Source organism: Siphateles boraxobius, unplaced genomic scaffold (assembly GCF_051911475.1).
Source record: "Siphateles boraxobius isolate OS27281-9 unplaced genomic scaffold, OSU_SipBor_1 5, whole genome shotgun sequence".
Classification (NCBI taxonomy): Eukaryota; Metazoa; Chordata; class Actinopteri; order Cypriniformes; family Leuciscidae; genus Siphateles; species Siphateles boraxobius.
Window position 1 is genome coordinate 4,284,266 of NW_027509141.1, and position 272,251 is coordinate 4,556,516.

Here is a 272,251-nt window from a genome sequence, read left to right on the forward strand (position 1 = left end):
ACTGATGAGTGAAAGTGACAGAAAAAAGCTGAGAAATGAAGTCACCGTGAGAACGAGGACCTCTAGTGACAAACAAGGGAAACACAACCAGACACTGTGACATAACCCCCCCCCCCCCCCCCCCCCCCCCCCCTCGACATAACAAACAAACACACAGGAGTCCAGGCGGGAGGTGTAGTGGTGGAGGATCAGGGGGAGGGATGGGGGGCCAGGTCCGTGGATCGGAACAAAAACAGGGGGTGATGGTTTAGTCGGCGTCCAGGGCGAAGCAGACAGTCCATCGGGCGGCCAGGGCGAAGCAGACAGTCCATCGGGCGGCCAGGGTGAAGCAGACGACCCATCGGGCGGCCAGGGCGAAGCAGACGACCCATCGGGCGGCCAGGGCGAAGCAGACGACCCATCGGTCGGCCAGGGCAAAGCAGACGACCCATCGGGCAGCCAGGGCGAAGAAGACGACCCATCGGGCGGCCAGGGCGAAGCAGACAGTCCATCGGGCGGCCAGGGCGGTGAAGACCCCTCGGGTGGCCAGGGCGGTGAAGACCCCTCGGGCGGCCACGGCACAGGAACAGAACCCGGCTCAGGAACAGAACCCGGCTCAGGAACAGACACCAGAACAATAACAGCCTCAAGGACAGACACAAACACAGAAACAAACAGCCTCAAGGACAGACACAAACACAGAAACAAACATTGGCTCCGGCTCAGGAACAGCAGACACTGGCTCCGGCTCAGGAACAGCAGACACTGGCTCCGGCTCAGGAACAGCAGACACTGGCTCCGGCTCAGGAACAGCAGACACTGGCTCCGGCTCAGAAACAGCAGGCACTGCCTTCGGCTCAGGAACAGCAGGCACTGGCTCCGGCTCAGGAACAGCAGGCACTGGCTCCGGTTCCGGCTCTGGAACAGGCACTGGCTCCGGTTCCGGCTCTGGAACAGCTACTGGCTCCGGCTCTGGAACAGGCACTGGCTCTGGTTCCGGCTCTGGAACTGGCATGTCCAGGATCCGAGCCAGACGCTCCAGATAGTCCAGCATTGCCTTGGCGGCCACACGAATGGGCATCTCTTGATCTGTCTCAGACTGGGCAGACGGGACGTGAACAGTCTCTGGCTGGGTAGACGTGACGTGACCATTCTCTGACTGGGCAGACCGAACATGAACAGTCTCTGACTGGGCAGACGTGACGTGAACAGTCTCTGACTGGGCAGACGGAACATGAACAGTCTCTGACTGGGCAGACGTGACGTGAACATTCTCTGACTGGGCAGACGGGACGTGAATAGTCTCTGATTGGGCAGACGGAACGTGAACAGTCTCTGACTGGGCAGACGGAACGTGAACAGTCTCTGACTGGGCAGACGGGCTGTGTCTCCTCCTCCTCCTCCGTCCTTTCTGACGGATGTGTGCAAACTCTGAACGAAACCATCAACAAAGTCCCAGCAGTCGATGAGACCAGTGGTGAAGCTTCAGCTGTCCTGATTTCCTCATGTCTTTGTGCACATCTAGATAAATACTAGATAAGTAAAGAGATCCCATTCTCTCTCTCAGCAGGAGAAAGTTCGCTACGTGGAATCCACATAGTGACTGGGGACGAGATCTTACAAAAATAATAATAAATAAAAAAATGAAAATTACCGCTGGATTTATGTGTGACGGAGTCGTTCTGTCACATAACACACACACAGGAGGCAGAAAATCCATTAGCAGTAGTTTTTAATAGGGTAATCCAAATCGTAGTCTTTCAGGCAGGGGTCAAATCCAAATAATCAAGCAGTCCAAAAACAAGAAATAAAACATGAAGTGGAACCTCTTCGTCAGCTGGTGCTCTTCTTGCCATGAAGACCCCCGGAGATGCTCGGTCGGTGTCGTGCTTTCCTTCCTTCAAGAAGGGTTGGAGCAAAGGCTGTCTCCCTCCACCCTCAAAGCCTATGTTGCCGCTATTGCCGCACTCCATGACTCGGTAGAAGGTAAGTCCGTGGGAAAGCATGACCTAATCATCAGGTTCCTGAGAAGAGCGAGGAGACTGAATCCTCCCCGCTTCCTCTCGTTCCCCCTTTGAGCCTTTGCAATCAGTGGAGCTTAAGTAGCGCTCCTGGTTGCACTGGCCTCTATCAAGAGTGTAGGGGACCTGTACGCATTCTCCGTTGACGAAGCGTGCCTGGAGTTCGGGCCAGCTTACTCTCACGTGATCCTGAGACCCCGGCCTGGATATGTGCCCAAGGTTCCTACTACTCCCTTCCGGGACCAGGTGGTGAACCTGCAAGGGCTGCCCTCGGAGGAGGCAGACCCAGCCTTGGCACTGCTCTGTCCAGTATGTGCTCTCCGCACCTATGTAGACAGAACGCAGTGTTTCAGGACCTCAGTCCAGCTCTTTGTCTGTTATGGTGGGAAGCTGAAGGGAAAGGCTCTCTCCAAGCAGAGGTTGTCTCACTGGATGGTGGACTCCATTGCTTTGGCATACCAGCAGCAAGGTCGACCGTGCCCCCTTGGTGTGACCGCCCACTCCAACCGGAGTGTGGCGTCCTCTTGGGCTCTAGCGCATGGCGCCTCGCTAACAGACATCTGCAGAGCTGCAGGCTGGGCGACACCTAACTCATTCACCAGATTCTATAATCTCTGAGTGGAGCCAGTGCATGTACTCGCTTCTACCAGTTAGTATTGGACCCGCTCAGGTGTCTCGCTTGCTCGCCATTCCACTCTACGGACTGGATACGTGCGATATATTCCTCAGGTGAGCCTCCTCTCTGAGGCCCGGAGTTCCTCCAGCACTGTCGACGCTGGCGCTAGTGTCTATTGCCTGTGCGTCGGCTAGGTGCCTCCGTGTGCATGGTTCCTCCTCTGAGTAACCCCCACATGTGTATTTCCACTGTAAGCCTCCTTGAGCATGTGTCTTTCCCTTGGCAAGCCACCTTGCCACCCCTGGGGTTGAAATATTCCACCTGCGGCTGGACACCCCAGTGTTCTCCATATGCATCCTTCGGGTCATATGTGTTTTCTCTAAGCCCCCCTCCCTCCCCCCCTCCCCCCCCCCCCCCCCCCGTTGGGGCTGGCAATATTTTGCCCCGTTGGGGCTGCCACTTCCGCTGTACCGCTGGGTAGACGCCTGAGTTCAGTCTCGGCTCCTCAGCGAAGACATATCTGCATGTTGCCGGCGTCCTCCTTTTATACCCACGTGGTGGGGCGGAGATTCTCTATGCAAATTCCGCAGACCCATGGCATTTCATCGACATTGGCTCGTTTTGTAATACTCGAAGTGGATAGGTGTTCTAAGCGAAACCCCCATTCGTCGTCATCCGACGTAACGTCTCCGTTCCCTACTCAGGGAACGAGGGTAACATACGTAACCGAGAAGTTTTGCAGTATTTTAATTAAAGATAATTGCATTTACTAAACACATTTTCAGTGTATTAAAGATATATCAATTATATTATAATAAATGTGAAACAGCATAAGTTTACTAAGGTTACACACACAATTTTGAAAGCATATTCCAATATTTAATGTCAAACTGTTTAAAGACAAGTGTCGTGCCAAAACTACTGCACAACAGTATAAAAATCAGTTAATTATATAAGAAAATTACCCAGAGGCAATCTATTAGTGACACATATAGTAACGTTAAAAAATCACTATATGATGAAGTAATAATATTTTTTACAAACCAAGAGATGAGATTCAACTTTGTTATGTGAAAATATATTTGGTTCTTCCCTTTAAAGAACATTTTGCATACTCAACTTTAATTCTATCATTGTGTTTATTGTAACTAAATGAAAGGCAACTTAAAATAGTTAATGATTATAAATGTCTGCAAGAAAATGCTTCTATAAAATACATTCATGGGTAGGCCTATATTACATTTACATTAACTAGGTAGTGATGTAATGATACCATACACGTAGTTGGTGGACATTTACTATAGTGACCACTGTAATAAAAGCTTTAATGAATCTAATGGATGGGAATAAATATGTCCTTTAGCAAAACTCCTGATGAGCACTGACGCTTTTCTGATAAAGGCATTAGGCAGACATAAAGTACAGTTTATGAAGCTGAAAAGAGAAAACCAAATGCTTTAACAACATCGAAAAAGATAAATAAAGATTTTCAATATTGGTTCTGCATATATCAAAGAGATCATGAGCAGGAGTGTGACTCCACATGAAGACTTTCAGAAACTGAGACAGAGTAAAGGATGCACCTCGCTGACACATGCCCGAACAACAACACCCAGAGACAGTAATGAAGAGGACACCAGGAGGATCAGGAGACAGGGAAGACATGGAGACAGATGTTTCACGAACACCTGAAGAATGTCAGTGTCCCACGGGAAGATGTTGAGAACTCGGCCACGGATCCAATACGTTTGAGCAGGGACGTGCACATGGGGGTTGCTCAGGTTGCCCGGGCAACTGCCCATATGCCTTTCTCGACTCAAGTTGCCCTTCCGAGAAAAAAAATAAAAAATCGTACAATGGCTGCAGAATTTCACATAGGCCTAGATACATTTTTTATTTATTTATTTTTAAATCGCAAAGCCTCATTCACTTCCATTCGTGCACCGAAAGTGAAAGTCAGTAAGGGAAGGGCAAACTGTTTACGTGGCTGCAGCGCTGCACGCGACCGGTGCGTAAGACCCCACAAATTACTTAAGGCCCCGCCTCCATCTCGTGTCATAGCGTGTCAATTAATGTGTACAACATCCATGACAAAATGAAGCAAAACTATCCTTCTGGTCACGAAAAGAGGAAGAAGAAAAAACCCATGAGAGTGAATTGCGGGAACAATAATCAGGTAAACTTGTGTTCTCTCCTCTCTAAGTTTGATGTCAGCAAAGTTTGATGTTTTTCGGTCTTGCTAACCTAGCTGGGCAGGCAGTGCATCTCTTGCATCACTTTGTGCCTGACAAAAGTGAGAGTAAAATAAAAAAAATTATTACGTTTGTTTTTGGTAAACCACAAAGTGCAACGGTGTTTGTTTACTGCAGCTCGGAAAACATAACCGCGTCGCGTGTGTTATCGTGCGTTCATATGCGCGTGCACGAAATGAAACTCGCATTTTTCAAGCAGAAATATGTGGAGACCAGACATACTGTACAATACATGCACGTGAATGATGGCACTCCCAATCAAAGTCACATTTATAAAACAAGAAACTGATTATCTAGTCTCAGTGTAGTTAAAAACTCTAAACAACTGCACTAATTATGCAAGATAGAAAGCAATGTATTGACAATTTGACATTGATTGACTATTGATTTATAGGCTATATTGAATTTAAAATGTTGATTAGCTGGACATACTGGTCAATATGGATGCACATCCCTCGGTAAATAATAACCATAAATCAAGAATTGCTTCAACATGCATAATAATAAATAAAAAAAATCATACTGATGCCGAAAATACCCAGGCTGTAGAGAGAACCAAAGTTAATCCCAAAAGCCAAAGCTCAGGGTTAAAATTTATTATTTTCTTCTTATTTATGTTTACGTTAATATTCACTTGTTATGTTAACATTCTATAGAAAATACTCTATTCAATAAATATTGTTTGTTTGAACCTCATTCTGTTCTATATTGTTGTACTTATTCTTTGACTGTTTTGTTTAAAGGAGGGAGGATTGTATTGGGAGCACTGAAGTGTCAGGTGTGATTGTGTGGCAATGGCAAATGGTTTACATAGCTCACGGCGTCACAGGTCAGGTAGAGGGCCCCTTTTGCTTAGGGCCCCAGGGGGAGTTCAGGATCGGCCCTGGGTTTAGCAGTCGATTCTGTTGCCTACCGGAATTCCTTTTCCCTTTACGCAATCATACTACAAATCATGCGTAGTTGCCCGTAGCCTACCATCAGAACTGAATACGAGCAAGAAGCAAAACTGAATGTAGGGGAAGCCCTTTTTTCAGGTCAGAGCAACTGACCCTCATAATTCCTGTGCACGTCCCTGCGACACTTGTTGCCCAATGTGCCCAGCACAGGACTTGAAGATGATGTTGTGAATTTATCTATAACTCTGGGATATTTTTCTGTAAAGAGTGTTGCATAATTAAATGTTAAATGCATTTATGTAATAAGTTCATTGATAAGTGGGCATGACTAAAAATATGTCTTTAATAGCATGCAATTATCATATAAACTCGTTTAAAAATAACATGATTTAAATGCAAACAGGACAGTTATCAGCAGTGTAACTGATCTGATTATGACAAAATAATCAAATAACTGATGTCATGTGACAAGTCAGATTAGCTTTTCCACTCTTGCAAAAAGAGGAAGGTCATGAGGTGTGGAGAGATCACTGGAACATCAACAGACAGGGACCAATTTGTAATAATTTTAAATAATACAATGCAATTAATATAAACTTTCTGACAGTGTGTGGGACATCCGACTACTTTCCAAGAAGGGCCGCGACTGATTAACAAATATTGAGATAAATATATACAGGAATTGAGGCAGTGGCCAATGACAGCGGGAGGAGTAAAAGCTGCAGAATGATGTACAAGTATACAAATATGTACGAGCATCGTACAGTTTGAAAACTTGTTACATCTTGTGAATTGATTTATTGATCAATAATGGGCTGACTGAGTGTGAAAGGCCCTTTTGGTCTTTTCAGCTGAAAAAGAGAAAATAGATTATCATTATGTATAATATTGGCCCCTATAGGATTATTTAAAGGAAAAAGGACTGATTTACCTAACAAATACTGGATTTTACATTATAAGGCATTAAAAGCATGGTAAGTGTTGTGGTTAACGTGAACTGATGCCAAATATCCCAATGTGTTCGGACTGAGAATTCTTCAGCGTGATTTCCTACTGATAAAATTTGCGTCTGTTGTTGACGAGTTCCCAATTCGTCCATAGAGTGACGTGGAGGGCCGACTTTGCCGTCTTCATTGTGACGCTTGACCATGCTTCAGTTTTTGACGCCTTGGGAGTGAGAATGGGTTGCCATCTAACAAAAATGTTTACGGGAATTTTCATTTGATCATTTTGAAACAATGTGGGAATGTTACTTTTGAATGTTCCCAGAACATTCTGAAACATGTAGCAACATTTAAAAAAATGTTAGATGAACGTCCAATTAAAACATTTCAGAAAAACATTCCATGAACGATGTATAGATAATTAAAGTTACTGGAAAAACATTTGTTCATAACTTTGAGAGAACATTGCCAGAACGTTCCCTGTTAGCTTGGTGAATTCCTGTCAATGTGAAGTCTGTGATTTATGTAACTCACCAAACACAACCGTCAGAGGTTGTGAGTTGGTTGTGTTGAGACAATCCTGCTAAATCCCTCTCAGTCACTCAGAGAAACAGTCTCAGATGAAGTTACAGAAATTACGCACATCACCTTTAACATATTAAACTGCTGATTCTAATAACTCTTGTGTAGCAACATATGTAGCAAGGATCAAACGCTGAGCTGCATTGTTGCATTGGCTGTTGTTGGCTCATGGTCTCGCAGATTAAGCGTCGGCTCTCCTGACGTTTGATTCGCAGCTGTAGAGTGAGGAAGCATGACAAATGTGTTTAACATAAACCAATACAACACATGTTGGTGTGGTTCCTTTCATTCACAATCAAAGCCTAATTAGCAGGTCACTGAGTTTAACATTGAACAAATGTTACATAGCCTATAATAAATATCAGATCCAATCATTCAGATTTTTTTCTTCTTTCAAGCACACCTCTTGTGAATGGCTTGTCCGTAAACTTGCGCATCTCAGGCTTTATCGACTGCATGTTGTGTGACGGTCTGAGCATCTCTAGAAACATCAATAGTGGTTTAAGAAACAGACAAACACGTCATGATTCGCGCAGACTGAACAGACTATTCAAAGAAATAGAAAGCTTATGCATTCTGTTAGAGCCATAACTACATTCATAATTTTGTAATATTTTTCCTTATATTAAGAGTGATTATGTTTTTTGATAAATGCATATTTTGTGTTATTTGTATAGTATCGCAAGAGTTGACTAGTTTTATGTGCCACGTACGTACATGTAATAATTTGAAGAAGAAGAAGGAAGGGTTTAGCCTGGTCCCACCTGACCTCCTACATTTCATTTGTACATAGAGTCTGGCACCGCTCCATTGACAAGCGTTAACTTCCGTGTAGGCGGGGACTCTATTGAAGTCTAAAACTATTGGATCTGCCCAGAGTCACTCTGGATCTGCCATAACCAATCGCTAACGTCTGGTCGTGACGTATGCCTAGCTTTCGCCTTAAGCCTGTTTTATGCTTCTGCGTCGAATCGACGGCGTACCCCCGCAGACCCCTCTGCGTTGCCGCGAACCCCTCCGCCGTAGCTCGACGTGCAACTCCAAAAAATTTTAACTACGCGTCGAGGCGACGCAGACCACAAGGGCCGTGATTGGTCAGATGCACCGCGATGCAGCTCAACCTGACGCAGAACCATAAAACGGCCACGACGCCGTAGGAGTGACGGCGTAGCTACGCCGTGGAGTTGACGCAGAAGCATAATGAGGCCTTTAGCCAACTCATTCACCACTAACGGAGCGAGCTGGAAAATCAAACTTTTCCCGAACCTCGTGGGGAGGAGGGCCACACATTATGGCCATCAACAAATCTAAGCAAAGATTGTTCTTGCTCTGGCTTTAACTCTTTAATATTCGGCAGCGTTGCCACAACGGACCGAATGACTTCCGCTGCCATTACTGAACTACAACTCAAAATAACGCACAACATCAACGTCATCGTTCTCAGCCACTCCCTCTGTTCGCTGATTGGCCCGGTAAAAAATTGATCGGAGAAAACCAAAGACTACAGCACAATCCCAGACGTAGTACTGAAGGAAAATGAAAATTGAGCGGAAGTACGTAGGAGGGCGGAGCCAGGCTAGGAAGGGTTGGTGCTAGACCGTCTTTTGACCTTGAAAAGAATCAAATTCATGCTATTGGAACGTGAATAATTGTATCATGTTTTGTGTGTGTACTTGAGTTCTCTTAAAAAGTAATCTGACAACGAAAAAGTAAAGTTTACAAGACAGGTTATGGATTCACGCGTCAAATCCTTTGTGCTACACTCTTGTAGAAATGGCGAAGAAAGAAAAATGTCTCAGATCGCCATTACACATTCCTCAAGCTGTTTGTCACTATGCAACATGTGCAGATGTGTTGCTCTTTTACAGCCAGGGAAAAGAGAAGATGATAATTAATAAAGCGGGAGATAAACATTGCGGTACTTCTGGGTCATGGTTGAAACAGGCATTGATGATATAGAGCATGTTCAGATTTGAAACAGCATCAATAACAGAATAAAGTAGATGTCAGATGTTTTTTTTTGGACTATCAACTAAGCCAAGATTCTGGCATTGATTCAAATCATTAAAAAAAAAAAAAATACTGCACACTGTTTTGGCTTGCCATGACATCTGCAGAAAACAACATCTTCAGAAATTAGCAATGGATTTGAAATTTCCTCTTATAACACAAATGAGTGTAATTTATAATATGTTATATGTCCAGAATGTCAAACAAACAAACAAATAAATAAATGTTCATAAACAAAAAAACGTTAAAGTTTGCATTGTTATTTAGGATAGGGGAAGAGTCGTATGATTCCCCCCTTAAGAAAACTTTGCATTAATGTTTGAATTTATATATATAATGGTGCATCTCCCAATGTATTATTAATGGAAATAAATAGAAACATTTAGTAATTTATTTGTTGTTGCACAAAATTTATAATTATTTCAACAGTTATTTTCTAAATTACTTTATATATAATGATATGCCAAAAGTAATATAGCATATATATATATATATATATATATATATATATATATTAAACCTAATGTGTAGAGGCCTATACATATTAAATGCTAATTTTGTAACTGAAGATATGTCGGTAACACTATGAATTGAAATTAGCCTATAGGCTTTAATTGAAATAATGACCCCATGAATTACAATAACAATGCTAGCAACAATATGACACTCAAATCCTAAATTATTTAGTATAATAATTAATTTACTTCTATTATTATGCTAAGTTAAATTGTATTGTTGCCATGACTTAAAATCTTAAAATCTGCTATAATTATAATTTAGGTTTTAAAATTCATTTAAAGGTTTAAAATTCTAAATTTTACCAACAAAATTCTTGCAAATTGTTCCCCATATTAAAATGGTTTTAAATAAATCAATAGTATAAATATAGGATTTGTTATCTTTAATTAGCAACAACATCAAAATGAGTCAAAATGACAGATAAAAACATAATAAAATGACAGATAAAAACATAATAAAATGACAGATAAAAACACAATAAAATGACAGATAAAAACACATAAACACCACATACAACTGAACACTAGAAACATAACAATATCATGACAAACAAACTTATCGTAACACCACAAAACAAAGACAAGGCAATCACATCAATTATTTATGCTCCCAAACCCACAAAACTATTTTTCAGAGTCTGTTTGAGGTATTCATCGATCTCATGCTGTGCTTGTTGGTTTGACTTTTAAAAACAGACTATATCATAATAGAAAAGCAGAATTGACATACTTGTGCTCCAGTGTCTCGTATTTATTTTAAACGTTGTGATTACATTGTTATCACTGTCATTGTTGATCATTGTTGTAGGATGGTCTGAGTAAGATCAACATTTGATTAAATGTATTGTGTTTGAATAAAAGCTTTCTGGAGAGAAACATGCATGTTTTGTGCTTTTCAAGCCAACACATTTGTAGAAATGTTTAGCCGTGTGGAGCTGAGAATCTGTTAAAACCAGAACTATTCCCACACGCACTGTTGTACGGTACCTTCAACACAATTGTTAGATTAAAAAACATTTTTTCTTTTAAATCCTTACAAAGTAGAGGAACCGTTGAGGTTAGCAAAGGCGTCTCTCTTCCTAGACTTGAGTGAGAAATCTTCTTCCACAGTAAATTAGGAATGTTTTGCTCATGAGAACCAAAACCTACAAGAATTGAGTAGCTTAAACACTCGGCATTGACTTTCAAAAAACACAATGTTGTTGTTGTACCGCAGGGAGCTCAAGGTGAATGCGTTTACAGGCCAGAATTTGCAGAGTCCAAGTTTGCAAAATGTTCTAAGTGTACGTATAGATTTATGAATATCATGAATGAAAGATTTAGACAGCTTCATGGTATTCTCAGGCAATGTGAGAATAAGCCTGACTCCAGTCATTTCCCAATCCCATTCCCCCCATTATTTTCTTCAGTATATACTGTAATAATAATTGTATGCATTACATTGATCAAAAGTGCATTACGGTCATATAAATAAAATTACCAAAGAATACTGAAAAAAATATACTGTATAGTTTCTACAAAAATATGAAGCAGCACAACTGTTTTCAACATTGATAATAATCATAAATGTTTCTTGAGCATCAAATCATCAGATTATACTGATTTCTGAAGGATCATGTGACACTGAAGACTGGAGTAATGATGCTGAAAATTCAGCTTTGATCACAGGAATAAATTACAGTTTAGCATATAATCACATAGAAAACAGCTGTTTTAAATTGCAATAATATTTCACAATTGTACTGTTTTTTTAATCAAATAAATGCAGCTTTGGTGAGCAGAAGAGACTTCTTTCAAAAACATTACAAAATCTTACAGACCCCACAATTGTGTCAAGTCAAGTCACCTTTATTTATATAGTGCTTTTACAATACAAATTGTTTCAAAGCAGCTTTACAGAGATAACAGGAAAGTAAAGTTGTAATAGTATTGTTTAATTCAAAATCAAATGTTAAATGTCCCCAACTAAGCAAGCCAAAAGCCAATGGCGAATGAAGGCGAAAAAAAAGGCGACAGTGGCAAGGAACCAAAACTACATCAGGTGACCGAGTGGAGAAAAAAACCTTGGGAGAACCCAGGCTCAGTCGGGGGGCCAGTCCTCTTTTGGCCAACAAACGAACAGTGTATGATTATGATTTAGGCAGCATAATAGGTCAGAAGTCAGATTGGATCAGAACTTTCACAATATTTATCCAGTTCATCTGGTTAGGGGTCAGAGTCATCACGCCGGTATGGAGATGAGATTGTTGAGGTGTCCATGAGGCCTTCACTGTGTTGATGAGGCTGGCACTTCAGGGATGCGTTGTCGTCGTGTCCATGCGATGGTCCTTCCTCAGATCTGGATATAGCCTGGATCCGGCGGTTTGCGGTAAACCTCGGGATAAACAGAGAGACTAATATTAGCGTAGACGCCATCCTTCTTATGATGTACAAAGTACATCAGGATTTATGGGAAGTGTTCCCGGTTCCGGCTGATCTAAACTATGCAGCCTAACATAGAATTATAGCAATCTATAAAGTGCTATGTGAATGCTAAGCCAAAGAGATGTGTTTTTAGTCTAGATTTGAACTGACAGACTGTGTCTGCTTCCCGGAAGATGTTAGGAAGATTGTTCCAAAGTTTTGGTGCCAAGTAGGAAAAGGATCTACCGCCAGCAGTCGATTTAGATATTCTAGGTATTATCAACTGGCCAGAATTTTGAGATCGCAATAGACGTGAAGGACTATAATGCGTTAAGAGCTCGCTCAAGTACTGCGGAGCTAAACCATTTAGTGCTTTGTAAGTAATCAGCAATATTTTAAAATTTATACGATGTTTAATAGGCAGCCAATGCAGTGTTGACAGAACCGGGCTAATATGGTCGTACTTCCTGGTTCTGGTAAGAACTCTAGCGGCTGCGTTTTGAACTAGCTGTAGTTTGTTTATTAAGCGTGCAGGGCAACCACCCAGTAGAGCATTACAATAATCTAGCCTTGATGTCATGAGCGCATGAACTAGTTGTTCCGCATTTGTCAATGAGAGCATATGACGTAATTTAGATATATTTTTAAGATGGAAAAAAGCGCTTTTACAGATACTAGACACGTGACTTTCAAATGAGAGATTGGTATCAAAGAGCACACCTAGGTTCCTAACCGACGACGAGGACTTGACAGAGCAGCCATCAAGTGTTAAACAGTAATCTAGGTTATTGCATGTGGAAGTTTTTTGTCCAATAATTAGAATCTCTGTTTTTTCAGAATTTAGTAGTAGGAAATTACTAGTCATCCAGTTTTTTATATCAGCTATGCATTCCGTTAATTTTGTGAATTGGTAAGTTTCGTTAGGTTTTGAGGAAATATAGAGCTGAGTATCATCAGCATAACAGTGAAAACTAATTCCATGTTTCCTAATGATATCTCCTAAAGGTAGCATGTACAGAGTGAACAGCAGCGGTCCTAGTACTGAGCCTTGTGGTACACCATACTGAACTTTTGACCGATAAGACATCTCTTCATATACTGCTACAAACTGATAACGGTCAGATAAGTATGATTTAAACCATGCTAGTGCAATTCCACTAATGCCAAAATAGTTTTCTAGTCTATTTAATAGAATGTTGTGGTCAATGGTGTCAAATGCAGCACTAAGATCAAGTAACACTAATAGAGAGATACAACCACGATCGGATGATAAAGGCAAATAATTTGTGACTTTAATGAGAGCAGTCTCAGTACTATGGTACGGTCTAAATCCGGACTGAAAATCCTGGCAGATAGCATTTCCTTCAAGAAAGGAACACAGTTGTAAGGATACTGCCTTTTCTAATATCTTTGACAGAAAAGGCAAATTCGAGATCGGCCTGTAATTGACTAATTCTGTAGGATCAAGTTGCATTTTTTTAACAAGCGGTTTAATCATAGCCAGCTTAAAGGGTTTTGGTACGTATGCTAGAGACAAAGACGACTTAATGATGTTAAGAAGAGGATCTATGACTTCTGGAAGCAACTCTTTCAGTAGTTTAGTCGGTATAGGGTCTAACATACAAGTTGTTGATTTAGATGAATTAACGAGTTCGCAAAATTCTTCTTCTCCTATAGCAACAAATTAATCAAATTTTACCTCAGGGAGACTATAATGCACTCCCTGATGTGATGCTGTAGAAAGACGGTTGCATAGTTATAATTTTGTCCCTACTATTATCAATCTTATAAGTGAAGAAGTTCATAAAGTCATTACTGCTGTGTTTCTTGGAAACTTCTGGGCTTAAAGCTTTCTTTTTCGTCAGTGTAGCCACTTTTTCAAATAAATACCTTGGATTATGTTTATTTTCTTCTAATAGGGTTGAAAAATAAGCAGATCTAGCAGCTTTTAAAGCCTCTCTGTAAGCAATCGAGCTCTCCTTCCATGCAATCCGAAATACCTCTAGTTTTGTTTTCTTCCAGTTGCGCTCCATTTTTGTGTGTGTGAGAGGACACACACACACACACACACACACACACACACATAAATATATTCCTTTTTTGTTCTCTCTCCACCCTACTATTTTTTCCGAACTATTCTTAAAAAGTTAAAAAAAAAAATATATATACATATATATATATATATATATATATAATATATAATTTGATAACATACAAATGTTGGAAACAGTGTGACCTAAAATATGTATGAACTTCACCTCTGAATATTTACATTGAGGATTTATTACAATTCAAAGTGTCCATCAAACAGAGTCGGTGAAAACCCAGCGATCCGGCACTGACCCCGAAGAGCTTAAACACAGGCAGATACAATGAATTAACAATGATTTATTTCTCAGATGTTTCATACCAGAACAATGCAAACATTAATATGACAAATTACATTGGAGGTTTTTTTTTTGACACACAGGTGCAGGTAAAATGGCTTGACTTTGTGACTTACTGTAGTTTCTTGGAAAAAAGACAGTAACACATTTTAAACTACAACGCATTAAAGTGCAATGTCAACCTGTTCTTTATAATTCATTATTTACTTGAGAGGTGTATAACTTTTTCATTTTTTTTTTAAATAATAGCAATCTCTAACTTCAAGAGTTAACTTCATTAGGTCTAGAGTTTGGCGTTCAGAGCGAGAAAGGCAGAAGTTTAAAATGGTATTTTTGCTTGCAGGGGCTTGAGTGTAAAAATCCTCCCAGGTCAGTCGTTCATCACAGCAGGAATAATGGGAGAGAGTTACAATTTATGTTTCAGTAGAGTTAGGACACAAGAGACTTGCCTTGACTGTAGGTCTATTCCCACTTTCCACTGTGTGGGAGTTTCTCTGCTTAATGAAGTGAAAAGCAACCCAGTTGAGTTGATAATAGAGTCCATTCTTTACAGATGGCAAACCAAATTTGTTTATCCTTACCCCAACTTAATTTGTCATTTTAAAACATAGTTCATAAATCCTGAGAGCCATTAAGAATGATGACTGTAGGCTAATGCTGAGAAGGGACTGTACAGTTTTCCTCAGGTCTTTGTGTGTCTCCACAAACGCAGCATAGCTCACACAGATTGTAATGAGAATGCCATTGCCAATAAGCATATCCAAGGAGATCATGCAGGTCTGGGAAATATTAAAATTGTTTGAAGAGTTGCAGTCTCTATTATGCAGTTCCAGCTGTGTTTTCCTATACAACTGGATGAGAAAGGTTAACATTATTTCCCTTAATTGTTATTTTCCTGCTTCATCCCATTTCTTGCTTCATTTTCTTCAGCTTGTTAGTTTGGAGTTTTTTCTGTTTTGTGGTGTAACTAAGCTGTCAAAACATCTTTTGGACTTTTGCTAATATGTTTTTTGAAAGTTAAAACTTTCAAACAGGCATCACATTTTTCGCAGTGGTGCTCATATGGATGATGAAAGTTCATGTCTGAAATCCCCTTCTTTCTTAAAGTGTGGTCATTTTGTTTGTGCTCTGATACATCATAGTGAGAAACGTTTCAATAGGAGTGAAGGAAATTACCCGCTTTATGAGATGGTGTCACACCAATCCCCTGGAAAAGTGTTTCAGATATACTACACTCACTGAACTGTCTGCAACAAGTATCTTCCAGCTTCAATACTAAGGCTTTGTAGCTCAATCGACTTTGTTTCATAATTGACGAATTTTGCTACATTGACACTGTTATTGAATGGAATGAATCAACGTTGATCTGACTCAAAGTGAATCACGACTCTATCATCTTCTGTAGAGCTGCTTAAATCTAAAATAAACTCCTTTTATAATTGATAAACTTTAAACAGAACTGAATTATGCTGAACATTTTTTTAGAGCTGCTTTACAGCAAAATTAGAAATTTTCCTCATATTTGGTGAAGTTTGCATTCTTGATCTGTTATTTTCCTGTTTATTACTGTGAAGCAGCTTTAGAACAATCTGTATTGTATAACGCGCTGTAGAAGTGACTTAGCTTCACACTGACTTACACAGAAAAAGGCCCAATCATGTCATTATTTATACTGAGGTATGTCAGTAAATGGCTCAGTTCTGTGAAATGCTGTTTGGATGTGACTGATGCTCAACAAAAACTCAAAACAAAAATATCACACATCAGCAAGAGTCATTGTTACAGTTCAACCCGATCTCACAGGAAAATTTAACTTTACAAGGTGATGATTTCATATGAATTTGTACGATGTGAATACGACAATTAGAATAAAATAACCCTACACATGCCCAGCATGGAGCATTAGGAGATCATATGAAATTATGAGATTACCCTCAAGATCGCCAAAGTACATTGTGCTGTAAATTCTGACAATTCTTCTTGTTAATCTATCATCTCATACGGTTTAAAGGCATTATTTTACTGAGTACTACTAAAATCTGAAGAAAAATGTGAGTGTCTTTGTCTATTTAACCCTAACATCACAATACTAGGGTGTATCTATTACTTTCAGAAATATAATATTGATGGTCTCCTTAGAAAGCGTTAATAACAGTAATGGAGATGAAGTTTAAATCAAAATTAGGTCACACTTTAGTTTAGGGTCCAATTCTCACTATTAACTATGACTTTTGCCTCAATAAACTCCTAATTAGCTTATTAATAGTTAGTAAGGTAGTTGTTGTGTTTAGGTATTGGGTAGGATTATGGGATGTAGAATATGATCATGCAGAATAATGCATTTATATGTGTTTTATAAGTACTAATAAATAACCAATTTAATATGCATGCTGATAAGTAACTAGTTAATAGTGAGAATTGGACCCTAAACTAAAGTGTTACCTTAAAATGAATACCAGGCATTAGAACTGTGAGTTTACTTCCAGCGAAAACATCCAAAGCAGAAAATTCAGAATCACAGGAAATTAATGTAACAAATCCAGACAATGAGATGACAATGGCCCATAGCATAAGAAGAAAACCAAACGGTTATTGCAGAGTTTTCAAAAGAGTTGTCCCAGTTGGTTTGTAGAGTACATGTCATTACCACATAGTCTTCTGAGGGCATTGTGTTTGGTTTCTCTGAAAAGGGTTCTCACACACACACACACACACACACACACACACACACACACACACACACACACACACACACACACACACACACACACACACACACACACACACACACACACACACACACACACACACACACACACACTTATCACAGAGTGACAATAATGAAGACAATAAATACACCATAAACACTATATTTTATTTATTCAAATAAAGTTCTAAGAGGTCTGGTCTCTATATTTCCTTCCCAGCGGATGTCCGGACAATACTGTTTTAGAACAGTTATACATTTCCTATGTTTTCCTTTGTAAAATAAAAAAACAAAAAAATCATCAAAGATGAGAATCTTCTAAGAATACAGTATGTACCAAAGTTTACCAAAAAACATGAATATTTCTCCCACCTGGATATGAAAATAAAAAGGTTAGATCAGATGTTTTAACAGGCTGTTTTTTAGACACCTGTGTGTACGGCACATAGAAGGCCTACAGGGGGTGCAGGGTTTACCTCTTAAGAAAAGTATGAACCATTTTTATATTTTGCTTAAAGCAAACAATGTAGGCCTACATAATCTAATAATCAAAACTCATCATGAGGACAAAACAAAGTTAACAATTAATTTAAAATCTCTCTCTAAATAATTTTCCAAATTCTAACATTGTTTAAGAAATGTTATTTATATGCTGATTAATAATGCTAAATATATGGGGGGGGGGGATACCATATGAAATCGCCACACATTAACTTGTCTCAAACCTGGTTTAGTTAAACAGAGTATCCGATAAATACAAATATTTGTATTTGCTGCACTCTCATTTTCTGCAGTGTTTTGAAGAAAGTTTCTATTTTGCTGTTCACCGTGTTTCTGCTACTGTTGTTAAAATAACCGCGTCGTCTGCAGGTCTTAAAGCGGCGCTTTATGTTTTTAGGAAGGAGGGAGAAGCGACGCACACGGAGTGGAAAGGGCTTGAATTAAGCAGTTTTGGCTCTAGATAAAATTATTATAGCTTCAAAAGATCATTACAATAAACAACCTGAGTGCCTGTGGTGTGAACAGCTCTGATGTTTTGACGAGCTGCAAACTTTAATCTGTAGAAACCGTGAAATGCCGCAATTATGTCCCGCGGTCCGGATGGATTCAAGCCGTGGTCCGCCATTTGAATAACACGGCTATATTGGATGTTGAACATTGTCTCCACTACCATGGCACAGTGAAAACAGCAAAAGCTCTCGGCAGGAAGGATATTTGAGTTTTGTCGGACGGGTGCGGACGAATAACAAGGTATTCACCTCAGGCTCCAAGAGTATTTGGACTGCGGCATTTGAAAAGGGAACTCACGGTGAGAAGGGATCTAACAGCTATAAATGCCAGTGAGGGGCAACCAAGGGGCAAGAGTGTTTAAGTGTTTTATAAAGACAAGCCAAGACCTACGTTTACACATCCACAATAAACATCTCATCTTACAGTTTCACAAGCCCTCACACTGAGGTGAAAAGCATTTAAACTAATCGCAACACTATAAAACCTCTGCCAACAACCAGCGCAGACCGGAGTGGCATTCTTCATGAAAGCCAGTGGCTGGGTGTTATTTACTTCATTCAGTTGCTTGCTACATCTTTCTTGGTATTTAAGAATAATAAGGAGAATGACAATAACTGTTTCACACAAGAAAGTATTTTTTTAATTTCTTCCAAAAACTTGCAACGCCTCCTGTTTGCACATATGAATCCCAGGATGGTGGTTCTTCAAGAATTTGCTGGAGTTGCAGGCTAAAGAAATACAATAAAAACAGAAGGTTCAACATCCATCCCTGCAACATGAACTGTGATTTTTGAGACCTATTAGATGCATACCAAACTTTGAAATGCAATTTAATTTTCATCTCATTTTCAGTCTAGCATGAAGAAAAAGTTAAAGAAATGTTTTCATGCATAATGCTTTCACCATAACTCAAGGTTTGGCTTCATTCTGAGGCTGTATTGTGTTATTAGAATCTCATCCAAGTTTTGATTTAGGAGTCACATTCAGATCACCTATGATGCACTCAAGACGGAGGTCACTGTCTGATAATCTGCATTCTTCCTGGTGTTTTAAAAATACTGCCATTCCAAATACCATGACAGCACAAGACAAGCCAATAACCTGAAATGCAAAGCGTTTGAGTAGAAACACACTAGTGGTCTATTCACGCTTGAGAAGGTGCAGATCCTCATTTTGATTTATGATTAATCTTAAGGGAAACATGCAATATTTTTCCTCATACTATCACAAAGAATTAGCCTCAGGGTTTTAGTGGTATGTACGCTGGTTAATGTCATCAGCTTCTTCTTCTGTGAAGGCTTGCCACTAGATGTTGGATCAGGGCTGTGGGAATTTGTGCACCATTTCAATATCATTATCAAGATATAGAGGCAAAATCATTTAAAGTCCCCCTGTGGTAAAAATCAAATTTTCAATATTGTTTATATGTCTATGTGGTGTTTTTAATGTGCTTTAAGACAAACCATGTGTAAATTCATAAGTCGACAGCATTGCTGAGTATTTGCTCCTTAAAACTGTAGTGAACCAAAGACAGTCTCAAAAACACGCTTTGAAATCACTGGTGTTTCTGACGTCACAAACTACCTTGTAACCAATCAGATCAACGTGTGATCATCAAAGAGTGGATCTCTGAGCTGAGTGAGTGAGTGGAGGCGGGGCTCATTTGCATATTCATAGAACCGCGCATACTAAATGAGGCAAGAGTGTAGAGTTACATTCAAGATATTTTAAGGCATGAAGAAAAAAAATTCCAAGGAAAAAAATTGTGTGTCATTTTGGTGATCAAAGGTGTGCTTTAAGGGATAAAATTATTGAATACAGGGGGACTTTAAAGTTTGTTTAAAACACAAGTTGCGCTAGTCTTTTCTTCTCTATTGTAATGTACACTCACCTAAAGGATTATTAGGAACACCTGTTCAATTTCTCATTAATGCAATTATCTAATCAACCAATCACATTTAGGGGTGTGGTCCTGGTCAAGACAATCTCCTGAACTCCAAACTGAATGTCAGAATGGGAAAGAAAGGTGATTTAAGCAATTTTAAGCGTGGCATGGTTGTTGGTGCCAGACGGGCTGCTCTGAGTATTTCACAATCTGCTCAGTTACTGGGATTTTCACACACAACCATTTCTAGGGTTTACAAAGAATGGTGTGAAAAGGGAAAAACATCCAGTATGCGGCAGTCCTGTGGGCGAAAATGCCTTGTTGATGCTAGAGGTCAGAGGAGAATGGGCCGACTGATTCAAGCTGACAGAAGAGCAATTTTGACTGAAATAACCACTCTTTACAACCCGAGGTATGCAGCAAAGCATTTGTGAAGCCACAACACGCACAACCTTGAGGCGGATGGTCTACAACAGCAGAAGACCCCACCAGGTACCACTCATCTCCACTACAAATAGGAAAAAGAGGCTACAAATTGCAAGAGCTCACCAAAATTGGACAGTTGAAGACTGGAAATATGTTGCCTGGTCTGATGAGTCTCGATATCTGTTGAGACATTCAGATGGTAGAGTCAGAATTTGGCGTAAACAGAATGAGAACATGGATCCATCATGCCTTGTTACCACTGTGCAGGCTGGTTGTGGTGGTGTAATGGTGTGGGGTTTTTTTCTTGGCACACTTCAGGCCCCTTAGTGCCAATTGGGCATAATTTAAATGCCACGGCCTACCTAAGCATTGTTTCTGACCATGTCCATCCCTTTATGGCCACCATGTACCCATCCTCTGATGGCTACTTCCAGCAGGATAATGCACCATGTCACAAAGCTCGAATCATTTCAAATTGGTTTCTTGAACATGACAATGAGTTCACTGTACTAAAATGGCACCCACAGTCACCAGATCTTAACCCAATAGAGCATCTTTGGGATGTGGTGGAACGGGAGCTTTGTGCCCTGGATGTGCATCCCACAAATCTCCATCAACTGCAAGATGCTATCCTATCAATATGGGCCAACATTTCTAAAGAATGTTTTCAGCACCTTGATGAATCAATGCCACGTAGAATTAAGGCAGTTCTGAAGGCGAAAGGGGGTCAAACACAGTATTAGTATGGTGTTCCTAATAATCCTTTAGGTGAGTGTATATCTGAGTGAAACTGCTTCTGGAACAAAGAACAAATGTGGGCGGGGCTTGATTTTGTCCATGGGGAATTTATTGGATGATTGGATGGTTCTGGTTTGCTATTGGCTGGTCTCATGTGAGTGATAGGTTGCCCCACCCACATCATCAGAGAAGAGATGCTGCAAGAGGAAGTTATTCTGATTCAAGATTACGAGGAACTTGAATTAATAATAATAATAATAATAATACACATGAATAATTCATTTATAATAATTGCCAATATTACATAAAGAAAACCAGAATGGCCAGTTTTGATTTCATGGTGCCTTTAAGATAATAAGTCTTGATTTTATGAAAAGATTTATCAAAACTAAGTGAGTTTATGCTTAAAACAAGACAGCAAAATAAACTTAATTTGAAGTTAAAACAAGTTAATTTTTCTTACCCCACTGGTGGACATTTTTCTTGTTTTATAAGCATAAAGTCACTTAATTTTGATATATATAAAAAAAGCCTTGTTATCTGTCATTTTGCTTCTCACATACTCATTTTTAATCTAAGAATGTCCAGGTATTTGTACTGGAAACCAAGAAAATAATAATGAGGAAGAAATCATTTTTTCCAGTGTAAGATTCAACTGCTAGAATTAATTCGCCTGGCCTGCTGGTGTCCACATACCTTTGGCCACTTAGTGAATTTATAGAAAAATGAGTTTGGCTTGAATTTTAAATGCTTAATAAAAGAAGGGATTTCTCAAGCACATCAGACAAGCAGGGAGCTGTCAAGCTCTTAACCACAGAAGAGAGGCAGCAGACGAGTCCAAAATAAGCTGTATGGAAGATGATGAAAAGATGTGTAATTTACTTGTCAAAGTTTTGACAGAACTGTTGACTACAGTCTGCTCCTGCTCTCACAAGGAAAATAAGATTGCAAAATTCAGCAGCCAAAAGCAACAGCATTCAACTCATAAATTGAAACTAAGAATAAATGCTGCAGAAAAAAAAACATTTACTATTAGACAGAAATACTGCCATCTTATTTGGAAATACCATCCATATCATTTAATACAAAGCTGAGAATTCGCTTCAAGCTATTCATGATTTGGGTCTCTAGATGTTGAGTCACAGACAGTACATTTTTGCGGGTTTTATTCAAAGTTGCCCTCTGGCAAGTGCAGTATCTAAATTATATGTTTGTAATAATGGGGCACAAATAAAGCTGGAACAGACAGCTTCAGCTTTGACTCATCTCTGTGCAAACTTGATGGTATTCGATCATTATGACTGTACGCACGGCACGAGAGATGATTTGTTCTTGGCCTTCCTCTGTCCATTAAACATCACCGCAGTATTTTTGCACATAAAATCAGGCCGGCGTTGCATAACTGTATGTTATGAACCTGTTGAATGAATGTGTTTTCACATGTCGTTCTGCTCTAGTGAAATGTCTTGTTTTGGAGATTATATAAGTGAGAACAGACTTCTGTTTCCCACCTCATTCTGACTCATAAATTCATCACACTGGATGGCATCCAGGACTGTACCACTGCACGCAACCTGGCAAACCAGCACATTTAAACTAACCAAACTTTTTATTAATTTAGTACTGCTAAAACGTGACTCCTCTTTCTCATTCCGCTTATTTTAGATCATTTCAAAACAACCGAGTGGAGAGTTTTACAGTGACCAGCTGTCCATTAAATGAGCACTGTCAACACAAGCACACTGCAACAACCATACACACACGATAAAGACGAAAGAAACACTGCCACCTAGAGTCAGAGAATCTTGAAACTACTTGAAGGTAAGGGAGATGTTTAATATGGTTCATAATCACTTTACTAATGTGTGAGGTCTTCAGTTTTATAGAAAACCAGGTGTTTTGACTATATTGGTTAGTTTCTCTATATGGAACTGAATGTATCGATCATTAAGCTTTATTTCCTTTTTTCTCTCTCACTTTCCAAGGCTTATAGAACTATTCACCTCAAACTACACTCTTTAAAGGGTTCCAAAAGAGGGTTTTCACAGCAATGTCATAAAATAATCATTACAGAAGAAACGTTAAGGGAACAGTTCTTAAGAGAACCATTTTCTTTTCTTAGTGTGAAGAACATTTTAATAATCTTAAACTCATCTTTGGTCACTAAAAGGACATATTTAAATGTTTTTTCCTTGAAAAAAAAAATCTTCATGCCTTAAAATATCTTGAATGTAACTCTACACCCTTGCCTCATTTAGTATCCGATGTTCTATGAATATGCAAATGAGCCTCGCCTCCACTCACTCACTCACTCAGAGATCCACTGGTTGACGATCACACGTTGATCTGATTGGTTACAAGGTAGTTTGTGACGTCAGAAACACCAGCGATTTCAAAGCGTGTTTTTGAGACTGTCTTTGGTTCACTGCAGTTTTAAGGAGAAAATACTCAGCAATGCTGTCGAATTTACACAGCAATGGTTTGTCTTAAAAACACCACTGGCTCCATCGATGTTAAAGGTTCCTCGTAGAACCATAAATGCCGATATAGAACCTTTATTTGTTAAGAGTGTATAGAGCTTATACAGAGAAACAAGCGCACAGCCATCTATAGAATTTTTTCTTTGAAGTTTACTCTTGTGGTCGCTCTGTATATCTCTGTGGCAGCGCTGTCGAAGAGTAATCAGCTGGTGAAGTGGATTTACTTATTGTAGAGTTAAGGAAAGTTATGAGTGCTGTAATGTTTGAAGCAGATGTTATAACAGATGTCAGGAGACCGGGAAGATTTTAAAACGAGCCATAAATCTGTAAGATCTTTACCTTCAAGCTGTGGAAATACCAACCGGAAGAGTTCTTGGCTAACTGCTGATATACATATACTATTTAAGTGGTCAAAGTAATCATTATACCATGTTTATGGCATGAGGAAACAGCGCACTGAACTTTAAATCAAATTAATGCAAAAAAAAAACCCCAGAAGTGATGAAACGTTGTTTATTGAGTAAACAATACAATTTAAATGTATATTACAAAATGACACCATAAACATGTTAAAGGGGTTTCAGACACTGCCGACAAGTACTGATTTTAAATCTGCATTATTTGTGGCTTGCACTGTTCAACAGTTCAGTTTTGTTTCTCATTCCACAAAACGTAAGCAAGGCTTTTAGACACAATCAAAGTAAAAGCACTGAATGATGACTGTGAGTCTGACACCAAAAACAGAAAGAAAGAAGAGAAACACTTGCATTGGTCTTCTGCTGAGTAAAGTCACGCTGGTTTGCGTTCACTCCAGTTCAGAACTAATGAGGAATATCACTTCTTAATGAGGCTGTTGATTGCCTTCATCTCGTCGTTGCTCAAAGGGGCAAGATTATATCCTGTCAGCTCAGGCTTCCCTGTGGAAGAAACACAATATCAGATGCTCACATTACATATCTACTAATATTTCATGACAGTAACCTGACACTGTCAGTTAAGTTTATAAAGTAGATATTTACTACACACTGACCTAAAGATGAGGGTTTATTGTATGCCAAAGTAGGGGTGTGCGATATTGACAAATAATATATATACATCTCGATATTTTCTGGGATTTTGTCAATAATGATGATCAGACGATAGAGTGCTGGTTTCTTTATAACAGGCAATTTTTTTATTTAATTAAATTAAGCCTATGCATCATTTATAATGTCAAATTATTACATTTAATGTAAATGTGCATAAATAAATTAAATTAGAATAAAAAGACACAATAGAGCTTTGTAGAGAAAAGATACTTTAAATATGAAAGTACAATTGGCAGTAGGCGGCAGATCACTGTTAATGAGCGGATCATAGAGTCATTAATTCAGTTGATTTGTTCAAATAGACTAATTCATTCAGTAATGAAACCTGTGTTGCTCAGAGACAGTTCTGCCATGGCTTTGTTTGGAACTATTTCTGTCTGACGAATAGAGCAAAAACAGGCAATACTGTGTCCAAGTCACTTATTTGCTTTTTAAACTATTGTATAGAGCTGCGCAACTCTGGATAAATTGAGAATCACATTTTTTTGTTTCAAATAGAGATCACAATTCTGAACATAATTATACTAAATAACAAAACAATAATCTAGTAATTTACTGGAGGTTCTGTCAAATTGTTTTTTGCTGCAGTCTATTTAAAATGTTTAATTAATTTCAATGAACTGCTTAAAAAAATTTGGTGTGAATGACTGATTCAATGACTCATAAACTTCACTTGTTTCCTTACTGGATGAATGATTAAATGACAGATATATTTTTAACAGTCACTTGTGGACACCTACTGGTGTAACAATGTATTTGATACAAATGTTATTTGAAGCACCAAGTTACTTTCTTTGATCGCTTCCGTAGACATAGTGTTTATATCCTAAATATAAACTTTTATCAGTTCTTCTACGATAATTTAAATGATTGTAACAGAAATACTGATACTGTGTGGCTGAAAAGACTGTTTCATAACTATGAGTCTCTCTGTGGATCATTGAGAGATGTTTGCTGCGATCGACTGGACTTTTTCAAGCAGGAATGATATCGCGTGGGTGTTTGAATCGAGATCGCGATATTTTAACGATTAATCGTGCAGTTCTACTGTTATATAAAATCAATATCGCATTTGCAGTTGTGCTTATATTTGGGGGAACAAAACTGCACTCTTTGTGTGATTGCTTAACCATATCACAATATATCCTAAAAGACAAATACTCACACAGGGGTCGTTTTTACTGCATTTTAACGCAGTAGCCTAACCGTACCACTCTCTAGGGGTGTTTTTGTTTGTTTTTTGAGAAGTTAGGGACATACTTTAATGTCAGATTGCACATCATTAAAACAACAATCATGATATCATCGTAGACAACATATACATCTCACACCCCTATGCCAAAGTATCAATGAATCAGGATGGTAAGGCAACTCTACCTTGTAATTCATTGAGACGATTTACTTTTGCTTTTAGTCGATTGCGGAGGTCAGTTATTTCATTGTCAAGGTTTTCTTGGTCTGTTGAGCACAAATAACAGCAAGAGGCAAAGTAAACACCGAGAATGTATTATTAAGAGAGAAATATGGTTCAAGAGGGCATGCTCACCTCTAAGGATCATGGATCGGGCGCTCTCTTGGGGGAATTTGATGAACATATTTCCAAAACACACCTTAACATTGTCTAGATTAGATTGGATTACACATTATTGACATGTTCAGAGGCAAATAGCAATAAAATGTTTAAATAATATTATGGTGCAGATAATATCGGGTAGAGCCTCCTGAGATCTGTAGAGGACATTTGTTTGGTTTCTGAGATCATCAACTTTTCAACTGAGATCATCATATATGCATCAGCGTTGAGTTTTAAAGTGTACCATCTAATAGAGCTGTTATTCTATATAAAATAGGTAAAATGTGTTTGGGGATTAGGGTGATCATGATAACTTTCTCTTCTTGGTTTAAAATGAAGACTATTCCTATTAAATACATATGAAAATAAAAATAAGATATACTTATGAAACTTCAGCAATTGAACAAATTTATACACTTGCACGGTATATATAAATCATCATGTAATATATTTCATAGCATAGATTTAATGTTTATCAAATACAGACACTAATTGTGTACAAACTACAGAAATACATGTAATCCTATTTTATAAACATCTGTAACAGATGACTAAGCAAAAAAAAAACTGAACATAAATGCAAATGCAAAATATAAAATAGGAAGATGGACTGTCGGACAACAACGAGATCTCATTTTCTGACAAACTAATACCGCATGTAATAATAATATGAACAATTTTTGGGACTTGCCGTTTGAGGAATGATTTCGTAAAGCGTTGAATGCTTCTCGATTTCTGTTTCTCCGCAAATCCAGATCCACAATCTGTCAATATTTAAGCGACAATTAATTAGTTTGCCCTATTTCAGCGACACTTCTTCTCCTTATACATTCGACTACAAAAAATATATTAATTCATAAGTACCTGTTGTTTGTCAGCAAGTATGTCTTCTGCAGCAACCTCTACTTCAGTCAAATTCTCCAATATTTGCTGTGCACTCTCGTCCATGCTTGATAATTTTGATAATTCTGTATATTGTGCGCTGGAAAAATAGGCTCGACTGATGACGGAAACCCTATCTGCTCAATTTCAGTTCCGCCCTGCTAGCCTCTGAAATTCGGAACTGGATAGCTACTATTCTTACAATTTTTGTCATAGAAAAGAAATATATGAGGAAAATAGATAGGAAGAGTAGTATGTTAGTATAAGGTTACGAATTTAGCAAATTTATGCAAGCTTTCGATAATCGTTTCTGTAAACCTTAGTCTTCGCTACAAATAAGCTTTTTTATATATATATATTTAGCAAGTAACAACAATTAGCATTCATTCAATTAACATAAATCCTACTGATATTTGAAATTAACAATGAGTAGAACAATTGACTTGGTACGAGGGACACAAAAAAGCTATTTAACTTTTTCACTTTCACTGACCAATGAAATATTACAGTTCATTTTAAAAGCGTCATTCCCAAAAACAAAATAAGTTTTCAATTCAGCTCAGTACATTTCCACCCCTAAAAAACAGATGGTAAGTAGGCCTGTTTATTAACATTTATATGATTAGGCTACTTACTATTAGCCTACTATTCATAATGGATAACTCGACTTTTCTTCGTTGTTTCATTATTTTATTTTATTGTATACATTAATTAAGGGTTGTAACATCAGTGAAAAAAAAAAAAGAAACTACAATTGTGTCGAAAAATAACTAAATCTCTGACCAGACTATAATCACAGTTTCTTTTCTTTTCTTTTTTTTTTTACAATCAAAATCTTTTACATTCATAAAACATTAGACACATCCATCACCATCACATCATACATGTATTAATAACCTTTTCATTATGATGGCCTCTGTTCTCACAATCATTATTTGAACAGAACACTGTTTATGAAACAATTATAAATAAATTGTAAAACAACATTAAAACAATAGAACAATCAAGAATCACAAAACATTTTGAAGGGGGGAAAAAGTGCATGAGTCTTGTCTGAACATGTTTCAGTGGTTTTAACTGTCTTTTGAATTTTAGTTAAAAGGGAGTTAATTTTAAACAATTTCTATCAAGGTATTCAGAATTCAAAACCACTGAACAAGCATTGACCATCAATGCCATATCGACCTTGAGACAACTTCTTCCCTAATTCAAAATATGATTTATACTTACAGTAGATGATATCACTTATTTATATTGTAGCAGCAGTGATGTTAAGAAATGAATCTGTTCCCAAAACATCTGGAATTACTTTGGATACGGCTATTACAAACTCCTCCCATCTCAAGAGGAACTTTACAAACGTGTTTTATTTATGGCCATCACATTAAACTTTTGAATCAGGCATAAGAAAAATAATGAGTTGTACAATGAAAGATGTCTGATGTCTGGTTGCTCACTGGGACAGTCGAGTTGAGGGTAATGCTGTGTTTCAATGTTAACAGTGAATCTTACCATTAGATACATTAATGTAACAGAATAATTTGTATAATCTGCAGACATACAAATATTGCTGAAAAAAAATTTTTTTTGTTTATTTACCTGCTAATAAAAGTTGCTACAGAGAAATGAATGTAGGTCTATATATATTGCTATTACACAGCAACAATAAAATAACAATTGCTAAAACTAATATTTTAAACAAAAATAAACATGGGGTACATCATGCGTATAGTCTTACAAAAACACATCTTAAACTTAAGAGACTTAAAGGCCCGTTCACAGCAAGAACGATAAGATAAAGACATAGTTATAAAAATCATTCTAATAAACAAGAATAGCAGAGTCCACACCAATATCCTAAATCCTTGTCTTTTTTCATATTACATAAGTGATGTGACTGTAAAAATGTGTGTGTGTGTGTGTGTGTGTGTGTGCGTGTGTGTGTGCGTGTGTGTGTGCGTGTGTGTGTGTGTGTGTGTGTGTGTGTGTGTGTGTGTGTGTGTGTGTGTGTGTGTGTGTGTGTGTGTGTGTGTGTGTGTGTGTGATTAAATATATTTGAGATGTAAATATATATACATCTATATGTAGCTATAGTGTAAGACCACCCAGGGTATGCGATTTTTGGGTACGTGTGTTTCAGTTGTTCCTACATTTTCGTGAATTTAGAATAAAATTTAAAACAAAAGTTATTTAATGAATCACGATTTGTTCATGTAAACGTTCGTACACAAATCCATGCGTATGCACAATAAGAGAATAAGATAGTGTCATTGCATTAGATAAAAAACAACATCACACCAAAAATCATTTACAATCTTTAAAGCAAAACATCTCACTATAAGGTTTTAAATGATAAGTCAATACTCTTGGAAATAAAGAACTTTCTGTTTGCAACACGTCATGTCCATATATGTGATGAACTGACTTCATACATTCACTAAAATAACATAGTTATCAGTTGCCTACAGTAAATGTCATAGCACAAATTTCTCAGAAAATACATAACCTGGTTTGATATTTTCTTATCAAATGCATTGAAATTCATTAATTTTACAGAAAGTGTTTTCCCGCCCAGTTACATTGTGACAAATGCGACGTGTTTCTGCTTCCTGGTCAGTGGACTAGTTTCAGAGTCTTTGTATGTTAGTAAACCCTCTGAACTCGCAGCACAGGACAGCTTTGAGTCCTGCAGTGTTTTATCACAGCTCTTCCCTCGTTCACTGCGTCCGCGTGCCGAGAAGCTGATCTCCCTGACGCCGACACAGGAGTGACTCCTTTCCCCCGGCCTTCTCGTCTTCACATCACAGACACCGGCTGCTGTGGCCCGGTCAGGAGTGCGTGTGAATCCCACCGGATTGCGAATGTTCCCGACGGCCTGCATGCGCCTCCAGTGACTGCTCTCGCTCAGAGGATCACTGAGTCTGTGCTCCCGGGATCTGTGTCTCGACTCCAGCGGATGAGCTCTGCTCTCGCTCAGAGGATCACGGAGTCTGTGCTCCCGGGATCTGTGTCTCGACTCCAGCGGATGAGCTCTGCTCTCGCTCAGAGGATCACTGAGTCTGTTCTCCCGGGATCTGTGTCTCGACTCCAGCGGATGAGCTCTGCTCTCGCTCAGAGGATCACTGAGTCTGTGCTCCCGGGATCTGTGTCTCGACTCCAGCGGATGAGCTCTGCTCTCGCTCAGAGGATCACTGAGTCTGTGCTCCCGGGATCTGTGTCTCGACTCCAGCGGATGAGTTCTGCTCTCGCTCAGAAGATCACTGAGTCTGTGCTCCAGGGATCTGTGTCTCGACTCCAGCGGATGAGGTCTGCTCCCGCTCAGAGGATCACTGAGTCTGTGCTCCCGGGATCTGTGTCTCGACTCCAGCGGATGAGGTCTGCTCTCGCTCAGAGGATCACTGAGTCTGTGCTCCAGGGATCTGTGTCTCGACTCCAGCGCTCTGCTCTCGCTGCTGCTGCGTGAGGCCTGACGCTTCTTCTCCAGGCGTGTGTGGAGATGGAGGGCATGAGGGCGGCATGATCCGTTCAAGATGAGATACTGGTTCTGGCATTGTGGACAAGTGGAGCTTGAAAGCTGACGGGTGGCTAAAGAGGACAGTAACGCTAAAGGGAACGCGCGCTGACACTGGAGGATACATTTAGGAGAGCTGAGGCTGAGATGAGAAGACGAGTGGCGAACTTTAGGCATTGGGGTGTTGGATTTGCTACTGTCTTCTTGGACACTTTGGATCTGATGCCATTCAATCTGCAGTAGCCGGTCCAAGTATCTCTCGAGCTTCCCGACGGGCTTGGGCCGAGGAACGCTCTTGCTGTTGGTGTTCAAGTACACTGCTAACTGCTTCAGACTCCAAGAATTGAAAGGAGGAGGTAAGAAATCTGGATAGGATCCTCTGAACTTGTCCTGTGGAGGTCTGGAGGACTGAAAGTCCGACGGATCGATGACTTCTGCTCGCAGCTCGAGGTCAGGCGGAGAGATTTCAGCCGGAAACACAGAATATCGCTCAGAATCGGAGAGGTCACTGGCGCTGTCCTCTTCTCTGGGTTTACATTGCAGCGTACAGCCTTCATCTTCTTCTTCTCTCTGCACTATCACAGGCCTTTCACTTGAGCTTTTAACCCTGCCACCATTGCCAATCTCTTTTTGTTTTTGTCGCCTCTCCTTTTGTCCATTTTTGGATGTCGCATGAGATTTGATCTTGGTGTTGTGTTGCCTTGAGGAACCAAAAGTCAAGTCTTAGAAAATTATATAACATCTGGACACACTTTGTTTTAAAGTGTTCATGTATTGACATGAATAATGTACATGTTCTTGTTAGGGGTTAAACGGATTGTTGTTGATACGTGATCCGTACGCATGTGATTTGCGGATTAATTTAAAGTTTAACCGCCATAGTCTGAAAGTTTATAATTTGGACGTGTTTTGTCTTGCTAGATTACACATTCATTAAATTTTAAACCATTCCAGTGCTAGAAGAGGCAAAAGAGAATTTAATTCGGTACTTTCAGAGAGCGCACAAACTCCGAATTGATTCTTCTTTCGCGTCTTCATGCACTTGGATTGACAAATACGCACAAAATTATGTCAAAATACCAGTCTCGGCAAGTATTGTAGTAAACACAGTCGGTTATGTCTCAAGAGAAAGAGAACAAGAGAAGCATGTGCATCATTATAATGGATCCGTGCATTCGGTCTTAAAGTGACAGTAGCCTATAAACACCTGCTGTTATTTATGTGTCATTAATGCTAATCACACTACAAAACACAGATTTAACATATATTAATCTATATTGAATGCATACAGTAAACATAGTGTTATTTTACATTTAATTATTACATTTCTGTACCTAAAATGAATACTACAGTTAGACCTTACTTTATTTGTAACATTGTTGTGTTGTATTTATTTATCCTTGTAATTTGTGTATTTGTTCTTATTTTTTACTGACTGTTCACTTGCCTTTAATAATGTCTGAACTTTATAAGTTAGGCTAATAGTTTTTAGCGTGGTATTGGAGTACCTACTTAAAGTGTGCTTTAAAGGGATAGTCAGTAATTACTCTCCCTCATGTTGTTCCCTTTCGAAGGGAACTCAACAATACGTCAACGACGTTATGGGGAACGCCTCAGGCGTGACAGGTGTCTGAAATCACTATCAAATCACGTCAATCATATTGACCGGCGACAGCCCGTGAATCATCAGCGTGAATGATTAACGTGCGACCTGGAAGTATAAAGGGGCGCCTTGCAAACATGACAAATCATCTCATCGTCTTCAGGGACTGTTTGTTTGAAACGCTATTCAAGTATACGAAGGTAAGAGAAAGATGAAACGCACAGCTAAGGCAGATTGTTTTCGTAAGTGTGCCGACCCGTGTCCGAGGTTTCTGACACCGGCCGACATACACGAGCTGTGCGTTTTTTGCTTGGGTGAAGAGCATGCACGGGAGGTTCTCGAGGGAGCCCTCTGTGCTAACTGCGAGCGTTTTTCTCTTAAAACGCTCCGCTCTCGTCTGGCCCTCTTCTCGAGTGAAGGGGGTTCAGCGTCTGGACCTCACGGCGCGGGTCCCGCTCGTGCCGAGGCCGAGGCCGAGCGGCGACTTACATCATGGGGCTCCCAGATGGAGCTCGTCGATCGCCTCGAGAGGGTTGTTAACCTCTCAGATGATTCGACGGCTGACGAGGGCGAACTGCAGGTCGATGGGGAAGATTACTCACCGACTGTACCTGCAGTTGATGCTCTTCAGGACACGCAGGAGATGGCTGAGGAGTTTTATGATCAGGTAGATCCTGAACCTCCTCAGCCATCCTGCCCCGTGTATGCAGAGCTGGTGGATGTGATGGAGCGCGCTGTCAATAGGCTGCAGCTGCCTTGGCAGCGCGCTAGAGGAGAGATCGCTCGCGGTAGGCTAAAAAAAAAAAACAACGATCGGTTTCTCCCCGGCCATACACCACCAGCTCAGGTGAGCCTTCCATTCCTTCCTGATCTTCACACGGAGATCGAGAGGGCATGGAAGAGCCCATACTCTGCCCGTATTCACCGACATCAGCGGGCCAGTTTCGCTGATGTCGAGGGGATCGGAGAGCATGGGTACGTGTCAATGCCGCCCATTGACGAGACGTTCGCGAACTATCTCGTGTCTGGGCGGGCAGCGACATTGAAAGCTCCAACCCTGCCATCCAAACCGCTGAAAACAACGGCTCGTTTGAATGGCAGAGCATACACGGCAGCAGGTCAGGCCGGTGCTGCACTGCACACCATGGCAGTATTACAGGCGTACCAGGACGACCTGCTGGGGGATCTCGACCAGGGGGCAGGGATGTCCCCTGAGGCGGTGGCTGAGCTGCGCCGCAACACAGATCTGGCATCTGTGGTTAAATCTAGCCGACATCGGGGAGAAAGAAAAAGCCTTTCTCCTCGATTCGCCGGTTTCGCCTTCCGAACTCTTCGGTACCTCCGTAGAGGCGGTGGTGGGGAAGTTCATGGAGGCGAAGGCGCGCTCAGCAGCGTTTAAAACTTGTATACCGCTGAGATCCGCGTCCGTACCCCGGCAAGCGGGAGGGCCTGGCCCTTCACGGTCTGAGGACCGTAGGCAGGGTCAGCGAGCCAGTGTCGCCTCTCGTGCGCCCCCTCCCTTGAGGAGCAGGTCGCAGAGAAGGCGTGACTCCCGCAACAGAAGAGATTTGAGGGAGGTTATCCAGCGCAAACGCACACAGCGTCGGTAATGGATAACCTCCCCGGAGGGTCACGAAATCTGCCCTCTCTCTTCTGACCCCCAGGCGTTCATAACATCAGGCCTGGGGATGGGCCTATGATGAGAACTATGTTCTGATGGCCCACCTAGGCTTGGTTAGTGGAAACGCCCCTTTCAGGCATGTAAAGTGGCGGATCCCAGGTTTGTAAAGAACTATCTGGCGAGTCTTCACTTTGCACGCCGCAGGTGAGCTGCTGGTCTTTTCAAAGAGTATTTTTTTGTGATTAAAAATAACATATTTCTCTTTACAGACCTCGTTCCCTGTATAGAGTCATGGGGTCATGTCAAGGTAATAAGGTAAGAGAACTTTATTGGATTATCAGGGCCCTGAAGTTCCCCGTTAGGTGGCCAGAACGGTAACTGTGTTAGCCTTCGGGCTGCTAGCCACCTCAGGGTAGATTGGTTGGTCTCTCTCTTTAAATTGTTTTACTTAGAGTGTTGACTGACGCTAGAGCTTCAGATAGATCTTATGTCCGGCCCACGGGTCCGTTTGACTTTTTCCTGAGTATGTCGCCCCTTGAGCTCTGTTTGGGTTTTCATTAGGCTGAGCGATTCTGCAGCCCTTTGTATGGAATAATACAGACTATATTCTTTAGTAAGGCTGTGGCTCCTCCGAGCCCTCAGATAGATCTATGCTTGCAGGCTGGCCCTCACCAGGGCCGCCTCTGTAGCTGGCCTAGGCTGTGCCAGGGATAATAGAGGCGCTCTGCTAAAAATTTTAGCATTTTTTCCTCTGACCCTTCACTGTGTGAATGTTGGTTTCTAGCATCCCTGTATAAACAGCCTCCTCCCGTGGGAGTCGTTAGGCCAAGGCCCGCCCCCTTCTCTGCATTCTGGGGTGACTAGAGTAATGCAGCATGGTGCAGAGGATGGTTTGTAAGGACATGGTAGGCCTCGAACAGGCCTCCGTGGTATATATGTCTTTATTGAGCAGGGTTAGGCCATCTTTCGCTTCACGAAGAAGACTGGGTTTCCTGCCCGACCCTGCCATGCAGAACTGGCCTACGGATTTAGGCCGCCAGTTTAGGCTTCACTCACCTCGCTGAGCTACTGCTAGAGCGCTAGGTTGTAGGTGGTTGGCTTTCATTCAAGCCCCACTCCCCTAGGTTGGGCACAGATACATTTCTGTCACCCCTAGAGCCGCTGGCAGGCCCGCACCCTGGTAACCTCAGGGTGAGGTGTGAGTATTCCCCTGTGATACAGGGTAGGTCTGAGCACTTCACTCCCAGTTCTGTTTTATCCTACCTCGCACCACTACGGCTCGGGTCGAGTATGAAGTAAGCTTCACTTCTTCTTTGGTCGAAGTACGCTCCCCTGAAGCCAGAGCATTGCCCTGAGCTGACGCCCATGCATAGATGGTAGGCCCCTGACTAATTGGGGCCTCCGTTGAGGCAGAGTGGCGTATGTTGTACTCCCCTTGTTTTAAGGGTGCTAGCTTTCTTGCGGAGTACACTGCCATGGGCAATGTGATTAGGCACCAGGATGCTGTAGGCGCTGTGTAAACAGTTTTTCTGCCAACGAAGGCTGCGCCATTAGGTAGTAGGCCTCAGCAGGCCTCCTTGATTGGACAGCCCCCCAGAGGGCACTGTAGGCCAGCTCACTTTACGTGGTTGGCCTTGGTGGTTCGGGCAGTTGACTCACTGATGGGTAGTAGGCCTTAAACAGGCCTCCTCGGAGGTGAGTCCCAACATTGTGGGACATACCTTATAGCGCTACTGGAAGCCCATTAGTAAATTATGCTGTGTAGTATGGTTTCCAACAGTGTACTTTATGGCAGAATATGACTTGCTATTAGCTAGTAGGCCCGACCAGGCCTCCCTGATAGGCGAGTCCCCAGCTGGCTGGCCTTAGCAGGCCACCTTATACTTTCACCCGGACTCAGGGCTCAAAGCTACCAGTGGTTATCAGGTAGTAGGCCACTCAGGCCTCCCTGAAGGTGAATTCCCACTTAAGATGGTTGTCAGGTAGTAGGCCTCACCCGGCCGCCCTGAAGGCGAATTCCCACTTACGTTGGCTATCAGGTAGTAGGCCTCTCTGGGCCTCCCTGAATGTGAGCTCCCAAATATTGTGGCTGTCAGGTAGTAGGCCGCTCTGGGCCTCCCTGGATGTGGGCTCCCAAATATTTTGGCTGTCAGGTAGTAGGCCTCACCAGGCCTCCCTGAAGGTGAGTTCCCACATACTGTGATTATCAGGTAGTAGGCTCCTCCAGGCCTCCTTGAATGAGAACGGTCAGGTAGTATGCCTCACCAGGCCTCCCTGAAGGTGAGTTCCCACAGATAGTGGTGACCAGGTAGTAGGCCTCACCAGGCCTCCCTGAAGGTGAGCTCCCCACATACTGTGGTTGTAAGGTAGCAGGCCTCACCGGGCCTCCCTGAAGGTGAGTTCCCACGTACTGTGGTTATCAGGTAGTAGGCCTCTCTTGGCCTCTCTGAAGGTGAGCATCTCACATACTGTGGTTATCAGGTAGTAGGCTCCTCCAGGCCTCCTTGATTGAGAACGGTCAGGTAGTAGGCCTCACCAGGCCTCCCTGAAGGTGAGTTCCCACAGTTTGTGGTTACCAGGTAGTAGGCCTCTCCAGGCCTCCCTGAAGGTGAGCTCCCCACATACTGTGGTCGTAGGGTAGCAGGCCTCACCGGGCCTCCCTGAAGGTGAGTTCCCACGTACTGTGGTTATCAGGTAGTAGGCCTCACGTGCCTCCCTAAAGGTTAATTCCCACTTACGTTGCTATCAGGTAGTAGGCCTCTCCGGGCCTCCCTGTAACACTCCCTAGTGGTGCTGGGTTTATGAAGCTAGTGGTCTCTTGCTATCAGTTTCAGCTAGCCTTAATAGGCAGCTGCTGAAGGCGACCTTGCGCCCTGGCTCGCTAAAGTGTTCATTCTCTGCTAAAGGTTCCCTCCCGGAACCTTTTCTGCCTACAGCCTGGTTTGCCTACCAGGCAGACCTTGTGCTCCCCTCACGAGGGTCTCTATGAGCATGCGGCTTCCTGAGTCTGGTCAGACGGTCGTAGGCCTCTCGTGAGGCCTCCCAGTTAGATCAGCCCTTAGGCCTTCACAGGCCTCCTCAGTGTTTTGAAACACAGACACTGGATTGATCCGTGGATCGAGTAGAGAAACTCCCCTCGCTAGCAAGGGTCGGAAAGCACTATGCTGAGTCATACTCTCCGGGATATCCCGTCTCTGAGATCCGGGCCGAGTGGTTCACTGCCAGCTTCGCAGTCCCTCGGGTTGGATGCCTTACTTAAGGCATTTGTCCAGAGGCTCTGTCTTCAGACAGACAGGATTTGGCCAGACTAAGTGTCTATGTACTGGCGCCAGGTCAGGCCGTCCTGGTGGCATTTCGGGGTGAGTACGTTCCCCTGAATAGTGACTGGCTGGGGTTCCCTTGGGTTCCCTAGCCACATTCCCTAGAAGGGACCCCTTCTAATTGGAAGCTGAGGTTCCAGGCCCGGAGCCGGCCCAGGTAACCCTTTCATTTAACCATGTTTATGAAGGTTTTTCTGTGAGGCTGTAGCTTGGGCTATGACCGTAGGGAATGCTGTCACTGACAGCCCAGTGTGACCTGAGGGTGAGTGGTTCTAGCGTTTCATTTGAAGTTGCTGGTTCTGACAGTTGTCACTGCCACTTGGCATGCACTCCCCTTAGCATGGCGGCGTTGGTATATCGTTCCCCATAACGTCGTTGACGTATTGTTGAGTTCCCTTCGAAAGGGAACGTCTCAGGTTACGACTGTAACCTATGTTCCCTGAGAACAGGGAAAGAGACAATACGTCTCCCTGCCATGCCTCGGGGCTTGCCTACCGTACAGTCCCTTCAGACGATAAGGTGATTTGTCATGTTTGCAAGGCGCCCCTTTATACTTCCAGGTCGCATGTTAATCATTCACGCTAATGATTCACGGGCTGTCGCCGGTCAATATGATTGACGTGATTTGATAGTGATTTCAGACACCTGTCACGCCTGAGGCGTTCCCCATAACGTCGTTGACGTATTGTCTCGTTCCCTGTTCTCAGTTAACATAGGTTACAGTCGTAACCTGAGACGTTCCAACCCCGTAAGACCTTCGTTCATCTTCGGATCACAAATTAAGATATTTTTGATTAAATCTGAGAGCTGGATCACTCCTCCATAGGCTTCTAATGGATTGAAACTTGCCAGCCCCGAAAAGTTATTAAAGACATCATTAAAATAGTCTAAGTGACTACAGTGGCTCAATCTTAAGTTTATCAAGCGACGAGAATACTTTTTGTGCGCAAAAACAAACAAAAATAACAACTTTATTTTTAACTATTCATTTCCATCTCTGTGGGCCTTGAGTCAGTTCACTAGTGTAACAGCGCAGCGCTTTGTGTTGTACGTCACACGTAGTCTCTCTATTGGCCGATGCAGGTCATGTGTGTGATGCGTGTGATGTACAACACAGAAGCTTAAGCAATTGCACTAGTGAACTGACTCGAGGCCCACAGAGATGGAAATGAATAGTTGAAATAAAGTCGTTATTTATTTTTTGCGCACAAAAAGTATTCTCGTCGTTTGTTAAACTTAAGATTGAGCCACTGTAGTCACTTGGACTATTTTAACAATGTCTTTAATAACTTTTTGAGGAACAAGTTTCAATCCCTTAGAAGCCTGTGGAGGAGTGATCCAGCTCTCAGATTTAATCAAAAATATCTTAATTCGTGTCCCGAAGATGAACGAAGGTCTTACGGGGTTGAAACAACATGAGGGTGAGTAATTACTGACAGAATTTTCATTTTTGGGTCAACTATCCCCCTCTAAGTAATAAATGGAAAGCAAAGTTACCCATCCCCAAAATGTTATTTTTTCTTGCTGATCCGAAAAATTATCTGATCCGTGACTCAAAAACCGTAATATGATCCGAACCATGAGTTTTGTGGTCAGTTGAACCACTTCTTCTTGTCTTATTATAATAATTAATTCTAGTAACATGTAGACTGTAAAATACAAGATTTATTGATCTATGTGCCATATCTAACCTGTTTGTGGTGTTCGCCATGATCAACATGTTGTCAGGTTTTGTCCTTCTGAACCTTTGCTGAGAGTCCTGTAGACACAAAGGGAAAAAAAGCTTTAACACAAATATGTGTTTAAAATCTACTGGTACGTTTTATTAAAGTGCCCCAAATACGGATCCAAATGCAGTGTCTAAACCCCACCTCTCCGAGAGCCTGCTCTGCTCTGATTGGTCAGATAGTCTGTTGTGATTGGTCGACATCTACAGCTTGTGTTGGAAACCAAATGCCCGTCATTATATCTGAATTTCAGCTCTTCCTCAGCACTTGATACACAGTGATACGAACAGTATTGATGGTGTCAGTTTTACCGTAGCAATCTCATCCTTTAGAAGTGTATCAATGGCCCTGTTTTGACCTGGTATTAAGAAGCGTTTTAGTCGATCGGATCCCATAAGTAAAATAAGCTCGTTCAATTCACATATGAACAGGCGGAGAGCATCAGCTTTTGTTTCTACTCTGACACGCTGAGTCTGTGTTAGAAATCAGGAATGGTGAGAGAACATTTTGCTTGGTACGTTTTTCATCTTCAAACCAAACTTGGGGCTCCAGCCAACAAAAGGCTAGTGCGCTTCCCATAATGTTTACGCATTCGGTCAGTAGGTGGAGAGAAGACGCTCTTTTGTGGCTGTTTGTACACATGAGCGTTTACACTATGAAAGCATCTGGTCGAATGCGTTTTCAACGACCTCTGGAAGTGGCTGAAAGTGGACGAGCACAAAACATTTTACACCCCATTTACACCTGTATTTAGTGTCGACCCTTGTGCTGAGTTTGGCCAAAATGTTTCTTAATACCAGCTGTAAACAGGGACAAAGTGGATTCGCTTTGTCAGCAGAAAACAGTGTCTTCTCCACATGAACAACACAAACCAAACTCTTCCAGTCTCAGATGAACTACAGTGTTTGAGGGTCAAAGTAGACATTGTTCACGGCAGCCAATGAGGAACATAGACTGACATTTGGCAAATCTGTTAAAAACCTACTGAGATTCAGCAGGAAGTGAGACTGGAATTACTGACGACTTCAGTTCAGAATCGGTTTTCTTTTTAGCCACTTTTCCACTGTCGGGCCAGTGCTAACATCCTGCCGAGGCCAAACTCAAGCTGCGATTCCACTGTCAGCAACTGAGTTATTATACGAGTTAACTGGAGTATATGTAATTTATGACATAAGTGGGTGCATTGCAGAAGTCCAGTATCAACAAGAAGACAGATGAAACATGAAACCAAATAAATGCACAATTATAATAATATATGATTAGTCAAGTGACTAATAGCCTAACTCAGTTTATCTGCACTTTGCAGACCTTTTTACATTCACAAACAGCTATATTACACACTACATAAAAAAGTGTGTGATGAATTTAAATGCATCAATTGCATAGAATTATTATTTATGTTATTATATAAGTTTACACACAAATACTTACAGGTTCAGATGCCAGGCTGATGCCACTATTCGGTGGTGGATGCAAAGGCACTTTTGTGGTTTTCTTGCTTTCAATGAAAAAGTGAGGTTGGTCAAGATCAGAAATAAATGGATGATTGCTGAAGTACAGCATATTCAAAATCACCAAGAATGAAGTAAAAAAATTAAAGATGTTTTGCCACTTATCCAAGCTATTTCATCATACATTATCTGGGGAAATAAAACATGACCTGAATGTAATTTACAGTTATTTATTTTTCTTACCTTGGTGCATGTCCCAAAGCTTTAGTTTTTGTTCTATCTGAAGAAAGAAGATTCTGACTGTTGTGCACAGTGCTCTCCTGTAAGACTGTTCCCATCACTCTCCTAAACGGATGAAATCTCGTGAATTAAAGCCACGGAGTCTTGAAGGATTTGAAGGCTCGTCCATTTTTTATCGTTCATGTGAGGTTTACTCCCACTGTCCCTTTAATGCTTCGTGAATCTGTCCCGTTCTGTCGTAAATAATTCAGCACAACACCGGATCAGCCTGAGCCTGTGTGTAATGAGATTCATCGGTCAAATTAGGCGTTCTCGATTCTGTCTCGTGCACTTAACTAATCGACGATATGTGGTTAATACTCTGAATCCTGTGAGGATCTTTACGCAGGCGTGTTTTCCAGATGTGAGGATGCTGAAGGGCGCATTGTTGTGTGGGAAATGTAGTTATACAGTGTCACAGGATCAGGGTCGCTGTAGTCTACACGATACTGTAAATATACGGCTGTAAACAAGCGACACGACAAAAATACAACCGCGCGATAACCTATTGACTGGCCTAGTTCTCGTGAATGGAGATTGACGTGTTAGCGCTATGCATTGTTTATATACGTGCAGGACGTGAGAATGTCATATCTCATGTACAGTGGTCTAATAATAATAATCGTTGGTGTGGTAGTTTCGACTACTCCTCCTATGGGATCAGTTAAATGTCATAGGGGCTTGATCTCTGAGTATATTATTACAGACACTCTGGGTGAAGAGGTCTTTTCCACCTTAAAGTTAATGTGTTGTGTGTTCATTCATCTTTCTGAGGTCGTTCTTCGTAAAGTTGCCGTAATTGAGGTAAGAATATGTTGCCAGATCTAGAGATTAACATTGAACATCTTGATTATTGGATCGCTTGAAAGAGACCTGTCACTTTGCATACCTAAATCAGAAGTAGGCTCGATGTAACACAAATGGTTTTAAAACGTTCCATACTAGCATGACGAAACTGTGTTGTAGGACTATATTTACTAGTTGCCATATCAACACTAGGCCTATATATATAAAAAAAAATGCGTCAAAATTGGAAGATATCACTGAACATTTATTTAACCATAGCAAAAGTAGCCTACATTTCTTCATGAAGTTAAATTTTCATCTCTGCTTTTTTGTGTTTGTTTAAAATCAGACAAATCTGATATTATTGTAATCTTATATCTGTTATTTAACAGTTGAGATACAGTATTTCCTTCATGCTGATCTAACCAGCAGAATACACTAGCCGGGTTCAAATCCCAGTTGCGCTGGTGGGGCATGTTGTCACATTGTTACAATGTGCCCCTATTAGAACTATGATATTCTATTCTATACTTTTATGAATTCTATTGAGGAAAAAGGTGAATAAAGACTGAGAGTCAATGTTCAGAAATGATGAATTATTAGTAGCCTATGTTTTGAACTATGCTGTATAGCTGTGTTTTGTGGTGTGTTTGTTGCCTAAATAAAAAATAACTATTTTTAATTATTAAAAATATCATAGCATATATCATCAATATATATAAAAAATATTAAAAAGTTAATAATTGGATTTTATTGACAAAATATTTTAGTTTATCTTGTATATTTTTTTATTAGATCAGATAACATTTTAATCTGTCATATGGTGGTCATGTTACAAACCCGTGTGGCATGTTGTCACACTTCAATTCTTTCGGGGTAAATCAAGAAAAAAAGTATACACTGTATTAATGAAACAAAACCACATAATTGTACTAGACTTTAAAATAATGTTGGAAAAAATAAATACTCTGAACCCAAGTGAATTTACACAAACTGAGAAAGTCAAAAAGTGTCAGGTTGTGCCCCGCTCTCCCCAACGTCCGTTACGTGTTACACGTTTATGTTGTTAGGTTTTAGTATTAGGTGAACATAGCATAATGAAGAAATGATTAGGCTAATGTCTCCAAAAAGGATTTAGAAACTTTTTGGCAAAGTTGAAAAAAATAATTCTGAATGTCTTGTCTTTACATTAACATAACAAAATTTGCTAACATTTTATTTTACAGTACCATTGTTACATATGTTACATGTAGATACTATAGCAATAAATTAAGCATAACTACATGAAACTAACCCTAAACCAAACCAAAGCCTAATGCTAACCCAATAGTAAGGACATAGTTACTTAAGTTTATATTACTCGGTACTTAAATGTATAATTACACTGTTAAGACATCTTCAAATAAAGTGTAACTGAACATTTAAATTATAAAACTGAATTCTGTATGTTTGCACACTTTATAGTTGTCAAAAAAGAGTGATCAATAGTTTGCAGAAATGCCCAAAAAATAGCTACTTGGCAAATACAGCAACACTCATATATTTTCACCTGTGAAACTACATAACTTGTGTATTATATCTTCTTACATATTCTCCTTTTGCTCATATTAAGTAGAGTGAGAATGGAGTCTCATCCGCATGGATCTGGACCTGCCTTGCAGTTCACAAGCGTTTTTAATGAAACATCAAGACCTGTCAAGAGCTTTCACCTTCTGGACATCTCCAACTCACTTCCACACAGGACCCCGGTGGCAATACGCCCCCCGAGCCCAAACCCAGGTCCTGCTCAGTGTCCCGTGGGCCGCCGCGGGCCGTCCTGCGAGCCGGAGCCAAAGCCCATCATGAGGAGACGTGCGAAATCCCTCTCGTCCTCCACAGACGAGCACTCGTGCAGGAACATGCAGGTCCGCTTCGTGGACTCCCTGGGGCTCGAGCTGGAAGATGTGAAGTTCTTCACTGCCAGCGAGGATCCGCGAGTGCCGGTCCACGTCATCACAAGACTTCTGGCCGGTTCTGAGCTCGCATCCAGGAGAAAGCTGGAGCTGGAGCTTCCCTACTTCCAACCGGCATTCCCTGATAATATAAGTGCCGAGCCTGGATTCCTCGAGCGCTTGATCCAGCAGAGAGTGTCCCTGGAGCAGATGTTTTACTCCGAGCTGGGGATTATAGGAACTGTGCAGGTGTTGAATCTGGCTTATGAGAAAGAGGTGACGGTGATCTACTCGTTCACTGACTGGAAGAGCCGTGCGGAGAGTAAAGCGAGCTGGATCTCCACTGTCCACAGAGACGGCTCTGATCCCGAGTCTGATGTGTTTCGTTTTCATCTCCCCGTCCCTCCGTTCATCATGACACCCGGAGCCGTGCTGCAGTTTGCCATCCGCTTCCGTGTCACAGGATCCGAGTACTGGGACAATAATGCTGGATGTGATTATAAACTGACCTGCCAGACGTATAAATTAACGGTGCCTAGAGAGTGTGAAGGTAGTTTGGTGCATTTCGTTTGACTCTCACCTCGTAGAACATAAACGCACACATCATCGGAAGGATCTCTTATAGAGCTATATATATATATATATATATATATATATATATATATATATATATATATATATATATATATATATATATACTTTTTAACCACAAATGCTCGTCTTGCACTAGCTCTGCTATACGTAATCATGTTGAAAGGTCAAGCTGGCGCAGGCGTAAATACTGACTTAGAGTTTACAAAGCAAACGTGCAAAGACTAACTCAAACACCATTTACAAAAATAATAATAAATAAAAGCTAAAACAACGATGTCGGATGATTTTGAAGTTGGAGAATAAAATGAGATTTTTCACACTACCCTATATTTACCGCCTGACCTTTCAGCCTGATTACGTAACTGATTGCATCAGTGCAAGATGAGCATTTGTGGTTACATGGTATATTAAAGTTTATTTTTGTTATAAACGTCCGCTGGTTTGTCTAGATCAGACTCTTATTCCTCGGCTGGATCGTGTCGAGACTTTGAAGCTGCACTGAAACTCACATTTGGACCTTCGACCCGTTGGACTCCATTGAAGTCACTATATGGAGAAAATCCTGGAATGTTTTCCTCAAAAACCTTCATTTCTTTTTTCTTTTCCACTGAAGAAAGAAAGACATGAATATCTTGGATGACTTAGGGAAGAGTAAATTATCAGGAAATTATAATTCTGAAGTGAACTCTTTAAAATGGCTCTAATTTCAGGAATGACTGTTCACCACCAAAGAACAATTAGCTGATCGCTTCAGTGTTATTATTGCAGGAGACTTTTATCTTTAATTGTCTCTTCAAAAATAGAACAAACTTCATGCACATTTCCTTTAAAACTCAGAGCTCGTCTGCCAAGATCCCGCTCGTTATAGTGCTATCTGAATCATTGTAGGATTAACATCTCTTTGAGTCGGTCTTGTGGTGTGTGATTGATCGTCTTGCATGAGTTCTACATTAAACATTTATTTGGATTATATGGCAACACTTTACAGTAAGGTTTCATTTCTTAACATTAGTTAATGCACGGTGTACTAACACAAACACTGAACAATTGTGGTTTAAGAAAATTAAAAAAATGTTGTAACAAATATATATTGCTCATAGTTTGTTCATGTTAGTTAATGCTATATTGTTAAGTCAACTCAACTCATCTCAGATTTTATTCATAAAGCACTTTCAAAACCCCCCAAAAAACGGACTAACATAAATAGCATATAACTCTAAAAATCAAACAAACATAGAATAACAATTAGGCACAACACCAATAAATCATCCATCATATAGCAAATCATTGCATTTACAGTATCAGACCTAATCAAACGCCCAAAGCCTGATCAAAGTGTTGCCAATTGTCCAATGAGGTTTTGTACATTTTCTCTGTTGTGTCTAACATCTTTTCCAGGTGTGATATGTATAATTAGACATTAAAGTGATCATGTAATGCACAAGCTGACTTGGCAAGTTATTGTAAAATGCACTTATCTTTATTCGATTCTGATGTACTGCGTGTAACTCGTTTCATCACATGCAAGTTTGTCTATTTAGAGAAGGATACATCATTGTTTATGTGACACTTGCATTGGCGCTCTTGTTGACCTTTGCTCGACAGAGATTTGTGTATCAGTAAATGGCATCTGAGGAAGGCCATCAATGCCTCTACAGCTGGAAGAGCGCATGATCGAAACCAGCCAGTTCTAAAAATATACATCGCCTTTAAACCAATAACAAAACTACTGTAAGTACACCTTCACCTTTGACACATAAGCGGACAGTTGCAGTGCATATCTGGAAATCTTTATTTGATGTAGGTTGCGACAATTTTTAAGGATTGTTTTAAATGCAGGCTGTTACCAGTGGATAAGTTTGCTAGCTTTGAGGTTCAAGTTTTTAAAGTGGTCCTGTTTAGGCCAGTTATTTGTGCATTAATATATAGACCTCCTAATTATAACAAGGAATTTATAGGGGAATTCTCTGCTTATCTTCTATGATTACTTGTTGTGGCAGCCTTATTATATTAGGTGATTTTAATATTCATATTTGCTGCCCTGAGAAGCCCTTGGTACAAGATTTTTTGTCACTGTTGGATTCTGCAGTCTGTTGATGGTGTTGCGCTTAAGCAGGGGCATTTGCTTTTGTCCTGGGGTGTACCGGTGGGTGAGCTGACTATTGAGAACATGGGGCTCTCAGATCATTTTGTTTTTATGTTCAATGTCACATTTGCTGGACTCCCTTTGGGTCCCGTGTCAGCTGGCCGTCGAGCGCGGGCTATAAATGCAGCTTCTGCCTCTAAGTTTTCTGACCAGTACAATGCCCTTATGCCAGTCATTGAGAATAATCCATCTATTCGGGGTATAGAGGAGATGGTATCTAATTTCAATATGGGCTGTAATCGTATTTTGGATTGTATTGCACCCTGGAAACAGGTAAAACCAAAAACTGTATCTCAGCCCTGGCTCAATGATGACAGTCGGCTGCTTGGAAATGGAAGAAGGATATACTACAGGTCTCATATGAGATACTCAGAGAGTGTATGGTGTCCTATCAACAGTTTGTCAAAGCGGCTAAGGTGCGGCATTTTTCCCATTTAATCTCTAAGAATCAGCACAGCCCTAAAATATTATTTCGTGTAATTAATACAATTTTACATCCTGGATGCCCTACTGTTTTCGATAATTCAGAGAGAACTTGTAAAAATTTTATGGAGTTTTTTATGGATAAAATCTCTGCTATTAGAGCCAGCATCTCTAGTTCTGTCCAGGTTCAAAGCCAGGTTCATTTTCCTCCTGATTCGCTTACCTCTGGCCAGTTGAGTGCATTTGAGCCGGTAACCACTTCAGACCTGTTAGAAATTGCTAAACATCTTGTTGTAGAAATTTTAATATTCATTGATCCCAAACAGGTATCATAAGAGAAAGAACCTATTCAATGTATAAAAGTATATGTGTGTACGTGCTTGTGCGTGACTTTTCAGGAACATATGGGACAGGACCTCAGACCTTAGAGACGGTCAGTTTTGGCCAGTTTATTTCAGTACCAGTTTGTGTCTTTAAGCAGAAACTGAACAGCAGTAAGGACCTTATCTGGGTGGGTGAAAGGTACAGCGGGTGAGGAGGAACCTTGAAAACAGTATAAAGGCTGTCTCATATCTTCCTGTTGGGTGTCACTCTCTTGCACAGCGTAACTTCTGTGTACTAGACACCAACAGGCCTCAACCATCCAATAGAGCACAAAGTGAGGGATTCAAGGACGTGCTAGTAACGTACCTCCCGAACCAGCGATGGAAGACCATGGCTACGGCACGCAAAGTGTCACCCTGGTGAAGACGGAATGTCCATGGGGACAATGATGTTTAACAGAATTTTTGCCACAACAATCTCAAGCCAGCTTATTGTTCTCTTGATATCATCCCGCCCCGCTTGCTAATTCAGGTTTGGGATGCGGTGGGTCCAACAATATCATCTGTGGTGAATCAGAGTCTTATAGAGGGGCTTGTGCCATCATATTTTAAGGACGCTCGTGTACAGCCTCTTTTAAAAAAAAAAAACGAGTTCAGACCCGGCAGTGTTAAACAATTGTAGACCTATTTCTAAGGTGCCTTTTTTAGCTAAAATACTGGAGAAGGTGGTTCTAAACCAACTTTCAACATTTTTAAATATAAACAACATTTTTGATACGTTCCAGTCGGGCTTTAGACCTCAGCATAGCACTGAAACTGCCCTTCTTAAAGTGACCAATGACTTGCTTTTCTCGGTAGATTCGGGGAACTGTGCTGCCTTAGTGCTGCTGGATCTGAGTGCAGCCTTCGATACAGTGGATAAAGGGATCCTCCTTGAGCGTCTGAGTCTGTGGGTGGGCATTAGGGGGATTGCATTAAGGTGGTTTACATCGTATTTACAGGGCAGAACCCTTGCGGTGGAAATAGGGAGCACTATTTCCTCCTCTCGTCCCATCACCTCTGGGGTCCCTCAGGGTTCGTGTCTCGGCCCTGTCCTATTTTCCTTATATATACTCACCCTGGGATTAATCTGTCAAAAGTATGGTGTGGCATACCATTGTTATGCAGATGACACCCAGTTGTATCTTCCTTTGAAATTGAATGACATCTCAAAATGGTCACCTTTGCTTGACTGTCTGGACGAAATAAAGCTGTGGATGGCATCTAGTTTCCTTCAGCTGAACGAATCTATATTCGAAGGGATGATTTTTGGTCCGCCAAAGCTAGCAAATCAGATTGCACTTGACTTGGGCCCTTTGGCCTCTAATGTTAATACTCAATTGAGGAACCTTGGTGTGATCTTTGATTCTGAACTGAAATGTGATAAACAAGTAAACGCGTGGTTAAGGGCAGCTTTTTTAAATTGAGGGGCATTGCCAGGTTTCCTGTCTTTTAAAGATATGATCCATGCTTTTATTTCGTCCAGATTGGATTATTGTAATTCTCTTTATTTGGGGTTGTCTAAAAAGTTGCTTTCACGGCTGCAACTGGTGCAGAATGCTGCGCCCGGATTGTTGACTGGCACCAGGAAATGTCCCAGTATCTCTCCGGTGCAGGCTTCTTTGCCTGGCTTCCCGTCGAGTATAGGGTGCAATTCAAGGTCCGTTTAATGGTTTTCAAAGGTTTACATGTGCTTGCCCCTGTATATATTTCCAGTCTGTTACAGCATCATGTTGCTGCTAGACCACTAAGATCCTCTCAAAGTTTGACTTTAAATGTTCCAAAATCTCGTTTAAAAACTAAGGGAGATTTTGCCTTTGAGGTAGCAGCTCCGCGTCTGTGGAATACTCTCCCTTTACACATTAAATCCTGTGATTCCATCGAGTGTTTGAAATCTCTTCTCGGCTGCTTTTAACTGTTCTTAGTTATGTAGTTTTATTTAGTGTTTTTGTCTTTAAGTGTTGTACATTTGGGTCTTTAAAGCACTTTGGCCAACTCGTGTTGTTTTTAAATGTGCTCTAGAAATAAATATGATTGATTGAAAGAAAGCATCTCTGATTTGAAGTACTTCTGTGAGTGAACACTAGGTGGCGCTGTCTATCCGCTCATTCTTCAACGTATGATTAAAAACGGACGACAAAGACAGACTGATGTCCACAACTCCTCAGAACAGTCATTTCGTTTCTTGTTTAGTTTTGTAACCTTAATTTTTTTTTAATCTGAATATCAATGTTGGACAATGTGCAATATTACATATTCATAGGTTTTTTTTTTGTTTTTTTTTTATAAATAACTATCTGTATGACAAACTATGACCTTATTTGTCAGCTTATGTGTGTGAATTAAACAAATTAACCCTTTTCACATTTCCGGGGTTCTCAGAAGCGGAAGTGGTCATAGTTGGGTAGTTGAACTGGAGACGACAGCAAATATAATTTTTGTATTTCTATCTGCAAGGAAGATCAGCGTTTCAATGCCCTGACAGAGAAATATGAAACTGTTCTTCGGTGGCTCAGGCGTCCAGTTTTTCCAATGAAAGGAGGCTGACCCAGTTTAGGAGCTAATTTATGCATGAGCTTTAAATGCCTTCATTAATATTAATCATTCCGTGCAAATAACTAGATTGTAAGCACAATAGCCATATAAAAGAGGAGGTTAGATGCAGATCTCATTATATTTAAGAGGGATTTTAAATTGATGATAGCAGTGATAAGCTATATGGCTGAGAACGTAAACCCGTAGTCTACATTTACACTGTGTGTCTCTGTCATTAGGCCTGCATTGACTGACAACCACGGGAGGAAGTGACATCACTCATCAGTTCAAGCTCTTTGTGTTATATCACACACACCAATCACTCCTCACATCATTCCAGCTGTCAATAATATAATCATCATGCTACACATATACAGTACTGTCCTGCAGCAGACCTGGGGAGCTGATGCAAACACAACTCTGAACACATCACATAATGTGTGTGATTGTTGAAAAAGTAAACACATGTGATGCTCTTGCATAACCAGTGCTGATCTGACATCCACACGGTGTTATGTAGATGTTATAAAACCAGTGGAGAATATCTGCCAGTGTTATTTTATTAGCCTATTTGTATTACTTTTTTTCCTTTTTCATTTTAAAGGTAGGCTACACTATGTAATTTTTTTGGTTCAAAATTAACAACATTTAAGTCAATACATCATCAACCGTCTTCCAAAACAAGTTTTTGTTCTACCCTGATTCACTAATCTTATTATAAGTGTTTATATTTCCACCTGAGGATGGTTTTCACTGGGAAATTGTGTACATGTGTCTCATCATATCCGTAATTAGGTTACTGTGTGTGTGTGTGTGTGTTTGTGTGTGTGTGTGTGTGTGTGTGTGTGTGTGTGTGTGTGTGTGTGTGTGTGTGTGTGTGTGTGTGTGTGTGTGTGTGTGTGTGTGTGTGTGTGTGTGTGTGTGTGTGTGTGTGTGACACAAAGAGAAGTGAGGGATTTGAGATGTTATAAAGCGACGTGGAGATGATGGTGTTTTATAACTCTACACGAGAGTAAGATAACAGAAATAACAGATAAACTCATATGTATCTCTCTGAGTTCACTGTATTGAAAAGATCATCATTATGGTTGTTGTGCTGGAGTGTATTCTAAAGGAAGAAGCGTGTGTATTAATGAGTAAAACTACAGTAACTCTTCAGCTTGAGATCTTTCATCTTTCAACTGGTTATATCTCTAGCAGTGAGTGTTTATGAGCAGCAGAAGAATCATATTCATCCGCTCAGAGCCGAAGCACAACCACAACAATGTTCTTATGCAAAATACATGCAGTTTTGTTTTATAACTCTAGAGGGACAAAATATTCATCGTGTACATTCAATCGTAGGTATATTTTGTAGTTGTCAAAAGTAGGTCCATATAGTTTTTATTTCAGTTGGGGTTATTAGCCTACATCAAGATTAATGAAACTGAAAAATCTTGTTTACATAATATTAACTTAAGTTTTTCATGGTTTATTTCAGCTAATGTTTGTTTTATTTCAAGTAACAAAGATGCCTTTTGGATGCTTTTAGTTTCAGTTAACAATAATAACCCTGATCTCTGCATGCTAAGACATTGGTTAGTTTCTGCTGTATACAAAACTAATAATGTGATGAATTTCGAGATTATCTTACAGTTTTTCTCAATTGCTAAAACACTAAACCCTATTGTCTGAACCAAATGCTCAGTTGCCTGAACCCACTGATTGAATCAATCACTCTTTTGGCAAAACCATAAGCACTTTTCACCTGTTTAGACACAACTTGTCAACACATTTTCATTGTGATGCACCTGTGCTGCATAATGGTGAGCACAGGTGACAAAAGTCAAACACAATTAAAGCACAGGTGTCACCACTTGAACACAACAACTCAAAATTGATCACACTTGTGGCTAATGATGTGAGGGAACATATACAGTAAGCCAGTTCAGAGAGCACTGGTTTGTGAGGCTCTACAATGGATAGAAATCTGAGAGGAAGAGTTCGTGTGAGAGGTGGTCGAGGTGGTCAGCGAAGACAAAGAACAGTAATATCTGATGAAATCAGAGCTACTGTGATTGACCATGTTCTTGTCCATGGTATTAGCATGAGGGAGGCTGGACAAAGGGTACAACCAAACATCAGTAGATTCACTGTGTCCACCATAATCCGAAGATTTAGAGAAGAGAACAGGTAATTACCTTTTTTTGACATTATAGTACAGTATGTAAATGTTGACAGCAATTACTGTATGACACTATATACTGTACCACAGTATACTGTAAGTAAATGTATGTTTCAGTACATCACTGTACCAATGTACTGTAGTATTGTAATGGAGGGTTGGTCTAACTGTTTGTAGGCCTAGTATTCCATGTATATTTTTTTGTAACTCCATGTTCTCTTTATGTAGAATTGAAAGACTGCCACATGGGGGTGTGAGGACAGGTATGTTCTCCCCACACCAAGAGACCCTAATTGTTGATATGGTCCGTGAGAACAATGCCATTAAACTGAGTGAAATTCAGCAGAAGATCATTGAGGACCATGTAAATTTTGAGGGTATCAACAGTGTCAGCCTCTCTACTGTTGATCGTGTCCTCAAGCGCAACAACTGCGCATGAAACCGCTATACAGAGTGCCATTTGATCGCAACTCAGACCGAGTCAAAGAGCAAAGGTTCCAGTATGTACAGGTTGGCATATATCCAGACACATTCAATGTTGATTACTCTAGGTAGTGATTTACTGTAGTGGCCTAAATCACTTTTTCTGTATCACTTACAAAACTATATCTATTTCTACAGAGGGTTTTTCAACTGGATGCAATGGAAATACCCCATGAATATATCTACATGGATGAAGCTGGGTTTAATCCACCAAAAGGAGAAGGAGAGGCCGTAATGTGATTGGCCATCGGGCCATTGTTGGTGTTCCTGGGCAGCGTGGTGGCAATGTCACATTATGTGCTGCCATCTGCAATCATGGGGTTGTCCACCATCATGCCAACCTGGGGCCCTACAACACTCACCAGCTCCTCATTTTCCTCAATCACATGCGAGATGCTCTGTTAGGGCAGCAGGATGAGCATCCCATCTATGTTGTTGTTTGGGACAATGTGAGTTTTCACAGAGCCCTCCAGGTTAGAGAGTGGTTCAATATGAACCAAGGATTTATCAATCTTTGCCTTCCACCGTACTCCCCTTTCCTAAACCCCATTGAGGAATTCTTCTCCTCATGGCGGTGGAAGGTATATGAACGCATATGTAATGTAATGCAGGTATATGTAATGAACCTTACACCAGGGTAAATCTCCTGCAAGCCATGGGACTTGCCTGTGGTGACATAGGTGTGGAGGCATGCCAAGCCTGGATACGGCATGCCAGGGGTTTTTTCCCCCGTTGCCTGGCCAGACAAAATGTGGCCTGTGATGTGGATGAAGTCCTGTGGCCTGACCCAGTACGGAGACATGATGCTGTGGCTGAGTAATGCACTTATTTGTATATTTTTGTACTTTATTTTTACATGGGCTTACTGTACACAAGTGGCAAACGCATACTGTAAGATTTCTGTTTGTTTTTACAAGTGCTACATGTAAATGCACAAGATTTCTGTTTTGTCTTTTTGTACAAGTGCTCCAGTAAATGCACAGATTTTTTGTTTTGTTTTGCAACATGCATTTAGCCTACAGTGAACAATAAACATTTATTTCCCCAGCCTCATGTCCTGAGCATTGTGTTTTCTATTTTTCTACGTAGTATTTAGTGACTGTTCAGTAGTGTTTTTAATTTTGATTGACTCGGGGCACGATTTGACAACATAGTTCAGTTTTGAGCACAGATTGAACTGTTTAGAGGTGAAAGTTTGGTTTTGCAAGAAGAGTCTGAGGTTTTGTGAATGTAGCTTGAAAAATGGGCTTTGTGTTCACAGTTTAGAGAAAAGGAGAGCAGCTTTCAAGAAATGTGTCTTAGCAATTGAGAAAAACTGTAACATGATCTGCACTGCAGGGATTGAGTCATTGTAGGAGTGGTTAGTCTGAAGCTCTTGAAATTACCACTGTGTAAAATTACACATTTCACATTGCAAAAGAAAATTGCAGTAAACAGTGTTTGCGTGTCGAAGTGTGTTGCTGGCACAAATCTTCTTCACCACAGAGAGCGATGAATGTGACGCTGGAAAAGCTTCAACACACTTCATGTCATTTTCAAGATAATCCTAAAAACTCTCCATTAGGAGAGAAGCCTCAGCTGATTAAAAGTGCATTTGTTTTCTGCTAGTCATGGAATTACATGCACAAAATGTTCCTATTATGTGACAGATGATAATCTGAGAAGAGCTTCATGTCTCTGTTCTAGAGAGTTTACAGCATTAGAGTTATTTATCTGCGTAATTTATTAAACATGTGTTGAATGCAGCTCTACTGTCACAGCCGAGGAAGATTTTACTCACAGGTTGGAAAGTAGCTATAACTCTGTCTCTGTCGCAGGTGTTTCTATAAAATGAGGCATTAATGAGACAGTAGTTGTCGAGGAAGAATGAACTGAGGTCATTTCTGATCATCTCTCCATGGGAACTGAAACCATGACTTGAGCAACTACTACCTGTATCGTAGCGTACCACATTTGTGATTTTACTTTGATACGGGTTCACATAGACTTAACGTGTTGGAGAACACAATGGTTAAAAAGAAAAAACAAAAACTAGTTATCAACAGTGCTGTAGTTTCTCATCATATGCTTCAGTGATTGTGTAATATTGTGTTTTCTGGTCGTCACTTCTTCATTAAGCTGCGAGGGAAATGGTGTGTGTGTTGTAAGATTAGTGTGTTCTGTCCATCAACCCGACACCACTGACCTGACCAGAGACTCACATGATGAAACACTTCTTCTAATACAGCCGTAAATCCAACAAGAACAACTGTAATCTGTGTGTATTCACAATGAATGCCAATGTATTTCTTATTCATAGAGAGAGAGAGAGAGAGAGAGAGAGAGAGAGAGAGAGAGAGAGAGAGAGAGAAAGAGTGTGTGTGTGTGTGTTTGAGACAGACAGAGAGTGTGTGTGTGTGTGAGAGAGAGAGAGAGAGAGAGAGAGAGAGAGAGAGTGTGTGTGTGTGTGTGTGTTTGAGACAGACAGAGAGTGTGTGTGTGTGTGAGAGAGAGAGAGAGAGAGTGTGTGTGTGTGTGTGTGTGTGTGTGTGTGTGTGTGTGTGTGTGTGTGTGTGTGTGTGTGTGTGTGTGTGTGTGTGTGTGTGAGAGAGAGAGAGAGTGTGCGTGCGTGCTTCTGTTAAAACACACGGAAGGAATCGATTCATTCGCCTGAACTCGAGACATCAGTTAGAAAGATGAACACATGATATCAGTTAAAGATGAACACATGATATCAGTTAAAGATGAACACATGATATCAGTTAAAGATGAACACATGAGATCAGTTAAAGATGAACACATGAAATCAGTTAAAGATGAACACATGAGATCAGTTAAAGATGAACACATGAGATCAGTTAAAGATGAACACATGAGATCCGTTAAAGATGAACACATGAGATCAGTTAAAGATGAATACATGAGATCATGAGATCAGTTAAAGATGAACACATGAGATCAGTTAAAGATGAACACATGAGATCAGTTAAAGATGAACACATGATATCAGTTAAAGATGAACACATGAGATCCGTTAAAGATGAACACATGAGATCCGTTAAAGATGAACACATGAGATCAGTTAAAGATGAACACATGAAATCAGTTAAAGATGAACACATGAGATCAGTTAAAGATGAACACATGAGATCCGTTAAAGATGAACACATGAGATCCGTTAAAGATGAACACATGATATCAGTTAAAGATGAACACATGAGATCATGAGATCAGTTAAAGATGAACGCATGAGATCAGTTAAAGATGAACACATGAGATCAGTTAAAGATGAACACATGAGATCCGTTAAAGATGAACACATGAGATCCGTTAAAGATGAACACATGAGATCAGTTAAAGATGAACACATGAGATCCGTTAAAGATGAACACAGGAGATCATGAGATCAGTTAAAGATGAACACATGAGATCAGTTAAAGATGAACACATGAGATCAGTTAAAGATGAACACATGAGATCAGTTAAAGATGAACACATGAGATCATGAGATCAGTTAAAGATGAACACATGAGATCAGTTAAAGATGAACACATGAGATCAGTTAAAGATGAACACATGAGATCAGTTAAAGATGAACACATGAGATCAGTTAAAGATGAACACATGATATCAGTTAAAGATGAACACATGAGATCAGTTAAAGATGAACACATGCGATCAGAAAGATGAACACATGATATCAGTTAAAGATGAACACATGAGATCAGTTAAAGATGAACACATGAGATCAGTTAAAGATGAACACATGATATCAGTTAAAGATGAACACATGAGATCAGTTAAAGATGAACACATGAGATCAGTTAAAGATGAGCACATGAGATCCGTTAAAGATGAACACATGAGATCAGTTGAAGATGAACACATGAGATCCGTTAAAGATGAACACATGAGATCAGTTAAAGATGAACACATGATATCAATTAAAGATGAACACATGAGATCAGTTAAAGATGAACACATGAGATCAGTTAAAGATGAACACATGATATCAGTTAAAGATGAACACATGAGATCAGTTAAAGATGAACACATGATATCAGCTAAAGATGAACACATGAGATCCGTTAAAGATGAACACATGAGATCAGTTAAAGATGAACACATGAGATCAGAAAGATGAACACATGAGATCAGTTAAAGATGAACACATGAGATCAGAAAGATGAACACATGAGATCAGTTAAAGATGAGCACATGATATCAGTTAAAGATGAACACATGAGATCAGAAAGATGAACACATGAGATCAGTTAAAGATGAACACATGAGATCAGTTAAAGATGAACACATGAGATCAGTTAAAGATGAACACATGAGATCAGAAAGATGAACACATGAGATCAGTTAAAGATGAACACATGAGATCAGTTAAAGATGAACACATGAGATCAGTTAAAGATGAACACATGATATCAATTAAAGATGAACACATGAGATCAGTTAAAGATGAACACATGAGATCAGTTAAAGATGAACACATGAGATCAGTTAAAGATGAACACATGATATCAGTTAAAGATGAACACATGATATCAGTTAAAGATGAACACATGAGATCCGTTAAAGATGAACACATGAGATCAGTTAAAGATGAACACATGATATCAGTTAAAGATGAACACATGAGATCAGTTAAAGATGAACACATGAGATCAGTTAAAGATGAACACATGAGATCAGTTAAAGATGAACACATGAGATCAGTTAAAGATGAACACATGAAATCAGTTAAAGATGAACACGTGAGATCAGTAAAAGATGAACACATGAGATCAGTTAAAGATGAACACATGAGATCAGTTAAAGATGAACACATGAGATCAGTTAAAGATGAACACATGAGATCAGTTAAATATGAACACATGAGATCAGAAAGATGAACACATGAGATCAGTTAAAGATGAACACATGAGATCATTTAAAGATGAACACATGAGATCAGTTAAAGATGAACACATGAGATCAGTTAAAGATGAACACATGAGATCAGTTAAAGATGAACACATGAGATCAGTTAAAGATGAACACATGAGATCAGTTAAAGATGAACACATGATATCAGTTAAAGATGAACACATGAGATCAGTTAAAGATGAACACATGAGATCAGTTAAAGATGAACACATGAGATCAGTTAAAGATGAACACATGATATCAGTTAAAGATGAACACATGAGATCAGAAAGATGAACACATGATATCAGTTAAAGATGAACACATGAGATCAGTTAAAGATGAACACATGAGATCCGTTAAAGATGAACACATGAGATCAGTTAAAGATGAACACATGAGATCAGTTAAAGATGAACACATGATATCAGTTAAAGATGAACACATGATATCAGTTAAAGATGAACACATGAGATCAGTTAAAGATGAACACATGATATCAGTTAAAGATGAACACATGAGATCAGTTAAAGATGAACACATGAGATCAGTTTTCAGAATAAGGATTTTCAGTAGTTTCTACTTGCTTACACTTTACAATTGGTCCAATTCGTTTTTTACATTAACATAACAAGGAGCAAAATATTTTCACATTTATTAATGTTAGTTGATAAAAATATTTGTATTAGTGTTAGAAAAATGTTCAAAGATACCTTTTTTTAAAATGTGTTTGTAAAAGTTGACTAACTAAGATTAATAAATGCATTAGACGTATTGTTCACTGTTAGTTCGTGTTAACTAATTTAGTTAACAAATCAAACCAATAACATTATTCAGATAAAAATTTTGCTTTAATAATGTATTGTACAGTAAATGTTAAAATTAACCTTAACTAATATTAATAAATGCTGTAGAACTATTTTCATTGTTACTTTATATGAATTAATATTATATAACTAATGTTAACAAGTGAAACCTCACTGTAAAGTGTTACCGTACATTTGAAAGTTGAAGGATAAATGTAGTGTGCACCCGAGTAGTAGCAATTCATCGATTCATCATCCATCCATCCATCCATCCACCCTAATGTCAATCCATCCATCCAGCCTAATGTATATCCATCCATCCACCTTATTGTCCATCTATTCATCCATCCATCCATCCATCCATCCTAATGTCAATCCATCCATCCACCCTAATGTCAATCCATGCATCCATCCATCCATCCAGCCTAATGTCAATCCATCCATCCACCCTAATATCCATCTATTCATCCATCCATCCATCCATCCTAATGTCAATCCATCCATCCACCCTAATATCCATCTATTCATCCATCCATCCATCCTAATGTCAATCCATCCATCCAGCCTAATGTCAATCCATGCATCCATCCATCCACCCTAATGTCCATCTATTCATCCACCCAGCCATCCATCCAGCCTAATGTCAATCCATCCATCCATCGTAATGTCCATCTATTCATCCATCCATCCATCCACCCTAATGTCAATCCATCCATCCATCCATCCTAATGTATATCGATTCATCCATCCATCCAATCCACCCTAATGTCCATCTATTCATCCATCCAGCCATCCATCCAGCCTAATGTCAATCCATCCATCCATCCATCCACCTTAATGTCCATCTATTCATGCATCCATCCATCCACCCTAATGTCCATCTATTCATCCATCCATCCATCCATCCAGCCTAATGTCAATCCATCCATCCATCCATCCACCTTAATGTCCATCTATTCATGCATCCATCCATCCACCCTAATGTCCATCTATTCATCCATCCATCCATCCATCCACCCTAATGTCAATCCATCCATCCACCCTAATATCCATCTATTCATCCATCCATCCATCCTAATGTCAATCCATCCATCCAGCCTAATGTCAATCCATGCATCCATCCATCCACCCTAATGTCCATCTATTCATCCACCCAGCCATCCATCCAGCCTAATGTCAATCCATCCATCCATCGTAATGTCCATCTATTCATCCATCCATCCATCCACCCTAATGTCAATCCATCCATCCATCCATCCTAATGTATATCGATTCATCCATCCATCCAATCCACCCTAATGTCCATCTATTCATCCATCCAGCCATCCATCCAGCCTAATGTCAATCCATCCATCCATCCATCCACCCTAATGTCCATCTATTCATCCATCCATCCATCCATCCACCCTAATGTTAATCCATCCATCCATCCATCCATCCTAATGTATATTTATTCATCCAATGCATATGGTCATCCATTCACCCTAATGTCATCCATCTTAATGTCCATCTGTTCATCCATCCATCCAGAAAAGAAGACAGACATTGTCGTTTGTTAAAAATCCAAAGCTTGTACTGTACAGACAATAAATAGTCCTTGCAAAGGTAAGACATAATTTCCATTCCTCATACTAACATCTATACAGCTGATATGAAACTCAAGTTTTAGTAGGAACCCAGAAACGTTTGGGGTGTCACTACAGCACCAACACTGGTGTGGGAAAAAAGAATCGAAAGAGTCACATGCTTGATCCCCAATCCCCCCGTCCCACCCCCCATTGGCATCAAAAAGCGACCGTTTAAAACAGTCCATTACAAAAAAACAAAAAAGATGCGAAAAAAAGTCAATGTCTTTTTATTCAAACAGTCTTCCAGCATCCCACGAGAGTCCCCTGAAGAGAATAAAGGTTCGATAACTCGGCTGAGAGGAGTTTGGAGGGTTTTGCCTTCTTCAGGCTGAAGCTCCAGAGACACGGTCTCCAAGGTTCACTAGCGCCCAAATATCAGGCCCTCCATGGAGCGCCCATGGACAGCCTCCTGAGGTCTTAGACTTCACAGAGATACCGTTAGCATATTCTTCACAGAAGAAACCTAGCTATGGTCGGTGGAACCTGCAGTGCAAAGGAAGAAAACACTTGTAAGTGCTGGCCGACCAAAAAATGAGCTATCATCCATCAATTGTGTATTAATAGAACAGTGTGTGTGCGTTCTAGACAGATCTGCGCTCGGCAGGACCTTGTTCAGCTATTTGTGCCCACAGAAATGAGGTCTAACGTAAAACAGACGTAAGCTAAATGTGAGCAAGCATTTGTTACACACGTCGGCGAGCGCTAGTGTGTGCTGATTCTGCACTTCAGAACAGATACAGCTATATTAAGAACAACCTCCTATATTGATCGACTGTATGTGTTCGCGCACCTGTATCGCTTACGCAAGGGACTGCACATAATCTATCAAAGATGCGGTGACTTTTCTGTGGCGAATGCTTATGCAAACATGGAACAGTATATGGAAACAGGCCATGAACAAATGTATGAAGAAGTGGAGACACACACTGACCTTGTCAGGTGTTTGCTTGACGCATGGACCTCCATTTCATTGCTCTTGAACTCGTTCAGCTCTTTACGTATCGCCGCCTGCGAGGCATAAACAACAACAATGATGAACACCCACACAAGATCACCTGTTTCTGCCTGACGCTTTATAGAAATACACATAATGTCAGTTCTTTAGAATACTAAAGCTCATTATCCTTTTCCACACATTGTTTAATCACTACACAACCATTCAGAGATTTTTATTTATTTTTGAATGAAGTCCCCTCTGCTCATCCAGGCTGCATTTATTGGATCAAAAATACAGTCAACACAGTAACATTGAGAAAAATTGTTGCAATTTAAAATAGCTGTTTTCTATTTCAGTTAAAAAAGCTGAATTTTCAGCATCATTACTCCGGTCTTCAGTGTCACATGATCCTTCAGAAATCACTATAATATGTTAGAATGCACTTCATATTTTTATGGAAATCATCATACATTTAATTTCTCAGGATTCTTTGATGAATAAAAAGTTTTTAAAAAGCATTTAAAAAAATAGAAATCTTTTGTAACATTATAAATGTATTTACCGTCACTTTCGACCAATTTAATGTAGCCTTGAATAATAACAGTATTCATTTCTTTCAAAAAAGAAAAAAGTATTTTGGCTATAATTTGATAATGCTGTGTGGAACTGTTTAACACACCATATACAACTTTTTCTGTAAAACAAAAACCACAGATTTCCCCCATGATTGTTTATAAAGTTTAGTTATGTATCTATCATTTTATTGATGTGCTATATAACATATCAGGATATTGTAGATCCATAAGCCCTACCTACACTGTAAAAAATGATATTATCAGTAAGTCATGGCAACTATTTTAACTCATAAAAAAAACATTTTTTTAATGTTATACGAGATTCAACTCGTTTTTTTTAAGTCAGTTTAATATCATTTAAGTTTAAATGACTGTTACAACCAAGTTGATAATACTTGAAAATGTAAGGCATCAACTTAAGTTTTTAAGTTGAGATAGGTAAAAGTTTTTTTTACAGTGTAGTATCTTGTATTTTATATTATATCAAATGTCTCAGTAAAATGTCTTGTGTGTGGTGTCCTGTAGAGGGTGTGTGTGAGTCCATAACACACACACCTTATCTGCAGCCGACAGTCTCGTCCAGGGCTTGTCTGCTCTCCTGTCGTAATCCTGAGCTTTGGCCACTTCCACATAATCACTGAAACGGATCAGAATCTTCCGGTCCCGCAGCTCATCAACAGTGGGCCGCTGGTTGAGCTGGAAACACACGAGGAAGAGGGAGGTTTAGTCAAACAGCTGCACTAAGGAACACTGTTAACAAATGATGAGCTGCATGTTTCAATCTGTTGTAATGCCAACAAGAGACACAGACTACAGTTAGACTCAACATGAACTCCTTTACTTAATTAGGAATGATTCAAGTCATTAATATATACATTTATTTATTTACCATTGGTGTCTTTTTTCATTCTTCTGTTTCTACAAAGCCTCTCGAGGTTTCAATGATTTTACTACATAAAGGGGGGTTGTGTCACTTTTTTGATTTAATGCTTTAATAAAAATTAATTAATGCTTTTCCGTTAACTTCAGCATTTGCGGAATGCAATATTTGCAGAGTGGAGGAATTTGTGATTTTTCTCTTAAGAATTCTAATCTCGTCCAATTATTATCAATAATATTCTTAAAAATATTTTTTATACAGGGTGACATAGGGAGTTTATAGGTTCATGAGCCACTGCTGAGTGACTGGTATTACAGCAGTAAAAGTGTTTTTTCTTCAATAGCAGACTATGAGTGCATACTACATATGACAACAGAGCCGATGTGTGTGTGTATATGTATCTCTGTCAGGATTCATTTCACACACCTTTCTGTTCAGCCTTTGTTTGATTTCTCTTCTCTCCTCTTGTTCTGTCTGGTCATTCCTCTCTGCAAATCCAACAAAAAAACACACACATGAGAAAGAAGCACGCACACCGTCCACAGAGGTACAGATAGATTAACTTAATCCAGCGCACCACATGATGAGCACGATTCACTCAACCTCACTCGTGTACGACTGCTAGAGTATCAGTATCTTTAAGCTATTCGATTCAGTAAGCGATTTCTAAGAAACACGGTTGAAACCGGACGGGACCGAACGCCACATAACACACTTGTAGCCAATCAGCAGTAGGGGGCGTGTCCACTAATGATGAGAGAGGAAAGAGAGTGAGCCAATCAGCAGTAGGGGGCGTGTCCACTAATAATGAGGGAGGAAAGGGAGTGAGCCAATCAGCAGTAGGGGGCATGTCCAACCATGATAAGGGTGTAGAGAGAGAAACTGAACCAATCAGCAGTACGGGGCGTGTTCAATCATGATGAGGGAGGAGAGAGAGAGAGAGAGAGAGAGAGTGAACCAATCAACAGTGGGGAGCGTGTCCAATCATGATGAGGGAGGAGAGAGAGAGAGAGAGAGAGTGAACCAATCAACAGTAGAGAGTGTGTCCAATCATGATGAGGGAGGAGAGAGAGAGTGAACCAATCAGCAGTAGGGGACGTGTCCAATCATGATGAGGAAGGAGAGAGAGAGAGTGAACCAATCAGCAGTAGGGGGCGTGTCCAATCATGATAAGGGAGTAGAGAGAGAGAGTGAACCAATCAACAATAGGGAGCGTGTCCAATCATGATAAGGGAGGAGAGAGAGTGAACCAATCAGCAGTAAGGGGCGTGTCCAATCATGATGAGGGAGGAGAGAGAGAGAGAGTAAGCGAGATCTGAAGAAAGACTGTAGAAAGAGAAATGGCTGAGAGACATTACAAAAGAGAAAAGGCCAGAGGAATATCAGAAGGGTTATGATCAGCGTTAATATTAGGAAAGCTTTCCAGCGCTGGAGAGAACTCAGCGGGAAGGCCTGAAAACGGACACTGAGTAACACTGGTTTTGCTATGATACACAGAACCAAGATATGCTGATGTTGTGAACAATGCAATGAAGGGAGGGGTGTGTTTGTTTGGGTTGATTTCAAATATAAAGTGTTTCTCAGAAATCGCTTACTGCACATTTAATTCAAATGTCAGTATATATTATATTCAAAATGTATATATATATTTTTTTTATTAACATTATTTTCTTATTTTTTTCTGGTTTCCCCGTCAAACTCGTGCAGATCTCGTGAACATCTGTGTCGGCAGCTGTCCTGAAGACCCTCGTTCACCACAGCAGAGCGGCAGATTATCGCATTTCTTTGATAGGCTTTGTTCTTTCAGAGCGCAGGATAACATTGTTCCCATATGTGGATTATCAGAATCTGTGCTGCGGAGGACTTAACAGACGCACGTGTTGATCCAGTATGATTAAACTATGAAAAACCACTTTGGAAAACGCTTTTAATGTTCCAATTCTTTAGGACACTCTGCTTGTTGCTCGTCCTTGCTTTGACTCTTAAAAATAAAGGTTCTTTTTTGGCATTGATGGTTCCGTGTAGAACATTTACCATCGTTCTTTATGGTGAAAAAGGTTCTTTAGAATATCACAATGATTACTTAACAGTAAGAAAATGGTTATTTTCTTCGTTAGCACTTTATTTTACAGTCCTGTTCCCCATGTACATGTGCACTTATTATAGTAATTACAATAACTAGGCACTAACCCTAAACCTAACCTGTAGTTACCCTCGGGTACCCAGTACTCACTCAGGTAAGTACACATAAGTGCACGTACTGTAAAATAAAATGCAAGCAGAATGTTGTGTCTGAACTTCTGTTCTTTCCTGGAATGGCAGTTGTGTGAGAGTGTGTGTCAGCACAGATACACACAGGTGCAGAGGCTCCGCTAAATAAACAAGACCCAGCACAAGTGTGCAAGCTTTGTAAAATTCCTTTTACACTAATAAAGAAAAATCCGAAAAAGAAAATATATTCTCAAAGGTTTTTCTTTCTTATAAAGAATTACTAATAACCAAGTTTGATGTCTGATTTATATTTATTTATTTATTCTTAATTTTTTTTTACCTATGTTCTTAGTATTATTAAAATAGGGGTTGTATGCTTTAGTTAATTTTGTTTGTGTATTTGTTTTTAGTATTATCATTATAGGGTATATCATGTTTCAGTTCATATATTATGGTTATAGAATGCTTTAGTGAAAGTTTTGTTTTATGAATGTAGTAGTAAGGTACTGTAGATAGATTGATGTTGTCTGTGTGCAAGGACTGAAGGTGGCTGATGCTATTGTATCAAATCTAATTTCCTGAGAAATATTAATAAAGTATCTTTCTATCTAAATAATAATAAATTCATCAAAAAAGCTATTATAAAGCAGTTAAATGAAGCTGTGTTTCTGATCATGAGTAGATCTGTGTAAGAGTAATCACTGATATTATTGTGTCAAGCTTCTGACAGATAATCTCTTTATTCCAACATAATCTGATCTAAACATGTATAACCTCATGCTGTTCGTTAGATTTACACGGAATATTTGTAGCTCAAATTCATTTGTTATACTGGAGGACTGTTTAAAGGGGTCATATAATGGTACATGCACTTTTTCAAGTTGATTGTACTGAAATGTGTGTTGGCAGTGCCTGTACACAACCATCATATAATGATAAAAATCTATCCAGTGTTTTTGTTTTAATCTCCTTATATGTTTTCCCCTGCCTCAAATTGAGCCGTTCGATTTTGTGACGTCACTAAATCGGACGCCCCTCCCACGATTGTTGATTGACAGCAGCGTTTCAACACAAACCCGCCCTGAGCGAGCTGTCAGTCATCATAGTCCGTCATTGTTGATACGCTGGAGCAGAATAAGCGATTGTGGTGTTCTGTTCTTGGGCGTAATAAAGAAAACAGCCGTAATTTTGATGTTCCTAAATCCGATCCGCTGAAGACACAGTGGCTGAGTTTTGTTTTCGAAGGGAATATTCCCCACGAGCAACGTCAATGCTTTCATGTTTGCGCGATTCGCAAATCTTTTCTCACCAGACTGCTTTATTAACGAAGGAAGTAACTTATAAAGCTGATTTTGATAAGAAGCTGCTCCTGAAAAAAGATTTGTTACCAACTATTCATGTCTCCCTGCTGAACCTCCAGAAAAAGTAAGTGTAAAATTGTATTTATTATATTTTAATATAATAACCAACCATTCAGAAACGTCATGTTCGAGCCTTAATTGTCGAACTTCTTCGGGTTCCGACTCCGGTTCAAACTGATACGGTTGCACAGATGTGTCCTCCTCAGAGACTCCCGCTGCCATTTTTTCCCTATACCCTCAACTGTTGTCAAGGAAACACTCCACGTGCGGTGTGGTCATAACGCTGTTATGAACTCCCGCAGAACAGAGGGGCGGAGTGAGCGAAGCTCATTATCATTTAAAGGCATATGCACTGAAACGGCGTGCTGAAAACAGTTGTTTTTGACCAGGTAAAATTAGTGTTTTCTTACAATACTAACGAACATTTTTAATTAAAGTATATTAGACACTTTTAATTTAGACCCTAAAGAATCAAATTAACTTGTATGAAAATGGCATTATATGACCCCTTTAAGTGAACTGAAAAAATGTGAATTTATTCAAAATTCAAATCTAAATGGAAAAAAGTGACCAGTTACTGCATACAATTTAATGGTAGACATGTGATTTTGACCTTAAAGATTTATTTCTACACTCTAAAATATGCTGGGTTGTTTTACCCAACTTTGGGTCAAATATGGACCAACCCAAACGTTGGGTTAAAACAAGCCAGAATTTTTTAGTGCACACTCAAAAAAAAATGTAATCCCTTTTTCAAGATTTACAATTTTGCATAATTCTTAAAATTAAGTTTAAACATGTTTGACCCTTTTATACTCATTTTTTACTTTATATTTTATACTCATTACAAATTCTTAATTCATAAAATGAGTAAGGATTATTTCATTCAATATGATGGAATTTTACTATAAATTGAAATTCATAAATCTTGAAAAAAGACAAAGGTTATTTGAGTGTACCTGACCTAACTCTAAAAAATGACTGTTGTGGTCAATCCTAATCCAGTCAAGCAGTTTTGTTGAACACAACCAGTTCATTTAGACATGACATGAGATTTAAAATTTTACCTGACAGAATTGCTTTACTGTAAATAAAAATATACACTTTCTTTTAAACATAGAGTAGTATATACATTTTAAACACGCAGGTAACAAACATTATTGCAAAGTGTGACTATAACAATATACAAAAACACAGACAAAAAAATTATAAGTAAAAAAAAAAAAAATCCATGGGAAAGGAAATACTTTTTGTATGCATCTCTAGTCTTTATCTCTCATCTGACAGGTGTGATACTCACGTTTGAGGATGTTTCTGCTCTCCAGCTCTTCCACGGCTGGTCTCTGACTCAATCTCCTGCGGAAAAACACCAAAATCACGTTCTGGACCATTTTCACGCAATCTCCAAAAGTGTCTGTGACAGTCTGTGCTCAGTGAGTGTCAGTGGGGATCCCGCGACCCGCGCATGTTACAGGCGAACCCTGCGTCCCATCTCGCGTCTAAACATCGCCGAGGATCATCGCATCTAAAGCTCTTACACCTCCACATTTAGTATTATCTGTGCTGGAAATTCCCTGATTTCACGGAAGAAACCGAACGGCACTTGTTCATGGGTGCGCGCGTAGGCTACTACACGAAAGCCTCATCGACGAAGAAATAAGTAGAAAGTGACGGGCTGTATTAAAAGGTAATTGAAAAGAGTGAAAAAGAGCCAGAGATGAGCATCTGGTCCTGAGTTCTCTGAAGTCTCGGAGTGGTGTGATCCCGGAGATCCTTCTTCACGCATCATTTATAAAGGGGGCGGCGCGTGCGGGAGAGATTCCTGCAGGAATATGCTGCAGTCAGGGAAAATACAACCTCTGATGGATGCTTTAATATCCAAACACATCTATGCTGATTGCAACAGAACATAGGAGAGATATAGAGCGATAAAGCAGAACAATTAAATTGCAACAGGACACTATTGTTCGAAGGGAGAAGGATAATTTACTCTGGATAGTCAAAGGTGTTTTTCTAAACGACGCGGTCGCGAGACGTATTGGGCGGGGCTTTCATATTCATAAGTAAATATGCACGTAAATTATGTAATCGTTTAACTTATTTCAGCAATAATATGTTTTTATGGTATTTAAAAGCTTCTCAAAAACTTCTGAATTCTATAGATGACTTTCGAGGGATTGCTCATGCACTATTAACAGCAAAAAAATAATGTGTTTGACAGCTGATAAAATACACTCTCAATGCATATCATACAAAGTCTCAAAATGATTAATTTAATTTGGTTTGAATCAGCATTGGTATATCACAACAGGTGTGTCTGTCTAAGTCTGAGAGGTCTCAAAACATGAAATATCTGCATGAACAACATCAGTGACAAAAGCATCCGGTAGGAACGGATGGTGTTGTGCTCATCCACGCAGTGAGTTGTGATGGTGTTAAAAAGAAATAGATTTAACACATTTGTTGCATTAAACAAGACTGATCTTGTGTTGTCAAATTGTGCTGCTCGGATAACAATGATAAGAATAGTCCTCGTGTTGAAATCCCGGGACATTGGGCCTCTAGGTGAATACTAGTTTCACATCACTTCTTGACTGATAGATTCACATGACAGCTGAAGTATTCTCTGTTCGCCCACTTTAATTGTCACATCAGAACATGACGCCATAAATGATAAACAGCAGGCTTAAAGGGATACTCCACTTTTTTGGGGAAATAGGCTAATTTTACAACTCCCCCAGAGTTAAACTGTTGAGTTTTACCGTTTTTGAATCCATTCAGCCGATCTCCGGTTCTGGCGGTACCACTTGTAGCATAGCTTAGCATACATCATTGAAGTGGACAAGACCATTAGCATTTCTCAAAAAAAATGACCAAAGTGTTTCGATATTATTCCTATTTAAAACTTGACTCTTCTGTAGTTACATCGTGCACTAAGACAGACGGAAAATGTAAAGTTGCGATTTTCTAGGCTGATATGGCTATGAACTATACTCTCATTCCTGCGTAATAATCAAGAAACTTTACTGCCGTACCATGAGTGCAGCAGGTATAATCATAGACATCATATAGAGACTAGATGCCCTATTGGCCGCTGTGACGCAAGAAATGCGGCCGCCATCTTAAACCGGTCATACTCCTATTTGCGTTGCATAGCAGCAGTAGATGCCAGAGCACTGTGCAGCATATTCCTGCTCAAATCGGCAGACCATCACTCGGGGATTACTTTTCACGAGTCAGATTTAACATTTAACATTACCGAACTATTTGTTGTATTTTGTGAACAAAATATTCAATGTGTCCTGTATCGTAGCTACGTGTATGACCTTTGCAGCAAAAAAAAACGAGTGAAAATCAGTTCGGTATTCAGTGAGATATGATTAATTAAATGCGCTGGCAGCTCATTGCCCCTGCCAAACAGATTACACTGAGCGGAGCGGGTGACCGGTTTAAGATGGCGGCCCCACAGCTCGTCCTCGCCAATAGGCAGTAGCGGTCGATAGGGCGTCTATCTATATGATGTCTATGGACGTAATGATATGACGCAGCGCAGTTGACGGAAGATAGTCTATTTTCTGGCGCTAGGTCATATCATTGCGCCTGGGAACTCATGGTACGGCAGTAAAGTTTCTTGATTATTACGCAGGAATGAGAGTATAGTTCATAGCCATATCAGCTTAGAAACTCTCAACTTTACATTTTCCGTCGGTCTTAGTGCACGATGTAACTACAGAAGACTCAAGTTTTAAATAGGAAAAATATCGAAACACTTTGGTCTTTTTTTTTGAGAAATGCTAATGGTCTTGTCCACTTCAATGATGTATGCTAAGCTATGCTAAAAGTGGTACCGCCAGAACCAGAGATCGGCTGAATGGATTAAAAAACGGTAAAACTCAACATTTTAACTCTGGGGGAGTTGTAAAATTAGCTTATTTCCAAAAAAAAGTGGAGTATCCCTTTAAGACTGACTTCATAAACACAAACTGCTGTTAAAAAATGCAGTTCCAAATAAGAGATGGATATTTTTAAATCCTGCCCGATTGGCCCCAATCCTGGAAATATTATCTGTGGGAAGATTAAACTGAGCCATGCGGGCCGGTAGCTCAGCTGTGAGACAATATAAACTGAAGCCTTTAAAGTCAACATGAAATCAAAATAACTATTCTTATTTATTTATTTTTTGTGAACTATAGCATTGTTTATTATAAATGATTTCTTTGTGCAGCTCATAATCTTGAATAAGAATAATTCCTCTTGCAGCATATCTTCTCTTCTCTGATGACGAGGGCGGGGCAACCTGTCACTCACATGAGATCAGCCAATAGCAAACCACAACCATCCAATCAATTCCCTACAGACAAAATCAAGCCCCGCCCACATTTGTTCTAGTTTGAGAAGCCGTTTCACTCGGATATAAGCCACAATAGTGAAGACAAGACTAGTGCAACTTCTGTTTCATGCCAACTAAAAATGAAAATATATTTTTTTAAAGTTAATGTTAAAACTAAACCCCTGGTCAAAGCCTGACTCCACCCACTGGCAATATTTGAAAAATGCTGGAAAAGTGGGCAGAGCCCAGCGGAGATAGAGGCGACGAACCGAGGGCGGGGCTGAGCGGGGGGGCGTGCACCTTAGACCCGCAGTGACAGCTGCTGTCAAACTAGCTAAAATGGAGTGACGCAAGTAGCTTTGCAACAGAGCGGTCATTTGAAGTCGAGAACTTTTCTCCCCCACCTTCACCTGAAGTGGAGGAGGGGGAATTGTCTGTGGACACCAGCTCAAACTGCGGTCTTGACTCCCGCATCGCGATCGGCATCCGATTATTCTTATATTCAGTCAATTTGAGGTAATTTTTCCAGGATTATTATTACTATTACGTTCATTATATTTTGCTGCTATGTGAAAAAAATAATCAGCAAATCGCGCCGGCGCGTTTGTCGACACCAGAGGATTAATTAACTTTAGCCTAATAAGAAGGAACATAAATTGTGATTAAAAATATATGCTCACTCACATCATGACGCCGCTGCGGTGGTGGAGTTCATGCAGGAACAGCAGCGTTTGGCAGCGCGAGCTGTGTGGAGAAGCCTATTTCCACCTCCATTGCGTTGGAGAAGCAATCCCATGTAAAATGCAGGTTGCACACTGGAGCGATAGCCGAGATTAACTACCTAGGCTACACGAAATAATCTAAATAACTATATAAATGCTATGCTAACTAGATGCTAATATATACAGTATCTATCCTTAACGTTTTTCAATACTCGTAATTCCGACTCCTGACTCGCTACAGTAGTTTTGACGGAACCAGATGCTTTTATACCAGGGGTGCCAAGGGCGTGGTGAGCTCGCACCAAGGGCGTGACAGAGTGACGTCAGAGAGTATTCTACGTCAGAGAGTACCCCTACTGCAGGAGCTTTCCGTTTAACCTGAAGAGGGCAGCACTCAGATCAATCGAATCAATGAACAGCATTTATGAATCAACTCGAATCAATGAACAGCATTTATGAAGCTCCATTCTTACATATAATTAACTAAAAAAAGTTGTTTTAGTGTTTAGTTACTCTTTAATTTCAGCATTTACCAATACATTACTAAAATCAAAATTTCTATGGCTCAGAAGTTGCTTTGCTCCTGTCAGGGATAAAAACACCTTCTACTCGAACTACATTTAGTGTACACATGAAATCAATGCTTCCTATATAAAACTAACAGACTATAAAAGGGCAGGATGTGGAAAAAGTTTTTGTTTTCTACATGTATAAACCTGATATACACCACATAAATCCAGCATTTATTTCTGAAATATACAGCATGTGCTATAGAGAGAATGCTTATGAAATCTTAATAGAGGCTCTTGTGTAATACAACATCTCAAAAGGCGTTTTGTTCTTTTGAATACAGAACGCCCTGCAACCCTTCTTATTCAGACACACAAACGCCCCAAACCCTGGGGTCTCGTCCTTCCTGACGATAACTTCCTCCACTTTTGCAACATGAGGAATTGGTGTATATTAAGTGACCCGGCGATGTGTCAGAGTGATCAGCGGTTTGCAGGAACAGCTCCTGATGTGAGTGTCAGTGAGTCAGCCTGGATCTCACTGGATGTCATTGCTCACTGAGATGTGTTTTAATGCCCGAGCCTCGTCCCGGTCCAGCCAGCGCACTGAAGGGGTTTCAGACAGTCACTGGCAGCATGGGTGGCCATTATGGCTTTGATTGATGGCCAAGTGTGTCTAGGACACCCTGAGGGACAAGCATGCCAGGGATCATTATAGAAGTTTACATCCATGCTTAAGAATGGTTTGGGCGTTTATGTAACTGCCGGGGTGCTTCTTCGAGTGTCATTTAGATTCCTGACTGCATGTTAAAAATGAGATGTAAAGAAGGAACTGAAATCTTGTCTGTGCTGAAAAAAGAAATTAGTGCATAAACAATTTCACTCAGAAATTTCTAAAATAATTGCAAAGAATGGGCAAGTAGCACATTGAATTAAATGTGAAACTTTGAAGTAGAAAGAAATAGAAATAGTATTTTCTTGTAAAATGTACTGACAAATAGATAGATATAGATAGATAGATAGATACGTAGACAGATGAATAGATAGATAGATAGATAGATAGATAGATAGATAGATAGATAGATAGATAGATAGATAGATGAATAGATAGATAGATAGATAGATAGATAGATAGATAGATAGATAGATAGATAGATAGATAGATAGATAGATAGATAGATAGATAGATAGATAGCATTAAGCATTTGAGTCTATAACAATATTACAAATTGTTTTCTCTGATTGATCAAATACATTCACATGAAGATGTGTGTCAAGCAATAATGATGTTGAGCCCTATTCAAAATGCAGTGTCTACAGTTTAGTAAATATATATATATATATATATATATATATATATATATATATATATATATATATATATATATATATATATATATAAAGGCTTAAACATGAAAGCAATTTTACTCTGAGCCCTCTTTGAATAATTCATCAAATCTGGCGTCTGACCCCAGGTCTGCTCTTTAGAAGAGAGCGACACATGAGACAGAGCCGGTGTGTCCCTTCGTGACCCGTCACAGGATCAGTGTGAGCTCTCATCTACAAACACACACACATCTACAGTCAATCTGAGGACCTTTACAAACACATGACACAACAAATCCAAATCATTAATCACAAGAAAATGGATTTATTGACACAAACGCCCCACTCTTCAGAAAGGATGCTTGGTTTACGTCAAATGCATTATAAACACTATAGAAAGCATATTTATACTGTATCCACTCAAGATACTAATTGCTTCATGCAGTGTTTTTGACCTATTCAGCTCTTTCCCTAAATAGATCGTATCCTCATGTGGCCAGAACTGGGTATGAACACAAATCGATTTGCTGTTGGGTTAAAACAATGTCTGTTATTGGAGGAACTGTCTATTTGTGGCCCACAGAGCAACTCGGCTCTTTCCAGTCATTGATTTTCCAATACTGAGATTTTCATTGGAAACAGCTTGGTGGATTGGGGCTGTGTGAGATGCTTTATTACTATATCAGTGGAGTCGACAAAACATCATTCCTTTCGTGTTGCATTTGGATTACTATTTTGTTTTTTGTTATTTTGTCATAATTTTCCATATTTTTGGTAACAATTTACATGAAGATTCAATAAGTTAGCATAAGTTAACATGAACTAATAATTAAAATGATATGGAGTCAATATAAAGCCGCATAGTATTGCAAAAGAATAAAGTATTGCAAAAGAAAATAAAGTTTTTCAAAACAAAAATAAAGTGTTGAGCAAAGAAAAAATGTTTTACACACAACAATAAAGAATGGCAAAGGGGGGGAAAATAAAGAATTGCAAAATAAAAAAAAGTATTGCAAAAAGAAAGAAACAAAATATTTTCAAAAATCAATGACAGCTGTATTTCTATTTTATATCTGCAACATATGTTCTATACTCACACTTAACTAAGTTATTTGCAGCGCTGCTTTTATTCTGTGTTGCAGTCGAGCGTGTGCTCGCAATACCATTTTCCCTTTGCGCTTCACTTTTCTCTGCGTTTCTCTTCATGGCGCTGTTTTGACGTTTATTAAAGACACACTAAACACAATGTACTATTTAAATCGATTGCTGGATATCGGTAAGTTATTGTACATAGGTACATCTGATTTATGATTTAGTATTGTATTAGGAACCCACCCCACCTGTCCCATCCACTTTTTAAAGTAAAGTTATGGCACTGCCTGGAATTCATCAGCATCCCTCTGCCATGGTGACTTTAACTGTTGCGATGTGCGTCTCCTGCTGATGACGCGGCTTCGCGGGGTTCTTGACTCCACCCCCACGTCAAAACAGCGCCATGAAGAGAAACGCAGAGAAAAGTGAAGCGCAAAGTAAAAATGGTATTGCGAGCACACGCTCGACTGCAACACAGAATAAACGCAGCGCTGCAAATAACTTAGTTAAGTGTGAGTATAGAAAATATGTTGCAGATATAAAATAGAAATACAGCTGTCATTGATTTTTTAAATTAATTGTATCTTTCTTTTTGCAATACTCATTTATTTAGCAATTCTTTACTTTTGTTTGCAAAACTATTTTTTTTCTCAGTACTCCCCCCCCCCCCTTTGCCATTCTTTATTTTTGTGTGTAAAACATTTTTTTCTTTGCTCAATACTTTATTTTTGTTTTGCAAAACTTTATTTTCTTTTGCAAAACTTTATTTTCTTTTGCTATACTTTATTCTTTTGCAAAACTATGCCGCCTTATATTGACTCCATAAAATGACTTCTAAAGCATTTTAGTTAATGTTAATTTCAACACTACTACAGGTCTCTATGAAGCCCCTCCTTCTGAAAAGCACACTGTGCTCTGATTGGTCGGCTGGAGCAGTGTGTTGTGATTGGCCGAGCGCTTAGAGTGTGTTTGGGAAATGCCCCGCCCCTTACCATAACCGCCAGTTTAACACACTACTAACTCACTCAACCAGGCCCCGCCCCTTTATTCTGCGTATTAACTATTTAAATAGAATATTGTGACATGTTCGTTCCTGGAAGAACTCAAGATACAATGGAGGCGTTTCAGGAGTTCAGAAACACTGACACTGATATAGAGAATAACTGGAGCTTTTCATGATCAAACAGCAACACTACACACTAAACACAGATGAACACTACACACTAAACACAGATGAACACTACACACTACACACTAAACACAGATGAACACTACACACTAAACACAGATGAACACTACACACTAAACACAGATGAACACTACACACTAAACACAGATGAACACTACACACTAAACACAGATGAACACTACACACTAAACACAGATGAACACTACACACTAAACACAGATGAACACTACACACTAAACACAGATGAACACTACACACTAAACACAGATGAACACTACACACTTAACACAGATGAACACTACACACTAAACACAGATGAACACTACACATTTAACACAGATGAACACTACACACTAAACACAGATGAACACTACACACTTAACACAGATGAACACTACACACTAATCACAGATGAACACTACACACTAAACACAGATGAACACTACACACTAAACACAGATGAACACTACACACTTAACACAGATGAACACTACACACTAAACACAGATGAACACTACACACTTAACACAGATGAACACTACACACTAAACACAGATGAACACTACACACTAAACACAGATGAACACTACACACTTAACACAGATGAACACTACACACTAAACACTGATGAACACTACACACTTAACACAGATGAACACTACACACTAATCACAGATGAACACTACACACTAATCACAGATGAACACTACACACTAAACACAGATGAACACTACACACTAAACACAGATGAACACTACACACTTAACACAGATGAACACTACACACTAAACACTGATGAACACTACACACTTAACACAGATGAACACTACACACTAATCACAGATGAACACTACACACTAAACACTGATGAACACTACACACTAAACACAGATGAACACTACGCACTAAACACTGATGAACACTACGCACTAAACACTGATGAACACTACACACTAAACACAGATGAACACTACACACTAAACACAGATGAACACTACACACTAAACACAGATGAACACTACACACTAAACACAGATAAACACTACACACTAAACACAGATGAACACTACACACTAAACACAGATGAACATTACACACTAAACACAGATGAACACTACACACTAAACACAGATGAACACTACACACTAAACACAGATGAACACTACACACTTAACACAGATGAACACTACACACTAAACACAGATGAACACTACACACTAAACACAGATGAACACTACACATTTAACACAGATGAACACTACACACTTAACACAGATGAACACTACACACTAATCACAGATGAACACTACACACTAAACACTGATGAACACTACACACTAAACACAGATGAACACTACGCACTAAACACAGATGAACACTACGCACTAAACACTGATGAACACTACACACTAAACACAGATGAACACTACACACTAAACACAGATGAACACTACACACTAAACACAGATGAACACTACACACTAAACACAGATGAACACCACACACTAAACACAGATGAACACCACACACTAAACACAGATGAACACCACACACTAAACACAGATGAACATCACACACTAAACACAGATGAACACTACACACTAAACACAGATGAACACTACGCACTAAACACTGATGAACACTACACACTAAACACAGATGAACACTACACACTAAACACAGATGAACACTACACACTAAACACAGATGAACACTACACACTAAACACTGATGAACACTACACACTAAACACAGATGAACACTACACACTAAACACAGATGAACACTACACACTAAACACTGATGAACACTACACACTAAACACAGATGAACACTACACACTAAACACAGATGAACACCACACACTAAACACAGATGAACACTACACACTAAACACAGATGAACACTACACACTAAACACAGATGAACACTACACACTAAACACAGATGAACATTACACACTAAACACAGATGAACACTACAAACACAGATGAACATTACACACTATACACAGATGAACACTAAACACAGATGAACACTACACACTAAACACAGATGAACATTACACAGTAAACACAGATGAACACTACACACTAAACACAGATGAACACTACACACTAAACACAGATGAACACTACACACTAAACACAGATGAACACTACACACTAAACACTGATGAACACTACACACTAAACACAGATGAACACTACACACTAAACACAGATGAACACTACACACTAAACACAGATGAACACTACAAACACAGATGAACATTACACACTATACACAGATGAACACTAAACACAGATGAACACTACACACTAAACACAGATGAACATTACACACTAAACACAGATGAACACTACACACTAAACACAGATGAACACCACACACTAAACACAGATGAACACCACACACTAAACACAGATGAACACTACACACTAAACACAGATGAACACTACACACTAAACACAGATGAACACTACAAACACAGATGAACATTACACACTATACACAGATGAACACTACACACTAAACACAGATGAACATTACACACTAAACACAGATGAACACTACACACTAAACACAGATGAACACTACACACTAAACACAGATGAACACTACAAACACAGATGAACATTACACACTAAACACAGATGAACATTACATACTAATCACAGATGAACACTACACACTAAACACAGATGAACACTACAAACACAGATGAACATTACACACTATACACAGATGAACACTACACACTAAACACAGATGAACATTACACACTAAACACAGATGAACACTACACACTAAACACAGATGAACACTACACACTAAACACAGATGAACACTACAAACACAGATGAACATTACACACTAAACACAGATGAACATTACATACTAATCACAGATGAACACTACACACTAAACACAGATGAACACTACAAACACAGATGAACATTACACACTAAACACAGATGAACACTACACACTAAACACAGATGAACACTACACACTATACACAGATGAACACTAAACACAGATGAACACTACACACTAAACACAGATGAACATTACACACTAAACACAGATGAACACTACACACTAAACACAGATGAACACCACACACTAAACACAGATGAACACTACACACTAAACACAGATGAACATTACACACTAAACACAGACGAACCTTACACACTAAACACAAATGAAGACTATACACTAAACACAGATGAACATTACACACTAAACACAGATGAACATTACATACTAATCACAGATTAACACTACACACTAAAGAAAGATCGACATGTAAAAAAGCATAAGAGGTCTTTAAACAATGCACTGATCATTTTTGCTTAATGTTAGTCAATGCATTAACTATTGTTAGGCTTATTATAAACTGTTACCATATTTTTTTTAAACTTCTGTTGACATGCTCTTTGAAATAACGTGTACTGATGAACCGTTCACAATAAAACCAGCAGTCTATATTGAGAAAATAAAAAGAGGGTCCTTCTTGAAAGAGGACAAAAGATTTGGAAAGCTCGTATTGAAGATCTGGAGTACGCAGATCTGATGCACAGGAATGTGGGCGCTCATAATTGGCTGTGTCTGGTATTGTGCCTCTGATGACTTAATTAGCAAGTGTATTCAAATGTAAATATAGCGCTTTCACTGTTGGATGTCAGATCTGTGCGGCGACAGCGTGTAATTCCAGGATCTGGGCTTTTTTGGAGTTGTAAAGACGATGTCACATGCGGTTCTAGCGTCATATGCACAGTCACTTATGATAACTATAGCTATGAAGCATCCCAAGCATTGGGTCATCGCCCGGCTGTGAAGCAGAGCTTAATTTAGCAGAGAGAAAACAGTCCGGAAACACACAGTCAATAATCCTGCAGCTAATGGGGAAACTGGTGCAAACTCCTTTACAACACGCCACTAGTAAACCTTTGAGATGTGCACAGGCCAGCTACACACTCACATAAACACTAATGAAGAGCGGACACATGTGCGAACTAGTACTTCATTGCAAAATGTTCATTCAGCACAGAGGGAACATACACACTGTGAGTTGTACTGAACATTTTGTTTCTGCCATGAAGGAAGAAGTGAAGTCAAACAATCGGGGACGACATTTGATCACTATGTAACAGGACGGCTGTTTGTGCCTTTGCTTTGTAGGTTTTACAGTAAAGAGGTTTTCTAAGGAACCGTGATTAATATTTCAGAGAGACTCCCCTACAGTGCCACACATCTAGCTATTATTGACTGGCTGCTGTTGCCTAGCAACTCCAGCTGCCATTGAATGCTCTGGAGAGGGTAATGATCCAGAGTGTGTGTGTGTGTGTGTGTGTGTGTGTGTGTGTGTGTGTGTGTGTGTGTGTGTGTGTGTGTGTGTGTGTGTGTGTGTGTGTGTGTGTGTGTGTGTGTGTGTGAGCGCGAGTGTGAGTGCGAGTGCGAGTCGTGAGTCGTGCTGAGGTGATTTGGGCTATAAATGGCTGATTCTTTAAATAGAAACTGAAGTCTTGGGTGTTTTCTGGAAGGAGGAACTATTCCCTAGCATTGTACAATACGTGACATCCATGCAATAGGCATCAATTTATAGTAATCTCATATCGATTTTTTTTTTGTCTTCACGATGCACTGCAGTTTTTAAGATGCAGTCTCAAAATGCACTGTGACATATAAAACTGCATTAATTCAGTTTAAACAATAAGATTATGTAACGGTTAATGTACAGTTTGCTGACGACAGGGTGACCAGGATCTGATGTTAAACTGCTTAAAAAATAATAAATGGGCGTGAAATATAAGTTTGAGTTGGAATAATTGTATTATGCAAGCAAGAAGAAGAGCATATGCGGAGTGATATGGGAGATATGAGACTAGCACAGATAGATACAGTACAGAAGGAAAACATTTGCGATGGTTTGTTATACAATTAATATGAGAATCGTGAAATAATACAGTAATAATGATTTTTGTTCTGTTTTCTGTTCTCGAAAGGCATTCATGAACACAAGACAGCTCTATTTTGTTCTACTTTCACAATGATTATATCATGTTGTACACTGAATGAAATAGTGCAGTCAAATCGATTAATCGCATCTAACCAAAAAGTTTGTGTGTGTGTGTCTGTGTGTGTGTGTGTGTGTGTGTGTGTGTGTGTGTGTGTGTGTGTGTGTGTGTGTGTGTGTGTGTGTGTGTGTGTGTGTGTGTGTGTGTGTGTGTGTGTGTCTGTGTCTGTGTGTGTGTGTGTGTGTGTGTGTGTGTGTGTGTTTGACAAGACCAGATAGAAATTACTGGTATGCTCTACCAAAAACTACTATTTCAGTCTTTCTACTTTCAAATTTCATGTTTAATTCAATGTGTTACTTGCTGTTTCTTTGTAATTAATCGTCAAATTTACTAGCAATTTCTGACTGAAAATTGTTTCTACACCAATTTTTTTCAGTGTAATAGTTAAAGAGAAAATATTGTGAGACACTTTTTTTACAGTGTCCTTGTTACACGTTACATGTAGTTACTGTAGTAACAACTATAAATTATGCATAATTACATGTAGCTAACTATAAACAAAACCCTATAGTAAGTACATGTAGTTAATTATATTACTCAGTACTTGAATATATAATTACACTGTAACAAAGACACCTTAAAATAAAGTGTAACCAATATTGACATTATTTACTCATAATTATGTTGTTTTAAATTCAAATAATATAAATTTATGTTGAATACAAAAGAATTTTTTTTAATAATCTTTACACAGATTTATAATGACCACACACACACAAAAAAGCTAAGTCCTTGAATTGAAACTTAAAATTCTTTCTCTTCCTTACACAAAGCATGTGTGTCTTCAGAAGACTTGGTACTGTATATAGTGTTTCGTGATTGGAGTTATATTGTGATTTATGCTGTGGTCTGTCTGAATACTCGATTCTGATTGGCTGGTTGGTGTCGAATAAAATTGTTTAATGCACAGGCAGTTCCAGGTCGGTTTAATCAGCGTTCTATATTAATGCACTGCTTTCATTGAAACACACACTCTCTGTCTGTCTGTCTCTTTCTCGTTCAAATAAATGTTATAATTCAACCAAATAATGGTGAGCTCACCGCACTACTTTACCTCTGTGTCGGATTTAAAGTGGGCAGAATGCTGGATCTATCAACCCGTAACTGACCAAACTAACCATCATCTTAACTCTTCCCGTCAAAGTTAGCACTGCAAACATGACTGACAGCTTTCACTGGCCGATGTGGGCAATGCTTCGCGTCGGCTGGTTCTTTGCCTCCACATTTAAGTCGTTTAATGCACAGATATCCATGGATTATGATTATCCCTACTTAAACCTTGAAATATCACTATGTGTTCACTACATAAAGGTTCAGTGAGGTTCTATTTAGAACTCTAGGGTTTGTGACTCAATTCTAAAGAACCCTTTACCCCACAAAGGTTCTAAATAAAGTGAAATGTCTTAAATTATACTTTCATGTTTGACAGATTTTTCTAGTGGTAATGTATGTTTATTAAAACAAAATGAATGATTCAAAACTAAATCCATAAAATGATCCCACAATGAGGTTATCTCTGAAAGAACCCATATAGAACATTTTCTTATATAAACTGTTGCTGTATGGAATAGTGTGAAGAAATAATGTCGTCATAATGTTCATTTTGGCGAGCTGTCATTCAATCACACACAGATCTGCCATTTTACCTGTTGTCTCATCAAAATGTCGCGCTGACAATCACAGATTGCAGCAGAAATCTGGTTTGGTGGAGCATCTGTGAGTGGGAGTCTTGTTATTTTAACACGAGCCCTCGCCTCAAAACTCAACAGCCAGCTGTCTTCATCTCGAGCGGGGCTGTGCTCTGCTGAACCTTCATGAATAATTCATCAGCTCTCCTGTCTATATTTAGCTTCAGCTTGAGTCCTGTGGAGGGCCGGCATCACTGCTATTGATAGTAAGGTCATCCCGGGAGGGGCTCGAGATCCCGACGGGTCACAGGCACGACGGAGGATCCTTACGGGAAGCCAATGTGGAGGAGGACACTACGCCAGGATTGGACTGGGAAGTCTGGGAACCAATTTCTTCCCTCCTGGAGGTAGCAACAGTGACGTCGAGGATTGATCCGGAGTCCTGCTGTAGTTTTCCAGTGCGACTGACAATGCAGCAGGATAAAAATAGAATCCGAGAGGAATCCCCCTTCCCCGCCAACACACTGCTCTGCTCATGGCGCAGTCTCACACAATTCACATGCTGATGTGCAGAACACAGTGTTACACAACACACACACAAACAAAGAAATGATACAACAGAGAATTGGGAGATCATGTCAGTTGATTTGAAAGAGGTTGATTTCCTAACCAGGCTAAAGCAAAGGGATGCAGTTATAGAATACTGGCACAATAACACAACGAAACCAGCTTCAACAGCAAACCATGCATTCGCTACGTAGGCAGAACTGCAACTGTCAGAATGGCTAATTAAATGCGCAAATTTGGCCAAAAAATGAGTTTCTCAATGTGAATTTAACAGGACATGTTTTTTTCATTGTGCTGTGAAAATGTTAATGGCCCTGTTATTCAAGCTGTATTATTTAATCTGCTTTGTTAATGGTGCCAATGTGCCTCAATCATAACTAAAGATGAATTGGAAGGTCTCCCCCTTCACAAGTTTTCCAATATTCCAATATAGGTTAATATTAGGGCTGGGCAACGATTAATCGCATCTAAAATAAAAGCATGTGTTTACATAATATATGTGACCCTGGACCGCAAAACTAGTCATAAGATTTTTTTTTTTTTTAATTGAGATGTACTGTATATATAATTTGTATTTATATCACTGTATATATATCATGTACTGTATATATATATATATATATATATATATATATATATATATATATATATATATATATCACAAGCTGAATAAATAAGCTTTCCATTGATGTATGGTTTGTTATGATGACATTATTTGTCCGAGATACAACTATTTGAATATCTGGAATCTGAGGGTGCAAAAAAATCGAAATATTGAGAAAATCGCTTTTAAAGTAGTCCAAATGAAGTCCTCGATGTTGCTGCATCCACTCACAAAAATAAATTTGACGAATTTCAATAGAGAATTTACAAAATATCTTCATGGAACATGATCTTTACTTAATATCCTAATGATTTTCCGCTAATTTTGATCTATATGTATTGTTGACACATACTATATACCCGTGCGACTTATGACTGGTTTTGTGTTTCAGGGTCACATATGTGTGTGTACTGTGTATAATTATTTTGTATATAAATACACACATATGCATGTATATATTTAAGAAAATGTGATATTTATATATGAAATATTTATATTTATATATAATATAAATAATGTATTATAACATTATATACATGCAAATATTTCTTAAATATATACATGCATATGTGAGTATTTATATATACAAAATAATTAAACACAGTACACACACATATATTATATAAACACAAACTTTTATTTTTGATTCGATTAATCATTGCCCAGCACTAGTTAAATATAAATTGCCCATTTGGTGCTGTATCAATGCATGCATCAATGAATGAAAATGACAAAACTGTTGCACACAGCAATGAGAGCTGTTGTGTAAAGTCTCTAAAATTCTCAATATGAAGTTCTCAGTATGAATTTTTTTCAAGGCTGAATGATTGATACTTCAATGCAACATAACAGAGAACTTCATTAAGTCTCCCGAGTCATATAAACAACTTTCAGCCATAAAACTGTCCTCTTGCTCAGACCAAGTGAGGCGACCGCTTGAAAACAAGGCATCCGTTTTCTGTTGACCCGTCATTCTTGTTCAAAATGATATCCCAACACTGGACAAAAGAGACAATGTGTGTCGTGTACACGCTCCCCTGCTGTTGTTGCGCGCGGGGGATACACACCTGTGTTTACACACACCGCACATGGAGAGCTCCAGTTACACAGCTCCTCACAGCCTGACTCACTGCTGGGTCATGAGAGCTGAGAACATACTTCTGTTTCACACGGCTTTCTTAAGTTTCTTCCTGTAAGACTTGCAGTAATTAAACACCATTATAAAGTTCATCCAAGCATCTCTGCGTGTTTCTGTGTGCAAAACTTTGATCTAGGACACAGATTTTTAACCTTTACAGATCCAGGGAACTTAAACCAACCCAGTTGAACCCCTCTGGGACTGTTGCGTGTTAATCAAAAATGACAGTGTACTATATTTTGTTCGATAATGCTTTTTATTTAATATTTTGTATTTTTAGAGAACTAAATTATATTTATGCATTAGTTATAACCAATTTATTAACTTTTTGAAAATATTTTCAACTTAAACTGTCATAAATCTTGAATGCTTTGGAGCACAGACTGAAGTTTGGTCTCTATTTAAACACGAAGTAAAAATGAAAAAAGTTTTTTAAAAAGTTACAGTGAAAAAAAGTTTATAACTTATGAAAAATGCACAAAAATAGAATTTTCAATTTTTAAATGAAAAATATATTTTTCGAATCACGTTTTACTCTAAAACTGTGAGAAAATCAAAGCCATAGATCTAAACCAGCTGTGTTCCAAATTTGAGGTTGATATCTCAAAGAATTCATCTTCAGTAAGATTTTGTTTGGCAACAGTAAACCGAACGTTTCCACTCGATGAAATTTTCCTCCCATTCATTTCCAATGCGCTCATTTTTGATCAAGGATATGAATTATTTCTTATTACCTGTTCACTATTGCTAATGCTCATACTTTAAGTTACAGGGTTACATCTCAAGGCTGGAATACACTAGGCCTCATACACTTGCCAAAGAACTGGGCATCAAACACTAAACGGCTGAGGATCACAAGCTAACATACTTTCAAGTCATTCTGAACTCGTTGCTAGATGACGCGTGATAAATGAAAATGTTCTAAAATCGGCTCAAAATATCAAACATGTTTGAGATCTTCCGACTGGATGGAATCACAGTCTAATGTCTGTCTATCATACACTAACATACATGCGATTTTCTGTGAAATCTGCCGAAAATCTGTAGACTTTAAAGAAACTAGCATCGACTCCTCCAGACTGTTCATCGGTTAAAAATCTGGGGAAAAAATCGAACAGTGCATTCCAGCCATAACCCTAAGCGTAAAACATAACTCATCCCGCACGGTTGTGATGAATGTAACCTCAAATCATACGGTTTGTTGACAAACCTAGCGACCATTCACAACACATGCAAACAACACACTTGCATTTTCGTCAGAAAAACTAGTTGAAAATCGGTTATCGTGGAAAGCAACCACTCTAAACCGCAATATTTGTTTTGCTTTCCAGTACAAATATCTAATATCTATAATATCTATACCAAATATCGCTTTTAAATCAAGATACATTTACTTGAGAAGAAAAATGACTTAAGATATTAGCTCTTGTTTTCTGACAAAAATCATCAAATTGACGCAAGTTTTTGCTTAAAACAAGAAGCAAATGTCTGCCAGTGGGGTCAGAAAAATAAACTTAATATAAAGAGAAAACAAGAATATTTTTCTGACCACATTGGCAGATACTGTATTTGTTCTTGTCTTAAGCAAAAACTCACTTTATTGTGATGATTTTTTCAGAAAACAAGAGCTAATATTTTAAGTCATTTTCTTCTCAAGTAAATCTATCTTGATTTAAAAATGTTAAGATATTTGTACTGGAAAACAAGACAAAAATATTGGGGAAGAAAATATATTTTTTTTTTGCATTGCAGTCTCACCTGACGCATCATCTGATGAAAGGTCATGTGTTGATTTGTGTATAGTGATGAAGTTCAGAAGGGTTCGCCACACACACACACACACACACACACACACACACACACACACACACACACACACACACACACCGCGATATGTAACACCCTGAGGCCAGGCCTGACCTGGGATCAGTTTCTCTTATCACCTCAATAAAGTTCATGGTTGCGACTGTGCGGCATCGATCTGCAAGCGCTCGGTTGTGTAAGCCAGTCCAGTGGAGGCCTTACATAAGCTGTGTATGTGAGGCCAGTCTCAGCCTCCCAGTGGGGTGTGTGTTACCCATGTCAATACCTCGCAGAACTCACACACACACTCCAGAGGGGCTCCTGTATACTTACACCTGTAACAACATGACATACAGTAACCCTTCAGCCTAACCGTGTTTATAAAGCCAACCTTGAGTTCTGAATGTCCAGATTACAACAATGGATTGTCAACAATGGACCAAAGATCATAAACGACCATTGAATTTCCCAGAACATCATCTCATCTCAAATTGTTTCTAAAGGTGTGGTCACATTTACTCTTTCCCTGTGAAATTGTTTTGATTGGGAGTTTTGCATAAGGACGAGAAAGTTCCCATGTTTAAGCGTGTGAATTCCCCGCACCGACCGACAGGAATCTGCTTGCTTTGAAAGCAGGGGTGTGAAGTAACGAATTACAAATACTCACGTTACTGTAATTAAGTAGTTTTTTCAGAACTGGTACTTTTTTGAGTAGTTTAAAAATTGTGTAATTTTACTTTTACTTGAGTACATTTTAAGTGATGTATCGGTACTTTTTCTCCGCTATTTTCCTTCTGTTTGTGGTCGTTACTCGTTACATATGCTTGTTTTAGCCTAATTTCATTTTATTTTTATCCATCAACGTGATTGGATTGAGTAATCGGTCTCGTGACTGTCATCAAATCAAATTGTGCATAGAAAACTTTAACCGCCTATTCCTGCTGTTACTCGTGACTGCTGTGGAAGTGCATACTTCACGCATCAATTCAATCCAGATATCAGCGTCTACCTTTGCATATTACATTTCACATTTCTGCTCAATATGATATTTATATAGGCTGGCCTGTCTACATGGCCTAACATTTGGTCTGAGGTTGGGGGTATTGCGTGACGAGTTCATAATGCGATGAATTCCCGCTCCCATTTACTTCACAATCACATTATAGAGAGACGCGCGTCACGATCTGTGCACTGCCGCGTCTCGCGCTCGCCATGCCGCCAGAGTCAGAATCAGTGCACTCTATGAACCATGGCGTTAACTTGAACTGCATTTATTCTGTCAGTCTGTGACTAACGTTACAACTCGTTAATAAACAACGTTTTTTGATTGATCCATTATACAATCCGTCTTCATTTGGCAAGTGCACTTGCGCAAAAACATTTTTCATGTTGAACTTTTGTTTTTTTGTGTGTGGATGCTGGCTGCTGATAAAACAGCTTCGCCGAGACTACAAAGAGACATGCGTGTGTGTGTGTGTGTGTGTGTTTGTTTGTTTCTTTTGTAAAAGTTTCCTGGAAATAACTTCCCTACTTAATGCACAATTTTCCTTACAAATTATATTATCAGCAGCATTACAATGTGAGTAAATGTAGCCGTGTAAAATGTAAGGGATGATGCCACCCTTCTAGAACAATGTGCATTTACGTTTAAATTCTAACATATTTAATAGCATGGAATTAAAGTGTGTAATTAGTGTTAGCTCACTATCTTAGCCTTTTTCAGTGCATTCGGTGAGGTAATCTGATAATATTAGTGATTCTCATTTATCAAAACACTAACATTGGTACCGTTTTGGAGAGAAATTGGGTATTTTTTAATCTCTCTATTTAACCCATCTCATGCTGTGTGATGCTGAACTATCATATGAGTTTCTAAAGGTTTTTGAATTCTTTGCACAGTTATGAATATTGATATTTTATGTGCAACAATAGCATGCTCAGGCCCATTTCCTTTTCGCCTAATTTGAAATGCTTTTTCCCCCCAAATAATATGATTTAAATGGTGATGAGTGTACTGATTTGATGCATTTTAAAAAGATGGATGATATATATTCTTCAATCCTTCTGACAAAGAACAAAATATAATGTGAATTACAGTATGTGCAATTTTTTTTAATTTATAAATTGTAGTGCACAGTGTTTATTATAAGGGGTAGAATCCGCAGCTCAGTACTCACTACTCACTACTCATGAGTACTTTTAAATAAGCTACTTTTTTACTCTTACTCAAGTAGTTTTTTGGACAAGTACTTTTTACTCTACTCACACTACATTTTTTGGACATACTTTTACTTGAGTATGTTTTTTCAGTACTCTTTCCACCACTGTTTGAAAGTGACTTCTGTGAAAGCTGTGGTGATGTCCAGTTCATGAACGAATCATTCTTTTGAAATGGTTCTTTTTAGTGAACTGGCTGAATCAGTTCACCAAATCGGACTGAACCGTCTGAAACATTTCATGGCTCAAGTTAGCACAGTTACTCAATCAAACTCACTTCCAGACGTGTCTAACAGTCACTCCATCTCGAAATGAGCCAATATCCAGGAGTTTTGCCGACTCATTCAGCGCTCCAGTTAATCCAACAGTACACTGAATATCTGACATGCTGAGAACTGTGTATGAGGGTTCATAATGAGGGAAAATGTATGTTTTTTAGGTCTTTTGCTGAAAAGCATAAAGTGTCACAAATAATATTGTAAATATAGCAGTGACCCGATGGCAGGAGTTCTCGAGTTAACAACGGTATATATCAGTTCTCTCTCGAGTCAAGAGTCGGTTAATGTTTATAACGGTTCTCGAGTCACTGAGGTAAAAGTTCAGACTCGACCGTGTCCACGAAGAACCAATGAGCTCCAGACTTGAATGAGGGGGGAATATAAAGATTTTTTTTGTGGTTTCTCATGGCTTATGTAAAAAGTTTGATTATGTTGATCAAGACTAGTTCATTCAATATATGTGCTTTAAACATGTAAAACATCCGCGTTTCATGTCATTATTGGCTGCTTTACTAATAAAATTGTGCATATGTGACATCATTGTGTGATTACGTAAACAAACTGGTGAGTCGTTTTTTGAACCGGTTTACTGAAACGAACTGTCTGAAAGAACCAGTTTGTGGAAAAGAATCAGACTTCCCATCACTACAATAGAACATGGACCTTTTTTCTCGTCATTAATGTCACTTAAAGAGATAGTTCACCAAAAAATAAGATCACCCTCATGCCTTCTTTCTTGAGATAAACACATCGGAGATGGCATGAGGGAGAGTGAATGATGAGTGAATGATGAACTGTCCCTTTAAGAGTTGTATATAATTAGTGGCGCAGTGTTTTGAACAAACATCTAACATATGAAACTTCAGTGTTTAACTCAAATCCTCTCTCTGCTTGAAGAGAGCTGTGCTGTTACATTACTTAAAGGGATAGTTCACCCAGAAATGTAAATTCTGTCAGTAATTACTCTCCCTCATGTTGATCCAACCCCGTAAGACCTTCGTTCATCTTCGGAACACGAATTAAGATATTTTTGATTAAATCTGAGAGCTGGATCACTCCTCCATAGGCTTCTTGAGGGATTGAACTTGCCAGCCCCGAAAAGTTATTAAAGACATTACTGACAGAATTTACATTTTTGGGTGAACTGTCCCTTTAAGCAGCCAAACTTTCTATCTTATTACTATTATTTGCTAACTTTATTTTTTATATACTATTATTTTTAATTATTTTGATTTACAAGATTAACAATGAAAGTAAAAACAATATTAACAGAAGGGAGGAAAATACATTATGCATACTGTATAATATACATATCAAATATATGCTACATAGCGTACACAGCTGTATACTTATAAATACATATGAGTGCATATTCTTATTACTGACAAATTTATCACAAAGGTGTGAACTATTTTGTGTGCGCTTACGTAGAAAAAGATTGTGGCATGATGGGACACGAGGCCGAAACTCTCACGCGGAAACATACCGAGAGCACGAGAGAATATCAGAGGAGGGAGCGAGCTCTGCTGATCTCTCGAGCCGTGAACACACACATCTATCTCATCATCTCTCCACGTTTGATTCTGCTGAAGAACACTGAGGTTCAGAAGACACAGGCGGCTCACTGACACGGACTCAATAGGAGTTTGATTTAGGAGCATTTATTTGACATTATTAAAATATTACTCTGACAGGTCAACCAATGGTGTGAGTAATGCTGTGCTATATGGATTGTGTTAGATGATATCGTAATCATTTTTTTAATGATGTGCGAGTTGACATTATAGCGTATGTCACTTGCTTTGCAAAATCCAAACAAAACCACACCTTGAGAGAGCACATGCTTTCACCGCATGACGTGGCCTTTTTAATGCTGTTAGAATGCAATGAAATTTAAGATATACAAAGCTATTGTTTCATCTATGAGGTGTGTCTTATATTCATACAAAATTATATAGTTAAGCAATATCACACGAGCAAGGGCGGTGTTTTCCCCAAATATCAGCAGGATTGTGAATGTTATATTGTTTTTATAAAACAGTTCAATAAACAATAGATGTGTCCCAAATGCCAATTATGTATGCAATTATACACGATGTACTAATACACTATATACTTATACACTATGTACTTATACACTGTGCACTTATACACAGTGTATACAATATATACAATATATATATACAATATATACTTATACCCTATGAACTTATACACTATGAACTTATACACTATGTATTTATACACTAGTATGCACTTATACACTATGTACTTATACACTATGAACTTATACACTATGCACTTATACACTATGAACTCACACACTATGCACTAAAGCCCAATTTATACTTCTGCGTCGAACCTACGCCGTAGCTACGCCGTAGGCTGTGCGTAGCGCACGTACCCTTCGGCGTACCCTGACGTGCACCTCTCCAAAAATGTAACAACGCGTCAATTCTACGCGGACGCAAGCGCTGTGATTGGTCTGCTCAAACCGCTCCCTCGGGTTTCACATGCTCCCTCTGCGTGCGTCAACGCGGACAACGACGCAGAAGTATAAATTAAAACCTATGCGTAGTCTACGGCGTAGAGGCTCCGGCGTAGGTCCGACGCAGAAGTATAAATCAGCCTTTATACACTTATACACTGAAAAACTAATAAACTATGCACTTATACACTATGTACTTATTCACTATGTACTTATACACTGAGAACTTATACACTATGCACCTATACACTATGCACTTATACATTATTTACTTATTCACTATGCACTTATACACTATATACTTATACACTATGAACTCACACACTATGCACTTATTCACTATATACTTATACACTATGTACTTATACACTATGCACTCATACACTATGTACTTATACACTATCAACTTATACACTATGCACTTATAGACTATGAACTCACACACTATGCACTTATGCACTATGTACTTATACACTATGAACTTAAACACTATGCACTTATACACTATATACTTATACACTATGTACTTATACACTATGTACTTATACACTATCAACTTATACACTATGCACTTATGCACTATGTACTTATACACTATGAACTTAAACACTATGCACTTATACACTATGAACTTATACACTATGAACTCACACACTATGCACTTATACACTATGCACTCAAACACTATGTACTTATACACTGTGAACTTAAACACTATGCACTTATACACTATGAACTTATACACTATGAACTCACACACTATGCACTTATACACTATGAACTTAAACACTATGCACTTATACACTATGAACTCACACACTATGCACTTATACACTATGTACTTATACACTATGTACTTATACACTATGAACTTATACACTATGAACTCACACACTATGCACTTATACACTATGAACTTAAACACTATGCACTTATACACTATGAACTCACACACTATGCACTTATACACTATGTACTTATACACTATGTACTTATACACTATGCACTTATACAATATATACTTATACACTATGAACTTATACACTATGTATTTATACACTAGTATGCACTTATACACTATATACATATACACTATGAACTTATAAACTATGAACTTATACACTATGTATTTATACACTAGTATGCACATATACGTTATGTACTTATACACTATGCACTTATACACTATGAACTTATACACTATTCACTTATACACTATGTATTTATACACTATGCACTAGGGATGCACGGTATACCGGTACTGCAAAAATACCGGTATATATTATATTTCAAACGGTAAAATATCATAATTTTGTTCAATTCGGTATTTGATGCGCTGCTGTTTGGAAGTGCACCGCTAGGCGGCAGTGCGCTACCTAAAGGCCGTGTGTCAACCAAAGCGTTTTTTCACGCAGCTGGCGTAAAATTCCAGTTGTTTTCAATGAGAGCGCCACGTTTTTTAAACGCCATGAGCGTAACGAGGCGTTGGACGTGTATTATACACTTATGCACTATGTACTTATACACTATGCACTTATACACTATGTACTTATACACTATGTACTTATACACTATGAACTCACACACTATTCACCTATACACTATGCACTTATACACTATTTACTTATTCACTATGCACTAATACACTATGAACTCATACACTATGTACTTATACACTATCAACTTATACACTATCAACTTATACACTATGAACTCACACACTATTCACCTATACACTATGCACTTATACACTATTTACTTATTCACTATGCACTAATACACTATGAACTCATACACTATGTACTTATACACTATCAACTTATACACTATCAACTTATACACTATGAACTCACACACTATTCACCTATACACTATGCACTTATACACTATTTACTTATTCACTATGCACTAATACACTATGAACTCATACACTATGAACTCATACACTATGCACTTATACACTATTTACTTATTCACTATACACTTATAGACTATGAACTCACACAGTATGCACTTATACACTATGTACTTATACACTATGAACTTATATACTATGTATTTATACACTATGCACTTATACACTATGTACTTATACACTATGAACTCACACACTATGTACTTATACACTATATACTTATACACTATGAACTTATACACTATGAACTCACATACTATGTGTTTATACACTTTGCACTTATACACTATGTACTTATACACTATGAACTAACACACTATGTACTTATACACTATATACTTATACACTATGAACTCACATACTATGTGTTTAAACACTCTATGCACTTATACACTATGTACTTATACACTATGAACTAACACACTATGCACTTATACACTATATACTTATACACTATGAACTTATACTCTATGAACTTATACACTATGTATTTATACACTATGCACTAGGGATGCGCGGTATACCGGTACTGCAAAAATGCCGGTATATATTATATTTCAATTCGGTATTTGATGCGCTGCTGTTTCGAAGTGCACCGCTAGGCGGCAGTGCGCTACCTAAAGGCCGTGTGTCCACCAAAGCGTTTTTTCACGCAGCTGGCGTAAAATTCCATTTGTTTTCAATGGGAGCGCCGCGTTTTTTAAACGCCATGAGCGTAACGAGGCGTTGGGCGTGTATTTAACGCTCAAGCGCTGAGCGCCCGGCGTTTTTTACTGGTCGCCGAGGGGTTGAAAAATGTTCAACTTTGGGTAAAACGCTGCGCTCATCACTGTCACTTGTTACGCAGCCGTCCAATCACAGTGGAGAAGGGGCGGGACAAATATCACACCGACCAACTGTCACAACATTCTTTCTGTACAAAGACATCAACCAGCAGAGCTAACCGTACAAAATGGATGAAAAATAAATTTTTACTATGAAACAAATTATCTACGAAATTAGTTACAAGTAAACTGTGCTGCGGATATTCTGTATCATAGCAACAAATCGTCTCAACTGAAAAAATGCAGCGCTGCCAAAACGCTCTCAAGTGCCCACAGCTAGGCGTTTTCAGCAGAGCGTCTAGCGTTTTCAGGCCGGCTAAAAACGCTTTGGTGGACACGCGGCCAAACTGACGCGGGTCATGCGAAACCGGCAAACAGTGACAACAGAGGAACAGGATGGATCAAACGAAGCTCATTCGAATTTCTACACGCCCGAAATGAATAAATAGAGAGAGCAGTATGAGTGAAATAAGGCATTACTTTGCCTACAAAAGTAATGAGAAAAGTAAAGAAACAGATCTCAATGCACCACTCTGCAAACGGGGAGGCAACACATCAAATCTGCCTAAGCACTTGACTTGTCAGTTGCTCATCCTGACTTGTTCAAAGAGTTCAGAGATCGAGAGGTTAGTCCATCATTCAACTGATTTAATTTAGACTTTTATTGAACACTGAACAGCGCACATACGTAAGAGCTTATCAATTATATATGATACGGTAAACACGAAAGCTCAAATCTGCTTGCATGACACGCTAGAACCAATTAAGTTTAGGTCTCATCATTTTTGCATTTTCAAACAAACATATATTGATTGAATTTGAATGATAATAAATAAAGAATAAAAATTTGAATAATATTAATTTGAGTATTAGTGATAGTATAATGAATGGCATATTAGTGCCGCTGTGGTGACCCCTAGAGGAATAAGCCGAGAGAGAGAGAGAGAGTAATAGTAGTAATATGAATATTACTAATATTACAATTAAGCTACATTTGTCAACATTCATTAGGTAACCAGACCTAACAGTATTTTAGCATTTATTAATCTATATCAATCAGTAATTAAATGACCTAGAAAATTAAATATACTAATACATGTTTAGCAATGCATTAAAATAATATGAACCCAAACAGTAACCAAACCAGGATGTGTATTTTATTTTTATTTATTTTTTTAAATTTTACCTACTGTATGTTCCCTAACTGAATTATTATTATTTTATTTTACATTTTGATACCTTTTCTTAGCACATTTGGTAGTGGAGAGTTTCAAGCAGTGTTTTTTAAGTATCACTTAAATTTTGAGACTTTTTTTTTTTTTTTTTTTTAACTGTGGTATCAATTTAGTATCGATACCGAGGTATTAGGTTCTGGTATGCACTTATCCTACTATGCACTTATACACATCCTACTATGCACTTATACACTATGTACTTATTCACTATGAACTTATACACTATGTACTTATTCACTATGAACTTATACACTATGTACTTATTCACTATGTACTTATACACAGAAACTAATAAACTATGAACTCACACACTATGCACTTATACACTATGTACTTATTCACTATGAACTTATACACTATGTACTTATTCACTATGAACTTATACACTATGTACTTATTCACTATGTACTTATACACAGAAACTAATAAACTATGAACTCACACACTATGCACTTATACACTATATACTTATACACTGAGAACTTATACACTATGCACTTATACACTATGTACTTATTCACTATGTACTTATACACTATGTACTTATTCACTATGCACTTATACACTATGCACTTATATACTATGAACTCATACACTATGCACTTATACACTATGCACTTATATACTATGAACTCATACACTATGCACTTATACACTATGCACTTATATACTATGAACTCATACACTATTCACTTATGCACTATGCACTTATAGGGCCGCAAATGATCTTTATGCTATATGCCCTATGTACACGGCATCGGTTGTCTGTGTGTAACAATGCCTAATATATTGCTCCTTTTAAATAAACAAAACAAAAAATAAATAAATAAATAAAAAGACATGTGGGTAGGTTTGTAAAGAAGGACTAATTGCCTGCACACATATATATTCAAACGTGCATATCTATAGACTAAACACGTGATGCACATGTGCACGCCGTCTGCGTTTTCGAGGTTTCCGCAGAGATTACCTTGTTTTTCTCTCGAAATATTTCAAGGCTTGCACCTTGGAATCTATTTCAGGGATTGCGTTCTCAAGCCTCCAAATTCGCCAGCGTGAAACGGTACGTAATGCACTAGTTTTTGATCGAATCAGAGGAAAAAAAGCACAAGCGTGGTTTCTCGAGAGAGAAATCGCAGCTCATAAGCAAACTATAAAGCTGCTGAAACATTACATGTCACATCGATGTCACGTGTCTTTACAGGATTTTTACGGGTTGTGTGTGAACACACTCTCTGATTCTGGAAAATCACTGTCAGTGTGAATGAACCAAAGTCAAACGGAACCCGGGTCAAATCCCAGGTCACTTTATCCGTGTATTTTCCGGAATCTCTGTGTGAAAGGGGCTTATGTGAGCCAAGTAGTGTGTCTGAATTCATAGTGTTCATAAAACAGTGGGTGTAAAGTACCCGGGTGACCTACTACTTCCAGCAAGATTACGATGGACTTACTATCCCATGAGGCCACGGGAGCGATGCAACTGATGCCGTAGGTCACATGACAGTGACAAAAACAAAATCTTATAGCATTATTTATGCAACTGTAAATTAATTCAAGCTAATTCTGAACTGCATTAACCAGTCTGTGTATAAACCATATACATGCCACTTCAGATGCAGTTTCTGGAAAAATAGATCCATCACAAAAACAAACAAAATGTAGTATTGTTATCGACAAAATCCCATTTCAAATAAAATATCAATAACCACATTCAAATCTAGTTTATACTGTGTACTAACTGAACGGTGAAGCTCAGGAGATGTTTGTTGGGTTAATCAGACCAGACAGTAAAGCCCCGCTTTACATAACAGAGCAAAGCAAGCATGTTGCTTAGTAAAAGCTTTCATTCTCTCTCTCTGCTCTGTTCTTCTTACTCCAGCAACTCTCCAGATATTTACAACCACTGGGATTACACACAATGTTCTCCATTAATATTTTATTAGTTCACTGATAATCACAGCTGAGGAGGAATACATTGGAGCCGAGCGCACACTGGGAGAAGCTGCTGTTTATTACCCAGTCACTGAGGAGGCATAACCAGTTAATCACTTAAGTAACTTCAGCAAGAAACATAAATGACAAACAAGTCCGCCTCATGGGGATGCTTGAATTATGCAAACACCATAAATAAATAAATAAATAAATAAAGTAAAAACACAGGAATCCACCTTTGTGACAAGAAAACTGGAAGTGAAATTCATAGTGCGAATACTGAGAGAAAAATGCCACTGCAACACAAACATGAATTGCTTCTGTAAGAATGAGCAGGCTTTCAATCTCTACCATTGATTGTTTTTCCTCTCCATGAAATGGCTTTCAAACCACTTACAGTGAGCAGATGTCCTGTTTTGCATGGGGTAGTCCTGTATTTCCCAGGAAGAACAGCACATCTGGCTACCCTAAAAGCTACAGCCTAAAGCTTTCTGGAGAGATAAAAAAGGTTTGTGTGGCTCCTTCTCCAACCTAAAATATCGAAACCGTTTACCTTTCGCAAGATCTACCCCACTGTCTGATTTTGATTTATTTGAACACATCTGTTAATAGATCCTTTTTCACACCACCAAAATATAAGTTTAAAAAAGCTGTAAGGATCATAGTCGGAGAACTGCAGACGTTAGTTCAGAAAATCTCCAAAACTATCATTAGACGCCACCTATACATAATCAGCACTTCTTTGGGAGGGTTTCCATTAAAAAAGCACTTTCTGTCATCAAATAACAATCTCATACGCCTACAGTTTGCCAAAGTCACGTGAACTTTCAGTGGAAATGGGTAGTGTAGTCGAATGAGACCAAAACAACAACAAAAAACAGGTCAAAAACAAAACTATAGGTATTAAGATGTTTTGACTGCTGAAAGGTTTTCATTCAAAGGCCCCAAGACAACTTTGAATGGTATCATATGTTAAATCTGATGGCACACCTCAAAATCACACAAACCTGAAATTAACACAAAAATTACTAGAGAATAAGGGTTTTGCCATGCCCATATCAGTCCACCATAGAAAAGCAAGGCTGCCAATATTAGTGTGTGATCATTTGCCTGGTTTCCACAGAAACAGAAAAAAGGTCATAACTCCCCCTACTGGTTAATATGTGCTGTACACACACACACACACACACACACACATACACACACACACACAACACACACACACGCACACGCACGCACGCACAAACACACACACAACACACACACGCACGCACGCGCACGCGCGCACGCATGCACAACACACACACACACACACACACACACACACACACACACACACACACACACACACAAACACACACACAAACACACGGACTACATGACTAAGCTGAAGACTGAAAACCAAAAACCATCCTCAGAGATACTCATACAACACCTAAACAGACACAAATCACTCAAAACACACAACACACACACACACACACACACACACACACACACACAAACACACACACACACACACACACACACACACACACACACACACACACACACACACGGACTGCATGACTAAGCTGAAGACTGAAAACCAAAAACCATCCTCAGAGATACTCATACAACACCTAAACAGACACAAATCACTCAAAACACACAACACACACACACACACACACACACACACACACACACACACACACACACACACACACACACACACACACAAACACACACACAAACACACGGACTGCATGACTAAGCTGAAGACTGAAAACCAAAAACCATCCTCAGAGATACTCATACAACACCTAAACAGACACAAATCACTCAAAACACACAACACACACACACACACACACACACACACACACACACACACACACACACACACACACACACACACAAACACACACACAAACACACGGACTGCATGACTAAGCTGAAGACTGAAAACCAAAAACCATCCTCAGAGATACTCATACAACACCTAAACAGACACAAATCACTCATTAATATCTTGTATTGCCACATAACAATAAATGTCCACTTCTGTTTTCCAAGTCCCGAAGGTTGGTTAATGATGACCAAATTCTAATTTTTGAGGCAAAGTATTACTTTTAGTTTAATCAGAGTTGAATCAGAGTTTATGAATTCAGAGTCCAGCATTGGGGATAAAGTTAATATGACATGCACATTCCAAAGCTAAATAACTACTGAAAAGTTTGTTTTCTAGATTAGTTTTCAATGCATGAGTAATTCGACCATCTATAAAATGTAGAGATTCTCAGCCTGTGCTTGCACTCAATGTTCAATGTACAATCAGGATCCTGAACCAAAGCCTCTGTTCAGAACCACTGATTTAAACTACATCGATTTTATTATAGAAATTAGTATGTTACCCTTCAAAAGTTTTGGGTCGGTAAGATTCTTTAAATGTTTTTGAAAGAAGTCTTTAATGCATTTATTTGATCAAAAACACAGTAAAATTTTGAAATGCTATTAACATTTTAAATAGCTGTTTTCTATTTGAATATATATTGTAAAATGTAATTTATTCCTGTGATCAAAGCTGAATTTACAGCATCATTACTCCAGTCTTCATGCTGCTTCATATGGTTTTTCAGAATCCTTTGATGAATAGAATGCGTCTATTTAAGCATTTATTTAAAAGAGAAATCGGTAACACTTTAAAATAACTGCATGCCATGAATCATTAGTTAAACATTAGTAAGTAGTTAATTCATCATTCATAAAGCATTAATAGACATTAATAAACAGTTTATAAATACAGCTATAATTGTTTTATTCTTGATTTATAACCATAAATATATGTAAATGATTAATAAACTCTTTAAATGTACATTTATACATCTTATTATTTAGACATATAGTAATAGTTAGTGTGTTAATAAATACTTTATTATACCCATCTCCTTTCTAAAAGCTTTACGAGGCATAACTAGTCCTCACTTTAGATGAGCTCACAAAAACAGTTAACGGAAAACGATTAAATTTTTTATAACTACCCGAATTAATCATGAATTACAGAAGGAATATGTGTTAATAAGGCATTTATTATAACATACTTGTGTAACATACAACTGACGCTTTTAAATCAATTTAATGTGTCCTTGATGAATCTAAGAATATAAAAAAACGTACTGACCCCAAACTTTTGTACAGTAGTGCATATAAAACATTTGTGTCTGAAACTTTACTCCAGACTCACTTGGCAAGCTTCATTTCGATCTGTTGGCGAATCTCCTGTCGCTCCTGATCACTGCGCACAGGGAAGATGTTCCTGTCCTCCAGCTCCTGCTTACTGGGCCTGTTACGCAGCTTCACCGCCAGAAGCTCTTTTCTTATCCGCCGTGGAAGTGTACCTGCACACACACACACACACACACACACGATCATTAATGCTAGGGAAATGGACTAAGAGCAGCAATCTGCACAAACATGGTCAATTGTAGGCAGACTCATGCCCCCGACATAATAAAATGTATAACATAACATAAACTATAACATAACAACATAACATAACACATAACATAAAAGATAACGTAACAATTTCAATATTCAATGTATAAAACAGATGTACATTGTTTTTTATGACTGTGTAAAATGTATTTAGAATATAGTGGCATTAACACAAAAACCAATAATTTTTCTCCTAATAAACTTTTTTCAAAAGTATTTGTTTATCAAGCAGTGTCAGAGAAGAGCTGGAAATGGAAATTTGATATATGTGATGTGTGAGGAAAGCAAAGATAAATCAGGGTATATATCATTTGTGAACAGAACATGTTTGTGTGTAATTTCCAGTCAATCTGTAAATTCTATTTGATAAATAACTGCCATAAAATGAGCTTTAGCAAGACATAGTCTTTATTTCAATGTTTTTAAAATCTCATTTTGTCATTTCCAAACATCTGGCTCATCCACATTTGCTGTGACTTGTCCATGCCCTGTTTCAATCCCAGTGTTCCTTGTGTGTTTGCAGTGTGTTTCTCTCTGACAGCAGACGCATTAGAAGTAGGACACCAGATGTTGCTGACAAATCAAGTCTAGAGGAAGAAAAGCCTCTTCGTTTCTGCCATGCAGCATATTCTGAGCGCAACATTATTAACAGGCACTCAGAGACCAATTTGTGGAAAAAAAAACAAGATTTTTCTGGAGAAAATGTGAGCAGTGCTTGTGATGCTAGGGGTCGCTAACCTCTTACAATAACAAAGGCGTAGATGACGCAGTGAATAAGCGGGATGATACTTGTCGTCATGATGATGGATCTAATAATGTTTATGGGAAATAATGTTTGTGGATGAGTGTATACATTGATGTTTTTAACATGACTGTGGTGTGAAGCGGGCACAATTGCTAATGAGAGACAGATCTCAGCGCCACACGTGAGTCCCGCGGATATAAAGGAATAAGGACATTTCAATAGCATTTTAAATAGCCAACCCCCAACCCCCCCCCCCCCCCCACCCCCCACCCTACAGACTTTCCTGCACGCACCAGAAGTCGTTTTTGCTAGACAGACTTTGTTAAATATTGTCACCTACATCCGAAAAAAAAACGAGCACAATTTGAAATAGTCAAATTTTCATCAAGCAGTAATTTGGCATGAACCAATCACTGAATATATTTCCTTATTTAAGAATATTCTCAGATACATTCGCATTGAATTCATCATTTTCAGGAGAATACATTATGATGTTCACATTGGAAATGAAAGAACACCTATTGCAACATGTCTTAATTACAAATATTATACTCCATATTTATGTTTACATAATATAGTGTTATTTTTTATTTAATCTATGTCAATTATGAAGAGTGAACAGCATGAGTAGGATTGGATCATAAGATGGGTAAGACACGATTTTGACCACTTTATTAAGTTTTGTTTTGTAGAAAGCCTTTTTTTAAATTAAATTTCATTTTTTATAAATTGTACCTTAATTTTAATCACTGTTTCATTAACTAATTGCCTGGAATTAAGAAATAAGAAGCAAATAGCAGACATATAATCAGGAGGACATGGAAGCGCGGGTGCGATCTCTTGCGCGTGAACTGGAGCTCGTCTCATAAATGAACCGAAACTCGGCGTAGGCTGGGCCTAAATGTCTACTTTTAAACAAAATTCTAAACGAAATGATAACATTTTAGTCTACAGTAGCCTAGTCAGGTAAGGTCAGGTTTGCCGATGTGCGTTATTGTCACACTCTCAGAACCCACTACATCCCTCACTGGCCACCAGAGGCCACTATCACCCGAGTATTGACTTTCTCACACATCACTCCTGGACTGATTACTCACACACCTGCCACCACTGATCACTCACACACCTGCACCCTGTTATCTACCTGCATATAAGCCCCATTCACTTCTCATACAGTGCGAAGTCTCGTTTCCTCTGTGAACATTCTGAGCGTTTATCCCTGTATCTCTGCCTACCTGTGTTTGACCTCCGCTGATCTGATTATCCCGTTGTCTGCTGCCTGTCTCTCGACCCTCTGCTTCGTCCCTGGACTTCTCTTCTGCTCGCTGCCAGCCCTGACCCCTCGCCTGGATTTGATAAGTGTGAGCCCATTCTCCATTGCTGATCTTGCCGGTGTCTGACCCTTTTCCTGCTTACTTCTCTTCTTAATAAATACGTTGCAAATGGACCTGACTGCCTCTGGTGATTCATCACAGAAGACTTCGCCACAACAAGGTTCACCAACGATGTCTGCACTCACCGCAGCGTTCGCTGCCCAAGCGGAGCAACTCGCCACTCATCACCACCAACTCAACCGTCTCACATCGGTAACTGAGGAATTGGTGAAAGCCATTCAAACCATGCAAAACCCCGCTCCCAACCCTTCTCCACAGCAAATACCACAACCAGCTCCCCGTGCCGCTGAAGGCCAGTCCTCTATGAGCGCGCACCCTCGCCTCGCACTTCCCGAGAGGTTTGATGGAGACCCAGGGAGATGCAAAGGCTTTATCCTGCAATGCACACTCATCATTGTCCAGCAACCCATGCTCTATTCCACCGAAACCAGTAAGATCGCCTTTGTTTGTTCTCTATTAACCGGAAGAGCATTGGACTGGATTACGGCAGTATGGCGAGCGGATGGTACAGCTTTTCCCACCTTCGAGACATTCCTTCAACACCAGCTTTATGCCAAGATCGAGAAGTGTGAGTTCCATCAGACCTCCACCACGTTCTTAGGATACATCATCAGCCCTGAGGGGGTCGCCATGGATGAGGGCAAAGTTCGAGCTGTTCTTGAGTGGCCACGACCCAGCACTCTTAAGGAGCTACAACGCTTCCTCGGGTTTGCCAACTTCTACCGCCGCTTCATCCGTAATTTCAGCATTGTGGCAAACCCTTTGACATCTCTGATCAAGAAAACTACATCACGTCTTCCCTGGAATGAGTCAGCCACTCGTGCCTTAAAACAGTTGAAACAACTCTTCACGTCTGCTCCAATCTTGCACCATCCCAACCCCGACCTACCCTTCGTGGTGGAGGTGGATGCGTCGAATACTGGCCTGGGCGCAGTATTGTCCCAACGGCAGGGGTCTCCACCCAAACTATACCCCTGTGCCTTCTACTCAAGAAAACTCAACGCCGCTGAGAGAAACTATGATGTAGGAGATCGTGAACTTCTGGCCATGAGGGCCGCCTTCAAGGAATGGCGACACTGGCTAGAAGGAGCCGCTACTCCCTTCACCGTACTCACCGATCATAAGAACCTAGAATACCTCCGCACCGCCAAAAGGTTAAACCCCCGACAAGCCCGCTGGTCCCTATTCTTCACCCGTTTTCAATTCACGGTCACCTACCGTCCAGGGTCTAAGAACACTAAGGCCGATGCCCTGTCGCGACTGTACGATCCAGAACCATCCACCCAAGCTCCTGAAACTATCCTGGGTCCCGACCTCGTCGTTGGTCCCATCCAGTGGGATCTTGAGACCGAGCTGGAGCAGGCCAATGCTCAAACGGAAGTTCCCATAGCCTGTCCGCCTCACAGAATCTTTGTCCCTGAGACACTTCGTAACCAGGTCCTGGAGCATGTTCACGCTCTTCCTAGTTCCGGTCATCCAGGGGTTACAGCCACCATTCAACTCCTCCAGAACCGCTACTGGTGGCAAACCTTAATCCAAGACACCACCAGGTTTATCCAACGATGCCAGGTCTGCAACACCCAGAAATCATCTCGCCTGTTACCCGCCGGTTTACTCAATCCCCTGCCCATACCTCAACGTCCCTGGTCCCACATAGCAATTGACTTCATTACGGACTTACCCGCCTCCAACGGCCATACTACCATCCTCACCGTGGTGGACAGATTCTCCAAAGCCTGCCGCCTCATTCCCTTAACCAAGCTTCCCACTGCGCTACAAACGGCAGAGCATCTCTGCAACTGGGTATTCAGGTTGTACGGTCTACCTGAGGATATTATCTCCGACAGAGGACCTCAGTTCACCTCCCGAGTCTGGTCGGCCTTCTTCAAGGCCCTTCAAGTCAACGTGAGCCTCACGTCCGGATACCATCCCCAAGCCAACGGGCAGGTAGAACGTCTCAATCAAGATATCATCAGGTTCCTCCGGACGTACTGTCATCATCACCAAGAGGATTGGAGTCGTTACTTAATCTGGGCGGAATTCGCCCAGAACTCCTTACAAAAGCACTCCACGGGCTTGACTCCTTTCCAGTGCATCCTGGGTTTCCAACCACCTCTATACCCTTGGTCTGGGGAACCCGCAAACGTCCCCGCCGTAGACGACTGGTTACGACGCAGTGAGGAGACGTGGGACCAAGCGCACACACACCTCCAGCGAGCAGTCCGCCGCTTCAAGAGACAGGCTGACCGCCGCCGTCGAGCCGGTCCAGAGTACCAACCAGGACAATGGGTGTGGCTGTCCGCTCGAGACCTTCGTCTTCAACTCCCCTGCAAAAAACTCAGTCCCAGGTACGTGGGTCCTTTTAAAATTCTTCGACAAATCACTCCAGTATCTTACCGCCTGGCCCTGCCTAATCATTTCCGTATTGCTCCCACCTTCCATGTTTCACTCCTCAAACCCGCTGCCGATCCCACTGAGGGAGGAGAGAATCGACCCCAGGAACTGAATCCACCACCCATCTTGGTAGAGGGCGAGGAGGCTTATCGAGTACACCAACTTCTGGACTCGAGGCGCCGGGGCAGGTTGCTCCAATACCTAGTCGACTGGGAGGGATTCGGTCCAGAGGAACGTTCCTGGGTCAATGCCACGGACATTCTGGACCCCACTCTCATAGCTGAGTTTCATCACAATCATCCGAGCAGACCTGCTCCTCGACCCCGGGGTAGACCTCGACGCCGTCAACATCCTCGCGCCGGGAGTCGCTCGCAGGGGGGGGGCTCTGTCACACTCTCAGAACCCACTACATCCCTCACTGGCCACCAGAGGCCACTATCACCCGAGTATTGACTTTCTCACACATCACTCCTGGACTGATTACTCACACACCTGCCACCACTGATCACTCACACACCTGCACCCTGTTATCTACCTGCATATAAGCCCCATTCACTTCTCATACAGTGCGAAGTCTCGTTTCCTCTGTGAACATTCTGAGCGTTTATCCCTGTATCTCTGCCTACCTGTGTTTGACCTCCGCTGATCTGATTATCCCGTTGTCTGCTGCCTGTCTCTCGACCCTCTGCTTCGTCCCTGGACTTCTCTTCTGCTCGCTGCCAGCCCTGACCCCTCGCCTGGATTTGATAAGTGTGAGCCCATTCTCCATTGCTGATCTTGCCGGTGTCTGACCCTTTTCCTGCTTACTTCTCATCTTAATAAATACGTTGCAAATGGACCTGACTGCCTCTGGTGATTCATCACAGTTATAGACTATTTACTTATTCATATTTATCCCTGGGCAGTTCACTGCTGATATTCTGGGGATACAACATAGCCAATATACTAGGGACTTTAGCCTTTAAATATCTTTTGTTGCATTGGATCAGTCTCCTTTCTAGAACAGCCAAGAGCTTTCTAGCCTCGCGACCGCAGCACCTCGCATTGCTCATAGACCTTAAAACAGTCAGCGCCGCGGATGCGGTTTCGAAAATTGATCAAAAAACGTTGGTGCGGGTGGATGGCGGACAGATGATGAGTTTTGTGATGCGGTTGCGGATGAAATAATAATAGCCCATCCGCGCATCTTTAATACGAATGGAATGTTATTATGCGTCATGGAACATTGCGCTCCTCATCTCGCGAAAGGTCGGATTTGCTCCATCTTTTGATGATAAGTTTTGTTTAGAAAACCTTGACTCCATGTAAGCCACAATATCATTAGACATAATCCATGTCATTAGAATCAAAGAATCCATGTCATTAGACACAACGTGCACACATGTGCAGGCCAAGGTTGTTGTTTTTTTGTTTTTTGTTTTTTTGCAGTGATGACGGTGACGAGCTCAGACCCGCGGTTGGAGTCACGTGACCGCGGTATTGCGGTAATGCGGTAACCGTCCCAGCCCTAATTAATATGAATGAATAATTCAAGACAAGAAAATTCTGATTTCATGATCAATATAACTGCCAAACAAATGCTGCTGTGTCTGCCAGCGTTTAAGTCATGCGCATAATCTAGACACCTCGCGAGTGCATAGACTACCGTGCGCAACTGCGCATAGTCATGGTATCGGTTTAAGTTGGAGAAAATAGCCGCAGGGGAACTTAACCTTCTAGGTGTAAGGTTAGCAGTTTGAATAAATAATAAACACAGCAGTTTGAACTCTTCTCCACTTTATTATTACACACATCAGATCACTAACTCCAAAAACCCGCGACACTCCAGTACCAAGTGCGCACGACCCATTCCTATCTACGGCAAGCCCCGAGGGGAAAAATAGATTGCATACACACATACAACGAGCGCCAGGACATCATTAACGGTATTATAGTAACAGACTTTGTTGGATTCTGTCATGTACAATCCAACAAAGTCTGTTAGAATAATAATAATAAAAAAGATTTTGAGGACAGTTACACTGTATTGAGACAGCTGAGAAATATTAATATTTTTACAGTTTTCAACAATAATTGTCATTGTTAAACCCTTGCTCTTATTATGTTTCTGATTTCTCAGTTTTGTCATTATTTTAGTTATGTATTACAGTTTATTTTAAGAAGTTTCAAAGAGTTAGTAAAAGAGTAGGCTGAAGTAAAAGTTAAAACTTTTGTATTTAAGTAGGCTATCTATTTTTTATTAAGTATTTATTTTGTATTAATATATAACCTCACTGTATTAATTTATAATGTATCATTATTGCGTGACATTTGTGTCAATAATCGTCAAGCACAGGTGACTCCGCGTAGTGGGAGGGGGGCCCCAAATCAAATTCTGCTTAGGGCCCCCAAAAGACTCGGACCGGCTCTGAACATTAGAATAACATACTGATCATATTCTAACATTTCGTCATATTGAGCTATATAACATTAATTTGTTTTATGTACATTTGCTCACCTGTCTAATAAAGCACATGCAAGAGTGGCGTCTCTGTCGAGTCGAAGTTAGTCGTGGACGTGGAGCTCTCGGCATCTCGAAAACGACACACAGATATTAATCCTCGTTTTATTTCTCCTATTGTCCCAAAGTCTGCTTGCCATGGTCCATAATGTATGAAAAAAAGCATTACTAAAAGCCATAGCCAATGAGGGAGCTATGTATACTTATCTATGATACAATATCTCGCACGCTGATGAGTCGTTCAGTCATCATGGTCCACGATTATTGATTGGCGAGTACAGAAAATCCCAAAAAACGTAAACGTAGTTCAACTGAGGCAAGCAGGCTTTGGGAAAAACAGAGGAATAAAACAAGGATCAATTTCAGGATGGAGAGAGCTTTGTGACAAACTTGGACTTGTCAGAGCCTCTGCTCTCGCATGTTTTAATAGACAGGTAAGCAAATATATATTATTCCTTGCACACATGCAGTTATATTGCCCTTTGTTTGTACTTGAGTAACACTTTTTATCAAGTCAGGTGACCAAGTCTATGGCAGTGAAATTAAATACAGTATGTGTTGCACAAAAATATTTAGCCATTATTTGCAAAAACTGTTGTTTCGTTCAAATGTAATTTTAGTAAGATTGTTTTAAACGTGTAAAACTGCACAGCATTCACTCACCAAATCATTTGACAAGTAGTCACATATCAGTAACAGGCTACTATTGTATTACATTTCACGTTCCTTGCAGCTAATTCATTACGATGACATAAAATAGTCTGATCAAACATACAGGTAATACAAAACTAATTTATTACCTCATCCGTGATCATGATTCGTGAAATATATTAATTATACCATACATCTCTGGATGATGAAAACGACATCTCTCATAGTTCCACTCTCCTTCGCAGCGTCATCAAGCTTCGCCTTTGTTATTGTTTTGAAAATGCGACCTCTGGTGGCGGAAACTTACATATTTTACCTTTAAATGCATGAATGTTTCACAAATAACTATTACATATTTTGCTCTTTAGTGACCCGGAGCTATATCTAACACAGATGGACCTTTACTGGGATATTTTGTACATTTTTCTACTACAGTAGAAGGAAGCGGAGATGCGTCGTCCATCTTTTTTTACAGACTATGGTAAAAACATGACAAATCAAAACTAAAAAAAACTTAAACTATTAAAAATATTTTTTTTGGTCTAAAATTCCAAAATAATCATTCTCTTTTAACGCTGATGTTCCCAATCAACAGTTGATGTAAACCAAGGTCAGAGAAACACACCAGAGATGACAGAGTCGTTCCAGCTGTCCTGGTCGCTGTAGTATTCATCCACACGCATGTTCTCCTTGTTCTCTTCTGCCTCTTTCTTGTTCTCCACTTCTCCGCTCTGCTCATTCTCAGACACCCGTCCATCCGAGCGCCGTTTGGGGGAACCACGGATCTCCTTACTGTGGAAACTGACATTTAAAAGATCTGGTTGAAAATGTTCAATGCATAACAACACAAACTATACAGAATATATTCAGAATTTCAGTGTGGATGAGAAACTTTTGGAAAACGCTAATGTGGACGGAGAGCGTCTTGAAACGAAAACACTGTTTTCAAATCTACTAATGTAGCCGTAACAATTTTTGATCAAAAGTGACAGTAAATAAAATAAAAGATCATAACATTGTTACAAAAAAAAATCTGTTCTGAATAAACTATGTGGGTATCATGGTTTTCACAAAAAAAGGATCATGTGACACTGAAGACTGGAGTAATGACTCTGAAAATTCAGCTTTGCATTACAGGAATAAATTACATTTTAAAATATATTTAGATAGAAAACAGTTGTAATGATATTTCACAATATTACTGTTTTTACTGTATTTTTGATCAAACACATGCAGCCTTGGTGAGCAAGGGACTTCTTTCAAAAACACTTAGGGCCCTTTTTCAAGGATCTAAGCACATGGTCTAAAGCGCTCAGCGCAAGAGCACTCAGTGTGTGTCCGAATCCACTTTTGCTAGTTTAACGACGGGAAAAATGGTCGGCGCTCCCGGCGCATTGTCTAAAAGGGTTTCTCTATTCTCTTAATGAGTGATGGGTGTATTTTGTCTCTATTCTCTTCATGAATAATGGGTGTGTTTTGTCTCTGTAATAAACCTCATAAACAGTCCTACGGTGGTCAAAAACTCACAACAGCCAGCCGGTCTGATTTAAAGGGGTTTACACTTTATTTCAAATACACAAGATACACTCAGAATCACGGGTACAGGTATAGCTATGCAGAAGGGGAAGAGAAAAACGGGCAGACCCGCCAAACACATCACTCCATTTACACACAGTGAGTTTCACGCTTAACCATCACGCATAGTTTCATACTCAACGTAAAACCCAGCCTGCACAGCACACGGTGACCACAAGGAGGCCGTGTTTCTCCAGTCCCCATTCCCCGACCTCCCTCCCTGTCCCGCTGTCCGTTACACAATCAAAACAATCCATACATGCATGAATAAATTAAAAAACTTCTCTCTCTCCAGGCCAAGAAGACCCATCCATATGGGGAGGATAGTGCAAGCAGCAAACCGTATTTGCAGCCGAGGACGCCAATCCACAGGCCTGGGGCGGCGTTTAAAGCATAAGTTCAATCACCAAGTCTGTTCGTCGTCCGAGTCATAGAATTCTCCTGCTCGAAGTCTCAGTAGCATGTGGACGATAGTCAAGCTGAATTCCGAGGTAATTGGTGACACTATGATAATTCTCTCCCCGCTAACTCTCCTTTCTCCATCAAAGGCAACTAACTAACTACCTATCTTCCTCTCCGGAGGATCTATTGTCCCCGAGAGACAGACAAAACATTCCCCACAAGTCACCACCTCAGAACCACTCTCGCTTGTCCCACGCCTCTCTTTTAAAGTCCCTTTGTGTACTATCCCCAGGTGAATGCCATCAAAGCAGTCATGTGATCACCCAATGACGACACACTACATCTCTATTCTCTTCATGAGTGATGGGTGTGTTTTGGGCGTAACGTGAAATAATCCAATCAGAGTCTCATCTCCCATTCCCTTTAAAAGCCAGTTGCGCTCGGGCCATGGCGGATTCGCTATTTACATGGAGGAATTTGCAAGCGGAAAAACTTAACGCTTCTCTAGAGAGCAAACGGATCTGTTCGAGCGCGAGGTTAAAGTGTGCAGGACATCTACGGGACAAAGTGTATGTGCGCTGTGGACCCAGCTATAGGTGAATATTACTAATGACTTTAGACCAGATTTCAGTTGGTCAATGGCTCAGTCTATTTCAGTTCCTCAAAATAGCTACGGTCCATCAATGCGCCTGAACACACACTCGTTCTCAGACCAGCAGCCCATGGGCCACAGATGGGTGCAAATGCATTTGCTATTTAAACAACGTGGCGCAGGACGTGAAAATGAAAACTGTGTCGGGCTGAAACTAGCTTGCGTTGTGCCTGGCGCTGCAACAGGTTTATGAAAATTCCAATAATTCTTAATTATTCAAAATTTATGACTACACACAGTAGCACACATTTCATATGAACTATTTGATATGGTTCTTTCAGTAAAATGATGACAGAATTTGTCAGAATTACTAGTTAAGACCTGTCCTCACCTGTCCTGCCTGTGTTTGGAGGCCAGCGCCCGGTGCAGCTCCTCAATGATGCAGCTCGGGGGCAGATGAGGGTGCAGGACCCCCGAGTGAGGCGAGCCGGTGGGGGTGGAGATCCTGCCCCGCAGGGCATCTTTAGGGAGGGTAAAGTTCCTGGGCAGAGTGGCTGGAGCCGGCCGGCCCTGAAGCGAGTGGGTGTCTACAGGACAAGAGAAAAAGGCCCCACTTTATATTAAGTGGCATTAAGTACTGTATATTTACATTGACATTAATAATTTGATACAATGGACTTATTGTGTACATACATGTTTTTACATTGTACATGTATTTTGAAAATACCTGCATGTAATTACAGCTGTAACTAATTTATGTAATTACATTTGTAATTACACTGTTCCTTCCCTTACACCTTAAAGCTCGCCTGTCCCTAACCACCCGTATCACACCTCAATAGCAGCACAAGGGTTTTACAATACAACCTGGACACAATTGAACTTATTCATTGAACATTTAACTTATTTTTCGATGTAAGTACATAGTACTTAAAGCCACTTAAAGGGATAGTTCACCCAAAAACGAAAATTCTGTCAGTATTTACTCTCCCTCATGTTGTTCAACCCCGTAAGACCTTCGTTCATCTTCGGAACACAATATTTGATATTGTCAATATCACAATATTGAAACTTGTTCCCTGAAAAGTTATTAAAGACATCATTAAAATAGTCCAAGTGACTACAGTGGCTCAAAGGAAATGAATAGTTGAAATAAAGTAGTTATTTTTGTTTGTTTTTGCACACAAAAAGTATTCTCGTCGCTTGATAAACTTAAGATTGAGCCATTGTAGTCAATTGGACTATTTTAACGATGTCTTTAATATCTTTTCGGGGCTGGCAATTCAATCCCTGAAGAAGCCTATGGAGGAGCGATCCAGCTCTCAGATTTAATCAGAGATATCTTAATTTGTGTTCCGAAGATGAACGAAGGTTTTACGGGGTTGAACAACACGAGGGAGAGTAAATACTGACAGAATTTTCGTTTTTGGGTGAACTATCCCTTAAAAATAAAGTGTGACCGGAAAAAATACTTTTATAATTATTTTTCATCGTTACACTCCTTTGGTCAAATCTAGAAAAGAGGAATACATGGATGTGATGAACTGATACTGACTGTCCAGACTGCTCAGTCTATTAAGCAGCTTCACTGGGAGTTTGGCTGGAGGAGTGCGAACTTCTCTGAGCGGTTTATCCTCCTTTCTCTCCTCATGGCCCTCGAGGGCCCCGACGCCGGCCCCTCTGCTCGAGACCTCTACACACGGCTTGTCCTCATCCTCACTTTGCCCAAGTTCCCCTTCTGTTTCCGTCATCTCTGTGGTGTCTCGCGCTGAAAAGAGATCAGAAATGTGTGTTCTGTGATCTCTGACACCACCTAGTGGTAAATCAGTGATGCTCATTCTTTCAAGACAACAGATGTGTGTCCATTTCCCACCTTTTGATTGAGCCATCACTTCCGAAATCATGTTCACAAAAAGACACAGTGAACATGCACATATCATGCATGCTTATCAAATCAAATGTTTATTAAGAATTGTTAAAGTCAAGATGAAAAGGCATCCGCAACCCATTTTACTTCCCTAATGACGCATATTTCTGAAACAGACTTTTATAAAATCAGACAGGACTTGATTTTATTTATTGGGAATTGATTGGTTGGGTATTTCATATCAGATTGGGGTCAAACCTGAATGTGAGTTTGCACTTTGCAGTGGATTGTGGGGGATTTACTCCTTACCAACAACACACTTTTCTGAAGAGGCTGTTTGAACAGGACGTGCACAGAAAAAAAATTAGTGTTGAATTTACTAATTGATGAGTAATCTAATAATATTCACTCAGCAATTGGTAGTAAATTTCACAAATAATTACAAAGAAACGAATTAAATCAAATCAAATGTGACATTTTAAAGTGAAAAGACTGAAACAATATTTTCTTGTAAAACGTACTCTAATAATCTTCGTTTTATTCACATACCGTAATTAGAAAAATATATTTTTTTATACACTGTGGAGGCTGAAGGTCAAGTTTACCATTACAATACAATAACATTATTGTAAAAACATTACAAATAATTAATTTGTAATGTTTGAATGAGAATATTTAAGGAAGACTATATTACCTATTACAGTAGTCTAAAACCGTGCATAATAGATATTTACCAAATGGCAGAATTATTTACGGGTACATTTTAAACCATGAAGTCAGCTAACAAAAATATAATATTGTTTGGCTAACATTGTCATTAAGCTATTAATACGTTGTTTTTAAATATTCCCTTCCAGTTCAAAACGTCCAGTTTTTCAAATGTTTTATTTATTTTTAAATGTTTTTTTTATTTCTTGAATATACAAATGTTAAGGGAACATTTCCTTTGTATCATTTTTCAAACATTATGGGAACGTTACATTTGAATGTTCTCTGAACATTCTAAAAGAAGTAGCAACATTTGAAAATGTAAAACTTTTAAAAATGTTCCATAAACGATGTATAAATAACGTTTTTCTGCTAACAAATTAAGAGCATTATTAAAAACCAGATAATTTTGAACAAATGTGTTAGGCGCCCCTTTTATGCTTTTTGGGATATTCCCTTTCACATATTGTGTAATAGAGCTGTTTGTGAATGTAAAAGGTCTGCAAAGTTTAAAAAATCAAAGATAAATGGAGTTTTTGTCTACCAAAAGAATGAATCGATTCTGAAGTGCCTGAATCGAGTCGTCAGTATTTCTAGTCTCACTTCCTGCTGAATGTAGCTTTGTAACATATCACAACAAACTGGGCAATCTGACCAATCAGAGCAGAGCAGCTCTCAGAGAGGCGGGGTTTAGAGAGACTGCATCCTTGATCAAACCCTTTCAGACACTGTAAGAAAAGAGCTGATGCTGCAATGGATATTATGAGAAAATTAAAGTGTTTTAGATCTTGCATGCATGTAAACCTGTTGTAGGAGACTTTAATGTTACTGTTCATAACGTTGAGAGAAGCTTGTCAAGTTCTGAGAACATTCCCTGTTAGCTGGGAATTACATGGACAATAATTGTTTTTTCTATTGGACTAATGGAAAAATAAGGTCAGGAATTTGTAATAATGTTAATAGCCTCAGTTGTAGTTTCACGTTCTGGGGTGTGTTTCCAGAAAGCATCGTTAGCTAACTATGGTCGCAAGTTCCATTGTTATCAGCAGTTCAACGAGTCAGTGTTTCCCAAAACCATCGTTCCAACGAACATTCGCAAACAGCATCGCCAAGTTGTGTGTTTGTAACGACAGATCTCAACCTGTGGTTTAGCAGACTTTCATGTTTGCATGACATGTGGACTCAATAAATCATTATCTTAAGTCAAATAAGCAAGCTGACATTCAGTACAATCTATATCTTTTATTTAGAATACATACAAATGTAATTTATGTCATTTAGTTTGTCAAGTGATTTAAAGCATTGTTTTTGAAGACTGTGCATGTGTGAACGTGCTCTAGTACGTAACAACGAGCCTATGATTGAATCTGGAAATAAAGCAAAATAACTGAGAAAAATTCCTCACATGTCATCCCTGTAATTTATAGCAAAACATCTAGCATTAATTCGATCTCAAACAGATTCATTATAATGTTGTATTAGTTATTACTCCACCTGAATCCCTACATGTTCAGAGCTTAATCAGATTCTGTCTAGCGAGATTAGCAAATTGTATAATTGGATCAAAACAAATAAACTTGTTCTAAATATTTCAAAAACTGTGAGTATAATATTCGGTTCTAAGTATAGATTATCTGATAATCCTAAAATTGATATACAAGTAAATGGTCAAAATGTACAGCAAGTAAAAAAGGTGAAGCTTTTGGGACTTTGGCTTGATTCCACATTGTCATGGTCGGATCACATCAACAAAGTTGTTTCTAAAATGGGCAGAGCTGTTGCAGTAATGCATAAATGTGCACCGTTTTTAAACTTACAGTTGTTTAGTCGTGTTGTTTGTACATTGGTTTTGTGTCATTTGGATTACTGTTCTGTTGTATGGTCTGCTGCATCAAGCAGTCATTTAAAAAAATTACAAGTGGCGCAAAATAAGGCTGCAAGACTGGTTCTCGGTTGTTCTTCGAGAACTGGTGTTGCAGAGATGCATGAACGTCTTGCTTGGCTGGTGGTCAAGCATAGACTATCTGTTAATATGTTAGTATATTTATGTATACACGTTTGTTTACCCCTACCTAAATCTGACTATATGAAGAGGTCTGTGTTTTATAGGTCAATTGTATTTTGGAACACTCTGCCAGTTGGGGTTCGTGAAACCAAGGAAAAAACTGGTTTTAAAAAAAGACTTAGACTGTATTTGTTTTCAATATCATAATATTGTCTGGATTGGTTGAGTGAGGTTGTATTATTTGCTATGTTATTCTTTATGTGTATTTATATATGATATATTTGGGAGTAATTGTGATTGTAATTATTGGCTTTTGGATGTATTGTTTGGACCCCAGGAAGACTAGCTGCCGTCTCGGCGTCAGCTAATGGGGATCCTTTTAAATAAACAAAATAAACAAATAAACCTGCGTGACATCATCAACCAGTTGTTTAACGACCAATATGCGACAATACGGTTTCAGCAAACAGTCGTGACTAGCCTAGTTGGTTTCTTCAATGATGCATTGTACTATAGTAGTTAAGCAGCGAGTTACGTCGTTGTTCGGGAAACACACCCCTGTTTAGCAAAAGACCAAACATTCACGAGTACAAACGAGTCCCGACCTGTAGATAGATTGTCCTCATCAGATCCCAGATCCTCTGAGTTGCTGGCCAGCGGCGCCATGGGCTCATCCTCTTGGTCCTCTGCGTCTGAGTCCTCGAGCGATGGGCTTCCCAGATCGTCTGCGTTCCCACCACAGGCCAGGCCAGACTCTGTAAGCATGGGAAAAACCGGACAGTCTTAAAGGGATAGCTCACCCAAAAATTAAAATTAGCCCATGATTTACTCACCCTAATGTCATCCTAGGTGTATATGACATTCATCTTTCAGACGAACACAATCGGAGTTATAGTAAAAAATATCCTAGCTCTTCCAAGCTTTATAATGGCAGTGAATGGAGGATGAGATTTTGAAGCCCATATAAGTGCATCTATCCATAATAAAAGTGCATCTGTCCATCAGAAAAGTGCATCTATCCATAATAAAAGTGCATCTGTCCATCATAAAATGCATCTGTCCATCATAAAAGCGCATCTATCATCATAAAAGTGCATCTGTCATCATAAAAGTTCATCTATCCATCATAAAAGTGAATCTATCCATGATAAAAGTGCATCTGTCCATCATAAAAGTGCATCTGTCCATCAAAAAAGTGCATTTATCCATCATAAAAGTGTATCTATCAATCATAAAAGTGCATCTATCCATCATAAAAGTGCATCTGTCCCTCATAAAAGTGAATCTGTCCATCATAAAAGTGCATCTATCCATCATAAAAGTGCATCTGTCCATCATAAAAGTGCATCTGTCCATCAAAAAAGTGCATTTATCCATCATAAAAGTGTATCTATCCATCATAAAAGTGCATCTATCCATCATAAAAGTGCATCTGTCCCTCATAAAAGTGAATCTGTCCATCATAAAAGTGCATCTATCCATCATAAAAGTGAATCTATCCATCAAAAAAGTGTATTTATCATCATAAAAGTGCATCTATCCATCATGAAAGTGCATCTATCCATCATAAAAGTGCATCTGTCCATCATAAAAGTGCATCTATCCATCATAAAAGTGCATCTATCCATCATAAAAGTGCATCTGTCCATCATAAAAGTGCATCCATCATAAAAGTGCATCTATCCATCATAAAAGTGCATCTATCCATCACAAAAGTGCATCTATCCATCACAAAAGTGCATCTGTCCATCACAAAAGTGCATCTATCCATCACAAAAGTGCTCCACATGGCTCTGGGGGGTTAATAAAGGAAGCAATGCATTCATGTAAGAAAAATATCCATATTTATAACTTTATAAAGTAAAATTCTAGCTTCTGGCCAAACTCTACTTAAGTCCGCACTACGTAAGTCTACTTACGCCTAAAGCACAACTTACGCAACTCATGACGTCAAAAGTAGCGTAGTGCATCATGGTGTAGCGCAAATATCAGCAGTGCGTCGCATTACTCGCATAAGTTGCACTTAGACTTAAGATGAATCCGTATGTCCGTTTTGCCGGAAGCTAGTTATTTTACTTGATAAAGTTTTAAATATGGATATTTTTCTTACACTAATGCAACGCATCAATTCAGAAGGCCTTTATTAACCCGTGTGAAGCACTTTTATAATGGATAGATGCACTTTTATAATGGATAGATGCACTTTTATGGACTTTATGGACTAGAACTCTGATTGTTATTGTCTGAAAGAAGAATGTCAAACACACCTAGATGACTTGAGGGCGATTAAATCAAGGGCTAATTTTCATTTTTGGGTGAATTATCCCTTTAACGGCTGTCATCATTTTCTCATTAAAGCCTCAGAACACTCCTGGTGGAAGAGTTGTATGTGATGATCTGCATGCGCTCTGCAGGGTGTGTGTTTCTCAGTGAGTTTGACAGTGTTGGTGCAGTGAGGAGAGTGATGTGTGTGTTTCTCAGTGAGTTTGGCAGTGTTGGTGCAGTGAAGAGTGTGATGTGTGTGTTTCTCAGTGAGTTTGACAGTGTTGGCGCATTGAAGAGTGTGATGTGTGTGTTTCTCAGTGAGTTTGGCAGTGTTGGCGCAGTGAAGAGAGTGATGTGTGTGTTTCTCAGTGAGTTTGACAGTGTTGGCGCATTGAAGAGTGTGATGTGTGTGTTTCTCAGTGAGTTTGGCAGTGTTAGTGCAGTGAAGAGAGTGATGTGTGTGTTTCTCAGTGAGTTTGACAGTGTTGGTGCAGTGAGGAGAGTGATGTGTGTGTTTCTCAGTGAGTTTGGCAGTGTTGGTGCAGTGAAGAGAGTGATGTGTGTGTTTCTCAGTGAGTTTGACAGTGTTGGCGCATTGAAGAGTGTGATGTGTGTGTTTCTCAGTGAGTTTGGCAGTGTTGGCGCAGTGAAGAGAGTGATGTGTGTGTTTCTCAGTGAGTTTGGCAGTGTTGGTGCAGTGAAGAGTGTGATGTGTGTGTTTCTCAGTGAGTTTGACAGTGTTGGTGCAGTGAAAAGAGTGGTGTGTGTGTTTCTCAGTGAGTTTGGCAGTGTTGGTGCAGTGAAGAGTGTGATGTGTGTGTTTCTCAGTGAGTTTGACAGTGTTGGCGCATTGAAGAGTGTGATGTGTGTGTTTCTCAGTGAGTTTGGCAGTGTTGGCGCAGTGAAGAGAGTGATGTGTGTGTTTCTCGGTGAGTTTGGCAGTGTTGGTGCAGTGAAGAGAGTGGTGTGTGTGTTTCTCAGTGAGTTTGGCAGTGTTGGCGCAGTGAAGAGAGTGATGTGTGTGTTTCTCAGGGAGTTTGGCAGTGATGGTGCAGTGAAGAGAGTGGTGTGTGTGTTTCTCAGTGAGTTTGGCAGTGCTGGCGCAGTGAAGAGAGTGGTGTGTGTGTTTCTCAGTGAGTTTGGCAGTGTTGGCGCAGTGAAGAGAGTGGTGTGTGTGTTTCTCAGTGAGTTTGACAGTGTTGGTGCAGTGAAGAGTGTGGTGTGTGTGTTTCTCAGTGAGTTTGGCAGTGTTGATGCAGTGAAGAGAGAGGTGTGTGTGTTTCTCAGTGAGTTTGGCAGTGTTGGCGCATTGAAGAGAGTGGTGTGTGTGTTTCTCTGTGAGTTTGGCAGTGTTGGTGCAGTGAAGAGAGTGGTGTGTGTGTTTCTCAGTGAGTTTGGCAGTGCTGGCGCAGTGAAGAGAGTGTTGTGTGAGTTTCTCAGTGAGTTTGACAGTGTTGGTGCAGTGAAGAGAGTGGTGTGTGTATGTTTCTCTGTGAGTTTGGCAGTGTTGGCGCAGTGAAGAGTGTGATGTGTGTGTTTCTCATTGAGTTTGACAGTGTTGGTGCAGTGAAGAGAGTGGTGTGTGTGTGTTTCTCTGTGAGTTTGGCAGTGTTGGTGCAGTGAAGAGAGTGGTGTATGTGTGTTTATCAGTGAGTTTGACAGTGTTGGTGCAGTGAAGAGAGTGGTGTGTGTGTGTTTCTCAGTGTGTTTGGCAGTGTTGGTGCAGTGAAGAGAGTGATGTGTGTGTTTCTCAGTGAGTTTGGCAGTGCTGGCGCAGTGAAGAGTGTGATGTGTGTGTTTCTCAGTGAGTTTGACAGTATTGGCGCAGTGAAGAGTGTGATGTGTGTGTTTCTCATTGAGTTTGGCAGTGTTGGCGCAGTGAAGAGATTAATGTGTGTGTTTCTCAGTGAGTTTGACAGTATTGGTGCAGTGAAGAGTGTGATGTGTGTGATTCTCAGTGAGTTTGACAGTGTTGGTGCAGTGAAGAGAGTGATGTTTGTATTTCTCAGTGAGTTTGGGAGTGTTGGCGCAGTGAAGAGAGTGATGTGTGTGTTTCTCAGTGAGTTTGCAGTGTTGGCGCAGTGAAGAGAGTAATGTGTGTGTTTCTCAGTGAGTTTGACAATATTGGTGCAGTGAAGAGTGTGATGTGTGTGTTTCTCAGTGAGTTTGATAGTATTGGCGTAGTGAAGAGAGTGATGTGTGTGTTTCTCAGTGAGTTTGGCAGTGTTGGTGCAGTGAAGAGTGTGATGTGTGTGTTTCTCAGTGAGTTTTGCAGTGTTGATGCAGTGAAGAGAGTGGTGTGTGTGTTTCTCAGTGAGTTTGGCAGTGTTGGTGCAGTGAAGAGAGTGATGTATGTGTTTCTCATTGAGTTTGGCAGTGTTGGCGCAGTGAAGAGAGTGATGTGTGTGTTTCTCAGTGAGTTTGACAGTGTTGGTGCAGTGAAGAGAGTAATGTGTGTGTTTCTCAGTGAGTTTGACAGTGTTGGCGCATTGAAGAGTGTGATGTGTGTGTTTCTCAGTGAGTTTGGCAGTGTTGGCGCAGTGAAGAGAGTGGTGTGTGTGTTTCTCAGTGAGTTTGACAGTGTTGGTGCAGTGAAGAGTGTGGTGTGTGTGTTTCTCAGTGAGTTTGGCAGTGTTGATGCAGTGAAGAGAGAGGTGTGTGTGTTTCTCAGTGAGTTTGGCAGTGTTGGCGCATTGAAGAGAGTGGTGTGTGTGTTTCTCTGTGAGTTTGGCAGTGTTGGTGCAGTGAAGAGAGTGGTGTGTGTGTTTCTCAGTGAGTTTGGCAGTGCTGGCGCAGTGAAGAGAGTGTTGTGTGAGTTTCTCAGTGAGTTTGACAGTGTTGGTGCAGTGAAGAGAGTGGTGTGTGTATGTTTCTCTGTGAGTTTGGCAGTGTTGGCGCAGTGAAGAGTGTGATGTGTGTGTTTCTCATTGAGTTTGACAGTGTTGGTGCAGTGAAGAGAGTGGTGTGTGTGTGTTTCTCTGTGAGTTTGGCAGTGTTGGTGCAGTGAAGAGAGTGGTGTATGTGTGTTTATCAGTGAGTTTGACAGTGTTGGTGCAGTGAAGAGAGTGGTGTGTGTGTGTTTCTCAGTGTGTTTGGCAGTGTTGGTGCAGTGAAGAGAGTGATGTGTGTGTTTCTCAGTGAGTTTGGCAGTGCTGGCGCAGTGAAGAGTGTGATGTGTGTGTTTCTCAGTGAGTTTGACAGTATTGGCGCAGTGAAGAGTGTGATGTGTGTGTTTCTCATTGAGTTTGGCAGTGTTGGCGCAGTGAAGAGATTAATGTGTGTGTTTCTCAGTGAGTTTGACAGTATTGGTGCAGTGAAGAGTGTGATGTGTGTGATTCTCAGTGAGTTTGACAGTGTTGGTGCAGTGAAGAGAGTGATGTTTGTATTTCTCAGTGAGTTTGGGAGTGTTGGCGCAGTGAAGAGAGTGATGTGTGTGTTTCTCAGTGAGTTTGCAGTGTTGGCGCAGTGAAGAGAGTAATGTGTGTGTTTCTCAGTGAGTTTGACAATATTGGTGCAGTGAAGAGTGTGATGTGTGTGTTTCTCAGTGAGTTTGATAGTATTGGCGTAGTGAAGAGAGTGATGTGTGTGTTTCTCAGTGAGTTTGGCAGTGTTGGTGCAGTGAAGAGTGTGATGTGTGTGTTTCTCAGTGAGTTTTGCAGTGTTGATGCAGTGAAGAGAGTGGTGTGTGTGTTTCTCAGTGAGTTTGGCAGTGTTGGTGCAGTGAAGAGAGTGATGTATGTGTTTCTCATTGAGTTTGGCAGTGTTGGCGCAGTGAAGAGAGTGATGTGTGTGTTTCTCAGTGAGTTTGACAGTGTTGGTGCAGTGAAGAGAGTAATGTGTGTGTTTCTCAGTGAGTTTGACAGTGTTGGTGCAGTGAAGAGTGTGATGTGTGTGCTTCTCAGTGAGTTTGGCAGTGTTGGTGCAGTGAAGAGAGTGATGTGTGTGTTTCTCAGTGAGTTTGGCAGTGTTGGCGCAGTGAAGAGAGTAATGTGTGTGTTTCTCAGTGAGTTTGGCAGTGTTGGCGCAGTGAAGAGATTGGTGTGCGTGTTTCTAAATGAGTTTGGCAGTGTTGGCACAGTGAAGAGAGTGGTGTGTGTGTGTTTCTCAGTGAGTTTGGCAGTGTTGGTGCAGTGTAGAGAGTGGTGTGTGTGTGTTTCTCAGTGAGTTTGGCAGTGTTGGTGCAGTGAAGAGTGTGATGTGTGTGTTTCTCAGTGAGTTTTGGCAGTGTTGGTGCAGTGAAGAGAGTGGTGTGTGTGTATCTCAGTGAGTTTGGCAGTGTTGGTGCAGTGAAGAGAGTGATGTGTGTGTTTCTCAGTGAGTTTGGCAGTGTTGGCGCAGTGAAGAGTGTGGTGTGTGTGTTTCTCAGTGAGTTTGGCAGTGTTGGTGCAGTGAAGAGAGTAATGTGTGTGTTTCTCAGTGAGTTTGACAGTATTGGTGCAGTGAAGAGTGTGATGTGTGTGTTTCTCAGTGAGTTTGACAGTGTTGGTGCAGTGAAGAGAGTGATGTTTGTGTTTCTCAGTGAGTTTGGGAGTGTTGGCGCAGTGAAGAGAGTGATGTGTGTGTTTCTCAGTGAGTTTGGCAGTGTTGGCGCAGTGAAGAGAGTAATGTGTGTGTTTCTCAGTGAGTTTGACAGTATTGGTGCAGTGAAGAGTGTGATGTGTGTGTTTCTCAGTGAGTTTGACAGTATTGGCGCAGTAAAGAGAGTGGTGTGTGTGTTTCTCAGTGAGTTTTGCAGTGTTGGTGCAGTGAAGAGAGTGATGTGTGTGTTTCTCAGTGAGTTTGGCAGTGTTGGCGCAGTGAAGAGAGTAATGTGTGTGTTTCTCAGTGAGTTTGACAGTATTGGTGCAGTGAAGAGTGTGATGTGTGTGTTTCTCAGTGAGTTTGACAGTATTGGCGCAGTAAATAGAGTGGTGTGTGTGTTTCTCAGTGAGTTTGGCAGTGTTGGCGCAGTGAAGAGAGTGATGTGTTTTTTTCTCTGTGAGTTTGGCCGTGTTTACGCAGTGAAGAGAGTGGTGTGTGTGTTTCTCAGTGAGTTTGACAGTATTGGTGCAGTGAAGAGTGTGATGTGTGTGTTTCTCGGTGAGTTTGACAGTATTGGCGCAGTGAAGTGAGTGGTGTGTGTGTTTCTCAGTGAGTTTTGCAGTGTTGGTGCAGTGAAGAGAGTGGTGTGTGTGTTTCTCAGTGAGTTTGACAGTATTGGCGCAGTGAAGAGAGTAGTGTGTGTTTCTCAGTGAGTTTGACAGTGTTGGTGCAGTGAAGAGTGTGATGTGTGTGTTTCTCAGTGAGTTTGGCAGTGTTGGTGAAGTGAAGAGAGTAATGTGTGTGTTTCTCAGTGAGTTTGACAGTATTGGTGCAGTGAAGAGTGTGATGTGTGTGTTTCTCAGTGAGTTTGACAGTGTTGGTGCAGTGAAGAGAGTGATGTGTGTGTTTCTCAGTGAGTTTGACAGTATTGGCGCAGTGAAGAGAGTGGTGTGTGTGTTTCTCAGTGAGTTTTGCAGTGTTGGTGCAGTGAAGAGAGTGATGTGTGTGTTTCTCAGTGAGTTTGGCAGTGTTTGAGCAGTGAAGAGAGTGGTGTGTTTTTTTTCTCAGTGAGTTTGGCCGTGTTTACGCAGTGAAGAGAGTGGTGTGTGTGTTTCTTAGTGAGTTTGGCAGTGTTGGTGCAGTGAAGAGAGTGATGTGTGTGTTTCTCAGTGAGTTTGGCAGTGTTGGCGCAGTGAAGAGTGTGATTTGTGTGTTTCTCAGTGAGTTTGGCAGTGTTGGTGCAGTTAAGAGAGTGGTGTGTGTGTTTCTCAGTGAGTTTGGCAGTGTTGGCGCAGTGAAGAGTGTGGTGTGTGTGTTTCTCAGAGTTGGGCAGTGTTGGCGCAGTGAAGAGTGTCATGTGTGTGTTTCTCAGTGAGTTTGGCAGTGTTGGCGCAGTGAAGAGAGTAATGTGTGTGTTTCTCAGTGAGTTTGACAGTATATGTGCAGTGAAGAGTGTGATGTGTGTGTTTCTCAGTGAGTTTGGCAGTGTTGGTGCAGTGAAGAGAGTGGTGTGTGTGTTTCTCAGTGAGTTTGGCAGTGTTGGTGCAGTGAAGAGAGTGATGTGTGTGTTTCTCAGTGAGTTTGGCAGTGTTGGCACAGTGAAGAGAGTAATGTGTGTGTTTCTCACTGAGTTTGACAGTATTGGTGCAGTCGAGAGTGTGATGTGTGTGTTTCTCAGTGAGTTTGACAGTATTGGCACAGTGAAGAGAGTGGTGTGTGTGTTTCTCAGTGAGTTTTGCAGTGTTGGTGCACTGAAGAGAGTGGTGTGTGTGTTTCTCAGTGAGTTTGGCAGTGTTTGCGCAGTGAAGAGAGTGGAGTGTTTTTTTTCTCAGTGAGTTTGGGAGTGTTTGCGCAGTGAAGAGAGTGGTGTGTGTGTTTCTCAGTGAGTTTGGCAGTGTTGGTGCAGTGAAGAGAGTGATGTGTGTGTTTCTCAGTGAGTTTGGCAGTGTTGGCGCAGTGAAGAGAGTGATGTGTGTGTTTCTCAGTGAGTTTGGCAGTGTTGGCGCAGTGAAGAGAGTGATGTGTGTGTTTCTCAGTGAGTTTGACAGTATTGGTGCAGTGAAGAGTGTGATGTGTGTGTTTCTCGGTGAGTTTGACAGTATTGGCGCAGTGAAGTGAGTGGTGTGTGTGTTTCTCAGTGAGTTTTGCAGTGTTGGTGCAGTGAAGAGAGTGGTGTGTGTGTTTCTCAGTGAGTTTGGCAGTGTTTGCGCAGTGAAGAGAGTGGTGTGTTTTTTTCTCAGTGAATTTGGGAGTGTTTGCGCAGTGAAGAGAGTGGTGTGTGTGTTTCTCAGTGAGTTTGGCAGTGTTGGTGCAGTGAAGAGAGTGATGTGTGTTTTTCTCAGTGAGTTTGGAGGTGTTGACGCTGTGAAGAGAGTGATGTGTGTGTTTCTCAGTGAGTTTGGCAGTGTTTGCGCAGTGAAGAGAGTGATGTGTGTGTTTCTCAGTGAGTTTGGCAGTGTTGGTGCAGTGAAGAGAGTGGTGTGTGTGTTTCTGAGGGAGTTTGGCTGTTTTGGTGCAGTGAAGAGAGTGGTGTGTGTGTTTCTGAGGGAGTTTGGCAGTGTTGGTGCAGTGAATAGAGTGGTGTGTGTGTTTCTCAGTGAGTTTGGCAGTGTTTGTGCAGTGAAGAGAGTGATGTGTGTGTTTCTCAGTGAGTTTGGCAGTGTTGGTGCAGTGAAGAGAGTGGTTTGTGTTTTTCTCAGTGAGTTTGGCAGTGTTGGCGCAGTGAAGAGACTGATGTGTGTGTTTCTCAGTGAGTTTTGCAGTGTTGGTGCAGTGAAGAGAGTGATGTGTGTGTTTCTCAGTGAGTTTGGCAGTGTTGGCGCAGTGAAGAGAGTAATGTGTGTGTTTCTCAGTGAGTTTGACAGTATTGGTGCAGTGAAGAGTGTGATGTGTGTGTTTCTCAGTGAGTTTGACAGTATTGGCGCAGTAAATAGAGTGGTGTGTGTGTTTCTCAGTGAGTTTGGCAGTGTTGGCGCAGTGAAGAGAGTGATGTGTTTTTTTCTCTGTGAGTTTGGCCGTGTTTACGCAGTGAAGAGAGTGGTGTGTGTGTTTCTCAGTGAGTTTGACAGTATTGGTGCAGTGAAGAGTGTGATGTGTGTGTTTCTCGGTGAGTTTGACAGTATTGGCGCAGTGAAGTGAGTGGTGTGTGTGTTTCTCAGTGAGTTTTGCAGTGTTGGTGCAGTGAAGAGAGTGGTGTGTGTGTTTCTCAGTGAGTTTGACAGTATTGGCGCAGTGAAGAGAGTAGTGTGTGTTTCTCAGTGAGTTTGACAGTGTTGGTGCAGTGAAGAGTGTGATGTGTGTGTTTCTCAGTGAGTTTGGCAGTGTTGGTGAAGTGAAGAGAGTAATGTGTGTGTTTCTCAGTGAGTTTGACAGTATTGGTGCAGTGAAGAGTGTGATGTGTGTGTTTCTCAGTGAGTTTGACAGTGTTGGTGCAGTGAAGAGAGTGATGTTTGTGTTTCTCAGTGAGTTTGGGAGTGTTGGCGCAGTGAAGAGAGTGATGTGTGTGTTTCTCAGTGAGTTTGGCAGTGTTGGCGCAGTGAAGAGAGTAATGTGTGTGTTTCTCAGTGAGTTTGGCAGTATTGGTGCAGTGAAGAGTGTGATGTGTGTGTTTCTCAGTGAGTTTGACAGTATTGGCGCAGTGAAGAGAGTGGTGTGTGTGTTTCTCAGTGAGTTTTGCAGTGTTGGTGCAGTGAAGAGAGTGATGTGTGTGTTTCTCAGTGAGTTTGGCAGTGTTTGAGCAGTGAAGAGAGTGGTGTGTTTTTTTTCTCAGTGAGTTTGGCCGTGTTTACGCAGTGAAGAGAGTGGTGTGTGTGTTTCTTAGTGAGTTTGGCAGTGTTGGTGCAGTGAAGAGAGTGATGTGTGTGTTTCTCAGTGAGTTTGGCAGTGTTGGCGCAGTGAAGAGTGTGATTTGTGTGTTTCTCAGTGAGTTTGGCAGTGTTGGTGCAGTTAAGAGAGTGGTGTGTGTGTTTCTCAGTGAGTTTGGCAGTGTTGGCGCAGTGAAGAGTGTGGTGTGTGTGTTTCTCAGAGTTGGGCAGTGTTGGCGCAGTGAAGAGTGTCATGTGTGTGTTTCTCAGTGAGTTTGGCAGTGTTGGCGCAGTGAAGAGAGTAATGTGTGTGTTTCTCAGTGAGTTTGACAGTATATGTGCAGTGAAGAGTGTGATGTGTGTGTTTCTCAGTGAGTTTGGCAGTGTTGGTGCAGTGAAGAGAGTGGTGTGTGTGTTTCTCAGTGAGTTTGGCAGTGTTGGTGCAGTGAAGAGAGTGATGTGTGTGTTTCTCAGTGAGTTTGGCAGTGTTGGCACAGTGAAGAGAGTAATGTGTGTGTTTCTCACTGAGTTTGACAGTATTGGTGCAGTCGAGAGTGTGATGTGTGTGTTTCTCAGTGAGTTTGACAGTATTGGCACAGTGAAGAGAGTGGTGTGTGTGTTTCTCAGTGAGTTTTGCAGTGTTGGTGCACTGAAGAGAGTGGTGTGTGTGTTTCTCAGTGAGTTTGGCAGTGTTTGCGCAGTGAAGAGAGTGGAGTGTTTTTTTTCTCAGTGAGTTTGGGAGTGTTTGCGCAGTGAAGAGAGTGGTGTGTGTGTTTCTCAGTGAGTTTGGCAGTGTTGGTGCAGTGAAGAGAGTGATGTGTGTGTTTCTCAGTGAGTTTGGCAGTGAAGAGAGTGATGTGTGTGTTTCTCAGTGAGTTTGGCAGTGTTGGCGCAGTGAAGAGAGTGATGTGTGTGTTTCTCAGTGAGTTTGACAGTATTGGTGCAGTGAAGAGTGTGATGTGTGTGTTTCTCGGTGAGTTTGACAGTATTGGCGCAGTGAAGTGAGTGGTGTGTGTGTTTCTCAGTGAGTTTTGCAGTGTTGGTGCAGTGAAGAGAGTGGTGTGTGTGTTTCTCAGTGAGTTTGGCAGTGTTTGCGCAGTGAAGAGAGTGGTGTGTTTTTTTCTCAGTGAATTTGGGAGTGTTTGCGCAGTGAAGAGAGTGGTGTGTGTGTTTCTCAGTGAGTTTGGCAGTGTTGGTGCAGTGAAGAGAGTGATGTGTGTTTTTCTCAGTGAGTTTGGAGGTGTTGACGCTGTGAAGAGAGTGATGTGTGTGTTTCTCAGTGAGTTTGGCAGTGTTTGCGCAGTGAAGAGAGTGATGTGTGTGTTTCTCAGTGAGTTTGGCAGTGTTGGTGCAGTGAAGAGAGTGGTGTGTGTGTTTCTGAGGGAGTTTGGCTGTTTTGGTGCAGTGAAGAGAGTGGTGTGTGTGTTTCTGAGGGAGTTTGGCAGTGTTGGTGCAGTGAATAGAGTGGTGTGTGTGTTTCTCAGTGAGTTTGGCAGTGTTTGTGCAGTGAAGAGAGTGATGTGTGTGTTTCTCAGTGAGTTTGGCAGTGTTGGTGCAGTGAAGAGAGTGGTTTGTGTTTTTCTCAGTGAGTTTGACAGTATTGGCGCAGTGAAGAGAGTGGTGTGTGTGTTTCTCAGTGAGTTTGACAGTGTTGGTGCAGTGAAGAGAGTGGTGTGTGTGTGTTTCTCAGTGAGTTTGACATTGTTGGTGCAGTGAAGAGTCTGGTGTGTGTGTTTCTCAGTGAGTTTGGCAGTGTTGGTGCAGTGAAGAGAGTGATGTGTGTGTTTCTCAGTGAGTTTGGCAGTGTTGGTGCAGTGAAGAGAGTGATGTGTGTGCTTCTCAGTGAGTTTGGCAGTGTTGGCGCAGTGAAGAGAGTGATGTGTGTGTTTCTCAGTGAGTTTGACAGTATTGGCGCAGTGAAGAGAGTAGTGTGTGTTTCTCAGTGAGTTTGACAGTGTTGGTGCAGTGAAGAGTGTGATGTGTGTGTTTCTCAGTGAGTTTGGCAGTGTTGGTGAAGTGAAGAGAGTAATGTGTGTGTTTCTCAGTGAGTTTGGCAGTGTTAGTGCATTGAAGAGAGTGATGTGTGTGTTTCTCAGTGAGTTTGGCAGTGTTGGTGCAGTGAAGAGAGTAATGTGTGTGTTTCTCAGTGAGTTTGGCAGTGTTAGTGCAGTGAAGAGAGTGATGTGTGTGTTTCTCAGTGAGTTTGGCAGTGCTGGCGCAGTGAAGAGTGTGATGTGTGTGTTTCTCAGTGAGTTTGACAGTATTGGCGCAGTGAAGAGTGTGATGTGTGTGTTTCTCATTGAGTTTGGCAGTGTTGGCGCAGTGAAGAGAGTGATGTGTGTGTTTCTCAGTGAGTTTGGCAGTGTTGGTGCAGTGAAAAGAATGATGTGTGTGTTTCTCAGTGAGTTTGGCAGTGTTGGTGCAGTGAAGATAGTGATGTGTGTGTTTCTCAGTGAGTTTGGCAGTGTTGGTGCAGTGAAGAGAGTGATGTGTGTGTTTCTCAGTGAGTTTGGCAGTGTTGGCGCAGTGAAGAGAGTGATGTGCGTGTTTCTCAGTGAGTTTGACAGTATTGGCGCAGTGAAGAGTGTAGTGTGTGTTTCTCAGTGAGTTTGACAGTGTTGGTGCAGTGAAGAGTGTGATGTGTGTGTTTCTCAGTGAGTGTGGCAGTGTTGGTGAAGTGAAGAGAGTAATGTGTGTGTTTCTCAGTGAGTTTGGCAGTGTTAGTGCAGTGAAGAGAGTGATGTGTGTGTTTCTCAGTGAGTTTGGCAGTGTTGGCGCAGTGAAGAGAGTGATGTTTGTGTTTCTCAGTGAGTTTGGCAGTGTTAGTGCAGTGAAGAGAGTGGTGTGTGTGTTTCTCAGTGAGTTTGGCAGTGTTAGTGCAGTGAAGAGAGTGATGTGTGTGTTTCTCAGTGAGTTTGGCAGTGTTGGCGCAGTGAAGAGAGTGATGTTTGTGTTTCTCAGTGAGTTTGGCAGTGTTGGTGCAGTGAAGAGAGTGGTGTGTGTGTTTCTCAGTGAGTTTGGCAGTGTTGGTGCAGTGAAGAGAGTGGTGTGTGTGTGTTTCTCAGTGAGTTTGACATTGTTGGTGCAGTGAAGAGTCTGGTGTGTGTGTTTCTCAGTGAGTTTGGCAGTGTTGGTGCAGTGAAGAGAGTGATGTGTGTGTTTCTCAGTGAGTTTGGCAGTGTTGGTGCAGTGAAGATAGTGATGTGTGTGTTTCTCAGTGAGTTTGGCAGTGTTGGTGCAGTGAAGAGAGTGATGTGTGTGTTTCTCAGTGAGTTTGGCAGTGTTGGCGCAGTGAAGAGAGTGATGTGTGTGTTTCTCAGTGAGTTTGACAGTATTGGCGCAGTGAAGAGAGTAGTGTGTGTGTTTCTCAGTGAGTTTGGCAGTGTTGGCGCAGTGAAGAGTGTGGTGTGTGTGTTTCTCAGTGAGTTTGGCAGTGTTGGTGCAGTGAAGAGAGTAATGTGTGTGTTTCTCAGTGTGTTTGGCAGTGTTGGTGCAGTGAAGAGAGTAATGTGTGTGTTTCTCAGTGTGTTTGGCAGTGGTGGTGCAGTGAAGAGTGTGATGTGTGTGTTTCTCAGTGAGTTTGGCAGTGTTGGTGAAGTGAAGAGAGTAATGTGTGTGTTTCTCAGTGAGTTTGGCAGTGTTAGTGCAGTGAAGAGAGTGATGTGTGTGTTTCTCAGTGAGTTTGGCAGTGTTGGTGCAGTGAAGAGAGTGGTGTGTGTGTTTCTCAGTGAGTTTGGCAGTGTTAGTGCAGTGAAGAGAGTGATGTGTGTGTTTCTCAGTGATTTTGGCAGTGTTGGTGCAGTGAAGAGAGTGCTGTGTGTGTTTCTCAGTGAGTTTGGCAGTGTTAGTGCAGTGAAGAGAGTGATGTGTGTGTTTCTCAGTGAGTTTGGCAGTGTTGGTGCAGTGAAGAGAGTGGTGTGTGTGTTTCTCAGTGAGTTTGGCAGTGTTAGTGCAGTGAAGAGAGTGATGTGTGTGTTTCTCAGTGATTTTGGCAGTGTTGGTGCAGTGAAGAGAGTGCTGTGTGTGTTTCTCAGTGAGTTTGGCAGTGTTAGTGCAGTGAAGAGAGTGATGTGTGTGTTTCTCAGTGAGTTTGGCAGTGTTGGCGCAGTGAAGAGACTGATGTGTGTGTTTCTCAGTGAGTTTGACAGTGTTGGTGCAGTGAAGAGAGTAATGTGTGTGTTTCTCAGTGAGTTTGGCAGTGTTGGTGCAGTGAAGAGAGTAATGTGTGTGTTTCTCTGTGAGTTTGGCAGTGTTAGTGCAGTGAAGAGAGTGATGTGTGTGTTTCTCAGTGAGTTTGGCAGTTTTGGCGCAGTGAAGAGACTGATGTGTGTGTTTCTCATTGAGTTTGGCAGTGTTGGCGCAGTGAAGAGAGTGATGTGTGTGTTTCTCAGTGAGTTTGGCAGTGTTGGTGCAGTGAAAAGAGTGATGTGTGTGTTTCTCAGTGAGTTTGGCAGTGTTGGTGCAGTGAAGAGAGTGGTGTGTGTGTTTCTCAGTGAGTTTGGCAGTGTTAGTGCAGTGAAGAGAGTGATGTGTGTGTTTCTCAGTGAGTTTGGCAGTGTTGGCGCAGTGAAGAGACTGATGTGTGTGTTTCTCAGTGAGTTTGACAGTGTTGGTGCAGTGAAGAGAGTAATGTGTGTGTTTCTCAGTGAGTTTGGCAGTGTTGGTGCAGTGAAGAGAGTAATGTGTGTGTTTCTCTGTGAGTTTGGCAGTGTTAGTGCAGTGAAGAGAGTGATGTGTGTGTTTCTCAGTGAGTTTGGCAGTGTTGGCGCAGTGAAGAGACTGATGTGTGTGTTTCTCATTGAGTTTGGCAGTGTTGGCGCAGTGAAGAGAGTGATGTGTGTGTTTCTCAGTGAGTTTGGCAGTGTTGGTGCAGTGAAAAGAGTGATGTGTGTGTTTCTCAGTGAGTTTGGCAGTGTTGGTGCAGTGAAGATAGTGATGTGTGTGTTTCTCAGTGAGTTTGGCAGTGTTAGTGCAGTGAAGAGAGTAATGTGTGTGTTTCTCAGTGAGTTTGGCAGTGTTGGCGCAGTGAAGAGTGTGGTGTGTGTGTTTCTCAGTGAGTTTGGCAGTGTTGGTGCAGTGAAGAGAGTAATGTGTGTGTTTCTCAGTGTGTTTGGCAGTGTTGGTGCAGTGAAGAGAGTAATGTGTGTGTTTCTCAGTGAGTTTGGCAGTGGTGGTGCAGTGAAGAGTGTGATGTGTGTGTTTCTCAGTGAGTTTGGCAGTGTTGGTGCAGTGAAGAGAGTAATGTGTGTGTTTCTCAGTGAGTTTGGCAGTGTTGGTGCAGTGAAGAGAGTGATGTGTGTGTTTCTCAGTGAGTTTTGCAGTGTTGGTGCAGTGAATAGAGTGGTGTTTGTGTTTCTCAGTGAATTTGACAGTATTGGTGCAGTGAAGAGAGTGATGTGTGTGTTTCTCAGTGAGTTTGGCAGTGTTGGTGCAGTGAAGAGAGGGGTGTTTGTGTTTCTCAGTGAATTTGACAGTATTGGTGCAGTGAAGAGAGTGGTGTGTGTGTTTCTCACCCATGCCGGCCTCTGCCAGGCCCTTTCTGACGAGATCCTCACGATTTTGCCTGCTGGGCACTTTCCTCTCCAGCGCTGCAGATGCCATCAGATAGAGTTACATATAAATCTCACTGAACACAAATACTACAACCCTGCCGTCAGTAAATCGATCGCTAACGCTTTTGGAGAGATACTAATAATCGTTTATAAAAATAAGAGCTTTCAATATGAATCTGATATTGTGTGTAATAAATGAAAACAATGTTAATTTTTTAACACCATTAAAAAATTAATTCAATTTGTCATTAGAACTCTTTTATTCCACCACCAGTATGCAATTACAAAGCAAAAGGTATAAGGTCAAACTTTATTCGTAATAAAAGTCATAACTAAAGACTGATGTCAAGGATAAGCTCTAAAATATATTTTGTTTAGGTAAAAACTGCTAAAAAAATAATATTTATAAAACCCCATTTAATTACAAATCATTAGAAAAGCTGTCAAAACTTCTGTAATTATGGAATCTATTAATTTAATAATTAGAATTTAAATATTTATAATTATATTATTTAATTACTTATTGTTATTATTATTATTATACATATATTTTTATATATTTTGAAATACATTTAAAAATACTATTATTTTTAATAATAAATATTTTATTATTCATTTCTTAATATTATTTAATAAAAGAATATAATATGTAAACATATTTGTTTTAATAAAATAATATTTTTATATAAATAAAAACAATATTTTTTCAAATAATTCAAAATTTCAAATACATAAAAAAGTTGTATTACAATTATTTTTAATAACAAATATTTTATTATTAATGTTTATTTATTGTTATATTTGTATAATAATAATAATAATAATAATAATAATAACAATTTAATAATATATAAATATATATTAAAAAATAATAATTATAATTTTATATATTTTATATTTATAAAATATAAATATCATAATAATTATATTTTATATATTTATATTTTATAACCTTTCAAGGGTAAATATTTAATTAAACTAAAAGAAATTGCCACTCCTAGTTTCTACATATAAAGCAAGTTTGAAGATGAGCAGCGATTAAATAATGTCTTTGTCAAGGTGGCCTTAGAGTCAGAAAGGCTGAGAATTAGTGCCTTATAGCTTTATAAAACAGTTATTACATAATAAAATATTACACAGAATTTCATTAAAAGTCATTTAATTAAATTAATGAATTGGGATCAGTAAGTTTGTCACTTGACCAAATCTGTGGCATAATTTTGATTAAATAAAGAAAATAATTTTGATTATTTGCATTGACCGACAAATATAGACAAAGCAACCTAAAGCAATATTGTTTCTAAATTGTATGTTAATCAAAATTAACTTCTTGTTTATTGAGCAACTGTATAAAATAAGTATCACACAAGCAATGGTGCCGTCGAGCTGTGATTCGGCTATAGTGATTCGAAGTCACAGTTGCTCATTTTGATATATAGCTGAATCACACTGTTACTTCAGTGATTTTTCTTAAATTCAGCACATTAACCTGTCAGAATCCAGAACTAGAAATATTATTTTTTATTATTGCCATTATATTAGTATAATGAAATAACATGACAGCAAGGACGTTTATTTGATGGGGAAATAATGATCAATGTTATGTTTTAGAAGTTATTATTCAACATTTAGATGTTGTTTCTTAACTCACCTGTAGAGCCCTGCCTCAGTTTTTCATTTTTCTTTTTCCTCCACTTCCAGGGCTTGAAGATTCGTCCCAGGCTGGCCAGTTTACTGTTGCGGCGGATGGGGGGAGTTCGGACCCCGGACACCAGACAACCAGAATGAAGTGTTCTGTGCTGATCCATCACATCTACGCAAAAAAACAGACAAGCAGAAATGAAGTTTGCATCAGAAACTAATCTTTCAGATTATAAAAACAAGCAAAAATCATATTTGCAGTAATGCACTTTAATGCAGCTGTAGTAATCAACAAGAACACTGCCTCAGCATTAAATTAAGCATTTAAAACGCATCTCCAGCGGCCATCTGGTTTGAGTCGGTCTGTTTCAGTCAGAATGAATCCAGTCCTATTTCTAAAAGTTCTGTTTATATAAGTATATTGCAATCCGATTCACATTAAATATTTTGCAAGAACAGAACCGAAGAAAGCTGTGATAATGTCATCAGAGCTACGGCAAGTGTAATTGTCTTTTCTTTCTTTTTTTTTTTTTTGCCTTGATGACATATCTAAATAGAAAGCGGACACATTTGACAAAATAAGTTTTTAGCAACCATTTCAGGTTTTTACATGACAGCTTTTTTAAATCCAATTGAGCCATTAATCTGATTCTAAACAAATTATTTGTGTGCAAGTAAACATAGCTCCTGAATGCATCACAAAACATTTTGGACCCCGTTTACGCCAGTATTTAGTGTCGAGCACTAACATCAGATCACCTGAGACAGATGTTAATAACAGCTGGAAAAGAGGCCAGTAAGAGCCAAAGATGCTCCATGGGGAGCGAATGGTGTCTGTCCAAGCATTTGCTGTGCCAACACAATTTGTTTACCAAGGTGGAACAGCATATGGGTCATCTCTCCTGACGCAAAACATTACTATTAATTCAAAAGATACACTGAGCAAAAAAAAATGGATGGCTTAATCTGTCACTCTGGATAAGTTCATATGGATAGGAGCCCATGTTGGCCCTATGTGTCCACTGTCATACTAAAATGAAGATGAAGTGTTTTTACTTTGTACACAGTTGAATCCTGTTCTAAGACAAACTGCAGGAGACACAGAGCACTGCATTATATCTGTCTCCCTCTCACCATTCTGTGCGCAGAAACACACCACACAAACAACCGGCTGTTTTAAAGTGCCCCTATTATGCTGTTTTAAAGGTTCCTAATGTTGTTTTGGCGTCTCCTGCAACAGGTTTACATGCATCACAGGTAAAAAAAACACTTTAATTTTCTCATAATATCCATTGCAGCATCAGCTCTTTTCTCTCAGTGTCTGAAACGGTTCGATCAAGGATTCAGTCTCTCTAAACCCCGCCTCTCTGAGAGCTGCTCTGCTCTGATTGGTCAGATGGCCCAGTCTGTTGTGATTGGTCGATCGTGTCAGAAACTAAACACTCATTATCATATCTGAGTTTCAGTTCCTGATCTTCCTCAGCTCTTGATACACAGTGATACGAACGATAACGATGGCGTCGGTTTTACCGTATCAATCTCATCAAAGTGGATTTGCTTCGTCAGCAGAAAACAGCGTCTTCTCCACATGAACAACACAAACCAAACTCTTCCAGTCTCAGATAAACAACAGTGTTTGAGGGTCAAAGTAGATGTTGTTCACGGCAGCCGATGAGGAACATAGACTGACATTATGCAAATCTGTTACAAACCTACTGAGATTCAGCAGGAAGTGAGACTGGAATTACTGACGACTCGTTTCAGTTCAGAATCACTTCTTTCTTTTGAGAGACAAAAACTCAATTTATCTGCACTTTGAAACTTTGCAGATCTTTTACATTCACAAACAGCTCTATTACACACCACATGAAAGGGAATATCAGAAAAAAGTAGCACTTTAGAATACAATGCTGTTTTCTCCACGGAAATGAAGTCAGCTTTGAGGCAACTCCTGCAACTCAAGGCACAAACTGCTGCTCGTTTCAACGACGGCCGAGTGAAACGTCAGTCTATCAAACTGGATGAAAGCGTCTCGAAGCCCATCAGACTCCTGACTCAAGAGGCTTCGAGTGCGAGCTGCGGTCCAGCATTAGAAGCGTCTCTTCCCACACAGTCTGGCTCGACGGAGAGCTCACACCTCGGGAAAACTGCAGATGAACCGTGGGCAGCGCTGAGAGCTTCTATCTCTGTCTGATTCTTACGGTTGTCACACCTAAACCGAATGAAAGTGAAAAAACAACAACAACAACACCTGTTTATATCAGAAGGAATAGTGATGCCCGTAAAATCATCTATAATTTGTTTTTATAACTAACTTAAATTCCCCCTATGGTGAAGATCCAGCTTTTATTGTTGTTTATATGTCTGTGTGGTGTTTTTAATATGCTTTAAGACAAACCATGTGTAAATTCATAAGTCGACAGCATTGCTGAGTATTTTCTCCTTAAAACTGCAGTGAACCAAAGACAGTCTCAAAAACACAGTTTGAAATCGCTGGTGTTTCTGATGTCACAAACTACCATGTAACCAATCAGATCAACGTGTGATCGTCAGCGAGTGGATCTCTAAATGTGAGTGAGTGAGTGGAGGCGGGGCTCATTTGCATATCCATAGAACCGCGCATACTAAATGAGGCAAGGGTGTAGAGTTACATTCAAGATATTTTAAGGCATGAAGACATTCTTTAAGGAAAAAAAATTCTAATATGTAATTTTGGTGATCAAAGATGATTTAAGGGAGGAAATGATTGACTAAAGGGGGACTTTGATAATTATATTGATTCGGCAATCCTATAAGATTATTGCAAATCACACTGTACAACATGGGAGTACGACATCTATGTAGACTGTACAATGATGACACCTACTTAATAGTCAGCTACTGTGTGTAAGTGTGTGTGTGTTTGTGTGTTTGTGTGTGTGTGTGTGTGTGTGTGTGTGTGTGTGTGTGTGTGTGTGTGTGTGTGTGTGTGTGTGTGTGTGTGTGTGTGTGTGTGTGTGTGTGTGTGTGTGTGTGTTTAATGTATTTGTAATAATTTTAAGAAACACTGAATATGAATGGAATTAATTTCTAATAAATGTTGGTTTAAAGCACTTAATTCATGTCATTTTCCTGTTTCCTGTCATGACCTAATCTAAAGTGAGAAATAATTACTGTTATTAAGTTATATAAGTTTATGCATTATCTAACTCTTTACATTTGAGCGAATTAAACAATAACAATTTGTTAATTACAGTGACAAGGAATTAAAAATGTGCTATTGGTATATAGGTATATAGTGCTATTGGTATATAAATGTTTTGCAGTTATTAAACTATTAATTAACTAATTGTTTGCAAATTATTTGTAAGTACTTTATTACACAATACTTAGAATAAAGTGTCAACCATTTATTATTTGATAAGATTCTAAGGCTGGACTTGTTCTAGTAACAGTAATTCTGACCTTTGAAACGCATCAAAACAGTATTAAATGCAGTGTTGTGTTTTGCTGGTGTGGTTAAATATTCTCACAGTGTGTGTGTGAGGGAACCACATCCTCCTCCAGCTAAACTCGTCTTTACCAAACAATGCAGCTCCTCTCTCACCAGTTCAAACATCCACAAGAGAAGCGTTCATGTCGGTCTACAAGAAATCCAAAAGATTGACTCTGTGCTGCGTATTATGCGTATTAATGTAAAGCACTTATATAACAGCTCAGTATCACATGTACAGTGTCAGTAGCGAGCAGAAGATGTTTCTCAGTGCTGTCAGACTGAACCCAGACGGTGTGACGCAGGTCAGCTGTTCGTGTCTTACTGTAGCAGAGCAGAATCCAGGTCAAGCCTGTTAGTTTCTGCAGCTGAAGCACAAGTCAGGGTCAGAGCGCCATTGCCGTGGTTACCACCCAGAGGCACAGCATCACTGACGGGGTTGCCGGGCGGACGGGGAGGATGTTGCCATAGTTACCCCTCCGGATGCTGAGGGGTTGCCGGACGGATGGGGAGGCTGTTGCCATGGTTACCCCTCCGGATGCTGGGGAGGATGTTGCCATGCAGAGAGACTAGAAACACAGGAGAGCCAATCGGAGGTGAGCGACGAGGAACACACACCAGGCATCCCTCTCTTTATAAGTTGTTTTGAAAAATCCATCATGGGATCAATGTTTCATTTATAAACACATATTAAGAATATCACACACATAACAACATAAATAGAGACGATATAATTAGAACAGATGTCCCATAACAAACGCACTCACGCGCTATTTCAGCAAGTTCCCGCAGACGCTCAAGAGTTCAGCATGCGTGGTGTACGTGTGTGTGACAGCTGGACTTTGAATCATTGCTGCTTCCATAAACACAACAACAATAACCAAAAACTTCTTATGGGAAGCGAGCACTCATTCCCGCAGCAGAACCCCTCGCGTGCGCGCGCATCGTCATCCCGCCCGCTGACGGAACCCACAACTTTTGTTACTGAAAGTCATTCGTATTTCGTAAAGCAATATATTTTTTTCAAGACTTTTATCCTGCTTAAACTATAGCATTACGATTAGAATAACAATCTATTCCCAAAGAAAACCAAAAAACAAAATAAAGTCTTCTTTGCAGGGGCAAAAACTTTGCAGGCATGTGACCCCCATGCTTTCACACACACACACACACACACACACACACACACACACACACACACACACACACACAGAGAGAGAGAGAGAGAGAGAGAGAGAGAGAGAGAGAGTGAGAGAGAGAGAGAGAGAGAGAGAGAGGATGTAAATGTGAAGGAATGTGCACGCGGATGGTGACAGTTCAAAGCATGAGGAGAAAAATCACCAGTGTAAACCAGCTTTCATTTTGGAAGTCAATTTTTGGCACATTCCTTACCTACAAAAGAGCTAGCATGTAGCCTACACCATTCTTTTCCATGATGAAAGAAAGAAAGAAAGAAAGAAAGAAAGAAAGAAAGAAAGAAAGAAAGAAAGAAAGAAAGAAAGAAAGAAAGAAAGAAAGAAAGAAAGAAAGAAAGAAAGAAAGAAAGGTTCATGTTTTCACACTGGATGGGGTAAGTTGTCACGAAAGCCTGCGATTAAATGGATAGATAGCTCACCTAAAGAGGGGAATTCTGGCTTTGTCTTCTGTGGAGCACAACACGGGGATTTATGAAGAATGCGCTAATATTTACTGTAGCAATGTTCAGGGAAGAAGGAGGCGGGAACTGGCGAACATTTAAACATACTTTATTAAAATAAAACAAACAAACTTCGCGGACGACTGCTGGCTAAAATAAAACACAAATACAAAAAACACAAAACTCAACTAAAACACAGGCCTGTTCCTCTCTCGATCATCAACGTCGTCGCTCCTCCTTTATGCTTCCGCTCCTCCGTGAGAGATGCGAGACCGGTGTGCTTCACAGGTGTTGCTCATTAGCAATCGCACCACCGGCCTCGCGCCGTTCTCTCACGTCCCTCGGCCGTCCTGTTCGCCACATTTACATTTAATAAAACTGAATTAAATATGTGGTTGTAGTATGTAAATATGTGTGTGTGTGTATGCATATTAGGTGTTTAGATGGGATTTAAGTCAACTCACCTTTACCGTGTTACATCATATTATATTAGGCCGTAATGCAATTACTGGAGTTCGCTGGTAAGGAACTAGTAAACACTAAACACTCTCTCTCTGGGTGTTTTGAAAGCATTTTAAATGGTTTCCCTTTCGTTACACATCTGGAGTCACATGGGAATGATTTAGAAAGCATGTTCAGAACAGAATGAAGTGTTTAATTTCACACTCAGATGTCAGCGAGTCCAAGAATGCTCGTTTACATCAGTAACGCTATCGACAGAGATCTGATGTGACTCCCAGAATCTCTGCTGAGAAAGGATCATTTTGAAAAGAGATTATGGCATTTTCAAGATTATAATTTAGTCACACAGGTTTGGAAAGACACTTTGGGTGTCCTGTCCCTTTAGATAGTAACAGCCATGACATCACCATCACTGTTACATCACTGAAGCAAATAACAGTGTGTTGAACATCATGCGAGCCGAGTAGAGGCTGAAGGAGAGCAGGGAAATGTCAAGAGCTCTGTTTTCATGCTCTCTCTTCATGAGTTGTCATGGGCTTGTTAACAAATTGGCAACACAAACTAGGTCATGATGTAAAATTGATTAGTTGTGGTCCAGTTTTTAAATGTTTCATCACATTGATCTGTGTCCATAATTGCCCATGAAAAGAGTCTCTTTTATCTGATTGCTTATTGTGATATCAATCAAAATCAAATTCTCTTCTCGATTTCAGAACCAATATGAAAACGAGGAAGTGAAGTTAACTAGAACGTCCCCAGAGCAACTGTAGCGGTAAGTAACGCGCATTAAAGAGAGAAAGTGACTCCTTCTCTGAGGACTTGTAATGGAGACCAGTCGATATTTAGAAATATTGTATTACAGATGCAATCGATTGCGGTCGGCGCATAAACACTGTTTAAAGTCTTCAGTGTTTGCCGGGACTCCTGGGAATGAAGTCAACAACATCAGGAGGATACAATAGGACTGAACTGCAAAGTGCTTTATGATTGATTTTTCAAGCACTTTAAACGTATAGAATACAAAATATTGATGGCCTGGTACTGTAAGCAGACACAACAGCAATAGTGTTTACATGTAGCATTAAATATGCATAAGTACTGAGTTCAAGAGGGTAATCAGTTTCCTTTCCCTGTCTTTCAGGCCAGTTGCTAAAGAGACTGGAGGGATGAATATGGAATAATAATTTAAATAATGGCATCAACACTGATTTGGTTTAACTTGTCACCCTCACAGGACTTGTGTGTTCACTAGGAGTGTAACGACACCCTCATGTCACGACTCGATACATATCACGATACCGAACTCACGATACCATATTATTGCGATACTCCAAGACATATGATAAAAGGTTAACAAAAAGTGACTGTTGATTAAAATGCTAAATTCAGTGTTACATTGTGTGTGTAAATGAATCAGTTTAGACTTGGTCCTGAAACCCAAAGCACAGGACAATAGAGACACCAGAATAACAATATTCATGATTCTGAAGCTGAAAATACAGAATTATTTTAGACGAATATGCTTTCACTCTTTCACTGACTAGATATATTTAAAATAATATAGGCCACATTTTACACAAATATTCCCCCAATGCATTATTATAAATTATTTTCCACATAATATAGTAGTTTAATGTAGTACTGACACTAAAACTACAATTTTTATTTTCGGAGATCTATGCACCTTGATGTAACTATCCACGATACATATTGTTGTATTTTTTGAAATGCGATATGTTGAAATATTGAATGATGGGTCTCAATCCACTTCCAAACGAACTCTGGTGCGGTGCGACTGAAATATGAACTCAACACGGACCAAACACATCTAAACAAACCAAAACAGGATGTGATGTCACAGGACGAGACCCTAAAAAGGATGAAACGTTTTTCTCATCATGCGAGCTACGTTGGCCTTCAGTTCTTTCAGCCGATTTTAATTTTGTGTGTGTGATGGACGGATTCCTGACGCTGTTTTGACTCCTGCACATATTTTATAAGCTCTTCACGAGTTTTCAGCTCATCAATACCATGTAGATACAAGCTCATTTAGTCCAGCACACAGCATTATTCTGGATGTTCGGTAAGGGCCATCACAAAATATGTCATTAAAGCAGTTTTTTGTTTTGTATCTTTAGGTTCAGTGTTAAAAATTATGGTGTTAACACTTAGTGAACCAGTACTAGAAGTATCTCTTTTTTTTTTTTGGGTCCGAAGCAAAAGAGTGACCTAAGTGTTAATAGTTTATTGCCTCTGAACACGGCTCAACCTTTGAGACATTTCCACAGAAGAGATAAATATGAATGTGTCCCTGGAAGACATTTTCACCACAAAATGTGGCCAAAATTTAAAGAGAAGAAGAAAGAGAAGGAATAGGTTTTGTGCTTTTGTATACAGTACCTCTGAGTCATAACAATAACTGCTTTTCTGCACAGCAAAACAGTCTTATACGTGCTTGTGTGTCGTGAATGTTTTTGAGAGCGAGGATTGTTCTTGTTTTTCATGATAGATGCAGGAAATAAAGGAAGAGAGTGATCGTGACGGTAGTGTTGCTTAATTATATATGATATACACAAAAGTTTAGGGTCAATAAGATATTTGTTTTCTTAAAGTACAGACATTTATAACGTTTTAAAAGATTTCTTTTTCAAATAAATGCTGTGTTCCCTTTCAAGGGAACTCGCGCTGCGTCGAGAATCGCGACATTGGGGGAATGCCTCCAGCCTAACGCGTCTGAAGCCTGTATGGAACTAGTCCAGTCTTGATTGGTGTTGCGTCATGACGTCATCCGTGACGTCGCATGTGACGGTGAGCGGAAGCTATAAAAGGGAACCGGATCATAACAATGTCAGCTTTCTGTTCTTCAGTGAAGCGCTCTGTGTGACTGTTTGTCTTATTTGGTGTTGTATTGTACATTATCCCTTCCCTATATATATATATATATATATATATATATATATATATATATATAAGCATGGCAGAGAAACAATTCAGACAGTGTGCGTCCCCTTGTCCATGCTTTTTGAGCGAGGGTGACACACTCTCTCTGAGTTGTTTGTCTGGGAGTGGAGCATGCACGGGCAGCGCTCGAGGGCGCTGTCTGTGCTAACTGTGATCTCATGCCCCTGAGAACGCTCCACTCCCGCCTGAGCCTGTTCGATGAGGCAGGCCAGGCACGCGCTCCCGGTGGATCAGGTCCCGCGTCTGTCGAGGCAACGCGTCGCTTGCATTCATGGGGATCGCAGAGGGATCTGGCCGAGGATGTAGAGACGGCTTCGGCCCTTTCTCAACATTCATCGGTCAGTTCTCGTGGTCTCGCTCACGGTTTGGAAGCCCGCCCAGCGGCTTCTTCCACCCATGAACGAGACCCGATGCTCGAATTATCTGCCTCCGAGGAGGTGGATATTTTGAGCATCGATGCAGGAGAATGTGAAGATCTGCCATCACATTCCCCTGCATCAGAGGAGCTGCTGTAGGTTGTGACTAGGGCTGTGGCCAAATTAAATATCGACTGGCCACCAGAAAAGCAGGAGGCGACAGTAAAAAGCAAGCTTGATGAGCGCTTCCTTCAAGCCCGGTCACAGCCTTCGCGCCGGAGCCTCCCGTTCTTTAACGATCTCCACACCGAGGTCTCGAGATCTTGGAACAAGCCTTTCTCCTCTCGACTTTCTAGCCCCAATATAAATATATATATGCATCAATAATGGGGTAGAGAGAGATGGGCTATGGGACGATGCCTCGGGTTGAGGAGACTTTTGCATCTCATCTCTCGCCCGAGGCCGCATCGTCCCTGAGAGCTCCGGCGCTCCCCTCCAAGCCCTGCCGTACAACGTCGGCCTTGGTGGGGAAAGCATATATGGCGGCGGGTTGGGCTGGTGCATGCCTGCACACAATGGGGCTCCTGCAGGCATACCAGGCCGACCTTCTAAAAGATGTGGATGACAGCGGGGAGGTCACCCTCGACCAGACATGGGCAGTATTTCAATTAAATGTGTTTTAAATACGTATTTAATTACTTTAGTGTATTTTGTAATTTGTATTTTGCAGGTGTGGAAAAATTAAAAAGTATTTTGTAACAAAATATTTTGAAGGAGTGCATTTGGAGTATTTCAAATACTTAAATACTTAAGAAAAATCACCATAGTAAATGATTTTGCCATATTTTCGGTCTGATGTTGGCAGTGGCAATGTCCAGGTTAGATGCACGAAAATCACGTGACACCCTGTAGACCGGGCTCCCTCCAAGAAGTGAATGAGTTTTGAACTCTTAAAAGTGGCATTAAGGTAAAGTGTTTTGTGACAAATATACAGTATATATATACACACACACATATTGCACACTGAACGGCATTATAGAGAAAATAATTGTGCCTTATGAGACCAATGCACTGTGTTGTCATTCATAAAAGGACATCATAGGCCCCCCCCCCTATTATGAAACAGCGCGTCTTTCGTAACTCCACTGAAATCTCCATGCTAAGCAAGTAAAGCGTTCACAATATAACGTTCACCATCTGCAGTTTTTACACGTTTTTAAACGTATTACATGAGAAATATTGATATTGATTTTGTATAAAATAATCATCAATCCTATTGTTTTTCAGTAATTGCGTACGCAGCGCGATTCTACTATGGAAAAGGCACACGGGGTCAGGGCAGTTAGAGTCTCGTGTGTAAAACAAACCCACACATATTATGATTAATATGATTAATCATATATATATTATGATTAAAATGGAATTTTGATTTTGTGACGAAAATTCTCGGTCTGTTATTTTTACACAAAAATCGCTGCAAAAGATGCTTTCCAACAGGTTTTATCATAGTTTTTGTCCAACTCCATTGACTTGTATCGGATGTTCTGTGAGGTACAGTATTACTCCGCTGACGGAAATGGGAATGGGGTTGTTTGTATTATTTCTACTAACACAGAAACCGAAAATTCTCGGGACAGCAGCATTTTTCCTCATTTCAATCTTAACCGTTCTATTTCAGCAGAAACGATCTTAAAACAGGGCTTTAAGTGTAAGATACCGAACTTGTCCTTTAAGGCACGAGTAGAGTAACGGTGATAATATGGCTACGTAGCCTTCATCAAACACGTTTTGCTATTAAGGGCAGCCTACCACACCATTGATGTGAACTTAGCTATACATGACATTTACGTCAGAGGGAGCTATTTCAGGCCCTGTAGAGGTTTAGTTAAATGCCCATACTTTTTTATTTTGCTTCTTCGCCATTTTGAATTTACACATTTCTCATATTTGTGTTATTGCTACTATTTGTGTTATTGACCTTTCAGTAATAAAAAAAAAGACTTAAGATTATTGTGGGAGTATTTTTGTATTTTCAAAATACTAATTACTTGTATTTTATTTAAATACATTTTTCACATCAGTATTTTGTATTTTATTTTGTTACATTTTATGAGCCAGTATTTGTATTTTGTAACAAAATAGTTTTTGATGTATTTGTGCCCACCTCTGCCCTCGACGACATTCAAGAGATGCGTCGAGCGACTGACTTGTCTCTCCGTGCTACCAAAGAGACGGCCCTTGCAATTGGCCGTTCTATGGCAGCCTTGGTAGCCACGGAGAGACATTTGTGGCTGAATCTGTCGGGCGTTGGGGACAGGGACAGGTCCTTCCTCCTCGACGCCCCGATTTCGTCTTCTGGCTTCTTTGGCGACGCAGTCAGCACTGTCGTCGAGAGGTTTCAGGAGACGAAACGGCAGTCAGCCGCATTAAAACAGCTTATCCCCCGCCGTCGTTCCAAGTCTTGTGTGGCTGCTGCCCGGGGGCAGCTCCACGAGGCTGCCGCCAGCTCCTCACACCTGCAACAGCAGAGAGAGAGTGTTGCTTCTCGTGCTCCCCCGCAAAAGGCCTGGAGCCAGAGGCAACACTCTCAGCAAAAGCCTTCCAAGCCTAGGACAGATCTGAGGACTGTCATTCAGGCTAGGAAGGCTTTGGCGAAGAGGCCCTGACGTGTTGCGCAGGCCTCTGAGGGTGGTCCCCCCCGCGATCGAGTATCAACAACTCACTCCTTCGCGGAGCCCTCAGGAAATCGATGTTCGCTTCCCGCCGCTAAGAGCACCTCGGGACGCATCGGTTTCCAGCGAACGCATATCACACTGTCCGCCCAAAAATTTGGCGGCCCTGTAGAGTTCGCTTCCTCTCAAGAGGTCTGCAGAAAAATTCAATCGGTTAGCTCCTGCCAATCAAATGCTTCAGGTCACCGATATATCGAATTTAACACCAGAGGCCAGTCCCGAGAGACTGGTACCCCTAGTAGATTATCTAGACACCTGGAAGGGTCTTCAAAATATATCTCAATGGGTCCTGCACACAGTAGAACGAGGGTACAAAATTCAGTTCGAATATCGCCCGCCCAGGTTCAGCGGGGTAGTAAACACACTGGTCAGCCCCGAGCAGGGTCTGGTTATGGAACAGGAAGTTCAGTCCCTCTTAGCGAAGGAGGCCATAGAGTATGCTCCTCCCCAAGAGCGAGAAGCCGGGTTCTACAGCCGGTACTTCATAGTTCCCAAGAAGGATGGGGGATTACGTCCCATTATAGATCTCAGGGTATTAAACCGGTCTCTGAGGAGATACAGGTTCAAAATGTTAACAATACCTATTATCGTGAGTCAGATCAGATCCGAGGACTGGTTTGTCACAATAGATCTAAAAGATGCTTACTTCCACATATCCATCCTTCCACGACACAGTAAGTTCCTAAGGTTTGCTTTCGGGGGAAAGGCTTACCAATACAGGGTTCTTCCTTTCGGCCTAGCATTGTCACCTCGCACCTTCACGAAATACATGGATGCTGCCCTTGCTTCATTAAGACTTCAAGGCATTCGCATCCTCAATTATATCGACGACTGGCTTATCCTGGCACAGTCAGAGGAGATGGCGGTTCAACATCGAGATGTTGTCCTGGATCATCTAAGGTGCTTGGGACTAAGACTCAATGTCAAGAAGAGTTCCTTGGTGCCTCTAACAAAGATTACTTTTCTGGGGGTAATTTGGGACTCAACTACGATGTGGGCACAGCTGTCTCCCGCTCGTATAAATACCATCTTAACTACAATCTCGAGCCTCAGGCTAGGCCAAACCATCATGGTCAAGCATTTTCAAAGGGTGCTGGGTCTCCTGGCGGCAGCGTCCAACGTAATTCCTTTTGGCCTGCGGCATATTAGAGCCCTACAGTGGTGGCTCAGGACCAGAGGGTTTTCCCCGAGGGGGAACCCATTTCGCATTATCAAAGTAAGGCGCAGATGCCTTCGTTCTTTGGTAATGTGGAGGAAACCATGGTTCCTGTCCCTAGGTCCTGTGTTGGGAGCACCATGTCACAGAAAGATTGTGACTACGGATGCTTCTCTCACAGGCTGGGGTGCGGTTATGGAAGGCCGCTACACCAGAGGTCTCTGGAAGGACCACCATCTCTCTTGGGACATCAACTGCCTGGAGATGCTGGCTGTGATTCTGGCTCTCAGACACTTCCTTCCAGACCTCTTAGGCCATCATGTCCTAATTTGGACAGACAATACGTCGGTGGTCTCTTATATAAATCGTCAGGGGGGCCTGAGATCGCGCCCTCTATGCAGATTGGCGCATCAAGTCCTCCTGTGGTCCCAGGGCAAACTTCTCTCAGTCAGAGCGATGTTTATCTCTGGGGTCAGCAATGTGGGAGCAGACATCCTGTCGAGGCAGGGGCTGAGGCCCGGGGAGTGGAGACTCCACCCCGAGTCGGTGGAGCTAATTTGGAAGGAGTTCGGACAGGCGGAAGTGGACTTATTTGCCTCTCACGAGAAAACTCATTGTCCACTATGGTTTTCTCTCTTGCATCCAGCTACCCTGGGGCTGAATGCCATGGTGCAAAAGTGGCCGAGGTTTTGTCTGTACGCATTTCCCCCGATCGCTCTGCTCCCAGGGGTTCTAGAGAGGGTCCGGCGTTACGGGATCAGCTTACTCCTAGTAGCCCCGTACTGGCCGGCCCGAGTATGGTTTTCGGACATCATGGTCCTCCTAGCAGGCCCTCCATGGCAAATTCCGATCAGGAGAGACCTTCTTTCTCAGGCCAGGGGCACAATATTTCACCCTCGGCCGGAGCTATGGAAACTGTGGGTCTGGGCCCTGAGGGGGACCAGCTCATAAATGTTGGTCTCTCAACCGAGGTTGTTGAGACCATTCTAAACTCTAGAGCCCCCTCCACGAGGGAACTATATGCATTAAAATGGAATGTGTTTAACTTATGGTGTAGAGAACTTCATTTGGACCCAGTTAACTGCCCAGTAGCTTCAGTGCTGGAGTTCCTCCAGAGTCGCTTCTCTAACGGACTCTCCTCGTCCACGCTTAAGGTCTATGTGGGGGCCATAGGTGCCTTCCACACGCCTCTAGGGGTGGGCATCTTGGGGAGACACCCACTTATTGTACGGTTTCTTCGTGGAGCTAGGAGGATGAGGTCTGTCATCCAGTCCAGGGTTCCCACTTGGGACCTGACAGTGGTCCTCAAGGGGTTATCCCTGGCACCCTTCGAACCATTGGATGAGGTGTCTGAGAAATGTATGTCCTTTAAAGTAGCCTTCCCGCTTGCCATTACGTCCCTCAAAAGAGTTGGGGACTTGCAGGCCTTATCGGTTGCTCCTTCTTGCCTTGAGTTTGCTCCCGGTAGAGTAAAGGCCATTTTCCACCCTAGACCTGGCTATGTGCCTAAGGTGCCGTCAAATGTAGCACGGTCTATAATTCTTCAGGGTTTTCATCCTCCACCGCATGTGTCGGATGAGCAAGCTAGACAGCATTTATTGTGCCCGGTCCGAGGCCTTGAGGTCTATGTTCATAGAACCTCGGGCTGGTGGAAGTCGGACCAGTTACTTGTATGTTTCGGGTCACCTAAGAGGGGTTCCCCTGTTTCCAAGCAGAGTATCAGCAGATGGATAGTAGAGGCTATATCTTTAGCTTATGAGGCGCGCAGCTTGCCTTCGCCTCTGCTAGTAAAAGCCCACTCAACTAGAGGAGTGGCTTCCTCTAAAGCTTTGCTGTCAGGAGTTTCTCTTCAGGAGGTCTGCGACGCCGCGGGCTGGGCCTCCCCTCACACCTTCATTAGACACTACAGTCTGGATCTGCCCTCTACTCCGGGTTCACAAGTTCTCTTGTCCTAAGTGTGCCAGATTGCTTCCCACCAGGGCGTACTCTCTCAGTGTGGCGCAGTGGGCATTTCGTTCCCCAATGTGTCGATTCTCGACGCAGCGCAAGTTCCCTCGAAAGGGAACGTCTCAGTTTACGACTGTAACACCCTGTAACGTTGCGTCCCTCGGTCACACTTCTAGCGCTCCTGAGAGCGACTTGCTTCGACCAATCAAAAGCTGACTTTGTTATGATCCTGTTCCCTTTTATAGCTTCCGCTCACCGTCACATGCGACGTCACGGATGACGTCATGACGCAACACCAATCAAGATTGGACTAGTTCCATACAGGCTTCAGACGCGTCATGCTGGAGGCGTTCCCCCAATGTGTCGATTCTTCTCAGGGAACGAGGGTTACAGTTGTAACCCGAGACGTTTTTTTTAGCTTTCTATTCATCGAAGAATCCTGAAAAATAAAATGTATCACGGTTTCCTACAGAAATCTAAAGCAGCACAACTGTTTTCAACATTGATAATTGTGGCAAACAGGACGGCCGAGGGACGTGAGAGAACGGCGCGAGGCCGGTGGTGCAATTGCTAATGAGCAACACCTGTGAAGCACACCGGTCTCGCATCTCTCACGGAGGAGCGGAAGCATAAAGGAGGAGCGACGACGTTGATGATCTCTCACGGAGGAGCGGAAGCATAAAGGAGGAGCGACGACGTTGATGATCGAGAGAGGAAAAGGCCTGTATTTTAGTTGAGTTTTGGTTTTTGTATTTGTGTTTTATTTTAGCCAGCAGTCGTCCTCGAGGGGCTGCTGGCTGTTATGTTTATTTTGGGTAAGCCAGCAGTCGTCTGTGAGGGGCTGCTGGCGGTATTTTAGTTTGTTTGTTTTATTTTAATAAAGTATGTTTAAATGTTCGCCGGTTCCCGCCTCCTTCTTCCCTGAAAATTGCTACACTGGTGCCGAAACCCGGGAAGAGGGAGGAACGCGCTGTCAGAGAGTCCTCGCCGCTGTGGGTAATCCGCGGTGCCATCGAGCATGGTGCACGAGTCGCCGCCGCTCGCCGTGGGCCTGAGCCTGCTGCCATCCGCCAGAAGGGGAGGAGCAGGGAGCGGGGGACTCGCGGCCATGGACGCACGAGGCGGTGCGCTGGAGTGAGTTGCCGGTGGGACGGTCGAGCTCGCTGCCGGCCGCCTGGATATTGGAGGGGCCGTGGGCCGGAGCCTGCAGCCGTCCACCAATGAAGGGGAGGAGCAGGGAGCGGGGGACTCCTACCGTCTGCCCAAGGCACCCGAGGAGCCGTCGCTGTCCACCGGGCGGCGGAGGAGCGTCGAGCCGTCCACCGAGGGCTACCCAGCGTCACCGCCAGGCACCGCGGAGAAGATCGCCCAGCTGGTGGAGGACCAGATTGCAGCGTGTTGTGGGAACCGGTCCAAGTTTTTTTTTTCCTCTCTCCCCTCTCTCGATCTGTCGCTCCTCATGCTTCCGTCTCCGTTTCTCTCGGCTTGTCGGTCCATACCCCCAGGGATCGCCGCTGCCGGGGGAGGGAGTAGTCAAGGGCTCGGGTGTACCCGCCAGCCTGTGAGGGGCGATGGGGGTATGTGGCGAACAGGACGGCCAAGGGACGTGTGAGAACGGCATCTCTCACGGAGGAGCGGAAGCATAAAGGAGGAGCGACGACGTTGATGATCGAGAGAGGAACAGGCCTGTATTTTAGTTGAGTTTTGGTTTTTGTATTTGTGTTTTATTTTAGCCAGCAGTCGTCCGCGAGGGGCTGCTGGCCGTTATGTTTATTTTGGGTAAGCCAGCAGTTGTCCGTGAGGGGCTGTTGGCGGTATTTTAGTTTGTTTGTTTTATTTTAATAAAGTATGTTTAAATGTTCGCCGGTTCCCGCCTCCTTCTTCCCTGAAAATTGCTACAATAATAATCATAAATGTTTCCTGAGCATCAAATCATCATATTATACTGATTTCTGAAGGATCATGTGACACTGAAGACTGGAGTAATGATGCTGAAAATTCATTTCAAAATATATTCACAAAGAAAACAGCTATTTTAAATTGAAATAATATTTAACAATATTACTGTATTTTTGATCAAATAACTGCAGCCTTGCACTGTTAAAAAAGATTTGACTAAAAAATGCTTTTTCAGTCTTTCAAAATGTCACGTTTAATTCAATGAGTTACCTGCCATTTCTTCGATTATTTGTGAAATGTATCAGCAATTTATGAGTGAAAATTATGAAAATATTTTGTGGTGAACATGAAGAGACGTCTTTCAAAAACATTTACAAAATCACACAAGCTCGAACCTTTTGAAAGGTATAGTGTACTAATATATAATATTGTATATTCATATAATATTGTATAATATTGCCATATTTATGAATTATATATGTATTTAGCTATATAATCAAATTAATATTTGATTACAATAATCTATAAAAGGTAATGTTCAAAGATTGTTCAAAGCATACAATCTTAAATCATGCTAAAAAAGACGTATATCATCTACCCACCACCAGTAAGCGAGGCTCGTGTGATAATGAGAAAGAGCGAGGGATTCCTCTGAGACGGATAAAAAAGCCACAGGTTGATGAAAGCGAGCTCTCAAGTCTGACTCTGAACACAGAGAGACGAGTGACTAAAGCATCAGACACTCAATCCACTTCCACAGGGTCAGACAAAGAGAACAGGAGTTACAAAACTACACTTACTACATCTTTATGTGCCACTGCAGCTCAGCAAAACGCTTTTACACAAATGCATTCGGGGTGCCTGACAGTGACTATATATTATATAAACATATTAAATAATGAACTATGTCTTCTGTGAATGCTTTGAAACTCAGTCCCACTCTACACAGCTTGCTTGAAGTGCATGCAACACATTTTGGCTGCAGTTGAAGGATTTGGGAAGTAACACACTAGATACTTGACACTGTTGTAAAACTAATCAAATCTAAGCAGTCCGAGGCAAACAACAGCTGTCATGACTGTAATACAAGTATTAATTCACCAGCTCAATGAATAATCTCTGTCTTCACCTCAGCAGAGGAACATAAGGAGCACGCTCAGCTTCATTTTGGGAAAGTATATGGGACACTCTCCTTTTATTTACACCACATCTGAGATAGCAGAATTATGTTATTGCCAAATGCATTTGATATATGCATATGAATCACCTTGATTTTAAATAAAAGACATACAACTTTATTGCATTTTTTATTGCAAGTGGTGGATCGCAATTATTGTCAGATTAGCTAACATAGTTCATCTACAGTACGGGACTTGCTATACTGCAAATACACACACAACACACTGCTGTGAGCGAGTAAGACAAGCTGCTGTACAAAATAGAGCACATGATCAAGTATTTAAAGGTTGAGCACGCAAGCTCATTGGCTACTGATACAGCAGGAACCAATCAGAGAAGGATGTGATTACAACCAGATTGAGTTAAAGACCGATCATTCTGTGCAATCTAGAGTTTCGTGGCAGAACTTTGTATTGCAGGTTCATTATGTGTTCTTCAAATGTGTAGGCTAATTATAAATATATTTTAAAGGTGGGGTATGTGATTTGGAAAACGACCGTCAGATTTTGAAAATATACAATTCAAATGGTCCTACCTTCCTTCCTCCAACGCTGGCCCTGACTCCACCCATTTGAAGAACATGGACGCGCAATCATGTGCGAGCGAAAACTCAGATGCGCAAGAGATTGTAATGACGATTTACTACTAATCATGGAACCGGCTTTACTGACGAGATGCGCATGCATCACGAGCTTTGAGTGCGCACGAAGGGGGTCGTGCACGCTGGGGGGAGGGGGGTGTGGTACGACCGTTTGATTGACGAACTTACTGTCCAATGATTCCAGGTGGTCTTGGAAATGATTGGCTGGAGTTTTTCGAGTCCTGCCCGTTCCACAGATGATTAAATTGCTTAATTTTCATTTCAGTGCTTCTAACTGAGTGGCTTTAAGTGGGTTAGGAATAGGATTTCAAGTTATTTTGGAAAAAATGGACAAAAAAGAGAATCACACACCCCACCTTTAATAGATGGAAATTGAAATGACATTAACGTACATTTTACCATAGTTTATCATATCAAAACATTTGGCAGCACACTTTAATCATATTTCAAAGACAACAGAAGTAATACTTAAATTACATATAAAGATGTACGTCCTACTTAATGTATGTAATGTGAGTCCTACTTAAGTGGCTCAAAAATAATTCTTAAAGTCCCCCCTAGTCAATAATTGTATCCCTTAAAACTCATCTTTGATCACCAAAATGACATATTTCAAAAAATATTCCTTAAAAAAACAAGTATTTATGCCTTAAAATAGCTTGAATGTAACTCAAACCCTCATTTAGTATGCGCGGTTCTATGAACATGCAAATGAGCCCCGCCTCCACTCACACACTCAGCTTAGAGATCCACTCGTTGACGATCACACGTTGATCTGATTGGTTACAAGGTAGTTTGTGACGTCAGAAACACCAGCGACTTCAAACTGTGTTTTTGAGACTGTCTTTGGTTCACTGCAGTTTTAAGGAGAAAATACTCATGACTTATGAATTTACACATGGTTTGCCTTAAAGCATATTAAAAACACCACATAGACATATAAACAACATTAAAAACTGGATTTTAACCACAGGGGGACTTTAAGATCAAACCTTATAAAGGCCCGATATTGTCAAAACTGAAATTTCCTGGCTTTTTTCATGATAACTGAGGTCTAGGGTCTATGAAACTAGCATATAAGTTTCAAAACAGTCGATCCACAGATAAATGCACACAGCCTGCATAAAGTAGCTGTCTTTTCACAAACTGTTGTGACTTCCGTATAAATGTGATGTCAGAACTACTCAGTCACCGCCTTCAGTCTCCACCCCCCCAAATGGTGGGTCACTCAGAAAACAACAGGCCAATCAGAAGAGAGGCTCATGAATATTAAGTAGACAGGCCAAAATCGCGCTGTTCTTGACAGATCTCCTGAGAAAGCAGCTGTAAACATAGCCTATATTGAGATGGTTTTTACTTATATCGCAAATATATATTCTTAAGGACATCAAAACCTAAAATAAAACTTCAGAAAATACAATATGGGATCTTTAATATAAATTTCAACTATAGCCTAATACATTTTAATTCAATTGTAAATAACATGCAATTAACTGTGCGAAAACATTACATTCAATTCACACTACAGTATATTCTTTAAAAGTATATTATTTAAATAGGTGCTCTTTTCTTTTTTAAAGTATGCAAAAGTGTACTTCATTTTCAGAAGGATTTGAAGACATTTACTCTACAAAACATTTAAATAATCAGTCATATTTCACTATATCCCGTATGCTAAGGATGAAAATCTATAATGAACATGGGCAATCCTGATAGTTGAAGCCATACAAATCACTTGTGTGTTGTTGTTTTTCACTAGTGTGTAAATGAGAGCTCAATCACAGGGGACTGAATGAGCCCTGACTCATGACCTCTCTATGAGTGTGTTGTTTTTCTCTCAATCCCTCGTTCTCGCGCTTGCTTTGATGTGTGGGAGAGCGACAGCTTCATCCGTCCTGCTGGGCATCAGCATGCTGCCATAATTACCTCACAGAATGAGGGAAAATCTCTCCGTTCCAAATGCAAAACATCTCTTTTCCAAGCCGTATGGCTTAACGTATGATGCGTCTCAATGACTTTTCTCTGATATTTGTGCATGCACCAAAAAGACTGGCCTGTTCTATGCAATGTATTTATTTAGGAGGCTTCTCATACAGTTAGAGGTGGATCAAGTCTGCGTGTTTTTTCAATGCGCATATTTTGGTGTTATTCAGTTCTGCAAGCATTTAGGTCAATGCGTGAATCATTCATAAAGACTCTTGCATCAGTCAGGAGCGCATGGATGATGGCTCTTAACTGGACTCCCTGAGGGCAACTTCAAATTAGCATGGCATGGAGATGAAAAAGCAAAACATAGGGTTGAATCATGGCATATGGGGCTCCCTATGGAGGTCAGTAAACCCAACCCCCCACCAAACACACATGACCTTATGGGATATTCTTTGCTTCTCAACTGGTTTTGTTTCAGGACTCACTTACATTGGCCATCAAGTGGCGACCTAATGAGTAACCAAAATAGATATAAGTAAACAAAGATACCCTTAAAAACTGTCTTATATCCAGAGGGTCTGTTCTTTCTTTTGATATATTATGTGTTCAAATACTCTTGCAACATATGAGGAGATATGAAATGCGATTCCAAACAGATTTTTACAGATGTGTCTCTGGACGCTCTGACTGCTCAAATCAGGGCCGAAGTGGGACTAGTTTTCAGCCCTGGAGTTTCATACCTTAGACCGGCCCACTTTAGTTCCCGACCCACTATATTAAAATACTGTAATTAAACCCTCAGTATATAAGTCTGCAATAGTGCACTGTTCTGTACAGCCTTGTAATTCATTGTATTTTTCAAAATATAATTGTCTATTCAGTGCAATAGCCGTACATAAATACAAAGGTCCCAAAAGTGATCTGGGTTCGGGGGCATATTATTTTTCCACTGTCATTGGCAAAGAACATGTATATCTGTGTTAAATAGGAATCCATTGTAATAAAGTTATTCTCCTTCTGGGCACAGTATGCAATAGGCTATTGCTCTTCCTGCTCTCCTCTCTCATCTCCATCTCCTTCTCTCATTCTTCTTCTCTCAGTCTCTTTATCTTTAGGTTACCTGTAAATCTCCCCTTCCCGAAGCTGAGCTTTGATTGATACAGTCTTTGCAAACTGATTATTTATTTCGGTCGTTTAAAACTTCTATCGTAAAACAGCTGTTTAGTTTAGTTCCACTTGCTAATCTCTTGAAGCGTCGTGTTGGGATTCGCGCGCGGCCACGGCTCGCGCTTCTGTTAACATAAATCCCGCTTGCTTTGATCAGTCATCTCAAACATTTTGCCATTGCCGACGAGCGGTGTTGAGTAGCTACTGAAGCAGCTCAGATTATGAGGTCGGTTATCGTCGCGATATGCGAATCATTGCAGCACCAAATTAGAGTATTAGGCAATTATTTCACAAAGTTCATTATACACCCAGAAAAATGACCGAGGTCCGGACCTCGGAGAACACAATGGTGGGTACGGCCCTGAGGCTATTTGGCCGCTTGAGTTTCTAGAGATGTTTTATTATTCTGGCCTTTTCAGCGCCGCCTTTGCGCCTATTATCCATGTTTTGCATCTCTTATTTTTGTTCGCACATCTCTAACAACTGACTTTTTTTTTGTGGGGCTGCGAGAAAATTATAATAAAAAAATAGTGGTGCTGCGCTGAGACTGGAGCATTCAACCCAGTGCCATGACAACACCGGCCCTCCTGGCCAATTAAACAGACCGGCCCACCGGGCATTCTCCCGGTGCTCCCGATTAGCCAATCCGGGCCTGGCTCAAATCAGATTTCAAACTGTCTTTGCATTACACAACGATAATGTCAAAACTTTTGACAGAAATGCTGGTAAACGCAAGAGTTCTGCACCGAAACTCGACACGGCGTCATTTGGAGAACGAGACGATGCACCTCCATTTTCCCTGCATTTTCCTTTTCCACACATGAGTTCACCTTCACTGTTTCTAAAGCAACCCATGCAGAGAGTTTGGTTCCAGTGTGTCTGGACTGGACACACAATCTTATTTGATCACTTGCTCTGAATTGTGTGGACAGTCTGTAAAAAAAAAATTTGAATGCAAGTATAATGTCTAAAGTGGACATTCGAAATAAAGTGTAACCTTTCTTTTACCATGGTTTTGGAGGATCAGTCCACGCTGGCATCTGTATAATTTGGCTCGCTCCTTGTGAAAAGAGTTTGAATGGATGCCCTAGACATCAATGCCAAAAGACATGAAAACTATTCTCCTCCCTTTTTGATGTTTATTTTTCTATCCTAAATCCTATGAATGATTATTAAATTGCATTTTATTATTTGCATTTAACTGTATTTTCCCCTGCTGTCTGCAACATTAACTCTTTTCTATCATAGAGATGCACCGATATTACATTTCTCAGCTGATACCAATAGCCGATGATTAGCCGATACATCGGTGCATCTCTAACATAACCCATTGTTCTGGTTTGTTTTGCATCCCTTGGTTTTTCCTGACTGATGTGCAGGAGATTTTACGGTCCAGTCTTTTCCCGTCGTCTTGTTTCTCGAGAGCTGTTGGCGTTTGAGCTAATCTGCTCTCTGGCGGCGTGTGCAAATGTCGATTTAATGAAGTGTGGAGCATCTTGAGTGATGGCTACAGTTCATAATCTCTCTGCTCTCTCAAGCCTGCTTTTGCAAGCTGGTCAGCGCAAAAACACACTCACACTTTCTCTTTCAAGCTCCAGCTTTAGCTTCAAGCGGAGGCCCCGCCTTCCACTGTCACTCATCCGAACCGGCCAATGGGAGTGAGGCGTTTCGGTGGCATCGGGGAAATCTCTGGATGGTATGGAGTAGGAGTAAAACTGGAGAAGCCAGTAACTGGAGTTTGACTACAAGGGAGTGTATTCAGTTTTACAAACACTGCTGTCAGCATGACAGATTACAGTTATTTCAGAGCGGAGGACTGTAGTGTGACGCAGCAAAACTTCCATTTACTTCACCCTACAAAGACCAAAAAAATAATACAAATGAATGCAAAGACATTCACTGCCCCGATCACGTTTGACATATTACGCACTGGAAAGTTTCTTGTTTACTTTAGTGTTTTAGGATCATAAAATAAAATTTACATTAAAAACAAACAAAATAATACAATCAGCTGACTATATCATAAATTGTGTTAGGGATGTTTAATACTTTGTTAATATAAAAATATCAAAAGGACTTCTATGAAAAACATCTCATGTTTGCTGAGTTGAGTTTTGGGAAAAATTACTTTTATGAAACAGATTTAGGATTAACTGATTTAATAAGGACATTTGTCAGTAGTGTTCTTATTTCTTTTAGCTAACTTATAGTTAGGTGAATACACATATCAGGCAAAACACAATCATATATTTGTTTGAAATTATATTATATGAAATTAGAAAGATGATGCATTTTTTGTATTTTATTGATCAAGTTTTTGGTAGTCTAACACTTAGACATTATAGACATTTTACTAACTATAAAGGCTGATTTATACTTCTGCGTCGTTGTCCGCATTGATGTGCAATTACACACGCAGAGGGAGCATGTGAATCTCGAGGGAGGGGCTCTAGCAGACCAATCACAGCGCTTGCGTACGCGTAGAATTGACGCGTTTGACATTTTTGGAGAGGTACACGTCTGGTACACGCCGAAGGGTACGCGCGCTACACACAGCCGACGACGTAGCCACGGGCTGAGTTAAGTAACTGTGCAACTACATGTCAGCTAACTCTCATTAGAGTATTAGTAGACTGTCTATTTAAAGACAGAAAGACATGAACATCTTGGATGAAGTGGGGGTGAGTCAATTATAAGGAATTTTTAATTCTTTAATCTGCTGACACTTTATTTTGATGCTCCTCAACACACATTATAATGACTATAAGTAACTTTGCAACTACATGTCAACTTATTCTACTAACCCGAACCCTAACCTAACAGTCTACTAATAATCTAATGAGAGTTAGTTGGCATGTAGTTGCAAAGTTATAATTAGAAGAATGTCTATAGTGGACTAATAAAATAATATCTAACCAGGTTTAATGCAACATTACATTGGAACTGTATTTGTCTGTCCCTCAAAGCTCTGCACGTTCATACAGTGAAACCGAAGGTCACATGAGACTAATGCGTCAACAGAGACCTTGGACAGCACTTGCCCAAAGCGCAGCGCAGCGTAACCCTGCTGTCGGACAGGTGGCCACGTAACAATGGCCTCGACACCGTAAACTATCACAGACCCACTGCAGCGAGAACCAGAACCAAACGCACTTGCAATCCCCTCACAAGTCACCAGATTTGATTAATTCCTCAGAAGTCGAAGCATAGTTTTGGGATTTACTAAGGGTTTCCAGAGCATAGACAACTTGATTAATTGCTGTCCCAGCAGTAGCGAGAGTTTCACAGAAATGTTCAACCCCTGCAGATCCGTTTGGCAGGGCCGCTCGTCTCTTAACCTCCCTCTTTACCACCATTTTCCCAGTCCTCAGGGGAACAGGCCTTTTTTTAGAGCGCCGACACTTCCCAACGTGCCTCAAATAATGTCACAGGACTCTCATTTATTAATGTCCCGCCTCCTACACACAGCTTTATGAACAGAGGTCAGTGCATATTATAATACAAGCATGCAGATGCAGAGTCCTTCATTAATGCAGTAAAGTCATTATCGCAAATTATTCCTAGACAGGGTGATCAGGAACCCGATGCAAAGTGGAGAAGACTTGTATCTTCCTAAAGGGGTATATTTCGTGATAATTACCAGCTGACTATTCCACATATTACTTACCAAAAAATAAATACGTAGACATGAAATGTTGATTTGAGTCTAATGTCAGTTGATAGAAATGAATATCTGAGCTGCTAGATAAAATGTGAGATAAAAACTAGAATCTGGTGAATATCATTAACATAATAAGGAGAAAACACATCTTTCTATTGCTTTATTCTCTCTGGTTGCCCGTAACAACAACAAACTTACAGAGAACCGCATAGACCAATTTGCAGGTGTCCTCCTAATGATCTTAATGAGAGGGTTCTTTGTAATGGATCAGTCAAAAAGACTCAAGAATCATTAAAGGGGTCCTATAATGCCCTTTTCACAAGATTTAAAATAAGTCTCTAATGTCCCCAGAGTGTGTATGTGAAGTTTTAGCTCAAAATTCCCCACAGATATCTTTTATAGCGTTTTAAAAAATTTCAGGGTATGCAAAAACACACCGTTTTTGTGTGTGTCCCTTTAAATGCAAATGAGCTGTTGCTCCCGGCACAGAGGGCGGATCTTCAAGAGCTTGTGTGTGTGTAGAGCAACATGTAGAGCAACAGGACGTTTTTTGAATGATTAGTTGATGAAATTTATGTTGCTGATGTGGAGTTAACTATCTTCAATTAGTATATTCTGACTAATGAACAAGGGATGTGCCTGCCTGTTTACTGCAGTCCAGATATGTCTGTTATGGAAAATGTACAACCCATCATGAAAAGGAGAATCGGACAGTGATGACCACAGACTGTTGAGCGGCTGTCTTATATCAGATGAAATTGGGCAAATATTCCACTTGCAAAACTGCAACAATTAGTATCCTCAATTCCCAAATGATTAAGACGTGTAATTAAAAGTAAAGATAATGGGACACAGTGGTACACATGCCTCTGTCCCAACTTTTGTGGTGTGTGAGGCAGCCATCAAAATGTACATCAGAATGTACATTCTTTGTACATTTGTCAGCTAAATAAAGATTCAAGAGAATTAACAAATCACAGATTCTTGATTTTATTGCATTTTACAAAATGTCTGGAATTTACAACTATTCTGGAAATGGGGTTGTAAAATCTGCGTCTAAAACTCTACAGACCTGTAGAATCAGAACACAAGTCATTCACAAAGTTTCCCCAGTCATTTGCATGCTAACTAATCAATTATTAATCATGGAATATGATCATACATTCAGAAGAAATTGGAGCTGGCACGTTTCTGTGAGGTCTGTAACAGAAGTCATGCTGCGGTGGGTTTCGTTCTCAACCACAAAACAGTTGAAGACCTCTGGATTAATCACTGCTCTGAATATTCACTGCAAAAATCCTTCAGCGGCTAAATATAGATGGCTGATTAATAAAACATTAACACAAATGGGGGGATGGGGAGTCTTAATCTAATAGTCCTAAAATTGGTGGAACATTTAAGAGTCTTATCCAATGAAAGTAAGGGAGAATCATGGGTAAAGAGTGGGGTGGTCTTTGATGTAAGAGCAAAGCTGATCCATAGGTTTCTGTCGAAGCGGCTAATCCAGATCAAGACACCCTGGAGCGACTCTGGAGACTGAGAGACTGAGGCCACATCCACACGAAGCCAGAGCTTTCCCTATCCCATCTTTTTTTTCCTCGTTCTAAATTTATTTTCGTAAACACAGCGTCGTCTCAAGAAATATTAGTGGTGTGAACCTACACGGTTCGGTTCGATTACGATTGTCATGTCATCGATTCAGTTCAATTCGATATCTTGATGCATCACGATGCACTGCATCCTCAATTTTCAATTTTACTTAAAAAGTGTGTGTGCATGTATGTGCGCGTGTGTGTGCGTGTTCGCCTGTTCGGGAAGTCGCAGTGACAGAAACATTGACATTCCAGTTTAAGTTTCAAGGGAGTAAAGTCTGTTTATGCCATTAAGAAAATGAAATTCTGTCAAATCAATTTTGTTTTAAAGAAATGTTCATTTAAAAGCAGCGCTCATTCATCAGTGTATAATGTTACCCTAGAGACGCGCGCATCAACCGTCGCCGAGTCCGCTGTTGTAGGTGACGATCATCCAATTTGTTATTTGATCATCGGGTGCGGATACTTAAATCAGAGAATATTATTGGGGCGGGTGGATGATTTGTTTTTGGCTGTGGATTCGGGTGACGTGGAGCTCGTCTGCTCAGACTCTGCAGGCGCTAACAGCTCGCGGTGAACACGGCTAACGTGGTTTATCAAGTTAGTGGTATTACCTCCTGCATATTCTATGTGTGCGTGACATGAGCGCACACAGCGCGTGTCTTCTCCAGGTCGTGCTTACCAGGTTGTTCATAAGAGCCGAAATGTGCCCAGATGTAGGCTTTTAAAGTAGTTTGAGCATTTTTAAGTACTCACAATCGCGTCTCGCCTCCCTCTGCCTCTACCGCGACAAAGCACATACGCGATGAATGACGTCAGAAAGGCGTCAGTACATTATGATCAGTTATGGTCTATTACTGAACCGATATCAAATCGTCCTCGTCTCCATCGTGATGCATCGTAGAAACAATTCATTTCGACACCGCTAATAAATATATGCGTACACACGAAACCACTGAAACAGACTTAAAACGATGTGGTAAACATGCCAGACCAGTATGTGGCGCTGTAATTCTACCACAGAGATACACTAATTAAGGAGAAGAAGACTTGGAGCGTGCGCATAACCTTGCACGCTCTATATGAACCCAACACGACAGCAAGATAAAGACGAAGATTGCTCACCGTAGTAGCATACGAGCAGAAGATGTTGCTTTAGTAAAGCTAATAGGCTCAGTAGCTTCTGCAGCGCGATCACAAGCATATAGTCCGCCATTGTTGTTGCTGTTGTGTGACGTAGCGGTGTGTGACTAATGCTGACACGTGGTGTGATGACATCATCGTTTCACAAAATGTACGGATTGGCTGTACACACGATAACGCAAGGGTGTCGGTTTCAGATTTATCCACTCTGGGACCCAATTTAAAAAAATAGCGGTTTCAGTTTCCTAAAATGCCGGATCCGCCTGGACGAAACGCCAATACGATACAAAATTTGTAAATATACAGCTAAACACGTCTCCATGTGGACAGGGCCTGAGAGACTGATCTGCAAAGCTTCACACTGATCTGTGACCAGCCAAAAACTATACCATTTACAGCTTTGATACTGGTCTAAGATCAGTATGGAAGGAAATATGTCAACCAGATTTTATTGGTGCAAAAATTGCGCTGCAATGCTAAAATGTTTGCCAGGGCTTTCCAAGGTGTTTTTTACGGGAAGCTTGTTTCCACCACAGAATAAAATATTTTAAAAGATAATTGTGACTTTTTTCTCGTAATTGTGAGACATAAAGTCAGAATTGCGTGATATAAAGTCAGATTTGCATGTTATAAAGCCAGATTTGCGTGTTATAAACTCACAATTGCGTGTTATAAAGTCAGAATTGCGTAATATAAAGTCAGAATTGTGTGATATTAAGGCAGAATTGCGTGTTATAAAGTCAGAATTGCGTAATATAAAGTCAGAATTGTGTGATATTAAGGCAGAATTGCGTGTTATAAAGTCAGAATTGCGTGATATAAACTCACAATTGCGTGTTATCAAGTCAGAATTGTGAGATATAAAGTCGCAATTACCTTTTGAAATGTTTTATTCTGAGGCGGAAACAAGTTTCCATAGTTTTGAGTGTTTTAGTGTGTCGGTACTTTTGATATGAAAAGTCTCAGCTTCCAAATTCAGTCTATTTATGATGAAATTCAGTCAATAAATGTGTTTTAACTGTGTGGTGTCTTTAATGTGTGGTGACAGATCGCTGTAGTGCCAGTTCAAGCGGCTTGTGAATGTGAACCGATCATCTCTGCCTCTTTACTACTAGCTACAGCACCAAATAAACACGAACGAACATCAGGAGGAGTGTTGAAAGATACCGTACAACTTGTCTCATGTCTCATGAAATTGCTCAATCAACCACGGAAAGATATCAATAAAACAGCTTGTAAACATTATCATATTGCATAATTTATACAGGCAGATAGTAGAGTTGAACTACCGATTTAAAGAGGATACCTATGCAATCATGCGAGCGTCAGCATCCCTCTTATCATCAACATCTTCAATTCAAAACCTAGACGACTCTGGCTTGTTTAGAACAAACATCAGACATACAATGTAAGATATGGGAATATTTGTGAACGAGGGACTCTACATAGGCCAGATAGAGTATATGTTCTGTATTAGCAAGGGTAGGTTGTCAATGCAGGACTTGTTTCGTGATATATTGGTTGTCAGGACTCGGTTGATCTCTCTCCTCTCCTGCTTTGATTTAATTTTTTCATGTGACAGCCGCTCACAGCTGATCGTCCTCTGCAATCCCAGCAAATGCTGTTCATCTGTCACAGCTTCACCTCTCTGACAGCCGGACGCCGCTTTAGCCTCATGTCAGGCCTGACGGTGGATCTGGCTCGGGTCTCGACTGTTTGAGCTGCTTTTCAATAAAGCAATGTTGATTAAAATTCTTCATCTCTCTATTGCAGAAGCTGTCAGTGCAAAAGTCATGGGTGTTTATAGTGCCGCGCAGGGATCGGTCTGTCATTTTTTTAATGCAAATTATTCCTGCCCACCCGCACTTTCAGACGCCCTGCCATCATCCACCACTGAATCTTGCATTATTTTATTTTCATGATCATCTTCACAAATAAACATAACTTTTATTAATTTGATTTGATTTGATTTATTTATTTGACAGGGACAATGCAAACAAACATAGTGTCAAAACCAAGCATGTCACTGATGTGTTGCATATAAAGTTTATAGCTATTGCTAATTTTCAACTCCTATCCCTGGAAGGGCTTTTACACACAATAAAATGTACATAATTAACTACTTCAATAAAAAAAAATAAAAAAAAAATAATAATAATAATAATAAGCCTCAATTTTGAAGCCTCAATACAATCGGCAGACGTAAAAATCTAAACGTAGGCTATAAACGAACTGCCCAACTTCTACGTCCCCATCATTAAGCTTCTGAAGACTTGTATTTCCTCTAAAAAGTCTGAGTTAACATAGTTTGCAGGGACTAGTGAGTAGATGAGTTTACCTGATGATGTTCAGCTGATGATGTTTAATGTCCATGAAACCTCTGTAGTTGCATTTAGACACTTGTTAGCAACCCCCCTTTTCACAACAAGTATCTAGCTCACAAAAATATGTTCTAAAGGCCAGGACACACCAAGCCGACGTCAAAGAACTGGCGGCGATGAAAGCTGAATGTTTTGTCGCATCTCGTTGGCCGAATCGCTGTGCTTGAACACAATAAAGTACTAAAGGACACTGTCAACTCGCATGTGTGTCCTCATGCACTGACTCGTTCTCTAAGCTGAACAGCCAATCAGAGTTCTCTCTCTTACATACGGTGATTCAACATGCTGAATTGGTCCAAAATACCCTGACGGTGTCCGACTAGATTCAATGCTGCGGAACAGACAAAAATAATAATAAGTTGATGTTCAAAAACGCCCGACGGCCGACTCTCACGCAAAAAAAGTACAAGGTCGTATGTTGTAGAAAAAAAATCAGAAAACATCATAAACTTGAGTTCACCACAAAAATTCAATGGAACTGGAATTGCTAAAATGCAACTTGGTTCCGGATTTTGGCCTACAAAAATATGTCATCCTTATTTCATACACAGAATACAATACGACATTTCCCAGATGATCCATTTGAGACACATGAATGTCAGTGTAGATTACAGTATGAAATGTTTCTTCGGCAGCAGATGAGTCAGTCATCGGCTCAGAGCTTCAGTTTTAACAGCCTTCGCCGGCCCACAGTGTGGAGGAACGGCCCTTACATCCGCACAATACAGAAACTGTGCTGACGGGTTGGAGAGCGTGTGACTAACAGGTCAACGGTTAGTTAGTGTGGGCTACATCTGTGCAGATGCGTTCCCTCTTCAACCCGAAACATCGCAAAACACGTCATAAATGCGTGTGCAGTGCAGCTGATGCTCAGTCTATAGTTAGGAGACTCCATGTGTGTCATTTCCTCTTTCTCCTACTGTATCTGTCTTTGGCTCTGTTTCTGAAGAGCAACTCGAGAGGCGAGATGAAAGCCGCAGTGTGTGTGTGTGTGTGTGTGTGTGTGTGTGTGTGTGTGTGTGTGTGTGTGTGTGTGTGTGTGTGTGTGTGTGTGTGTGTGTGTGTGTGTGCGACGGATGAAAGGCTTCGTCGAGGAGAAAGCTTGGCCAGTGGCGTCTCTGTCATGTCGCGATTGTTATGCAGCTCGTGCCAATATTCTGATGTGCAGTGACATGATTATATGGACTGATGTGTCTGTATAGGAGAAAAAACTGATCACAAAACTGATCACAATCTAAAAACCACATATTGTGCAGTATTTTTTATTTCACTGGATGCTGGATCTCTACTCTGATGACGAGGGCGGGGCAACCTGTCACTCACATGAGATCCACCAATAGCAAACCACAACCATCCAATCATCCAATCAATTCCTCACAGACAAAATCAAGCCCCACCCACATAAGTTCTTGTTTGAGAAGCACAATTCAATTTCTTGTCGACCTTAACAAGTAGTGTTGTAGTACTTGAGTCAATCTCTTGAGTACCTTCCAAAGATCTACGGTGCAATGTGCTTTAATCAAAGCAGCTCACAGGTATTCAATGCTTTTATCAGTGTGTGTTCCCTGTCAGATCCATGCTGAAACACCGTAAAAGTAAAAATGTGCAGCTTGATTTTTTAAAAATGACTTTTGTTGGTGTACCCTAGGTTGAATCAGTCCCTAATAATACTTTTGACCTCATGTACATGTCATGTTTCTGTGATTAAACACTTTTAACACCAGCTGAGCTTCAGAAGTTCATGACAGGAGTTTTGAAGCCACTGAAATTCAGCAAATCAGTGTTCAGTTCTTTCAAAAGTGCTGATTGTTGTTACCCAGTAAATTGTAAACAAACTTATCGCATATAGTAAAAAAAAAACACTTTAGCATACTTTTAAAAATAATACTTATTATGGAAAAATATACTTTAAAATATATACTTAAGTGCCAAGTGAATGTATTGTTTTCGAACACTTAGATGGATGTTAATTGCAATTAAATGAAAATGTATAATAATTTGAATAAATTTATATTAAATGTTTTTAGACTGCTTTAGATATCTTTTTTAACCCACTTAACAGGTCTAATTAATATCTTTATATGTAATTTAATTTGCATAAACATACAGCAATTTCATAATTCTCTTGTAATTGAAATATGGTAGTGTGCTGCTGAATGCATTGATAAGCATTTATGATCAATTACAATATACTTCAATGTCATTTCAACTGACCCTTCTGGCCAAATGTCTTGCATTTAAACATATTTGCAATGCAACTTAGTACATTTAAAATATGTGAACTTTAAATGTTAAAAAGCACATTAATTCTATAATCAAGCACTTTCCATGTGCTTTACTAGCTATATGTTAGTCAACACATCAAAATAAGTGTACTATTATTAAAACTGTAAAAAAAAAGTACTTTAAATGATTACAAAAAGTGCACTTTTGAAAGTGTCCTCTCTTTAAAGTGGCCTTGTATTGCATTACAATTATCTTCACATGGATTTTGAGGTACACTACAAGTGCACATTCAGTACATTTAAGCACACTTCTTTTTCGCAATGGGTTTGCCAGATTAAGAAAGTGTTGCCAATTTTTTCTCTTATATTCACTTTACAGGTAATATTAAGGTACATCAGCATCACTCTATGTAACTATGCAAGCAATAAGCAGCCATATAACAACCATATACAGGAGGATATAAATAAGGTTTTGATCAGCAGATATTACACCGCAGTCTAACATCCCACATCATTGGGGAAAGTGTGCATCAGTTCAGCAATATGTCAACATGTATTACTGGGACAGTGTGATCAGCTCCAAATCCAAGGATAAATGTTCACCACCTGTCTGTGTCCAAACAATGGGCTTTTAACACATTTCAATCAGTAATCTCAGCCGTTCAGGGTGAAGAGTTTCCACGCTCGAATAGAAAGGGATGCACACAAGTTTGTAGAAATAATAAAAAATTGCGTCAAATACTAATGCCTTTTCACCACCACAGAACTAGACAGAAGCAAGAATGAAAAACTCCAATATGCCACTTATTGGAAAGGATATTTGTGATAGATTAGGAATGTCTTGGCTAATTGCATTCATCCTCTTTAATGGCTTTAGCCATTGCAAACACTTTGTTACAACTTGAAATAATGATTCATCCTCCGTTCATTCGTCCTTCAGCTGCAGCACGAGTCTCAATCTACTGCATGTTACTCAGTGTAATAAAGGTCAGTCAAAGACAGTGAATCACAGCTGTGACTGGGCAAATGCAGAGACACTGAAGCTCTTCAGGTTTATACTGACACGAGCTCATGTCATGGGTGTGCTGATCCATCAGTCACGGGGAAGCACGGCGCGTCACCGCAGCATCAGCACCTCAACTCAACACAGGTCGCAGTGCACGAGCATGAACATGTCAATGATGTATTTCATCATCAGCAATGCATGTGCAAAGACATCATGCCAGTCATGCCAGCGTTGTGGTTTCTCGAAAAACTGCAGCTGCTTCTCCGTGCGGTACAGTGGTACAGTCAGATATCTATGCAGTAGACAGATAGACACACACACACACACACACACACACACACACACATAAATATCCTCACCTGTGCTGTTCGTGTAAACGACACGCGTGTCGGTAATGATGCTCGGGTCACTTCGAGATCTTCCTCTCTGCACAACACGATCTCCTGATGCCTCTGATGTGGCCATGGAGATGAAAACACACCATAAAACACAGAGAAGCCAATCTGCGAGCGGGAATATGAGCAGCGAGCGAGGATGTGATTCAGTTTGACAGCAACAGCAGCGCTGGAGGAGGAGAGCGCGCGTACGCGTGCATGTGCGCGCGCGTGCTGATGATGATTGGGAGCCAGGCACATCTGGGGGGACAATCGGGTTATCATCATTATTATTAGGATTTATTATTTTATTAGGTATTGTTTTTTGTTTTTTTTGTTTTTTATAAAACAACTCATTGCTACAGTTATTTAATGCATGGATGCATATCAAGTCATGTGTTTTGGCATCCATCTTGGTTTTATATAAAGTGGACGTGTTTAGCTCTATTAAAAACCGTGATATGTCATATAATCAGTGTTATTTGACATGCCCATTCAATAGAACAGCGTTACAGTGATTTTTCAGAGGAACTGGTGAATGATTAACATGTGATGCCCTCTTGTGGGCTCTTTATGATAGTGGAGCCACACACACCATTGTAAACAGTCTACAATGAGTAGCTTTATGAAAGTATTGCACAAATTCCACAGCCATTATTTCAAACATTTATAGCTATGTTATACTCACACTATTACTAGTATACTACTTTACTCACACATTGGTCAGATTGTTAAATCATCCTTCTTCCACTTGTGGAAAACTGTTCGTATAGGCTACGCCCCTCTCTTAACTTTGGAGATGCAGAAACTGTTATCCACGCTTTTATAACCTCCAGTTTGGGCTACTGTAACTCCATAGAGGCTTTCCCACCAAAGCTATAGGCCTATCGCCTTCAAATGGTGCAAAACTCTGCTGCTCGAGCACATAATAAAAAATCTGCACATATCACTCCTTTACCAACTTCACTGGCTTCCTGTGGTCAGTCGCATCCAGTTAAAACTTTTAGTCTTATAGTTTATAAAGCCTGTCATGGCCTCGCACCTCAATACCTTGAGTTAGTGCAACCATATGTTTCTGCCCGGACCCTTAGATCTGGCAATGACAATTTGCTTGTCGTACTCCAGTATAAACTCTCTACTGTGAGTGTTAGGGCTTTTAGTGTTATAGGCCCTATGGAATAAGATGGACTCTAACATCCAGACCTTCAAATCTCACCTCAAAACTCACCTATTCACCATGCTCAGTAAATCATTATTTTTCTCTCTATTTCTCTGTCTTCTACTTTTCATTTTGTATGTTACATGTTTACATGTTCTTTATCGAAATTGATGTTTTCTTTGATTCTATAACTTCTCATGTTAATTATTTGTAATTATTGGTTGTCTCCACTGCTTTTCTGCTTGTTTGATTGTTATAATAAGCAGATTGCTTGTCTCTTTGTCTGTCAACTGTTTGTATTATTTTGTGAAGCGACCTTGGGTTCTTGAAAGGCACTATAAAAACGTATTATTATTATTATTATTATTATTATTATTATTATTATTATTATACTCACTTGTTATATAACTTTATAACATATATCACTGGGTTCTAAATCTTCTACAAAGATGAATTAATTCAATTATTTAAGGACATTGCAGACTTATTTTTGTTTCTGTAAAGATAACACTCATATGCAAATGTTATGTATCATTTGAAATGCTGCTTAAGTTACGACTCATTTGGCCAGCAGATGTCCTCAGCGTGCGGTGTTTCTCCTTCTAAGTTCAGAACAGTGAATCATGGTTCAATTGATTCAACGATTCAGAACTGATTTCTACAATTACTAATGTAATAATTTCAATTTATATGCACCAATACAACAATACATGGCCAGATCTAGCAAGAAAAAATACTACAATATTTTAAGCACGCCACGTGGGCAGTACCTCCGTGAACATTTTGACTGATGACGCAAATGAATCGTTATGAGCTTTTGAATCGATCCAGAAGATCCGTCCACCACACAGATACAGTCAGTAAATATGGCTGAACGCGGTAGTGAATCTCGAGATGACATTGTAGCAAACCATATGTCTAATTCAGGTAAAGCTGATCTCAGAAGTGTTCTGGTTACAAGTGTTTTGAATTTAGAAAAGCTCGACACCGACCTGTACAGGTAAACAAATATCTTTTTCAAAATATTGAATCTATTAGATTTACTTAGCACCAGTAACCTTAACATACTTCCAGTGAGTTAGCTATCTGATCTTTAATAATGCTCTCAAAACGTCAGCACAAAAACTTTATTTCTGGAACGTTATATTCTGGAACGTTGGACGTTCTTCTAACATTTTATAAACATAACAACTTGTTTCAGAACGTTCATAGAACATTCAAAAGTAACATTCCAGTAATGTTTGCAAAATTCTAAAATGAATGTTCGTATAATCAAGAAAACAACCCTTTTAAAACATTTAAGAAATTAGAACGACGTTCAAACTGGAATGTTTTGAACTTTCACCTAAAATTCAGAAATAAGGTTTTAAAGGGTCAGTTCACCCAAAAATAAAATGTTTCCATATGCTGATTAACCCTTCGCTAAGCCACGCCCGAAAACCGCCACTGGCCAATCGTGTCTTAGCAACCGTAACTAGGCGCGGGAGGTCTGGCAAGCTTTCCAGCGAAGGAAACATGCCGAAGCGTTGTGCGTATGGATTGTGCTAATCTGATACCCGGTAGGCTATCCTAAAAAAAATTTTCCTTCCCGAAAATCTAAAAGCCAAGGTGAGAAATGATGTGCATGGATCAGCATTGTGGGAGACCCCATTCACAACTAAGTGTCGACAGGATTAACAAAAACACATATTGCTTGGAAGTTGGAAATAATTAGTTCTTTGTTCATAATGCACATGTTTTAACGTAAAATAAGACGTTTAAAGACAAGAGGGAGGCTCACTGACATACTTTAAAATATATTTCAGCATTTTGTTAATCGACGGCCTACTAACGTTACCCCTGCCCTCTGCCCAGACTGAGTAACTTTAACCCAATCCGATCGCGACTCTCCCGGTGTTAGTGTTATTCCACAAAATGTATGGATATACTGTTTGATTTATAATTATTAGATTATTTTCACATTTCACTTACCCTGCAGTGCACGAACATAGCTGTTCCTCGATTTGTGTGTTTCCCATGTGAAGGTCAGCGTATGAGACGCTGCTGCTGCGACTATAGGCTTTAGCTTCAATTTTTATTAAATTATTCTCTAATCGGTTGTATATTATGTTGTGGATATACCCCTCAAATGCACACTGCAGTCCCTTTAGTCTTGCTCTCCCAGATATTTCACATGTTCGCCAAAAATTACTAATTATCTCATTGGGAATGTCTGACACCGGTGCATACACACTGTAATAGATGTGCTAGACGCGAAAGCTTGACACGCGTAGCAACAGTAACTACGGAGGGCGGGGCTTAGCGAAGGGTCAATTTATTCATCCAAGCCATCCTAGGTCTTTATGACATTTCTTCTTTCAGCAAAACACAATCTGCATTGTCAAAAAATATCTCAGCTCTTCCAAGATTTAGAATGGGAGTGAATGGTACCTTAGATTTTAAAGCCCAAAAAAATGCATTCATCCATCATAAAAGTAATCCATACAGCTCCAGGGGTTAATAAAGGCCTTCTGGAGCGAAGTGATGCATTTTTGTTAGAAAGAATGTCCATATATTTTTAACTTTATAAAGCTAGGAAGAGCCAGTGTTCTGCAAAGAAGAAAGTCACATACGCCTAGAATGACTTGATGGTGAGTAAATTATGGGATAATTTTAATTTTCATATTCAAGGGTGAACTAAGGAGCTTTATGAAAATGTTCTTAGAATGTATTTTTGTTAGCTGGGCTTCTAAACTAACAAAGGGTACCATGGTATTTCCATGTTTGTTTGTTTTTCTTACAGAGGGACACATCACTGGGTTCCTCGCACTAAACGCCTTTTCGGTGGCCAGATTGTTGGACAGGCTCTTGTAGCCGCAGCCAATTCAGTCAGTGAACATCTCTATGCTCATTCACTGCACTGCTACTTTGTGAGAGCAGGTAAACTCAGATGTTATCTAATCACACATGGAAAGTTTGGTTTTCCCTTTATTTCTCAACAATTGTGTGTTCAGGGGACCCAAAGGTACCTGTGCTGTACCAGGTGGAAAGGACTCGGGATGGCCGCAGTTTCTGTGTGCGATCTGTGAAGGCCGTTCAGCACGGTCAGCCCATACTGATCTGCCAGGCGTCGTTCCACACGCAGCAGCCGAGTCCACTGGAGCATCAGTTCATCATGCCCACCGGCCCTCCACCGCACACACTGCTCACCGTCGAGGAACTCATTCAGCGCTACCTCAGGTCTCAGCACAAAACTATGTGTTTCCCATAGTGAATTATAATTATTAGTCATATATTATATGCAGGGTTTCAAATTTACTTTTTCACCCACCGGCCAATTTGGCTACTACATTTTTAAGTTACCAGCCATTCAGAACTTCTACTAGCCAAAAATAAAAAAATTAACCCGATTAAAGCTCCAGTCCGTAACTTTTTTGGGTTAAAATTATCCAAAATAAATTTTTGAGCAAGTACATAACCAGCCAGTGTTCAAAACTCTCTGCTTGCCGTTTCTCCATTCAAAATGGTAAGCTTGTAATAATGTTTTTAACTCCAGTGGTACTGGTGGATTTACGTGGGAAATTTGAGCATGTGTTTGCGTCGTTACATCTGTACACATAAAGAAGAGTCTCGGCTAGTAGGCTACGAGTGTGAGGATGTTGAGGTGGAGATTATAGCCTTTTCTCACAGCACTTGATATAATTAAACTTATTAATTAGATGGCGGATCCAGAAAGGTTCAAACAACAATCACAAGTGACAACTGGAGATTCACCCGCTGTAAAATGCGAAAGACTTCAGAGTGGCTACAATAAAAAAGAGACTGCAACCGGCCCATGCGGAAACAAGGATAATATCGGAAGGGCATTTGAAAGGTGGCGTGAACTCTGTGTTTTGAAGGGGTTCAAAACGGACGCAGAGACCGCTTTTTTTCCTTCTGACAGGTAAGACATAAGCGATCGATAGATTTAATCAGCGTGATTTACTGCAATGCTTTGTTTCCCTTAGCTGGTCAGAACAAAAGTGGATATTACATACTTGTTCAGAGGACATTTTCCGGTGAAAGTTTTTATGTTGGTCATACTTCCAAAAAGTATAATCTGTGATTGTGAATACCAGTATCCACACCGGCGACTGACAGCCGCACATTCTCCTCAAAACATCGGATTCATCCGCGCTGTGCCGTGCCGAGGCACAACCCACATAAAGTTAATAATTCCACGAATAACTGCAATTGCAGATTTCGAACAGAGATGGCGACAAAGAGTAAAAACTACGGACTGCGTCACAGCTTTTATTTATATATATATATAAAATTTGGATTTTATACTTTCATTTCTTAATCAAACAAAATCCTGTAATCCAGCATCTCCTCTCTTCCTCTTTCATCCTCATTACCAAAAATGTGTTTTAGATTTACAGATCAATACAATACAAAGAAAATGTAGGATGTTGGAAAATAACAATGTTTTTTCTGCTAAAGGTGCATTGTGTGATATTTCTTAGGATCTATTAACATAAATGCAATATAAGATCCATAACTATGTTTTCAGTGGTGTATAAAGACCTTGCATAATGAACCGTTATGTTTTTATTAGCTTAGAATGAGACATTTATTTCTCCATAACCGCGGGCGCCCCCTTCTATGGAGGTCGACATATTGTGTGGTCATGTTTCTACCGTAGCCGACAGTGAACATACAGCGCTACAGAGCGCACTTCCTCACTACCTTGAAAAAAATGTTTTCAGTGGTGTATAAGACCTTACTTAAAGGCACACCGCGGACTTTGTGATCTAAAGAGTTGACGCATACGAGTTATTTTAAATGATTCCTCAGGCCAATATACAGCGCCTGACACTATCAATGCTCCGAGCGGGGCTGCCCTCTTGAAATGCCGCCTATGTAAGTTTGGAGAAGGCGCACAGTCTTTGGCCAGGTCATGTGACCTGGAGAATGCCTGGAGAACGTATAACTTTACGACCGTCACGTGACCACAGGCTCTGATATACCCATGGAGCTAAGGCTTTTGCTACTATTTTTCCGCCTGCTCGACTATTGCCTGGCCATGGCTGAGGCAAGGAAAAAGTTTAAAACTGCTTCTGAGGAGGCAAAAAAGAAAAAATGCGAGAGGGATCGTGCTCGAGGGAAATCGTGCCCCTAGTGGCCAAAAAGTTACACGGTGTGCCTTTAATGAACCGTTATTTTTGTATTACCTTAGAATGAGCAGTTTCTGTCTACACACACCGCAGGTTCCCTTACATTGAAATGCACCGACATGTTTCTACGGTGGCCCTAAACGGACAAACGTGTTTCGTTACTATGTTGCTCTTCGTGCAAAGAAGCAAGCTTAGTTCAGCGAATAAAACAATGACACAATGATGAACAAGTAACAATAATATTCGCAATAACATATAGTTTTACTGAATAATTAAGTAAACATAATTTCTTAATTTATCCTTGTAAAGAAACCTCATTGCTGAACTGGCTACTCTCTTCTGTCTCAGACGATGACATATTTTCCTGTCGGCCACCGTAACTTTTGTTGGTTGCAATTCGTAACCTCACCACTAGCTGCCGCTAAAAATCACACACTGCACCTTTAACCAAATGCTTTTTAATCTTCGCTTTTGCTTCAATGCAAATGAACAAGCATGCCGTTATTTGTTGCGTATGACTGGCATGTTCCTGTAAGCCAGATATGCGCAGATACTCTGCAATACGCTGTATTTAGTATTTGCACTAAATCGGTGTAGATTTGGCTTACTCGAACTTCCCCAGCAAAGTGATCAAGGATAACAAGTAACACGCCAAATTGGCTAGTGATTTGACAGCGTTACCCGCCACAGTTAATTTTTACGGGTGTTAATTTCAAACCCTGATTATATGACTTTCTTTTTGTTTACAGTGATCCAAACCTGGCTGATAATACGCGCCAGGGCCTAAATAAAATACTTGCTGATGAAGTTCCTATAGAGATCAAGCCAGTCAACCCACCTGATTTTTATAGACATGTTGCCATGGAACCAAAGACGTTATTCTGGGTGCGAGCGAGAGGACATATAGGTAAAATAAGCATGTCATCTCACCACTTTTTTATAGTTAAAACCACCTATAATGATGCAATTCACTCTCAGAATTTTTTTGCAATTATGGTACCTTTACAACAGCTTGTCACTATGACCCTTAAAAGGACATCTGTGTATTTTATTTACACATATATAAACACAGTAGAACATAACAAGGCACAAAATTGTCCAAGCTGTTTTTGCACATTATTTCTGACAGTGTACATATAAATGTGATTAATGTAATTAATGTGCTATAAAATTAGTTGTGAGGTTAAAATTAAAATTGCAAGATTATTCTTCTTTTCAGATGTATGAACCTCTTATTAATTTTTCATTATTCGGGATTCCCGTAAGTCAAGAAAAACCTGGAAAATTTACCTTGTCAAAAAGAGGTTCAATTTAGCATACTTATTCTAAAAAGTTTTATTTATTATATATTTAATAAATATTCTAAAATATTTACTATGGAAATTATATATTTCAAAAGAATGAAACTCAAGTGCAAACTGGATGCAATGTTTTGGGCATTTAATTTAATTTTATTTACAGTTAATTGAAAATGTATTATAGTGTGCAATGTTAATCCATGTAATGTAATGCAATGTTAATCCAATTAGTTGAGTGCTTTTTTGACCCTCTTCAGTACATCTATACATGTGTTATTTCATTATTACTTTTATTGTCTTTGAAATATGGTAAAGTGTGCTGCTAAATGCACTGACAAGCAGTTTTGATAAACTAAAATATACCATGGAAAATCTGTCATGTATTTAAATATATTTTTAAACGGCAATTTAGAATATTTTAAATAAATTAACCATTAAAGGTAATATACAGTTGAAATTATAATCAACTTATTTAGTATGTTAGTCAACACATCAAAATAAGTGTTGATTAAAATATAAAATGAACTTTAAAGTAAAAGTTTTAAAGAGTTAGTTCACCCAAAAATTATGTCATTAATGACTCACCCTAAAGACCTCCGTTCATCTTCGGAACACAGTTTAAGATATTTTAGATTTAGTCCGAGAGCTTTCTGTCCCTCCATTGAAAATCTATGTAGGGTATACTGTCCTTGTCCAGAATGGCAATAAAGACATCATCAAAGTAGTCCATGTGACCTCAGTGGGTTAGTTAGAATTTTTTTGAAGCATCGAAAATACATTTTGTTCCAAAAATAACAAAAACGATGACTTTATTCAGCATTGTATTCTCTTCCGGTTCTGTTGTCAATCCGCGTTCACGAGGCCAGTGACGCTGCTGACGTAAGACGCTGCTGACGTGTTATCTGGTGCGTCCGTGTATTCGGGTTCAAATAAATATGTCTGGTTAAAAAAAATGCAAGTCTTCCCCTGTGTCGAAATCCTTAGACATGTTTGCAAAGATTGTTTTGTTTACAGCGTGCGTCTCCCTCAGACTGTAAACGAAGCTCGGACGCACCAGACACACGTCAGATCGTCTTACGTCAGCGGACTCGTGAACGCGGATTGACAACAGAACCGGAAGAGAATACAATGCTGAATAAAGTCGTCGTTTTTGTTATTTTTGGAACAAAATTTATTTTCGATGCTTCAAAAAATTCTAACTAACCCACTGAGGTCACATGGACTACTTTGATGATGTCTTTATTGCCTTTCTGGACAAGGACAGTATACCGTACATAGATTTTCAAAGGAGGGACAGAAAGCTCTCGGACTAAATCTAAAATATCTTAAACTGTGTTCCGAAGATGAACGGAGGTCTTACGGGCTTGGAACGACATGAGGGTGAGTCATTAATGACATCATTTTCATTTTTGGGTGAACTAACCCTTTAAATGTGTTAAGACGTTTTTATTAATATTATCTGCAAGGAGTTTGACTGGAGAAGTCATGGAATTTAGTAAAATCTTTATAGAGATCTTCAAGTCCTGAAAAATCCTACTATGAATATACATTTGTTTGTTACAGTGTGCTCTAAAATATTACATGTTACATTATTGCGATTGGAATCTCTGTAAAATTATTTTAAAAATTGCTTTAAAAATTTTTTTTAAAGGTTAATAAAGAAAAGTTATGGAAATTCATTAGTCAGTTGTCATTCATGGCATTCTGTAGTCAGATAATGTTGTTAGATTCAACTCAGATCAAAAATGAAGTTCTATTTTTTAAGTCATATATTAAGCAATTAAGCATGCTGTATATTAAAAAACCTGTTGTGTTTATTTTGGATATTGACTGTACTTTACTTGTTTAATATTTCTGAATATAGTATGTTTTGTGTTTTAGGACCTGGTGACATGAAACTGCACTGTTGTGTGGCAGCGTATGTATCGGACTACGCTTTCCTGGGGACGGCACTGTTACCGTACCCAAATTACAGGGCCCAGTTTTCCGCCTCTCTGGATCACGCCATGTGGTTTCACAGCACATTCAGAGCAGATGAGTGGATGCTCTATGAATGCGAAAGCCCATGGTCAGGTCAGCAGCTTCCATCCATTCTTGCATGTTCATGTAGTTCATAAATAATGCACTGCATGATTCCATTCGAGATTTTTAATGTTAGTTTGGGGATATCGTGCAAAAACAAGCCGTATAGAAACGACAAAATATGATTAAAGTCTCCCTGTGGTAAAAATCCAGCTTTTAATGTTGTTTATATGTCTATATGGTGTTTTTATAATGCTTTAAGACAAACCATGTATAAATTCACAAGTCGAGAGCATTGCTGAGTATTTTCTCCTTAAAACGGCAGTGAATCTAAAACACGGTTTGAAATCGCTGGTGTTTCTGATGTCACAAACTACCTTGTAACCAATCAGATCAACTTGTGATTGTCAACGAGTTGATCGCTGAGCTGAGTGTGTGAGTGGAGGCGGGGCTCATTTGCATATTCATAGAACCGCATATACTAAATGGGGCAAGGGTGTCGAGATCTCGAGGTACATTCAAGCTATGTTAAGGCAAATTTTTCGAAGGATTTTTTTTTAAAAAATGTAATTTTGGTGATCAAAGATGAGTTTTAAGGGATATAATTATTGCCTATAGGGGGGACTTTAAATTCTACAAAATAATGTGCTCAATTGAGGCGTATAATTGTTTTATCCTATAAGACGACGTGCATAAACTACGATGGAAACACATTTACAGAATAAATCCCTTGATGCGAAACAAACACCTCATGCGACTTTGCCTCAGCAGAGGCTGTGATTGGATAACTGGACTAACCAGCGGACCAATCACATCGCAGCATCTCAAATGTTGCTTTGGTGTTTCTGAAACGCTGGAGTCAAAAGTTTGTCATCAGAATGATTTGGTTTAATTCCCTCCAGAAGCTTCTCACACGATTGTGTTCCCGAACACCAGCATCCGGGTGCAAGAGAACATGGCAGCGTTCATTGTGTTTCGTCTGAAAAAATAACCCAAATGCAGCAACTTCCATTTAATTACAGATATTTTGTGCTAGAAAGTGACGATTTTGGTCTCTTGAACGCATGTTTGATTCCGAAATGTTTTACGTGCTACTCCAATTTTGGTGTGGAAACATAGCTAGTGATGAGTATATGATGATAATAAACACTATTAATATGTTAATGCATTGGTCCAATACACCTGTATTTCCCATCAGGCGGCAGCAGAGGCTTCGTCCAGGGCCGTTTGTGGAGACCGGACGGTGTTCTCGCAGCTTCTTGTGCCCAAGAAGGAGTGATACGAGTCAAGGCAGTTTCTCAGAGTAAACTATAGAGGATTGAAAATATACTCTTAAATAGTATTGAATTCTTGAGATGCCTTATGATAGTTGCCAGGCTGACTTATTTAAAATGTATAATTTGTCATATTACAACCATAGACTGTAAAAAAAACACATTAATAATACAACATTAATAATACATAAGCATAATTACAATGCACAATCAATTTCAAGATTGCAGTTGGTCTGTAGAATTTGGCGTAACAGCACTTATATGCTTGCTTTTTTTGTGACTTGTGCTAAAATTATTTTCTATTTAGGTTAGGCTTACCCTGTTCAAAATGTTGAAGACATGTCTTTGCTTATGAAGTGTAATGAACAATGGGGTTAAGTTACCTTTACTGTGTTTAATTAACAAAAACCCTTGAAGTCTTAAATTACACAAACTCATACACTGCAAGTTGTGAATGTGGAAATTTTTTAAGTGTAAACAATAAATGTAATTATTTATAATTTATTATTCAACTAAACAATCTGAGGTTGTGTAGTACATTCAGGCCCTGTCCACACGGAGACGCGTTTAGCTGTAACGTTATACGTACAAATTTTTTATCGGATCGGCGTTTCGTCCAGACGGATCCGGCGTTTTGGGAGACTGAAACCGCTATTTTTTTAAACCGGGTCCCAGGGTGGATAAATCTGAAAACGACACCCTTGCGTCTTCGTGTGTACGGCCAATCCGTATATTTTGTGAAACGATGATGTCATCACCCCACGTGTCGACTAGTCAGACGCGCTAAATCAGTAACAACAACTGCGACTACTTGCTTGAGTTCATGCTTCAGAAGCTAATGAGCCTCTTTTATTTCTTTATTTTTTATTTAGGCCTACTTTAATGTAGTTTTATTTTATTTCTTTATTTTACTTCTTTATTTGTTTATATTTCTTTCTTATGCTATGATGCTTGTATTTTGTCTGATTAAGACATTTCGTATTTTGTAGGGATGTGCATTTCAAGCAAAAATAATATTCGACGATCGCTGGGAATTATTTGATTATTATTCAAAAAACGCACCTCTGCCCCTCATGCTCACCGGTGACACGGCGTTCGCTCCGACATTACATTTCTCTGTTTTGTAGGCCAACATGTTGTAGCCATTAAAGAAAAGTTAGTTTCATATTTATGTTTAAATAATATGTTATTTTTTCCATTTCATATATGTTGATTATATGAAAAGTGAACAGCGTGAGTAGCCTAATCATAAGATGCGCAATATCGAGACGCATCATTTTGACCACTTCATTAAGTTTTGTTTTATATAAAGCCTTTCTTTAAAGTGAATTTCGTTTTGTATAAATTGTATCTTAATTTTAATCAATGTTATATCAACCAATTGCCTGGATTTAATAAATAAGAAGCAAATATAGCAGACAATAACCATCAGGACATGGAGGCGCCGACGCGATATAACTTGCATTGCACGTGAACTGGAGCTTGTCTCATAAATGATCAGACACTCATAAATATATCTAAGCTTGAAATGTCTACTTTTAAACAAAACAATTCAAAACGAAAAGAAACGGACAACTCTCTTATAATCCGTATGAAGTGTGCATTTATCTCTATAAGCACCTTCACCTACTGCGAAGGTGGCGAGTCAGCATCGTCACAGAAAACACTAGTTTATTAATAAACAATTAAAATGTCTCCTTGCTATATTTGACACATTCATAATGATTAGGCTATTTGCCGGTTCTTTGTGGCAAGCTTTATGCGTCTGCTAACTAATCGAATATCGTGACTCATTCCTATTTTGTACCAGGCCATTTATGGTTTTTCATATTGTTCAATAAAGTTCTTGGTTAAAAAGAAAGAGAAAAAAAAGAAGCTACTGTTCCTAATATTAGGCCTATTGTATACAGCACGCAAGGTTTATGCGCAAGTCTTCTTCTCTGTTTTTAGCTACGTCGGTTTCAGTGGTTTCGTTTGTACGCAGATATTTCTTTAGAGGGTGTGGTGAAGAGATGAGTCCCACCTTAGGACCCAAGCAATACGATTGGTTCAAAGCACGTTTATGGGTAATCGCTTTAGTGCCTGGTTACAAATCAGACACAATCACTTTATTATAGAAGTCGGTTGAATTACGTTATAACGAGTCATTAATGTTTTTTAACTTATATGTTTCATATACATATTTTTTTAAATAGTTCCAATAACCTGCTTTGAGGTGTTGATGGCATGCACCACATCCTCCAGGTTTTCGTCCCAGTCATTCTGCATGTCATTGCAGTACTTTGACAATCCCCTCTTTATAGTCTGATTAGTCCTCTCATCCTGTCCATTTGACTGAGGGTGATAAGCTGACGTGACACACTGCTTCACACCCAAGACCTTAAATATGTCCTCATTTAGCTGTTATCAAAAAGGTATGCAAGGCATAGTAGATTTTTATAACATATAGACAAACATTTTAATAATTAAATCTTCTTAACTAAATAATAATAACCTGGTTCACAAACTCCCTCCCCGGGTCTGTGATTATTCTTTCAACCAGTCCATATGCATTAAATGTTTGTAAGACCCCTTTAGCCACCTCAACTGCGGTCTTACACTTCAGGGATTTGGCGAAAACCCATTTGGTGAAGAGGTCAGTCATTGTAAGGACATAAATGTTCCCCTGAGGACTGGTTGGAAATGGTCCCATCAAATCCATTCCTACGACACTCCAGGGTTTAGTGACCTTGATAGGGTGCAACACTGGAGCCACTGTTTTAATAGTATCATTAAGCTGACACTGTGGACAGTGGGCAATCGAAAATATAAAACATTTGGTGTTTGTAACATTGCAAACAAAAGAAACACATTATTTTCTACAACTACATCAGGGGTCTCAAACTCAACATAGGATCTTAAGGACACGACTTAACACACATGGCCACGACATAAGTATGTAGTTGAATATATGATCTTGTGGCCTAAATATAATATGTTGTGGCCTCTACATAACGTACCCATGAGTTAATTATTTACACTTGATGGGCTGTATGAAACCATCTCGTGGGCCAGGAGTTTGAGTCTTCGAATATCTTACCCATTTCGTGACGTCCGAAAAGATGCCTTGCCAGTAGTATGCGCTTGCAATCTTATTAAATGTCCTTGTTTTCCCTTGATGCCCACCTGTAGTTGGGTTGTCATGGCAGTCACCAGACGGTTTGACCAGTTTGCAGTTTTAAAATAAAGATGTCCATCTGTTTTAGAGACATACAAAGGTAATGTGAATGAACGCAACACACAATATTTAAATCATGTTATTTATTGAAGAAAAAAATATGTAAAATGAATTGTTTTATCATAAGCAAACGTAGTGGATACTATAAATCACAGAAAAAATAATATATTAAAAGGCAATATTTGTTCTACTTCCCCCGCACAATGAACTTCTTAGAAGAACGCCTGACAATTCTCTTGCGGTCCCTGTCAGCGTTCTCTTGGTAATCTCCACGCTCCATGTACTGCCTCACCTCCGCATACAACGAAAACTGTAACATAACTCTTATTCAAAACAAAAGTAATGATATTAGGTTAATTAATTAATATTAGCTTACTTATTAATAGTGCAGTCAGTGGTCCAAAAAATTTACTAGATTAATCACATATTTTTCTGTGATTAATTGCGATTGATCACAATTAAAAACGCTCAAGTTTGTATGCGTCAATATATTTTATCATTTAATATTTTCACATTTAATCTCAAGATTAATGTAGAAATAACATAAAATGACTAAATAAAGACAGTATATTTTAAGTACTTGTTTAATGACATATTTTTATGAATGAAGGCCAGTATCACTGATAGTAATACAGCTAGGGATGTCTTGATAAATATGACCCCCCCCCCCCCCCCCACAACCATAACCCTACCTGTCTAGCATGTAGGAAATATACAGAAATTGAATAAAGCGATCAAACACTGCACTGCATAATTTATAAATTAAAAATAAATGACTCCTTATTAAAGCTACAAAAGTTATTTAGTTAAGAACAGTGAGTAATTTATCTGTTCCTTTTGTTCTTTGTTTGCCCCTGAGTGACAGACAGCTTTATTGGGTGCTGTGCCACGGTGGTGCGCATCTGTCTCTGCGTGGTGTGTGTCAGGACATTGACAGACAGCGCATTCTCTTCTGTTTTCTCGCACTTGAATGGTATAAAACCATTTGCAGGAATAAGAACATGATCAATGTAACACTAGCTAAAGGATGACGGAAAAAAAAATACTGCGTTATTTGCGTAAAATATTTTTAACACGTTAAACTGGACAAAAAGTAATCGCATGCCTTAACTTTGACAGCACTAGTTATAAATATAATTACTTAAGTTGTTAAGGCGTTTCATGCAACTGTGCCCAGGTGCTCAAACTCCCAATTTGTGCAAGGTGCCTTAAGGAGGCCTTACATTTTTAATTCTTCATTCAGCCACAACGGCAGAGATTTCTAAGACTTTCGTCCACAATGTATTATAACATTGCAAATAGTTTATTCGAAAAAAAAAATATATATATATATATATATATGGGCTCAGGCAAGAATTATGAACTTTGTCTCAATCATCTATAACGGTAAAAATTATTACAGGCCGGTCATTTCGTTTTTATTGAAATGTAATTACAATTAAACATTATTAAAATACACAGTGTGATGTATACTTACTGAGATGTTAGATGAAAAGAAGGAACAATAATTAATGTTAATTTAAATTTATAATTAAATTGTATTTCTGAATTAAGTAAGGTACATGTATTGGTCGAAGTGATGATGTTGTCCAGAGATGGTTGGTCACAGAAATGAAACTGTCCAGAGAGATGCACAGATGTCCTGAGATTACATTTTTGCAAAATTTCGTAGAATTTCTGACGAAAGGGACCTGTGAAACATGACAAGCGTATATATGGCCCCGCATTAAAAAAAAAATGATGAGAGACATTCTCATTGGCCATTTTCAAGTGTCTTTAAAAATGACAATGTTTTATTGATTGTAATATACGTTGTAATATAAATAATAAAAAGGGTTTCTAAAATCATGTGACATATATATATATATTGCCCTTTCGATCGACAGTGTGCAAAAATTTGAATTACATTATAGAATGCATAAGAATATACAGAACAGGTGCATAAAAGAAATACAATACAACAAGAAAAAAATAGGGCTAGGTTTTTGTGTTTTTTGTTTTCTAAATCATATTCTTCTTTAATACAAAAAAATATTTATTGAATTTTTCTTTTTCATTACTTTAAGGGCTTTTCTAAAATACACAAGCTCATTAAGAAATTCACAAAACCTTGGTTTCACCTTCAAGTACAAACTGTTGTGTATAAAATGTACCCAGAGTAAATCATTTCTAAGCGTGAAGAGATGAGTCCCACCTAGACAGGACCTGAAAAGATGGCCGCCACGATGCCCGTTTGCAAAACGCCACTAAGACAGAGTTGTCACGAATCAATCAAAGCATCAGTCTAAAAAGTTCTGAAATAATCGTGTGATTTTTACATGTATGTCGTAAATATGATGGTGTGTAAAAAAATTTAGTACCTGTCTTTAATGGACAGGTTGATGTCTAAATATGTTTATTGTGCAAACATTTATGACATATATGAGAGACAGACTGAAATTGTATTTTTTTTGTGTGAGAACTTTAAAAAAACAACTTTATGCCACCTTTACATAAATGTCTGAAAACTGTGTCCAACATTATTTAGTAAACATAGCAAGAGCAGATGTCCTGCCAATTTTGTCCTAACCATACTTTGAGTTATAGCCATTTGAAATGTGTGTGCTCTTCCAGGGCTGTTACTGGACCCCTGTGGAAGGGCAGTACAATCTAATTGTCATCATGGACAACAACCTTTGTAAAAATTTTTCCAAAATTTCATCTTGTGCCTTACATTTCTGACATCAGTAGTGTGCATGCTTCCATTTTTAATAGATGTAGGATTTTTGTTTTGTTTATTATGAAATAAACTCGTATGAGCCTAGTAAAATGTTGTATTCACTGTACAGAACACCACGTTCACACCATATTCACCATACTTTATTGCACAACACTTTATTGGAGGATACAGCATGAAGTTGATAAAATAGCACATATAAAATAAAAAAGATGAAAAACAATGGATCATCAAAATACATTTGCATTCACCGCTGCTGAAACCACACAAATGAGTGCCACAGAATCCCATACAGTCAACTATGATACAGAAAACAGATTTGATATTGCGTTGGAAAATAATGATTATATTATTAATGATTATTATAATTGTCTTGCTCTTCCCTGTACATGTCTCTATCATGTTCTTATTCATCTAAACAGTTGGTTCATTTGTACCCTAACTGATTAAAAGAAGATGTGATCACTGATGTGGTGTTGCTTTTTCTCAACAAACAGAAAAATAAGTCGTGACATCCCATTGTCAGATGTTCTTAAGTCCTAAAAGTAAAAAAAAAAAAAAAAAACACACACAAACAATTCAAATTACTTTGTTTTAAAGGAGAGTCGGGTCAGCTTATGTTCTGCATGATTTAAAGCAGTGGTGGGCTACTCTGGCATCCTCAGCATCCACTGTCCTGCAGATTTAGCTCCACCTCAAACCCACCGCCCTATAGTTGTCTATAAGTAAACCTGAAGACTTTGGTTAAAAAATGTATGTGTGCTTGATTAAGGTTGGAGGTAAACTCCACCTCAAAAGGAGACATAAAAAAGGGACTGAGTTGCCCGTTCCTGATTTAAATTTACAAAGAAGCAAATGTGCATTATATTATATACACATTGAAGTATTATATATTTAATATTGCAGTAGGCTGCATCATAAGCTAAGTACAGAACAAAAACTTTTTTTATCTACATTATCAACAGCAACCTGTTTTTAAAAAACTCTTTTAGCAAGGCTAAATTACTTTGTTTTAAAGGAGAGTCGGGTCAGCTTATGTTCTTTAATGTTCTCTTTTGAGCCTTTGTCAGTAATGCTGGATTTCTTTCAAGACAACTCTGAAATTCTTCCCATCCCATACATGATAAAATACATGACGTGTTGGTGATATATTTTATATATTATAGGCTATATGAAATAAAATGACACAACCCTGTCTCTTTTTTGTTAAATTTCAGTTTTAAGATTCCGTCAAACTAAGTCAGCAGGCTACAACGTTAAAGTTAAATAGCCTAAATATATAAAGTTATGAAACTTCGCTTTGCCCTCAGCCAAAACGATTTGCCAGGGAACAAATCATAGATTAATGAGACTAAAGATCGCCCGAATTATATCTCATGTTTAACCACTAGACTAGAGACAGCCAGCGGCAAACGTCAGAAGGACAAGCCGAGTTAAGGCTGTTCCAGGCGGGTTACATGAGCGCCCGGTGATCGCCTGCATCTCACAACTCCGAAAACGTCAGATCAAATTTTTAAATAGGCGCTATCTTTATAAATAAACCACAGATTTGACATCTAAATAAATACATTCCTGACTGAAAAAGCTATTAAAACTACATTTCGTGACAAAATAAAAGTATTTTAAAATTTTCGCGGCCTTTCTCGTCTGCTATTGACACAACCTACTATGAAAAGCGCTATACAAATAAATGTATTACTTGATGGCAACAAACCGCTTTTATCTTTTATTTGCTATCTTATCTTGCACTCTGGGGTACTACCATAGCAGCGGGATTTAGCATTCTACATAATATTTTTATTTCTACAAGTTTAGCGAGAACATATTTAGATCAGGCATACTACTGGCATACTAATGGGGTCCTAAGGTGGGACCAATCATGTAATTGTTATGTCTATGTGACCCATAGACATCATGATATCTATGGTGTGACCCATCTCTTCGGTGGGACTCATCTCTTCACCACAACGGCGCCGTGTTTACGGAGTTTTTTTTTTAGAACGAGGAAAAAAAGATCGGATAGGGAAAGCTCTGGCTTCGTGTGGACGTGGCCTATCGTCTCTAGGCTAGCATACTGCTACATGCGCGATGAGACGCCGGAAGTGACGTCGGTAACGTGACCGCTATAACCGCTAGGTGGCCATTCCGAAGAGAACGATAGCGATTAAAGCTACAGGGGTTCGTACGTTTGATATTAAACGTTACTGAACTTCAACCATGCCGCGAGTGTATGTCGGTAGGCTGAGCTATCATGTGCGGGAGAAAGATATACAGAGGTTTTTCAGCGGGTACGGGAAGCTTTTGGAGATCGATCTGAAGAACGGGTAAGTTAGTGGAGCGCGCCGCGGCCTTTACAATGGCCTCATAATAAGCATACCAACTTTACATCTACTATGTATTTATGACATATAAATACCTCGTAATGCTTGCGATATTGAATTTAAGTGACAATTTAAGTTTAAATGCGTAATGTTGTTAATTTTATCCGCCTGACAGCGGCTCTCACCGCGTGCTCAAAATGGCGGACAATTGTTGTCCACAGCGCGTGAACTACATTTATACGACCAGATGAGTAAAGTATATACGATTTTACATTGTGCCTCGATTCTGAAGCACAATAAGTAAATTATTGCTTCTCTAAGAAAATATCAACTGAAGGTAGAATGCACAAATGTAATGGTGGTGATGACCTGAATTGGATAACGTTAATGTACTGCCTTTGTGTGTGTCAAAATGTGCTGTGCATAAAACTGGCAAGCAGTTTAAAGCGATTTAAATTGTATAAAACAAAGCGTTTAATCTAATTTGAATAGAAAGAATGTGTTTTCAAAAGCGATTTTTGACGAAGACTTTTTGTACATGTCAGACTTTTTTCAGCCTGGCGTAACTTAGTTTCACCATGATTTCTGCTTTTCAAACAGGATTGTTTAAATAAGCTGAAACCATGACAACTTCAACAAGAGCATATTTTATAATTTGTTCATAATTCTTTTAAAAATCAATTTCCTCATGGAGAAAATTTACGAGATTTTAACTTCCCTAACCGGAGTGTTGCACTAATTTCTAACCACTTGTTTTTAAATAGTTGGTAGTATACTGTTGTTTTTCCATTGATTCCTAACATTGCCTTTTTGTGGACATTGTCACCTTACTGTGAGCCTGAAAATGTAGGCTAGTTTTTCTAGTCTCTTCTGCCCAATTGTGACGTATATCCGAGTGAGCTGATTGGATGGTTGTAGCCTGAAAGGGACTTTGGTTGCCCCGCCCTCGCGCCAGTAAACACGTCATCGAGAAGAAAATGGATGTTGCTGCTAGAGGGAGGGAAAGTTGTTTTGACCAAGAATATGAGAAAAATACAGATGAATCATCGATAAAATACTGCAATATTCCATAAAAAAATAAGAATGGACTACTTGCACGTTCTGCTTATTACTACTCTGGGGTTTCCGGTAACCGCAATTGCATAAGAGCGCAGATTATTACTAAGTTCTATTACTCCAAAAAACAAGTTGGCCATTGGATTTAGAATTTTATGCAAAATAACTCGTTCACACTTCGCCAACAGACATTGACAAACGCTTATTGAACATGTTCAGTTGGGTGAAAATTATTTCATATTCAATATCTAAACACCATTTTACACCTTTATACGAGAACTGAACTTAGCTGAGGATGAAATCACTGTTTTCTCCAGAGCGGCTGTATATATATTAGGGCTGCAACTAACGATTATTTTGATAATCGATTAATCGGACGATTATTTTTTCGATTAATCGGATAGAAATTAAATTAGTTTTTTTTATTATAACTAAATAAAACCGTAAATCAGGGTATTTATGTGTAAAAGTGTACTTTAAAAAGTGCAAAAGCCACACATTGAGTTTTACTAATATCAATATTTGCATTGTTTTTAATGATAATTGCTGATGGCAAGTTGACAAACATGATTATTGTTAAAAAAAAGATATCCAACATATTATGTTTTAACACAATTTTTGTTAAAACAAATTTACACAGACATGTTGTTCAGATGTGAATATCTGAACTAAAAACAAACTAAAAACTTCTAAAATATATAATTCATTTAATTTTTATTTAAAATTAATTATATATAAGGAATATAAGGATAAAGAATATAATATATATTATATATATATAATATATAAAGGAATATAATATAAGGAGAAATTGATTAAATAAATATAGAAAGACTGAAAACAATTGTGTGAATGTAGAGCCGCAGTAGATCGCGTTTGAAAAACAATTAAAACTTAGTAGACAAATGCTATAAAAAGAGAACGGAATGGAGGTAATGTTACCCAGCAAGCTAACAGGCTTGAGTAAAGGACAGGAGAAATTATGCATTAGTGCACAAGCATTCGCTGAAAACCACTGAGTACAGTGACTAAAAAACAATATTTTACTGCTGCTGTTATTAACTGCCTTTGTATTTAATGCTTCACTTTGTAAACACCGTTTTAATTTAACCTATTTCTGCGGTAGCGCTATTTTAATCCATCACTTACGTTGCGAGCGAACTGATTGCGCAACCTGCTGCTCGAGACAAAATACAGACATCCCAAGATCCCGGAAGTCCCGGGAGTCTCCCGCATATTGATTGCGGCTCCCTGATGCCCGCGAATTAGTTCAAACTCCCGAAATCTAGAGCGCGCATGCGAGACAGAAGAGACTGCTCCAAACCGTGTAGCGCGCGCGCTCGGCAGAGCGCCTGAGGGAGAGAGACCTTGCGTGTGTGTGCGTACCAGTAAACGCTCCCCGTGACGTAAGCAGACCAACTAATCGATAATGACATTCGTTGACAACGATTTTCATAATCGATTATAATCGATTTTATCGATTAGTTGTTGCAGCCCTAATATATATATATATATAAATTAACTTTTATTACAACAAAAATGAACCATCACTAAACTTACTTAAGCTGGACTATGACGTAACAGCAGAAACAAAGTGTGTTGCATTGTTTTCCTGTTATCTCTGTAAAGCTGCTTTGAAACAATCTGTATTGTAAAAAGCGCTATATAAATGAAGGTGATTTGACAATGTTTTGCATCTCAATGCACTGTGGTGTTTTGTTACTGAATGAATGATTCAATGACTCGTTCATTTAGACAGTCAAATGCTTTGTTCCTGAATGAATCAGCTGTTTGAATGAATCGGTTGAAACTCAATGAATCGCTCTTTAACAGTGACTTGCTGCCACCTACTGGCTGTTTTAATTTCACATTTGAAGTATCTAAATTTATTGAATCATTTCGAAATATCAATATGCCAGCTATGTCTATTTGGATGTCCTATTTGCTGGACATTGCCCTTTTGGAGTGTACCACAGTTTAAGTGCACGACGCTACCAGAAATGCAATACAATTTTAGTTGGACCTTATTGAGACTTCATCCAAAGATTTTGAGACTTTGAGATCACAGTTTCATTTTAATCTCGTGTCATATTTATTTTTATTTAGTCTTATGGTTGTGGGTGGATCTAGGGCTTTGTTGTAAATGGTTATACACTTAAAATGTTTAATAAATAATAAATTAAAAAATCAATATTCACCGTTCTATGTTTAAACCCAGGTCTGATGTTATTTATTCTATTTTTTTTTCAGGTATGGGTTTGTGGAGTTTGAAGACAACCGTGACGCCGATGATGCCGTGTACGAGCTGAACGGTAAAGATCTGTGCGGGGAGCGTGTGATCGTGGAGCACGCGAGAGGACCGCGGCGAGACCGAGATGGATACGGTGGCGGTAGCGGTGGCGGTGGGGGTTATGGGGGCGGTGGCCGCAGTAAGTACAGTCTCATTCATCATCTCGACAAACCTGTTCTCTTTTTATCTTCCCCCTCAGGCACGAGGAAAAAGTGGAGGTGAATAATAGCCTAACTGTTTTAATTTCCAGTGGACGGCATTTGCACCTTCATCCAGTGACTAACTCCATTTCTCTGAAGTCTGCAGTTCCTGTGGTCCAGATCGAAGGCTTCTGGGATATTTTATGTTCTGTTAAATGCAGATGGTCCTGAAATATGAACTTTTTAAATGGGGATTCCCTTAAAAGATGCCTTTGCTTTTGTAGTTTTGGCCCATTTTTAAATGCCAAGGGTCATGAAAATGTGCAGTATAACTTGAGTAATCCTAAAAAGTTAGGGACTAAAGATGTTTACATGTCAGATGATGGGCTGTTTCCACTTTGTATTGCTCCAGCTCTAAATCTATTCTAGCTAATAGATTTAGTAATGAGTTGTTTTTTTGTTTTGTGCCACAACCTGAAGCCTCACTGGCATGTAAACAGTATGACGTGTGACGATGCGATTTTGTGTTTACATCTGAATTCAACATTAACAAAAGTCCTTGATGTTTCAATTTAAAAGAGTCCGGTGCGGGCTGAGTCCGAGTCCATTGAGGCTAAGATGACTGCCTGTCCCGTTTGGCCTTGGCTTTCACCTTACAATGTGTGTGTGACCTTTGCCCTTTGACCCTTGGCTGACCTAACCGGAAGCCATGATGACAGCTGCCTTTTGCCAATAGACCAGGGTGATGGTGAGGAAACCCATTGGTTTTTATGTTGAACGAAATATTGGTCAGGTTAAACAAATTTATGTAGCTACCCGCTAGTTTTTCCTTTTATTTATTTTTTTCTTTCTTTATTAAAAAGAGCAATGGGCTTCCCTTGCTATGTGTCTTTTGCTGTCGCTGTTCTGTCAGTAGACAGGTAACGTCAGCATCTAATGTAAGTAGTCTTGGTTATTTTTATTTTTTTGTAATTTTACTTCTGTTTGTTTTCATGAGGGCAGGGCTCCAGACTGCAACCAAATGGTTGCTGCTTTTTGCAACCATTTTTCCTGCCGGTGCGACTACATTTTTATAGAGGTCTCACTGGTGCGACCACCATGTTGCCCAACTCATAAGAGCTGCCATTTCTGTTACATATGAGAGACGTCAAACGAAAGCAGAACAAAACCGCACTACTCAGTTGAAGCTCAGAACAGGTTCTGTTAGCTCGATCACGTTACACTGTTGGCTGGGAGATCTAGTGAGAAAGGATTTTAATTTGCAGCCAAATTAATAACATTGCTGCGAGAACATGCATGAAATTACCAGTATAACAGTACATGTCGACAGAGGAGCACGTATTGGCTTATTAGCTAGTTCCGCTCACTAATATATATTTTTTATATTATACCACATGTATTGCTTGGGTATAATCCCTTTTTATAAAATATCAAATCAAGAAATACATTCATCAAAGTTTGACACTTTTTGTACTAAAGAAGCAAAAGTCACAGTCTCATGACAAACAAAACTTATTCAAGTTGCGAAGAGTTACACAAAGTAAAGAGCACTCATTTTATAATCACTGGAGCTGTCGGTCAGTTCAGTATGAAACTATAGAAAAACAATGGTACACTTAAATGTTTCCCTATAAAATTTGGGATGTTGTTAAAAGTTAATTTTATCGTAGTAACTTTTGCTCAGTGCTTTTACTAGTAACTGCACTTGGTAATGCAAAACAATAGTAACTTTTTAATTAAATTGCTTTTGATTAACAATCCGCCCTGCCGTCACCACCTGTAGAACTTGCTCTCAAATGTTAGTCTGGAGCCCTGTGAGGTTATCATGTACTCGTTTGCTGTCTTTAAAATTGGGGCTCACGTTAAAACCTGTGCCGCCCTTGTGTCGCTGGAGTGGTATTCATGTTCAGAGCATTGCTGTTCTTGAGCTGTTGGGTAAAGACCAGCAATGCGACCTTTGGCCCTTTCAGAAGGACTGATTGAACAAATCCAGTGCGGTCAGATGTCAAGTTTTATTTTGTTTGTTTTTAATAATCCTACAGTAAGCGTTCCCTTCAGAACTATGTGGTGCTGAGGTCTGTTTATTTGGGTGTGACTATTCAATGGGGTGGGGTAGGAAGACTTTCCTCAACATCATGCTTTATGCAGTTTGATGTCTGAAGAGGTTGCCTTGTGTGCGCCCTTTGCATTGGGTCTAATTCAGTTCTGATTGTCTGCTGTCTTTTGGCTTTTGTCTGAAGGCAGTAGTGGTTATAGCAGCAGGAGCCGAAGCGGAAGAGACAAATATGGGCCTCCCGTTCGCACGGAGTACCGTCTGATAGTGGAGAACCTGTCCAGTCGCTGCAGCTGGCAGGACCTCAAGGTAAGCACTTTGTTGGAATTTAATTGTTGCTGTCCTCTTATGAACTGTTTTCAAGTACCTGATTCAAATACCAGTGAGGTTTTGTACTTGACGTCTGAGCTTATCACAGCCTCTGACCCTTTTCTGTAGCGATGCAGAGTAGTCAATTAAATTTAGTGCAAAAATGATAGTTTTAACTGAAAGTTTTAACCTTAATGTCAGTGACATTGTTTTGTCTCAAGATGCTGTTTTCTAAGGCACATTAATAAAAGTTTCTTAAAGGCAGGAACACACCAAGCCGACGGTCGGCCGTCGGGCAGTTTTTGTGCTTCGGCCGACTAAGTTTTCTCAGTGTGTTCAGCACCGTCGGCTGAAATTGTTCCTCGTCGGCTTTGTAACAGCCGATTGGACATGTTGAATCGGCGTCGGTGAGAGAGAGAGAGAACTCTGATTGGCTGTTCAGCTTAGTGAACGAGTCGGTGCATGAGAATAATAGCAAAACAGAGCAAAGAAGTCAAAAAGGTAGGCCTACAGATAGAAGGCTGCTGTTATGTTACGTCATCTTACATGAGTGTTCCTTGGCAAATATTAACATGAGTGGAGTGGAATAAAGAAAGTGTTTAACAGGATTGCTATTCAAAACGGTAAGCACGCACTGCTTTGTTAATGGTCTGTTGAACGTTATCTGCAGCGTCGTTTTCTCTTTTTGAATGTCGAATATAGATGAATATATCTGCAGAAATAGACAGTTGTCTCATTCACACGCAGGTTCAGAACGCACATTCTAGCTAACAGTCGGCAGTAGTTCTCTCGGTGTGTTCAAGTAGGCCTACAGCTTTTTACCCCGACGCGAGGCGACAACACAGTCGGCTTTCATCAGCGCTAGTTCGTCGGCGTCGGCTTGGTGTGTTCCTGCCTTAAAAGCCCTAATTGAACTGAGGCCTAATGCTGGCTCTTAATCTAAGCCCTGTCTGTGAAACCGGGCCCATATTTTTTAAATATAAATTACTCTGCATTAGTGCTGCACGATTAATCATATCACAATCGCGATGTCGAGCCGATGCGATTATATGATGCAAAATGCTGCGATTTTATATGAAATAAACAAATTAGGGCAGTTAATGCAGCATCTGTTATTTTTTTGTCATCTTTTGGCTAGCGTTACATGATCCCGCTCTTATTCGTGCAAATGCTTTTAAACCATTCATGCGCGACAAGTCAAAAGAGAGCGTGCTGCCTGGGAAATGTCCTTACTGTGACTCACAGAAAGACGCCGACCAGTATCGTGCGCACAGACCGCGCGCCAGAATCCAGTTCTTTCTCGCGCTTGAACGAACAATAACACACAATTATGCCAAAATGTCATTGTCAATTATCTTCATAACATAAGAGCAGTCTTATGATGGACATGAGGAGTTGTGAGAGAATGAGGCACATGTGAGATCACGTCTCTGTCAGCAGCGGCTGCTCTTAAAGGGCCAGCAGCCAATAAAACTTTCTGTCAGTAAAGTAAAGAACAAAGTTAACAGAGAAAATTATTCACTGCTTTTGACTAAAGAACTTTTGTAGTTTAATAAGGATTAGTCTATGTATCATTTATAATTTATGCAGCGCAGGCTGTTTGATAACTTTATTTAATTTCTGTATGTCCTACCTGTTAGACAGGAAGGGCACAGGTAAATATGACATTTATTATGGGTTTATGTGAGGATTGTTCGCTTAAGTTCACTTAAATTAAAAGCTGTTATATTTTTTGAAGCCTAATAAATGTTTAAAAAAAATTGATAGCTTTCAATTGTAATGATGAAAAATGGCTTATTGATCATTTGAGGTGTTATCAATCATTTAGTTGTTGCTAGTTTGAGTTGAGAAATACACATTTCAGAATTATCACTAATCTGTGTGTGTATTTTGCTTTAGGACCAAGCAAGTTGACTCATGAAACCATTTGTTTCTTATATCGCATTCGCAATATTCACCTCAATAATTGCAATGTGACATTTTCCCCAAATTGTGCCGCCCTAGTCTGCATTTAATGTACGTAAACAGTAACTAAATTTGAGACTTGTGAAAGTAGTAGTACATTTTTGCATACTTTTATAGTACTTATTACTGAAATAATATACTTTAAAATAATATTTAAGTATAATCTGAATGTAAACTCTTCATTTGCTTAATTGCATGTTAAATGCAATTAAATATAAATGGATTACAATTTACATTTTGTTAAATGCACTTTGTTGAATAAAATTTTGACCCACTTAACCCCTTAGCTGTCTACCCCCCTTTTGATAATTGACATTAAAATGCACTATACAAACTTAAATGGTTGTAATTCAAGAATGCTTTGGAATACAGACCTAAGTTTGGTCTTGTTTTAAAGAAAACAATCAGCAGATTATTACTGAAGTGAAAGCACTTCAATAAATTAAAGTATGAAAAAGTTATGGAAGTTACAATTTACAGTAAATCAAATATACTTTATTAGTATATTTTTTTAATATAAAACAAATATTTTACAAAATATTTTTTACTATAAAATGAAAGCTATATATCTAACCAAGTTGTGTTCCAAATTTCAAGTTGATATCACAAAAATTGAAGTTCCCATGAGATTTTGTTTAGGCGTAGTACCAAAAATAGCCACCGGGTGCCATTGCATTCCATTGAATTTAATTGAATGCCATCTGCTGTAACAAATTCATAAATTTCTATCCAAATATCACTTCTGTCACTAAATATGGAACCTTGAGACTCAGACCTTTCTGACAATGTGTTTTGTCAAGATTAGAAAAGGTTTTGATAATAAATTATGAAAGATGATGCCCAAAAGGGGAGGGGCCTTATAAAAAAATACTGTTTCTATGGTAACGCAACATCCAATTTCAAAACGGTTTTCACAGAATGATTTCTGAGTTCGAAAGCTTTCGAATGATACTTAATTTATGATAACTACTAAAATATGTGATATAATAATAATAATAATAATAAATTATTTATATATATAATATATATTATACTTTTTAGAGGACTTCTTACTTTTACTTTTTAAAATATAATTTTATCTTTTTTTATTGACAAATACTAGATTTTTTTATTATGAACTTTTAGCATGAAAAGCCAAGTTTCAATTATTAAAAGTGTGTGCGTCGACTTTTGTGACGGGTCCGAAACTCCTGTAATGACGTCGATTTTTTTTGAGGCGCACTCTTGTCATAAATTCATATATTACTGTTCAAACATAATTTGTAAGAAAAAACAGCGCTAAAATATCTATTTAGGAGTCTAAGACCTTTCCAACGATATATAGTTTGTCATAATTAGATTAGGATTTAATAGTAATATAGCGAAGTAAAGTTAGATATCCCGTATACGGGATCGTGACTGTTAAGTAGGACTTCAGTACATATTAAAGTGTACTGACAAGAATTTATGGTAAAATGTACTTGTATGTCATTTCTATTAAACATGGTATATTTGTAGTTGCAATTTAGTACACTTAAAATGTATTAAAGGGGTCATATGCTTTGATTATGCTTTAATGTTATTGTATTAACATTATTACCAGTCTGCCTGTAATGCTCTGATTCCTAAAAAGCCCCTCCTTCCAAAAATCTCAGTGCTCTGATTGGCCAAACACCTTAAGTCACCTAATCTGTTAATAATAATTAACTCTTAAAGCCTCGTCTTTATTTGCTTATGTGTTTGGCTGGCATTATGCTAATATATTATATTGTGACATGGACATTTGAGGAAATAATATCCAGACTGTGATCGATACGATTTTCTGTTAGGTGGAATAAATCCCTTTGGGAGACTTGAGTTAGTAAATTTTCAGATCATATTCTTGCACAAATATGTTGAATAAAGGAATAAATAAAGGAAACCATTAAAATAACATCATATTACCCTTTAACTTCAATATTGAATCACACTACAGTTAAAATTAAAATCAAGCATTTTACATGTGCTTTAGAAGTAAACACATCAAAAATAAGTGTACTTATGTTAGTCACAACAAAATATGAAAACAATGATTTAAAATGTCGAATTAAGTTTTACTTGAGTACATTAAGAAGTGCACTCTTTGAAATTAGTGTATTTGCTTTAAGAGCACTTTTTATTTTTTTATTATCTGCAAGTACTTTTTTATTTTATATATATATATATGTGTGTGTGTGTGTACATTCAATACAATTAAGCACACTTTTTCACAAGGGTTTTCTTTTTATTTGGCATGTGCAGTTTAATTCTGTTGACAGCCCTTATGTTTATATTTTCCTCATTTCTGGTCATTACTGTAATTCTGACACTTGGTGACTTTAGAAAACCTTTATATCAGTAATTGAAGAGCTTGTTCTACACTATAGGACTTCATGCGTCAAGCTGGAGAGGTGACCTATGCCGACGCCCACAAAGAACGGACCAATGAGGGCGTGATCGAGTTTCGCTCCCACTCTGATATGAAGAGAGCTATTGACAAGTTGGATGGCACTGATATTAACGGAAGAAAAATACGTCTGGTAGAGGACAAGCCTAGACGCCGGCGCTCCTACTCGGAGAGCAGGTCAAGGTCAGGCCTTCAGTTTTTAGCTTCATCTCATTTACTTGTGCGTTTGAAAAATGTCTTCTGTAGATTTCTTGAATCAAACAATATTTCCAGGTCTCGTAGCAGACGCCGTTCTCGAAGCAGGAGCCGAAGGAGTTCACAAAGCCATTCCCGCTTCAGATCTCGGTAAGATGGCGCGCGACATGTTTGTGTGATTTAAAACGTGACTGATTGCTTTTCTAACAATCTTCTGTAGGACTGCCACAACTAATTGATAAAAACAAAAATAGATGATAATGAAAATCATCGGCAACCATGTCATATTATAGTTGTCTGCCCACTGTGTGCAGAAAACTTTCGTCAGTCGCGTCAAATTTCTTCCCTGAATAACGTATTTCTATTGACAAAATGCATCTAAAATAGTGTTCAAAGCTTCAAGCTAATGCATTAGCGTAATGTTTAACATGGCTTGCCCTTCAGATGTGCTGTTAAATTGGTGATATGTTTCCTTGGTGCAAAACTTTAATTTTTCTGTTATATCCTTACCTGTAAGTGTTACCAATTCATGGGAGTATTTCCATTTTGCATGAATGCTCGTCCTGACAGTCTGGGTTAATCTTCAGACTTTACTGAGCGCCGGCACGTCGAACAGCATTACAGAGGAAGTGCAAAAATATTCATTTTACTGAAAGATCTGTTGTTGGACGTTGAATTTCGGAAAGTCAACATTAAAGTATTTGTAATTCAAGTATTTTATGAGAGTGGTGACTGTAAAGAGATTACTGCGTGTAGTTGAATATAAATGTAAGACGTTTCTAACATTTACAGATAAAGAAGTGACAGTAACGGGTTACTGTATCCAGAGGGAATGTGTTCCTGCAGTTCCTCTTATCTTTTAACACTGAGGTTTTTTTTCTTTATTATCTTAATTTTTAATGTAATGATTTTTTTAATTTATTTTTATTTACTTTTTCTCAGGTAAAAATTACATTTCAATCAGATGCACATCAGATACTAATAAACATTGAATATCTTCATATCAACACCATACACACCTCATACAAATATATGCCCATATACACACAATACAGTAGTGTTTGCCGCACATCTACTTATCAGAAATGTAAACCTTTTTTAAACAAAACAGCCAAAGAAGAAAGAACTATGTACATGTAGGGAGTAGTCTTTCTGTGTATTCTAAATATTAAAGGATTAGTTCACCTCGGAATGAGAATTTCCTAATAATAATTTCCTAATGAGGAAAACATTTCTGGATTTGTCTTCGAATAATGGACTTCAATGGCAACCAACGTTTTGAAGTCCAAATCAATGCAGTTTCAAAGGTCTTTGAAGTGCTTTAACAGGCTGTGTACGATCACAGCTGAGGAGGATAGTCTAATCTAGAGAAACGTTAGGTCATTTTCAAAAAAAATTAAATATATATTAGGGGTGTAACGATACACAAAATTGACGGTTCGGTTTTCCCACGGTTTTGAAGTCTCGGTTCGGTTTAGAAAGCTAAAATTGCTTCTTCTTTTTTTAACAGTGGTTTAATGAAAAAATTGGCTTTGTCTTTAAATTAATTAAATTACAATTAAACGTTTCACAAGGATTAAAAAAAAATCTGTAAACTATATAGGGAGCCGCACATTACTATAACATTAAAGGTTGTAGCCTACACTTTTAACCTAAATTCAGATGCTATTTATTTTTTAGATATAACAATAAACACATTGTATGAAAACGTGTAAACTGAACATAAGGCAGTTTTTGCATTAACTTGTGTTTTTACTCTAATTTGTTATTGAAATATAATACTTTACACAGTTGTCATTTTCATGAAAGATACATTAAATAATCAATATATCATTAACAGGTTAAGTAAAATATAATATATAGGCTAACATGGTGGATTTATTTAGTGCAAGAGTTCATTTATAGGAACCAAAGTTGTGGACACTGAATCACTTGCCTCCTGAGGTAAATATAATGCTGCTAGTGACAAGCTATGCTGTTTTATTGACGTCTTTACGCTGCAGAAACACTGATTGAGCGATTACACGAGTTATGATGCCTTTCAGTAAGTATACTGCATCTTTCAACATACCTTCAGGTGTCCATTCTGTAACGAGGAAGAGATGATCGCGTTTAGCCGCGCTGCCGCTTGAAATGAGGAGCTTAGTATGCCTGCAGCGATCTGTCACGCCACAGCAAAGAGCGCCAAAACGCCATTCATTGTTTGAATTCCGTGATCAAATAGACAGAATTTGAAAGATTACACCTTGCTTATTATCGAAAGTAAAAAAACACGGAGCTTGTTATTTGGTGTTAATGGTGGTTAGGCAACAAAACCGAATTAGTTGTGTACTGTACACATAAGACATGAGGTCCATTGAGCCGGGCTGGGCGGGGCCGGGGTAGCAGGGGGCGGGTAGGGGCGTGTTCGGTACGCAATGAGAGTATCGCAATTCGAATCGTGTGTTCTGTATCGCGGTTGTTCGGTTCGAATATCGTTACACCCCTAATATATACTTTTTAGTAGGGCGGTGCCGGCGACATCGAGCCTGTCCTTTCAACGTGATGATGTAGTTCCTGGTGCGTTGCAGACAGTGTTGGGAGTAACGCGTTACAAAAGTAATGCATTACAGTAACATATTACTTTTTGCTGTAACGCAGTAGTGTAAGGCATTACTTATCAATTTTCAGTAATATTTTACTCGGTACATGTTCAGTAAGGCTTGCGTTACAACAGACTTTTAGTTTTAATTGTAAAACAAACAACAACAAAAAACAGCAAGACCGCGAGACATTAACGAATGAAAGATGCAAGTAGGCTAAATTACCTGTTCGTGGTCAGTCAATAGCCGCGTGTGGTGTCCAAGTCTGTAAATAAAGACTTAATGGCAGCGTCTGATATATTTGTATAGCGATTTATTTTTTACAGGAGTGCCGTGAGGTATGATTTCGGCCTCTGTGCTCGCACTGGCCAGTGGAAAAGCGGCTAATGGTGAAGATGGCATGAAGAAGACTACATTCGCGAGATGGGCGTATGCACATTAGGCTATTTGTTCTCTGTTTTCTTTCTAAACAGTTAGGCTATGTTTATGTGCTATTTTTCATGTTTTCATCACAAAATCATGTTTTTGATGCGGTGGTGACGCGTTCATGTAAGGGCGGCGGCGCTGCCGATGCACCGAAAAGCTGTCACAAAGAACCGGCAAAAGCAATGATTATGAATATGTCAAATATAGGAAGGAGACATTTTAATTGTTTATTAATAAAGTCAAGATGAAGTTGACGATGCTGCCTCGCGATCTTCGCAGTAGTGAATGCACCAGAGAGAAATGCACATTTCATTTCATAAGCAGAGAGCAGTCTGTTTTCTTTCGTTTTGAATTGTTCTGTTTACAAGTAGACATTTCAATATAGATATCATTTTCAAGTCCGTGAATAGGCTACCTTATACGCTGAGTTTCGGTATTAGACGCGCTCCAGTTCACGCGCTTAAATCCAGGTAATTGGTTGACGAAACATTGATTAAATTTAAGATCCAATTAATACAAAACGAAATTCACTTTAAAGAAAGGCTTTGTGTGTGTAAGGTCTCTGTGAGAGTTTTAAAGCAGTCTTTTAGTGCCGCTTCAGAGCGGTCGCGTCCATAACGGAGAACTGTCACGTCTGTAACATTGTTTTTTCCTCATAAATGCGAACACGAAAAATAAAATGAATATTTTATGTTCTGTGGAGAGCCAACCCTTCTTCATCCGATTTGCGCGGTGTAATTCACAGAATTACAAAAATAAAAAAAATAAAAAAATCGTTGCCTCCTAAAAGTTAAAGATTTTTTTTGTCATGCATGACTGTCTATTTCCCTAATATTAAATATAAAACGCATGTGTAGACTGATATTTTTCTAATGTCTGGACTCCTTTCAGGGAGGAGCCTATGGATAAACAGACGTTTCAATATTTTGGTATTAATGCATTTTCTGAGAATTTATATTTAAAGTTTTGACTGCAAATGTCATGTCCATAACGCTGGAATTCCCAAATTTTAAATAATTTATCCTCAACTAGTTTTGTGGTGTAGGTCTACGTATTTTATAATGTTAAGTTAAAACTTCAGATAATACTAATAGTAATTTAAAGATGTGGTAGCATTGGAACTGGACGGTATGGATAACGCTGGGAGTTGGAAGGGGTGTGTCGCGATTCTGCAGGTTCGTGGATCTGAGTGTCGCGATTTCGGTTTCATATGATATGGCATATCCTTACAGCCCTAGTCATTTTAGAATGTTAAGTTCTACTCCTGTATAGTTATTTTGGTGAAAGTAACTCAAAAGTAATACAGGAGTAACGTAACGCATTACAATTCTGAGACAGTAATATTGTAAGGTAATGAATTACTTTTAAATAACAGTAACAAGTAATATATAATGTATTACAGTTTGGGAGTAACTTGCACAACACTGGTTGCAGATATATTAGAGCACTCCTTTGAAACTGCATTGATTTGGACTTCAAAAGGCTGGTTACTATTGAAGTCATTTATTCGAAGAAAAATTCTGAAATGTTTTCCTCAAACTTAATTTCTCTTCCACTGAGGAAAGAAAGACATGAACATCTTTGATGGCATTTGGGTGAGTAAATTATTAGGAAATTTTTATTTTGAGGTGAACTAATCCTTTAAGTAGAAAATAAAATGTAATGATTTAAACTGTCATTTTGCATATATAGTATAAATATATTCACAATGTTTTCATCACATTCAGTTGGTTTGAATGACAGCTTTGGCCAGGATGTGGAATAGTGTGTGTTGTCAATAAGAAAAGAAAATTGGGCTTTTAAATCCATTTAATCGAAGAAATAATCGGCCAACTAATCAATTATAATCCAAATAATTGTTAGTTGCAGTCTAATCTTCTGACTGTGTTTACAGGTCAAGGTCCCGCAGCAAGCGCCGCTCCCGTTCCAGATCCAGCCGTAAATCCCGCTCCAGGTCTGGGAGAAAATCTCACTCCAAATCCCCATCAAAGTCCCACTCCAGGAAGTCGAAGTCTCGGTCCCGCTCGCGTACGCAGAAATCCCGCTCTCGTTCTGATGTGCGCAAATCCCGCTCCAAGAGTCGCTCCAAAGCGAAGTCGGAGAGAGATTCCAGAAGCCGCTCCAAGGAAAAGTCCGTCAGTAAGAAGTCCCGAAGCCGCTCTGCTTCACCGAGGGAGAATGGAAACGGAGACCGGGCCAAATCGACCTCTCGTTCACCGTCCCCTAAAGAGAACCGGCATCAGTCGCAGTCGCCCGGCAAACGCTCAGCGTCTCGCTCTCCTTCCCGATCCAAGTCTCCTTCCCGCTCTAGGTCTGCCTCTCAAGACTAGTGTCGCTCATTGGAATATCTAATGCACAGCTCAGTGTTTAATCGATCATTCACAGCCTATGAACATTCACCAAATGCTTGAGAAGGCCGAGCCCGGTGTAATATTGATAAACGTGCCGTTTTCAACATTGCATGAAAACAAAATTGCGTACCAGATGGTTTTTTTCTCCCCTACATCAGACGTGTCAAATAAGAATTTGTAATTTTGTGTGCTTGTAAGCATTGCTCTGGCCATTGTTTGTATTCGACTTGCTTTGCTATAAGATGTCTTTACATGCTCCTATCATATTTTTGCTTTAGTGTGAGGTTTGAGGCTGTAACGATACGTTATAAACTGGAGTTACTTTTGCAACTGTCCTTTTGTGGTGTAGTCAACGAGATGTGATAGTTGAGTGGTCGGCTGTGCTTCCTCACTGTATAGTAATTCATTCCTGTCTTTTGCTGAGCTGTTTTTTTTTTTTTTTTTCTCCTGGAAGCTTTTTGTTTCTGTTAGTGCTTTTGCTCATCTTGAATTGTCTTTGAAATTTGGTTTACAGGAAGTTGAATGCATCACTTGCAGTGTGATTTCTGTGATCTCATTTTTTAAATGGATTTTTGGATATTTTCCTGTGTTTTAGTTAAATAAACATTTATTGGTTTCCAGTCTTGCTGCTGCTTTCTTTCTCGAAATATGAGCCGTTTTGTTTTTTTTCCACATATGAGGTATAATTAAGACAAGTACACACATTACTTTACAAGACATTTCGAGTCTTTAACCTCAAAAATATAATTTATTTAAATATTATTATTATCATTATTACTGTAATAGTCGGGGTGAAAATATTTCTTCACCTCTCCGCCCACATCTATATGAGCAGACTGGCATGAAGTTCACATACGGGTTCTGTTGCTTATTTGAAAGTGACTTTTCTTGTATGTGACATCTGGAGGAATCTCACCATACATAATCGGGGTAAGTCAAAAAATCATTCAGTAAACTTTCCACTCAGTTTTCTCTCGTCTGTTTAAGAGATTACAGCGCCATCAGACTGACGGAGGGCCTTAGGCCAGGGCAAAACATTTAGCTTTTTCATTTGGTAAATTAATTCATAGAATCACTGCCTTTGCTAAAATTCCTACATCTATTGAACACAGTTCAGACTACAGAATAATAATAAAAAACAGCATAGAAATGAGAATGATTTGTGACATAACTTATACGTTACATATAACAATTATGAGCAGTTTTGAAAGAGACTGGTTAGTTTCTGCAACTGACTTAATGAATAAATTAGATCTAGTGCTGTCAGTTTTTGTGAAAAACAATATATATATATGTAAAAACACATATCCACTGATATACACATGTGTCGATAAATCGCATCTAACATTATTTTTTGTTTGTATGTATATAAACAAAAAAAATTTTAGATGCGATTTATCGATTTGCATATATTAAATGCGAAATAAAATAATTTCAACTCAAATATTTCATGCCCATATTTGAGAGGCAGTGTAAGTTGAATTAATTTTTTTTAATCCCATCCTATCAGGTCACTTAGTTCTGACTAATAAAGTTTCCCCTGACTTTCTAACTTATTTTTTTATAGGTTTTGTTGCTCTCAAAGGTTACCTGGTAATTTCAACGTTTGATCTAAAAAAATGACCAATAGTTATGACTTAGTTTGCCATAAAAATCTCATATTCATATAACAGAATCTGTATGTCATAATTACGACGTTTTATGTCATAATTACGATTGAATGAATAAAAAATGAATTTAAGAATGAATAAAAAAGATCCTGTTTTATTTTACACAAGTACGCAAACACAGTTGCTATGAAGGAAGCGCCCCTGGTTACGCTTGTGTTGTCCAAAAATACCCACAATGCATCGCTCAAGGCCACCACATTTTGGGGAATTCTGTGGTAACTTATTCCTTTTTCGTTTTTTAGAAGTAACGTTATTTACATTTTGTACAATGACGTAGCGTTATGACTCTCATGTTATTTAACAGATTTGATCAGTAGCGAGAGTTATTAGCTTTAGCCTGCTAGCTTAGCCGCTCATAACGGTGACATTATAAAGCACAATATTTACAGTTTATGTATATTTTGCAGTTCTTGCTGTTGCTGTCGTTCAACGTCGGGGTTGTCATGAGGCGATAATGTATTGAAATATTAAATACATCAGCCTGTGAGGAAAACAGCGACGAAAGCATCGAGCTTTGTGAGACAGTAATCTGTCCATCTGTACATATTGTTATCCATATGCCAGCATGGAAAAAGAGCAACGAAATATTGTTGTTTTCAACGCATCCAAACGAGAGCTCTTCACCTCCAACTCTGGATATAAGTCCTTGCAGAAGAAATTAAGAGCACAATGGAAGATTCAAAGGTGAAATCTCTTAAATGGCTCATGTAACATGTTTACAGGTGTGAAGGAGGTTTATTCACTACATTGGTGATGTGCCCATTTATATCACAAAACAGGAATTATACAGACATTTTGTTGGATTTGCAGATATGCTAATAAAATACCCATTAGACATTAATGTTCCCATTAACCCCTAAAAAACTAGTTTGACCAGCTAGCATTTTGCCAAGGGGTGATCAGTCTTACTTTTCATATTCAAATTAGACCAATCTACTTGACTAAAACAATGTTACTGAAGTATGGAAGCTCGTTTTGCTGCAGAATATTTTTTATTTATTAGTAAAGCCAGTTGTGACTTTTTATATCACAATTTTGAGTCTTTTTAAAAAAGTCAGAATTGCAAGATGTACATTTTTGAGATATAAAAAAGTCACAATTCTGTGAAAAAAAGTAAAAATTGCGTGATATGAACTCATGTTTGAGATGTAAACTCAATTACGAACTACGAGATGTAAACTCAAAATTATGATAAAAAAAGTTAGGGTAGAATTGTGAGATATAAAGTTAGAATTATGAGGTATAAACTCAGAATTGCGAATGTAACTCAGAATTATGAGATGTAACACAGAATTACTATATGTAACTCAGAATTACCAGGTGAAACTGAGAATTACGAGATGTAACTCAGAATTATGAGATGTAACACAGAATTACTATATGTAACTCAGAATTGCGAATGTAACTCAGAATTACGAGATGTAACACAGAATTACTATATGTAACACAGAATTACCAGGTGAAACTGAGAATTACGAGATGTAACTCAGAATTACGAGATGTAACACAGAATTACTATATGTAACACAGAATTACCAGGTGAAACTGAGAATTACGAGATGTAACTCAGAATTACGAGATGTAACACAGAATTACTATATGTAACACAGAATTACCAGGTGAAACTGAGAATTACGAGATGTAACTCAGGATTATGAGATGTAACACAGAATTACTATATGTAACTCAGAATTACGAGATGTAACTCAGGATTATGAGATGTAACACAGAATTACCAGGTGAAACTGAGAATTGCGAATGTAACTCAGAATTATGAGATGTAACACAGAATTACGATATGTAACTCAGAATTACCAGGTGAAACTGAGAATTGCGAGATGTAACTCAGAATTGCGAGGAAAAACGTCAAAATTATGAAATGTAAACTAAAAAAGGTACAGTTGCAAGTTCATATCTCGCAATTTTGCGGAAAGAAAAGTCTGAATTGTGAGATGTAAACACAATTATAAGTTTATAACTTGCAACTGTGAGATATAAAAACACAATTGTGAGAGAAAAAAAAGTCAGAATTGATTTTATTTATCTTATTTCATGGCGGAGAGAAGCTTCCATACTAAACTATCATGTTCCTCAGCATCAAAGAGGAGCTCAGCTTGGAGAAACTCCAGGGAGTGAAGTTATGGATCACCGCAGGCCCTCGAGAGAAGTTCACTGCGGCTGAGGTGAGAGTCTGAGGCTCTGATATGCATGAGTTCAAGCTTCGCTGTGAACCTGCTGTGTGTTTCAGCTGGAGGTGCTGAAGCAGTATCTGGACAGTGGTGGAGGGCTTCTGGTGATGCTCGGAGAAGGAGGAGAAATGAAATATGACACTAATATCAACTTCCTCCTGGAAGAGTTTGGGATTATGATAAACAATGGTAATGTGTTTTGGTTTTAATGTCACCTGTACATCATAGTCTCATAAACTAAATCGAAACGTTTAGGTTAATTCAGAAAATGGTTTTGGCTGTTTTTTTAAAGATATTTTGATTGTAGTTTATAATGCATATATATATATATATATATATATATATATATATATATATATACACACACACAGAAAACATGAATGTATTGAAAAACATTTACACCATTTTAAAAGTTTTGATTTAATTAATTTTATTTAATGTCAGGTGGTATAAAAATTAAATTTCCTTACACATTGAAAACATTTGCGTGGACACAACTACCGGTATGTATATTTTTTCAAACAAGTTTTTCAAGTCAAGATCTCAAGAGACAGAACATATGTTTTCCCCCAAATATCTTGTCATCATGACGTTATGCTATGAACAATATTTTAAAACTATTTTATAAAGTTATTTTTCTTTAATATGATGATGTCATGGTGCCATTTTGTGCCTCATATAAATATTGAATTTTTTTTTTTTTTTTATATGTTCATCTGGGAAGAGGTGTGTTCAAGCTTAACCATTATTCTGAAATGTATATTTTTTTTGTCACGGATTTGCAGATGCAGTAATAAGGAACGTCTATTATAAATATTTCCATCCCAAAGAAGCTCTTGTGTCTAATGGTGTTCTGAACAGGTTTGTGTCTCCCATGTGTGTTGAAATGTTTCTCTGTCAATTTGTTTGGATATTATATTGAAACTAACCAGTCTTTACAGGATTTAAATGATTTGAATCTTCTTTTTTCCAGGGAGATCAGTCGTGCCGCTGGTAAAGTGGTCACAGGGGTGATTGATGAAGAAATTTCGGGGAATAATTCCCAGTAAGCTTGAGCTGAATGTTCTGTATGTTATCAGCGGTTGATCAATGTTTGAGGAGGAACCTGTAAGGTTTTCTCTGAGAGAGTAGCCATCTCTTCCAGTTCTTCCAGTCCTACCAACCGTACAGAGATACAGTGGATTTACAGTTAAAGTGCCCCTTTTATGCTGTTTTACAGGTTATTTTGGCGTCTCCTACAACATTTTTACATGCATTCAAGCTCAAAAAACACTTTCATTTTCCGATAATATCCATTGCAGCATCAGCTCTTTTCTCTTAGTGTCTGAAACGGTTCGATCAAGGATTCGTCTCTCTAAATCCCGCCTCTCTGAGACCTGCTCTGCTCTGATTGGTCAGATGTCCTAGTCAGTTGTGATTGGTCGACCGTTTTAGAAACCAAACGCTCATTAGCATATCTGAATTTCATCTCTTGATCTTCCCCGACTCTTGATTCTCAGTGATACGAACAGTAACGATGGCGTTGGTTTTAACGTTTCAGTCTCATCCTTTGGAAGAACATCATCATGTTTCCATCCACCTATTTTGATGAGCATTTTCAGATATATATTATATAAATGCTGGATGGAAAAAGTCTAAAAATGCACATAACAACCGTGTGTGTTTAAGTGAGGTGATTACATTTTTATCTGATAAGACATGCAAATAAATTACGATGGAAACACATTTACCTAATAAATAAATTGATGCGCAACAAAAACCTCATGCGACTTTGCCTCAGCAGAGGCTGTGATTGGATAAGTGGACTAACCAGCTGACCAATCACATCGAAGTATCTCATATGTTGGTTTGGTGTTTCTGAAACGCCGGAGTAAAAGTGTGTGATCAGAATGATTTGGTTTAATTCCCTCCAGAAGCGTCTCACACACACGAGTGTGTTCCCGAACACCAGCATCGGAACGCAAGAGAACATGACAGTGTTTATTCTGTTTCATCTGACGCTCTGAGATAAACTCATTTATGATGGAAGGAAAAAGAGCCTGACTGCAGCAACTTTATTACTGATATTTTGTGCTAATGTCACAGGATATGAGGATTTTGTTCACTAGAACACATGGGATTAAAACGGTGCTTTATTTGCAAAAAAATTCTGCGATATTCAAATTTTGTGCATAAGGTAAATTATGTAATAATAAAAAGTGAGAAACAGGGCCAAAGTGGATTCGCTTTGTCAGCAGAAAACAGCGTCTTCTCCACATGAACAACACGAACCAAACTCTTCCAGTCTCAGATAAACTACAGTGTTTGAGGGTCAAAGTAGACATTGTTCATGGCAGCCAATGAAGAACATAGACTGACATTATGCAAATCTGTTACAAACCTACTGAGATTCAGCAGGAAGTGAGACTGGAATTACTGACGACTCGTTTCAGTTCAGAATCACTTCTTTCTTTCAGGAAACAAAAAATCAATTTATCTGCACTGTGATCTGTGAAACTTTGCAGATCTTTACATTCACAAACAGCTCTATTACACACTATTACACACCACATAAAAGATAACATCCCAAAAAGCATAATAGGGTCACTTTAAAGTCTCGCATCAGAATGTGTAATGACCTTTTATTTGATGGTTAAACAGGGCACTTACATTCGTTTACCCGTATGGGGCCACATTAAACGTGATGAAGCCAGCGGTGGCCGTGCTGTCCACTGGCTCTGTGTGTTTTCCACTCAACAGGCCTGTTCTTGCCTTCCATCAGCCTAAGGTGTGTGTGTGCAGTCACTCTGATGATCAGACTCAGTCATACCTGTGTTCAACTCACTGGGCCTTATCCTGAGCTTCGATGTCTCTGTTTGTGTCTAGAACGCTGGCAAGTTGGCAGTTCTGGGCTCATGTCACATGTTCAGTGACCAGTACCTGGACAAGGAGGAGAACAGTAAAATCATGGTAGGATATTCATTTGCTATTGCAAAATGTCACTGATACTGATGGCGAAAGTGTAGGGTTAGGAGTTTGTTCAAAGTGTGATTAATTGTAAATTAGTAGTTTTGCTATTGCTCACACTTTGAACAAATCCCTAGCCCTAAACTTTCACCAGTACAGTAGCTCGTCTTGCACAGTTTGAGCCATGGGTGATAACCTCAAATCATGAGGCTCAAGGCTGGAATACACTACACAACTTTTGTCCAGATTTTTGCCCCGATTTGCATTATGGACAGTTTGTCACTGAAAGTCAGCGCCAGATTTTGTAAAGTCACAGTTGACAGAATTCTCATAGTGCACAGACTCCAATTTTGTAGCTTCAAGCTATGATTTCATCCAGTCAGATGATCTCAAACATGTTTTTGAACACATATTGTTGTCATTTATCGCACATTTCCTAGCAAACAGGACTTATTTCTGCACAAGTTTGTTGTGCTGAACGACTGTTAATGTGTGATTCTCAATTGTTTAGTAACCATTTACAAAGTCGGCAAGTGTATGATGCCAAGTGTTTGAAAATCTGTTTAGATTAAACGTTGTGTGGTATATTCCAGCCTTTTGCCTTTTTTTGTGGGAGTGTGCTGACTCTGTTTTGTATGTGTTGTTTTATCCTTTATAGTCCTTTCGGGTAAACGATACCAGATTAACCAGACAGAACACGCTAGCAAACACATAGCAAAACGTTAACACGTTGTGGTAGTGATCTTTGCATGGGCAAGCACTCTCATGTCCTTCATAAAATGTAAAAGCTCAGTTACTTTTGTGGTTATTGTCTAGAATGTATTGTTTTTTAATGCAATATAATGTGTACATTGCAGGATGTTGTTTTCCAGTGGCTTACAACCGATAACATTCCTCTTAACCAGATCGATGCAGAGGACCCAGAGGTGAGCGCAACTTAGTTACCTTCATATCTGTGTTACAATACTCCACTGTTCAAAAGTTTGGGCTCATAATGATTTTGTAACGCAGTTGTTATGGGAAGGAGGAGGCGGGAACCAGCGGACATTTAACAGCTTTAATAATACATAAATAATCAAATACAAAACTAAAGTAAACGACAGCAGCCCCTCACGGACGACTGCTGTCACATATAATAAAACACAAAACACAACATAAGCCCAGGCCTGTTCCTCTCTCTCTCTACACTGACGTCGCTCCTCCGTGAGAGACACGAGACCGGTGCGCCGCGCAGGAGTCGCTCATCCTCGCGCCGCTCTCTCACGGCCCTCGGCCTCGTCCTGCTCGACACAGATTTATTTACTGTTTTTGAAAGAAGTCTCTTCTGCACACCAAGGCTGCATTTATTTGATAGAAAATACAGTAAAACAGTGGAAAATTATTACAATTTAAAATAACTGGTTTCTATTTTAATATGCGCTAAAATTTTATTTATTCCTGTGAATATATAGAAAATTTTAATTTATTCCTGTGATCAAAGCTGAATCTTCAGAATCATTACTCCAGTCTTTAGTGTCACATGATCCTTCAGAAATCAATATAATATGATGATTTGATGCTCAAGAAACATTTATGATTATCAATGTTGAAAACATTCATATTTTTGTGGAAACAGTGATACATTTTAAATTGAAAGCTCTAAATAACAGCATTTATAATCTAACATTCTAAATGTCTTTACTGTGACTTTTGATCAATTTAATGCTGTGTTTCTGCCCTCAAACTTTTGAACAGTAGTGTTTATCTGACCTGACTATATAACACACAGGTCGTGCTTCAGGACGGTGCGGTGACAATCTTCCTTTAATGTTTCCCAGATCACAGACTACACCATGCTTCCGGACACTGGGAGTCTGTCTGACCGTCTGAGAGTGTGTCTGCAGGAGGGAGACGAGAACCCGCGAGACTTCACATCCCTGTTTGACATGTCTCTGCTAAAGCTGCACACAAACACTCTTCCCTCTGTCCTGGAGTAAGATCCACATTTCTGTCATGTTCTGTTCTGACATAAACACACACAGTCATGCATTGAACTGTTCTTGTGTGCTTGAGTTGATACAAAACAGTGTACAGGGCATGAGTTTGTGTGTTCGCTAGGAGTGTAGTGATACCCTCATGTCACGACTCGATACAACTCACGATACCAGATTATTGCGCTACTCCAAGACATGATAAAAGGTTAACAAAAAATTAACCGTTTATTAAAATGCTAAATTTGGTGTTACATTGCGTGTGTAAATGAATAGGATTGGACTTGGTGCTGAAACCCAAAGTACAGGACAATAGAGACACCAGAATAACAACATTCATGATTCTGAAGCTGAAAACAGAATTATTTTAGACCTAATATGCTTTCACTCTTTCAGTGACTAGATATTAATGTAGGCCACTTTTTACCGGTAACATCAGACATTTGTCATTATCGGGACACACAAATATTCCCCCACTGCATTATTATACATTATTAATATAAAATTATATATAGTACACTAGGACACTAAAACTCTGAAAACTTGATTTTTTTTCTCACACAGGAATTTTTATTTTGGGTGAACTATACACAATACATATAGTCACTATCCACGATACATATTGTTGCATTTTTGTATTACAATATATTACACTACTAATGCTTGGCCAAGCAGACATGCATTGAAATATTAATAACTAATGGTTGTCTGTATTTTTAGTGCTTACAAGCAGCTGAATGTAAAACATGAAGCGCTCCAGCTGATCACACCTCAGTTTGAAACTCCTCTTCCTCTTCTGCAACCGGCCGTGAGTTCGTCTTCATTACATTAGCTCTGCACACACTGTCCACTGACTTTATTTTCACTCCATCTCAACTCAATGCATCATTATAATGTGCTCTGATTATTCCCTGCTGAAAATGCCTTAAAGTGTGTTTGTAGATGATCTGTTTATTTTGTGTTCAGGTCTTTCAGCCGGCGTTTAGGGACCTCCGCCCACCCATGCTTGACCTTTTTGACCTTGACGAGACCTTTTCTTCTGAGAAAGTGAGGCTGGCTCAGCTCTCAAACAAATGTGAGATTCTACCATCGGCTCCGAATGCACAGAAAGATTTGTAATCCTGTCATCGTCTCAAGTTTGAGCGGTTGGCGATTTGTAATGATTGCGTTGTCTTCTCTAAGGTACCGATGATGATCTTGAGTTTTATGTACGTAAATGTGGAGACATCTTAGGAGTGACAGGGAAGTTGGACAAGGACAAAAGAGATGCCAAGCACATACTGGAGCACGTCTTCTTCCAGGTGGTGGAGTTCAAGAAACTCAATGTAGTAAGTTGGACACATAAATATTTCCATTTTATTTGGCCATTCATTTAGTCTTTAATTTAAAAATTCCATTGGTATTGTCATTTGTGCACCCCATGTTTCAAACCTGTAGGATTTTCTTTTTTCTGTGAACCACAAAAATGAAAGGAGAGGCTAAATGTCCGAGCTTTTCCACTTTTCCACACAACATAAGTGGATGGTGATTCATACTGCAAAGCTCAGAAAAACAGTAGCCTGAGATCTTAAAGTCCCCCTGTGGTGAAAATTCAGCTTTTAATGTTGTTTATGTGTCTATGTGTTGTTTTTAATGAGCTTTAGGACAAACCATGTGTAAATTCATAAGTCGACAGCATTGCTGAGTATTTTCTCCTTAAAACTGCAGTGAACCAAAGACAGTCTCAAAAACACGCTTTGAAATCGCTGGTGTTTCTGACGTCACAAACTACCTTGTAACCAATCAGATCAACGTGTGATCGTCAACGACTGGATCTCTGAGCTTAGTGAGTGAGTGGAGGCGGGGCTCAATTGCATATTCATAGAACCGCATATACTAAATGGGGCAAGGGTCTCGAGTTACATTCAAGATATTTTAAGGCATGAAGAATTTTTCCCAAGGAAAAAAACGTTTTAATATGTCATTTTGGTGATCAAAGATGAGTTTTAAGTGATACGATTATTGACTAGAGGGGTACTTTAAATTTAATTTACAATACTATAGAATATCACTATAGATTAAATAATGTTACACACACGCCTTAATGACTACTTTTATGATATTTGTGTGATGTTTTATTGGTTCTTTATGGAGTTATGGAAAAGAGCAGCTTGGACATTCTGCCCAAAATTTTTTTTGTGTTTGACAGAAAATAGAAAATAATTTGTGGTTTGAACAACTGTAAATGAGGGGGAGTAGATAACAACATTTTCATTCTTGGGTGAATTATTATCTTTTAAGTCGTCATGAAAGGGAAGCCACTTTAGTCTTTTCTTCCCTATTGTGCCGTATATCTGAGTGAAACGGCTTATGGAACAAGAGCTTATGTGGGCGGGGCTTGAGTTTGTCTGTGGGGATTTGATTGGATGGTTGTGGTATGCTATTGGCTGATCTCATGTGAGTGACAGGTTGCTCCGCCCTTGTCATCAGAGAAAGAGGGAGAGGAAGTTATTTTGATTCAATATTTTGAGACACGTGAATTTAAAACAATAATGATGTGCACCGATAAATCATTTATAATAAAATAATGCAATATTCCATAAAAAAAAAAAACAAGAATGGTCCATTTTGATTTTATGGTGGCTTTAAGATTGCTTCTTTTTTCTCTTTCCTCAAGGAGCATGATATTGACACCGCAGAAGCAAGATTCAACATGTATTGACGCAGGCAGACCTTGGAGGTGCGGAGTACTGGAGCAAGGACTTGATTTGGAGATGTGTGTGAGTGTGTGTATATATATATATACAATATAAACACTCAAACTGCAAGATGTGGTTCATCAAAACTTTACAAGCCTATGGTATAAAGAATTCACAAGCTTTCTTGTAACATTTTGCGTTTTTTCAATAAATATATGAGCTTTGTTTACTCATGTGTGAACATATTTGTATACACACACATTGGCATCCAATTCCAATATTTGATATCCAATAATGAGACTTTATGCAAAAGATTGACTTTGATTCAGTGGTTTTCAGTTCTGGTCCTGAGTTCCCCATTTTTGATGTCTCTTATCTGACGCACTCATTTCAGGTCTTGGAGTCGTTAATATGGGAAACAATTTTCCTTTGCGTGTTTCACGTACAGACGGCAGCGTTGTCAAAACGGTTCCCGTTCACATGGATCCAGAAACACTACACTCCTATAGACTGAAAGCATAACACGCATGCGCATGATGCCACGGTTTTCTCAAATTCATGTTTTTGTATTTTACATGGAGATGCCAGCAGGATTGCTTTCATAAACTTGCACTTTGAAACCCGTTTTCAAAAGTTTGCATTTGTAGGCCCCCAAATTGCTGTTGCTGTGTAAATGAACGGCCAAAACGCAATGAAAAGTGTTCAGGTGTGAACGGCCCCTACAGTGTGCAGTTCTGGTGCTTCTCCAGGGCCAGATTGGAGAACCACTGCTTAATTTCTTTGGCACGTGATTGAGAGAAAATTGAAACCTAAACATGTTTTTGATCCTCTGCTGTGTAAATCATTCTAGTGCTTTATGCACTGCAAAAAAAAAAGTCTACAGGATTTCCTGTCTTGTTTTCTAGTACAAATATCAATTTTTTTTTTAAATACACATTTACTTAACTGATGTTACATCCTTTTTTCTGAAAAACTGATCAAAATTGAGTTTTTGCTTTAAAACCAGAACAAATGACTCGGTGAGGTCAGAAAAATAATCCTGTTTTCCCTTTGAGTCAAGTTTATTTCTCGGACCCCGCTGGCAGATATTTTCTTATTTTAAGCAAACTCATTTTGATGGGGTTTTTCTTTTCTTTCAGAGATCAATACTTAGGCCCTGTCCCATTTCTCCCCCCTTAAAAACTTCCACTTGGTTTTGAGTGCCCTCGAAATTAAAGTCCCCTCAACAAGGGAAGTGGAGTTGAAGATCTTTCCCTATGAAATGGGACACCACTATATGCAAATTAGCGCGGTAAACCTCACTACGTCAGGCGCAGCAAACCTCACTACGTCACCTCAATACGTTTTAAGCCTGCATCGGACCGCACTATGTTTTGAGGGTTGATTTTAAGGGGAGAATAGCACTCCCCCTTGCTCTTTAGAGTATCGGGACACCCTACCCCTACACGAGAACGCGCAAAAACAAGGGTTAGGGCAGAAATCTAGGGTAAGGGGAGGTATTGGGACAGGCCCTTAATGTCTCAATGTATCTAGTAATTTTGCTTCCAAGTAAATCTTGAGGCAAGACTGGAAAACAAAACTATACCTAGTAAGAAAACTCATTTCCCTTGTTTTTGCAGGATGAAGAAGCTCACTCACCCCCAATTAATACGATCTTCAGTAGATTGTAACAAACTACTTTTACAATGAATAAAAGGCATTTCAATACTTTAATGAAAATCATTCAATACATACATTATTACAAATACATTTACATAAAGCCACAGGTGCCTTTCTAGTAAGCATCACATCATCTGTAAAACAAAGCAGAAGGTTAAAACTATCTCTCATTACTTCAAGGATTAGTATTACTGTCGGTGTGTTGGGGGAAACTCATTACAAGTAACTTGATCATGTAATCAGATAACTTTCAGTAACGCATTACTTTTCAGTTTATGACAAAATATCTTAAAGTTTTTAAAATAAGTAGCGCTAGTTACTTTTTCACATTTATTGACTGACATCTCTCCTGCCCCCAGTGAGGTTGTGTGTGCACTGGGTGTAAACATGGTTTTTAGTTCTAGAGTAAATGAGAGTTTAATCACTTGCACAACAACATTCAGTATTCCTCAAAATCAATAAAAACCGTAAAATTCAACCTCAAGAGTTATGCAGAACTTTTATAATTAACTATATTAAAAGTTACACAAATATACTTTATGCATTTAATCTCAATTTATTAACCAATGTCTTTGCTGCTGACCTTCAATGATCTAATTCAACCATACCAACAAACAAATCACTTCAGATTAGATTTAGAAATAAGAGTTTTGAGCTTCCTTCTCCTGTATCCTATTATTCTTTAATCCAGAACAGCAGCTTAAAGGTTTAAATATGCATTTCCTTCAGCCCGAGGCTTATTCATTTCATTTTTGGTGTGAAATGGCCTTTACATTTGCCAAAATTATAACTTTTTTGGTATTAAAACAAACATGTCCAGCTCAGGTGAGAAAAAGTAACGCTAAAGTAATGTAACAAATTACTTCTCATAAAAAGTAACGTAATATTGTAATGCATTACTTTTAGAAGTAGCTTTCCCCAACACGGATTAGCATGCATACACACCTAAAACAGGGCGTCCATCAAATGGCCAAGTTGGGTGAACTCGGTTCCTCTCTGAGATCTGGGATTGCAAGAGCTTGACCCGATCCCTGCCAGACCATTTCCCTCCAGGAGCGCTGAAGATCCCCTGAAACATCAGGGCCGGCCCACAGCGAGATCTCAGGAGGCTCCGAGGGGTTAATGGGACTCCATGTGGACTCTAGACACGACTTCGGGCTCTCGACTATGGCCTTCACGAGGGACACTTCCCATGAGGGGTGCGTGACAGTCAGGTCGACACAGGACAGGTCCAGCGAGCTTCCCAGGATCAGCTTCTGAACCTTCACTCTCTCGTAGGGTGTGGAGGACTTGCCCTGCACTGGACTGTTGCCTGGAGAGAGAATGTTCTTCAGGGCAACTAGAGGTGAATAAAGACTGGTGGAGTAGTTCAGACACGGGTTGGGCTCTGAATACTCCTGCACAACACCTTTACTCTGCCTCAGGAACCCGTCGGATGAAACCGCTGATAAAGATAGACTCTGGTCTGTGCAAAACCCTCGGTCAAAGTCAGACATAGACGGGCCCTCAGAGCTCCTGGTCAGCTCTGCAAAACAAGTAGGGTTTCATTATGCGTGAAAACAGCTTACTATTGAGAAAGTATGGTTAGATTTGATTTAAACGTCAAAATGTGTATTTGTATATACCAGGTTTATCCCGTCCTGAATCCATTAGGCAAGTGTGGTTTTAATTAGACTCAGCTTGCATTTATAGCTGTGCCTTGATTGGGTCATTTACCTAGTTCTCCAACTATTGGCTCGTTTAGTCTGATCGGGTCATGATCTTGATCAGCAGAATGAACTAATCTTTATTCAAGTAATAATAATTTATTATTTATCATAATAATTTGTTACATTTATATAGTGCTTTTAATAATAATTAAAGCAGAGAGAAAATTAAAATTATTTTTTCAATAGATATTTTCTCTGAACGCATCCACATGCAATATTTGATTGTTATAATGAAAAAAAAGGAAAAAAGAAACATAAGTTATTTATGAGAAACAGAAATTAGTTTTTAGTGTCTTGTCATTTGAAACCAATTATTGTAAGGTGAAATTTGAACGTAAAATCAATTACACACTTTGTCAATTAAACAAATCATACACGTTGTTCCCTACTATTCTATCAGGAATCTAACCATAGTTGGAATTTTTTGTCTTTTCTAGCATGTTTCGATTTTAAACAAATATTTACAAATGATTGATTTTAACAACTGGAATATATTTTCAAAACAAATACATATAATTTTCTGACATATTTTGGTCATTTTAAAATACATTGGATCGCTTTGGTGTGACAGTACGACATCAAACATAAAAATATATATTTTATTTATTTAGAGAAGCGCGTACATGTGTTTCCGAGCGCGCACGCACTACGTCCAGTGTTCATGAAGCTGCGCGCGCAGCGTGTGTTCGCTGACGTCACTCGCTCGCTGGAATGGCTGAGAAAAAGAAGCGCGAGATAGAAACTTGGGCGCGCAGTAGATGTTCAGCTGGGGAGTTGCTGCGCGCTATTTAATGAAAGCTCTTACTGTATTTGATCGACCATCTCATTAACATCATAGATGTTTTGGGGATTGTATGCTGTACGCACTGTGTCCTCGTAAAGATCTGTTTCATTGGACCATTTTTATAAAACATTAGAGACATGTCGTGGTGGGCGCGCGGGTAAGTACACAAAGTGTATTATTCTCGTATGCTTTATATGATGGTGTAGTAGAATTTAATATAGTGCAAGAAAATGAGCACGAAATATGCATTCGACATAATGATTGAGCTTGTAGAGAATGTTGACATGAGGTTTGTGAATGCAATGTTGAGCCCGCCTAATATAAGAGCACAAAGAGCTGAAACACTCGCTAAGTTAACGTTAGACTTCAGCGTTATATCGACGAGTTTTAGTTTACTGTGTTTTCAGTGTCAGTGAGTAACCCAAACTACTGCAATGTGTAATTTTTGATAAAAACTGACATATGCATTGAGAATTAGATTGAGAGTAACTTGATCTGAAGGTGATCCTTTACATTTGCAATATTCGAGAGCCCTGAACGTGTTTTTATGTTCACTGCTATAGTTAAACATGATGCTGAGATTTTCATTTAGTTTTGATGAGCGTTTTCTGGCAAACAAACACAAGTCGAGATGTAAACACACTTCCCTGTCTAAAGGTGTCAGTGTATCTCAACACAGTGTCGCCAGTGTTTGCTGATCTGTGGATAGTGCTGTTTTCCCAACCCTTAACGTGTGTGTGTGTGTGTGTGTGTGTGTGTACAGTGAGGATGAGGAAGAGGCCATGTGTCAGGACACAGACTCTGATGTTGCTGATCAGAAGGATTGTGGGAAGGTGAAAGTGAAGTGGACCCAGGAGGAGGTACCGTGCTCATATAAACACAGGCATGGCTTGGGTTGAAGGTCTTTTATTGCTGAAATCTTTGTAACATTATACATCACCAAAAGATGAGATTATTCATAACAATCAAGAATCAGTACAAAAAAACCCTCGCCTTCATATTCTTCCAAATCCACCAGACTAATGTTTACACCCATAAACCCTGATCAAATATGATAAACGGAAGCTCAAACACAATTTTATATGTGATTAAAAAGTCTACAGAATACTAGGAGTTTTTTATCAGTGTAACAGACTACTTGTGCATATAAATATCACTTGTCACTCTTTATCTTCCAATATGTCTGCAAGATGATATTTAAATGCTTAAACTGCTTGAATCATGTAGATTCTTGTTTTTGGTTTTGTACTTTAAGTGGATGGACAAAATTGATCTGATGAGAGAATAAATGCATGTTATCCAGCTTCAATCAAAATGATTGTTGTCAAAAATATAACATGGTATATGCTTTTATTGCGTTTGATTTTTTTTCAGGATGATAAGCTGCGAAAACTGGTTCTGAACGCTGGACCAAATGATTGGAAATACATTGCAGGCTTTCTACCTGTAAGTATGTTCACCTCTATGATGAGAGATTCCTCTTCGTTGTTTGTGTCTCCACATTAAGATCTCAATGTTAATGTGTCCATTTCTTTAATATAAAGAGCCGATCGGAGCATCAGTGTCAGCATCGCTGGTTCAAAGTTTTAGACCCTGATCTTGTCAAAGGACCCTGGACCAAAGAGGAGGATGAGAAGGTGTGTTTTCAGCAAAAAGTCCATTATTTGGCAAATGATTTATGAGCAATTTTCTTTTGTAGGTCATCATTTTTGACCAGGAACATCAAGTGTAACAAGGTGCAAAAAGTTTGTTTTACGAAGTTCTTTTTCTGTGTGTGCAAAGACTTTAAGTTTTAGTCCAATGCAATAACTTAAACTAGATTTTTCATGAAAATAAAATCCTCTCCTGGTCAAAATGACCGAAATGTAATTAAATTTGGGGTTTAAAAATGTGATTTACAAGTTTGGAAAAGTCTGAATGTTATGTCATGAGAATTTCTGTAGTATACAGTATGTTTTACAACAGGTTTTAGAGCTGCATGATTAATCGTTGAAAGATTGCGATCTTGATTCAAGCACCCACGCCATCTTATTCCTTAAGGAAGAGTGTGTATTTTGCCACGGTCCATGTTAATGAATGACGGGTGTCCACAGGTTTTCAGATCATTCCTTTGGAAGTTGAGCGGAAGTTGAGCTGCTCATTCGCACGTGAACGTAAAGCTCAATTTCCATAGGAATTAAAGTGTCAGGACCCCCCCCCCCCCCCCCCCCCCCCCCCCTGTTTTAGCCTGGTCGTTCACACCTATGAGTTGAAAAGGTCTCAAGAAATGGCCGTGTAAAGCTATGGAACAGTGGGAAAGGGTGAGACAACAATCAATCAAACACAGACCAGCAACACACTCCTCATACTGACACATGAATATTAAAAATGACCACAGACAGACAAAAACACAACCAGTCGAAGACACCTGGATGCGTTTTAAAAATCTAACCCTATATAACAAGAAATTTTCAAGAACGAGGGAGAAACGCTAATAATATTTTCATTACATTCACGAGCACTGCACTCTCTGAACGACACACCAAGTTAAACAGAAACATTTTTGGTCAATTTTTCTTTAAATTTTCAGTCTACATCATTGTGTTCTGTGTATCAGAATAACTCCTCGTATGTCAGTGTCCTTATTTGCACACATTTCCTCTGAAGAAGACGTGATGAAGACAGGTGCGCATGCACGCTGCTAGTTCATGTTTGGAGCACTAGAGTATATGAAATATGTCCATAAAAACTTGAAACGTGCTCGCTCCGGTCTGTTTATGATCCGCATTGCGAGTGTTGTTAAACTCATCGCTGCGTTCCGCGCAGAAACCGCTGTTGTGCGCGTTTGATTGGGTTAAGAGTTCATTCTCATGAATAAATGCAGAGAAGCGTTCAGAGCCGGCTGACGTAGACTCGTGCCACACACACTCCGGATGCTCACGCTGGCACGATTCTACGAGTCTTGATGAATGAGACATTGACTACGTTTACATGCAGCCAATAACCCTTTCAAAACTAGAATATTAGCAATAACCCGGTTACGCATGGCCATGTAAACACCGGAAAAAACCCGAATATGCTCATATCCCGGATTTTAAAAACCCGGATATGATACCTGGGGTACCCCTTCTCTACCCGAATTTTTGTTCATGTAAATGCGTATCGGCATATCCCCATAATGATTTGTGTTCTGCGCATGTCTTATTCGCAAGAAATCTTGGTCTTTTGAGTAGAGGAACTTCTCGGCGCATACAAAAACCCGCGTGCAGTATACCGGCAGTAAACATGGCGAGACGCAGCACAGCATACATTTGGAGCGAGGTCAGTACCAGCACCAAAGCGCAAACAAAGGCGATCGCTATCTGCCCCGAACTATTCATTATCCGCGTGCTGCTGCTGCTGCTGTTGTCTTTGGATACAGGAAGAAGTCGGAAAGTGCATCGCGTTTACATCGGGATATTGCAATTCCATGTATACAGGATTAACTCTCTGCTCACGCATGTAAACGGGTTATTCCTAATGTTTCAGAAACCCGAATAGTGACCTTAACCTGACCATAACCTGAAAATTGGCTGCATGTAAACATAGTCATTGACACCATTCCAATTATTTTTTATTTTGTTTACATTAATATATCTTTTAAATAGAGTAATGCAATGCCCTATTTGTCAGAGCTTCTAGTTTGCATGTTATTTTGTGTCGTTGTCTGATGTTTTTGTTCTTCAGAATCGTGGGAGAATCATGGAAAAAAATTATAAAGTTTCTCAATTTTCCCAGAATTGTGCAGCTCTAACAGGTTACATGCATCACAGGTCAAAAACACTTTTCTCATAATATCCATTGCAGCATCAGCTCTTTTCTCTCAGTGTCTGAAACGGTTCGATCAAGGATTCAGTCTCTCTAAACCCCGCCTCTCTGAGAGCTGCTCTGCTCTGATTGGTCAGATGGCCCAGTCTGTTGTGATTGGTCAAATGTGTCAGTAATTTTAGATATGCTAATTGATCTTCCTCAGCTCTTGATAGTCAGTGATACGAACAGTAACGATGGCGTCGGTTTTACCGTATCAATCTCATCAAAGTGGATTTGCTTTGTCAGCAGAAAACAGCGTCTTCTCCACATGAACAACACGAACCAAACTCTTCCAGTCTCAGATAAACTACAGTGTTTGAGGGTCAAAGTAGATGTTGTTCATGGCAGCCAATGAGGAACATAGACTGACATAATGCAAATCTGTTACAAACCAACTGAGATTCAGCAGGGACTGAGACTGGAATTACTGACGACTCGTTTCGGTTCAGAATCACTTCCTTCTTTTGAAAGACAAAAACTCAATTTATCTGCAATTTGAAACTTTGCAGATCTTTTACAAACACAAACAGCTCTATTACACACCACATGAAAGGGAATAATAAAAAAAAGCATAATAGGGGCACTTTATAGATCACTGCTTGTCATAGAAATTAAAATCCACACAGTAATCCTGACCCATCAGAGTAGCTGTAGAAATGTGTGTGTGAAGACTTGCTGGAATGTCTTGTGTGTTTAGGTGATTGAGCTGGTGAAAAAGTACGGGAACAAGCAATGGGCTATGGTGGCCAAGCACCTGAAGGGGCGTCTGGGAAAGCAGTGCCGGGAACGCTGGCACAACCACCTCAATCCTGACGTCAAGAAGTCCTCCTGGACCCCAGACGAGGATCTCATCATCTACAAGGCGCACTGCATGCTAGGAAACCGCTGGGCCGAGATCGCCAAACTGCTGCCTGGACGGTGAGATCTGCGAAACAATCTACTTTCATAATCGCCTTCAAAACCCCATAAACAGGCTTATAACCCTGTAAAACTTGACATGAAATTGTTGTATACTTTGTATATCTTTCTCAGGAAATTACATTTGTTACAATAGCATCAACCACATTCAGTCCTCGCATCAATCTATACCTTACTACAATCATAAAACAAAACTTTCACTTCTATACTCTATCGCCTTTTCCACCTTTGTTGCCATTGGCTTGGCTTGCTTAGTTGGGGGCATTAAATTTAACATTTAATATTCAATAATATTATTGATCTCCTGCATTGACAGCATTATATGAGAACTGAGCTGATCTGGACGATGACATCACTGTTTACTCCAGAGCGGCTATATATATAAATTAACTAAATTAATAACTTTTTTAAAACAAAAATGAACCATCACTGAACTTACTTAAAGTAACACCAGGTAACTTTTCAACATTCTTAATATATTTCCAAGTCTCTTGTGATGGTACATCGACTTACAATAGGTTGAATGACACGTCTGCCATAGCCTGACGGGGTCTGTAGCATTTTTAATCGTACTTTTAAACTTCGGGTTTCGGGTAGTAACCGGCGAACAAAGAGAACTACAAAACTCGACTGCTTTACGGCATATACGTCACTTCCACCACCACCCCCACTTCATTAAAATCGCAGGGCTGTCAAGTGTCACGGATTGAGCGTGACAGTCACTCATTTCGGTCTTTTGTCACACTCTCCCGCCACACATTGTATTTCTCACGCTGAAAAACTATTTGTAATATATTTAATATGCCGCAGCGCCCAAAACTCTGGCCGCGCCGCTCTCACTGTGGAACAGGCATGAATTCAAGCGCGTCTCGTCTGGTGTTGTTCGTCTGGTGTTGTTAGCCAATCAGAAAATAGCACTATTGTATCTGGGTAACATTTAACGCAACAACCAATGACACCCCGTAGTCTGGGGTGTTTTTTTGTCTGCCTGACTATGTTATGGAAGCTATCTTATCCTCCGTTTATCTTCATGAATCAGGTAATGATTATTTGTCTTGCCTCAAGCTATAATGCAAATCGATTTGTAAAATTTGCAGATTTATTTATGGTAGCTTGATATTATAATATTGACGATATATGGTTACTATCTACCACTCAAACATTGCATTGAAGTATCATATAGATTCAGCTAAACGGTAACCAATAGACTAGGCTACTATAATGACACTGGGTTGTAAACGTGATCATCGCGATCATTTGTCGTTAGAAAAAAAATAAAACCCATGAAATTATATTCATATGACATGCTGAAATATATGCCACTGTACCTGGGATGAAGACATTTCACACGCGACGCAAGCAGAACACCTGCATGTGACCTCCTCCTACAGTGTTCAGGGCTATCATGGTTGTCAACAAATGCACGATGACAGAGTTTACGACAGTAGTAGAGGACAATACTGTTTCCCAACTGTAGGGGGACCCCGAGAGCAAAAGTTACCTGGTGTTGCTATTTTCTTCTGGAAACATTATTTTCCTGTTATCTCTGTAAAGCTGCTTTAAAATAATCTCTACTGTAAAAAGCGCTATATAAATAAAGGTGACTTGACTTTAATATATTAACTAATTTAATGAAGTAATAATAATAATAGTTAATGAAATAATAATTAATAGTCAGGAAAAACTAATTATTTTAAAAGGAACAGTTTGTGTGTTTTTTGTTGAGTATCATATTTGATCATCTTAAGGCTTTTTTTCTTTTATTTTTAATCATCAGGGTTTTATGGCTCATATAGTCTGTTTGATATAGTAGGAATATGAGACGCCTCCGTTTATTCAGATGCCCAAACTGAGCATAAATATGCAGTTTGTGCAGATGCTGATATTTATTTTGACAAAAAGTGAGATGAAATTGATTCTTGTAATGTAAATCAATGAGATCTTTATAACAGACTAATATAAGCTGCATATCAATATCAGTCGTCACTCTATATCAGCCAGTAATGTCTTCATAAAACAAAGCATTTAAATATAATTTTACTATTAAGCTCTGTAGTTTTAAAACATGATGCAATGATGATTAAGAAATGAACAAATAAACCTTCCTCAAAAAGCCTGATGATCATTTTTGAGACTCATACATGATTTTTCATGTTCAAATGTGACCATGACCATGAATAATCAAGTAAGCCAAGTTGCTTCAGTCCAGTAAGTGTTCATCTTGAAATCTTATTTACAATACTAAAAAGTTATTCTTGTTAACTTGATAAAGATCACTGGCCTGAAGGTGGATGTTTTTGCAGTTGTTCTAAAAGGCCTTTTTCTCGCTGAAAATGAGAGGTGTGGGAGTTGATGGATGTCTGGATGATGTGAAGTTGAGTAGATGTTTGCGGGGTTTTTTCTTTCAGAACAGACAATGCTGTGAAAAACCACTGGAACTCCACCATCAAGCGTAAGGTGGAGACGGGTTATTACAGCGGTGTGGACCCCGCGCTTCAGGCTCTCCAGCAGACCGAAGAGGAGCCGGCGTCTGAGGAGACCAGTCAGCAGCAGGTACTGTCAGTCGAGCCCTGACGCAGTTACTGTCAGTCGAGCCCTAACGCAGTTACTGTCAGTCGAGCCCTAACGCAGTTACTGTCAGTCGAGCCCTAACGCAGTTACTGTCAGTCGAGCCCTAACGCAGTTACTGTCAGTCGAGCCCTAACGCAGTTACTGTCAGTCGAGCCCTAACGCAGTTACTGTCAGTCGAGCCCTGACGCAGTTACTGTCAGTCGAGCCCTGACGCAGTTACTGTCAGTCGAGCCCTAACGCAGTTACTGTCAGTCGAGCCCTAACGCAGTTACTGTCAGTCGAGCCCTAACGCAGTTACTGTCAGTCGAGCCCTAACGCAGTTACTGTCAGTCGAGCCCTGACGAGGTTACTGTCAGTCGAGCCCTAACGCAGTTACTGTCAGTCGAGCCCTAACGCAGTTACTGTCAGTCGAGCCCTAACGCAGTTACTGTCAGTCGAGCCCTAACGCAGTTACTGTCAGTCGAGCCCTAACGCAGTTACTGTCAGTCGAGCCCTAACGCAGTTACTGTCAGTCGAGCCCTAACGCAGTTACTGTCAGTCGAGCCCTAACGCAGTTACTGTCAGTCGAGCCCTGACGAGGTTACTGTCAGTCGAGCCCTAACGCAGTTACTGTCAGTCGAGCCCTAACGCAGTTACTGTCAGTCGAGCCCTAACGCAGTTACTGTCAGTCGAGCCCTAACGCAGTTACTGTCAGTCGAGCCCTAACGCAGTTACTGTCAGTCGAGCCCTAACGCAGTTACTGTCAGTCGAGCCCTAACGCAGTTACTGTCAGTCGAGCCCTGACGAGGTTACTGTCAGTCGAGCCCTAACGCAGTTACTGTCAGTCGAGCCCTAACGCAGTTACTGTCAGTCGAGCCCTAACGCAGTTACTGTCAGTCGAGCCCTAACGCAGTTACTGTCAGTCGAGCCCTAACGCAGTTACTGTCAGTCGAGCCCTAACGCAGTTACTGTCAGTCGAGCCCTAACGCAGTTACTGTCAGTCGAGCCCTAACGCAGTTACTGTCAGTCGAGCCCTAACGCAGTTACTGTCAGTCGAGCCCTAACGCAGTTACTGTCAGTCGAGCCCTAACGCAGTTACTGTCAGTCGAGCCCTGACGCAGTTACTGTCAGTCGAGCCCTAACCTAGTTACTGTCAGTCGAGCCCTAACGCAGTTACTGTCAGTCGAGCCCTAACGCAGTTACTGTCAGTCGAGCCCTAACGCAGTTACTGTCAGTCGAGCCCTAACGCGGTTACTGTCAGTCGAGCCCTAACGCGGTTACTGTCAGTCGAGCCCTAACCTAGTTACTGTCAGTCGAGCCCTGACGAGGTTACTGTCAGTCGAGCCCTGACGAGGTTACTGTCAGTCGAGCCCTAACGCGGTTACTGTCAGTCGAGCCCTAACGCAGTTACTGTCAGTCGAGCCCTAACGCAGTTACTGTCAGTCGAGCCCTAACGCAGTTACTGTCAGTCGAGCCCTAACGCAGTTACTGTCAGTCGAGCCCTAACGCGGTTACTGTCAGTCGAGCCCTAACGCGGTTACTGTCAGTCGAGCCCTAACCTAGTTACTGTCAGTCGAGCCCTGACGAGGTTACTGTCAGTCGAGCCCTGACGAGGTTACTGTCAGTCGAGCCCTAACGCGGTTACTGTCAGTCGAGCCCTAACGCGGTTACTGTCAGTCGAGCCCTAACGCAGTTACTGTCAGTCGAGCCCTAACGCAGTTACTGTCAGTCGAGCCCTAACGCAGTTACTGTCAGTCGAGCCCTAACGCGGGTACTGTCAGTCGAGCCCTAACGCATGTACTGTCAGTCGAGCCCTGACGCAGTTACTGTCAGTCGAGCCCTAACGCAGTTACTGTCAGTCGAGCCCTAACGCGGGTACTGTCAGTCGAGCCCTAACGCATGTACTGTCAGTCGAGCCCTAACGAGGGTACTGTCAGTCGAGCCCTAACGAGGGTACTGTCAGTCGAGCCCTAACGAGGGTACTGTCAGTCGAGCCCTAACGAGGGTACTGTCAGTCGAGCCCTAACGCGGGTACTGTCAGTCGAGCCCTAACGCGGGTACTGTGAGTCGAGCCCTAACGCAGTTACTGTCAGTCGAGCCCTAACGCATGTACTGTCAGTCGAGCCCTAACGAGGGTACTGTCAGTCGAGCCCTAACGAGGGTACTGTCAGTCGAGCCCTAACGAGGGTACTGTCAGTCGAGCCCTAACGAGGGTACTGTCAGTCGAGCCCTAACGCGGGTACTGTCAGTCGAGCCCTAACGCGGGTACTGTCAGTCGAGCCCTAACGCGGGTACTGTGAGTCGAGCCCTAACGCATGTACTGTGAGTCGAGCCCTAACGCGGGTACTGTGAATCGAGCCCTAACGCATGTACGGTCAGTCGAGCCCTAACGCGGGTACGGTCAGTCGAGCCCTAACGCGGGTACGGTCAGTCGAGCCCTAACGCGGGTACGGTGAGTCGAGCCCTAACGCATGTACTGTGAGTCGAGCCCTAACGCGGGTACTGTGAATCGAGCCCTAACGCATGTACTGTGAGTCGAGCCCTAACGCGGGTACTGTGAATCGAGCCCTAACGAGGGTACTGTGAGTCGAGTATTGGTTGGGTACCCTAACCAATTAGCCTACTATGTTAAGAAAAAAACGACGAAAACATGTTACTTGTTCAATTAATAAACAGTTTGTTTGATGACAAATCGCTAAAGATGAAATTGGCCTCCCTGTCTGTCATTGTGAGTGTGCGTTTTTTTTTTGCTCCTCTATTGTCGAATGGCATTTTTAGCAGAAATTCACATCCCTACGCGAGGCGAACGATTCTCAAAGACTTACTTTGTCATTATTTGGGTAGCACACATATTCTGAATGCCTTCGGCAGAATTCAAATGAGCCATTTTAATCTAGATTAAAAAAATTAATCTATGCCCACCTCTAATATATATATATATATATATATATATATATATATATATATATATATATATATATATATATATATATATATATATATATATATATATATATCATAGAATTGATTGTTAAATCATTGATCATTAAAATGTAATTAAACCATTAATACAGAATCCAGAAAACTTAAATCAGAAAACACAAAATCTGGTTGAAAATAAAATGGAATATTTCATAGTGCCCTAAACATGTAATTTGTTAACATAATAATTGAAATAATGAAGCATACAATTTAACAATAATTTTTTATGATAAATTATTGTTAAATTGTATGCTTGATTATTTCAATTAATTAGACATGCTTTTTGAAATACTAAAATTATATTTACTATTCAAGTGGGAGTCCAAAAAATATATATTTTAAAGGAGTTTGTAAAAAAAAAAAAAAAATTTTTTAAATAAAAAGTATTTCATAGGGCCCTAACTTTCAGCTGTGTTTTTTGAGTGCAGATTATAAGCAGTTGAGAATGTTTTCCGATTAATGCTGATGATTTGTGTTTTGTAGGACTTTTCCTTTGATGGAGCCAGTGAGGGACTACCAGGCCAAGTCTTAAAGCAGGCATGAACATGAAAACCTTCTGGTTTTAAATACAAAGTCTAATATTATAGTAATTATATCAGACAAAGTCAGTTGTAGGCGTGTTTCTCATATCCTGTTAAGAACTGGTTCTGTGTTTAAAAATGACTGTGCCTTCATTTAACACTTCCACACTTGTTAATGTACAGGATCCTGAAGCACATGAGAAAGTCATCGCTGCTCCACAGAAAACTGCTTCTCCCAAGACACCGAAAGCTCCCACAACCCCTAAAAGTGAAGCTGGAGACTCGAACGTGTCCACCTGGGTGATGGACAGCTCTGGGTTCCTCTCTCCATCAGCCGCCCCGACACTAAAGGAGGTGATGGAGCTGATGGACGGGGTGAGAACACTAAAACTACATCAGTATAGCAGTCGAAACATTATGAGCACTTATCATTGATCCTCTCCTATCCAGGCCACAGATTAAGATCTGGGTCGATTAGATGGTCAGCAAACGCGCAGGAATAAAGATCTGAGAGACTTTGACAAGAGACAAAGTGTTATGACTGGCTCAGAGGAAACTACCCAAATAACTAATAAATAACCTTATTTATTCACAAACATGCGTTATATGTTTTTGAAACGTCACTAATTGTGCTTTAGGGCTGTCAAATAAAAATGACAATATTTGTCGAATTTATAATAAAAATCCACGTTTTATTGCATTAGAACGTGGATTTTTATTATAAATTCGACAAATATTGTCATTATAATAATGGTGCATTTGAATTTTAGGTGTGCTTCAGGCTCAAGAGATGCGATGTTGCGTTTTAATTTTTTTGTTAGTCGAATGCATAAATATATTATGCTGTTTTGTTCATAATTGTTTCTGCAATTTACAATATTGTATTGGATTTATGAACATTAGTCTAAAAGTTATGCACTTTTTTTTTTTTACGGACAGTCATGTTATTTCATTGCTGTGAATGGACAATGTATTGCAGTGCATTAGTGTTTTGCTCAGTGCGCCCTCTTGTGGCCGCAGGAGACGAGCCAAAAAGCTTTTTTTCCTTCTGAAAATTCTGCCTTTTAGTAGTATTTAAGTATAAAATTTGAATTTAGTTTTTCAAACAAAACCATTACTAACTGTTAGCCGACTAGAAGAGGTTTGGTCGACCAACATTTTATTAGTCGGTTAGTATCAGGACAAAAATGCATAAATAATTCTGGAATTAGAATGCATAAATACATGATGCTGTTTTGTCCATAATTGTTTATGCAATTTACTAAATTGTATTTGATTTATGATAGGAATGCACCGATATGAAAATTTTGGCCGATACCAATAACCGATAATTCTTATATTTGATAATTCTTCTATATATTCTATATTTGAAACCGATATATTGGCAGATAAATCTGAATCTAAATTTTATATTACAAAAACAGAATTCTCACCATTAAAGCCACGTCCCCAGCACACAATTATAATGATGTTCTCAATATAATTTTAGGTAGTCTATATGACAGACTTGCGCTGCACATTTTCCTTTTTGAAGTGATTCCAATCATATTTCAAGCAGTTCAAAACCACCCGAAAGTAATCCATTATTTATCGGCTTTAATATATTAGCCAAATTTTCTTTTGAACAATCTATTGCAGTGCATTAATGTTTTGCTCATTGCGCCCTCTTGTGGCCGCAGGAGACGTGCCAAAAAGCTTTTTTCCCTCTAACTGAAATTATGCTTTTTAAATTAAAATTTGAATACAAGTAGAATTTAAGTATAACATTTGAATATATTTTTTCAGCCATTTTGACAGCCCTAATTGCGTTTGTTCCATGTAAACGGAGGAACTGTTTTGACTGCAGTGTGTGAGTTTGAGGCAACATCAAGTGTGCGTAGCGAGTGTGCATTTCATCAGCTTTAAATGCAAGCTCTCTCCAGCGACGTATAATTAAAAATCCCAGCACATCCCTTGAGTAGATCTGCCGGCCTGAACGAGTGTAGTCTGAGCAGTAATGATGGTTTGTCTCCGCAGGATCTGGAGGGCTGGTGTACGATGTCAGACTTCGAGCTGCCGGAGGAGAGCCAGAGCTCAGAGCTTCTTCAGTTTCGTCTGGAGGGAAGTGCTCTACAGGAGCTCAGCAAGAGCAGTAAAGGAGAGCTCATCCCCATCTCCCACGGCGGAGCGACACCTCCATCTATCCTGAGCCGCCGCAGCCGCCGGCGCATCGCCCTCTCCCCCGACCCCAACGACTCCATGACCCCGAAGAACACTCCCGTCAAGATCCTGCCCTTCTCCCCTTCACAGGTCCTGCCAGCGCACCTTCAAGGATCAGTAGTCTTATTAGCGGTGTCGAAATTAATCGTTTCAGACGAGGACGATGCGGTATCGGTTCAGTAGTCAAGTCAAGTCATCCTCATTTATATAGCGCTTTTAACGATGTAGATTGTTTCAAAGCAGCTTTACAGAGATAAACATATAATTTAAGGTAACAGAGATTGGTTTGGTTTTATAGTGGTTCTTGAATAATGTTTTTTCCAGCTAAAGTTAGTTTTGATTGATTCACTTCTAAATCAATCATCATTCGTCTAAATGATAATTTGTTCTTAAATTAGGGGCCGCTAAGACGACACCGTTCTCTCTAAACAGACTTTAAACGTGAACCTGTGATAGACGCTGATGGCGTTCACATGCGCATTAAGAATTGATTCTATAGTTTTGTGCGTTTGAATATATGTGCGCAGGTTTGTAATTCCTTACAAATCATGCCTAAACAAACTACTTGTCTTGTCTATAAATGCAGTCTTTAGTCTTGTCTATTGATGCAGAATTTAATTTAATTTTACCTTTATCGGGTAGGTACGCGAACCGAAAAATTCCACAACGCTTTATCTGTAGAGTGGTATAGGGATCCTCCATAGGGAGAGGCTAGTTGGCACTTCAGCACTGTTTTGTCATCGGGTCCAGGCGAAAGTCCTTCCTAAGATCTGGAAACGGTAACAGACCATAACCGATTATAATGTACTGACGCTTTTCTTACGTCATTCATCGAGTATGTGGTTTGTCACGGTAGCATACACTGGAAGAGGAGGCGAGACGCGAGTGCGAGTAATTAAAAATGCTCCAACTACTTTAAATGCCTACATCTGGGCACATTTCTGCTTTTATGAACAACCTGGAACACCTTTTAAGCACGACCTGGAGAAGACAAGCGCTGTGTGCGCTCATGTCACGCACATAATAGGCCTAATACCCCTAACTTGATAAACCCCGTCAGCCGTTTTACCCCGAGTTGTTAACGCCCGGCAGAGTCTGACTGCTTGTATTTATTGACAAAATTGTTTACATGTGAAGTAAAATTGAAAATTGAGGATGCAGTGCATCGTGATATCGAATTGAACTGAATCGAGGACACGACAATCGTAACCAAACCATGAGACCAGTCTTGGTACATACCCCTAAGCCTCATGCAGTGTTGAGGGTAACGCATTACTTTTAAAATTTACAACAAAATATCTGAGTTACTTTTTCAAAGAAGTAACACAAGTTACTTTTATCCATTTATTGACTGACAGCTCTCTTGTCCCCAAGTTGACACAAATCGATGTGCAGAGGCGTTGTGTGTAAACATGATGGTTATTGTAGTTCTAGACTAAATGTGAGCTTTCTCGCCTTCACAGGTAATGCAGTGCCATTACATGCAAATCAATCTTATTTCAGCCGTTTGACAAAAACCCCTTCAAAAACCCCATTGACTTCAGGATGAAGTGCTACAAAACATGTTTCTGTACGTTCATAGTTAATATGTGGCGCAGTTGCACGTTCTACAAGTTGCGCTTTCACTGAATCGCACGCATTTATACCAAGATCATCATCAAGGATCAGTATTTATTTATTTAGAGGTGCATTGTTTAATATTTAGGAGGATCTGTTGACAGACATGCAATATCATATACATAACTATGTTTTCAGTGGTGAATAAAGACCTTGCATAATGAACCATTATGTTTTTATTACCTTAGAATGAGACATTTCTCTCTACACACACCGGGTCTCCTTACATCGACATTTTTCTACGGTGGCTCTAAACAGACAAACGCATTTCGTCACTATGTTCTTCATGCAAAGAAGCTGCTATAGTCAGCGAATAAAACTCTGACACAATGATGAACAAGTAACAATAATATTCGCATAACATATCGTTTTACTAAATAATTAAGTAAACCTAATTTCTTAATTTATCTTTGTAAAGAAACATCATTGTTTAACTGCTACTCTCTGCTTTCTCAGACGACGACAACATTTCCTGTCGGCCAACGTAACTTCTGTTGAGTGCAATTCACAACCTCACCACTAGATGCAGCTAAAATCACACACGGCACCTTTAAAAAAAGGGACAATGTACGTTAAAGGGTTAGCTCACCCAAAAAATGTAAATTCTGTCAGTATTTACTCTCCCTCATGTTGTTCCAACCCCGTAAGACCTTCGTTCATCTTCTGAACACGAATTAAGATATTTTTGATTAAAACTGAGAGCTGGATCACTCCTCCATAGGCTTCTAAAGGATTGAAACTTGCCGGCCTCGAAAAGTTATTAAAGACATCGTTAATATAGTCCAAGTGACTACAGTGGCTCAATCTTAAGTTTATCAAATGACGAGAATACTTTTTGTGCGCAAAAATAACTAAAATAATGACTTTATTTCAACTATTCATTTCCTTCTCTGTGGGCCTCGAGTGAGTTTGCGTAGTGTAATAGGGCAGTGTTTCTGTGTTGTACGTCACACGTAGCCTCACTATTGGCCGACGCTGATCATGTGTGTGACGTACAACACAGATGCGCTGTTACACTACGTGAACTCACTGGGAAAGGCTTTTTTTTTTTATTCAAAGCAGTGTCTAAACTCATTTCATATCTATTTACCGTAAAATAGCCTTTAATTTTAATAGTATCACCATAATGTTTTCACAGTTCCTTAATATGTGGACGAAGCAGGACACGCTGGACCTGGAGAATCCCTCTCTCACGTCCACGCCGGTGTGCAACCAGAAGGCTGTGGTCACGACGCCACTGCACCGGGACAAAACCCCACTCACACAGAAGGAAAACTCCCTGTATGTCCCAGCATTCCTTCACATAGAGCTGATTCAGATCATTTGAGTTCAACTAAACCTTTATTTTTTCCTCCTGTAGGTTCATCACTCCAAATCACAAATCTGATCTGGATACGATGCCCCGTACGCCAACTCCATTTAAAAACGCCATGGAAAAATATGGCCCTTTGCGGCCACTGGTGAGAGACTTCTTATAACCGAAGGCTTTTAAACGTCATCTGTCCTGTTCTAACATGCAGTTCACTGAACGTTGATCATCCTAGTTTTGATGCTTTGAGATGAAAAAAATATTATTTTGTGTCTTTGCTTTGGTTTTCTCAAGCCTCCGACACCAAATATGGAGGACCTTAAAGAAGTGTTACGCAGTGAAGCTGGAATTGAGTTGATCGTAGAAGATGAAACTCCTACTGAGAATAAACGCAAACAAGTGGTAAGAGAGGAAAGATTCTGTCATGTACAAGCAGTTTCCAGATTATTACTGTATAAAGCTACATTGCACCCTTAATATATCTCTTAAAGAGAGTTCACCTTAAAATAATAATTCATCGTTTACTCATCCTGGTGTTCTAATTCTTTCTTTTCATGACCACAAAAGGACAATTTCTAAAATTAATGTCCCGCTTGCGCTCGTTCACAGAATGAAAATAAAGATAATCAAAAAACAGGCACAAGTCAAGTCATCCTCATTTATATACCGCTTTTAACAATGTAGATTGTTTCAAAGCAGCTTTACAGAGATAAACATATAATTTAAGGTAACAGAGATTGGTTTGGTTTTATAGTGGTTCTTGAAAAATGTTTTTTCCAGCTAAAGTTAGTTTTGATTGATTCACTTCCGTCTAAATGATAATTTGTTGTTAAATTAGGGGCCGCTAAGACGACACCGTTCTCTCTAAACAGACTTTAAACGTGAACCTGTGATAGACACTGATGGCGTTCACATGAGCATTAAGAATTGATTCTATAGTTTTGTGCGTTTGAATATATGTGCGCAGGTTTGTAATTCCCTACAAATCATGCCTAAACAAACTACTTGTCTTGTCTATAAATTTTGATGCAGAATTTTTATTTTATCTTATCACTTTGGGTAGGTACGCGAACCGAAAAATTCCACAACGCTTTATCTGTAGAGTGGTATCGGGATCCTACATAGGGAGAGGCTAGTTGGCACTTCAGCACTGCATTGTCATCGGGTCCAGGCGAAAGTCCTTCCTAAGATCTGGAAACGGCCTGGACCCGGCAGGCTGCGGGAAAACCTCGGGATAAACAACGACACTAAAATTAGCATAGATGCCATTCTTCTTATGATGTAACGAGTACATCAGGATTTAAGGGAAGTGTTCCCAGTTCCGGCTGACCTAATCTAAGCAGCCTAATATTGAATTATAGAAGTCTATAGAGTGTTATGTGAATGCTAGGTCAAAGAGATGTGTTTTTAGTCTAGCTTTGAACTGACAGACTGTGTCTGCTTCCCGGACAATGTTAGGAAGATTGTTCCAAAGTTTTGGTGCTAAATAGGAAAAGGATCTACCGCCAGCAGTCGATTTAGATATTCTAGGTATTATCAACTGGCCGGAGTTTTGAGATCGCAATAGACGTGAAGGACTATAATGCGTTAAGAGCTCGCTCAAGTACTGCGGAGCTAAACCATTTAGTGCTTTGTAAGTAATCAGCAATATTTTAGAATGTATACGATGTTTAATAGGGAGCCAATGCAGTGTTGACAGAACCGGGCTAATATGGTCGTACTTCCTGGTTCTGGTAAGAACTCTAGCGGCTGCGTTTTGACCTAACTGTAGTTTGTTTATTAAGCGTGCAGGGCAACCACCCAGTAGAGCATTACAATAATCTAGCCTTGATGTCATGAACGCATGAACTAGTTGTTCCGCATTTGTCAATGAGAGCATATGATGTAATTTAGATATATTTTTAAGATGGAAAAATACGGTTTTACAGACACTAGACACGTGACTCAAATGAAAGATTGGTATAAAAGAGCACAAAAGTAATACTCACAAACACTCAGTCGAGCACAGAAGACCAAGTGTCTTGTGAGCATTAGTGAATACACACATGCTACTGTAGTAAGTTTATTAATCGCACAGAACAAGGTTTTCCGTAGCATCTATGTGGCACTGTACAACCCTGTTTCCTAAGCATATTTTACACTACAGTAGGGAAATTACAACACTTTTTGTTTTAATTTCTGCACTTGAATGACAAATGATGAGCTTTTATTTTGACAGAAAACTACAGTTTCTGTGATAACGGTTTTACATATGCATCTCCTTACAAATCTAGTGAAATGCTGTAATCAACTTTTTAGAGGAATGTTAAATGAAGCAAGTTTGTAAGTAATGTGTAACGGGTCCCCGCTAAACTCCCAGCATGTGCAGAGATAAGAGTTCACTTCATTCATTCACTGTGAACTGAGCCGTTCTGAGACGTGGAAAACACAGAATCACGAGCGGATCGTGTGAGCAAACAGACTATATACTTGTTTTATTAAAGGGACAATGTGTAGTTTTTTAGTTATTTTATTATCTAAAATCAATATTTTTATTCATAAATATGCCCTCAATGGTGTACAAATATCTCTGCCAATGATCTGACTTATCCTCGTAAACGAAGAATGTATTATCTTTATATACATGTGACGGGTAGGTCCACGGAGGCTTCCATTTCGAAAAACTATAATAGCAGAGACGGACAAAAAGTACTAGGCCAACACGTTTTCGTTCGTTTCGACCAAGTGCTATTAGAAGACATCCTATCATAGCTTTTTGGTACATAACAGCTACCGTAGATGCAACACGCATTTTAAGAAGCGAGGCGCTGGAGAGCACAATTCGTTTGAATGCAAAATACATTTTCACCGCTAGATGGGAGAAATTCCTACACAATGTCCCTTTAAATCTGTTTTTTTATGATTGTAGTTAGTTTCACAGATACTTTGCTAAAGCAATGGCACAAAACAACAACAATAAAGGCATTTTATGTTATTATGATATAATATATTTTGGGTTGATCATGAAACTGCTGCGGGACAGATTAGGCTGGTGGGCTGCTGGAGTCTAGGTAGTGAATGGTAAACACTGATTCATCCGGCTTTTACTCAACCTTGAGAAAAATACGCCTCAATTTAATACAATTCTGATAGCTTGTCAATCAATGAGATTTTTAAAAACTTTATAGCAGACTACTTGCATATAAATATCAGTCATCACTCTATATCTGCCAATATTATGTCTTAGTGAGAGGATATTAAAATGCTTAGTTTTATGATCAAAGCTCTAGTTCTGGGTTAGGGTTCGAGTTACACTAACATATAATGCAACGATGATTGAGAGATGAAGAAATAAACCTTCCTCAAAAGCCTGATGGATCACCTAAAACAACCAACCAACCAAATAAATAAAACAAATATTACTTGTTTATTTGCCATTTTGCTTTTTTATATTGAATTGATTTTGTCTCCTTTTTACAGTATCGGCCTCCCATGAAGAAAGTGCGTAAATCTCTGGCTCTAGACGTGATGGACTGCAGTGAGAGTATCACTGCACGAAAGCAGCAGATCAAACACACAGACAGAACTAATCAGAAGGTGCAGAAACCTGACGGATACGCTTGCATTTGCTCAGTTACTGAATATATTCTAAAGAAGGATTTGTTGAATTTCCAGAATCAAACCGCACGGTCGCTCCATCTCGACTCGTGTGCTGTGAAGGAGGAGAACCTGCTGGATCAAGGCTTTATTCTCGACCCGAACGAGAGCGGGCCGCCCTCGAAACCTGCACCTCAAACACCGAACACGATTCCTCCACTGCCTGTGAGTGATGTTAGATCAGGCCGAGCCAGGGCATGTTTACACTACAGTTATTATAATGCATGCAATAGTATGTAGTCATTAAAGACTATCACAACACGGCTAGTATGTTTAGTTTGTTCTGTTTTGCGTCAGTTAAAGGGGTGGTTGATTATGATTTCACTTTTCTAACTTTAGCTAGTGTGAAATGTGGCTGTTTGAGCATAAACAACATCTGCAAAGTTACAACGGTCAAAGTTCAAAGCAAAGGGAGAGATTTGCCTTTTAAAGGAATCATGTTTGAAGGACTTCAACATTTGGCTGGTAGGGACATTCCTCCCGGGTTAGTGACATCACCAACCCTAAAATTTACATAAACACCACCCCCGGGAACACACAGTCCATGTTAAGAAGACGAAGAATTGTTATAGTCGAGCACATTTGTGATTTGTAACACAAATGCAGTTGCATGTCCCTCTGTAGGCATCTTACAACAGTTCCACACCAGCGATTTATAGATTATCATGACAGAATATGCTAATTGAAGATAGTTAACTCCACATTAGCAACATAAATTCATCAACTAACCATTAAGAAACGTCCTGTTGCTCTACATGTTCTCACTTCTTCTTGAGTCTCTCCATCATTGTCTGACTCCGGTTTGAACATAAAAGCCAGAACATTTTCTGACATTCTAGAGCTTGTCTGTGTATTGTAATCAGAGCTACACACACAAGCTCTTGAAGCTCCGCCCTTTGTGCCGGGAGCAGCAGCTCATTTGCATTTAAAGGGACAGACACAAAACGACGTGTTTTTTATTTACTGACCCTCAAAAAGGGACAATTTTAACATGCTGTAAAAAATTATCTGTGGGGTATTTTCAGCTGAAACTTCACATACACACTCTGGGGACAACAGAGACTTATTTTTTACATCTTTTAAAAAAAGGGCATGGTACCACCGCTTTAAGTGTTATATTATGTTATCACTGCTAATCATTTGTTGTTCTCCTAATAGATGTCTCCAGCCTGGGAAACTGTTGTCTGTGGACGGACTAAAGACCAGATGATCATGACGGAGAAAGCCAGACGATACCTTCGCTCTTTAACATCTCACGCCCCAAACCGAGCCCTCATACTTTCCTGAGTCCCTATGCAGCTTCTCTGAGATTCCTTACAAAACATAATGTGGACAATTTGTGTAGATGAATATGAAACCAATTACTGTTCCAGAATAGAAAACCCTTTAATGCTAACAATGCTCTTGTCCTGTTTTCTAAGACTTATTGGCATTTTCATTTAACCCTGTATAATAAGTGTGTTGCTATTTCGTTTTATTTATGTATCGGCAACCCGTTATTGATGTGGCATCAAACAAGTGCATTTTCCAGAAAAATTTTAAATGGCGAACATGCCAAGCTTAGGAAATATTCAGGGATCTCAGTATCTTTTTATATTCTGTTGACATTTTCTGCATTTCTGAAAGGATAACTACATCTCCTAGAACTCATGTGATGTACAGTGTGTGTATTAAAAGAATTAGGTTGACAGTTTTTTCCTGCTGTTTGGAAAATACTATACGTCTTGTAAAATAACTTGTAGGAGTTAAGTAATGCGACAAGGTCAAAGTGAGGCCTTAAATCTATGTGTATAGAATTTTTTTTTTCTTTAAAAAAAGTAGAATATTGGATGCGATGAAAGAAAAATAAATAAGCTGTTGACTGTTTTTATGGTGACGCTGTATATTTTTGTGGAATTATCATATTCATCACTTTCTCCAAACTTCAGGAAAACTGAAATAGCTAATGTACTCGTCCTTTAAAATAGTAGACGCTCTGTTACCCATATTGAAATTTGCATTTTGAGGGGTATTGTAAGTCAAATGAATTTGTATAGCACATTTGAAAGTGTTGAAAAAAGTAAGTTGCATAGAATACATTGTATATATTTTGTGCCATTCACCAAAGAAAACCTCCAGTTCTTCAAGAGACATTGGAAATGTTACACTCAGTGTTTTGATTTAAGAGGGGTCATATATTGGTACATGCACTTTTTCAAGTTGATTGTACTGAAATGTGTGTTGGCAGTGCCTGTACACAACCATCATATAATGATAAAAATCTATCCAGTGTTTTTGTTGTAATCTCCTTATATGTTTTCCCCTGCCTCAAATTGAGCCGTTCGATTTTGTGACGTCACTAAATCGGACGCCCCTCCCACGATTGTTGATTGACAGCAGCGTTTCAACACAAACCCGCCCTGGCTGTCAGTCATCATAGTCCGTCATTGTTGATACGCTGGAGCAGAATAAGCGATTGTGGTGTTCTGTTCTTGGGTGTAATAAAGAAAACAGCCGTAATTTTGAGGTTCCTAAATCCGATCCGCTGAAGACACAGTGGCTGAGTTTTGTTTTCGAAGGGAATATTCCCCACGAGCAACGTCAATGCTTTCATGTTTGCGCGATTCGCAAATCTTTTCTCACCAGACTGCTTTATTAACGAAGGAAGTAACTTATAAAGCTGATTTTGATAAGAAGCTGCTCCTGAAAAAAGAATCGTTACCAACTATTCGTGTCTCCCTGCTGAACCTTCAGAAAAAGTAAGTGTAAAATTTTATTTATAATATTTTAATATAATAACCAACCATTCAGAAACGTCATGTTCGAGCCTTAATTGTCGAACTTCTTCGGGCCGTCATCTTGTTCCGATTCCGGTTCAAACTGATACGGTTGCACAGATGTGTCCTCCTCAGAGACTCCCGCTGCCATTTTTTCCCTATACCCTCAACTGTTGTCAAGGAAACACTCCACGTGTGGTGTGGTCATAACGCTGTTATGAACGCCCGCAGAACAGAGGGGCGGAGTGAGCGAAGCTCATTATCATTTAAAGGCATATGCACTGAAACGGCGTGCTGAAAACAGAGCTGTTTTTGACCAGGTAAAATTAGTGTTTTCTTACAATACTAACGAAATTTTTTAATTAAAGTATATTACAAACTTTTCATTTAGACCCTAAAGAATCAAATTAACTTGTATGAAAATGGCATTATATGACCCCTTTAACACACTCACACACATGCATTCCTCGAAGCCCAAACTCAGAGATGAAGTGCAGTTTCATCTACTGTATAAAACTGATGTTTTAAATGCATTTGCTGCTGTAAGCAAGAAACCGAATTAGTGTAACTCAGAATATATTCAGGACATTAAAATGCTGAGGAAAAGAGACGGTATAGTGTCAATTCAGATGTATATAATTGAGCCTGTCTGACATTTCAGTAGTTTTTACATAGAGGCAATGTTTTATATGTATTTATTGTTTAAGTGGGTTTGGGGAGGATACGTTTTTCTCCATTAATGTAGTTACTGAACGGTCAAATCTGCTCTTTTCATTGCGCACACCTCGCTGTTTTATTTAGTCACCGTGAAATAGATGGCCCTTTTTAGTCCAGTCATTTTATAAAAAAAGGTTGAACAAATTGCAACAGAAGCAAACTCAACTGATTTTGTATCCTCAATATGTCCTGAGTTGGGGTTTGGGCATTAAGTGCATTGCATTGTGTACGTAATTTGATTTTTTGATCCAGCCACTTTTTATTTGACCTACCTTTTGTCTTCTGCATTCTCCTTACCCTTATATCCTGTTCTTCCCCCAGAAACAGTCCCACGTACCCAGCCCAAACCCCATCTCTGCAAATATAATTAATAAAGTCTGGTTTCTAAAGTACTTCTTCCTGCCTCTGTGTATTAATGTTCATGGGTAGCCTAAATGGTTTCCATTCAGAGACCTTAAGACCTTAACATTAAAAAAAGATTCAACAAGACATTTCACCTGCTATACCCAATTTTTAGATCTGTTTGGGTATTTATGCAAATTAGCACATACGTAATTAGATTATGCATGATTTGGGTCTTTTTCGAAACTTTCCCCCTAATGGGATTCTTCTGGGCTTTTTCCCCCCCTTACTCAGGACATATTGAGGATACAAAATCAGTTGAGTTTGCTTCTGTTGCAATTTGTTCTAGGTTGACCCCCATTTTGGCTTAAAGTGACTGGACTATTTCCCTATTGTAATGTATATCTGAGTGAAACGGCTTCTGGAACCAGTACAAATGTGGGCGGGCCTTGAATGTGTCTTGAATGTGTGATTCAAGATTATGAGGAACATGAATTTAAAGCAATAATGAGGATGTGCACCAATAAATCATTTATAATAAACATGGCAATATTCTATAAAAAAAAAAAAATTTTGATTCTATTGTGACTATAATTAGGCATGTTAAAAAACTGAAAGTCTGAGGAGCTTTTCTCAGGTTTATGATGTAGGCTAAATTCCACGTGTAGTTCATGCTTCAAGAAAGATTCCTGCTGAATTGAAATACAGACGATGACTAATTTACACAGACTGGAGGAGATGACAGACTGCTGAACTAACGGGTTCATCTCTGGCTCTGCTGTGAAATCTACATTCATACAGTTCTGTAATTGTCATGTCTGTAATTGCTGTCGGTAAGATAACCGCAAGTTACTGTCAGAAGATCAGTCTTGTGTTTGATTTCTCTATAGTCAGGAGTGTGATGAGCACAACCATCCAGTCAATTCCTCATTCTCCAATACCATTTCTCTGTTCGTTCTGCTTTAACCAGTAGGTGGCGCTCATGAGCTGGAGAGGTTTTGGATCACTATTGTATCCTAAAATAAGGCTCAATTTTATGTTTATGTAAGCAGCTGATATACACATGAATCCAGTCTGTGTAAATTTTTATGGACTCTTTCACATATTTAAATATGCTGAATTATTTTTTACAAATAAAAGAAAAATACATCTCAATACATTATAACAAAAAACAATAAATCTGTTTTAACATGTTTGGTGTGAGAGGCTCCCACTCTCATGCTAAATCTCACTGTAAAGTCCCCCTAGTCAATCATTTTATCATCTTTAATCACAAAAATTACACATTTAAACGCTTTTCCCTGAAAAAAAAATCTTCATTCTTTTAAATAAACACCAGTGATTTGAAACTGTGTTTTTGAGACTGTCTTTGGTTCACTGCAGTTTTAAGGAGAAAATACTCAGCAATGCTGTCGACTTATGAATTTACACATGGTTTGTCTTAAAGCATATTAAAAACACCACATAGACATATAAACAACATTAAAAACTTGAATTTCACCACAGAGACTTTAAATAACGAGACAGTGCAAAATAAATCAAATTTGCTCAGGATTTGTGTCGAAGAGACGGAGCACAACAGAGAAATAATGGGCACAATCATTTATATCAAAATATGCCTTCTCAAAAGAAATTATATTTTTGTAATAGTAGCTGTAATTGGATTTTAATAACACGTTCTTTACATTTAGGCCCTACAGGAAAAAATAAATAATCCATATCTTCTGGGCCCAGTTGTTCAAAAAGTTTAATCTGGACCAGAATCCTGTTAATCTCATTGTTTTGCTCTCCAGTAATCCATCTTTTGTGCCAGTTTTTTAAAGAACCAAAAATATTAGATGGGAGAAAATTATACAATAGAGGCTAGTATTTCAATGCTTTTGGGTTCTTTCACAAAAGTTTTACATTCCCACGAGAAACAAAAGTGTCTTGCAAAGTTTTACCATGCTTATATGACTGTTTGGATCTTCTATGTTTTGGTTATATATAAGAATAATCCAGTTAAACCACAGTATTTAAAGGGATAGTTCACCCAAATCTTCTGTCCTCATTTATCCACTCTCATGTCCTTCCTTTAATCTTCGAAACAGAAATTCGAAGACCAGACCGAAGAGGTTTCTGTCTCGAAGATTAAAGGAAGGACATGAGAGTGGGTAAATGATGACAGAAGTTTTGGGTGAACTATCCCTTTAAATACTGTGGTTTAATTAGATTATTCTGATATGAAGTATTAGCTGTGGAAAAAAAAAAAAAAATATATATATATATATATATATATATATATATATAATGTCATTTTGGTTTGGTCCCAAGGGAATTACACAGATGTAAGATTCACTCCTTCCTCTTTTAATACAAATATTGGATCGGTTTCCCAAACTTGTCATTTGCTTTCGTTTTCGATCGAACCAGTTGATGCAGGCTGAAGATTTACAGCTCAGTTTCACGAGAGACAATTTATATATAAAAGGACTTTGTTTCACACATCTCACGGTTCGGTAGACGGTAGGCTATACCAGATTAATAACGATTTTGTTCTTCTTATTGTTTAATTATTGTGGCAGTACTTTTGCCGACAATGACCTTACTTATAGCCTAATCCAGTATAATATTCTGGAGCTGCGCTGTTAATAATAATATTGATCTTCAGATTCTTCACTTTGATCACCGACAGCCACTGCGTCTGTCTGCAGTCCAGAGAATATAAAAAACTACATTTGTGAAGACGAATCAAGTAGGCTATCAAATTTTATGTTTGAACGAAATGTTTGAACGTGTTTTTTTCCACAGCTCTGTAGACACTATACGAAACGAAAATGAAACTAAATATGTTTCACTCTTATCGATATTGACAAAAATGCGAGCTACAATATAACGTCGATATTTTATTGTTAATTATAGAGCATGTGTTTGAAGTTCATTATAATGTAACTTTCTGTTTGTCGTTAACCAAGTTTCAATATTTCCTGCACTGCTTTACATTTGACCAATATCAGCAAGTTAATCTTTGAAACGTTTTTAATTTTATTTATTCGTTTTGTTTGTAAAATAAATAAAACTCTTTTCCTATTATTTACTCAAGGCTATAGTTTTCATTGGAGATTCTCTCGCACTGATATTAATTGAACAGACAGTTGAACCAATGGACATTGACGAATATGTGAGTCATTGTATTTATTTATTAAATACACACACACACACACACACACACACACACACACACACACACACACACACACACACACACACACACACACACACACACACACACACACACACACAATGACCTTTATGATTGTTGTTCCTCACAGTTCTCAGGTAGCAGAAACTCCTTTATAGATGATCAAAAACTCCAGATAAATAAAACATTTGTTCTTGGTTCCAGGGGGTATCATTTTAGCAGGGTGAATTTAACAAAAACTTCTTATCCAGACATAGTTGAAATAATGTCACAATATCACCCTGTTTGTTTTCAGTTGCACCATTTCCTGCCACTGGTTTGTCGTGACTCGTGGTTTCTAATTTGGTTTTGTCATCACTGTCAGCTGTGTTATCGTTAATCACCTTGTTTGTCTGTGTATTAAAGTCCTGTATTTTCAGTTCACCTTTGTTCAGTCTTGCTCATTTTCTTGTTCGACTTGTGGATATTATTAAATACCGTCTATTTTTACTGTCTATTATTAAATTAAATATCTTCAAGCATGTTTATGCAGCAGAACCATGACAGAAGACCAGCCCATAAAGTGATATAGATTGCGGCGTGTTTTTGTTTTGTGTCAGTGTTTTCCAGTGTTTAAGATTCACTCCTTCCTCTTTTAATACAAATATTGGATGGTTATGGTCTGCCCTTGTTACACTTCTACCTAAAATAATTTTACGTAAACATTACTCAGGTTGGTACAAAGTTGGGCATTTTCTCACAAATTCAAACTCTCCATTCATAATTATTTTCCCATCAACAGGACATTTATACAGCTGGTTATGAAAGGCCACAACCTTCAGCACCACTGGATGTTGCTAAATTTATAATCAAAGTGGACTGGAAAGAACCATTTCCAGAGAGATGGAGAGCAACCTTACAGAAAGCTCTTCAGAGCTGGTTTCTCAAAACGGAAGGAAAACCCGATGTCCTCAGCCTTAAACTCATGGATGATCCCTCCTGTGCAGAGGTGCAGATAACACCATCAACAGGTGATATGATCATTCACTTGAATAACTTAAATCTTGTGGATGCTAGTTTCTGAATTAACTAAAATACAAACAGTATTTTGCCGTATACACAAGGGCAAATACCAGTCTTGGTGGTAACATTGCTGGTAATAAACATTACACTTACATATTACATTTTTATAAGTTATGAGTAAGTAATAAAGTCAAGTGTTACTGTTTAAAATTTCAAATGACATCAATTGTTAGTCTGATCCCATCAGTTTTATTTTGCTTTAATGAGTATCAAATGATTGAACAGCAGATGATGTGTTTAAAAAGTCAAAATTTCCATCTGTCATGCGAGAGATGTGGCGGTTTGATTTACTGGCCAAGGCTAAAATTAATTACAAACAAAGAAAATTTAGTTTGTTTAAATGACTGATTGATTGATTGAAATGAGCTTTCTTTACAAATGTTATATAGTGTTAAAAGCAAATAAATTTGCTTAAAAATGAAGTGGGAAGCAGCACTGAAACTTTAATGGTGGTAGTGTTACAAATGGATGTTTTGTGGTTAGTGTGAGGAGACAATGACACACAAAGTTTGGTGTCAATATGGCAAATCGTTGCAGACTCAGAATCACCTTGGCATCATGCCATCAAATTTGTTGATGCGTTATTCGAGAACGGCATGCCGGCCGTTGGCCTGAAGATAATCGGAGCCGATTTGGGTGAAAATTTAACCAACAGTCTAGGAGGAGTTTGAAAATGTAGGTTTTCAAGAAAACTAATGGCATAGTTGGAATAATTTCTCTTAGTATCTCAAGTAGACTCAAGCAAGTTTCATTAAGATAGGTGAAACTTATCAAACACTATTAGGATATTTTGAAATTTCATTATAAATTTTGACCAGAAGTCAGCACTATTCTAGAACTTTTTAAATACATTCAGGTCATGGTGCTGATGACCCTTTCCGAGTTTTGTAATGATGCACTAACTAATGAGTTTGTAAAATACTGCATTTTACATACAAATTTAAAATGTCTGACGGTTGACATTATGGCATAATTTGCAATGATGCGTTATTACAGAACGTTTATCAAAAAGCATTTAACTTTTTGCAAGCATGGTCTGAAGATATGAGTCTGACGATCAGACAAACCTTATAGGACGAGGTTCAATCGTCTTGAAAGAATTTTGTTTCTAGCCCTTATGGTTCAAAATTATTAGCATAAACACGAGTGCAACCTTGGACATTTGGTGGCGCTATAGAAGGTTTGAGTTAGACACTCCAAAATTGCAGTGGTCGATGTTCAGACTGTCTTTTATTTATGTGCTAAAATTCACAACTTTCCCGCAAGCTGTTCAATGGGCTGCCATAGACTCATTAGTGAAGAAGGAATAATAAGAAGAGGAACACTAAAGGATACAATAGGTTCCTACACACCTTCTGTGTTTTGCCCCTAATGAACGGATTGACTGAAGCAAACAAAGTTGCTTTGCTCATTTGTGTTCAGAGTCTTGATCCAGTCTTACATAATGTCATCTTAAGTGTCAGAGATAGGCTGAATAAGATGGCAATGCCAGAAGACTGTAAACACCCGGACATTTTCCCAAATGGGGATCATCTGTCAACGGTCTTAATCAACCACATTCATAAGATGCTCAATCTGTATCAAACACACATCTCCTATGGCTCAATATGCCACTTGAATACTTATTTTTATTATTTTTAAGTGATGTTTTACATGTCATCAGTGATGGAAAGCATCAGCAGGACTGTTGCCTCTCTCTCACACAGATCTGTTAGTTTTCTGCTTTTTCTAATCCAGTGAAATCACTTGCTACTGATCATCAACTGATTGGTTTAATTTAGTGGACTTTTACATTTTAAATAAATTCCACATGGGTTTAAACCACATAACAGCATTGTATTCATTTAAATTACTTTATCAAATGATTAGTGTTATTTCGTATTGTTTTAAGACTCTAAATTAAATGTGCTCTTATTTTGTGCAGCTCTAGAAGTGTTAAAAAGGCTCACCCATATATCTTTGAGGTTTAAAGATTATAAGGATGGTACATTTAAGGAAGTGACTGCATGGATTGGTCAGGATAAAGCACGTTCTGTGACTGTTCCACAAAAGTCTGTGGTAAAGGACAACGGAGCGGCTTCAACAAAGGTATCATTTTTACTTTGTGTAGAATCATTTAATCATTTTTCATGTTTTTTCAAGTTTTTATTGCTGAAAAAAGCCATATGCATAGCCAAAAATAAAAATAAACTACAACACTAAATAGTTACTAACTAGCAACTAAACTATTTCTGTTCAGACTCTTAGTAGAGTAGTAGTAGGAATAATACTAATATTAATCTATGATTATAATTAAATTACACTATAATTTGTATATAATTTGGTGTTATAATAATTAAAATATTTCCATTTTACTTCAATCCTTTAATCAAATTCCATCATATGTTTTTAGGTGATCGGTTCTATGCCTGTGACTGTTGAGTCCAGTAAAGCTGCGATAATGACCCCTGATACACCAGTTGTACTGACTGTACCTCTTTATGAGTTCTGGTACATGCATCACACTTACAGAAAGGAGTTGGAGCAAATTGAGAAACAGTATGGAGTCTCTATTAGAGCAGAAGTGTCAGTCTCAATCAAACCTACCAAGAGCCCAAGCCCTGATTCTGTGTTTAAAGCCACTGAGGACTTTGAGAAACTTGTTCAGGGATGTGTTGGTAGTTTTAGTGATGCTGCCATTAATCATAATCACATGGATTCAGATATTGTGAAGCAAGCCCTTCGTCACATCCAGTCAGAGGAGGCAAAGATGATGTTCACCATGTCTGCCAGTGATTGCCTGTTCTTTGGACCGAAGAAACTTACAGACGTCATTAAAAGAGAGGTTGAAGGAACAAGAATGAAAAGCCAATTACATGTCAAATCAAGTAAAATTAATAAAAACTACAACTTTTCTCCACGCAGCAGGTCTTCATTTGACCTTCCAACTCATCTTGAGATGGACACGGTTCATTGGGATCTGATGAAACTTTCTTATAAGAAGCAATTATCTCAGCTTGAAATAAAGTATGGAGTGTCATTTATTGAAGAAAAACGGCAGAAAAATGTAACCATTAAGATTCAAGCTCGATCCAAAGGAGTTCAACATATTACTCTTGAAAGTCATGCCATCAGAGCTTTAACACAACTCTACCAGAAACTTGCATCAGCCGCTGTCACCTGTGAACTCAAAAACCCTACAGACGCAACTCTTGTGGCTTCAGCAGTGCAGAAACTTCAGCAGGAGCATCATTGTGTTGTTGCAGAAGATGCATTGGGTCGCTGGAGGCTCGTTGGACTGCCAGAGCACCTCGGTCCTGCCATTGATGAAGTTGAGAAGAGGCTCCAGAAAAGAGTGTTTGATGACGAGAAGAAGAAATCGATTGGTTACTCAGGGGACGTTCCTCATGCAAGAGGAATCCTAAGGAATCAGACGCCTGATTATGGACCAGGAGCAGTGGGAGGATCAGTACGGGATGAGGGAATGAATTTTAAAGGGCGGAGTGAAGCTGATAAGGGTTTCATTGATAATCTAAAAGAAAATTCTAGAAATGACAGTAAAGATGCTCATCATGAAGAGGAGAATTGTGCTCTTTGTATGGACAAATTCACAGACAAGAAAAAACTGAAATGCGGGCATGAATTTTGTCAGGAATGTATTCGCTTGTCAGTGAAGATTCTGGGATCCATCTGTCCTGTGTGTAAGGAAGTCTTTGGGATATTGGAGGGAAACCAACCGGGTGGAACAATGCGTATAACAAAGAGCAGATCGAGTCTCCCTGGATATCAAGATTGTGGCACTATTGAAATCACCTATGCAATACCCAGTGGTGTTCAAACGGTAAGAAAATGTAAAACTGAATTGTTCTTGACTTGTGATTTAAAATAAAATTAAGAAATCACAATATACTAAATTAAAGCACTTGGCAGGAGGTTTGCAGACCTTGTGTTTCCAATATATCATTCCTCTAGGCCGGGGCGTCTAAACCTGCTCCTGTAAGACCACCGTCCTGAAGAGTTTAGCTCCAACTCACCTCAACACACCTGCCTGAAGTGTCTATTAAACCTAGTGATCCCTTGATTCGCTGGTTCAGGTGTGTTTGATTGGAGTTGGAGCTGAACTCTGCAGGACCTGGTTTGGACACCCGTGATGTAGAGGAAGCACACAAACTGTAGAAGAACAATACAAACACAAATACACAATATAAAGTATAAATAGTTTCTACACTTCTCACAACTGGCTTTTATTTAAAAACCAGACATTTCTCTGATATCAATGACCTCCTTGTAGATCCTTTTGTATATTTGCATTGTTTTGTTTAATGTTATGGTACAGTAATACATCTAAAATCATTTTTAGAAGAATCATCCAAACCCTGGAAAGCCTTTTTATGGGACAACTCGTGAAGCATACTTACCAGACAATCGTGAAGGAAAAGAAGTGCTCTCACTGCTGCGTAGGGCTTTTAATCAGAAACTGATCTTTACTGTCGGGAAATCTACTACGGGTGCAGAGAATGTGGTCACCTGGAATAATATTCATCATAAGACTGCTAGATATGGTGGAAGGTATGAGCTCATGTAAACTCTGCTTTCAATTTTTTTATCATGTCCAGAAAAAACAGTAATCAAACATTACATATTTATTTGGGTGTCATGTAAAAACAATATATTTGATCTTTCTCTGTCCACAGTTTTTCTTATCCAGACCCTGACTACCTGAAGAGAGTGAAAGATGAGTTAAAGGCCAAAGGCATTGATTGAGATTTTGATTTTTTGATTTGTATGTTCCAAAAAGGACATCTAAAAGTTTTTATTACAATAAAAAGAGTCTAGATTGAATATTATTATGAAGGGTTACCTATGCAAGTAGAATATTTCAGTTTTTCATTTTCTTTTATATATTTACTCAGAAACACCTCATATTGGCTTCACTTAGAGCAAATGAATATGCAATTAAGAATTGTTGGTAAAATGTGTATGTATCAATTTATATAAAAAATAACATTTTACAATGTGTCTAAATACTTGCAGGCGTTTTATAAAATATGTCTGCTTTTAATTAAGGTGATGGGCTTTCATGATGTATAATTGTAATAAAATGTTGATTTTTGTTCAGTCGTGATGAAAATGACACACCTTTTATAGTACAAACTGATTTAAGAGTTCCAACTTTTGGAACAAAAAATTGTAAGACATTGTAAACACATTGTCACAAATAAAACAAAGTATAATCTTTTAATGGTCTACAAGTTGTTGTTGTTACAAAGTCTTTTTATATTGTCTTCTAGGGATTAAAATTAAAAAGATGTTTGTATTCCTTATAACCACCTCTTCCTTACCAAACGGCATTGGGAATTCCTGATCAAGCTCTCCGGCTCCACCTTGGGCTTCCATGTCCTCAGTTCGTCCTAAGGTGCTCAGATTTATTGGCTCCACCTAGGGCCTTAGAGCCCATGATGCCAGCTCGGGCTGTTGACCCATTCCTGTCTCCTTTGGCTCCACAGTGGTTCGTCATACTTCAGGCTCTGCCGGGCTTCCCCGTCCCTCTGGATCAATCTTGGTCAGGTGTCACTCAGATCACCTCAGATATGTGCTTAACACTTAGTCAGGGGATTTGTAATGATCTTGACTTCTGATCGTTGATTTTGCATATTTTTTGCAAACTGTGTATTTTTCTTGACTTGAGTTTAGAACAGAAATCACCACTATGCCTCAACAAGAATAGATGATATTCAGTTAACGTAAAAGGCTGAAAAAGGTATGTGATTAATGCAGTGCAAATAATCAAGTTATACATGTTTTTTTTTTTTTGTGTTTTTATAATGTATTTATATTTCCTACTCTTCTTTCTCCTTGCTCATATTTTGAAGTTACTTAAATAAAGGAAAGGTAACAAAAGTTGTTGAATTTATTCTGTCTGTCAACAAATTTTAGTTTTGAAACATTACAATAAATGTCAATATTGGAAATGTTCTTGTAGCCAAAATGTTTTTGATCTAATAAAACAAGTTCTTCTCTTGGGTTTTATTAGAGGTTATTTGTCTTGGCCAAGTTTGCTACTCAACTTTAGTACATGCATGGATTAAATGTATGTTGTACATGTATTTGTCACAACTGAATTAAGTGTCATTATAGTTACTCTGGACAATTAGGAACCATGAACAGGAATGCAAACCAATCCCATACATAGACGAGAAAATACAAAGAACTGAACCATATCAGAATATATATTCATATACATGAGATAATGTGAGAAAATACAAGGCACGGGTCGGACTGATCAATCACCAATGAGGAACCAAGGCAGAGAAGGACACAATGCAGGTAAACTGAACTTAAACCAAAACTAGACAGAGAACACATGACATCCACAAAGGCTTAATTGCCTTCAAACATTGTATGCTCTATCATGTGATTTAAAGGTACCCTATGTTATTTTTGCTGTTCTAAAGGGATAGTTCACCCAAAAATAAAAATTAGACCATGATTTACTCACCCTCAAGTCATCCTAGGTGTATATGACATTCTCCTTTCAGATGAATACAAACGGAGTTATATTAAAAAATGTCCTGGCTCTTCCAAGCTTTATAATGGCAGTGAAATGCTTTTTCTGTTTTAACCCTCTGGGGTCTGAGGTGTTTTCTGGGTCCTGGAGGTGTTCTGACATGCTCTGATATGTGTGCTTATTTCTGTTACTTGTGACACTTTCACGGCTAAAGTCTTATTACACTGTATTCAGCACAAACTCTTCTACAATAATATGTCTGCAGCATGTATGTAAAAGTTTTTAGTTTTGAAATAATGACGTTTATGCGTGGTTTGTGAAAAAACAAAAGAAAAATGTCACTGAAATAAGGTCATAAAACCCATACTGATTATTTCTTCAGAAAGACTTTTGAAAGTTGTATCCCATGGCCTAGAATATTTGCTTCAAAACTATGTGAAAATCATCCTGACTACTCATTCAGCTAAGACAATATATTGATTTAAAATTTGTAAGACATGTTTTGTATAAGAAAGCTTTATGCGAGGAGGCGTAAACCACCCATTAATATATAGTTTTTCACAGCTGAGAAAGACAAAGACCCTCCCCTAATGGCCCTATCAGGTGCTATCAGGCCCAATCATTATGAGGAGCCTTGCAGAAAGAATGAGGAGATTTAAAAAATAATGGATTTTTGATTGTTTGGATTTATTTACAACACAACATAATCCAAAGATACACACAAAGGACAAAAAAGCACGTTATTGAACACCTTGATCTAAAGACAGAGACTTGAAAAGTCACATAACTTTGTGCCATTCCTGAAACATAGTAGCCTACATACCTGTCATTTCCAAGGTGTTTGATTTTTCATTTTACCATGTTTATGCACAGAGACTCACGTTAATGTTAAAGTCAGCAGGACTCATCCAGTGGCATCTGGTCCCTGTAAAAAAAAACTGTGAGGATGCTGATATCAAGATAAACTATAGGCTGCACGATTTTGGGAATACATTTTAGATTTTTCTGGTTAAAATTGCGATTTAAAATGTACAAAACGCACACACACACACACACACACACACACACACACACACACACACACACACACACACACACACACACACACACATACACACACACACACACACACACACACACACATATATATATATATATATATATATATATATATATATATATATAAAATGAACACCAGGTTGGTTGTGCCCTGTAGGCATATACGTGTAGGCTACACATAAATATGCCTATAAGGCACAACCAACCTGGTGTTCATTTTATGTGTAGGCTTGCATAAAATAACAATAACAATAGCCTATAGCAGGCGGCCTATAATTCGTTAAAAACAGCGCGACTGACTGAAACTCACAGCGTGTGCAGAGAACATTTACTGAAGCGATCGAGCCGCTCCAAACTATGAAACATTATTGTTACCACATATAAGTTATGCCATGACGCACTACGCTACTCCCGATGTCACAAGTTGCGTAAGTTGCGCATTAGGCGCAAGTAGACTGCGTATGGCTGTTTGGTCAGAAGCTATACTCTGCAGCGGTGGTGACCAGGCCGGTCTAAAATAGTCCCAATATAACCACTAATTATAGGTGTACAGTAGTGATTCAGGATACGACAAAAAACAGTCTTGGTTTACGACTGTAACTCTTGCTCCATGAGAACAGGGAATGAGAAACTGCATCCTGAGACACTTTGGGGAACGCCTCAGCGAGACTGATGACTGAAGTACTGTATAATCACGGCAATTGTATTGGCCGGCGACAGCCATGACGTAACTACTAGTGCGACCAGGAAGTATAAAAGGGCGCCTAGATAACATGTCATCCCCTTCTTCGTCTGGAGGGTTACAGTCATAACCTGAGACGTGTAACCCGAAACATTCCCTTTCAAAAGGGTACTCGCACTGTGTCCTGAGACACTTTGGGGGACGAAATACCCACGTTGCCATGCTGAGGGGATGTGTGCCAATCTTGGCTGTGACAAACACAAAATACATTTAACTCAGAATTAAATCCTCCTACTAGTAAGCACCAAGCTGTCAGTAGCACCACCCCCTACGGCCACTGCCCAAGCTTCATTCTGTAATGAGGAAGCACCTTTGTGATTTCACACAAAGGATTTGACCCAGAGCCAGCTAAAAGGCCTGGACACCACAACCCAACTTAGAGGGGGGCTTCTTTAGGTTTCTTTAAGGGAGTATGGCCCAGTCCCATTAAGCCCTAGCCTGCTACTTTCAGGGGGACCAACGTCAACCCCCATACCAGACAGGCTATCACACCCAACACAGAACTAAGGAATCGGAGGGCCTGAAAAACAACTCTCTGTTATGAGAGAGGGGCCTCTGCTCTAACTCTACCTGCAAAGAAGAATCTGTTTGCATGGAGTTCTGAGGGATGGAGGCCTCAGCAGGATGACTCTCGAAGAAGAGGAGGCCTGCCACATGGAAAACAGCTAAGCTTAGATACCCAACGCAGAGCTCAGGGAGCGAAGGGCCTAAAGAACAACTCTCTGATATGAGAGAAAGGCCGCTTCTCTAACTCTTTCTGAAAAGACAGTTCTGTTTGCATGGAGCTCTGAGGGATGGAGGCCTCAGCATGATGACTTTCTGATGAGAGGAAGCCTACAACACCCATGTAGCTTAGCAATGTGACTGCAGGAAACATACTCAGCATGACAACCCTTAAAATAAAGGGGAGTACTAAAGTCTGTATCTGGGGCAGCCTGGTCGTTTGAGGGATGCTTTAACTGGAAGCCGGTCACCTTGACACGTCCTGTTTGCTGGGAATATTGAGGCCAAAAACAATGTGAAGGCCTGCTATGATTCAACCAGGGGTGAAGTACTCTGCATAATGACCCTCTTAAACAAGGAGCAGAGAAATGGAGCAGTCTGCAGAAATACCATCTTCACAGAGGGGAGTACTACATTTACATTTATTTATTTAGCTGACGCTTTTATCCAAAGCGACTTACACTTGCTATATATTTCAGAGGTTGCACGCCTCTGGAGCAACTAGGGGTTAAGTGTCTTGCTCAGGGACACATTGGTGTCTCACAGTAAATTCGAACCCAGGTCTCTCACACCAAAGGCATTGTGTCTTATCCGTTGCGCCATCAGCACCCCTATATATCCCCTACTATCTACGCTTCTTTAGCGAAAACATCATGGAGACCCCTGCAGGACCCTGCCACACAATGCTGACTTCAGAGTCCTAGGGAGGTTTTACACCCACTCAATCTGAGGCGATTGATGTACAGGAGGCCCAGAGATTGTGCCAACAACTCACAAAGCACATACAGCTCTGAAAGGAGGTTCATGAACTGGACTGCTTACATAACCCACTGGTGACATAGCTAGTTTTGCCCAGGATGACATACACTGCGGCCAACCGCCTGCTTCAGGTGAGGTGCTGCTGGCTGGCGTCTGCATTTAGAGTAGACCAATTCTCAGGAGGGTCTTCTCTTAACATCGAGGATATCTAGGGCATGTGATCGGGCTTGTGTGTAGATCCTCTAGGGAGCAACATACTCTGCAAAATGATTCTCTAGAACGAGATGAGCAACGTTAGCTTGACCTAAGCATGTCAGTGTCAGCAAGCATATCGTTCAGCTCTATGAGTTCTCAAGAGTGAACCTGACCACAGTCTCTAAACCAGGGACATATAGCGCCTCCACAGGGCTACGTGGAGCGAAGACCTCAGCAATATAATTCTCAGAGAAGAGGACAAATTCCAACCAATGTGGTCTCTTTTGCATAAAGAATCCATGTGGAAAACAGCTAAGTTTAAATATACCCAACTCTGGCCTAAAAAACACCTCTCTGTTATTAAGAGAGAGAGACATCTTCTCAAACTCTACATGTAAAGACAAGGCTGTTTGCATGGAGCTCTGAGGGATGGAGGCCTCAGAATGATGACTCTCTAATGAGAGGAAGCCTACAACACCCATATGGGACTTGCTAATGATTTCCATTACACGAGAGTAGATGTTAAAACTTCATGCTGATTTGTACTCGGCTTTCGCCAAGATAAGCACCAACTAAGACGTAGCTTTACAGTAACCTATGCTTCTCCATCCATTTACGCTTCTTTCCATCTGGTGACGTGAATCTCCTTCTGTCTGGTGTTAATAGTGTATTTGCGCGTCAGCACACACAACGGCTGCAACCACAGTGCGGTCCCCCCATAACAACCCTCTGGATTGAGCGGAGTAGCGCGCCAACCCCAGCGCGCCAACCCGTTTGACTAAGGCTGTCGAGCCCCACTGGTGCGTTAATATGCAGTTTCAGTGGCAACGGTTCTGAATGGCATACCACCTACCGCAAAACACAATATCTGCCCAACTTCCCGTCATTCACGCAATATACACAGGAACGTAATGACTGTAAATACTATACAACCTATACAAATAAACCAACACCCTTCAAGTTTTCAAGAATTCTACGAAACCGTAGCATGGCGGCCTGTACTCAGCCAGCTAGAATCTTTCCGTCTCAACCACAGCCAGTTGCTGCTCCTTTCTGCTGCTTCAGATAAGTTCTTTACTGTGCGACGCAACTCTTGACCACTGAATCCGACGTCTCTGAGGAACCGGGTTGTAAAGTTTGCCACAAAACCTCGACAACCCACTTCCACTGGATAAACCTAGACTCTCCATCCTCGCTGTTCTGCTTCAGTGGCCAGATGAGCATACCGCAATTTCTTCCTCTCATAAGCCTCATCTACCGCATCCTCCCATGGCACTGTTAACTCTATCAGTTGAACAATGCGTGCTGATCCAGACCACAAAACAATATCTGGTCGTAGGTTAGTGGTGGCAATCTCAGGTGGAAAAATAAGCCGTTGATCAAGATCAACCAGCATCTTCCAGTCCCTAGCAGCTTCCAGTTGTCCTGGGCGAGAATTGGTGTTAGCACCTTTTCTTGGTGGTTGCTCGCCTGGGCGGAGGAATATTGTCTTCTGCGTGTAATGTTTTGCTAGAACAGGCGGCAACTTATTGGTCATACTACGCTTGCCTTCCAATGCTAAAGCCAAACATCGCAATACTTGGTCATGGCGCCAAGTAAACCGACCTTGGCTAAGAGCCACCTTACATCCTGTCAAAATGTGCCTTAATGTGGCAGGTGATGAACACAAAGGACAAGAGGGATCCTCTCCTACCCAGAGGTTTAGGTTCTGCGGTGATGGGAGAACATCATATGTTGACCTAATAAGGAAACTGATCCTACTCTCTTCCATTGACCAAAGGTCTTGCCAGCCCATTTTTCGTTGTTCCACACTCTCCCATCTCATCCACTCTCCCTGCTTGGCCTGGGAAATGGCCTTTATATATCTCATCCTCTCCTCCTGCCTTCGCACCTCGTTGACTACCAGCTTCCTCCTTTGAGCTGGGCCTGCCTTGTGCCATTTAGGAGGAGCTAAACTGAGCCCAAAACCCCCTCTTCCATGCTGTACCTGTCCCACGATATCCCCAATTTGAAGGTCAGCCTTTGCCTCTACTACAGATTTCTTTGCTGACCACTTTCTACCAGTTTTTACCACAGGGGCTGCCTCCCTTACACATTTGTCGCGTGACTCTGCTAAAGTCATTTCCAGTCTGACCTTGGCACACTTAAACTCCTCGGTTAAAGCAGAGACTGGCAGCTGCAATACTCCTTTACTATAAAGTCCCACTCTGCTGAGGCAGCGTGGAACTCCCAACCATTTCCTGATGTATGAACTTATTAACGCTTCCAGCTTATCCACTGTTGTCAAAGAAACCTCGTACACAGTCAGTGGCCACAGCAACCTTGGCAGTAGACCAAACTGAAAGCACCAGAGTTTTAGTTTGCCTGGTAGAGCACAGCTGTTTATGCTCTTCAACCCTTCCACTGCTTGTCGTCTAACTTCTCCCACTCGAACTGTGTCCTTTAGATCCCCATCGTACCATCTCCCTAGACTCTTCACTGGCTTCTGAGAAACTGTTGGTATTGCCTCACCATTAATGAAGAATATTTACTACCTTGCCTTTAACTATTGAGATGCTCCTTGATTTAGAGGGCTTGAATTGCATTAGTGCCCATTCAATATTATCTGTTAACTTCCCCAATAACCGATTAGTGCAGGCTACCGTTGTAGTCATGGTTGTCATGTCATCCATGTATGCTCTGATTGGTGGTAGTCGCATCCCAGAAGCCAAGCGCTCTCCTCCTACTACCCATTTTGATGCCCTAATGATTACTTCCATTGCCATGGTAAAAGCCAGTGGAGAAATGGTGCATCCTGCCATTATTCCAACCTCTAAGCATTGCCATGTAGTGCTGAATTCTGGAGTTGAGAAACTAAATTGCAAATCTCCAAAATAGGCTTTCACTAAATTTGTTATCGACATCAGTACCCTGAAAAAATCAAATGATGCCCAAAGAAGCTCATGTGGCACTGAACCATATGCATTAGCCAAATCCAGGAATGTCACGTGGAGCTCCTTCCTCTCCTTTTTAGCTGACTGTATTCGTTGCCAGATAACACTGATATGTTCTAAGCATCCTGAGAATCCTGGAATGCCCGCTTTTTGAACTGAAGTGTCAATGAAGCCATTCTTTAATAGGTAGGTTGACAATCTCTGAGCAATAATGCTGAAGAAAATTTTGCCTTCGACGTTTAATAGTGAAATAGGGCGAAACTGACTGATGCTTGTAGCATCTTTTTCTTTGGGTATAAAGACGGGGAGTCTTTATACCCAAAGCCTGGATCTAGGTTGTACCTAGATCATGGAGCCTGCTAAGGCGCCATGATCTAGGTACAACCTGCTTTTCCCAAGCCACTTTTATCAATTTCCACAGAATCCTTAGAACTCCTGAAGCACTCTTGTACACTCTGTACGGAGCTCCATTAGGCCCTGGAGATGATGAAGCCCTTGCCTTTCTCACAACCTGCTCTATCTCTTTCCACTTAGGTGCACAGACCTCCATTTGGTATTCTGGTGGATTTACAGGTGGGATGTCTGACGGAATTGACATAGGCGCATGCCTTTTTGCATCTGTATGCGTTTCCTCCAAATATCTCTCTAGCTCAACCCTAGATGCTTTTAAAGTGCCATTCTTCTCACTGGTGAATAACTTCTTTATGAATTTGAATGGATCTTTATAGAAATTAGCCCTCGCACGTTCCTTCTTTTTGTAGCGTTTACGTAGGCGCTCAGCTCTGCGTAATGTTGCAAGCTTATCTTTTATGGCCCTTTGTAAGAGATTGAGTCCCTCCTTCTGACTTTGTTCCGCTCTTTTCCATTGCTTCCTGAGCTGTCTCCTTTCTCTAACTAACCCTTCAATTTTCTGCTGCCGTCTAAACAATCCAGTAGTTTGTACTTTTTCCTTCCTTTTTTCAACACCAAACCTCTCACTTCCATATGCGTAAATGATGTCCCCAAATTTATCCAGCTTCTTTTCAACTGTACCAGTTAATCTTTCCAATGCAAAGCATAGATCTGTGTTTACCGTGTCCCATGCAGTTTTCTCACTAGCTCTTGGCCATCTAACTCCAGGCCTATGCCCGTTGAGGTTCTTTTCTATCTTATGCTGGTTAGTCTGACCGGGTTCACAAGAATCAATGTGTTCATCACTAACTGTGCAAACCCTCATCTCCTCTATGACAGGGGTGCTGATATCCTGCGAACTGTGGTTTGCTTCCTGTCGCTGGATTTCATTCGACTGACTTGACTGACTCCGTCACTGACGCACTTACCACATCTTTTTTCAAAAATGTGTTACACAGCTTAGAAGCAGATCTCCTAGAAGTGGTAAATGCCTCACTTCTCTCTGGGAGTTTTCCGAACTCCCTGAAAACTGCTGTTGTCAAGCCCCTCCTGAAAAAGAGCAATCTGGATAAGACCATATTAAACAACTATAGACCGATCTCAAATCTTCCTTTCATAGGCAAGATCATTGAAAAAGTTGTCTTCAATCAGCTGAACAAATTCTTAAGCTCGAATGGATACTTTGACCATTTTCAATCTGGTTTCCGACCGCACCACAGTACAGAGACCGCGCTCATAAAGATAATAAATGATATTCACTTAAATACTGATACAGGCAAATTATCAGTGCTGGTACTACTCGACCTCAGTGCTGCATTTGACACTGTCGATCACAAAATACTTCTTGACAGGCTGGAAAACTGGGTCGGGCTTTCTGGGATAGTCCTAAAATGGTTCAGGTCATACTTAGGAGGCAGAGGTTATTATGTGAGTATAGGAGACCATAAGTCTGAGTGGACATCCATGACATGCGGAGTCCCTCAAGGCTCAATTCTTGCGCCACTCCTATTCAACCTGTACATGCTCCCAATGAGCCAAATAATGAGAAAGAACCAAATCGCTTAGCATAGCTATGCAGACGACACACAGCTCTACTTATCCCTATCGCCTAACGATTACAGCCCCATTGACTCCCTTTGCCAATGCATTGATGAAGTAAACAATTGGATGTGCCAAAACTTTCTTCAGTTAAACAAAGACAAAACTTAAGTCATTGCGTTTGGAAACAAAGATGAAGTTCTCAAGGTGAACGCATACCTTCAGTCTAGGGGTCAAACAACTAAAAATCAAGTCAAGAATCTGGGTGTGTCTCTGGAGTCAGACCTTAGTTTCAGTAGTCATGTCAAAGCAATAACTAAATCAGCATACTATCACCTGAAAAATATTGCAAGAATTAGATGCTTTGTTTCCAGTCAAGACTTAGAAAAACTTGTGCATGCTTTCATCACCAGTAGGGTGGATTATTGTAATGGACTTCTCACTGGCCTTCCCAAAAAGACCATAAGACAGTTGCAGCTCATACAGAACGCTGCTGCTAGGATTCTGAGCAGAACCAGAAAATATGAACACATCACACCGGTCCTCAGGTCTTTACACTGGCTTCCAGTTACATTTAGGATTGATTTTAAAGTATTATTACTGGTATATAAATCATTCAATGGCCTAGGACCTCAATACATTGCAGATATGCTCACTGAATACAAACCCAACAGATCACTCAGATCATTAGGATCACATCGGCTAGAAATACCAAGGGTTCACTCTAAGCATGGCGAGTCCGCTTTTAGCTACTATGCCAGCCGCAGCTGGAACCAGCTTCCAGAAGAGATCAGATGTGCTCCTACAGTAGTCACATTCAAATCCAGACTCAAAACACATCTGTTTAACTGTGCATTTACTGAATGAGCACTGTGCAACTGTTCGTCCGACTGTTTGTACTGTATTTTATTTTATGTTTTAATTATTCTGATTTCATTTGATTATTTCTGTATTTTATCTTTTATTCTAAACTGTTTTAATTATTCTGATTTCTTTTGATTATTTTAATTTCTTCTATGTAAAGCACTTTGAATTACCATTGTGTATGAAATGTGCTATATAAATAAACTTGCCTTGCCTTGCCTTGCCTCCGTAAGAAGTACTGATCAATGCGAGGCCCTTGTCCCTTCTCCCTCAAGCATTTCATTTTCCCTTGATGAATCTTCAAACCCCTGACCGTTGTCGCCTTGCTCCAGCCACAGACACAAGCTTGGAGTTCAATGGCTTTGCTAACTGCTGAACCTGAACTAGTCTTTTGTGAAGTACTCTCCATACTCATATCCGTTTCCATTCCAAAGTCGTTAACCATGTTGTCCACCATTGAGTCATCTTCCGCCCCTGCTCTCGCAGACTATAGGGGTATTTTCCTCTTTAATTTTTCAGAAGCCTTGGGCGGGTGTCTCCAGCATCCTGTAAACACAGAGCTGGATACTGCCGACAAGGGTAGCTAACCCTTACCAGCCCCATTGGGGTCTCTTTCCTCCTGTCAGCTGTCTCTCCAGGCTGTCACAAGGTCTTTCCCTTGTTGCCAGCAGCACTATTCACCGCAGTCACTGGACGTATACAGATCTTCATGATTTCCATTACACGAGAGTAGATGTTAAAACTTCATGCTGATTTGTACTCGGCTTTCGCCAACTAAGACGTAGCTTTACAGTAACCTATGCTTCTCCATCCATTTACGCTTCTTTCCATCTGGTGACGTGAATCTCCTTCTGTCTGGTGTTAATAGACTAAACTATAGTCACTCCGTCAAAGCTCTAGAGAGTCGAGGCCTCAACGGATAACGCTCTGGAGAGAGAGAAAGCCTAACCGCTTTGTCATAATTGACTATGAGCCTCAAGGGAGGCTCAGTCTACTACCTGAACTACTCTAATATCCTCTTTAAATGTATATCTATAAATCTGGATGACCAGAGACTCAAAATACCAACTCTCAGTTTTTAATGAGAGGAGGTAGAATACATCCCTGTCTGTAGCTCTGGTGAGGCTGGTGAGCCTACAACCTTCCGCCACTATAGCCCATAGGTTAAACAAAAACCATAACAATTACAGAGACTTTCTCTGAATCAGACAAACCCTACTACGGCTATCACTAGATAGCCTAGATAGAGCGATACAGAGTCCCTGTAGCAGCTACACAAAAAGTTTTATAAACTTTTTTTTTTTTTTAGGGGGAACGGAGGCCAAGTAACCATCCTTTTTTTAAAGGGAATGGCCTAACTATGTTATACTTCCTAATTAACCTGGAGAAGGCTAAGAGTGCCAACTACTTTTTTAAAAACAACTGTGAGGCTACAGAGAGCTGTTTTTCACTATAGTCTAGAACGATTTCCTTTTGATTGGTCACAAACAAAAGACCTGAGCCAGACCGTCAGCAAATGGAATATCATCATTGGACCAGCCCCTTTAGGGCCTGATGTTGTGTGAGGAGAGGGAAAGAGGAAGAAGAGGGTAGTTGTTAATACCCTGTGCAAAGGCAACAATGTTATCTGCCTCTGCCCATACCAGGACGCTTGCGTCTGGACTGTGCCACTTGCCTCACATCCTGTTTCTTCCTCCTTGACTCACGCCGTCTCAATGACCTGCTTCGAGGAGAAGGAGGGGCACGAGCGGCAACATAGTCCCTCTGGCCATGCCTTCAATCCTCAGACCCCCTGGCTGTCTGGATGTGGACTCGGATTGGCGTGGTATGATTTGTACCTGGCCAAGCGCGCCTTCCCCTCCCAGATCTTTCCAACCACCGCCTCGACAGAAGTTCCGAAAAGCTCGGAAGGCAAAACTGGGGGATCAAGGAAAAAGGCCTTTTCTTTCTCCCCGATGCTTGCCAAGTTCCCCCAGAGATGGCTCTCCATGGCTACCATAGCCGCCATCGATATACCAATCGTGGCGGCGGTCTGCTGGTGGCCCGGAGAGTGAGATCTTTTCAATGGGGGGCATCTGCACATACATTGAATTCTGGAAGCGGTGAATGCGAGAGGAGTACAGATTCTTCCATGCCTTCCAGCCTTCCACAAGCGGCTTCCCCTCTGACACGCTGCTATGGCAACTCAAGCCTGGCGGTGACACGCTCCATAACCTCCACCAGCTCAGAATACGCGGGGCAGGGGGGCTGGGCCGATTCAGCCAGAACACCATCATCACCCGCACCAGCCTCCTCCGGCTCGTCCTGGCTCGAAGTAGAGAACTGTGTGGGACGGATTTTTCAGTTCAGCTCCGCCTCCCCCCGCAGGATTCTGTCCTGGTCCCTCAAAAATACATGTTACCTTCTCCTGCTCCCGCCCGCAACATTCATGTTTTGTCCCACTCCCACCTGCTAAAGCCAGCGTAAAAGTATAAATAGATATTTCTCTGAACGTCCATGAATTAGTTTCAAGTAGTTTAACATAAAAGCGTAGGGTACTGGTTTGGCATGGCAGAATGCGCGCAAAGTGCACTCCCTGAATAATTCCTTAAAGCTGATGTCTTAGTTCATCGCAATCTCCCAAAGCTCTTTTATTATCAATGAAGCTGACTGCACAATGAATCTTTCATGATGTCAACACTTTGTTTGGAATAATCAGAGGATTTGCCAGCATACAGAATTCAGCACAGAACAAAAACTCAACGTTTTGAGCGGTGAATGGATTGTATCTTAAATGCATCTGATTGGCCATTGCGTTCAAGAAATCAACACATATGTCTGTGATTGGCTACACTGCACAACGCTGCAAAAAACACGTTATAGAGTAGCTCTAGTCCTCCTTCAGGAAATCATCTTATTAAACTCTAGACTAGACCAAGTCTAGAACTATTTTAAACCATGACAGAGAAAGCAGATTTCTGTTTGAAGGGTCAATTTAGTCAGATCTAGGCTTGATCAAAATTGAGTAAGTCTAATTAATAAGTCTTAATAAATCTTAATAAGTCTAATTTAAATTGTCATGGTGTAAAAAGTACAATTTTCTTGTTGGAAATATAATTGAGTAAAAATACAACTTTCAATAGAAACAGAACTCAAGAAAAGCACAAATTCATTTTTACATCCCTGGATTAAAGTTCAAATAAAGCTAATAATTTCTGCTATCATCTCTGCCTCTGCTGTGAAATCTAAATTTGCAACACCAAGTTATTTCCGTATTGTCATTGCTGGGGTGTTACATCATGTCTTTATGATAACAACAGTTTAACGTCCAAAGATCAATGTTCTCAGCTGCTGTGTTCAGTTCTTCTGTAGTCAGGAGTGAGCAATATGATGTCTGTCTTCAGGGTAAAATCAAAGAAAGGTCCACCACCTCCTCAACTACCTTCACATTTGAGCCTCATTTTCAGCGCAACAGAATTGTGAAGTGACTTTTATGCCACTGTGATAAAGGTTTTGATTGTGTAGGTGATTTTACTGTTAATTCGGTGTATTCAGACCCTAACTAGTTAAAAAAGAAAAGAAAAATAGAACTAAAGATGTTAAAGATCTTTAGCCGGGAATCCGGCTGATAAAAAGGGATCGCTGAGACTGAAGAGGGTGTCCAATTCGGCTGGAGAGACAGGACGATACGGTCTGAGTTTTGTTCATGGGCTGGCTATTATTCATCGTCTCCAAGGAAGATCATTGAGAAGTGTTGTTCTAACTGGAGGGAGAGGAATCGGGTGAACTGGAAAACATTGTTGCACTTTAGAAAGGTAAGTACTCATTGACTTTATCTAAACCTTCAGTAACGTTACTGCTGTTATATGGATAAGGGGAATGGAAGATGTGTTAATGCGCGTGCGATCTGTGTTTGTGTTTGGAGCTCCGTCGAATTTATTCATTAATCCCTGATTTTCTTCTTTACCACTCATTTATAAACAAGCACTTTCTATTTTTATATCATGTGAACTTATCCTCGACACTATTCCTTATAAAAAACAATCGGATTGCTTTGATATCGCTACTTAGATCCAACTTTCCGAATCTCGGCTACTAGCCTTTAGCCCGCTAGCATTTCACGCGTGGCCTCGCGCCTATCGACCCTCTCATTTTACACCCGTTTGACTGAAAGGATACGGGTTATATCCATCATTTCAGTCCTAAATTAGTAGTGATATTGGTAGTATCACTACTAATTTACTGTTCATCTGTTATAATGGCGAACATATCGGATGTGTGTCTAACGTTACCTCTGAGTGCAGGTGAGGACACATTCGAGCTGGTTTCGGTACGATTGGAGCTGGAGTCGGTGGAGAAACAGATCCGCGTTCTGCTGGTGAAGCAAGCCGAGCTGCGAGATCGGCGATCAACGCTTGAAACATCACGCGCCGATGCTCACAAGTCAGTGGTTAGTAACTTTTTGACTCCGACTTCGTCTACTCCGTGCGTTTCTCTGCCCAGGAGGACGCGATCATCTCTGCCTTCATTCACTCCGGCACCGAGGCAACACCATGGACCCTGGGTGATCCCACAGTGGAAGACACGAGCCAGGACCAGACCAAGGACTTCCCCGCCCCTCCCGGTCTTCGAGATCTCCACCCGGAACCGCTTCTCCCCTCTTCGCGAGCCGGAACGTGACGCCGCCGTGATCATCGGCACTTCCATGGTCCGTCATGTCCGTGCTACCTCAGGTAAGCGTAAGGTGCGCACTCACTGCTTTCCTGGTGCTCGTGTTCTTGATGTCGCTGCACAAATTCCCGAGATCCTGAACGGTGACGAGCGCGTCGGAGCTGTGGTGCTACACGCGGGGACGAACGACATCAGGCTGCGGCAGACGGAGGTTCTGAAGAAGGACTACAGAAGCCTGATCGAGACGGTACGCAGCACAGCGCCTGAGGCAACGATCATCGTGTCTGGACCGCTTCCCACGTACCGACTAGGACAAGAAAGGTTCAGTAGATTATTTGCTCTAAATGAATGGTTAATGTCATGGTGTAATGAACAGAAACTGCTCTTTGTAAATAATTGGAATCTGTTCTGGGAGCGACCTAGGCTCTACCGTGCTGATGGCCTGCACCCCAGCAGAATCGGAGCGGCTGTTCTGTCGGACAACATCTCCAAGACGTTACACACCATATGACTAGTAAGTCAAAGTCCAAATCACAGTCTTTGCTGTCCCAACTTAATTGATATAAGTAGTGTAGAACATTATATAGAAACTGTGTCTATTCCTCGCTTAGTGAGGCCAAACAATAAATCTAGTGTAGGATCTAGCAAAAATCTTATTGTAATTAAACCAGAAAATCTAAATATCAGTGAACAAATACAATTTCTAAAGCTAGGTCTTCTAAACATTAGATCGCTCACACCTAAGGCGGTTATTGTAAATGAAATGGTCACAGATAATAGTTTCAATGTACTTTGCCTTACTGAAACCTGGCTTAAACCAAATGATTATTTCGGTCTAAATGAGTCCACTCCACCAGGATACTGTTATAAGCATGAGCCCCGTCTGATCGGTCGTGGCGGCGGTGTTGCAACAATCTATAGAGATATTCTTAATGTTACTCAGAAAACAGGTCACAGGTTTAATTCGTTTGAAGTACTTGTGCTAAATGTTACGCTCTTAGATGCAAGAAACAAATCCATATTATCTCTAGCCTTGGCTACCCTATATAGACCTCCAGGGCCCTATGCTGACTTCCTAAAAGAGTTTGCATACTTTCTCTCAGATCTATTGGTCAATGTCGATAAAGCAATAATTGTTGGAGACTTTAACATACACGTAGATAATACAAATGATGCGTTAGGGACTGCGTTTACAGATTTATTAAACTCCTTTGGGGTCACGGAAAACGTCAGTGGTCCCACTCATCGTCTAAATCATACACTAGATTTAATTATATCATATGGAACCAATCCAACTGATATAAATATTATACCGCAAAGTGATGATCTCACTGATCATTACATGGTAACTTGTATAATACGCACTGCTGAAATTTGTCATGTTGCGCCACGTTATAGACCAGGCAGAACAATCCTTCCAACCACTATAGATAGATTCTCAAATAGCTTACCTGATCTATCTCAGCTGCGCAGTGCACCCAAACAAACAGATGAACTAGAGGAAATGACTAGCAGTTTGAGCACCATGCTCTCTAGTACACTAGATATTGTTGCACCAATTAGATTAAAAAAGGTTAGAGAGAAAACTAAAGCACCATGGTACAACAGTGCTACGCATGTTATCAAGAGAGAAACTCGTAACTTAGAGCGTAAATGGAAACAAACTAATTTAGAGGTCTTTAGATTCGCGTGGAAAGACAGTATGTCACGCTATAAAAAGGCTCTAAAAGCAGCCAGGGCTGAGCATCTCCGCAAACTAATAGAAAATAACCAAAATAATCCAAGGTTTTTATTCAACACCGTGGCTAGACTAACAAATAAACAAACATCACCAGAGCAAAATATTCCATTACAATATAGTAGTAATGATTTTATGAATTACTTCAATGAGAAAATAGAAAGCATCCGAAACACAATTGTAAATATACAATCCTCTATGATGTCTTATGATTCAGCCTCAATTATGGCCCCTCTAGAACAACTACACCGCTTTACAACTATAGGACAGGAAGAGCTAAATAAACTTATCATTGCATCTAAACCAACAACATGTTTATTAGATCCAATACCCACTAAACTACTGAAAGAAGTGTTACCTGTAGTCGAAGAGCCTCTTCTTAATATTATTAACTCGTCTTTATTTTTAGGTCATGTTCCAAAAATATTCAAGCTGGCAGTAATAAAACCTCTCATTAAGAAACCGCAATTAGATCCAAATAACTTAGCAAATTACAGACCCATCTCAAATCTTCCATTTATGTCTAAAATACTAGAAAAAATTGTGTCCGCTCAATTGTGCTCTTTCTTACAAGAAAATGATATCTATGAAAAATTCCAGTCGGGATTCAGACCGCATCATAGCACAGAAACTGCGCTAGTTAAAATTACAAATGATTTACTTTTAGCTTCTGACCAAGGCTGTATCTCAATACTAGTTCTACTCGATCTTAGTGCTGCGTTCGATACTATCGATCATAAAATAGTCTTGGATCGACTACAAAACTACACTGGTGTTCAGGGACAGGCATTAAGCTGGTTTAGATCGTACTTATCAGACCGTTACCATTTTGTCTGTTTAAATGGGGAAAAATCAAAGATAACGTCAGTAGACTATGGAGTGCCGCAAGGATCGGTGTTAGGCCCTCTGCTATTCTCAATATATATGCTGCCACTTGGTAATATTATAAGAAAACATGGAATTAATTTCCACTGTTATGCTGATGACACTCAATTATATATCTCATCACGACCAGATGAAAACACTAACTTATCTAAATTGACAGAGTGTCTAAATGATATAAAATGCTGGATGACGTGTAATTTCCTGCTATTAAATTCAGATAAAACGGAGGTACTACTTATTGGTCCAAAAAACTACCCACAAAATCCCTTACAATACAACTTTAATTTAGAAGGATGTCCTGTTACTTTATCCACTACAGTAAAAGACCTGGGTGTTATACTAGACCGCAACTTGACTTTCGAAAATCATATTTCATATATTACAAGAACAGCCTTTTTCCACCTTAGAAACATTGCTAAGCTACGCAACATGCTATCTGTTTCTGATGCAGAAAAGTTAGTTCATGCATTCATGACCTCGAGACTAGATTACTGTAATGCTTTATTAGCTGGCTGTCCTGCATCCTCAATCAACAAGCTACAGTTAGTGCAAAATGCAGCTGCTAGAGTTCTTACTAGATCAAGAAAATATGATCATATAACACCTATTTTATCATCTCTACACTGGTTACCTATTAAGTTACGTATCAATTACAAAGTATTCCTACTGACCTATAAAGCCCTAAATGGTTTAGCTCCTGTGTATTTAACAGACCTTCTATCGCCATACAATCCATCGCGCTCTTTAAGATCACTAAATTCGAAGCTTCTGGTCATTCCTAGGATATCTAAGTCCACTAAAGGAGGGAGGGCGTTCTCGCATTTAGCTCCTAAACTCTGGAATAGCCTTCCTGATATTGTACGAGACTCAGACTCGCTGTCCCAGTTTAAAACTAGATTAAAGACGCATCTCTTTAACCAAGCATTCACTTAATGCTTAACCTTTGATACTACTGCTGAATCAGTTCGAATGCATTAACATTATGAACATCAGCTATGCTAATTATTTCCCATCTGCCTTTCTGCTGTTATCTCGGGACGCTAGTCCCGAGGTAAATAGCGTTCGTCAGCTCCAGTTTGTATCCAGCCTCTCACGGAGACTTCAGATGCCCCAACGCCTGTGAAGAGACGACTCGACGCCTGTGAAGAGACGACTCAAAGCCGGCGATATGTTATGCCATAAATTAATACTTGATTAACTAACTGTATTTTTCTATGTACATTTCCGAATCTTCCGAATTTTCTATGTACATTTCCGATCTTTTGCTCTCTTCTCCCAGTATTTTTGTGTGTGCATCACCTCTATCCCAGACCGCTGTCCCAGTGCGCTTGGACAAAGTGCTGTAAAGTAAACCGTAATTGTGTGTCTCCTGGGCCTCCAGTTCACCCCTCGTATACCCAGACCCTGTTCCGGATTGTGGCAGAGGAGTCAGGTTAGAGTGTGAGCGATGGCCTTATTTCACCCAGTGTGCGGGTTGATGTGTGTCACGGAAGTTTTGTTGAAGTGGAAAGTTATTGAGTGTGGAACATAACCTTGCTGTTGCTCACAATTCTAAACCTCACGGTGCTGTCCAGTCAAAGGGGATTGGAGAAGATCAGCCCAGCTTGAGGGCGTGTCCGCTGAGGATCAGGGTAAAACCCACCTTTTATCGACCGGAGCAAGTTAATTCAATCGTAAGTCTTTGTCCTGTATTATCTTGGAAGTTCATCTAAAGGGGGAACCATACTGCCTACTCACCTCGTCTGGCCTGAGTGTCTATCCAGCTGTACGCCCCTGTCCTATTACTTAAAGTTCGTCTAAAGAGGAACCATACCGGCCTACTCCCCTCGTCTGGCTTGAGTGTCCATCCAGCTGTACGCCCCTGTCCCGTCACTTGAAGTTCGTCTAAAGAGGAACCATACTGGCCTACTCACCCTTTCTGGCTTGAGTGCCCATCCAGCTGTACGCCCCTGTCCCGTCACTTGAAGTTCGTCTAAAGAGGAACCATACTGGCCTACTCACCCTTTCTGGCTTGAGTGCCCATCCAGCTGTATGCCCCCTGTCCTGTCGCTTGAAGTTCGTCTAAAGAGAAACCATACCGATCTAACTACCTCGTCTGGCCGAAGTAGGCCCATCCAGTTGTAAGCCTCGTCTACCATTGACTGGAATTACTCTAACGAGGGGCTGACTTTCGTTTATCTTGTTGGGCCAAGAAGAGCCCTGGTGCAAGCTGGAGCTTGACCCTGCTTGGCGGGTCACCTTCCTTTAATCCGGTGCTGGTTAGGAGACCTGGAAGAACCAGAGTATTTTAGCTAGGACTTTTTCCTTTTTAATAAATAAAAGATTACTTGTACCTTACTCGGTCTGTTGCCTCGTCTGTCTGGTCTCTGTTAGCTCCTTGAGGTGGTTCTGTGTCCTAGGGGTGGGCGTGGTCAGTCGACCACCCCGACCTGTGACAAGTATATTATAGTCCAACAAAATATGTGTGACAAACAATGAGCTCTGATATGATGCAGATTTTCATGATTTTAGATATTTGTGTGTAAACTGAAAATGTTGCCAACGGGCAGGAGATTAAGAATGCCAAATTGTAAATTAAACCGGATTATAGATTAAACCGGATTAAGAATTCATTCATTCCTTCTGCAATTAAGATATTAAAAAACACAACGCTTTTTTTTTGTACTTGGATTTATAGTTGTGAATAATATCATATTCATTTGTGATATATTTTGCTCCTTTTTTCTTTCTCTCTCTCTAATTTATGTGTAATTGTGTTACTAATTATGTTTTGTTATTTTACTATGTTTTGTGATTCAGTGGCTGTATCTACTGGGTGGTTGCCCTGCACACTTAATAAACAACTTACAGCTAGTCCAAAACGCAGCCGCTAGAGTTCTTACCAGAACCAGGAAGTACGACCATATTAGCCCGGTTCTGTCAACACTGCATTGGCTCCCTATTAAACATCGTATACATTTTAAAACATTGCTGATTACTTACAAAGCACAAATGGTTTTGCTCCCCAGTACTTGAGCGAGCTCTTAACGCATTATAGTCCTTCAAGTCTATTGTGATCTCAAAATTCCTGCCAGTTGATAATACCTAGAATATCAAAATCGACTGCTGGCGATAGATCCTTTTCCTATTAGCACAAACTTTGGAACACAAGCAGACAAACTCTGTCAATTCAAAGCTAGTCTAAAGACACATCTCTTTGACCTAGCATACATAGAATAAACTCTTAGTATGCATGTGCGCGCTATCAGCGTTCATCACAGGTTCACGTTTTTAAAGTTTGCGTAGAGAAAACTTAAGAGTTTTCTGTTAATACGGTGTTGTGTTAGCGGCCCCTAAGTTAATAACTAATGATCGTTGCGACGGAAGTGAATCAATCAAAACTAACTTTGACTGGAAAATAAATTTATTCTATAGCTGCCATAAAGCCAAAACAATCTGTTACTTTAATTTCCTATTATCACTGTAAAGCCACTTTGGAACAATCTACATTGTTAAAAGCGATATATAAATGAAGATGGCTTGACTTGACTGTATTTATGAGCCCAAGACAAATTTCCCTTTGGCACAATAAAGTACACCTTAACCTTAACCTTCAGTCTTATCCTGTCTTATCCTGCATTGTGGGCGAATAACTCGGTACCAAAGGTTATTCAAAGAAAATGTATGTTGTTCCAGCAGGATGATTTCATGTTGTTTCTCTGATTCTACTCATATTGCTTTTGATATATGATTTTAGAGCAGGTTTCAGATCTGTGAAAGGTCTCTTAATCTGCTGCATTATCTGCTTCATAATTTCCAAAGATCCTACAGCGAGACCAAGAAATGCCTGTTTTTTCTCCATGCAATGGACATAAATGGGCTCCAATGTTGTTTGGTTCCCAACGTTCTTCACAAGACTTTCTTTTGTGTTCCGATAATGAAAGAAATGCATACAGGTTTGGAAAAACATGAGGGTGAGAAAATGATGACAGCATTTTTGGGTGGACTGTCCCTTTAAGTGCTAGGTGTCCACATGTGTAACCAATAGGGGGAGCCCATGAACTGAAGAGTAGGAATGGATCACTATTTTGAATTGGCACAAATGCTTTTTTATAACAACTAGTGTATGTTAGAGGCTGATAAACACTTATGAATAGCATCAAATCTATCAGCTAGCCTAATAAAACTAATAAAATATTTATCACATTACGAGAACCACACTGTTAATTATACATACAATTAGAAGATAGAGACTTATTTGCATCTCTAAATAATACAAATACTTCATATATTACCTTTTTGATAACATATAATGAAATGCCACAATAAAAAAAATGAAATTGAAAGGTCACATGACACTTAAGTCCCCCTGTGGTGAAAATCAAGTTTTTAATGTTGTTTATACGTCTATGTGGTGTTTTTAATATGCTTTAAGACAAACCATGTGTAAGTCCACAGCATTGCTGAGTATTTTCTCCTTAAAACTGCAGTGAACCAAAGAAAGTCTCAAAAACACAGTTTGAAATCGATGGTGTTTCTGACGTCACAAACTACCTTGTAACCAATCAGATCAACGTGTGATCGTCAACCAGTGGATCTCTGAGTTGAGTGAGTGAGTGGAGGCGGGGCTCATTTGCATATTCATATAACTGCTTACTAAATGATGCAAGGGTGTAGAATTACATTTGA

At 39.7% G+C, this 272,251-nt stretch overlaps 10 protein-coding genes across 14 annotated transcripts; 6 read left to right on the plus strand and 4 right to left on the minus strand.

Annotated features, from left to right (window-relative positions):
- Positions 1 to 24,354: 24,354 nt before the first annotated feature.
- Positions 24,355 to 27,530, minus strand: pdrg1 (p53 and DNA-damage regulated 1). Its single transcript, XM_077204533.1, has 5 exons — positions 27,381 to 27,530; positions 27,208 to 27,280; positions 26,490 to 26,564; positions 26,321 to 26,401; positions 24,355 to 24,772 (listed from the first exon to the last, which is right to left on the minus strand). The coding sequence occupies exons 1-5, from the start codon at positions 27,462 to 27,464 to the stop codon at positions 24,690 to 24,692; spliced, it is 396 nt and encodes a 131-aa protein (XP_077060648.1). The 5' UTR covers positions 27,465 to 27,530; the 3' UTR covers positions 24,355 to 24,689.
- Positions 27,531 to 28,066: 536 nt separating this feature from the next.
- Positions 28,067 to 41,524, minus strand: fam217bb (family with sequence similarity 217 member Bb). Of its 2 annotated transcripts, none has more exons than XM_077204237.1 (4): positions 40,875 to 41,524; positions 40,612 to 40,678; positions 39,145 to 39,212; positions 28,067 to 31,609 (listed from the first exon to the last, which is right to left on the minus strand). In XM_077204237.1, exons 1-4 carry the CDS (start codon positions 40,967 to 40,969, stop codon positions 29,974 to 29,976), a joined length of 1,866 nt encoding a protein of 621 aa, XP_077060352.1. In that variant the 5' UTR covers positions 40,970 to 41,524; the 3' UTR covers positions 28,067 to 29,973. The 2 variants fall into 2 exon arrangements, with proteins under 2 accessions (XP_077060352.1, XP_077060354.1); XM_077204239.1 differs by having other exon boundaries at positions 40,612 to 40,674; positions 40,875 to 41,516.
- A 1,778-nt stretch (positions 41,525 to 43,302) lies between these two features.
- ppp1r3db (protein phosphatase 1, regulatory subunit 3Db) lies at positions 43,303 to 44,249 on the plus strand. Its single transcript, XM_077204240.1, has one exon. It carries the CDS (start codon positions 43,319 to 43,321, stop codon positions 44,198 to 44,200), a length of 882 nt encoding a protein of 293 aa, XP_077060355.1. The 5' UTR covers positions 43,303 to 43,318; the 3' UTR covers positions 44,201 to 44,249.
- Positions 44,250 to 59,587: 15,338 nt separating this feature from the next.
- On the minus strand, positions 59,588 to 166,738 carry phactr3b (phosphatase and actin regulator 3b). Its single transcript, XM_077202627.1, has 13 exons — positions 166,469 to 166,738; positions 132,615 to 132,776; positions 130,925 to 130,999; positions 115,428 to 115,577; positions 111,798 to 112,010; positions 110,634 to 110,829; positions 108,299 to 108,474; positions 99,739 to 99,892; positions 66,929 to 66,984; positions 62,483 to 62,544; positions 61,732 to 61,872; positions 60,596 to 60,672; positions 59,588 to 60,147 (listed from the first exon to the last, which is right to left on the minus strand). The coding sequence occupies exons 1-13, from the start codon at positions 166,572 to 166,574 to the stop codon at positions 60,132 to 60,134; spliced, it is 1,584 nt and encodes a 527-aa protein (XP_077058742.1). The 5' UTR covers positions 166,575 to 166,738; the 3' UTR covers positions 59,588 to 60,131.
- Positions 166,739 to 168,472: 1,734 nt separating this feature from the next.
- acot8 (acyl-CoA thioesterase 8) lies at positions 168,473 to 178,919 on the plus strand. The gene is made up of 6 exons (XM_077202647.1): positions 168,473 to 168,642; positions 170,425 to 170,561; positions 170,636 to 170,861; positions 173,527 to 173,684; positions 175,957 to 176,148; positions 177,296 to 178,919. Exons 1-6 carry the CDS (start codon positions 168,509 to 168,511, stop codon positions 177,409 to 177,411), a joined length of 963 nt encoding a protein of 320 aa, XP_077058762.1. The 5' UTR covers positions 168,473 to 168,508; the 3' UTR covers positions 177,412 to 178,919.
- Positions 178,920 to 185,152: 6,233 nt separating this feature from the next.
- Positions 185,153 to 202,016, plus strand: srsf6b (serine and arginine rich splicing factor 6b). The gene is made up of 6 exons (XM_077202643.1): positions 185,153 to 185,628; positions 188,932 to 189,110; positions 191,352 to 191,473; positions 195,823 to 196,025; positions 196,116 to 196,187; positions 200,940 to 202,016. The coding sequence occupies exons 1-6, from the start codon at positions 185,522 to 185,524 to the stop codon at positions 201,373 to 201,375; spliced, it is 1,119 nt and encodes a 372-aa protein (XP_077058758.1). The 5' UTR covers positions 185,153 to 185,521; the 3' UTR covers positions 201,376 to 202,016.
- Positions 202,017 to 203,175: 1,159 nt separating this feature from the next.
- ift52 (intraflagellar transport 52 homolog (Chlamydomonas)) lies at positions 203,176 to 213,078 on the plus strand. Its single transcript, XM_077202639.1, has 14 exons — positions 203,176 to 203,281; positions 203,474 to 203,750; positions 205,162 to 205,249; positions 205,315 to 205,444; positions 206,041 to 206,116; positions 206,229 to 206,300; positions 207,896 to 208,022; positions 208,121 to 208,204; positions 209,059 to 209,127; positions 210,019 to 210,173; positions 210,892 to 210,979; positions 211,138 to 211,246; positions 211,354 to 211,499; positions 212,828 to 213,078. The coding sequence occupies exons 2-14, from the start codon at positions 203,632 to 203,634 to the stop codon at positions 212,870 to 212,872; spliced, it is 1,308 nt and encodes a 435-aa protein (XP_077058754.1). The 5' UTR covers positions 203,176 to 203,281; positions 203,474 to 203,631; the 3' UTR covers positions 212,873 to 213,078.
- A 1,514-nt stretch (positions 213,079 to 214,592) lies between these two features.
- On the minus strand, positions 214,593 to 216,195 carry LOC143711284 (uncharacterized). The gene is made up of 3 exons (XM_077202664.1): positions 216,134 to 216,195; positions 215,454 to 216,033; positions 214,593 to 214,642 (listed from the first exon to the last, which is right to left on the minus strand). The coding sequence occupies exons 1-2, from the start codon at positions 216,156 to 216,158 to the stop codon at positions 215,471 to 215,473; spliced, it is 588 nt and encodes a 195-aa protein (XP_077058779.1). The 5' UTR covers positions 216,159 to 216,195; the 3' UTR covers positions 214,593 to 214,642; positions 215,454 to 215,470.
- A 713-nt stretch (positions 216,196 to 216,908) lies between these two features.
- mybl2b (v-myb avian myeloblastosis viral oncogene homolog-like 2b) lies at positions 216,909 to 238,427 on the plus strand. Of its 4 annotated transcripts, XM_077202614.1 has the most exons (15): positions 216,909 to 217,158; positions 217,765 to 217,861; positions 218,376 to 218,447; positions 218,546 to 218,638; positions 221,527 to 221,747; positions 224,156 to 224,300; positions 227,763 to 227,816; positions 227,984 to 228,175; positions 229,817 to 230,089; positions 232,755 to 232,897; positions 232,977 to 233,076; positions 233,220 to 233,327; positions 236,385 to 236,501; positions 236,580 to 236,726; positions 237,720 to 238,427. In XM_077202614.1, exons 1-15 carry the CDS (start codon positions 217,139 to 217,141, stop codon positions 237,846 to 237,848), a joined length of 1,911 nt encoding a protein of 636 aa, XP_077058729.1. In that variant the 5' UTR covers positions 216,909 to 217,138; the 3' UTR covers positions 237,849 to 238,427. The 4 variants fall into 4 exon arrangements, with proteins under 4 accessions (XP_077058729.1, XP_077058727.1, XP_077058730.1 ...); XM_077202612.1 differs by having other exon boundaries at positions 216,923 to 217,158; positions 236,385 to 236,726; XM_077202615.1 differs by lacking the exon at positions 227,763 to 227,816 and having other exon boundaries at positions 216,923 to 217,158.
- Positions 238,428 to 242,761: 4,334 nt separating this feature from the next.
- LOC143712229 (E3 ubiquitin-protein ligase DTX3L-like) lies at positions 242,762 to 249,844 on the plus strand. Its single transcript, XM_077204553.1, has 8 exons — positions 242,762 to 242,881; positions 243,027 to 243,110; positions 243,459 to 243,536; positions 244,339 to 244,567; positions 246,544 to 246,707; positions 247,012 to 248,439; positions 248,959 to 249,167; positions 249,293 to 249,844. Exons 3-8 carry the CDS (start codon positions 243,519 to 243,521, stop codon positions 249,360 to 249,362), a joined length of 2,118 nt encoding a protein of 705 aa, XP_077060668.1. The 5' UTR covers positions 242,762 to 242,881; positions 243,027 to 243,110; positions 243,459 to 243,518; the 3' UTR covers positions 249,363 to 249,844.
- The last annotated feature ends 22,407 nt before the right edge of the window (positions 249,845 to 272,251 follow it).

Bases quoted from the DNA above. Each gene is read 5' to 3' on its own strand.
- fam217bb (XM_077204237.1), bottom strand. From the start codon at position 40,969: ATGGGAACAGTCTTACAGGAGAGCACTGTGCACAACAGTCAGAATCTT. The intron at 40,679-40,874 runs GTAAGAAAAATA...TTTCATTGAAAG, and splicing joins GCTTTGGGACATGCACCAAG to CAAGAAAACCACAAAAGTGC. The intron at 39,213-40,611 runs GTAAGTATTTGT...TTGTGTCTACAG, and splicing joins TCAGCCTGGCATCTGAACCT to GACTCTCAGCAAAGGTTCAG.
- phactr3b (XM_077202627.1), bottom strand. From the start codon at position 166,574: ATGGCCACATCAGAGGCATCAGGAGATCGTGTTGTGCAGAGAGGAAGA. The intron at 115,578-130,924 runs GTGAGAAACACA...CCATGCTTACAG, and splicing joins CCTGGCAGAGGCCGGCATGG to AGTCTGGCCTGGCCTGTGGT. The intron at 108,475-110,633 runs GTGAGGACAGGT...TTTAAATGTCAG, and splicing joins TCCAAACACAGGCAGGACAG to TTTCCACAGTAAGGAGATCC.
- LOC143712229 (XM_077204553.1), top strand. The intron at 246,708-247,011 runs GTATCATTTTTA...ATATGTTTTTAG, and splicing joins ACGGAGCGGCTTCAACAAAG to GTGATCGGTTCTATGCCTGT. The intron at 248,440-248,958 runs GTAAGAAAATGT...AATCATTTTTAG, and splicing joins TACCCAGTGGTGTTCAAACG to AAGAATCATCCAAACCCTGG.
- srsf6b (XM_077202643.1), top strand. From the start codon at position 185,522: ATGCCGCGAGTGTATGTCGGTAGGCTGAGCTATCATGTGCGGGAGAAA. The intron at 185,629-188,931 runs GTAAGTTAGTGG...TTTTTTTTTCAG, and splicing joins GAGATCGATCTGAAGAACGG to GTATGGGTTTGTGGAGTTTG. The intron at 196,026-196,115 runs GTCAGGCCTTCA...CAATATTTCCAG, and splicing joins TACTCGGAGAGCAGGTCAAG to GTCTCGTAGCAGACGCCGTT.
- LOC143711284 (XM_077202664.1), bottom strand. From the start codon at position 216,158: ATGGATTCAGGACGGGATAAACCTG. The intron at 216,034-216,133 runs GTATATACAAAT...CTTGTTTTGCAG, and splicing joins TTCAGGACGGGATAAACCTG to AGCTGACCAGGAGCTCTGAG.
- mybl2b (XM_077202612.1), top strand. From the start codon at position 217,139: ATGTCGTGGTGGGCGCGCGG. The intron at 233,328-236,384 runs GTAAGAGAGGAA...TCCTTTTTACAG, and splicing joins AGAATAAACGCAAACAAGTG to TATCGGCCTCCCATGAAGAA. The intron at 236,727-237,719 runs GTGAGTGATGTT...TTCTCCTAATAG, and splicing joins ACACGATTCCTCCACTGCCT to ATGTCTCCAGCCTGGGAAAC.
- pdrg1 (XM_077204533.1), bottom strand. From the start codon at position 27,464: ATGGACGAGAGTGCACAGCAAATATTGGAGAATTTGACTGAAGTAGAG. The intron at 27,281-27,380 runs GTACTTATGAAT...AAATATTGACAG, and splicing joins TACTTGCTGACAAACAACAG to ATTGTGGATCTGGATTTGCG. The intron at 24,773-26,320 runs GTAGAGTTGCCT...TTTCTTCCACAG, and splicing joins TCGTCTCAATGAATTACAAG to GGAAGCCTGAGCTGACAGGA.
- ift52 (XM_077202639.1), top strand. From the start codon at position 203,632: ATGGAAAAAGAGCAACGAAATATTGTTGTTTTCAACGCATCCAAACGA. The intron at 208,023-208,120 runs GTGTGTGTGTGC...GTTTGTGTCTAG, and splicing joins TTGCCTTCCATCAGCCTAAG to AACGCTGGCAAGTTGGCAGT. The intron at 211,500-212,827 runs GTAAGTTGGACA...TCTTTCCTCAAG, and splicing joins AGTTCAAGAAACTCAATGTA to GAGCATGATATTGACACCGC.
- ppp1r3db (XM_077204240.1), top strand. From the start codon at position 43,319: ATGGAGTCTCATCCGCATGGATCTGGACCTGCCTTGCAGTTCACAAGC.
- acot8 (XM_077202647.1), top strand. From the start codon at position 168,509: ATGGCTGAACGCGGTAGTGAATCTCGAGATGACATTGTAGCAAACCAT. The intron at 170,562-170,635 runs GTAAACTCAGAT...TTGTGTGTTCAG, and splicing joins CTGCTACTTTGTGAGAGCAG to GGGACCCAAAGGTACCTGTG. The intron at 176,149-177,295 runs GTCAGCAGCTTC...ATTTCCCATCAG, and splicing joins ATGCGAAAGCCCATGGTCAG to GCGGCAGCAGAGGCTTCGTC.